This window comes from Vicugna pacos, unplaced genomic scaffold, assembly GCF_048564905.1.
Source record: "Vicugna pacos unplaced genomic scaffold, VicPac4 scaffold_18, whole genome shotgun sequence".
NCBI lineage: Eukaryota > Metazoa > Chordata > Mammalia > Artiodactyla > Camelidae > Vicugna > Vicugna pacos.
Window position 1 is genome coordinate 2,198,652 of NW_027328739.1, and position 288,358 is coordinate 2,487,009.

At 41.0% G+C, this 288,358-nt stretch overlaps 2 protein-coding genes across 2 annotated transcripts; one reads left to right on the plus strand and one right to left on the minus strand.

Moving 5' to 3' along the window:
* Positions 1-27,289: 27,289 nt before the first annotated feature.
* On the minus strand, positions 27,290-105,772 carry LOC140692873 (uncharacterized). The gene is made up of 3 exons (XM_072957094.1): positions 104,855-105,772; positions 102,266-104,743; positions 27,290-27,313 (listed from the first exon to the last, which is right to left on the minus strand). Exons 1-3 carry the CDS (start codon positions 105,056-105,058, stop codon positions 27,290-27,292), a joined length of 2,706 nt encoding a protein of 901 aa, XP_072813195.1. The 5' UTR covers positions 105,059-105,772.
* Positions 105,773-107,353: 1,581 nt separating this feature from the next.
* Positions 107,354-167,428, plus strand: LOC140692858 (N-acetylated-alpha-linked acidic dipeptidase 2-like). The gene is made up of 16 exons (XM_072957091.1): positions 107,354-107,374; positions 107,842-107,962; positions 109,257-109,322; positions 110,122-110,185; positions 111,526-111,593; positions 113,556-113,687; positions 115,035-115,142; positions 116,994-117,104; positions 117,484-117,546; positions 119,772-119,856; positions 130,865-130,990; positions 134,627-134,670; positions 135,624-135,710; positions 138,375-138,525; positions 139,283-139,390; positions 167,157-167,428. The coding sequence occupies exons 2-6, from the start codon at positions 107,846-107,848 to the stop codon at positions 113,583-113,585; spliced, it is 345 nt and encodes a 114-aa protein (XP_072813192.1). The 5' UTR covers positions 107,354-107,374; positions 107,842-107,845; the 3' UTR covers positions 113,586-113,687; positions 115,035-115,142; positions 116,994-117,104; positions 117,484-117,546; positions 119,772-119,856; positions 130,865-130,990; positions 134,627-134,670; positions 135,624-135,710; positions 138,375-138,525; positions 139,283-139,390; positions 167,157-167,428.
* The last annotated feature ends 120,930 nt before the right edge of the window (positions 167,429-288,358 follow it).

The following is a 288,358-nucleotide window of genomic DNA, read 5'->3' on the forward strand; positions in this document are numbered from 1 at the left end:
ACAGAAATCAAGTGGTCGGTAGATAGTGTAAGAAATTAATAAACAGAAACCTCACTTAAGTAGAGCCGGGAGACCAGCAGGGGTGCTCTCAGGCAGAACCCAACAGGAAGAAGGAAGTCTCCACTTCTTTCCTAGCAAGGACTCAGCCATTGAAAAGCCATGGGCTCTTTGTTTACTGCAGCACCCCCCAACTTCCTTTCCCCTCTATAAAAGCGGCTCCTCCCCTTGCCCTGTGGAGACTTGCATGTGGCTCCCAAGACTGCAGACCCTGATTTGTAATTCTCTGCTGACTCCAAATAAACCATCTATGCTGGGGAAATGTCTGGCAGTCTGTTTCAGGATAGGAAAAAGGATAACTTCAGGATTTGAAATTGGAACCGGATTTTGATAGACGGATAGTGTGAATTAGTGTATTATTATGAATAAAAATCTCAATCTGAGCAAAGACATGGTTGAGACCTTTAGAGGCCTTCAAGGTAAGGTGCCTACTTTGCCCTGAATTGAGAAAACCTCCTGGGATGGGATAACAACTGTGGAACTAAACTACTGATGGCCTCGAAAGATATGAAAAGAAACTTGCATGTGATAAGAGAGAAGAGTTCAGAATCTTGGAAGTTTTTGACCTCCAGACTTTGAATACATTGGAGAGAGACCAGAGCAGGACAAGAGACAAGAGGAAAAATAGAGAAAAAAGAAAACTGATTTCTACAGCAGTTTGAAAATTCAAACTTCGATTCCTTGCCCTCAGTGGACTTTGAATTTCGCCCCCGGTTTGTGAATGTCAGTGCTTCTGTATGGATGGAGCCATTGATAATGGTAATCTAGTATGAAGAATGTGGTAACGTGTGAACATTTACTGCAGTGGAGTAACCTCAGGCTAACCCCCGCTGATCATTCAGTTGTCCACATTTTGAGAGGAGACAATGTTTTGAAGCCTTTTTTTCTAACAGTAAAATAATAATAATAAAAAAGGACTTTAATGTTTGCCTCCTACTGCTTCTCTGACATGGAAAGATTTTCACACAGGTTGATACACGAGGTAAAATTAAAAATTGTTTTTGCCGAGCCATTGGACTGCAAAATGCAATAAGTTTCTAACTGGCCACACTAGACCAGTGTTTATGACTGTGGGGGACTTGCTGATGGCAGGGTATACTCTTAGGTGAGTGGGGAATTTGGGAAATTCTATTTTCTATATGTGACCTTTAGCAAGTATAGAAGATGAGAGAAACATTCTTTTCAACCTTGACTGGTTTTGCAAAGTAATCCCCATTAACTGAGTTGTCACTGTCAGTGGATGGTTAAGCTAACTGAAGTCAGTTTACATACGTGAGCTGGAAAGTTTCATTTTCTGAGCCAAAATCAAAAAGGTGTAAGGGAGCATTTTGTGAATAAAGAGCAACAGTGTTTCAAATATGTTTTATGAATTGCTGGTGATCTATTCATGTCAACACTTAGTTGTTGTTACTGGCTTAAATGAGTCAAATCTGGCATGGAAATATACAGCAATGCCCTGATTACAACACACAGTCATTTACTGATGGGGAGAAACAGAAAGCAAGGGTCTAAGACAAGGTTCCTTGAACTGCGGCCCATGGACCAAATCTGCCCCCCTCCAGCTTATTTTTATAAATAAAGTTTTATTGAAATACAGCCAACTGCATTCATGGCTGCATTGCTGATGGCTGTTTTTCCAACACCATGGCAGAGCTGAGTAGTTGCTATAGAGATTCCATGCACCCAGAGCCACATGTGTGATTACTATGTGACTTTTCATACAAAAAATTTGTTGTGTCCATTCTTTTAAGAGAAGCCAGGGGCCTCATGAAACAGCTGTGAGTGTGGTTGTTTACGGAGAGCTTCTGTGAACATCCACCATCATTCAACGTCTGATTTATTAGTAAAAGTAAAAATAGATTTTCCCAAATTCTGTAGCAGTAACGTTTTTGGTTGCCTTAGGAAGAGGTGTATTTATTTTTACGGACCAGACTAATACCAACACAACGAGTTAGCAACACACCAAACAATTATTAACACTCACGTTTCTTGACCAAGGCAGTAAGTCATCTTTTTGTTCTCAGTGCCTTTTATTATAATAGTGTTGTTTTCAAGCTACATGAAAGAAAACTGCTGCTTGCTGCGATCACAATGGAAAGGCAATTTACTTTTTTTTTTGTATTTCTTTTTATTGAAATATAGTCAGTTTACAATGTTGTGTCAATTTCTGGTGTACAGCACAATGTTCCAGTTATACATAAATATACAAATATTTATTTTCAAATTCTTTTACACCATAAGCTACTATGAGGTATCAAATATAGTTCCCTGTGCTATACAGTATAAACCTGTTTATCTATTTCATATATAGTAGTTAGTATCTGCAACTGTCGAACTCCCAGTATATTCCTTCCCACTCCCTCCCCCCGGTGACCATTAGTTTGTTTTCTAAGTCTGTGAGTCTGTTTCCATTTCATACATAAGTTCATTTGTCTTTTTTACATTCCACATATAAGTGATATCATATGGCATTTTTCTTTATCTTTCTGACTGACTTAACTTAGAATGACATTCTCCAGGTCCATCCATGTTGCTGCAAATGGCATCATTTCATTCTTTTTTATGGCTGAGTAGTATTCCATTGTATATATATACCACAGCTTCTTTATCCAGTCATTATAGATGAGAAATTCAGATCTATTACATGCCACATATACCAACCATTTATTTAAAAATTGAAATTTGTTGTGTTTACTGAGGAGATTATCCATTTTCTCTCTTTTGGAGAAAAGCTTTATATGCCTCTGTCTCATGCATGAAAACTCAGCAGACATCACACTTTACAAACAGAAGAGAAAAACTTGAATTGTGCCATCAGGTGATGGAAAAGCTAATTTCAGTTACCAAGTACATCAGCTATTTTTATTATTGCTGGCAGAGCTGTCACAGCCTTTGTTTAAAAAACTGAATTGATGAGTAATAAAAAAGTCAATTTTCATTTGTTTCAAGATAATTGTGAAATTTTTTTTGAAGGAACTGAGCTTCTTTCCATTTTTGCAACAGATTTTAATTCTAATGTAATAATCAGCTAAAATAGCAGGAATGGTTGAGAGTAGCTTTTCTCAGACTTTGTGGTCTCAGAACACATTCCCATTCAAAACTTAGAGCATGAAGGAGTGTTTTGTTTATGTCAATTGTATCTACTATTGGTGTTCATACTATTAGAAATTAAAACTGGGTAACTTTAAAATATTTATTAATTCATTTTTAATTCTATTTGTGGTAAAGTACACTTACCCTAAAATTTGCAATGTTAACCATTTTTGAGTGTACAGTTTAGTAGCTTTAAGTATATTCATATTGTTTTGTATTATAAATTTATTTTTAAATGACAATAATCCACACAGTACATAGTGATATAAACATTTTTAATGCAAAATGACTATTCATTTATTTTTAAAAAGATAAATACAAAGATTTTTCTCCCAACATCTATAAAGATAAAAGTGGCATTGTTTTACATGATTTTTGTAAAAATTTCTTTAATGTTCTGGCTTAATAGAAGATGCTGGATTCTCATATCTGCATTTGCATCCACTATAGCACAGTACGTTTTTTGGTGGAATTATATGAAGAGATGTGGACTTGGTATAAATATGTAGTTAAAAAAAGAAGAATATTTTAATAGCCTTTCCAAATAATTGTGGATTTGTCATGTAGCCTGCACTGTGCACATGAAACAGAATAAAAATATGAAAGGCAAATGATATCTTTGTATACTGAAAAATAATTTTGACCCCCCGAGGTCCTCTGTAAAGGACCCACATGGGTCCTCAGACAATTACCAGTCTGGAGTATATAGTACTGTGCAAATTATGATACGACTTCTTGGAGGCAGGGGGTTAACACCAAACACTGTAGTTACTTAAAAATCACGTTTTTAATTTTTCAAGAAATTGTGGTAAAAAAAACACATCACATAAAATTTACCATTTTAACCATTTTTAAGTGTAGAGTTCAGTACAGTTTAACAGTACTAACTATAGTCCCATCATTGTGCAACAGATCTCTAGAGCTTTTTCATCTTGCAAAACTGGTACCCAGAGGCCGTATATCCAACATGCACAAGAATAAAGTTGAACCCTTACCACCTGCTTTATTTACTGATTTCAAAAGTGACATCTTTTATAGTGTGTAACATTAACAGAGATTTATAGCTACTTCTATGATTTTATCTTTTAAATTATGTACAGAATAAAAAGTGATTTAACTATCAACACTACAATGCTACAGGATTATTTACTTGTGTATATATCTCCTTTACCACATAGCCTTATAGTTTTATATGTTTTTATGTTTCTGTCTAGCTTCTTTTCATTTCTACTTGAAGGAATCCTTTTAGTGTTTCTGCTAGGGCTAGGGCAGTGGTGATGAATACTCTCAGCTTTTGTTTATCTTGGAAAGTATTAATGTCTCCATTTTTTTCCAGCTTCATAAAGGTATAATTGACAGATAAATATTGTATATATTTAAGGTATATGACTTGACGTTCAATATACATATACTTTATGAGGTAACCACCACACTCAAGTTAACGAATATATCCATCACTTCACATAGATTTCATTTTAGTGTATGTGGTGAGATTACCTAAGACTTGCCCTTCCATCAAAGTTCAAGTATGAAACGAAGTGTTAACTATAGTTACCATGCTTTACATTAGGTCTCCAGAACTTATTGATCCTAATTAACTGACATTTTATATCCTTAATCAACATCTCCCTGTTCCCCCTCTCCCTGGTCCCTGGCAACCACCATTCTCTGTTCTGCTTGTATGAATTTGACTATTTTAGTTTCCACATATGAGTGAGATCATGGAGCATTTGTCTTTCTGTGTCTGACATATGTCACTTAGGAGTATGTCTTCCAGGTTGATCCATGTTGTCACAAATGGCTAGATTTCCTTCTTTTTTTAAGACTGAATAACATTCATTTGTGTGTGTATCATTTGCACATATACAATTATATGTATATAAATAAAACATGAATGTATATATACATCCACACATATTAAAGTTGTTTGTTCATTAGCACAAATTTGTTTATTAACATTTGTCTGTTGACACATGTTTAAGTTATGTTCAAATTTGGTTATTGTCAAAGATGCTGCAATTAATATGGGAGTGCAGATATTTCTTCAAGATACTAATTTCATCTTTTTAAAAAATATATAACCAAAAGTGGATTGCTGGATCTATCTGTAATTTTTTGAAGAACTCCCATTCTGTCTTTGTAGGGGTTGTACCAATTTACATTCCCACCAACAAGATACAAGGATTCCTTTCCTCCACATCTTCACTAACATTTATCATTTGTCTTTTTGATATACCCATTAACAATGTTACCAAGAACACACACTGGGGAAAGGATAGTCTTTTCAATAAATGGTGCTGGCAAAGCTACATGCAGAAGAATTAAACGGGATTCTTACACACGTTTTACAAAAATCAACTCAAAATGGATTAAAGATTTAAATGTAAGATGTGAAAATTTAAAACGACCAAAATAAAACATTGAGTAAAGGCTTCTTGGCATTGGTCTGGACAATGTTTTTTTTTTTGGATATGACCCCCAAAACACATGAAATAAAAGCAAAACATAACAAGTGGGATTGCATCAAATTAAAAAGCTTCTGCACAGCAAAAGAAGTAAACAGCATGAAACGTCAGATAATGGAACTGAAGAAAATATATGCAAACATGTATCTGAATAGGTGTAAATATCCAAATATATAAGGAACTCTTACAGCTTAGAAGCCAAACAGTAAATAACCTGATTTAGTAATGCAGAAAGACTTGAGTAGTCACTTCTCCAAAGAAGACATACAAGTGGTCAACAGGTATAGGAAAGGGGCTCAATGGCATTAATCATCATGAAAATGCAAATATCTGTCATTCTGAAGAACAGTTTACTGGATGCTGTATTTTTGCTTGGTGTTTTTGTTTTTGTCTTCTTTTAGTATTTTGAATTTATCAACCCATACCCTTCTGGTCTGCAAGATTTCTGCTGAGAAATCCATTGATAATCTTATAGAAGCTCCCTTGTATGTAATGAATCATTATTCTTTTGCTGTTTTCAAGATTCTCTTTTTGATTGTGATTTGCCAGTTTGATTATAATCTGTTGGTGTGAGTCTCTTTGGATTTATGTTAATTGGAATTTGTAGAGTTTCTTGAATTTGCACTTCCATTTCCTTCCTCAAGTTTGTAAAGTTTTGATCATTATTTATTCAAATAGGCTCTCTGTTTCTTGCTATTTCATATGCATCATGAATCTATTGCTTTCCTGGCATTATTTCATAGACTCTTAATTTCTCTTGTGTTTCTTCATTTTTTTTCTTTTAGTATCTCTGATTCAATATTCAAGTGACCTGTCTTTAAGTCTGATTCTCTCTTTTTCATGATATCTGCTTCTGAAGCTCTCTAGAGAAAATGTCAATTTAGTTATTGCATTCCTTAGCATCAGAATTTCTATTTGGTGCTTTTTCATAGTTTCTGTCTCTCTTGATATTCCCAATCTGTGCATTCATTGTCATCATGATTGTATTTAGTTGTCTATCCAAGTTATCTTTAGCTTATCGAGCATCTTTAAGACAGTTATTTTGAATTCCTTGTGAAATATTTGCAGATCTGTTTCTGTATAGTCAGTTTCTGGAGATTTATTTTGTTCATTTGATTAGGCTACTTCCCCCAGCTTCTTTGTATACTTTGTGGTATTTTGTTGAGATTTGGGCATTCGAAAAAACAGATGTGATTATAGCAAAGTTGCAGGATATAAGGTTGATATACAAAAGTTAATTGCCTTCCTATATGCCAGCAATGAACAAGTATAATATGGCATTAAATCCACAATATCATTTATATTAGTGACCAATAAAATGAAATACTTAGGTATAAATTTACCTAAGATTTACAAGATCTATATGAGGAAAACTACAAAATACTGACAAAAGAAATCAAACAAGACCTTAATAAATGGACAGGATGACTCAGTATTTTCAAACTGTTAGTTCTTCCTCCCAATCAAAATCTCAGCAAACTATTTCATGGATATATATATAGAAACTGACTTTAAAGTTTATATGAAGAGGCAAAAGACCCAGAACATCCAACACAATATCACAGAAGAATGAAGTTGGAAGAGTGACACTCTCTGACTTCAAGCCTTACTATAAAGCTACAGTAATCGAGGCAGTGTGGTTTTGACAAAGTAATAGACAAAAGTATCAATGGAGCACAACAGAAAGCCGAGAAACAGACCCACATAAATATAGTCAACTGCTCATCAGTGAAGAAGCAACGGCAAATGGCGCTAGAATAGCTGGACATCCACACTTTGAAAAATGAATCTAGACATTGACCTTAGAGCCTTCACAAAAAATAACTCAAAATGGATCACAGGACTAAATGTAAAACAACAGACCTACTAGGTAAATATAAAATAAAAGTCCTAGAAGATAACATAGGAGGAAGTCTCAATGACCTTGGGTATGGCAATGCAATACCCATGGCATGATTTGTAAAATAAATAGTTGACAGGTTGGATTTTATTAAAATTAAAAACTTCTACTCTGTGAAAGACAGTGTCAAGAGAATGAGAAGATAAGCCATACACTGGGAGATGACATTGGCAAAGACATGTCTGATAAAAGAATGGTACCCAAAACATTTGAAGAACTCTTAAAACTCAGTAAGAACACAAACCAATTAAAAAATGGGTCAAGAGCCTTAACAGACACCTCACCAACGAAGATGTACAGGTGGCAATAAGCACATGAAAATATGCTGCATATCATATGTCATCAGGGAAATGCAAATCAGAATAGCAATGAGATATGATTACACAGTTATTAGAATGGCCAAAATCCAGAACACTGACAACACCAAATGCTGGCAAGTATGTGGAGCAACAGGAACTCCCATTTGTTGTTGGTGGGACCTCAAATTAGTATAGCCACTTTGAAAGATAGTTTTAGCAGTTTCTTAGAAAACTAAACATACACTTTCCATGTTATCCGACAGTCACATTTCTTGGTATTCACCCAAAGGATCTGAAAACTTATGTCCACACAAAAACCTGCACACAGATTTTTATAGCATATTTATTCATAATTGCCAAAACTTGGAAGCAACCTTGGAAGATGTCCTTCATTAGATGAATGGATAAATAAACAGCTGTATGTCCAGACAATGAAATAATATTCAGCACTAAAAAGAAATGAGCTATGGAGCCATGAAAATACATGCAGAACTTCAAATGCATATTCCTGTGAAAGAAGCTAATTTGAAAATGCTATGTTCTGTAAGATTCCTATATATTTTGGAAAAGGCAAACTATGGAGACAGTAAAATTATTGATTACCACAAGTTGGGGGTCGGGGGATGAATAGATTGAGCACAGAGGACTTTTAGGGCAGCGAAAATATCTGTAGGCTACATAGTGATTGATAGTTGTCATCACACATTTGTCCAAACCCACAGAATGTACAATACCGAGAGTGACCTGTGATGTCAATGATGTCTGGTTAGGATGTGCCAGTGTAGTTTCACCAGGTTTAACAAATGAACCACTCTGATGGGGGTTGTGGATAACAGGGGAGGCTGTGCATGTGTGGGGGCAGGGGGTATATGGGAAATCTCTGTACTTTCCCTTCAGTTTTTCTGTGAGCCTAAATCTGCTCTAAAAGAAATAATGTCTTAAAAAATTTTTTTTAATTACAAACAAACAAACCAACAGCCACACCTCTCAGTTTTACTGTCTTCATACCTTCACTCAGGGAAAGACCTTGACTGTAAGCTTGGCTGGAGATTTGGGGAGTACCTAAAACCTTTTCTGAAGCTGTATCTTTTCTGAGCTTGTGCGAATATTCCCCAGCTAAAGAAGTTTACCCCCTTCTCTGGATCGTGTAAGCTCTTGCTCCTCCTTGGTGTCCATCTGCAGTAAGGTGGTCTCTCCGATTGTGTCTTGGTGGCCTTCAACCTGGCCCCAAACTGCCAATCATGTTGGTGCTCTGAGTCAGGCCAGATGAGACCCATCCTTTGGGTAGCCTTCTGGAAAGCTAGACCATTGACTCACAGTGCACTCTTCTTTTTCTCTTCTGAGTAGAGAGATGAGCCTGGGGGTTGGCGATTTTATCCAGATCAGGCTTTGCTGTGACAGGGTGTGGTGGGCAGATGCAAGGAACCTTCCTCCTGGATTCTGCCCAGTGCCTTCTGGCTTTGCACTCATCCAGGGAGCTGCAATATCTTACCTGGTTTCTGGTGTTCTCCCAAAGGCACTTTGGGCCATATGTTGTTAACTCCATGCTTCTGTAGGGGAACCTGGGCCTGAAACTTCCTACTCCACTATCTTGCTGATATCACTCCAGTAAATCTCTTTTGAAATATACGTTTTTACTGGAAAGGAATCTAATAGTGTAGTTATGAGTAGAATTTCCTAAAGAATTTTTTTTAAACTTTCAAAAACACCTTTTGCTTAAAATGCATTTTGGCTCATTTAATCTTTTTTTAAACCCTTAGTGTGCTTGACTAATTTTAGAAATCAGCAAAGATATTTTTTATGAAACATCACATAAGTCAATAGGAGCATTACATTATTAATATCTATTTTCAGTGGCCATGATTGGCTTATTATTCTTCCTTTGCCTGTTATAATGTCTAATATATCATCATGAAGAGAAGCAGTATTCAAAACCTAATAAATTTTGTTATGCTTTAAGTGGCTACAATTGAAAAAGTAAAAACATTTTCCAGCATGACTTAGTTTCAGGTGTGCAGGTGAAAAAGGAGATAGCATACTAAAGCACTCAGTCAGTGTTAATTCCCAAGAGAATTTTACTCAGGGTCATTTGTCTCTCTCTCTTTTTTTTTTTTTTTGCATAAAAACATATGTAAGGAAAATTAAGCAATGATGTGTTTTTAAAAGAATTACAAACTAAATTGAATAATTGCTTTTCTTTAAAAGAAACATAGTGTATTGAGAAATTCATAGCTCTGATAATAGTTGATCAATATTGTGCTTCTTTGCCCAAATATAAAAACATTAACACTAATGAATTTATTGGAGCATTCTTTATGGACAAGGTCTTCAGGACTGCTGGAGGGTATTTCTCTACCATCACTTTGGCAATGACCAAAGAACATTAAAATTGGATTTTTTTTCTGATAAGTAAAGCACATAGAATTACTACTTCTGACCATGCCAAGGTATGCAGATATTTTATATTTAGAGTAAAATATTTCAAAAAAGATACTTTTCTAGAGTAACATTTTTTTTGAGCCAAAGAATAAGTCTCCAAATGCATTCCCATTGGACACACTTGAGTATTCCTGCTTTTAGGGATAAATCCATTGGTTAAGTGGATTAAGATATAAATAACAGATCAAGACCAACTCGAATAATGATATGTAAGACAAGGATATTTAGAATTCGGACTTACAGGAAGTTTTGTATGTCTTTAGAAAACATGCTTTTCAAATTCAAGATGACATCTACAAATATCAGCAATAATGGATATAAATGACAGATTTTTAAAATTTTGACTTTCAAAGTTTTATACCCTTTATTCTTGCATGCTTTGTCTCTTTATCTCTAAATCAGTATGTCTGTCTGTTTTCACATCTACTTATCTGTCTCCGCAATTTGTCTATTACTCTACTTCATCTAAAAATAGTTTTGGGAGCATGTATAACAAATATTTCAGTCAAGAGCTGGGCACTGCAGGACATTTACCAGGTTGGAAGTCCTGTCGCAAATATTTTTCTAAGTTCTCATGAACAGAATTCCTTCAATCTCTTTGCTCATTTTCTGAAGAGTGAATGCAAGTCTGACAAATATTTGATGAAAATATGAATATTTGGTGAGCGTAATTGGGGGTAGGTGGAGAATGAGAGATTTGTTTGGTAATTAATCTTACATTTGCTCTACAAATTTTGTCAAGGATTGAAGCGGAATGACAGATAGTTTTGACTCTAATACTTGAGGGTATATTGGATATCTAGTATTATATGAGTTAATCATTGATTAAAATTTAATAAACCAAAGACTCAGAAAGAACTAGAAAACGATTCATTTCTCCAAACCGTTCCTCCTCCTGATGGAATGCTAATGTAAATTATCACCTGGAGCGAGGTCAGCCTGGTAACTACCCTCCTAGCATTGTTGGCTTAGCTCTCAAAGTTTGCCCTGTTAGATTTTCCCTCTTCCTGCCCAGATGTTACTTCACTGATCAGCCTATGTCTTTTTGGCTCATCTTAGGCCAAGTGAAATATCGCAAGACCACCATCAGGGTAAGATGTCATAATAACAATTATAGTGCAAGATGGCAGTGCCAGACTTCCTTCAGTGCTTCAGATGGAGATCAAAGCAATGGAAACTTTGCTTGACTAAAATTGCTAAAATTCTTGAGGTTTTGGTGACTGTCTTGCTGGCTTATACTCTTTTAGCTTATTATGAAACATCTCCAAACCCTTGATGTCACAGTGATTTTGCCAGGCAGCACAATGGGTCTCACTCTGTTGCATGTCTATACACTTCTTGTGGGTCTACTTATTTCTGGAATTTCTTCACTTAAAAATCACAAAGGAATAATTTCCATTGCAGTCTTGAGTTTATGCTCATTTATTATAAAATACAGCTAGACACTTGCTGTGGAAACCAGTAAATCTCTGAAATGCCTTATGTTAAAGTAGAATAGAAATAAACTCATCTTTAGAAAAAATATGTCTCCTTAAGTGTATATGAGTTTCCTTTAAGGATGAAATAATCCACATTTCTTGTCCAGGAAATATTTTTAGGTTAAATCTTTATTCTTTTGGTGACTTGTTTCTGGGAAAAGACCAAGCCCTATCATACACTGAGCCACAAATGTCAAGGCAGATGCAGTGGGAGGCAACTTGCAAGAAGTTATGGTGACTGATAGAGCAGATCATAACGTATAATAATTGCCACTCCCTTAGTTTACAAACATTTTCTGTTATATAGTTAACAGATTCATAAATCAATGCTGGCAAAACAAACAAACAACAACAAAAAAAACTAAAAACAGGATATTAAAAATTACCAAATTTTTTTGAATTTGGCAAAAGTCCAATATATCCAACATTATGTAAAATACAAATGCTGGCATACAAAACTGAAAACGTACTATTCATTCAGAAAGGGCATTTTTCACTGTACAACTTTACTCTTGACTTAGTCATGTTCCTTTCTTCCATAGTTTGATGAAATGAATGGTATATTTGAAAAATTCGAATGAAATAAATAAGATATTAAGGTGCTTGTGATTGGAGTAGTGTGGATTATTAAAATGCAGCGTTTTACACTCTGAATCTAAAAAAGTATCACTTAATCTAATTAGCCACCAAAATACAGTGACATTTTTGTCCATCTGATACAGCATTACTCAAAAGTGATAAAGAGCTTTCAACTAAATTTGAAAAGCATGCTTGTGATAGTTTGGCTTAATAGGAAAGACTCTACAGTACATGTGAAGCCCACTTTGATCCTCATTAGGAGACATCCAAAAATACAGTCACTCCACAGGAAAGGAGAAACTAAGCATGAATTTCCTAGTTTCAGAAGATGTGATCACATAGTCTGACAATATATAGGCTGACACTTAAAATGTATCCATTTGTGTGCTCAGGAATAAAATGTATGTGACATTTATACGTCTGAATGCCTGCAATAAAATAAAATATATATATATATATACACACACTACACTACTATTTATTTACTTATATGTTTATTTTAAAATAGTAGTAAAATAATAATTTAACTGACCACAAATAGTAGTATATGTGTATATTATTTTACCAATGCTATTAATACTTCATGTAAATGTATATACACACACTATTTATGGCTAATTAAATTATTATTTTAAGTGTATATATATATATCTCACCTGTATGTATTACTATATAATGTTCAGTAAAAAAAAAGCTGAAATACAAAGTTAATATGTAGAATGATCACACTTTTGAGACATGGCATTTATTAGGATAGGATCGGCCATTTGGCAGTCAAAGACAGAGCTTTCAGTTTTGGATCACTCATACACACAAAGGCAGACAAGTGTCAGGGAACCCTCCTTCATCTTGAAGCCATTTCAGTGGCACATGTGGTCCCCAAGGGCACTGTGTTTAAGAAGGGAGGGGTGAAGGAGCTACACCAGCCCGAGCTGGCATGCCCAGAGGGTGAAGCATGTTTTGTCACCACATCCATCCTCCAGAACTGGACCCCAAGCCCACACACACATTCAAGAGATCCTAGGAAATGACAGGGATGCAGGAGCATCTGGTGAACACTAACTCTGCCACAAATGTACTACCTTTAGAGAATAAAATATTCTTTATGAAGGATGCTATTAACATCAAGATATTCATAGCTTTCTGAGTGTTTGATTATGGTTAATTTCAATTTGTACTTTTCTCCCCTTTCCCAAATACTCCATAATATATAATGTTTCCATAAAGTAATTTTGAAAGTATTGAAACTGCCAAGTAGTCATTGACTCCATGTCATATTATTATATATATTCTTTTCAAGTGCACATGGAACATTTTCTAGTATTGATCATGTAGTTGGGCACCAAAGAAGCCTCAACAACTTTAAGAAGATAGAAATTATCTCAAGCATCTTTACTGACCACAATGCCATGAAACTAGAAATCAACTACAGAGGAACAAAGGAGAAAAAAAGGAAAGCATGGAAATTAAACAACATGCTATTAAAAAAATCAATGAGTCAATGATGAAATCAAATCAGCAGTTAAAAAATATCTTGAGACAAATGAAAATGAAAATACAACCACATGAAATTTATGGGACACAGCAAAGGCAGTGCTAAGAGGGAATTTTATAGTGATACAGGCCTTCCTCAAGAAAGAACAACCTCAAATGAACAATCTAACCCACCAGCTAAAAGAACTAGAAAAAGAAGAGCAAAAAACCACAAAAGGCAGCAGAAGGAAGGAAATTATAAAGATCAGGGAGGAAATAAATAAAATAGAGATTAAAATAAACCATAGAAAAAACATCAGTCAAATCAAAAACTGATGTTTTTGAAAAGTAAATAAAATTGACAAACCTCTGGCCAAACTCACAAAGAAGAAAAGAGAGAGAAGCACTAATAAGCAAAATAAGAAATGAAAATGGAGAAATTACAACAAATAAAATAGAAATACAGAATATCATACAAGAATATTATGAAAAACTATATGGAACCAAAATGTATAATCTAGAGGAGATGGACAAATTTCTGGAAACATACAGTCCACCAAGACTGAACCAAGAAGAAACTGACCACTTGAACAAACCAATCACTGGAAATGAATTCAAATTAGCAATAAAAAATCTCCCTACAAATAAAAGTCCAAGACCAGACGGCTTCACCAGGGAATTCTACCAAACATACAAAGAAGAACACATACCAGTCCTTCTCAAACTCTTCCAGAAGACTGAAAAGGAGGGAATACTCCCAAACTCATTCTATGAAGCCACCGTCACCCTGATACCAAAACCAGGCAAAGACACCACCAGAAAAGAGAATTGTAGGCCAATATCACTGGTGAATATAGACAAAAAAATCCTTACCAAAATATTAGCAAATAGAATCCAACAGCACATAAAAAAGATTATACATCATGACCAAGTGGAGTTCATCCCAGGGACACAAGGTAGTTCAACATATGCAAATCAATCAATGTCATATGTCACGTCAACAAGAGAAAAGACAAAAACCACATGATCATCTCAATAGATGCAGTAAAAGCATTTGATAAAATTCAACACCCATTTGTGATAAAAACTCCCGTCAAAGTGGGTATAGAGGGAACATATCTCAACATCATAAAAGCTATATATGACAAACCTACAGCCAGCATAGTACTCAACGGTGAAAAACTCAAAAGCTTCCCACTAAAGTCTGGGACAAGACAAGGATGCCCACTATCACCACTCCTATTCAACATAGTCCTGGAAGTCCAAGCCACAGCAGTCAGGCAAGAGAGAGAAATAAAAGGGATACAAACTGGAAAAGAAGAGGTAAAAGTGTCACTATATGCCAATGACATGTTATTATATATAGAAAATCCTAAAAGACCCACACAAAAACTACTAGAGCTGATCAAAGTATTCAGCAAGGTAGCAGGTTACAATATTAACGTAAAAAAATCAGTTGCATTTCTTTACACTAATGATGAATCAACAGAGAAAGAAAGTAAAGAAACAATCCCTTTTAAAATAGCACCCAAAGTAATAAAATACCTAGGAACAAATCTAACCAAGGAGGTGAAAGACTTATACACAAAAAAGTATAAACTGTTGATGAAGGAAATTAAAGAAGAGTTAAAAAAATGGAAAGATATCCCATGCTCCTGGATTGGAAGAATCAATATTGTTAAAATGGTCACACTGCCCAAGGCAATCTACAGATTTAATGCAACCCCTATCAAATTACCCAGCACATATTTCACAGAACTAGAACAAATCATAATAAAATTTATATGGAACCACAAAAGACCTAGAATTGCCAAAGCATGACTGAAGAGAAAGTAAGAGGCTGGAGGAATAACTCTCCCAGACTTCAGACAATACTACAGAGCTATAGTCATCAAAACAGCATGGTATTGGTACAAAAAAAGACATATGGACCAATGGAACTGAATAGAGAGCCCAGAAATGAACCCACAAACTTCTGGTCAACTCAACTTTGACAAAGGAGGCAAGAATATACAATGGAATAAAGACAGTCTCTTTAGCAAATGGTGTTGGGAAAACTGGACAGCAGCATGTAAAGCAATGACGCTAGAACACTCCCTTACACCATACACAAAAATCAACTCAAGATGGATCAAAGACTTAAATATAAGACAAGATACAATAAACCTCCTAGAAGAAAATATAAGCAAAACATTATCTGACATACATCTCAATAATGTTCTCCTAGAAGAAATAAAAGCAAGAATAAACAAATGGGACCTAACAAAACTTACAAGCTCCTGCACAGCAAACGAAACTGTAAGTAAAACAAAACGACAACCTACAGAATGGGAGAAAATTTTTGCAAATGAAACTGACAAGGGCTTGATCTCCAGAATATATAAGCAGCTCACACAATTTAATAAGAATAAAACAAACACCCCAGTCCAAAACTGGGCAGAAGACCTAAACAAGCAATTCTCCAAGGAAGACATACAAATGATCAATAGGCACATGGGAAAATGCTCAATATCACTAATTATCAGAGAAATGCAAATCAAAACTACAATGAGGTATCACCTCACACCAGTCAGAATGGCCATCATTCAAAAATCCACAAATGACAAATGCTGGAGAGGCTGTGGAGAAAAGGGAACCCTCCTATACTGCTGGTGGGAATGCAGTTTGGTGCAGCCACTGTGGAAAACAGTATGGAGATTCCTCAAAAGACTAGTAATAGACTTACCATATGACCCAGGAGTCCCACTCCTGGGCATATATCCAGAAGGAACCCTACTTCAGGATGACACCTGTACCCCATTGTTCATAGCAGCACTATTTACAATAGCCAAGACATGGAGACAGCCTAAATGTCCATCAACGGATGACTGGATAAAGAAGCAGTGGTATATTTATACAATGGAATTTATTCAGCCATAAAAAATGGACAAAGTAACGCCATTTGCAGCAACATGGATGTTCCTGGAAAATGTCATTCTAAGTGAAGTAAGCCAGAAAGAGAAAGAAAAATACCATATGAGCTCACTTATATGTGGAATCTAAGAAGCAAAACAAAACAAATGAAATATAAATACAAAACAGAAACAGATTCTTAGACATAGAATACAAACTTGTCGTTTCCAAGGTGGGGGTGGGTGGGAAGGGACAGACTGGGATTTCAAAGTGTAGAATAGATAAACAAGATTATACTGTATAGCACAGGCAAATATCTACAAGATCTTATGGTAGCTCACAGAGAAAAAATGTGACAATGAATATATATATGTTCATGTATAACTGAACTGCTGTACACTGGAATTTGACACAACACTGTAAAATGATTATAAATCAAAAGAAATTGTTAAAAAATAAAAATGAAAATATTGAAACTGCCAAGTAATCATTGACTCCATGTCATATAATCTTAGCTTTTTATTATTTTTAGAAACTGTTCATTTACTTTTATTTTTTAAATCACTTTGGCTCTCAGTTAAAAATAACTGTATTCTGTTAGCATTCACTTTGTGGTGGGTAATATAAAATGTATGATCATAAATAATTAGATTTTAAGATTGAACAACTTAAACACAGTTAAATGTATTCTGTCATTGTGGTAGCATAATATTTGTAAGTTTATGCTAAAACTATAAAAAACAAACTGTCAAAACAGGAATAAAAAGATAATAAACTCTGTAGCTGAGAAGACATGATGGGAGAAAGTAAGAGAATGCATTTCAGTTATAATCGTTGACAAATGTCAAAATCTCAAACATTTGTGTCCCTGAGACAAACACGTGTACCAACTAAGGGGTATGAGTATTGTGAAATCTTTTATTTTTCAAATCAGTTGTTTCAGCATCCATCTTTTGAAGTATATCAAGACATCCATCTCTCTCTCATGAAACCCAGTTTGGGCTTGAATCATCCCAAGAACTCAGAACTCTTCCACTGAAAATGGTCTGTCAGCTGGAGATCATCATCCTTCTAAGTGAAGTCAGCCAGAAAGAGAAAGACAAGTACCATACAACGTCACTCATACTTGCAGTCTAAAAGAAGAACAAAGAAACTAATGAACTTATGTATAAAACAGAAACAGACTCACAGACATAGGAAACAAACTCCCAGTTACCAGGGAGGAAAGGGGGTGGGAAGGGATAAATTGGGAGTTCAATGTTTTCAAATATTAACTAGTATATATAAAATAAATAAATAACAAGTTTCTTCTGTACAGCACACGGAACGTTATTCAGTGTCTTGTAGTCACCTCTAGAGGAAAAGAATATGAAAAGGAATATACGTATGTATATTTATGACTGAACTATTATGCTGTACATCAGACATTGATGCAACATTGTAAACTGATTATACTTTAATAAAAAAAATCATAGACCATTAAAAAAAGAATCAATCATGTTTCTAAGTATCAGGTGAAGAGGAAACCGGAGGATTCATTTCACTGTTTTTGCCTCTGCCAATGCTTCATTGTGGTGTTCCTGAAAATTCTTCCTGCAAAGTCATTTCTTCACAGATTTCTGTGTGCATCACACATTCTAGTTCTTGAAGTTGCAGCTTTTTAATCAAAAGGGACCTGCACAGCCATTGTTCCTAAGTCACACACACTATTATCATGGTGCTTCAAAAAAAAAATAAAGGGGGGGCACAGTTTCCTACCCTTCCCTAATCCACCGCTATTTGACGTGTGGCATCACACCAAAGCAGCTCCTTCCAGCAAGAAATGAGTTTATTCTTCTACCCCTTGAATCTGGGATGGTCTTGTCTCTTGCTTTGACCAACAGAAAATGGAGGACGTCACGTATGGCAGCTCTAAATCTAGGATCCATGGGTCTTGCACCCTCCTTCTCATCCTCATTGAATCCTGCTGCTGCCAGTTGGACACACCCAGGCCAGCCAGCTGAGTGAAGAGAGGCATGTCCCCCCTGTCACCAGACCCCATAGTGAGTGAGGTCTCCAGGATGAAGGTTGTCCCCAGCCAACCCATCAGAGAAACACGCAAAGCCAAGCTATGATCCATCATGCATGGCCAGGTCAGCAGAGCCACACGGCTAACCCTGGATTGACAGCAGTAACAGGCGATTGCTGTCTTGAGCCCTGAGCTTTGATGTGCTGTGTTACACAGAAATCTCATCCCCACAAACCTGGAGACGGCCGCTCTGGGGCTCAGGACAGCAGTCCACATTAACACACTGTTCTTCATGTTGAGTTTCACTGATTCCCTTAACTACAAGTGGACATCATTCATCAAAGAAGTTCTGCTAACACTGAACCACAAAGGGAAGTGACGGTCTGGGGCTCACTGTCCCAGCAGGCTTTTTCCCTCCGCAAATGTCCTGACCTTTTCAGTAGCCACTGTTGCCAACAAGCATCTCCCAGAAGAAACAGGGACGTTTCTGGAGGTGATGTACGTTTAGCTCCTTGACTGTGGCGAGGGTACCATAGGAGTATGAATGTCTGTCCAAACTCATGAAAATGTGCACATTAAACATGTAAACGTTTTTTGTACGTCAATTATACCTCAATAAAAATGAAAACAGTGTCAAGTGTTGTCATAACCTTCCCTGAGGGAAACAAAAACCACAAAAGTTATGTTCAACTGGATCTGTTTCAAAGTAACTTTCTCTATGTATCTGGACATAGAAGTGACAGATGGCTTCTTTTGTCAACTGGTAAACCTCAACTGTTCTACCCCAAGTGTGACAGAATGGGGGTATCCTGGCTGATTACAGGGACGATAGTGATTTCAGTTCCCGGGTTTATTGTGCCATAGCCCGACTTGGCCAAATCACTCACCCTCACTGAGCCCTAGACCTCTTTTCAAGAATTGGTGAAGGAAACATGCTGGCTTCTGGATGAAATCATGTAAGCACAACTTGGGCACGGAGCACCCTAAGTAGCAGGATTAAATAAACGCCCGCGATGATTACGACGAGGAAGACAGCACAGGCAGACATCTGTAGGAATTTGGGGACCACAGACACTAAAATCCCAGATAGCAAAAGACCAAAGTCCATGAACTTACACGAAATGTATGGTGCAAAACCCCTTACAACACAGAGGCAGCATCAATGTTCTCAGCAAATCGGGCTCTCCCCTGTGATGTGGTTTCCTAGAGAGCAGAGGCTCATCTCTGCCGCAGGTGTGGTGCCCGGTGGGCATTAACAGTAAATGCACGGGGCGTGGTGAAGAGCTCTGGAATAGAGCAGCCAGCCAGCGTTCCCTGGACATCACCACTCTCCTCAGTGAGATAGACGAGGACCTGCTTGTCCCAGGGTTTGCACGAGGACTCTGGGCCTGATGCGCTGTCACTTACCAGGTGTGTGATTTCACGCAAGCTGTATAATTTTCTGGGCCATATCTATAAAATGGAAATGCTAATAACACAATCTCACAGTGTTGTGGTGAGGACTGAATTTTTATATGTATTATATATACATAAATACGTGCTCAAAATTGTCCCTAGCATATAAATTCTAAGGGTTGACTGTTAATAAACATGTAATATAATATAATATAATATAATATAATATAATATAATATAATATAAAATAATATAATATAATATAATATATCATCCCTATATAAATTACCTAATCTTTCTTCATCTATAAAACAAAAATTTTAATCATTTACATTTACACATAGGGTTGTTCGAGTATTTAAAGAAATAAATATACGTAAAAGAATCAGGACAGTGACTGGAAAAGTAAGAATGCAATAAACATTGTTCATCACTAAAATTCATAATTAACATGTCAGTGATTCTTAGAGGTGTTTCAAGGGAATTTCGTGACTTATTTTATACATTTTATCCTTAACTCTCTTAAGAACCCATCCTCCTAAAATTTCCTTAAGTTTCATACTGGCTGTCTTACTAAATATTTTTTGAATTTCAAAGTTATCAACTATCTTATTGGCTTCAAGTTGCTTCTATATGGACACATGAACCTAAATCATATTGGATATAAAAGGATCACAGAAAGTCATTTCTGGGTTTATTTTGATAGCATCCAAGCTAAATATCGGCTCCATTATTTTTAGGGAATATACAATCACAGTGTTTTTTTTTCATTTCAGGATAACTTGATAGCTTCTAAAATATTTTCACCTGCATCATCTCATTTTATTTTTTTAACATTTTTATTGATTTATAATCATTTTACAATGTTGTGTCAAATTCCAGTGTTCAGCACAATTTTTCAGTCATTCATGGACATATACACACTCATTGTCACATTTTTTCTCTGTGAGTTATCATAATATTTTGTGTATATTTCCCTGTGCTATACAGTGTAATCTTGTTTATCTATTCTACAATTTTGAAATCCCAGTCTATCCCTTCCCACCCTCCACCCCCCTGGTAACCACAAGTCTGTAATCTCTGTCTGTGAGTCTATTTCTGTCCTGTATTTATGCTTTGTTTTTGTTTGTTTGTTTGTTTCTGTTTTTGTTTTTGTTTTTATTTTTAAGATTCCACATATGAGCGATCTCATATGGTATTTTTCTTTCTATTTCTGGCTTACTTCACTTAGAATGACATTCTCCAGGAGCATCCATGTTGCTGCAAATGGCATTATGTTGTTGGTTTTTATGGCTGAGTAGTATTCCATTGTATAAATATACCACATCTTCTTTATCCAGTCACCGGTTGACGGACATTTAGGCTGTTTCCACGTTTTGGCTAATGTAAACAGTGCTGCTATGAAAACTGGGGTGCAGATGTCATCCTGAAGTAGATTTCCTTCTGGATACAAGCCCAGGAGTGGGATTCCTGGATCATCTGGTAAGTCTATTCCTAGTCTTTTGAGGAATCTCCACACTGATTTCCACAGTGGCTGCACCAAAGTGCATTCCCACCAGCAGTGTAGGAGGGTCCCCCTTTATCCACAGCCTCTCCAGCATTTGTCATTTGTGGATTTTTGAATGACGGCCATTCTGACTGGTGTGAGGTGATACCTCATTGTAGTTTTGATTTGCATTTCTCTGATAATTAGTGATATTGAGCGTTTTTTCTTGTGCTTTTTGATCATTTGTATGTCTTCCTTGGAGAATTGCTTGTTTAGGTCTTCTGCCCATTTTTGGATTGGGTTGTTTATTTTTTTCTTATTGAGTCATATGAGCTGCTTATACATTTTGGAAATCAAGCCTTTGTCAGTTTCACTTGCAAAAATTTTCTCCCATTCCATAGGTTTTCTTCTTGTTTTATTTCTGGTTTCCTTTGCTCTGCAGAAGCTTGTAAGTTTCATTATCAAATTTCTTTTTTAGGAAGTAAGTATCCATCTTTACTTCTTTTTCTAATCTGTAACTAATTGTGTCAGCATCATTTGTTTAAGAAAACTTTCCCTCATCTGTTATTTTTTATCCCTGTATTTTTAAAATGAGGTAGTATCCAGGGACTTAGCAATATCCACAAAGCATGTCTCAAAAATCTACTCTATTTTGTTTCTGAATTTACCTGTATTCACAACATGTGCATTTCTGTTAAAAATGGCTTCCCTCCAACTGATAGACACAGAATGAATGCAATCAAAAAAATTATTATGGGGCTGTTGAATCTAGGTCTCAAATGATGAAAATATTCTCTTCATGAAGAAAGTCAAAGAGAGGGTGAAGATGAGGAGGGGCTGAAGAGAAAGGTAAACATCCTTTGTGTTCTGGCTTCCATATTATTTAGCTCAAGAAGAATATATTCTTAATAACTATCAAATAAAATAACATTTCTCAATGTCATATTATAGAAGATTATGCATATCATGTTTCTGAAGCTCCCAGGGGGAGCTTTTGTGGATTTACAGGAAAAGCCTCATGATCTGGACAATGGGAGAGGATCTGGGGCTTAGACTCTAACAAAGACATCACCGTGTAGCACTACTGTGTGATAACACCCCCAACACCACCGCAGGCTATCATGAAAAACAGGGTTCCTGGGCGAGCATTTATGCAGTAGAACAGAGATTCCAAACAGAAAAGCCAGAGTCATCTGTCCATTTAACACCAAGATAGGTAGTGGACCCATGGCCGGGTATCATATGGAAGAGGTCAAACCTCTGCAGATATCAATTCAGGATGATTCAAGTTAAAAATATTTTGAAAAATCTCACAAGCCAAAAATAATTCTCGATGACCTGAAGTGTAACAATAAGATAACCAGTGTGTGCAAGATAGACAAGCCCACCCTCCTACACTGTTGGTGGGAATGCAGTTTGGTGCAGCCACTGTGAAAAACAGTGTGGAGATTCCTCAAAAGACTAGGAATAGACTTACCATAGGACCCAGGAATCCCACTCCTGGGCTTGTATCCAGAAGGAAATCTACTTCAGGATGACACCTGCACCCCAATGTTCATAGCAGCACTATTTACAATAGCCAAAACATGGAAACAGCCTAAATGTCCGTCTACCGGGGACTGGATAAAGAAGATGTGGTATATTTATACAATGGAATACTACTCAGCCATAAAAGCCAACAACATAATGCCATTTGCAGCATCATGTATGCTCCTGGAGAATGTCACTCTAAGTGAAGTAAGCCAGAAAGAGAAAGAAAAATACCATATGAGATCGCTCATATGTGAAATCTAAAAAACAAAAACAAACAAATAAACAAAAACAAAGCATAAATACAGGACAGAAATAGACACACAGACAGAGAATACAGACTTGTGGTTACCAGGGGGGTGGAGGGTGGGAAGGGATAGACTTGGATTTCAAAATTGTAGAATAGATAAACAAGATTATACTGTATAGCACAGGGAAATATACACAGAATGTTATGACAACTCACAGAGAAAAAATGTGACAATGAGTGTGTATATGTCCATGAATGACTGAAAAATTTGCTGAACACTGGAATTTGACACAACATTGTAAAATGATTATAAATCAATAAAAAATGTTAAAAAAATAAAAAGATAGACAAGCACACAGGGATGCAAGTATGAGAAAGCTTTGTCACAATCACAAAAGCTCAGGGGACCACATCAGAACAAAGATGAGCCCCTTTGCTGGATGAAAATAACTGGAAATGATCATCCGAACACAAAGTATATCTGTTATTTGTAATTACATTTATATATTCTTTTATCTCAAGCGGCATAACGTATTTTTAAAGTCTATTTTCAAATAATCTTTTAAAAATAACCCTTAAGACCTGAAATAAACTAGTTTTCCACTATTTTCCTATATGGCTATCTAGAAAGCACAGCCCTTCGCTATCTGCTATAATCAAGATCCCTTCACTCAATGAAGTGAAAATTATCCAAAAATATAACCTTGAGAATATTTATTAAAGTATCTTATTTTGCTATTTGTGTCATTCTGCAACAGGAAATCCCTTTAATTTAGATATTGTCTTAATCAGAATATTGTGTTATCACTTCTAACTTATATATCTTTTCATGTTTTTTCCTCTTTCTTCTAAGTGGAAGCAGAATCTTCCAGTCTCAACTTTACTATCACCATTCCAGACAGCATTTCTGAATAAGTCATATTTTAATATTGCTTCTTCACTTTGAATAAAGCATGGATCTTTTCACTACACTTAAAATAAAACTTGATAAATATTTATTGATCACTTAAATATATCAGGCACTGTGATTAAGAATATAAATAAATAAATTTCATCCTTTAAACTATTTTTTTAAAATGCACTACTGTTAGCCCCATGTTATATACAAGAAAACTGAAACATACTGATGTTAAATTAAGTTTGGGGGTCATCGACCACTATGGACTGAATGTTTGTGTGCCCCACCCCATAGTTCATCTGTTGAAATCCTGGTGCCTGTGCGAGGTGATTAGGTTGTGAGGGTGAAGCCCCCAAGATTGGGTCAGTGTCCTTAGAAAAGAGACCCCACAGGGATCTCTCACCCATTCCATCATTTGAGAACACAGGAGAAGACTTGCTATGAGCCATAAGGTGAGGCCCTCACCCAGGACACTAACGTGCTCATACCTTGATCTTGGACTTAGCCTTAGAACTGTGAGAAAGACATTTTTGTTGTTTATGTCACTAATGTGGTAGGATTTTGTCACAGCAGCCCAGCAGAATAAGACATCTGTCAAAGCAATGGTCTAAGATTGGCATCCAACCAGTCAGACTCCAGAACTGACCTGCTCTTGTGATTTTACAATTACTAACCCTTCTTCCTCTTTCCCAATTCTCCACTACTTTAGCCAAACATCAAAATCACCTGTTGAGTTTTTCTTTAACACAGATTCATCAATTCTACTCTTTACCTCCATCCTGATTCAGCAATTCTGAGTTTTACTCTTTGATATTCTCAGCATTCTCCCAATCTTAAACAGAGGAAATCAAATGTGTGATTGTGATGCTCAGTCACCAGGGAGAGCTATGGCCTTAGAACCGACACTTCCTATATTCAGGGACAAAATCTTGACTTATTCAGAACCCCTATTACATCTCTATAGTCTTGCTGCTAATAGATACTCCATAAATATTTCCTCAGTGAGTAAATCTTTATAGGCCTCAACACTATTAAACAGTTGCCTTAGGGTGCTAGTATCTGAAAAGTTAATTGGAAAAACCTAAAATAATGTATTATATTGAGTTGATTGCTAATTTTATTTTCAAGACAGTACAGAAGGGAACTGGGGGGGAAGAAAATTTGTAGTACATTCCTAAAATTTTGAAAATTGTATGGCTACTGCTAATTGACTGTTATATATTGTGTGAGAATAATAATCACAAGGTTTGACAAACTGTAGGTGATGAACACTTTTCAGTCAGAATGTACAAGGCAGTGAACATCAGGTGTGATTACACTGGACTCCAGCAGCTGAATTTCAGACCTGTGTTTAACCACAAGCGTTTGTCACGATCTAAAAGATAAATTCTGTCTGTTACAATGTGATCAATTTTAAAGTTAAGTTTATTTTCCCATTTCATATTAAGTTTGTACTCACGGTTCTAAATAACATGGTCTCCGCATAGTACACTTTAAATGCAGTTTTCTGTGTAATATACATTGCTTTGATATACAGTGACATTAAAGTCATTTCCTTTCTAAGTTTGATTATGTCAGTATGATTTTTACTTGGCAATATTGTGAAAACTATTTTCCTAGCTTTTAATGTGTACACAATATATGTTTATAAATTAGCAATAAAAGTAATTTAGGCAAGCTTCTAATTATTGAAGGTCAAAGAAATACTATTATCTAAAAATTTATGTGGTTTTCTAAAAATTATGGAAATTTCTTACTGGCCTATTTACTTAGATATTTAAAATAGCACAGTGAAATATAAATTATATATATATATATATTGAATTTGATAGATACATTACTCTTAACACCATTCTTTCCTAAAGTAAAAAAAAATTCATGTATCATTTCAAAGAAACACAGTAGAAACCGAAATGTACAGGAATTAAAATTTTTATTTCAAATTCGTAGCAAACAAAAAGTGAAGCAACTGCGTTATTTGGTAGACAAGCTACCACCAGGCGGCGCAGCTGATCCCCCAGCCAGGAGTGGCCGCGCGCTCCCGCTCGCGGGCGCCGCGCTGGGTAACTGGGAGCCGTATCGCTGCCCTCTGCGCCTGGGCTGGCCGCCGTGGGGCGCCAGCTACCGGCTCGGGTCGGGGCTGGTTTTCTCGCCGGCCATCGGGGAAGGCCGCTGGAGAGAGGGGAGGGAGGACAGGGGGTGGGAGCGGCGGGAGGGCAGCCGGAGAGCAGGGCGAGGAGGCGGTAAGGGGAGGGAAGGGGGAGGGGAGAGTAGGGGAGGGGCCTCGCGAAGCTGGGGCCAGGCCGGGAGGGGTGCTGGCAGGGTTGGGACCGAGAAAGTAACTCCAGGACGAGACCAGAGCGCCCCGCGCCGTGGGCACAGGCGGCGTGGCTGCGCCCGAGGCCGCTCCGCCGCTCCCGCACCAACGTAAGCCCGGCGCGGGCGCCACCGTTCAGCGATGCGCACTCCTGTCCCTAACGTGGCTGCGACGCCCAGAAAGTCGCCCAGCCGGGATTCGGACCTGGGCAGGGGCGGCGGGACACGCGGTGCGGGGACATCCAGCATCTAGGCCTGGCGTGGAAGGGAGGACTGCCCACGTGGCCGGCCCTGGCCCCACGTAGACCCTCTCCAGGCAGGTTGGGGCCTCAGGTCCTGGCACGCGGGCCCCAGTGCAGGGCTGGCGAGTGTCCGGGGTCAGAGCCTGGCTCCCGGAGCTGGGGCTTTGGGCTGTCCGAATCAGAGAGAGAAAAGGTCTCCAGCGGGAAGTATGTGCGCCCTCTGACGCCCACGCGTGAGTCCGAATTGGAGTGGAAGGGGCTGGGGCGCTGCTGGTCGTGCTAAGCGTGCGGGGTCTAGAGACCCAGGGCGGCAGCTGCGAGATGGGATCGCCCCGCGGTAACCCCGTTGCCCGCGGGCATCCCCAGATCTGGACCGCGCATCGCATACACTCGCAAACAGCCCCCTCCCCCGGAGCTGAAGCGTGTTTCCCTCCCTCGTCCCCCACCCCTGACTGCAGAAAGATAAGCTTCAAATTTGCACTCCGTGTCTTAAATGTGCCTGAAGGTATTTAACTGCACGAGTGAATAACAGCATTAGTTTCAACTTCGTTTTAATGCCTGCAACAATAAACTTTGAGAACAACAACAAAAGAAAACTAAAACCAAAACTATGAAAATTCTATGTGACAATATTATTTGTTGGTACATGTAATTAGTTAGATTAATTATATTTTATTTCACTTAAGGAAACAATACTGTAAAAAATTTCTATTAACATGCGCAATAAAAATACATATAAATATCACTCACTTTTACAGAACTATTATTCAAAGTGTTTTACATTTGCAGAGTCAGACTTGCCATGAAGCTGATGGAATTTGTTTCCGAGCACCTCATTTGTACAAGCCTTTCCAGGGACCTGAAAATAGTCCTAGAATGTGTTTATATGGGCAGTTATTTTTGTTACATTTAGAAATATAATTATAATTGTGATTTTTTTTCTTATTGCAGTTAATATTTTAGTTTGTCACTGATATTTATAATTTGTCTTCTATTTCTTAAATAAAGCCGCTTCAAAAAGGAGGGGCTTTAAAATTTAAAGGGTCATATAGCCTTGAGCTGTATTAGTTAGCTATATGAATGCACTGCATTAATTTGTTTAATTAATATGACAATATGCTTTACACACAAAGAAACAGGACAGGAAAGTTAAGGAACTTCTCTATGAAGGCTGTTTAGTTAATGATATAATATTTAAAACAAGGCCGTCTGGCTCTTGAGTCCCTGTTCTGAAAGTCCACGCTTATAGACATAGATATTAACACAGATGGAACTCCAGACTCTGTCATATATGTATGCAGTATGGCTTAATTTATGTAAAATTCCAAACAGGCAAAAATAAATGGCATGTTTTACAGATACATACATTTACATTAAAAATACAAAGACTAGCAAGGAACTGGTTAACATAGGACCCATGGTAGGAGTTACCTCTAGAGAAAAAGGAGAATTTAGTGGGGAGGAGCCTCCAAGGGCTTCAAGTGTCTTTGCCATCGTATATTTTTAAATGATTATCAGAGTATTATTTTACTTTAAGTCATATGTAGCTAATAGATACCCTCATGTGTGCAATACGTATAAAAAATTCAATAAAAAGTTGTCAAATATTTCAAAGTACATAGGTTCCCCTAAGTATATGTAGAAAATCCCAAATCTCTTTCTTTTTACTTTAAATAGACAGGAACTGTATTTTTTAATTTAATGGAATAAAAATAATACATTTAGATTTTAAGCTATATTTTGGCATATTTCAAAGGAGAACACATCTTTATTTTGGTTTCATCATGAAATATTAATAACATAATAACCAAAAGTACCTGGAATCTTGGTAACCATGAATAATTAGTGATTTAATCACATGTATTACCAAGACCTGGTTCCATCTAAGGATAGACACATGGAAAGAGTGTCATACTTATCAGACCATAAGAAGAAGCTGGGAAATCTGCAAAATCACACTGCTGCTGAACCCATCAGAGTGCTGACTTTGAAGGGATATCATCAGGGTAAAATTTGAGGAATGCTGGCATGAGCCTCCAGACAGACAAGACACTGGCAATCCCTCACCTCTCCCAGAGCACTGGAAGTGTTAGGTAGTTAGATAAGCAGGGGCACGAGGCAGACAGGTGGAGGAGAGGGAGGATGGTCCGGAAGATGGTGGCATGCCTGATTCCAGCATAAAGGGACTTTACTTCTTTTAAGTGAGTGCCAGCAAGAAACCAGTTAGAGCTAAAAGGCTGGAACTGCATGGTAGTGACAAGAACCTAACCGGACAAGACCCAGTGCTCATTGTAATATAATTAGTATTGAGGTTCAGGCCCCTCCGTGGGTTTTTCTGTGTTCATCATGGATAAGGGCATTCACAAAACGGGACAAACATGACTGATCACTCCAGGGGCAAGAGCCATCAATCAATCAAAAGACCACCTCTAAGTGAGGGTACAAGAGAAGGGAGCAAGGACCATTGCTGTCTGCACTTGGATCAGCCTGCCTCCTGTTCTTGGAGGGGTACTTCACCTTTCCTAATAAAATATTTCACTGCACAATGCATTCATCTCCCATGTGAATTCTTATCTTTCGGGTAAGTCAAGAACTGGGGCCTTTTCTTTCCCCCTTTTAGGGTAACAGAAGGAGACAAGGTGGCCATGCAAACAGATACAAAAGTATCAAATAACTCCTTAATGAACTGCTCAAAGCTGAGCACTCCCAGTTGGGAGAGTGTGGAGTCCTGGGAACACAGATGGTTGCAGCCCCTTCTCCATGGACCTCACTGTTTGATTGTGAAAAAGCCTGGGGGCAGGAAAGAGTGGAGAAAACATCCCTCAGCTGGTGTGTTCCTGTTGCCCTGGAATGGCACTGCTGAGGGAGAAAACAATTCTTACCTGGATGCTTTCCCCAGTGGAATAATGTCTTAAGATGCTGAAAATAAAGGGCAGTAAATCCTGTCACTTTCAGCAGGTGAAAACTCAGAGTTTGATTAATTGAGACAGGCAGACATCCTCCTTGTTTCAGAAAATTAAAGATTTTTTTTACCATGGAATGCTGAGCAGGATCACCAAGGAAACTTGGCTCCAAAGACTCAGAGACATGTGAGCTACCTATGACTGATACTAAATGAGGAAAATGTGGAAAGCCTCTTTGTTCCTCACCATCTGGAGTAACCAGGACAAAGAAACAAGCAACAGCAGACCAACCCCCAGCAGAGGGATAAGAGCACACAGGGACCAAGATGCAGGGTCACAGGGAACATCTACAACTGAAGGTGGACCAAGCACATTCCAGAATAAAACTCAGATTGTCTGTCAGTCTAGCTCCCATCCTAACCACAAGGTGACACTGAAGGAACCTGAGGTTAGCCATGCATGGCAGGTAATTGAAACAACCAGCAAAACAGAAACACAGCTCAGCTCCCCAAGAAAGCCTAGCAGGAAAAGAGGCGTGCCTATTTCCAGCCTTAAACATTATTTACTTAGGCTTCTGACCCCCTACATGGAATATGTAGATTTAAAATAAAAGTTATGAGACCTATGAAATTGAAAGAAAAAAATCCACTGTTGAAAGATAAAACAAATAATAGAAGTGAAAATCAGACAGGGGATATAAAATCACTATGATTAATACATCAGAATTTCCAGTGAAAAGACTTGAAGCTATTCATGAATAGATGGGTCATTTCAGCAGAGAAATGGAAACAATAAGAAAATGTCAAAGAGCAGGCCAGGAATAAATTTAAACACATGCCCAGCGAAGGAGATGAAGAATGCCTTTGACAGGCTCATCAGTAGGCCTGACACATTCAAGGAGAGCCTTGGTGGACTTGAATATAGGTCAACAGACATTACTCAAATGAAAACAAAAGAGGAAATTCTTGGAAAATTTTAATAATTTAAATTTAAAAGAACAGAGTATCCAAGAGATGTAGGCCTATCAGTCTGAAATATATTTAATTGAAGTCCCAGAAGGAAAAAGAAAGTAAAAGAATGAGGAAAAAAATATTGCAAAATGAATGGTCAAGAATTTTCAACAAATAATGAATTAAAAAACAACCTAGAAATAAATTCATACTGCTAAAGGCCAAAGATGAAGGGAAGCATTAAACTCTGTCAGAGAAAATACATGATCATCTTTAGGAAATGGGGTGTCTCCCAGGTGTTTGAGGCCAGGTGGAACCAGAATAAAGATATCAACGTGCCTAAAAAAATTATGTATAATTTAGAGGAGTGAATGATCTGCAAAAGGGGTTAAGAGAAATCAGAGTAGGGAGGTAACAAGGTCAGTTATACAGTGTAAAGTATGCTTTTCCTGGCTAGAAGTTGGATCACCCAGTCATATATAGTGTACAAATCAATGAATCAACTAATTAACTGTATGAACATACATAAATAACAAATAAATACAACTTAAAATTATATTCTGATGCTATTATATATCCAAATGATAAAACAAAATATGTCTCGGTATTCGTACTCAAATAATATACATATCTGATGATTTTTTTAATGTAAGTATAGTCAGTTTACAATGTATCAATTTCTGGTGTACAGCATAATATTTCAATCAGGCATATAAATACATATATCCCTTTTCATACTATTTTTTATTATAGGTCACTGAAAAATATTGAACATAGTTTCCTGTGCTAAACAGTATAAGCTTGTTGTTTATCTATCTTATACATAGTAGTGTCAGCAAATCTCAAACTCCCAATTTATTCCTTCCCACTCCCTTTTGATTTGCTTTTCAATAACATTTGCTTCTTTCTTTCAATGTAATTTCAGTAATTATGTTTCCAAAATCTTAGGTTGATTTTAATATTCTACTAAGTTGAGCTTAATATTCATTGACAGATCTTTTAAAGTTCATAGTTTAAACTGACAAATATTACTATGCAAAGTGCACTCAACTTTACTACTGTGAATCATGTCTTGAATCAGAAGAGCTCTGGGACCCTGAATGAAGCAACCACATCAGTCAAGCACTAATCCAGAGGCAGGAACCATGTGGTACCTTGAATGTGGACATTTTAATTAAAAGTATTAACTATAACAGGGAATCATCTACTAAAGTGTAAAGGGTCCTATAAAAAAATCTAGGAATAACAGATAAAAGAACAACCAGATCTCCTAGAGATGAGTTCATGAACTACAGGGAAAGACACATTTCCTGAAGTGTGGAGAACACCCAGACCTCTTTTTAGATGGTGGGTATATCTATGGCTCATGAGAGAGTGGAGAAGTTCACCGAGGCCACAAGCCTCCCAGGGAGTACAGGAAGAAATTTTTAATAGGAGGTACCCTGCTGGAAAATCCCCACTAAGAAGCCACTGTGGAGTTGCTGGAAAAATCTACCCCCAAGGAATATCCTGAGCTTCTTATAAGTCAGGTACTTCTGGAGTCAAGGGACTGGAGGAGCTATGCCCTCTGCTGAGCTTGGAAGTTGACATGGTGCAGGAGCCTGCCTAGGAAAACAGAGCAGACTTGGAAGAGAAACACCTTTCTTACTCTATTGTCTCTCTGGTACTCTCTACTAACAAAGCATGCCATCTGCCACAGGAGAAACATCTACAGGGTCCAGATATATTATTTCACAGCAGTCATTTAAGAGTGGTTTGCAGCAGAGAGGCAATGCACTGATAACAAGTATACTACATTTTAATGTCTCCCAAGAAAAATGCATCTGGAAAAAAAACACTGTCAGCCATCTGGTCTAGTGTGAGCCACACATTTTGCACTACATGCACTTGCTATTCTAAGTATTTGCCAATAATAAGGGGAAAGAAAGAGACAACAGAGAGAAAACATTCAAAAGCATCCCAGAGATGGTTATGTCAGTGCTTTCAATTTGTGAAATCTCATCAAGCTGTAAAGTTAAGTTTTATGCACTTGCCTTATCATTTTCATATTTCAATAAAGACTTTTAAAGTAAGGCATATATGTGGCAAAGTTTAATTTCTGATTACGTAGCACTCCATAGAATTCAAATATTTAGCTCTATTGGCACATGGATTTCTTTATATTTCAATTGCCAATTCAATTGCAATGACTCTGAATTGAACATAATTGTATTTCCAGGCTCTCAATAAAGATTTTTTTTAAATTGAAGTATGAGTGTATTTTGGAAGGAATGATTTGTCAATCATGCAAAATATGTGTTTTCTTTGACTTCTTAGAGGTTCCTAGGTTGCCTCTAACTGAAAGTTATAGCCATTATAAATGCGATCAGGAAGCTAGTAATTATTGTATGGTAATTACCTTTATGGTAAAAAACCAAATGACCCTCATTTCATTCACTAAGTTCTTTTATTTTGAACTGAAGTATTTTTGACTTACAATATATTAGTTCAGGTGTACAGCATGGAAATTATATATTTTTATAGATTATACTGCATACAAAGCTATTGTAAAATAGTGACTCTTTTCCTTTTGCTATCCATTAGGTCTTTTTGTATCTTGTTTTATGCATAGTAGCTTGTATTCCATAATCCTTTATATTAGCTTTGCCCCGCCCCACACCCCTCTCTCCTGAAAACCAACAGTCCGTTCTCTGTATCTGTGAGTCTGTTTCTGCTTTGTTATATCTCTTCCATTATTACCGTTGTTGTTATTATTATTATTATTATTATTATTATTATTATTATTACTATTATTATTATTATTATTACTGTCTTCACCATTCAATGGAGAATCAGTCCCTGTCTTAGAAGACATGTCTTCAACATTGTTATTAACAAGTGAATCACCTTTTGTGGTAGGCTAATTTCATTCATGGTCTCATTAATTCTTTTCTAAATGCTGTCATTTTCTTTGTAATTTTCTGCTCTTCCCTTTGACAATGGGCTTTTCTACGTCTCAAGCTCTGGTCAAAACAATGTTAACAAGTGTGATATAAGCTGAAAATTCATTGAAGATAGAAGAGTGCACTTTTGCTTGTCCTGTTCATGACATGACCTACTCTCTCTTGAATCCTCACCATCAACCTGAGAATGAGCTGAGACTAGCTTCCTGGCAGCTAAGAGACCGCATCAAGCAGGGTTGTCACCCCAGCTAAAGCCAGCCAAGTCTGATCAGTTCACTACTAACCCATAAGCTTATTATACAGGAGAGAGAACCTTTAGCAATGTCAGTCCAACTCAATTCAGAATAGCAAGACCTCCAAACTGAATCAAAACCTTGCAAAAAATAACAGGTAGATGTAAAATTTAAGTCACTAAATTTTGATATGTCATGGGAAAATATCGACATAGCATAACTTTTCACTTCTGACAGAAGGTTTCTCTCTCACTCAATATTTTAAAATTAAAAAAAATGTTTTTTATTTCCTTAGGAAATATTATTCATAGGACACCTCTTGAGTTTTATGCATTAACAAGGAATTAAGAACCAGAAAAAGCAGTGATATTCTTACATGAGATGGTCATGTGAATTTATTATAGTTAGAAAACATTTTTCTTCATACTAGCAAGAGAAATTGTGAATCTAAATTTCACTATAACTAAGATACAGAATATTATGTACTATGAACTTGTAGGGTTCCTTGGGAAGAGTTAAAAATTTAAAGTTAAAATCTACAAGTGTTGAGTCCAACAAATGAGAGAATTGATTAGAAAATAATAATGGTTTTTATTAATTACTTTTGGACCTAGAGATGATCATATTATCTGAAGTCAGAGAAAATCAAATATCATATTATATGCTGAATCTAAAAATGATACAAATGAACATATTTACAAAACTGAACCAGACTTAGAGACATAGAAAAACAAACTATGGTTACAAAAGGGGAAAAGGCAGCGGAGGGCTAAATTAGGAGTCTGGGATCAACAGACACACAAGGTATAGCACAGGGAACTCTATTCAATCTCTTGTAATTACCAATAATGGGAAGGAGTCTGAAAAATTATATATATATATATATACTAAATCACTATGCTTTACAACTGAAATTAACACAATATTGTAAATCAACTATACCTTAATTTAAAAAAATATAATAAAGCCAGCAATCTCTCAGTGCTGGTCATTGGCAAAACAAAAACAAACAAAAAACCAAAAAAGACAATACTGGTGATCTGATTCCCTCATTAAGAGATGTTGCAAGAGTTAAGTGAATTTTTTTTCAAAATTATTTAGAAATATTTTACAATAAAAAAGTGATAATTGAATAAGTGTAGGCTTAATCATTGTTACACCAAGTGTGCATCAACCCATAGGTTATTAAAAAAAACAGAGCAAATTTAATGACTGACAATTAGGGCAATAATGATGAACAGCTGTCCAAACCAAACTGTCCCAAGTCCTGAATCATTGTGAAAACTCAGGGAAACAACCTGTGACTTGATGAATAGCCAATAAATATAATTTATGTGAGAAATGCATTACTATATTTTATGAAGATTTGTGTGTGTGTGTCACTCAGTGATGCCACATGTTGGGCTCAGCTGTGATTCATGGGTCAAGAGAGAATGGGGAGCATTATTCTGTTAATAGCACACACAACAGCTAAAACATATATCGTATTCCAAAACAATGACCCTTTGTTTTTATTTTTATACTGTCTGTCTGTTTTGGAGATAAGAATAAACAAGAATTTTAAAAACGAAGAGCACTAAAAACATTCTCTAAGACTATTTTTTTGAGAAATGTTTGTTGAGCACCTCTTCTTTACCAGCTACTATGAGTCACAGGCAAAGACTGTCTAACTCTCCTTGCAGAAGTTGGATGGGAAGAAATAATATCCTTTTAACTAATCACAAAGAAAAAGTTATAATTGATGTTGAGGACCTGAAAAAAGCCATCTGATTCTTCTTCTACTTCTAGTCTTATGTAATTTCAACTCTCCAATTTTATGTTTGCTTATATAGCTAAGAAGATATTTACAGTATTCTTGAATGATGATTATTTATCATCTCTAAATGTTTTTTCTTTTGACCTATCCTTTCTGCTTCTTTGAGCTACATTGGATGACATTATCTACCCACATGTGCACAATAATTTTCCCATGAAAATGAAGCTTCTTAGAGAAAATCTATTGTTGCTTGGGTTAACTTTACAGCACTTCAGATCCAATTATTTATTTAGGCCATTAAGTGTTTGAAAAAGAAAGACTTAGATTTGAAACCCAATTTGGTCACTGACTGGTTTCAAGAAATTGGAGAAAATTATTTCCTATCTCTCTCAGCTTTAATTTCCATACGTACAAAATTGGAATTAAAACATTTGCTCACTTTATCCCACAGATAGGTGTAAGAAGAACATGAAATGCAGTTTCAGAAAGAACTTAGTTAATTACAATGAAACGTGAAGCATACTCCCTTAATGATAAGGAATTAAAAGTTCGTACATTGACATATCTGATTTCTCATGCATTGGAAATTTCTAAATGGGAATAATCCTGTTAGGGTTGTAAGGGTGAATGTTTTATAATTAATTCTAGCCATTCATTCCAATATCACATCCCTGTATTCTTTGTGAGGTTGGTAAATTTAAGATGTTCTGGGTTCCCTTATAAGTGAAGCTGCATATTCTTGCTTTCTCAGGGAAGGACTACATTTCTAAGGGTCTCTTTCATTTTGGCTGTGAGGGATCAGACAGCTTCATTGTTCAGATGATAGCTTAACATTCAGAGAAAAATAGGAAGGCAAAGAATAACTGGAAATCAAACTATTTTCACAATTTGGAAAATTTATGCACATTTCTCAAATCACGAAAAATCATACAGTAAAAAGTCATGACTATAAATCTTAAAAAGGTAATCTTGTGGGTTTCTAGACTTTATATTATATTGCCTTTCTAGGAAATCATTACTACATATCACTAAAAAATATTTCATACCTTAGGTTAATAGTTATAAAGGAGGACACATATGGTACAATAAAAGAAAATGCCATGAGTGATCATTTTTCTGAGAGTTTTAAATTTTATATCCAAAAAGAATATCTGATTGCCTCTCCACTTTTATCTCCTGCCATCAGGCTTGGCCCAGAGAGGCCTCATCTAGACCCTCCAGCAGCCCAGGATACTTCGTATCTTGTAGTCCACATATTTGTCACCTGGGATACACTTTTCAGAATATCTCCTACGTATCCTTGAGACATTATGTCTTTTCTGGGATAACATAAATTAGGTCCCCTTTGTAAAATCTATCACTTGACATGTTGTTAAATAATAATAATAATAATCAGAAAAGTCCTGTGTTTGTGGTGAACATGAAGTTGTAACATTCTGCTGAATACAATACTCACTGTTATATTTTTATAGTTGTATAATGGGTATATTTTTGCTGAATATCTTTCAGGTTAAGAAATATTATGTTGCTTTAATTTCCTTAAATCAAATCACTTGTATATTAACACCTCTTCCTTATGTGGTGAGAAATATTTGTTCTATTCAGCCCAGTTACTCAATGGGGAGATGTTCCCTCCTCACTGGCATTTTTATATTTGACCCTTGGGGACTTTCACTGGCTGGTATGTTAGACAATGCACTCCCCTACACACACACTCTCTCCCTGACATGATCTATTCAGCACATAATCTTGGGTCTCTGCTCATTTTGAAAGCATCCAAACTAGTTGGCTAATGTCCTGTCACTACTATCATTCACATAGACAGAATTGAGGTTGTCAGGCTCCAAGCCAAAAACCTATGTCTAATGTAAGTCCAACTATAGGCAATTGCAAAGTATTTACTTGAGGAAACTCACAAGGGAAAGCTGCTCAGCCCACCCAGACTCAGTGCCCAGCCAATGAATTGCAGTCTCAGAACCCAAGGCCCCTAGTCATGCATGCCTTTACACTTACCTCATTTCCTGGCCCAGGCCCTCCTCTTGGAGGCTTCATCATCAGGGTCTTACTGCAGGGGGGACTCTCAGGCACCTCTGCCAAGTTAACCTTATCAGGGGCCCTTGAAAATATTTTTCTCCATGCTATCCTTGCCCTTACCCTTTGGCTCCCCACAGACCTCAGGCTCAATGTGACAGGAGCATTTGGTTTGGGGGCTCCTTGGAAATTAAGACAAATATTTTCACTGATCCACCTGACCATTGTCTTGGGCAATATCCTGGGGGAAAGTGAACCACCATGGGAACTGGCACTTTCTCCTGTTTAACCTCTAACTGTGTCATCTCAGCAAGTGATAGAAGGCTTTACTGTTACATTCATCTGGCCTTTTGTCTTGATCAACTACTTCAACATCTGACAGCTTATCTCTCTTTAGCTCAGAAGGCTCTGGGTAAGGCCCAGAGATGGGGCACAGCAACAAATGATGCACAGCAACAAATGAAGTGTGTAGTAATAGAGCCAGAGCTTAGGAAAATACTCTATGAACATCATCATTTTCGGCCATACAGCTGTTTTTCATTTATACCCTTTTTGCCTTTACACATTTTGGAATACTGTAATTCTAAAATTTGAACATTAAAATTAGTTTCTAACCATTGTCCTTTTAAGTCCAGAATAGCCACAATTCCCAGGACACAATGCTTCTCTGACTTTGAGGAGGGTTACCATGGTCTCTCACTCTTTGCTGTGTAGGATACAGTTATAAGAATAAAATAGAAATTAACATTTATTAAACAATCCTGTCAAATGTGTGATAGGAAAATATTCTTTCTGTGTTATCCTTCCAAGACTTAATCTCTCCTGTATCTTAAGTCAATTGCTCTCTTTCTGAGTCACACCTGCTTCTCTTTCCTGTGTGTTTAATATTTATGCTAGTGGGTTTTTGACAGCATTATCTCTTATGATCTTCATCTCCCCTCTACTCCTCTTCTCTTTCCTTATTTTTTTTGGGTTTTGTGTTTTGCAGTTGTACTTATTTGTTTGTTTGTTTGTTTGTTTGTTTGTTTATGCATGCATGCTTTCTGATGGAAAGGATAGTTCACCAACTTCTGGCCACTCTGCACTGTTACATATTGTGAGAAGTTAATGACAATACAATGGGGAAATGGAGAATGTGCACACAATCAGAAAAGTGAATCTTGCCTCACTCTTGTTGTCATGCTTTATTCCTTTTGACACTATAATTTTTATATTCTGGAATTTGCCATGCATCAGTGTTTCATGCAGATTGATTGGGTGGGAGCAGTACAGGGAAAGAGACACCATTTGTACCCTTGAATCATACAGCATGGTTCCTTGACTCTGTTGAGAAATTCCAGATTTTTTAAAAATATAAATATTTTTCCCTAAGGGAAAAACTAGATTTTAAAAGGAATAAAATCAGAAGAATATATGTCCTATGGAAAACATGACTGGCAGCTTCAGGTTTAAAACAAGAAAGAAAAGAATATTGTAGAACAAAATATATGGTTATCCATATTATTTTCTAAAACTGAGTTTCATACATGTTTCTATTTATTTACAATCCCCAAGTTTGAAATGGAGAATAAAACTAGTCTCTTAAAATATTAATTCTCAAATTGTTTTTTAATATTTTAAAGAAGAAAACATTTTGAGTTTATTCCTTTAATAAACTTACAACAATTAATTTTTGAATGTCTTAAAAATAGCTTTTTAATGCATCTGAAACTATATACAACATCAGATATGTTATTAGAATCTGATAGCATAATATCAATAGATGAGAAATTGCATCTGCAACCCTTCTTGTCTTCCTTTATGAGTATGGAAATGAGATACTGTCAAATATCTCTTTTCAATTATCCATTTTCAAATATCCATTGTCAATTGCTCAAACTTTTGATATTTTCTGGGGGTTTTTGACTTGTAATAAATCACAATTGTATCAGATCCAAATTTTTTAAAAAGCAACTTCCTTAGAAAAAAGTGTTCCCAAATTTATATTATAACCAAATAAATTAAACTGACTTTTTTACCTTTGATGTAGGGCTGCTCTCATAGGGTATGATGTCCCTTTGGAGAATTACTGAGGAACAACACTGATAGAAATTGAATACTGTTTGGAAGAAATCTGTGAGAATCAGATTGTAAGAGGACAATAAAACATGTTTTACTGCTGCATTATTCAGTAACCGTTTGGTTAAAAGTGACATTGATTCAAACTAGTTTAAGCCATAAAAGATTACTTATCAGTCCATACCTTGAGAAGGATAGATACTGTGATAAGGGAAATAAGAATTACCATGGTTCTTAGTGAAATGAAAAAAAAATTAATGAGAGAGAGAAAGTGTGATGTAAGCAAGATGTTTATTAGTAAATTAAAAGGTACTAAAAGAGAGTACACTCCTGACAATTGGGAGCAGGCCAACCGAGAGGAAAAGTGCTTATTTCAGGTGAGAATGGATTCCAGGCTTCAAATATGTCACTAGCAACTTGTATCATTTTCTGCATCTCGTTTCTGACTTCTTTCTGAGACACCCTCTCTTAATTTTTATGACTGATGCTCATAGAGTTCCAGTTTAACAAAGAACTTATTTTTCAGGACCTCACATGTAGAGAGAAACCCCTTTCCAAATTCCACCTGGAAAATCCCTATATGTCTACTTCTACCACACAGAAAAAGAATCAATCAAGATAAATCAAATTAATCAAGCAATCCCAATTCTCTCTTGCTTAACTTAAACCACATAATCATCCTTAAACCAATTGCAATCTGTGGAAGTTACATTCTAACAGAAATGTTGGTCTCTGTGTTTTGCAGTGACTGCTTCTTGACAAATTATCCAAACTTTAGTTGTGAAAATTCATTTTGCTTTTTGGTTCTCTGGGTCAGTGATTCAGACAGGGAATGATGGGGAAGCCTTTCTGCTTCACTTGACATCTGCCAGGGCATCTCAGAGGCAGGGGTCTGAAGTAATCTGAAGTCTCTCTCACTCCTATGTCTGCAGATTGAAGTTAGAGGGAGTTGGACAGATTAGGGACAGAATAGACAGGAATCCTATGGCATCTCTCTCTTACTCCATGTGGTCTCATCACCTGACCTCAGTATGATGCTTAGGGTAATCAGGCTTTTAATGTGTCAGCTCAAAAGTTCCAGAACAAGAGATCCAGGTGGAAGGAAGTTGCATTTCCTTTTTCTTAGAGTCAGAATTTATACAATGTAACTTCTGACACATTATATTCATTAGAAGTGAGTCAATAAACCAGTCCATATTCCAAAGACTCACATATCTTGTGACAATTTGAGAACATGTTTGAAACAACCTCAATGTGCCTTATTTCAGGAGTGGTAAATGACACATTTTGATAGAAATTCCCACAAAGTAGAAGAATAGATAACAAAAAAAAAAGGGGGGGTGTATATGTTTGTTACAACCATGTAAGAAATAAATACATAATAATAACAATCAATTTTAGTTTTAATAGCCCAATATGCTATAGATATTATCTAATTAATTATAATTTGCTATTACAGGTCTAATAAAGTTAACAATTATTTATATCATCTCTGAATTATCACTAAGCCTTTTTCATTGTTAGACATTTTAATCAATCTTTCTATTTATGAGTATTAATTTTCATTTTTCTATCAATTGGTTAAAATAGATCTTTATGAATTTTTTTTTAGGCAAAGTAAACAGGTTCAAATTCTTCTTGAGTCCTGTTTACTTTAAGTGGATTTTATCTTGAAAAGGAATATCTGATCATAAGCTTTTATTTTCAACATTAAACTATGGATGATGCTGTGAGTTTGTTTTTTCTTCTATCATTTTGTGTTTCAAAAGAAAATGTGAGGAATATGAGTTTGTTTATATGCTATTTTTAGTATGAAGCTAACTTTTATCTTTGACTTTTCTGTTATATATTTTATGGGATGAAGTTCCTTCGTCTCTCCTCTTTGTTTACATGTAGGTGTCTTAAGAATTATATTACATGTAACATAGTGAGCATTTCATTACACATGCAATGATTTTTAAATATTTTTATTTGTCTAGAAAACATATCCACACTATAATTTTGGCTACAACTTCTTCCCTTTTTGTTCTGTTCTATCAGTAATCACCTGTAATCTGCATTTTAGAATCACCAGTTTACAGCTTCTACAGATACTTGCATCTTTTTTCTGTTAATTTCATCTTGTCCTGTGAATTCAGGGAAACCTTTTCAAATTGTTCCCCATGTCACTTAATCAATAACATTCTTCTGAGAATTCAAAACAATTTCCCAAACATTTTCCAAATTATGGAATAGATCATTTTCAGAATTAATATCCTCCTTTAAGTGTTCTGTATTTTGTTCAATATATTTGATTCTGTACTATACTTTCACGGCTCACAAGTTGTTAATAACTATGTTTTTCTTTTAATATCATTTGAATTGTAATCCTTCCAACATTGTTTATCAAGAGGTGGGTTATGTTAACTTGATCTCTATTCTTCTGAGAGTGCCACACCATCTTGAATAATGTAATTTATAGAAAGTTTTGAAATTGGGAAATGTGAGTCTTCTACCTTTGTTTATCTTTTCCATTTTCGTGGTATCCTGGGCCCTTGAATTTCCATATCAATTTTACAGTCAGTTTATCAATTTCTGTGAAAAAGTTTGGTAGAATTTCAATAGGGAATTCACTGAATCTTAATCAGTCTGGAAACTACTGATGCTTCAAATATATTGTTTGCTAATTTATGAATATGATATCCCTTTCCACTTATGTAAGTTTATCTTAATTCCTTTAAAAGAGGTTTTACAGTTTTCAGAGTACAAGTCTTGTAGTTCTTTTGATAAATAGATTTTAAACATTTTATTCTTTTATATGCAAGATCATAAATGTATGGAATTTGTCCACTGCTATTGTATAGAATTTCAAATAATATTTTATACTGATTTGATATCCAACAATCTTGCTAAACTCATTTGTTACTTCTAATTGTGTTTCAGTGTGTGTGAAATTCTTTGTAATTTCTGTATCCACTCACATGTCATCTATAAGTATATGGAAACATTTTTATATTTGGCAAGGCATAACTCATGTTTTCCTTTAGTTCATGAAACATGATTTACATTAGTTCTTGGGAGATATTTGTAGAAGTTGATATAAAGTCTTTGTAAAGTGTATCCCACATCTAAGTTTTCTCAGGGACAGTTTCTTTACTCTTTTTTTCCCTATTGTGTAACACAGTTTTGTGATTCTTTGCATGTCTCATAAACTTGTTCTTTTTTTTAAAAAAAACTGAACATTTAAAGTAATATAATGTGGCAATTGTGGAAAAAAGATTTTTGTTCTTACTGCTTTTTTTTTGGTACATTTCCTGAACAAATCTATAAAGTCTGTGTTCTATATCACTTGTCAGCAGAACTATCTCTTTTGTTAGCTTAGCGGTCACTTAATAACTTCACACATTTTACTTAAATGTGATATTCCAATAAGTCTCCTGGATATTGCTGAGGGGTTTTATGTGCATGTTAGACACATCTTTAATGCTCCTTCAGTTTACAGCTATGCTTCATCTCTCACTTTGGAGTTTCAATATCAGCCAGCAGTGAGATATTAAGACCTTCTCAGTTCCTCCTGGGCTTAAAAACTGCCCAATACATGACCTTCCACATTCTCAGGAATATATCAGAGCTATTTAAAACCCCCATGGATGTCCTATTTTACAATTTTTCCTTTTAAGTCTTTTGGTCTTCTTCCCATTTGCCCCAGTTGTTGTTATTGGCTCAAGCAGTTTTGGTACTAAACAATTATGGCTGATGATTTTTAACATGTGTCCTGGGGTAAAAATTTCCACTCTACTTTCTGACTCATATCAAATAAAAAGCAGCTGTTGAATTTGGGCTCACAGGGGGCTGCCATGCCAAATAATAATAAAATATCTGTAGGAATGAGGCTCTATGGGGTAGTCCAAATCTATTCTACCCTATTGGGACACCAACTTCAGGAAGTGCTTCATATTTGTTTATATTTAAATAGATACAGAAAAGTACTTAAAGAATATTATCCTATTAATGCAGTGAACAGAGGGTAGCTATTTTAAGATTGTAAATCATATATAACTTTCTGTAAAAGTTAAATGTGCTAGAAAATTTTATATGGGTTTTCTTGGTATTACTTTCAGGTATGCAGCATAGTGATTCAGTATATTTGCTGATTTTATTTCAGTATATGTTATTACAAGATATTAGATATAATTCCCCATGTTATACAGTAAATCCTTATTGCTCATCTATTTTATATATTGCAGTTTGCATTTGCTCATTCCATATTTTCTTAAGATTGACAATAAGACCAGGTCACCCATTTCATCATAACTTCAGTGAAGTTTAAATTATAATTCCTGACAAATTATTTTTAGTAAATACTCAACATACATACACAAGGGCATCTATTTAATAATAGTTCAATCATTTAAAAAAAAAAAGAACCTGGAAGGCTTTTCCTACCTGAGAAGATGTCATATTTTCATATTTTAAAGAAATAAAACAACGTAGTATAAACATCACAGTCAACAAATCAGCTTCTTGAAATAAAATGGAAAATTTTAAAATAGAAATAAAACACATTTGAATGAATCTATTCTGTGATAAAAGTATCATAAAAATTGGGCAAAGTGCTGCTTGTTTAAGGGAAGGTGTTGGAAAAACTGAATCACAGAGAAGATTATAACTTTTGATTTCTACATATCAAGATACACAAAGACCTATATGGGAATAGTAAAATCATAAAGGTAATAGAATAAAACCAAGGAAACTATATGCAACATTGTGTTCAGTAAGGGATTTTAATAAAGCATTTGAAAGCACATATACAAGGCCAAAATTTAAAAACTCTGGTTCAGTATTGGCAAATTTAATATTGTTGTTCAATCAAAGGCACAATTGGAAAATAAGCTGAGATGATAGAGAAATGAAGGTATTTGCAAAATTAGTATCTGAAAAATACTTCACATCTACACTATACAAGTTTATATAAACATAATAAAAAACAATAGAGACCAAATGCAAAGAGAACAAATCTCACTAATAAGCAAAGCAAAGAGAGACCTCTGTACATATTCTGTACATGATATGTCCTTTAGTGTATATTTTCAAGATATTTATTACAGCATTCTATGTGGAAGCAAATAATTGGAACCATCCTTGTTAGTGATTACTAAAAATAACAATGCAAATGTAGGATATGTGTAATACATACGATGCCATAATAGGTAGCAAAACAGATATGTATTAACTAGAGGCCCTCAGAGCATTTTGATGAATCTTAAAACATGAAGTTGGGTAAAAACAAGAAGAAAAATAAAATGTCATTGTATTATCATTTCTCAATCCCATTTATGCATGTAAACAATGAAGATATGTGAAAAAAATACATTATACTTAAAAGGATACATAATATTCAACATATGTGTGTAGACACATATATTCAATTATTCATGCCCAAAGCATTAGAATATCTCTGTTGGGGGAACTGGGGATATTGAAAGCATGTAGAAAGTAGAATTGGGAAATATGTACTTAATTCTTGTACTACAAGTCTGCAATAGTGAGAGGAAAAACAAAAATACAGCTATTCTAACCTAATGGGTAAAACTTAAATCTTAACCTGTGATACACTGGTTTTATACTTTACCTCCTACAATCCCTTTTCACAATCAAACTATTATTTATATAACAAATAAATGTTAATTTCCTGGATGCTGATGCCCAATATATTGGGTATGTCTTCCTATAATATCAAGATAATAAAGAAACCTAATTCATTGTGCTGTTTTAAAGATTACATGATTTAATATGGGAAAATATTTAGAACAATGTTTGAGACATATTAAAAGCTCAGCAAAATTGCCTTCTTGAAATTTTTGATTGTTTATATATATATATAAACAAAATTTTAAAATAAATAAAAATATATATATACTATACTATGTACAGTATTTAGAATAAATGATATTGCAATGTTATTTCATCATTATTAAGTGATTAGAAATCTGCATTCAGTATTGTTTCACTTACTTCTAAAGCTTACTGATAGTCTCAATTTTGAACTTGGTCTTTGAAAAATTTAAGAGTCTTATAGTTAAATATGACTATATACATAATATATTTAATATATGAAATATTTGTAAATAAATGTATATATACTCATTTAAATAAAACTGTAACTGATTAGATCACAGCAGAAAACCTTAAAGAGACCTGGATTCTTTTGAATGCTAATTTCCACATTCACACATCCTCAGAAATTTTGCTTTATTTCTGTGCATTCTGTGATGTTTTGGGCATTTTTCTCCTCTGTGAGTCACTTTCACCATTAAGACAGCTTATCTGATGAGTAAAATATACATAGGAGTTCCTAAAATCCCTATGCTACTCCAACCAGTCCAATATTCTATTGTTCTCAAGGAGTTAGACAATGCTTCTTTCCTTGCTGCCTTAGCTAAGTGTTCTCAATGTCGCGTGACCTGGATTAGATTTTGTGGTCATCTCAGAACTGAATTCTGTGGCTAGGAGAATGGGAGTCCTTCACGGAGTTTAAGATTAATCATTCCCATCAAACTCAAGAAGAGAGTGGAATGGGAATGCCATTTCACAAAAGAAAAGCTGAGTGCTCTAGTTAGAATTCTAGGGAGTGAGTCTTAAGTAAAGTACCAACAAATAGAACCTTTAAAATGAATACACAATAGTTCTATACATTCCCTCTAGAGTCTTTTTCTTCTTTTTTTTATTATAAAAGATTATTCAAGATGTGTATCTCCATTTAATCTGTTTTCCTCATGTTTTTAAAGACTTTCCCAATATATCTAAGTTCTTGGCTTCTCCTTATGACAACATTTCAGATATTGACAAATCCATTGGTTTCATTTTTTATATATTGTTTGTGGAGTATTTAGAGGCTCTGCTGTAACAGGCAAAAAAAAAAAAAAAAAAAGAAGAAGCACATATATTTTCCTGATAAAACATCTGTGCTACAAAGATATTCAATGTTGTATTTCTTTGTTATTCTTTAGCTTTAGACAAACAAAACCAAGTGCATATAGTTTGATGAAGTCTAACTGAAATTATCATGGTCAAGCTAAAGGATATAGGTTGGTTGCATCACCTAACTACATATTCAGTTTTCCCTACAGTGTAAGCATAAAATCACTGATGCTGACACTCGGAAATGGCCTATCAACATGATGCTGGACATGTGCCTGGTAAGGGAACCAGGAAAATTTCAGAGGATGTACTATGCTTTTCTTTAGAGGCATGCAATATATTTGAGGATGCTTTCAGAGAATGTGTATAAAGAAAGAAATGAGTGTAGGGCTTTTCTCTCTCACCTATAGGTGTCAGATTGCAGAAAAAACACAAGCAAAAAACCTCACATTTGGGGGATTGGAAGATTGTTTAGATAAAATAAAATATAACAACATAAATAACCATAATAAATTTATCTCTGACCACTGAATGGCAAGGATTATAGTTTATCCAGGAAACTTGGATTTTTTTCATGATTAGTCTAAGCTGCAAGTGAATATTTTACTTGATGTTGCAACATGTAACATGAAAATCACTAAATCAGCTTGTTTTGCTCCTTTCACAAAGTATTTAATAAATAAAGAAGGTACAAAAATTAGAGGAGCATATCTCAGTACTGCAAATTTTGCTGTTTAAAAATAAAAGTTAGAATATATTAAGGTACAGATTTTAAGCTTTAGGACATAGATTATAAAATTCAAGAGTTAGATACAAACCTTCTACATCCCAGAAACAATATTGTAAGGCAATAAAGTCCATCAGGAAATTTTCTAGAGAATCAAGCACAACAGGCCAGTACATACTGTTAGATTTCAAATAACAGAAGACTCCAACACAATTTGCATTTAACTGTATGTATATTATTTGTATACAAGACATTTAGAGACAGGATATCTTGAAACGTTATTTGTTGACATGCAGTGACATCAACAAAGACCCAGTTCTTCTCATCTTTCTTCTTTGCCATCCTGAGGGTGTTTGATTTGTCCAGCCCTCAGATGAGGCTAATGGCTGATGAACAGGAAGGAAGTTGCTGCATACTGATGTAGCCTAGGTGGGTAAATTCATCCTGCAGTAAAAATGTCTTTTTCTGAAGACAAAGTCATTGAATTTATCTACAACAAAGTCCACAAGCTGGGATTAATAGCCCAGTGGCCTGCATTATCAAAAACTCATGAAAATAGTCCCATAGTGCCTTGCACAGCCAAATAAGCACATGGAAGACCGGGCTAGACTAAGAATTTCAATGAGATTTGTGTCCTGAATGGGTGAATTTTTTTTCTGCACCCAGCAGGGATTCCTACAGAATTGAGAATTTTCTTAATAAATCTGAATAAGAATAATAATCTTTCTCATCTAGTGTGATATTGGAGGTCATGAATTTGGTCATTCTTTGATTCCTATGTGTTCAATTCTGCTTTACAAATTTTTTGGTTGGCAAATTTTTGAAGCTGGCTTTACTTGTTTTTGTCTGGGAGTAATTTTTTAAATGTCAAATCTGTAAGAAAATTTTAATCTATTTTGCTGATACAAAATTTTACTTATTTTCTATGTCTTGATGATTTCATTAGAAATGTAGAAGACTAAGCCTGTGGGTAGGAAAACCCATCTGATTTCAATATGTTTTACTCTTTACATGATTCTACGGGAAGGTTTTATTTTATGCATATGGACATTAATACATTAAAAATATTTTTCATCAATATGAATATTTTGATCAACTGTTTTATCTTAAATTACTTTATAGAAAAAAATGAACTGTCATTGATGGTAGTTCTATAGGGTATGTAATTATTGCTATTCATATAATTCATTAGGAGGAAAAGATAACAAATTATTTTAATGAGTCCCCAGACATAGATTTGATTCAATCTACAAACTCATGTATGTTTTTGTGATATATTCAAATTAAATTGTCACTATCTGATATTCTCAGAATTGTTCTTTCTTGTAAAGTAATAAATATAGCACATAGATCAAAACAACTTCTTTACTCAAGTGTTATAGCACTTCCAGGAAATTATTAACACTTCCGGCAAACCTTCTACTTATGATTTTAAAAAACAATATTATTATTTTCCATTCAATATGGTAAACTCAGACATCACTGTATGATGATGTGCAGTAGAACCATGAAAAGCCACTTATCTAAAGAATCTTATTTAAAATATTTCATAATTATTTTATCCAAACAATTGCAGCTATCACTACATAAATGTACAAATGTTTAAAATAGTAAACTCTAGAGTAAACTGCGTGGACTGTAATTCTGGCTCAGGCATATTCTGGATATAATCAAGTAACTTATGTGTTAATTTCCTTATCTGTAAAACTAAGGATTAAAATAGTACTTTCCAAATGAGTGATTATGGTTATTGACTTTACAATACAGATAAAATGCTCATTGAAGGCATATTATTTTAATTATTAAATACATTTTCTTATCTTGAGTGTATGAATATATATGAAACATAGGATATATATTTGGTCTTTGCTGCCAATTTCTGACACAGAGCTTCTAAATCTCTTGTAACTTCCTGGATGATGAGAATATCTTTTGTTCTAATGAGTAAACTCTTGGTGGCTTTTGGATAGCTTCAGCATCAGAGCTGGTCACCAGAAAGACCAAGCCATTACCAGAAGTTTGGAACTTTCAGCCTCATCCCCTGTTCTCCAGGGAGGAGAGATAGGCCAAAAATTGAGTTAATAATCAATCATTTCTACCTGTATCTCAGCACCTCCCTGTGTCTCAGGGCTGACAGCTTTTCCTTTTCTATGTGAAAAGAAGTGTTTCCTATGTTCTGTGCATTCTCTGAAAGGCATAGAAGGGCTCCTTGTTTCCTTTTTTCTGGACCACTACTTGTCATCTACTTCTAAGCAAAGATCACTCATGCTATTTAAACTTGAAAAGATTCAGTGCTACTATATTTAAGGTGTTAATAAGAAAGAAAAAAGAGAAAAAAGAAAACAGACAAAGATGGAGAGGACAAAAGAGAAATAAGCAAAGAGAAGAAAAGGAAGGAAAGGAAAGGAAGGAAGAAAGAATGATATAGGGAAAATGATAGGCAACAAAAATAACATTTAACATTGTTTTGTTAACTAAACTATAGAATATAGGATGCAACAGAAACATCAGAATTCTTTGATATGACCCTTTAACATCAGATGAGAAAACTGAAGAACTGCTGTGCTTGGTATCCTTGAGTTCATTCATCAGTGCTTATTTAGTGCTAATAAAAGTCAGGCTTTGGTCTAGATGCTAGAACACAGCAGTAAATAAAAGAAAGTCCCTATTCTGGGGATCTTCTTAGCAGAATTAAGATTCTTGTTCTGATTTCCCAATTCCCAATTACTCTGCCTACCTCATTACACCCATGCCCTAGTGAAAGTGACCTCAATGATGGCATGAACCTGGTGTGTATTTTTGGAAGAAGTGGCTACGTTTAGCATTTTAACATGCTAAGAATCTCTGGTCATAAATATAATTATTTAAAACACCAAATTATTAATTAGAAAATTATTTCCATAAAATGTATTCTACTGAATGTGTGCTGGCCTCACTAAAAAATGAATAAATGACTTGTGGTTGGTAGATAAAAGCAGCAAAGGGATCATTCTTAGAAAGTTACATTATTCTTTGTTTATGTTTCCAGTCTTTTAGTGTGCCAGTTATTCTGGCAAACAAACAAGCAGCCCTTAAATACTGTTACAACACAGAAATCATGCTTAGGAAAAGATAAAGGCTATATTAGAGAGGATTTTAAAATACTTGGAAATATTGCACATGCAAAACAGATAGAGGAGTTCCAGAAAATGCTACATTTTTACTTGTGTTGATTGGCATAGGTAGGGGAATGTAAATTGCTTGGGGTCCATCAAAACATGGCAAGTGACTCAAAGATGCCCCAAGTGACATTGTACAAGCTAGACAATTTGTCACTAGAAACCTCTTTTCATTTTTGAGTGTGTCTTTGTTTGGAATCACATTGTTGATTTATCACATTTTATAGTGCATTTAGTATGCATTTATGTAAAAAATAAACATTATTCTGCAAAAAATGTTTTCTGAGTATAGATTAAAAAAATGTTTAAGAGCTTTGTAGCAGGAAAGCATAAACTGAACAGTCCTATGTCAGGAAGGTCTACAACCTTCTCCTGCTTTTACCTTCTTTTCTTCCTTATCAGAGTCTCTGTCTTTTCTTTTCACTTTTCACCCCCATGGGGAAATGTCTGTCTCTTTATCAAGGTCAGATTTAAATGTCAGCACATTGTGAGGCTGGTCTCGCCTCCAGTTCTGTCTTTCTTTTGTTAATCTCCTCATTTTCTGCAATTCTGAATCGTTCACATTTACTTCCTTTATAGTAGTTTAGAAAAATCAGTCCTGCAGTGTTGATAGGATTAGAGTAATGAGATGAGGAGGCAGGAACACTATTTAAGAGTCTGATTGCATAATCCAAGTAAGAATTGATGCTGACCTGATATAAAGTAATGTGGTGGAGATGAACAGAAAACAATAAGAAAGGTATTAGGTAATATAAAATAAAAATGTGAAATTAAACAAAGTAAAGCACAAAACCAAAAAACAAAATAAAGGCAAAAACAGAAAACCAGATGAAATAAACTAACAAAAAAAACCTTGATTCATCAGACTAAAGAAAAACAGTAGAATAATTTGGGTGAATATATAATATATCATCTGAATCAGGAAACAGTTTAGGGTGAAAAGGAACACTATTGATAATTAAATCAAACAAGAAGCTTCTAACTAGAGCAGGCTTGTGAAAACCTGGGCATCTGGTCACCCTGAGGATAATGGAATCATTGCTGAATTATACATTGAAATGTATTTAAATCCTAATCTTAATTAATCACTACTTTTCTGGGAAAATTTTTCAAAATTAGCTAAATGATTTGAGGGTTAGTTTTATCTTGCCAAAATTGGTCTAGATGTACTGAAGAACGGTGGGTGAAAAGGACTAAATCTAAGCATCTAGCTATATTTCTAAGATTGTATGAAAACAAAGAGGATAAAAGCTCTCCTTCCTCTCCCTTCCTTCCCCACCCATCCTCCAACTCCTGAACACAGATAAGCAAACCAGACCTCCTCTGAAGAAGCCAGGTGCTCACCATGATCACATTGTCAAACCATGGGAAGATGTTACTCCTTGCTAACCACATTCTTGAATCAAATGATTAAGTTCCAAAGCTTCAACATCGTGTTTTTACTGATGCTTTCAAAATGTGTATCTCCAATCTCAATATCTCCAATGAATGGAACACAATATATTTTATGGGGTACTCAACTCAAATTTTTGAAAACTAGCATGTATTTTACACTTAAAAGATATCCAATTCAGATACTAGATTTTCATCAATTACTTGATCTGTATTTGGATTTTATAAAATTTGCAGTTCAGAAAGTAGAGTCACAACCTAAGTTGATCCAAATACAAGGAAAATTTTTCAGTGAGTTGAGTAGCAGCTTTAAATTTAAGTTTAACTTCAGTAGATTAAATAAAATGTAAAATTTTGTCTCTGCTAAGTACCAGAGGCTACCACACAAAACAATGTAGGAAAAACAGGTGTCTCAAAGTTACAGATTCACAAATTGCATGTTTACCCTACCCTCAAATCTGCTTCTCTCCTAGGCTTCCCGACTACAGTACCTGGCACTGTCATTTACCAGTGGGCTAAGGTCAAAAAACTTGAAGTCAGACAACTCTAGGCTATTTCCACCCCTCATATTCAGTGTCCAGGAAATTGTAATATAAATGTAAAAAAAAAAAACTGACCACCATTCACCACCTCTGCTGTTAAAGCTCAAATATTTATTGATTCTTCTTCTTTCACTTTTAGTGCCTATATGCTATTTCCCAGGCTAACTAATCCTTTTCATCTGAATGTGCTACTTAGTTGCTCAGAGTTCCTCAAAATATTTTCATTACTCATAAAAAACATACTGCAATCAAAAGTCTGACATGATCTGGTCAATTTTCGCTCTGTTGACTCATCCGCCATCTGCAGATCATCCAAGGTGTTTTCCTGATTATGCCCTGACCACAGGAAGCACATCCCACAGTAAGGCTTTACCTTTGCAGACCGCTTTGAAGTTATTTCTCATCTAGTTACTTGGCTAACTCCCTTATCTTCTCATTGAGGCTCTCCTATTTTTTTATTTTATTTCATTTTTTTAATTGAAGTATAGTCAGTTACAATGTATCAGTTTCTGGTGTACAGCATCATGTCCCAGTCATACATATATACATACCTATATTCATTTTCATATTCTTTTCCATTAAAGGTTATTCCAAAATATTGAATATAGTTCCTTGCGCTATATAAAAGAAATCTGTTTTTAATCTATTTCTATATGTAATTGTTGCCATATGCAAATCTCAAACTTCCAAATTTATCCCTTCCTAAACCATTTCCCCCAGTAATCATAAGATTGTTTACTATGTCTGAAAATCTGTGTCTGTTTTGTAGATGAGTCCATTAGTGCCCTCTTTTTCCTTTTTCTTTTCTTTTCTCTTTTTTTTTTTTTAGATTCCTCATATGAGTAATATCATATGGTATTTTTCTTTCTCTTTCTGGCTTACTTCACTTAGAATGACAATCTCCAGATCCACCAATGTTGCTGAAAATGGTATTGTTTTATTCTTTTTTTTTTAATCAGTGAGTGGCATTCAATTGTATAAATATACCACAACTTCTTTATCCAGTCATCTATCAATGGACATTTAGGTTGCTTCCTTGTCTTGTCTGTTGTATATATTGCTGCTATGAACATTGGGGTGCATGCCTCTATTTCATTAAATAAAAACTCTCTCACCTTTCAAACATTCATTCTATTTTCTCTTAACAAGTTAAACTCTAATTTGTTTTCAGAACTCTTCTTACATGGAGAACTGTCACAGCATAGTGGTTAAGAGTACAGATTTTTTGGAGCCATATTTTCTGGGTTTTACTTTTTAGTAGTTATGTGACCTTGAGCAATTTTACCTTACCACTCTGTGCTCTGGTTTCCATAACCCTAAAAATGAGGCTAATAATAGTACCTTGATAGTGATAATGTTACTTTATCTACGGGGCTTAAAACAGGGCCTGGCACATGGAAAATACCCAATGTTAAGTTATATATTTATTTGTTATTATTTATTTCTCACATTAGAGTGAAAGATACATGAGAAGGGGCAATTTGTCAGTTTATTTACACAATCTTCCTAGATCCTAGAAAAAATGCCTGGCCTATACATGAATAGAAAGGCCAGAGTTAAAAAATATACATACAGATGCAAGAAGACATCAACAAATAATAATAATTAAATAAGATAATGCCCAGAAGAAGTATTCAAACAGGGAATTGGGAGAAGAGAGGATTAAAAAGAAAATCTATCTGTACTGTTTTGAATTAAATTAAATTGTTCTTTTAGTTTCACTCTTTTGTTAGCTCATTTCTGCATCCATCCTTCATTTAATACTTTACATAGGTAAGGCTAACTTGCCTTGGCTTATCAACAGGGAAAATTATGTGACACCCAAGATGCTCCATTTGAAAGCATGCCATGTATTGCAATTAAGAGAGGACCATGTCAGTAAATAGGAACCTGGATTCATTTCTTGACTATACCACCACAAGGGATTGATACTGCTTTGTGTCTCTCATCTTAGTTTTCTCATGAATGGAACTGGATTAAGTAGTTACTATTCACCTTCTAGCTTTCTAATTTATTGCATTTTTGTGGTATTCTCTGACTTTTTCCTGAATGTGTTCTATCTTTGTCCTCTTTCTGTCCTCAATTGGCACCAGTAGAAGGCATCAAAGTAATTTTAATATCATGGTAAACAGAGCATAATTGCAAAAATAAACATAAGGCACAAAATTTTATGCTATATATGTGTACTCACTGATAGTTGAATGTTATGCTATTTGGACTAGCATGGGTAATCATTTCTTATCTTGCCCAACCAAATATGGTAATATGAATTGTTAATTGATTGCATAAAGCACATGAAAATGAAGCAGTAAAAGTAAGTAAAATAGAGAAAAGAAGGGTACCAGATAAAATTACAAATGGACAAAATGAGGGCAAGCAGATTCTATAGCCATCATAATTTATATATTTCCTATGGCTTCAAATTCTTTCTTGTTTCACAAATTAACCAAAACTGCTTTCTAGTGGAATAAGAGAATGGAGAAAATCAACAAATATGTGTAATCCTGAATCTGATTTCCAAATGGGCATCTGAATCAGTGAGGATGTGTTGTCTTCAAGTTGTAGAAAATCTGAATAATTTTGGCTTCTACTGTAGGCACTTGTATGCTTTCCTTTAATAGAGATTTTAGAAAAAGAGAATCTCACAGAGCGTGCTCCAGTGATGGAATGATGGAATCCTTTTCAAGCATTCTGCTGAGTATTCTGGCTACTCCTCCATTCATCAGATGGTGCTGGGGTTTCAGTATCACATCCTCAGTTAACAACATCTGAAAGCAGCAAGGAAGGAGTGTGTAGAGGAGATCTTTCTTACTACTCTCCCTTTTCATCAGGAAGAAATAATGTTCCCTGAAACACCAAGTATTTTCTCTTATGTTCTCTTTGAAGACAATCTCCAGCAAACTAAGCCAGTTGGGCTGAATATTGGTCATTCCCTGAGTTTAAGGTGCCATTTGAAAACACTGATATCCTTATTAAGTTTATTTGTGGTTTTTAACAGATAAGTGGGAAGGAAAGACAGACTGTTGGGTCAAAGTGTGTTTGTTTATTTGTAGTTGTTCTTCCTTTTCACATGTCCTTTAATAGGTAATAGTTCTAAACAAGGTCTATATTATTTTGGGCCTTGTATAAGATTGTTCTTCATTTCTTTAACTTTTATTTTAATATGATTTGCCCCTCAGGCTGAGTATCCCCACCGCCTTCCCAGGAGCAGGAGGTGAAAACATGGAGCCCTTTTTTGGAGTTTTGCTGTAGGATTTTGTATAAGTAAAGTTGATAAACACACATGGGAACATTTCTGGACCTACTATGTGGTGGTGCACTTAATGCTTTTTAGATTTTTAAGTATCACAACTGCTGACTTCCATTGATCTTCACAAAATGAAAAATAGAAATAAGTTGTGAACAAATCACTCATAAACTCTTTAGCCACAGTTGAATCAATCATTTCCTTGTGATTGCATTTTGGGAAGAGGGTTACAAATAAAGCAAAGTCCCTACTGGGAGAGTTTCAACCACCAAAACAACCAAACAAGTGTTAGATATGACACTGTCTTCTTAAAAAGGAGCCCTTAACATTGGCCAGTATATGAATTTTGTGTGTTAGTGTGTGAGTGTATGTGTGTCTGCATGTGTGTGTATGGACTAAATTATTAAATATCAGGGCTGCTGTAAATTCTTAGGATTAATTTTATTATTAGGAATAAAGAAGGGAAAAACATTTGCCATAATTTTTTGTGTCTTTTATTATAATATTTTAATAATTTGTCAGAAAACTAAATACCTATATATTTTTATTAATTATATAATTTGTTGTAACTCATAAACAGTAACTATATAATTTATTAAAATAATATTTATAATAACTTATTAGAACATTTTAAGGTGCTCAAATGTTTTATTATTTTGATATAAAACAGAAATTTATGAGAAATTATCGTTAAATATATTAAAAAATCAAATAAGGATAAAAATTAAAAATAAATTCTTAAATGCTAAGTAGTACACAAATTTCATGTTGTCATGGTAACCTAAATATCAGAGATCAACTGGAGTGTCAGACAGAATGGGAGACAGCTTTAATACATTTGTTTTAGAATTTTTGCCTCATGTAGCAATGTTTTATGCATTTAACTGCAATTTCATTCATATATTATCATCTAATGAGTAATATAAATGACTGTCAATGAACCAAATATGTTACTGTAGAAAATATATTTTTAAAAGACGTAAAATCAAAGCTAATATTGTACAAGTACCATAAATGCAGACTTTCTTCTCGTCACACATTAATTAAAATGTTATTAAAATTCTCTCAGTACAATGATTTTCAAACAGAATAACATATATTCAGCTCTTAAAATCATCTTTATATGAGTTTCCTGTTTTCCTGTGGAGTTTCAAGTTAAGTGACCATTTCTTCCCCTTTTGCTGTTGTCAATCATGCACATATTCAAAACATAGAGCTTACACAGTCATTGTCAAATGAAGAGCCAATCCGAAGGAAAACAAAGAAAAATAATTATCGCGGACATCCTTTGAAAGAAGAATCTAAATAGCCAAAACTAATGCCAAGTAAATGCAAGGGGTTTTTTATTATTTTTTTCTCTATCTCATTACTGCTGTGTTTCCTCTGATAGCAAAATTCTTTTCAAAACTGCTATATAATTTTAGTTATATTGAAAAGTCTCCAATTGATTCTAAATACATGAGAATTTAAATCAACCTATCTGAGACAAGCCTTTGTGGGCAGGAAAATGGACATTTCTGCCTCAAGGTCTTGAGGGTTTTTACGAGTGACAAGATGACAAATGCTAAGGTCATTGTCCTGGATGAGCATATCAGTGATTTGATATATGACAATCTGTTTTGAACAACTCGTTTGGGATATTGAGATTGAATGCTATTGCACCTATGTGATTGAAATTTTATTAAATTTTATTCTCCACCCCACATATTCACAATCAAATAACAGGGGAAATATTAAATCAGTGGTTATAGATTATTTCATTATGTTTCATTGATGGATTTCAGAAAAACACATAATCCTGATATTTATCACAATTAAGTCTCGATAAATACTCTATCCTTGGTCACACTTTAGGGAAAAAAATATCAAAGTATTGTGAGAGAAGTTCTTAGTGTTTATGAATACTAGCTTTACAATTGGTAGCCTCCACACCAGTGTTTGTGTTTTAGTGTCAGTCTAGCAGTTGTACGTTCTTAAATAATGTCCTAGGATTTAAATTTCCTAATGTCCAAAATTACTAATGTTTTGGCTTCAATCTCCAAATATGTACTGATGCAGCTCTCATCTTTATTTCCGGATTAAAGAATCTTTGCATTCATCTTAATTTAATGTTGTTAAAATAAAAAGCACGGTGAGTTTTTAGATTTACCAAATTCTCTGTAACTCACAGTTTAAATTTTAGTGGGTCATTTTAGGGTAAAGAATAAGAGACTTTGTTCCATTATAAAGAATATGTTATTAACCATTTAAAATAATAGAAAAATTTTAGTCTTTTCTCTTTAGAGCTTGAACTGAATGTAGGCATTAAGAAATAAAGAAATTGTGGTAACAATAGAAGTTACACATAGAAAAGTAAAGAAAATAATCACTTTTAATTCCTAATTTTAGTGACTTTGATAATGATAATAACATCAAACTATAGTATAAAAGTCTAGATGTTCTAATAATTTAATGTATTTTGTCCTTTTAAGCCTCCCTGATAATTCCATGAGCTAGATTTCATTATTAATCTAATTTTACAATCAAGAAAACAGAAGTAAAGAATTTAAGTTACTTGTGCAAGATCACACTACTTATAAATGACAAACTTACTATTAGAGCCAAAGGAGACCCGACTTTTTACACTAGGTTGATACTTCTTTCTCATAAATTTCAGTCTTCTTTGGTGTCCAAACATCACAAATTTCTCCCTGCTTCTTCTTAGTCTATCCATTGCTTTTATCCTGCTACCTTTTGAATATATATGAACCAGAGTTAAGTTCTAAGATTTTATATTCTCACCTTGTACCTAGGTAACTTGTTAATGTAACTAGAGTAATTTACTTCACAAGGCAGCAATCTTTTGGAGATTAAGACATTTTTACTCCATATTATTCGGTGGCTGCTGGAGGCATCTTGCCAATGATATTAAATCTTAAATGCGATTGAGCTCTGCAGTCATCACATAAGCTAATACAGGCAGACTTCCAAGTTTTCATGCTGTTGGGTGTAAGCCTACTGGGAACCATGTGATAGCTCTGCCCTGCTTTCCATCAAGTAGAATCTCATACAAATCAAACCCTTCTGGCATTACATCCAAGAAAATTTGAAAAGATTTGTATGCAAACATCCTTCCCTTTAATGCATCAAGCTTGTAAATATCTGGTGAACATGTTTGATGGCAAGCTGTTTTCCAAGGCAGGGCAAAGTTCTTCCATGAGGAAAATTCATTTTTCAAAAAAAAAAACATAAAGCAATAAAAAAGATCAACTTATATCACCTTTAACAAATGGAACTAGGGGACTTAAAATTTTTCCTGAATGTTTTTCCTATGATGAATGTGGTTAAATTGTATGTCACATATCTAAGGACAAAATGATGAGTTTTCATTCTTTGATTTACTAAGGCCTCTCATCTACTGCTCTCCAACACACACTCCACTTTCCCCTTCATAGGACAGTAGGGAAGAGAGTTCTGGATTTAGAAATAAGAGATCATGGAATAATAGTCCTATTTAAAAAAAAGATCAACAATCGCTTAGGCTCCTACATATGGATATGTGTAATGCAGTCTTTCTTATATGCATATTGTGTTTTAAAAATAAGATACCACGTGAATAGTTCACACATAAAAAAGGAAGTCCTCTATATAAGTTTACAAATATATATAATGGATATTTTGTATGTTTGCTTGTGGATGTGTGGATGTGAAACTAAGTAAATGTATTCATATATACACATACATATATACACATATACATATATATATTTATATACACACATATACATATATATATATTCAGTGCTGTTCCAGAAGGTAGATTATTACCTACATTTTTCAGACATACTGGAGGTACAAATACACTAATAAACATTTTTCAAAGACATTAATCCATGCATAAAGTCTCTATCAGTTATCTATTTGCTTAGTTTCATCATTTATATTATAGTGGGCCTCATGATGTTAGATATGAATGCAATATGGTCCATTATGTCAGGCCCCAGGTTGTTAAACACTCCCAGTGAGCTGGTAAACTTTTCAGAAAATTGCATTGTCATGATACTTGTCAACCACAAGCAAATATTAAGAACTTACTTCTTCATTGTGCATTGCTAATTGCAGGATAATTAGTTGAAGGGTTTTGTGACTTACAGAAGCAAAGTCCGTGATCTCTCTGGTATCATAGACACAGTTACATAACAGCCTTAGGAAACAGAGATAGGAAATGTTAATTAAAAATGAATATTTGGATAAGTACTAGAACAATATAAAACAGACATCCAGGAAGCTTTTCATATAGAAACACCAGAGAAGAATGCCATAGAGGTTTGAAAGATTTGGGAAAATATTGGTAAAGTGAGCTGGGAATTAGACATATATTTTTAAAGGAGGAAGGGATATTGATTTGGAATTGGATCAAACATCTACCTTCTTTATGTGATTTAAAGGACTTTTCAAACACTTCTTCTTCAATGATTTGATGAACTTAACAACCACAAAACTAGTTTTCACTAATTCCTGTTAATCCACTGAAGAACTTCATTCTAACTCAACTATCCACATATATATGAGTTTTAAGTTGTTATTAGCTTGTACTAGCAACCATCACCCATAGCTAAATAAATAATTGTACAACTATTTAGATGTCACAATTTACAATATTTTCACTCTTACATTTGAACCTCAATATAATGTGAGTTAAGGAGGACATGGTATATGTTTTTTCAATTTTGCAGATGAGAAAAATGAACATGGCATCTTGAATCAGATATACTCGATTTCAAATTCTGGCTTTGTAACTTACGATCAATTTGCATTTCCATGCATTCTTCAGTATTTTTTAAATAAAATGTTTTGAACAGTTAAATTAAATAGGGGCAGTAAAGCTGTTAGTACAGTCTAACAGATTAAGAAATGGTAGTTATTTTATTTTAAATTTAAAGCTAACATTTTCTCACTCTGTCAAGTTGAATGCTAAATCTCAATCATTCAGGTATTTTAGAATTTTTGTATACTAGACAGTGTATTCATAAATATTCATGAAATTTAACTTTTAAACCCTGAGCTGTATGTTTCGGCACATATTCTATTCCCTATGTAATGACAAAGATATGCGAGTCCCTGTCATTAAGTGGAGTTAGGTGAGGCAGAAAGGAGAAATGACACTGATAAATAATTCCAGGCCATTTCTGTGAACCACAGATGTTTACATCAAGCTGATTAATATTTTCATAGTTCACAATAGATTAATTTATTGTGGGTTGCCACCTCCAGCTCTTTTATAAATCAAATTTTTAAAATTGTATTTAATAAATCACTTTCGTTTTCTAAAAATATGTAAAAAATTTAGCTGTCATATTAACATATATTGTGAGTCCACAAAGGAAGATTTTTTGAACTCTAACTCCCATAATACAGAAAGAGATTTCATATATTGAAATACAGACAGCCTTTGAAAACATTTGTACATCATTATTAGATAATAAGTTTAAGGCAGATGTCATCTTTCCATCTTTATCAATCTGATCAAGTTTGTCCAAATATTGGTCAAAAGAGGAATCTGAGTCTATAATCTTATTCCAGTCTCCTGCCCTGACAAAGGTTTAGTTAATTTCTTTAGAGGCTTCTGTTGGAGGTACATATTTCTTGTTAACAATCTTCTTTTGTCTCTCTGTATATTCTCTTCTCTCACATTTTAAGATTATAGTTTTCATATTATCTTTAAAAATATGAGCAGATTATTCAGAATGATTTTGTAATCAACTAAGTTAATTATTCATTCTTGACCCTAACTAGAAGCAAATCTATAAACTAAAAATGCTGTTAAATAATTGATTTCCTTTCTTGTTTTAAGCGACTTGTTCAAACTGTGATTGTTAATTTTCCTGGAAATTTCAATTTAATCTCCTCTAAGATAGTATGCAGTTATTTTACTAGTTTCTTCTCTCCCCATCATACATTTTTAAAACAATTTTCTAAATGTATTATTGATGAACTTTACCTACCTATCTATCTATCCCTTCCCTTCCTCAGGATTTAACTCATTTCTCATCTCCACACTTCTGCTTATTTGTTGTGGACTGAATTGTGTCTTTCTAAAATTCATATGATGTCATATGATGTCCTAACCCCCAATGTAATTGTGGCCATACATAGGACATTTATGAGGTAATTAGTTAAATTAAGTCATTAGGGTAGGACCCTAATCCCACAGGACTTCTGTCTTTATCAAAAGAGAAAAAGATACCGGGTCTCTCTCCATGTACATACAAAAAAGGGGACATATGAAGACACAGAGAGCAGATCATCATCTACAAGGCAGAAAGAGAGGTCTCCCAGAGACCAACCTTTTGGCAACTAGATATCAGACTGCCAGCCTCCAGAATGGTATGGAAATAAGTGTGCCTGTTGTTTAAGCCACCCAACATGTGGTATCTTGTTATAGCAGCCTAAGCAGGCTCATCCTAAACCACTAATTTCTACCGCCCTTTCAGATTTCTGTGTAAATATCACCTTTTCCAAAGCCCTTTCTATCACATCCATTTTCATCACACCACATTATTAGACTTGCTGCATTTTGATATGTTCTTGCTCATACTGTTTTGGATTTCTGTCATCTGTGACTGATTTAGAAGCTTCTTAAGTTTAGAGACTGTTTCCCACCAATTAGACATCTTTAAGACCTATCGCAGGGAGTGGTGAATGTTAGGCTACAAGAAATGTTTGTTGAAGTGCATTTTTGGAGACATATCAGTACCTGGAAGGCTAGCTACCATAAAGATGTCAAACAATTGTACATGTTCAATTTAACTTGAATTGAAATTCTAAAGACCTTTTTTATGTGGTTCTTCCCTGCAGTGAAGTAAAATATCTACCAATGAGATTATTAATTATATTATGCTATATCAACTCAATAGACATTTAAGTGGCCTCTAAAAGTAATGATTATGAACTCTGTGTAGCATTGTGGAAACATTATAATAAAATGTATGTGAATTGCATGTAACATAATAGAAACATTATAATAAAAAGGAAAAGACAAGAGGTGAAATTGCTCATGAACTATGATTCCAAGTGTTAACAGATAGAAACATGAGAATATTTAGAGAATAATAGTTATAACATGGTGTCAATATGAATATTTTCTCCATTTTCCAAATTTCTGTGTTGTTTTCTATTTTCACCATTAAAATATTAAGTTTACTTAAAAAATCAAGGAAACATGTGAGTAGCATAGATAATATGTATTAGAAGAATATGTGTTAAAAAGGTGAGTCTGTTAGCATGGCAGCTGGACTCGTGGGCATGGGCAACCTGGATGGGGTTAAATCTCATATTTAATGCTTACTAGCTTGATGATCTTGAAGAAGTGATTTGCATGGTATGAGACTTCATCTCCTTGTCCTTTGAATGAGAAATGATATTAACATAATGCCCACCAAAGAACTAAGACTGCTGGAGTATCAGGAGTGCTCTTAAATGCCAGCTAATAATTTCCAATACAGTGTAAACTCTGTGAGGCTAAGGACCTGTGAATTCACTACTATAGATTAGTGCCTGGCATTTGGTAATTTTATAATACAACTTTATTTATAGATAAATGAATAAAAGGGTGAATGTAATGAAGCTAATAGAAAAGACTTCATAGAAAGTCTAGGATTTTTGAAGAAAGAAGAGCAGGACTTTATATACATATACGTGCATATCTATCTATAATTACATTATATGCCTGATGTCTAAGCAGATAACTAAATAAACATTTTCTGCTTCCTTAATAGAATTAATCCAATTTCCCTTTAAGTTCTTTCCTGAGTAAAATAGATACTTTTTTCAGAAACTGCTTTAACCCATACCTTGTGGTAATTTACTGTGTCTCTGTTCAGAATGATTTCCTTGTGGTAGGTTAGCTCAGGTTCTAGTAGAATCAGCCATGGTAAATATGTAAAATATAATTACTGTAAGAAAGATGAATAGCATTGGTAAGATCATTTAATATTTTTGGAAGAGAAAAAAAGCAGAAACTGCCCAAAGCTTAGAATGCCCCTAGGAAAAAGCTGCATTCCCTGCTTTCAAAATCCTTCTTGCTACTTCTGCTCAGTGACGGCACTGAAATTCACTGATCCCTCTGCACACAGTTTTCTTTTTTCAATCTCAGGTCATATCACATTTACAGTTTACTTTCTTAAAAACATCTGGAGTGCAACCAGTGTATTGATTATCTCTCATATTTAAATTGAAAAACATAATGGACTTGGAAGGGAGTAAACCAAGTGGTGGGCAGTTTTCTCTATCACTTTTTCTGTGTGTAGCACAGCAGATATATCTAAACATTTTCAGGATAAAAGGAGATTTGAGTGAGCCACTCAGTGATGTCATAATAAACTTCCTTCCCACACACACATAGGAGTGTAACGCTGACTTAGACATGTTCCAGGAGATATATCACTCACCCATTCTTTAGGAAACAATTATGAATGGAGTAAGTCAGAGTGTGTCTCCTTGTCCCCTCTCCAGCCCTTATTTATATATTCATACATCTATTGATTCAAAAGGTTAGTCATTCAAATATATATACTATGTATTCATCACACATTTTCTCTATACTAAAGGGCTGTGGAATTTTTGCATTCCAAGAACTTACATTCTAACTGGGAGAGAGACACTCTAAATGAAAGAAAATAAGTAAAGTAATTTCAGAATGCAAAAAATAAAAAAAAGTAAAGAAGAAATAAGGGGGAGAGGTATAGAGTGAGGAAGTTTTCATGGCTACTTTAGAGCTAGCATTCTGAATGGCTTCTCTTAGGGAGTTACAGTTCAAGCTGGGGTGTGACAAATGGACACTCAGCCACAACAGGATATTGGGAGAAGAGAGTGTCAGGCTTAATTTCCAAAGAGGATAGTGGCTTGAGGTTTCTAAAAATTGAAGAAGGAAAGGAAGGAAGGAAGAGGGGGAGAGAGAGAGAAAGAGAGAAAAAGAGGAGAAAATGTTAGTGGGATTGAAGGAAACAATGACAAGTTTTATGGGGTGGATGTGAAGGAATAATATGGGCTCAATTTGGCCATGAAAAAGTCTTAGGTTTTCTGCTAATTGCAATTGATCTTCAGTGGAGCATTTTCTCTAAGGCAGTGATATTATCTATTAGATAATTTCTAAAAGGTTTTACACACACATACATACACACACACACACACACACACTACTCCAACATCTTGTGTCTTATGAAAAAGTTGTCTAGACACAGAGATAGGACACCAGGTACTTAAAGAAGTCAGAGAAATGTATCCAAAGGAATCAATGCGAGAACTGAATTGTGAAAGCTTTGAGTTCCAGTCCAGATGAACCAGAGGAAAAAAGCATTTTTTAAGTATTTAAGTATTGGTGAATCAACTGTACACTAACATTTTTAAACTCTTGATTTTGTCAAAAAACAAATATAAACAAGATGCAACTGAAATTTTTTGACATCCCTGAAGTTTTAAACAATCTAGACATATTTGCTTAAAGTTTGAGTAAAGGTTGGGAGGTTGACTTCTCAAGTATCTGCATATATTTTATTTACTTCAAATATAAAAATTTCTTGTATACCAGAAACAGAATAAAAAGTGGTTCCTCAAAAATATGTTGGTGTATATTTGTAAAATATCTACCCTTTATTGGACTATTACACTGTTCTGTACATATTTTAATTTTTCAAGAATTCAGATTTGAGGGGTAGGGTAGAGTTCAGTGGTAGAGTGCATGCCTAGCATGCACGAGGTCCTATGTTCAATCCCGGACCTCCATTAAACAAACAAACCAAAAAAACAGACCAAATTACCTTGGCCCCTACTCACCTCAAGAAAAGATTGCATTTAAAAAAAGAAATTCAAAATTTACATTGACACTAACAGGGAACTATTATCATGTTCAATTTCCTGTTGAAGAAAATGAGTTTCAGGGAGGCTTCCCCAGCTCATTTCAGATGGCAAATGTCGGGGTAGGACTAGGCCTGAGCTCAAGTCCATCGAATTATTCTGCTGTCCCACACAGTTTAAACCATGGCTACTTTCAAAGCATGCTTGAGTATTCAGCAATAGAATGTGGGTTTTCCTTTACTGTGTGGCTTACTCTGAAAACAATAAAAGCACATAAAACTATGAAAAAGAGGAAAGAAAACATATACTTTTTTTGTTATTTTTTAAACTACTCTATATCATTCTCCTCCTCATCCTCTTTTCTACTGTCCTTTCTTACTTAATGGCTTCAATCTTTCTTATATCCCTTCTTCATGTCCTTTTTCCTACTGTGCTTTATTTCTTTGTGGCATAAGCCTTTATTCTTAGATCTACAGTCTTAGAGTACATTTGTAATATATCTTATCTTTTTAAGAGAAAAATATGTAATATATATATGATCATAGAATAGCAAACTTTATAGGGCTCCTAAATCTATAATTTTATATGAATATTTCGGTCATTTTTAAGCTTATAAGCAAAATCTCCATGTGAAGATTATGTTTGCAAATACACAGACACCAAATATAAAATCATATAATTTAGAATTTTTATATATTAAAAGCTACAGAAATAAGCCATAAGCAAAGTGCTTATAATTGTTGGCATGGCAGAGAGAAAGTTATGTAGTTTACATAGCCTCGGAGCATCTGTTATCTGAATAAGAACTGAAAACACTCTTTAAAAGATCCTGGGCACATTAATGGAATCATGATTTCCCCTAAAAGTGAATAAACCTATAGATTAATATTACAGGAAACTGTGTAAGAGGATATAGTAAAATATTTATTTAATGTTATTTTAAAAAATTACTTCTATTCTACCACCTGAAGACATTCATGTATCAAGAATTTGACTGGAAAGAACAAAGGAAGAAAAAGAAATAAGTAGGAAAAAGGCTTGCAGTCAATTTTCCTAGAAGCAGTACCTCATTCCTGGGCTTGGTGCTTTATAAAATACAATTGTCTATGCCTGCTCTTCAAATAGAATCATTTATAAACGTTGTGCAAATCCATATTATAAATTTCATAGCTTCTGCCAAAATTAAGGATATTTTCTTACTTTGAAAAACACCTCATTTAATTGTTTTAACTGCAAAATTAATGAAATTCAGAACATCTAAGAAAAATTACAAAACAAATGACTAACATATTTTACAGCACCTCCTATTCAAGAGATGGAATCTGCTTCTCAGTTCTGTGAATCTGGGCTTGTCTATGACTTGCTTTGACCTAGAGAACCTGACAGAAGTAGTGGTTTTCTTTTTAAGTTGTTAAGTTTCCTGGTGTTTCTTTTATTCAACACAAAATAACTGATACAACACTGATCAACAGGAATTGGACAAAATTATTTCGATAAGTTTTCCTTGACAAATAAAATATCAAGTGAGATCTAGATATTAAGTTCATTATTCATGCCTTCTGCCAGAATGTGGCTTTCTTCACCTGTTAGAAATTCTAGAGACCCTGAGCTGAGGTTGCTTCTTTCTTAGAGAGGATGGATGAGAGTGTACTAGCCTGCTTATTGACCTTGTCCTCTGTCAGCCACCTCTGAAGTTAGCTGCTCATCTAAAGGTGGGATTCTGCACTGTTCCTATTTATTATTTTCTCCAGAGCAGAAACTGTGGACCTATGATTACATGTGATCACAATCTATGGAAGGACACATCACCATGGTCTTTTAAATAGATATAAAATGTCAACAGGCCTGGCTTATTAACACACACAGGTCCTTAATAAAAGCTTAGGTAAAGATTGATCTTTGAACTTCAAAAAAGAAACAAAGAGCTATTGGAGGTCATCAATGAGAGGATGTGACTTCAGCTGACTCATGAGCTGGACCCACCAATCAGAGGCTCCTCACCCTCTCCTCTGCCCTTGCCATGTACCTTCTGACCACCTCTCCCACAGCTGGAGCTGTTTTCAAGGACACAGCCTTGAGAAAGCAATGTATGATGGAGACAATCTGGAAAGTACATGTGACTGAATCCAGTAAAGGCCTCCAAATAAACTTTTAAGATTCTGGTGGGCAGGTTCAGAAGTCTATTTGTCCCATAGCCACCCAAGACAAACCTCATGTGTAACTTCCCATGCTTATTAAACCTGCCACATACCAGTCTGGAGTGGTTTGCCTCTTTCTTCAGTCTCTCTTTGCACTCTATGTATGGGGATCAGTTTTTAAACCAACAAGAGCAGCTTCATTTCTCTAATGTGGCTATTAGCAGAAACCATAGATTGAATAAAGCACATCTGGTTATTACCTCCATCTACCTTAGAGGGTGGAGGAAGAGGGCAAGGGATAAAGGGCTCCTGACTTGAGTCCATGATGTTTGTAGAGAGGAGATTGCTCACTGCTTGGTAGTGAGCTCTTAAGTGCAATATCTCAGCTTTACTACTTCATACAAAGGCAGTGATTTTCGTAGGGAATGGGTGACAGCTGCAGCACTGATTCCACCAGGTTTCCAAGGAAGAGAGGCTGAAGGATTATGCTTTTAAGTGGCTAGGTGGTTTGCTCAGAGTTTTTTTTTTTTTTTTAAGCAGTAGGTCTCCACCTTGAGTAATTCTCTCCTGGGACATTTGGTAAGATCTGGAAAGATTTTTGATTGTCATACTAGGAGTGAAATGCTATTGCGATTTCATATAAGATGCAGCTAAATGTCATAAAATGTACAAGTCAGCATTCCTCCTCACTCCCCCCCACCACAGACACACACACAAGCACAATCCCATCCAAAATGGCAATAATGCCAAAGTCCAGAAACCCTGGTCTAGAGGAGCCAGGCCTTCCTTACCAGATCAGGAACATGCAGGTGGTTTTTGCTGTCAGTCTTTCAAATTGTGTAATGAAATCCCAATGACACTTCTATAATTGAAACAGAATGGTTGTGCTTAAATTTACACTACTCTATTATAACAAAATAATGTTATCCTATTTAAAATTTACAGGGAACAGATTTCAAATGATTTAGGGAAGAATCTGTTATTCAAAGGGAAAAAAATAGGCCCAGGTTCCAAGTGTGGGATTCCATGAAAAAACTTACATTATACATTTACCATTTACTATAATAAACCCTCCCTTATTATACAATTTTAGTTTTATAAAGAAACTTTCATGTACCTTGTTATTAACAATAGCCCCAAATCAGTGCTTAAAAAACTCATCTGTTACCCAAGTTGTAAATGAATCATTTCCTTGTGATGTCAGGAATCTTGGGGCCCATAAAAGGAATTTTTTTAGTGTCTATCAGAGTACGCTACAAAACAAATATCATTAAGCATATGGAAAGAAATATAATGTTCTTGCTTTTTGAGAAGACTTAGAAAAAACACTTATTTAATAAGATCCTCACACTGAACTTTATACTAAGTTATGTGTAGCTTAATTGGATTAAATTTAAGCCTTTTTTAAGTTGTAATTTAAATTATGCTTTTATGATAACTTTTTTAAAAATCTATTTATGTGTATTTCTGAAATTTATTTGGATGGGCATTTAATTATATCATATTTACTCCTCTCGTTCTTTCTAAAATAGAATCTAGAATAGATTGAGTATTGTTTATCATCTGAAAGTTAAAACTCAGACTATAGATGATTTTTAGCTCCTTACGCTGTTCATTTTTTCCTCCATTGTGAACTGGGCAAATGCTGTAGTTATTTAGAAATCTTTTCCATTGCCTTCTGGAAAGAGTGAAAAGAAACAGAAATGGGATAGGAGAAATTAGCCTAAAGCATAGACTTTAAGAAGAAATAAATGTGAAAGCTGTTATTGCAGTTTTGCAGTTGGATAACTACTGTATGAAGTGACAGAAAACCAATATTAATAGAAGTTTTATACCATTAAATGCATACTTAATTTTTTTCTTTAAATTCTTCTTTTTGCTTTTGTTACTTACAGGTCAAAATTTAAAATGAGTGCTTTTTGTTATTTTTTCTTCTCCATGAAAGTCATTTTGTTAATTAATCCATTTATTACTGTGTTCCTTGATTTTAAGTTGTTTCTGCTTCTTCATTATCTTGATTACATTATCTTATACAGTGACACAAAAAACTGCTGTTACCCCTTTTATTCACTGATTGATAAGGCAGTGAATATAGTTAGCAGAAATTTTGTAAAAACTGAAGTGTCTCATGTATGTGGAAGAATTTAATTTTATTTTTCTTGAATCTATATCCTGACATTGATGCTGTCATTCAAAACTGCTTTAGGCATTGCTTTCTAAATTCTAACATTTATTCAACAAATATTGAATACATATAACACATCAGAATATCCTTAGACAAAGGGATATAATGTATAAAACAAAATATGCTTCCCTCCATGAAGCTTGTATTATAGCACCCTCTATCCTTCTGATTATGGTGTTTCTCTTGATTCTTTCTCAATCTATGCATTCATCTTTTTAACAAATATTTATGGTGTTCTTATGTGCTTGGCTTTGTTCTACATGTTTGGTACATAATGGTGAGATGATTACTATCTTTGTGTTTTTTAAATTAGAATGGGGAAATGAATATTATATAATAAAGGCAGACCTGAATACAAAATAATGAGATTTTAAGCACTAAGAAAGAGACAAATTCTCTGTAAGAAAACAATCAGGGTAGCAGATTCTTATATAGAATTTGTAGCCCAGTATTTTCCTTAAAAGAAGTAAATCAACCTGAGAGCTGAGTGAAGAGAAGGATATAGCCATGCCCAAGAATTCAAATTCATGTTTTTCTGATAGAATATCATCACATTTAAGTACTGAGATGGGTAAAAGTCACAGTCTTCAGTACACCAGAGTCCAGTGCAACTGAAATTCAGTGAATAAAAGGAGAGAAAGATATTAGAAGATGCTGGGTGGTGGTCATGATGTTGAAGATCAAGAAGGTGTTTTTTGGAAATGTACTAATCAGGAATTGGTGATATTTTTTATGTGAGGACTAAGGAATACAGAAGTATCAAGGATGACCCCTAAACCTGAGCTTAAGCAGCAAAACAGGGGACATAGTTTATGGAAGGAATGAGATGAGTTTGCAAAATGTGTTAGAGACACCTTTTCTGGCACTAAAGCAGAGATGTCAGACGGAAAGCTGAGTATAGGTCAAACTTCAGAGGAGGTGATCAGATTGAAGTTAGAGGTATAATGAGAGATGTCTTGAGCTGATAGTATAAGTCATAAAAACAGGTTCCCCAAAGAGTGTCTTGAGAAGATACTTCCAGTATAGATTCAATAGTAAGGTTTGAATAGAGGAATAAAATCTGGGAGCATGCACTAGGAAATGGAGATATGGAAAAAATAGAAAAAGCTTTGACTTCTAGGGGATTAAGGTCAAGCTGAAGAGATAAACAAGTATCTGAATAGTTATATGATAAAGGTATGTACTATCTACTAAGGGAGCACAATGGAAGAAACATTTAACTCTACTGAGGGTAGTTCAGAGGAGAGTTACAGTAGGATAATATGGAGCATTTCTGAAAAATCTTCAAAATAAATAACATGCTAATAGGAAACAGGCAAGAACATTCTGAGTAAAGATTTGAGATTAAAAAAATTTAAAGCATTTGAACAATTGTAAATAGTTCAGCTTAATTACATGGTTATAGCTTGTTTCACAATTCAAGATTTAGTTTAACCTTCACTGATGTACATTTTCACCTTTATTTTACATTCCTGTAGTAATTAACAAATTATATTGCTTTTGCCCTCTCATTGTCTGTATTAATATTTTCTCTCCTGACTTGTCTTTAATCTGTACAGTAAAAAGAGGAGCATAATTCCTTCTTATAAGCAAATGCTCATGCAGTTCTATGGAAACATCAAATGGTCTACAAATGTATCATTTTCTAAAAAACTGTATTCTTGTCCCTTTGTCCTTGGCAGAGATGGAGGTAAAACTTTTAATTAGTGTGAAAACCAAAATAACTGTATCCAAAATATTACAACATATCATTCTAACCTATCTGTGATGCCCTGATATAAGTAAAACAATTCAGTGATCTGAAATTAACCTGTAATTATAGTGTTGAGAATTAATCAGTACAATTTAGGTTTCATTAAATTCAAACACACTCAATATTGAATCAATTTATTAAGCTTATTTATTTCCCAGTCCCCAACAGACACAATGATACCAACATATAACAAGTTCAGATATATAAACAGCTTCACTATTCCACATACAGAAGTGAGACTACAACTTCCCAACTAGAATAAGGTACACTCTAAACGCAAATTAAAAGCAAGACAAGACACTCTAAATTGGAGATCTGCTTGCTGTTGGCGAGAATGCTTTGAAATATTGTTCTTGACCTATATGCAAAAGTATAGGGACACACACTTGTCAAAAGAGAATACAAAGTTCAATCTAACCAATCCATCTTGTGCAGATTTTCCCTTCATTCAGTGCAAGTTTAAAATGTATAAATTATTTTGATCAGAAATCATCAATAAAATCTTAATTCAAAACAAATACAACAGAAGTGTCTTGTTCACACAATGCCTGTGTGTCTTTGAAAAAAGAAAACTACCTGGAAGCAATCCTCTCTGTACCTCTCTGCCAATTTTGATTAACAGATTCCCTCATCTTGACTTGGAGCAACTCTCTTAGAACCATAAATTGTGAAAATGAATTGCACATTAAAGTTTCTGGCTCCCGACGACCTTGAGTTTTCCAAATAATGTTTTTCAAGACATTTAACTAAATGCAACTATTGTGCAAGGAGATGGTAGTTGTCAATATGAACACTTCAATAGAGTAGAAGTAGTCATGTTGAATTTTTTGTATTCAATTATTCATTCTATGTTATATGATAACACATAATCTATCAATTATTTGTTAAATATCACAATTAAATTTGTCAGAATTTTTGGTAAAGCCACTACCAAAAACAGCAATGATTAAACATGCTTTTATAACGATCAAGCAACCAATGCAGTTTAACACATGATCCATTAGAATCTCTCTTATCAAATCCTGGAGTTCTTTGACAGGTGGAAAAATGTAAATACTGTATACATTACAGAAGAGATCTTACAAAATTCTACCAATAAATATCCACAAAACTATTGCATGTCACTGTTAAAATTCAATTTCACTATTCTGTTGAAAAAATTCCATTGGTTACATATCTCATTTAAGTGTTGGAAAGAATACTCAGTGACTTCTAAGAAATGATGGACAATCTGAATTAAATAGCTAATTAACTTAAAATCAAAACTATAAGTTGCATATTTGATAAAAGTAATCTATATGTGTGCTTATCACACTAATATAATGTGGAATAAGATGGCTATAATTGTGGATGACTGGATCTACAGAGGTAGTAAAATGGTCCTGCTAGCTAGTAAGTCTGATTATTAAATTCAGGAAGGAATAAGAAGAAAGTAGGGAAGAGAGGGAGAGAGGAAGATGAGAGGGAGTTAAAGAGAAAAAGAAGGGAAGGAAGGAACGATTTGTAGTCAAACTGTTACATGTCAGGCCCTAAAATAAATTATTTCCTTAATTCTCCAACACTGGCTCTATTGTACCCAGAATTTATTTTAGCTTTTTTTTCCCAAGGTGAAAACATCAAGGTTTAAGAATATTAAATAAACTTCCTGTGAACACATAAATAATGAAGGAAGAAACAGGACTTTAAACTATTGACTTTTTATTATATCTGGACAACAAAAGTTACTTAAACATAGACTGATTAAACAAATATTTACTACTATTTATTTTTATCATTTACCCACTTTCCTGTAACTATGATAATCACCAGCAAAAACTCAGGTTGTAATGTCTCTTTATTTCACCATTGTAACAGTAGAAATAGAAAAAATATTTCCTATACAAAACATTTGATTTTAAGGTATTTTTTACTCAGCATGCTGAAGATAAATTCAATTAATGGTAGTTAAAATTAATCAGCAAGAAATTGAATGGGACAAAGGGCCTAATTGTTCCTTAAAATATTTATTTCACAGTCTGTTCTCGATGTCATTTTTAATGACGTCTTGTTGGGCTATCTCTTAATAATAAAAATAGTTACTTTTTTGAGATACACTTTTGAAAGGTTGTGATAATATAATACAAATAGAATTATTCCTGTTTTACTAAACTTGCATAAATGCAAATTCTGAAACACAAGCATAAGGTCAGCTTTGTTTCTCAGTACAAAATTAAACTATACTAAATTAAACTATGCTAAAGGGAAGTGCTTGGCTAAGGGAGTTTGGCCATCTCAATAAATGACCATCATTTATGCAGTTTGCTCATTCCCCTGCAATGATTTTGCATGTTAAATAAAAATTGATATGAGTGAAAGGATATGAAATCTCTACCAACAAATTAGAAAGAAAAAATAACACACTAACTTAAAATATACTTCAGCTACCTGTCATGAGCATATTTTAAAAAGCCTTAATGGAAAGAAGTGCAGTACTTGGCAATATCAGTACTTGCTTCTATAGATGATTCAGCTTATTTGAGTCTTAAAAAGGAATTAGACATATTTGTATCTTCATATCTGAATGTTATGTGGTTTTCCTGTGGGATAAGGTGAATTATTTCCATTTAATAACTTTAGAAACAAAAGATAGGATATTTCCATATTATATTTTAGATGTTGGTATTTAAAATAGCACCTTTGGCCATAGCTTGACCTCATATTTTGTTTCTCCTTATTTTATATTAATCTTAAATCAACATTTGCAAAATTTTGTGCATGGTACTTCTTGTGAATAATTAAAATGGGTCAAACCAAGGAATTGTATTTGACTTCTTTAGGGCAGAAAACGGGGAGAAAAAGTTAAGAAATTCTATCATTTTACTAGAGATTGCTCTGCAAGGCTGACTGCAGGGGACTTTCAACTGCTTACCCATGCAAGGGTTTATCAGTAAACTGACAATTTCAACTGTCTGTATTTACAAGTTCCTGCTGTTCAACGTCAATAAACTCACCGACTGAATTCATGCATTTCAGCCACACAGCCAAGCACTGACTGCAACTGCAAGGAATGCCTTTGAAAAATTGAGATCAAAGATTGAAAACTTGCACTTTTAAGTGTAGATCCATTCACATTCTTTAAGACTCTTTAGGGAAGCTCAGCAGTGGACAGTCATATAACTGCTATGCACTTACAGTTGGTGTTATTTGTTAAGAAAATGTATGGCAATTAGAAACCAGAAAAGGGATTGACAAGATGACAAGAGTAGAAGGACACATGGCCCACCCTGTCCCATGAACACACCAAAAATTATATACAAATACAGAACAATTCACACAGAATAACTCCTGAAATTTGACATAATTTCTCTTACTTTGGAAATACAAGGAAAGCCCCACAAAACCAGGTAGAGGAAAAAAAAGAAAGAAAAAGGAAATTGGTGCATGATATTCTTCACAGAAAGAGAGCAGCATAGAAAGAATAGTGCCCTCACCCTGGGAAGCTCCCTCTCCAGCAAGGAGATCCACAGGGACAGAACAGGAGCTTCAGAGGTTCAGAGGAGGCAGCAACAGCTGCTTAGCAGAAAGAACTAAGAGAAACCAGCAGTGAGAGTCACTTTGAATCCTAGCCTAAGATGCATGCCAGTGGGGACAGGCTGGGCTGGGCTGCTGGAACTCAGGCTTACACGGATGAGCCTGGGGAGAGGACTGGGGTTGACTGCACACAGGCAGCCTCAGGAGCCTGGAGTGTGGTGCGGGCTGTGGCTAGAAGAGAGTGCAAATCAATCTGGGTCCCTCCATAGAAAGCACCATTGCATGTGGGATGAGGGGTGCATTGCAACCTTCATAGCTGCCATCTCTACTAGTGCACAGGGTGTTGCTCTGCACCAATGTTGATGAGCATTCTTGTGAGAAGAGAGGCGGGGTTCAGTCACAACCATCTTCTCAGCATGCTCTGGAGCGTTACAACTGCTGGTGCTCGTCTTCTGGGCAGAGGAGGGGCTGAAACATGAACCATTACTCAGGGGCCCTGCAACATCACAGGCAAGACTGTCATTTTAGTCCCAGGCAGAGGTGGTGGATTTGGTCTCCTGGTGCCTTTGTAGAACTGTGCCTCTAAGACAAATGAGTGGAGATTTGGTGCACATTGGGGATGTGTTTGGCATCAACCGTAGGTCTGTGTACCCTGTTTTCGATTTGTGGTTACCCAGTTTTTTAATTATGTTAGCCCATTAGTATATCTATTTGCTTTAGAGTGGTAGTCATAAAGGCTCTAACACATCCTATGAAGAATGCAAAGATAATTTACATTTGGTTTCACTGGGGAATTCTACCAAGCATACAAAGAAGAACTCCTATTGATCCTTCTCAAACTCTTCCAAAAGATTGAAGAGGAGGGAATACTACCAAACTCATTCTACAAAGACACCATCACCCAATATCAAAACCACGTAAATATACTACCAAAAAAGAAAATTATAGGCCAATATCATTGATGAACATAGATGCAAAAATCCCTCACAAAATATTAGCAGACTCCAATGACACATAAAAAGATCATACACAATGATCAAGTTGGATTCTTCACCGGGATGGTTCAATATACACAAATCAAACAATGTGATACACCAAATCAACGAAGGAAAGGACAAAAATCACATGATCATCTCAATATATGCAGAAAAAGCATTTGATAAAATTCAAAAATCATTAATGATAAAAATTCTTACCTAAGTGGGCATAGAAGGAACATATCTCAACATAATGAAAGCTATTTATAACAAACCCACAGCCAGCATAATACTCAACAGTGAAAAGGTGAAAACCTTCCCTCTAAAATCTGGAACAAGACAAAGATGCCCATTCTCATCACTTTTATTCAACAGAGTAGTGGAAGTACTGGCCAGAGCAATTAGACAAGAAAAAGAAATAAAAGGAATCTAAATTCAAAGAGAAGAAGTAAAATTGTCACTAAATGTGGATTACATGATACAATATATAGAAAACCTTAAAGGCTCTACACTAAAACTAATAAAGCTGATAAAATATTTGGCAAGGTAGCAGGATACAAGATTAACATAGACAAGTCAGTTGCATTTCTTCACACTAACAATGAAATATCAGAAAAGGAAAATAAAGAAACAATCTCTTTTAAAATCTCATCCAAATAAAAAAAATTCTTAGGAATAAATCTGACCAAGGAGGGGAATGATTTTTATCAGGAGAACTAGAAAACATTAATTAAGGGGATTAAAGATAACTCAAAGAAATAAAAAGATATCCCATGTTCTTGGATTGGAGGAATTAATATTGTTAAAATGGTCACACTACCAAAAGCAATCATTAAAAAGTCCATGAATGATAAACGCAAGAGAGAGTGTGGAGAAAAGGGAGCCCTCACACACTGCTGGTGAGAATGTAGATTGGTACAGCTATTACGGAAAACAATATGGAGATTCCTTAACAAAAACTAAAAATAAAGTTACAATATTATCCAGCAATCCCACTCCTGGGCATATATCTGGAGATAACTCTAATTCAAAAAGATACATGCACCCCAGTGTTCATAGCAGCAATATATACAGGTAGCCAAGACATGGAAGAAGCCTAAGTGTCCATTGACAGATGGCTGGATAAAGAAACTGTGGAATATTTATACAATGGAAAACCACTCAGCCATAAAAAGAATAAAAGAATGTCATTTGCAGCAATATGGATGGACCTGGAGGTTATCATTCTAAGTGAAGTAAGCCAGAAAGAAAAAAAAATTATATGTGATATCACTCATATGTGGAATCTAAAACAAATTAAAAATAAAGACACAAATGAACTTCTTTACAAAGCAGAAAAAGACTCACAGACATAGAAAGTAAACTTATGGATACTAGGGTGAAAGGAGGTGGGAATGAATAAATTAGGAGTTTGTAGATATATGTACTATTATATATATAATAGATAAGCAACAAGCTTCTTCTCTATAGCACAGGGAAGTATATTCAGTATTTTGTAGCAACCTAAAATGAAAAGTAATATGAAAACAAATATATGTATGAATACATATATGACAGAAACATTATGCTGTGCACCAAAAATTGACACAACTTTGTAAACTGACTTTACTTCAGTTGAAAGAAAGAAAGAAAGAAAGAAAGAAAGAAAGAAAGAAAGAAAGAAAGAAAGAAAGAAAGAAAGAAAGAAGGAAAGAAAGAAAGAAAATAGAAAGAAAGAAAGAAAGAAAGAAAGAAAGAAAGAAAGAAAGAAAGAAAGAAAGAAAGAAAGAAAGAAGGAAAGAAAGAAAGAAAATAGAAAGAAAGAAAGAAAGAAAGAAAGAAAGAAAGAAAGAAAGAAAGAAAGAAAGAAAGAAAGAAAGAAAGAAAGAAAGAAACTAAAAAATTTAAAAGGGATAAAGAAGGCCAACAAAAATAATAAACAAAAAGAGGAAAATTAGATTGGATTTTTTCAAAGTACCCCTTTATCTTATTATTTATAATTTAGTCAGTCCTCTATTTAACCATATATCAATTGGTTATTGCCCCTGACCGTCACTGACCTACATTCTCTCTCTATTGTCCTACTTATTCCAAACATTTCATATAAATGGAATCCAATATATGGCTTTTTGTGTATGACTCCTTTCACTTAGCATAATCAGAACTTCATTCTTTTTATGTCCAAATAATGTTGTATTGTATGGATATACCACATTTTATTTACCCAATTTCTTATTGATAGACTTTGGCTTGTTTTCATTTTGGGGCTATCATGCATATTGATGCTGTGAATATTTGTGTACAAATTTTTGAACGTATTTTTAAAATTTTCTTGGGCATAACAGTGGAGTTGCTGGATCATATGATAATTCTTTCTTTAACTTTTTGAAGAACCAGCTGCCTTACAAATTGGCTTCACTATTTTACATCCCCCCGACTCAAAGCAATGTATGGTGTTTCCAATTACTTCACATTCTTTCCTGTTATTGCTTGTCTTTTTTTTTTTTAATGATAGCTATCCTGGTAGGTGTGAAGTGGTACCTAAAATTGTATTAACTTTCTTAGCATTTACAAACTAAGTGATATACAGGTAGATATGAAACTAGATTCATAGGGACATAATTAGATACATGATAGAAAAAGGTATACAGGAATATCTCAAAGATATTGCATGTTCAATTCCAGACAACTACAATAAAGCACATATCACAGTAAAATGAGCCACATAATTTTTTTGGTTTCCAAGTGCATATAAAATTTATGTTATACTACACTGTAGTCTATTTAGCTTGCAATAGTATTATATCTAAAAAGCAATACACATATCTTAATTAAAAATACTTTAAAATCTGTTAGGCATCATCTGAGACTTCAGTGAGTCATAATTTTTTTACTGGTGGAGTGTCTTGCCTCGATGCTGGCAGATCAGGCTAGCAGTTGCTGAAAGTTGAGATGTCTGGCAATTTCTTAAAATAACAATAAATAATAATTGATAGTGAAACATTGATTGATTCCTCTTTCACTTGAACACTTAGAGGCCACTGTAGGTTTATCAACTCATCTAATTTAAATATTATTGTGTCTCAGGGAATAGTGAGGCCCAAGAAAAGAAAGAGAGAGGGGGGAACAGTCAAGTCAGTGGAGCAGTCAGAACACACACATCATCTGTGAATCTGGTTTTCATCTCATGTGGGTGGGGTTCATGGCACCCTGAAACAATTACAGTAGTAACATCAAAGACCACAGGTCACCATAACAAATATAATAACAATGAAATAGTTTGAAATACTGGTAAAATTACCAAAGTGTGACAGAGAGATACAATGTGGAAAAATGGCAGTGATAGACTTCCAGAGACCAGGTTGCCACAAACTTTCAACTTGTAAGGAAAAAACTCAATATCTGCAAAGTACCGTTAAGTGAAGCACAATAAAATAAGATATACCTGTATATAGAAACTTCCAAACAAATTATGCAAATTCATGTTTTTTTTCTGAGAATAAGCATAGTCACAAGGTCAGATACTCTTTTGTGAGAGGAATGACACTTTTGGAGTCACCGGCATTGACTGCTTTTTGAAGGATGAACACTATTCACACAGAGTGAGAAGAGAGAGAAAACTCTTCAAATAGAATATTTAAAGTAACATTTTGGGAAGGCAAAGTGTACAGGGTATCATTGTGAAACACAGGGTAGATCTACTTTGCTTGAGCAGACAGTTTTACAATTGAAGAAAATAAACCTGGAAAAACATATAGCCATTACAACTAAAATAAGGCAACATAAATAATTAGAGTAATTACATACTTTCAATATTTTGAAACAATGCAAGATGATGATATGTTTAAGTGGCATCATGAGTGAAACATCATAATTAACATGACTTTGCACTGAAATTTTCATAAGAGTTTCAGAAAGGGATAGTATTTGGATGGACATAGACACATCCCAGGTTGGTCCAATAGCGGAAGGAACTATTGAGAATTAGATAAGAGATGGACAAAGCTGTGCCTGCTATTCATTTCTCCCCACAAGCCTTGTGCTGTAACATGATATCCCACTGAGGGACCCTAGAGCTAAGGTTGCTTCTGATCTCCATGTATTTCTATTCTTTTGAACCCAATTTGGCTACTAGTTACATTATGTTTATAAAAACAAAGTGTTTTATGTGAGGATATTAATTAGCTATGTCAGCACTGGACTGCACCCTGCAGGTCTACAAGCCCTGTACTTGCCCAGCTTCAAGACCTGAGAAAAAGCCCAGAGTCAGCAACAGAGATAATCAATAGTTTAATGATTAGGGTGATCTTGCACATCTGAAGCAAAGTCCTGGAGCAAAATCCTGCCATGTGTGGGAGCTGGAGGGCAGGACATGATGGCAGTCTTTGCTTCTGGTGGGGAAGGAAAGGTTACCAGTTATAGGGGAGTTGATGTCAGGTTGGCTCATTGGTTACCAGGGTAATCAGCAGAGGGTCATGGCTCTTACCACCCCTATGATAAGCATAGTGGTGAGTTCTGCTCTAAATCAAGAACAGTCATTAGCTGGGGCCTGGGGCAAATATGAAGGAAGATCAGTCATGTGAGTTGTGTGTAGGTGAAGCAGGCACCAGTCAAGCAGGAGATGTATAGAGAGCAGCCATCTTGAGTTGCCTGACCATACAGCCATCATTAGAGGTACATGTTATTTATTGACTGAAAATAAAGAATCATGGAGTAGTGACATCAGAATTCCCATGCTCTCTTAAGGTTATAATTGCTTGTTCTCACTGTATGGGCAGAACCCTTGCCCCCAAGTTTCTGTTGAAACTCATGTTTCAGGGAAGTGTCTTCCAGAATAATGTTCCTTGTATACAGGAGATGGAACTGCAAATTAAGAGAATGGTTAGGATATTAGAAAACTAGACAAAATGATGACAAAGGGATGGCTATCCATTCAGAGGAGAACATGAGAAAAGAGAGGGGAGAATGGCAATCTGATAGTGGACACTTAACCAACGTCAGAAAACAACCTTTGGGAGGACATTTTACTTTTCAATAGTAGGAGATCACCAATAAGGAAATCATAAAGTTGGCTTGGAATGTGTGCCATCATCCTAAATAGTCTTAAGACATGTGATGTGATATGTCGAGTTCTCTGGTGAGTGGAATGATTAAGCTGTAATGACAGCTCCACAGGGCACAATGTCAGGAACCAGTCCTGTTGCTTTTCTGTTAAGGAGGGCAGTAGGGTGGAGGTGGGATTCCATTTTCAAGTTCTTTCAATATGCTGGTCCTCAAGCCAGCGCATATGTATCCGGGGCAGCTGAAAAGAAGAAGGATGAAGAAGGGCATTGAAACCCTTTAAAATTGTACTCAAAGAACAAGTAACACTTACTTTTATATGTGGCTGACTACAATTTAGTCACTAAATCTAGCTACAAGTCATGCTGGGAAATGTTCCCAGATAAGAACAACTATCATTTCTACCCAGGAAAGGAGCAGCAGACATTGAATGATAGAAAACTGGCAGTCTGGCCCACAACTCCTTTAACGAAGAATCAGTGTAAATCCTCTTATAAGCCTGTAGTTTTATGACTCTCAACCCTTGTCTCACAGAAAAGAAAAGTGAGTTTCAGAATCAAGAGTAAGCATTTGTGTCCTGCCTTCCTCTGCTCTAACGTCACTTGCTCTCAGTAAGTCAGCTGCTCATTCAGAGGAGAAACTATCAGATGCCAAAAGCAAAATTGATCTATTGTGAAAGAGATGAACTGTGTTCTAAAGAAACTTTAGACACTTCTCTGTCCTCGACACTGAAGGCCTTCAGGATGTTATGAGATTGTTATAATTATTTTTGGTTCCTTTAAGTTTAAGCTTAGAGCATGGGACAGGTAGTTGTATTTTATTTTAAATATATTTGGATGATACTATTCATTGAGTAAATTTTGATCGGACTTAATGCATATGAAGATCTGTGTTAGTCCTGATAATTACTATAGGAGAGAACAAAATATACATAAAATTGTGATGTGTTACAGACCCCCAGGCACCCATAGTACAATGAGAATATGACAAGTATTTCAACAACCAGCATGAACAGCTTTACCACACATACACATGCCACATATAGAATATGTTATGTTATACATGCTATAACATATATGCTACATATTATATTATACTATAATGTATTATACTATACACTTTACTGTAGAGGTGAGTAATACATTCTTCCCATTTTCCAGGAGATAAATCCTTAGTAATTTGCATTCAAAGGGAAAGTAGAAGAAGAAATGTTTCCACTTGTTTCGGGAAAGAGACAACATGTAAATATACTCAATCAATAAGGCAAATGAGTTTAGGGTACTTCTTTTTTTATGTGTTCCTCAATACATGTACTTTCTTGTAGAAGTGTACTTGAGCATTTTGATCACTAACATGTACACATCATGAAGATGCTGGGTGAAGATGAGTGTTTCAATAGGAAACTCCATAGCATACTCAACTGGAGATTTCTGCCACTGGCTAGAATGACAGATTCAGTGTAAATGTCTAAGTACAGCACTAAGAAGATTTAAGTTTCCCTTTTGTATGTGAAACACTGAGGTCATGCTCCTTACATGAAGCTTGCTTGCGGGGTAATTGGAGTAGGTGATCAGGGCAATCACACTACCTGTGGATGGCTGGAGGGGATGGTGGGCACAGAATGCTCTGGAATATGACACGATAGATTTCTACTCCTCTTACAATGTGCACCCCCAAAAAAATAAGCTACTTTTTAGTATTTTTATATACATATACATATATATAATATTATAATATATATAGATATATATATAATATATCTCCTTAGATATTTAGTTTAATTCAATTAAACTTTTGGATAAATTATGCAGTCTTATAGTCTGTCAGACAACCTGATGTTACAGGTAAATAGAATATAAATTTAACACATTTTAATTCACTGTATAGAAAAGAGCACTTTAAGATGAGAAAATTCACAATTTCAAAATTTTCATATCAATCTTTAAAGGGCACTATCTGCTTTATTTTGGGGAAGCAAACACCGAGGGCTTTTGTGATTGAAACAACATTGTGGTTTACCATTTTCTCAATGGCATCATAGTCATTACTCACATCTAATTTAATCAATCCATCTTATTAGTGTTTTCTGATTTTAAAAAGGATATAAAATTACATTTTATTGAATTATAAATGTGAGTATAATAGCTATTAATATTTCCTGTGGGTTGATGTCCATGCACCAGAATGCAATTGTACTATTTTATTAAATTCAAAAATATTTCTGTTTTGCTGCCCATTTGGTTTGCACATTCTGTGTCTTGAGTGATGTTCACAAAGTTTTCTTAAGATTTGTTTCTGCCATTGCCACAATACAACACATTTTTATAGTAATACATTCCTTTAGTATTTTAAGACAAAAAGTTGTACTATTTTGGACAGATGGTTATGTTTCTAACAATCCTTCTTATGCTCTGGTAATCATAGGAAGTCAAATTCTGCATTTTCTAAATGTTTATAAAAGCTTTATAGCTAGACAGTATAAAATGATGCTGACAATATAAAAAAATTATACACATATAATATTTTGATAAAAGTGCATTTAGACAACATTATAATATTTAATTTTCATAACACTCTGGTACAGGAATGCTATTATCTACAATTGAAGAGAAGTGAGTCCGAGAGAGGTCAGTAAACATGTTCAAAGTTGCACAGTTTAGATTTCAGATCCAGAACCACACAGTGAATCTTGTGACTCAAAATCTCTTACTCATTCTGCTAGACCATGCTACTTCCAGAAATAGATCCAGGCAGCCCAGGTCTATCTCCACAGAATACTTTCTCAAAAGAAATTTCAAGGTAGGCCAAATTAAATAAAAAAATGAACATCTATCTTTTTCTCATATTTAATTCAAGATCAATCTCCTTCTTCTAACCGTGTCTTTATATTTGGCCTTCACTTCAAATCCAAGTGCCTTTTTAAATGAGTTTAAATTTATTGTCTCTAGTTTATGTTTTAAACTAAGTAAATGATTTTCAACATCAGCCTATACCACCAATTGAAATTGGTTAGAAAAAATGACTTTCCTTGTGATCATATTTTTTAAATTTTGTTTTGATGGGGGAGGTATTTATTTATTTGTTTATCTATCTATCTATTTATCATTTGTTTGTTTGTTTGTGTCTTTAAATGAAGATACTGGGAATTGAATCCAGGATCCTGTGTATACTGAGCATGCACTCTACCACTGAGCAAGAATTTTGTTATAGAATGAACTGTGTCCCTGTATAATTTGTATGTGAAGTCTAAAATTTGGCTGCCTCAGAATGTGACCTTATATGGAATAGAGCTGTTGAAGGTGTGATTAGTGAAGATGAAATCATGCTGGACTAGTGTGGGCCTCTAACCTAATATGACCGGAGTCCCTGTGATAAGGGAATATTAGAGCATGAATACACATGGACACAGGGACAATGCCACGTGAAAATGAAGGTAGAGATTGGGGCAATGCTTCTTCACACCAAGGAATTCTCAGGACTGCCAGAAAACCACCAGAAACTAGGGGAGAAACCCTAGAAGGAATCAGCCCCACTAAAACCTAGATCTCAGACTTTTAGTATCCTAATCAATAAATTGCTGCTTAAGCCACTTAGTTTGTGGTATTTTGCAGGCCTCATCGGTTAATATATAGCCTTTTCTTTTCTTTATCAAATCCACTATTCTTTCCAGGCTTTTTCATCTTTATTATGATTCTTTAAGAGTCTCTAAAAAATTTGAATTTACCATCCCCTATAATGCCTAAAATGCTGGTCTTCTTGAGGATCGTCCTTTATATACAGTTTTAGAATAATATCAAAATCTGTGGTTTAAACTAGTACTCATTTATATACCGAAATTGCATATGCCTTCTAAAATCAGGCACAGATTACCCAACATATCTTAAACTGAATTCACTACACTTGGTGAATTTCCCTATCTTCTTGTCTCTTCCCCACTTTCTCTATTGTTGTAAGTCACTCCTTTGACTCAGTTACTCCAGCAAGAATCTTGAATGAAGGTCAATCTATATTTGTCAACTTCATGTCCTAATTTTAAATAGTACATAAGCCCATCAATTCTATCTCCTTAAAAATTCTTCAATAAATCCAGCTTTTTATAACACTTTACATTCTCTCCTGGTCAACTACAGTACTTTCCTACCTAGCATTTCTGACTTCTGCCTTATGTACTTCCCCCAATTCATTGCTTGAAAGTTGTTCTGTTTAAAGACCCATTCTGTTCTGAAAGATATAACAGAGTGTATTGTGACTTTTTAATTTTATTTTTCATTTAACTCAGGAATAATTGACAAATAAATTGAAATTGTGATTCTTAATACACATTAATGAGAATAACAGTTTTTAGATGCAGTTCATTTATGCAAAACATCTATCTATTTTTAGCATCTAGGTTTCTTTAATCTTAATGCATTTTGATTTCCATTCTTTGTAATGATGAAACATTGCAGATTTAAATAAATTTACATCAGAGTTTTTATTATCTCTTAAGTTTAAAACACCATAATCAAAGCCTCTTTTTCCCTGTCTACTTCACCTTCAAACCTCCTTCCCCTCCCCAAACACATGCATACACACACACACACACACACACACACACACACAAAGTCATCACTCTCTTTTTTTCTCTTTTGTGTCAGCAACATGCCATGGATATAGCAAACATATTTCTTGGTTGGTCTTTTTGTGAGTCTAAATGAGGTCCTTGTGCATCTGTAGGTGATTAAAAGGGAATTTTTGATTTCATAGAAAAGTGGTAAAATGCTTTGGAATGTCTTTTAAAATAGCATTTCTAAACTTGAAGTGGAATTTTGACATTTTGGCATTTAGCATTTTAAGTTTTATCCATTTATTAAGCAATTTTATGTGTTTTTGTCACCTGGCCTTTTCTGTCTTATTCATATATTTCCAGATGGTACAAATTTCTTCCCCAAAGAAAGTTCATAATGGCAAGAATGTTAGTTATATTCTTTATTTTGTGTTCTGTAAGGTTTTATTGATCCATACAATTCTAATAGCATCTTTTTTTCTGTTTTGATGGAAATGGGAGAATAAAAAATCATTTGTATCATTATAAGTCAAATACTACTTTCTTTCAATAATGAAATATTTTAAGTAAACTTATCTATTAACAGTTTCTCTTTTTAATTTTTTCTTGTTCATTTCCCCCCATGAATATCCCTAATTTTTAGCACAGTAAGCAAAATTTCCTTGGGTGACTAGTTCTTAGAAATTGTAAAATGCATTTGCTCAGGCAATAAGCACTTTACTATATCAACATATTTCTGCCATGCTTATAAAGTCATTAAGCTTGCACCTTTGGGAAGATTTTAATTAATTACAAAATGTCAATTAATCGATGGAGTAAAATGGGCAAAGGTAACATGGAACAGATTTAGCAATATACAAAAGAGTTGGATATCTTCAGTCTATGCTTGATAGAAAGTTCTAATTTCCCTATCTTGAGAAAAAAAGACACTGGACTTAGACATCTTTTTTCAATTTTGCTGTTAAGGAGATTTGGGCCCAGGAAGGTCACTTAACTGATGGACATCTCTTTTCTCATAAATGAAAGGACAGGACCAGAGTACGTAATTTCTAAAATTCTTTTCAACTCTAATATTTTATTTTTTTGTCAAAATCTATCAGCCTCAGTGATACATGTTGTCAAAGACTAGAGATATAGAGAATGATGATGATGATAATGATGATTTTGATAATGTTTAATATTATTGAGTGCTATATGCCTGCATTTGATTCCCTAATTGTTCTAATAGTGGAATATTACTGCCTTCCATTTTATTAGTGAGAAAATTGAGGAACAGATAATTTAACAGATAATATACCCAATACCATAAAGCCCTATGCCAAAGTCAAATATTTCAAATATTAAGCTTTATGGAAAAATTATTATCAGTGTTCATTAGTATCCTTTCTGTGCACAAGCAAGACTATATTATTTATCCACTTGAAGATAATTGAGGTCATGTAATTAGCTTTGTCCAATGGCCATGAGTCAAATTTACATGTATAAGTTTTGGCACAAAGCATGGAAAACCCAGCAATGGCTCTGCAGGTGCCTCTTTTTCTGAGATGCCCATCAGGAGGCAGTAAGCTCCATATGGTGTTGCTTCAAGATGGTGGTAATTTCCTTGTTCTGAATCACTGAGTTTCTGGTTTTGGAACAGTTCATCTCGCTTCTTATCTGGATACAGACTTTGCTTGAGTAAATTCTAAATCTTTGTTGTTTAATCCACTGAAATTTGGAGATATATATATATGTGTGTGTGTGTGTACACACACACACACACATACACACACACACACACACACACACACACACACACACATACGAGTATACCTAGCCTATATACAAAATCAGGACATTTTTATCCTCAATGAAATTTAAGAGCATGAAACTTTGAAAGTTTTCCATGTTATCAATTATACCAGTATTTTCTGATATAACCAGCCACCAGGCAGTTAGCATTGGGTACCATGAAAACATTCTTAAGCATGAATTATTCTCTCCTGCTAGATTATCTCCTTTTTTCTCACTTCTTTCTCTCTTGAAACCTCTTATTCTTGCTCCCAAATTCTTTTTGAGTAAATACATACCCTAACAAATCCTCTTTTTTTTTTTTTTGGAAATATTTTTTCTTTCAAGATTGAGATATAGTAAGAAATATTTGATTTTCAATACTGACATTTAATAACAGTGTGATCTCATCAAAGTTATGTCTCAGTCATATTCAATCTGAAAATGAAAAAAAATATGAGTATTATGTAAAAAAGGGTTAGATATGTGATAGCACTTCCCCAAATTTTGTGTATTGCTGGGGTCATAAATTTCTAAAAGGGAGAATTGGAGGATCAGAGAAAAGACGATATCCAACCCTTTGAAATAAAGCAGTTTGGGCTGCCCAAGTGGGTCTGCAAAGGTGGAAAAGATTATGGAAAGCTGCTGTCTCCAATTATCTGTTGGGTCTCAGTGGCTCTTGGTCAGCAAGATTTTCATTTGGGAAGATGATGTGGGTGTGGAGAGAAAGACAGCAAGAACTAGCTAGAATCCACATGTATCTGTTTGTTTGTTACTCGTACCTCTAAAATAACAGATTTCAGATGAGCTGCTTTATTTTCCCCTTCCAAAATTTGTAAAAAGAATTTCTTATTTGGGCCAGTTAACAAAGTATCATACAGGATAGGGGATTCTTGTAAACTATTCTAGCTTAGCCAAGATGACAGTGCAAAAAATTGCTGCAAGTCAATTAATTTTCCTATACTTTAATTTCTTTATTTCTAAAATGTTTGATTTTGCTTCAGCAACTCAGTGTCATAGTTGTTGGAATCACATGTGAATATACACTGAAAATTAGGATAGTGATAAAAATTATTGTTGTTTCCAAAGTAATTGTGACAACATATTTTAAAACGATTTGCCTAAACACATCAATCTGTGAAAATAAATATTTAATACATTTTAAAAATAGAAGCCTCTTGAAACAGTGTGGGCTTAACTTGTCTTGTGTATATCTGCTTGTTCTATAGTCTATGATTGTAGATTTCAAATTTTTACAGTGCAGGACACAAAATTTACATAAAAAATTCAATAATCATTTGTTAACTAAATCCTTACTTTTAACTTCTAAGATAATATATTAATAATTTAATATTCATGACACATACAAAGAGGTGGATAGCTTACATATTCTATTACATGGAATTCTGAAGTTCATGTACTACCAAGAAAAATATAAATATAGATTTGAATCTTATGTAACTGCTGCTCTGATAAAATTAGTTGGAAGAAAATTCAGTACTTTGAATTTTAAATAGTTATTATTTTTAATAGTTATTTACTTCAATTTTAGCTAGTGAACAGTGGAAAGCAGCATACATTTAAGCCAGTAATTTCTACTTCTAGCCAGAAACACATAGGAACTGTGTATAAATAAATGCAAATGCCATTAATATATAGATTTCTAAAGTTCTACTATATTTTTCTTGGAAATGAAGAGAAATTTCAAAATTATCTTTCTTAATCCTATCATTTGATAGATAAAATAGAAAATTACCCAAAGTAAGAAAAATTATATAGATCATAAATAAACTTTTTGTATAATTTACTGAACTATTCATGTGCCTGTTTTATTTTATTATTGTTTTTTGTAATACAACTGACTACTTACACCAACCACTGTGGTATATATTTTACCAATTGTGCACATATTTCTATGATTCATTCATACAAATGTTGATTATGGTGTGTTCCAAATTCATTTGGGTTTGCAAACCTTATCATAACTAAGACAACTGAGGAATTAGAAATTCATTTTAAACAAAAATCAAAGGAGAATTTGCAAGAGACTATCCCAATCAAACCTATGGCCCTATTGCAGAAAACAGATTTTAAACAAATCTGGGCTAGGCCTTGTTATGTACACGGTATATAGACTGAGGTTCAAACCACAGTGCCTGATGTTGGGAGTATGTGGTCTTATTAAGATAGTGAAAGACATGTAGTCAGTAGTTACAGAGTAGTGCAAGTGTTTGACAATGACTGTTTCATAGGAGAGGCAGTGAAGGATTCATTTCTGTGTTTTCATCAGAGACATAGAGTTCAAAACAATGACTTTGGTCCTAAACTTAGGAGATTTTATACTACAATAAATAGTAGTAAGGAGGGTGTGTGGATATATTGTGTTCTGTATGTGGGGGCACACACACACATGCCTGTTGTGGGCAAAGATAATGTGTATTTTGCAGGGTTAGCTCATTTAGCCAATACTAAAAAAAAAGGGGGTGGACAATAGATCCCAAGTGACTTTGTGATTTTTTACTACTAATAATTATAAAGAAAAACACTGGCAAAATAAGTAAAAAGTACAGAATTTTTCTAGTTTTTTATTATTTTTTATTTTTTTATTTTCTTTTTTTAACATTTTTATTGATTTATAATCATTTTACAATGTTGTGTCAAATTCCAGTGTTCAGCACAATTTTTCAGTCAAAAATGGACATATACACACTCATTGTCACATTTTTTTCTCTGTGAGTTATCATAACATTTTGTGTATATTTCCATGTGCTATAGAGTGTAATCTTGTTTATCTATTCTACAATTTTAAAATCCCAGTCTACCCTTCCCACCCTCCACCCCCCTGGTAACCACAAGTCTGTATTCTCTGTCTGTGAGTCTACTTCTGTCCTGTTTGGTGCAGCCACTATGGAAAACAGTGTGGAGATTCCTCAAAAGACTAGGAATAGACTTACCATATGACCCAGGAATCCCACTTCTGGGCTTGTATCCAGAAGGAAATCTACTTCAGGATGACATCTGCACCCCAATGTTCATAGCAGCACTATTTACAACAGCCAAAACATGGAAACAGCCTAAATGTCCATCAACAGGTGACTGGATAAAGAAGATGTGGTATATTTATACAATGGAATTCTATTCAGCCATAAAAACTGACAACATAATGCCATTTGCAGCAACATAGATGCTCCTGGAGAATGTCATTCTTAGTGAAGTATGCCAGAAAGAGAAAGAAAAATACCATATGAGATCGCTCATACGTGGAATCTAAATCACAAAAACAAAAACAAAGAATTTTTCTAGTTTTTAAATTCAAAGTTTGTTTATTCTTTCAAGCAACTGTTATACTTACTGAAGGGGAATAACAGTTCCTGCCTTTTACAGTGAAGGAATAAAGAGTATTCATGATGTTACTTTTCATTAAAATATAAAATTTTCCATCCTAAGGTCCTAGAGAATGAGTTATTCTACCCTGATCAAAAATGGTCCTCTGGGCATTGACTCATATGGGGTAATTTAATGGAATTTCACATTCTGTAATCGAGACTATATGTTCATCTAATGATGCCAAGCATAATTTAAAAACCCCTCAATGCTGAAGTTTCAGTCTCCTGCCATGATTGTTCATATCTCTCAGTTGATTAATGAATCTAAATGACAATGCAAATCAAAGTCAATTTTCATATTGTGTTTACACCATTAGTGAAAATCTAATTAAATATCTAATAATTAATGCAACTCCTTCCAGGAGAGTTAATACATCAGAGAATGTCAACAGGGAATATCCAGTGGGAATATTACCTTCATTGTTGTGTTTCATATTGTGAATTGAGTGAATTATACTGTATATTGTATTTTATATGCATATTTTTTAAAAACTCGTGGGCAAGACAATCCAGTTCTTGGTACAATAATGTAACTTTCTTTTAGTTGGACATTATTATATTGATAACATGTCTATGTGTCTGACACCAGGTCACCCAGCCAGCTAGCCAGTAAACATTTAGAGAGTGCCTAATACGTGACCAGCACTGTCTTAAATGTCAGTGATATAGAAAGTGTTAATATAGAGTCCTTTTTCTAAAAAAGATCTTTTTTAAAATTACTAACCATTACAATTAAGCTTCTAATTTTCAGTGGGGAACTTTTGAGTGGAGGTCAGGGAAGGTTATGGTGCATATTAGAATATCCTTTGCCATTATATTTCCACATGAGGAGTATTTATCTTCTCCTACTTTTGGGCTTGAACTTGTAACCTGCTTTGGCCCTTAGGCTATCAGCAGATATGATGTGATGCAAGCCAAGGCTTGAAATGTGCCTATGCACTGGGCTTTCTCTCTTGTACTCTACCTCTACCATGAAGACATGCTGAGTAGGCTGATTGGTTTCAAACAAATCAAAGGCACTTAAGATTAGACCTGAACTGAACCCATGTCCTAGAACTAAACAAAAGTGAGGGCATCAGAGGTCTCAGCAGAGCTGGCCTAGTGGGTCAGCAGTTTGATTTAGAACCCCAGCTGAACAATTAGTCAGTGCATAAGAATATTTATCTTTATCAGCCTCTAAGTTATGGGATGTTTTGTTGCAGACCCATAGCTGACAGACACAAATGAATCTGTGTTTTACAGTGATTGCAATATCAGATATGTTTTTCTTTTTAGATCTTCTATTTAAAAATATTTAGAGGAGTATAAATATGTGTTCCCTGTTTTAAGGAAACAGAGGCTTCATCATTATTTAACTATAATTTAAGAACCAAGCAACAAAGGCAGAAACAGTGAAAACATCAATGGTATAAATGTAATAATATGAATGATTATATTCTACCAAATGTATCCATGACAATTTCTTAAGTGATCATCAAAGTATAGGCAAATTATTCTCCTCAGAAGGCCCTGTAAGCTCCCTGTGTAGTTAACCAGTTTACATAAACATGGAAGACAGTGATGGAGTTGCTTCTTGATTTAAAAAAAAAGTTGTGTCAGTGTGTTTAGGTAATTTTTTAGAGTTGTGTTTGTGTTTGATCTGAGTTGGCTCAAAAAATGACAAATAGGCAATGTAAATATAAAAATTCAAGGCCACTAAGAGAAAGAAATATATGCTAGACTTAAAGCCATTAATATGTAACTGTTAACTCCTTAAAATAAAGCACACTCTTATTTTATATTATACACCTCTAGTCCTTAGAGCTATGTCTTTCATGATTTTGGTATATCATGTATGAGCAATAAATAGTATTACGTGATTAAAACAATGATCACACATAAATATATTACTAATGAAAATTTAAATGTTTAGGGACCTTTGTATTGTTAGTCCTTGTATAATGTACTAAATTTACTAAAACAACCTTTTCATGTACATATGTACATTAATAATAGAAAGTCATTTGGCATAAATTAACTGTGTATTTTCAGTGATTATGGTCACACCTCAAATCTCTGGAAGTAGTTATTTGGTACACTTTGACATCGACCCCCTTAAAATTAGATTAAATTTTTAGTAACTATAAAATCTCTGACAAGAATATGCTCCTTCCAGCATATTATATATAAATATAAAATTAAAAGAAGGATGTACCCTCCTGTGAGAAAAGCAAATGTAAATATCCAGTTATGTGGATTAGGTGAAGCAAGGACCTAGCGTTCACTTTACATAGTTTTATAGTGGGCGTTTTTTCACCATGAATCTTTCATCACAGGTTGACTAAATGTTACTTGTTCATAACTCACAATTTAAATAGTTTGAGCTCAGGTACCCCTTATGAAAAAAGTGAGATTCAGCATTGCATATTTAATTCTTAAAGCGTAAACTGTCTCATATTTACTATCACACAAAATAACAGAACAAAAATAAGTAAATACAGTAGAAAAATATGAATCTGTAGGCAAAATTGACCTGTAAAAATAAATGGGATTATTCCAACAATGCAAATTAGTTTGCCTGTATACAATAAATTAATGTATTATGGCACATTAATAGATTACAAAACTACAAGGGGAAAAGCAATTGATCATTTCAGAAGATGCAGAGAAAGTACGTGATTAAAGTCCAATACTATTCCTGATAAAAAGCTCTTAGAAAACAAGAAATGAAAGAACTTCTTTATTCTGACAAAGAATATCTGGAAAAAAAAAAACACCCAAAGTAAACTATTGTGATTAATACAAAAAAGGTAAAAACATTAAATTCAAAATTAGAAACAAGATAACAATATCCTCTATGACCTCTTCCATTCATCATTGTAAGGGAGGTACATAAGAACTTAGTAAGAAACAGAATCAAATGTATTATTTACTAGAATCTGAAAGAAATAATCTAAACTGTTTATGTTTAAAAAAATAAATATAAAAGAGTAGTTTTCGGGGACTAATATCAGGTGTCTTTCTATGCCTAGAAACAAAATGTTAGAAATACAATAAACAGATACAATTTTAACCACAGAAAATATGAAGAAAAGGAATTCACCAAGTAAATGTCTTGTGAGCCATCAGAAAAAAAATATGACTGTGTGGAAATGCATTAAAGATACAAAAGTAAATGGAGAAATATAGCTTCTTCATGAATATGGAAAGCCTATATTTTAACCATATAAAATCTTACCAAAGTGATTCACAGATTTAATCTCTATGATTAAATGCTGGCAGAGGTTTGAATGGTACTCAACAAACTTACTCTAAAATTTATATGGAAAAAGACACAGCCAATGATAGTCAAGTTATTCTTGAAGAAATTTAGGTGAGTGTAAATTCCAGCCATAAATATTAGGCAGTAACACTTAGCAGAAAAGTTAGAAAAACACTTACCCAAACTTGAAACTTTAAGTTTAAACTTTAAACTTTAAGTACAAGAGATGTGGTGTTGGGGCAAGGAATAGCGACTTTATTTGGAAAGCTGGCAGACCGAGAGGATGGCTGAATAATGTCTTGGAGAACCATCCAGGTCCAGTCACAATACAGGCTTCTTTTATACAAAACAAAAACAAAAAAAAACAACAACAACAAACAAATAAAAAACAAGGGAAGGTGTATGGTAGGTTGTTGCAAACATCTTGCTGTAGAAATTCTTTGTTCTTGCAGCTGTCCATGAGGGGCAGTTCATGGTGTCCCTGTAAACCTCCAAAAAACAAATGTTATTCTCTATTCTACAGCTTGTTATCTTTATGTGAGTGCAAAGCTAGCAAGACCAAGCCTAGGAAACAGGGCACAGTGGTCAAAGCTAAAGGAACAGATCTAATATAGAGTCAGATTTTTTCTCCTCTATTACATTAACTTCAGAAAATTATAATATCCTTATAAATTAAAGGTTTCAACACACAAACTCTAGCAATTTCTTTCCTAAGTTACCTTCAACCTTCTGCCTGTGTTCAGTGTGCACCAAGATAAATATACAAGTATGTTTATAACATCATTGCTTATAGTAATCAAACATCATAAATAACTCAAACATCCACTTTTTGGAAAATGGATTAATGGAGTAATTTTTAAGTTGCATTCTAAAAATTTCAGTTTTATAAAAATTAATAATTCTAAATATAAAAATTGCAGTAAAGAGAATGTTTCAGGGGAAATTGAACAACAATATAACATTTAATAAATATAAATGGCAACTTAAACTAAATGATATCATTTTATTGATATATAAGTGTGTTCAAGAAATTATAAAGAAAAGCAGGAGAATGCATTTTAAAATCTCAGGATACTCCGTAGTGAAGAAAGAGAGGTAAATAGGATAAAATAAAAGCACATTAAGGGCTTTAATAATAAAGTACATGTTTTAGTTAATTTCAAAAAGAAGGTTGATAAATTTCAGTTAGCCAGACAATTAGCCATTTTTGTTGTTTAAATTTTATCTTACTTATTTTTATAAAAATAGTACAACTTTAGCATCATGAAATTTGTGGACACTTCCTTTCTGACTTACTATATAGTTATTTTTTGTCATTTTTATATGTACATTTAAAAATATATATTCTGTGAGGTGTACAAATTGTTAGACAAAGGTTGGAAACTCTATAAGAAAGTCCTCCCTGTTCTTTTTTGTCTAATTAATCTAGAAATCTTCAAGGGATTAGTTGGTTTTTATTATTGTAAATCTTCTCACTTTAATTTTGAGTTTCTCAGTATCCAGACATTCTTTTTTTGTCAGTCTACCCTATATCTACATATGTGAGAGGACCAAGACCCTGATGCAACAATCATTCTTCCCAGAGAAAGCCCATGTCCTGGGATCTATAGGACCCAGCAGCATATATAAATATATACTTATCTACACTGGCACATTATAATCACTCATAATTACCTTTGGACTCACTCTTGGTGTTGAATACTCTATGTGTCTGGACAAGTGTACAATGGTATTTATCCACTGTTACAGTACCACACACAATTGTTTCACTGCCCTAAAAATCCTCTATGCTTTACCTAATCAATCTTCCCTTTCTCATAACACTTAGCAACTTTTCATCTTTTTATTATCTCCATAGTATTGTTTTTTCCAGAATATCATGAGGTTGGAATCATATAATACATAGCCTTTGTAGATTGGCTTCTTTCACTTATCATTATACATTTAAGGATCTATATTATCTTTTTATGGCTTAATAGCTCATTTATTTTCAGCACTGAATAATAATCCATTGTCTGATTGTTCTATGGTTTATCCATTCTCCTACTGAAGGATTTTTTGTTGCTTCCATGTTTTGATAATTACAAACAAATCTGATGTAAATATCCTTGTGTAGGTTCTCATGTGGACATAGTTTTCAGCTCCTTTAGGTAAACTGTAAAGAGTAGACTTGAAGGATTTTATGGTAAGAGCACATTTAGTTTTGTAAGAAACTGCCAAACTACTTTCCAGACTGTTTTAATCATTTTATATTTCCATCAGCAATAAGTAAGAGTTCCTGTTGCTCTACATCTTGGCAGGATGTTTGGTGTTGTCAGTGTTCTACATTTGGTTAGTCTAATAGGTATGTAGTAGTATCTTCTTGTTTTAATTTGTAGTTTCCTAATGGCATACAATGCTGAACATATTTTCGTATGTTTGTTATCTGTCATCATCCTTGGTGAGGTATCTGCTCAGGTAATTTGCTCATTTTTTAAATCAGGTTGTTTAATGTTCTATTGTTGAGCTTTTTAGAATTCTTTGTATATTTTGGCTAATAGCCTTTTATCAGATATATCTTTTGAATATGCATCCTCCCAATCTGTGGCGTCTTATCATTCTTTTGACAATGTCTTTTGCAAAGAAAACAAATTGTAATTTTTTTTAAAGTTCAGCTTAGAAATTATTCCTTTCATTGATCATGCCTTTGATGGTATATCAAAAAGTAAAGTGAACAAAGTCAAAATATGGACTAGATAATCCTTTAAATAGCAGAAACTAATTTCCAAAGATGGAGCAAAATACCATAATGAACTTATAATATAAAAAACAGTTAACATGACTACTTTCTTGATATAAAGTAGAAAATATATATAAAAATATATAATTAGAAAAAATTTAACTATCCTTGTGTAGGATAGAATAATAACTATCAGAAAATAACAATAAACAGGTTGTTTTTTATATAATATTGGCAAAACTGGATTAGAAGACAGCTTCTTGAAATGTATGTTTTGTAGAAAAGTCATCCTGAATTTTAAAATCTAGAAAAGGCCAAAATATTATACAAGTATGAAATAAATGAAATTATCTTCAGTGGTATAATGAATGAGGTGTTTAATGCCTGAAAAACGCATCTGAAGGAAAAACAAAAGAAAGTCACTCAAAAAAAAAGAAAATTAATGAACAAAGTTATATGTGGAAAACAAAATAAAGTCATAAATAAATTAGTCAATAATACATATGGATAAGCCTAAATTAAGTCAATTTCCCTATTAAAAGACATTAAAATGCATAAATTCTCAGATATTTGGGGGGAATCTCTAGGATATTTGCAAGAGGAACACTTAAACATGCTGCAAAAATTATTGAAAATAAAAATATAGAAAAAGAAACACCAGAAAGAAATACCTATTACTATAAAATGTAGTTATATCAGTTTTAGTTTTAAGCAACATAAATGAGCAAGGGTAAATATATTGGAAATGTCATGTTTTATTTCTCAGTTTGGGTGGTAGAGTAATGGATAAATATTTTATAATCATAACCTGTATGTATCAAATGTTTCATAATTTAGAAATGCAAATAAAAAATATAATCAAATCTTACTGTAATGTAACAAATAAAGAATTAAACATTCTTTTTTGTATGTAATTCCTGGGTATTATGTGGGTGTATATTATATATATGTATATTTTTGTCCTAGAATCAAATTATGCACACAATTTTGCTTTATGAACATTAGACATTCTATATTGAGAATCCCTGATTGTTTTCAAAGACTGTAAATATAATTATTAATAACAAAGTAACATTTTATTTGTGAAAACCATAAGAAATATAATTACTCAGCTTTACTGATGTTGTTACATTGTTTTTAATGCTTCACACTGTAATTTTTCTATTAAAATAACCATTCTAATATCTCTTTATTTATACATTTGAAATGATTTTAACTTTGTAATTAAATTATTAAAAATCTTTAGTGAATAATATAGATTATGAAATATAGAAACAGAAAAAATATTACTCACAAGCCCATAATTAACTAAATTTAATCTTTGATATAGAGACTTCCAGAATGCTATCATTAAAAATATACTCATTATTTTAATTATAAATTTTGCACAGAAATTTTAAAATGTTTTACATATCCAAGAAGTCATTAACTCTGTTTTCCTTTTCTTCTTTTTCCCCACTACTTATACCTGATAGGGATCAGTCTTGAAGGGATCATCAAGAGGACATGACTACTGGAATGTGTTTCGCTTGCCTTCCCTGCAGAAGTCCCACCAAGTACTCAGCCTTGCGACAGTAATGTGCTTGTTGCCGAGACCATCGGACAGTATTTTAAGGCTTCTATATAAACTTTTAAGATTCTGGTGGGGTTGCAGGGAGACTCTTGTGGCTGCTCAAGACAAGTCTCATAATTAAGTTATCTTGCTGATAAAACCTGCTGCCCACTAAGCTGCAGGGCTCTGCTTCTTTCTATGGTCTCCTTCCCGTCTGTGTTGGACCAGTTCATGGATCATCAAGCAGACTGGGCTGAAGTACATCCTCCAGAAATTCTCTCTGTGAAGATGTCTGGGTGTAAATTTTTTTTCATCCTTTTTATTTCTAGAAGTATATTTGGTTATTACTCTCACAACTGCTAATTTGTCCAGATGCATAGTTTTAAGCTTAGAGTGATTTATCTTCCTTTCATCATGCTGAAAATGTCTCTCCTTACACAGATTCATTATCATGGTGGCCCAATTTTTTTTTTATTTCAATTTGAAATTATATAGGCAGAGGTATCTTTTCACCAATTGTTACATCAATGTTTTGAACTATTTTAATATACATGCTGTTTACTAAAATAAAATTGTATAACATGAGAGTTGTGGATTAAGTTTTATTTGGGGCAAAATGAGGACTATAATCTAGGAGACAGCACCTCAGATGGCTCTGAGGACCTTTTCTGAAGAGGCAGGGGGAAATTCAATATTATATATGTAATTTTAGTGAAGGGGATTACGTGCAATCAAACACACATTGAGTTCTTTTGCCAGTTATGAGGAGCAGACGTCACCATTAATGAATTTTGTGCTCTTCTAGATATAAGGAGATGCAAGAATTGGGGCTTATAAAATCTTCTCCTGAAAACATCTATCTGAAGCTCTATTTTGTCAGTTTCCCCACAGCACAAAGTGCTCCATTCCTGATCTCCACTGTGAACTTTTAGGGAGTGATGGAGGTCAGCGGCTACAGTGGCTTGTGATTGGTTATAGTACCAAGCAGAGGTAGCTGGCAAATGTTATAAACGATTATTCCCCTTAACATTTTTATTTGAATCATTTTTTGCTTACTTTTTTCTCCATTATAATTTTATATTATACTTAAAATATAAAGACTTATGATTGATAAAAATTCACTGTTAAATCTTTTATTTGTAAATATTAGAAAAGAAAGTTATTTTTGCTATCTCAACTTTTTTATAATTTTCTTTTAATTGTATCTGTGTTATTAACCATATAATAATCAATAATGCAAATTGATATAAAGTAACATGCATTTACAAAATCAAACAAGTTAGACGGAAGTATCATTTTAAGAATTACTTTTATTTATTGGCATTTATTTTGAAATATTTTCAAAATAGACGTGATCCTTATTTTGTCTACCTGTAGATTCAATACCCTTTAACATAGCATTTATATAATCATATCGTACTTCTTAAATTTTAAAAAATGTATCCTTTACTTAGTATTTATATTTATTTTTTAGGATAAATATATAGTTACCATTCCTTCTGATTCTTTGAATGTCTTGGTATTACTTTGGCTTAACTACAAACATAACAACATTAGTGGTAACACAATTATAGAATTATAATATTTTTTCTTAAAGCTTTATAGCTATTTCCATAATATTTGGTGGCTAGTCAGTCTTTAATAGAAGAAGACAAGGCAATTCTTTGTTTTCTCTATAGAAGTAATTTTGTTTTTTGTTTTTTTTCTGGTCCACTTTTAAATTTAACATTTTGAAATAGATATAGATATATATCTATTTTGCATTATAATTAAGCTTTAAACATGGTATATTCTTTTACTTATCTTGATAGGCCTATTTCCCTGCCCTGGGAACAAATCTGGATATCCAACAGTTTGGCACATTTTCTTGGTTGTTCTCTGATTGCTTAGAGTCAGGTCATACCCATGCTTTAGCTACTGCACTGGATGACTGAATTTCTAATGCTATTTCCGTCTTTTGAGCTGCAGTTTCATTAAATTTATGTATTATTTATTGTAGAAGCAAATAAAAGCTTATATTTGTAGGTAAATGGCATAAGTTTTAGTGGAATGTGGAGGTCACAATACAAATGTTTAGTTGATATAGATCTTTACTCTAAATAATGATGTAATTTTTTGATGTTAGGTTGCCTTCCTGCTTTCCTTCCCTCTTCTTTTCTTTCTTTTTGATTGGGTTTTTTGGCTCTAAAATTTATTTTTTTGGCAAAATCTTATTTGAATTGATACAGAGATGAAGGATACATACACACACATAAATGTCTATATAAGCTCTGCTAAATAATCATAAAATCTGTTTCTCGAATCAATTCAAAATATTTTAAGAATGCTGCTTTCCTTGAATTAAACTTAATTCTTCTCACTTATTTATTAAGCAGCATTCCTTTGTCATGCACTGACTACAGCCTTGTTCTTCCATTAAGTAATTGTGTTTTATAAATTTGCAAGCAACCAGAGTGATTTCAGAATTTGTTAAAGATTTACAAAAAATTGACATGATCTTAACCGCATGCTGCTATTGCCAATATGCCCGTTAGAGTGATGATTTTACTAAAAGCAATGTCTAACTCCTTCACATTCCTACAATAATGGCATTATTATACTACAAAAGATGACATCTTCAAATAAAAATGTCTAACTCTATAACAATATTCCATGAATTCACTTATTACACAATATTAACAAACTACTTAAAGAATGAATCAAAACCATATAAGATATTATTTCACATGTATTGGAAAAAATAATACGATGAAGTAAATTAAATCTAATAGTGTTAAAATGTTCAAAGCCTTTCTAATGATAAAAACTTTAAATATAAAATATTCTACTTCAAAAATGCTTTCAGAGATGTTATAAATGGTGAGAGGATTATATATCATATATAGTTTTCTGTTTATGAATTTGATTATAGCAATGGAACAGTGTAATATTAAATTTAAAAAAATGCATATCAATTGAAGATATAAATTAACCTCAAATTTGGGTTGTAAATAATTTTATATTTAGCTTTCAGTTTTCTTTATGCGTTTTTATATAATTTCAGGAAAATAATTATCATATAAAAATGTACAGATATGAGTTTTTATCTAATATGTATCAATCTCAAGAGTTCTAAAACCCCTCCATTTCCTTCTTTCCTTCCTTCCTCTTTCCTTCCTTGGTATAAAAGTTAATTGTTGGCAATATTTTATCAGAACTTATAATGTGAATGAAGGATGAAAGATATATACATATATACACACACACATATAGTGATGATCCAACTTGGAATAAATATTTCCATATTTCTATGAAAAAATATGAATGAATTTAACTATAGTATGTAATTCCTTAACATTTTTCATAATATAGAGTATATGTACTTACAACTTCATACAGTGAACTTAATTGTTGAATATCAACCTTCATGCATGGAAGAGTTTTTATGTTATTATAAAGTATACTTTAATAATTGTGATAAAGGAGAATTACATGGTGTTAAGGAATTATGTTAATGTAATGGGCTTTATGAATTCACAAATTAGCTGAGCAATGAGAGTGATTGGAATTAGATAGGCAAATCCCTTGAGGGGAGTAGGGGATTGATCTGTAAAAGATTATTTCTAAGAGTGAGAATAGCATGTGCATGCCCCTGTAGCATGAGGGAACATAGTTAAGTACGAGGATTGTCAGAAGTATATCTATGATAATGATCCTGAAGGTGAACAAGGAGTGATTTGAGGCTACTAACAAGGGTAAGGCCAAATATGTAACAGTCAACATATTATAGCAGGCTGTCCGGCGAGCCGGCCCTCCGCCCGCGCCGCGGGGTGGGCAAGCGCCCCGCAGGGGTCTCGGGCTCCCAGCCCACTGCCCGGCCTCCCTGCCACATGCTATGCGTCATCCGGGGACGCCCCTCGCCAAGAGAGACCCTCAATCACAAGTCACCCGCCCTCCCCACCCTCCTGTCCGTGCCTTGCAACCCCGCCCCCGAACCGCCCTCCCGATCCCCGTGTAGTACCCCCCGTCCATCGCCGGGAAGAACGGCAGTAACTCCAGCAGCCATGGCGGCTCTTTGAGTCCAAGGGGCGAGCGAGGCAGCCATTGGCGGAGGCCGCTGCCTCTGGCTGTCAATCCCGCGGCCCGGCCCCGCCCCACCGGCGGAGCGTGGCAGGACGCAGGGCCGCGGGGACTGTCGGGACGATTCCAAGATGGCCGCGCGCTTGGGGTCCGCAACTGCTGGCGGCCCCGAGCCCCGTTCACTGCCACCGCTGCTGACCAGAGACGCCGGTCGGATCGGCGACCCCGGGGGCTGTCCCCGCGTGGCGGGAGGCCGCCATGGCGACCCTGGAAAAGATGGTGAAGGACTTCGAGTCCCTCAAGTCCTTCCAGCAGCTGCCGCCGCCGCCTCAGCCCCCTAAGCCGGCATCGCAGCCGCCGCCGCTTCATCCCTTCAGCCGATACCACCGCCGATGCCGCCTCAGCCCCCTCAGCCGGCACCGCCGCCCGCCCAGCCCCCTCAGCCGGCACCGCCGCCCGCCCAGCCCCCTCAGCCGGCACCGCAGCCGCCGCCGCCTCGGCCCCCTCAGCCGGAACAGCCGCCTCAGCCGGTAACGCCGCCGATGCCGCCTCAGCCCCTTCAGCCGGCACCGCAGCCTCTACCGGCACCGCCGCCCGCCCAGCCCCCTCAGCTGGAACCGCAGCCGCCGCCGCTTCAGCCGGTACCGCCGCCGATGCCGCCTCAGCCCCCTCAGCCGGCACTGCAGCCGCCGCCGCCTCGGCCCCCTCAGCCGGAACAGCCGCCTCAGCAGGTAACGCCGCCGATGCCGCCTCAGCCCCTTCAGCCGGCACCGCAGCCTCTACCGCCACCGCCGACCGCCCAGCCCCCTCAGCTGGCACCGCAGCCGCCGCTGCTTCAGCCGGTACCGCCGCCGCCGCCGCCTCGGCCCCTTCAGCCGGCACCGCAGCCGCCGCCGCCTCGGCCCCTTCAGCCGGCATCGCAGCCTCTACCGCCACCGCCGCCCGCCCAGCCCCCTCAGCCGGCACCGCAGCCGCCGAACCTCCAGCCCCCTCACCCGGCACCGCAGCCGCCACCGCTTCAGCCGGTACCGGCGCCGATGCCGCCTCAGCAGGCACGGCCGCCGACGCCGTCTCAGCCCCTTCAGCCGGTATCGCAGCCTCAACCGCCATCGCCGCCCTCCCAGCCCCCTCAGCCGGCACCGCAACCGCCGCCGCTTCAGCCCCTTCGGCCGGCACCGCAGCCTCTACCGGCACCGCCGCCCGCCCAGCCCCCTCAGCTGGCACCGCAGCCGCCGCCGCTTCAGCCGGGACCGCCGCCGATGCCGCCTCAGCCCCCTCAGCCGGCACTGCAGCCGCCGCCGCCTCGGCCCCCTCAGCCGGAACAGCCGCCTCAGCAGGTAACGCCGCCGATGCCGCCTCAGCCCCTTCAGCCGGCACCGCAGCCGCCGCCGCCTCGGCCCCTTCAGCCGGCATCGCAGACTCTACCGCCACCGCCGCCCGCCCAGCCCCCTCAGCCGGCACCGCAGCCGCCACCGCTTCAGCCGGTACCGGCGCCGATGCCGCCTCAGCAGGCACGGCCGCCGACGCCGTCTCAGCCCCTTCAGCCGGCATCGCAGCCTCAACCGCCATCGCCGCCCTCCCAGCCCCCTCAGCCGGCACCGCAACCGCCGCCGCTTCAGCCCCTTCAGCCGGCACCGCAGCCTCTACCGCCACCGCAGACCGCCCAGCCCCCTCAACCTCCACCGCCGCCCGCCCAGCCCCCTCAGCTGGCACCGCAGCCTCAACCGCCGTCGCCGCCCTCCCAGCCCCCTCAGCCGGCACCGCAACCGCCGCCGCTTCAGCCCCTTCAGCCGGCACTGCAGCTGCCGCCGCCTCAGCCCCTTCAGCCGGCACCGCAGCCTCTACCGGCACCGCCGCCCGCCCAGCCCCCTCAGCTGGCACCGCAGCCGCCGCCGCTTCAGCCGGGACCGCCGCCGATGCCGCCTCAGCCCCCTCAGCCGGCACCGCAGCCGCCGCCGCCTCGGACCCCTCAGCCTGCACCGCAGCCGCCGAACCTCCAGCCCCCTCACCCGGCACCGCAGCCGCCACCGCTTCAGCCGGTACTGGCGCCGATGCCGCCTCAGCAGGCACGGCCGCCGACGCCGTCTCAGCCCCTTCAGCCGGCATCGCAGCCTCAACCGCCATCGCCGCCCTCCCAGGCCCCTCAGCCGGCACCGCAACCGCCGCCGCTTCAGCCCCTTCAGCCGGCACCGCAGCCTCTACCGCCACCGCAGACCGCCCAGCCCCCTCAACCTCCACCGCCGCCCGCCCAGCCCCCTCAGCTGGCACCGCAGCCTCAACCGCCATCGCCGCCCTCCCAGCCCCCTCAGCCGGCACCGCAACCGCCGCCGCTTCAGCCCCTTCAGCCGGCACTGCAGCTGCCGCCGCCTCAGCCCCTTCAGCCGGCACCGCAGCCTCTACCGGCACCGCCGCCCGCCCAGCCCCCTCAGCTGGCACCGCAGCCGCCGCCGCTTCAGCCGGGACCGCCGCCGATGCCGCCTCAGCCCCCTCAGCCGGCACTGCAGCCGCCGCCGCCTCGGCCCCCTCAGCCGGAACAGCCGCCTCAGCAGGTAACGCCGCCGATGCCGCCTCAGCCCCTTCAGCCGGCACCGCAGCCTCAAACGCCATCGCCGCCCTCCCAGCCCCCTCAGCCGGCACCGCAACCGCCGCCGCTTCAGCCCCTTCAGCCGGCACCGCAGCCGCCGCCGCCTCGGCCCCTTCAGCCGGCATCGCAGCCTGTACCGCCACCGCCGCCCGCCCAGCCCCCTCAGCCGGCACCGCAGCCGCCACCGCTTCAGCAGGTACCGGCGCCGATGCCGCCTCAGCAGGCACGGCCGCCGACGCCGTCTCAGCCTTTTCAGCCGGCACCGCAGCCGCCGCCGCCTCGGCCCCCTGAGCCGGAACAGCCGCCTCAGCCGGTAACGCCGCCGATGCCGCCTCAGCCCCTTCAGCCGGCACCGCAGCCTCTACCGCCACCGCCGACCGCCCAGCCCCCTCAGCTGGCACCGCAGCCGCCGCCGCTTCAGCCGGGACCGCCGCCGATGCCGCCTCAGCCCCTTCAGCCGGCACCGCAGCCGCCGCCGCCTCGGCCCCTTCAGCCGGCACCGCAGCCTCTACCGGCACCGCCGCCCGCCCAGCCCCCTCAGCTGGCACCGCAGCCGCCGCCGCTTCAGCCGGGACCGCCGCCGATGCCGCCTCAGCCCCTTCAGCCGGCACCGCAGCCGCCGCCGCCTCGGCCCCTTCAGCCGGCACCGCAGCCTCTACCGCCACCGCCGCCCGCCCACCCCCCTCAGCCGTCACCGCAGCCGCCGACCCCCCAGCCCCCTCAGCCGGCACCGCAGCCGCCGCCGCCGCCTCGGCCCCCTCACACGGTACCTCCACTGCTGCCGCCTCAGCCCCTTCAGCCGGCACCGCCGCCTCAACTGCCACCGCCGCCCGCCCAGCTGTGGGTCAGGAGCCGCTGCACAGACGGTGAGTCCCTGCGGGCCCCTCCCCAGCCCTGCGCGGGTCTCCGTCCCTCCCTCGGCCTCCCACGAAGGCCCCGAAGCGGTCCGGGCCCCACGCCTCTGCTTTCCCGGCTGCGAAACTCGGGAAGGAACAGGGCTGTGTTGTGATCGGGGGCCGCGCGTCCTGTTCGGCTTCCTCTGAGCCACTCCCCACCCCTCTCCTCCTCTGGGCCAGGTGTAACATTTTGTCTTCCCTTTTCAACTGACGGTTTAAAACAGTGTTTCAGATAACTGTCAAAACACTGTACATGCAAAATATTAGGTTAACTTAAGGGAAGGAGTAGGAGAGAAGGGGGAAAGGAGCGAAGTTCACCGGTCACTTCTGTGGGGGAGGGTTAAGTGGTCACAGTGGTGAACGCGTAACTGCTACATGGCCCAGTGCGCTTACCATCATAGTCGTTACTGTTACTAACCCCAGACAGTTCTGGTATTAAGGAGGCATGACCACAGAACATGTGCTCATTGAGCTTAATTTTACACAAACAGTAAGTTTTCCACGGAATCAAGACAGGCAGTAAACGCCAGCTGCAGAGGACAGCTTGTGCAGGGCTGGGAAAGAGCATGGCATGATCAGAACTAAAGTTCTGACTGGCTTGAAATGTAGAGGGAAAGGGAAACTTCACACTGATGAATCAGAGAGGAGATAGCTGTTTTTTATTAAACTAAAATGGTTGAATGAGCCTTGTTGATTAATGATTTGCCTTAGCAATTTGAATTTGGATTCTGCAAGTATTTTATAAGTTCTGTAAGAAGCTTGTTTTAAAATTTCAGAACTCTTAAGGTATTAGAAGTTCAGTTTTATTTTATAAGAATTTTTAAAAAGTGTTTATTTAACTCAATTAGAACAGAGTTCCTTTAACATAGGAGACTTTATTATCTCATGTATTAATACCCTCTAGAGGTACACAATGAAAAATGTGATTTATAAACAGATACATACAGACAGAAGGAAAACAGAGCATGTAGCTTCAGTAACAGTTTAAGAGAAAAGTCAGAAACAGAAATCTTCCCTGGTCAAAATACCAAAAAAAGCACCTGGGGCTTATATCCCTTAATTGATTTGAGCTCTAAATGGACAAATACACATTTTTTTTTAAAAAAAAATTGCTAAGAACAAGATTCTTTTTCATGTTGAGTAATAATTTTGGAGTTTAAATAAATACCAACAATAGAGCTATGAGGGAGGAAAAATATAAAATACTGATTTTTTTATTTGATTTCACCGTAAGGTGCATTCTTAAATACATAGGAGACAACTGTCATGATTTGCACAACTCGCTTGCAAATAGTTCAACAGTATTAACAATGATTGAATTTAGGTGGTGGGCATATGGGAATTTATCATCTTATTAAACAGTTTTCTGTACTTCTGAGACTTATAATAAAACATTGGAAGGAACCTGTTAGACATAATGCTCTATGTGAAGTAATTTGTTCCCTTTGTGAAATTCTAGGAAGGTTAAAATGCATGTTCATAACTTCAAGAAAGTCACAAGCATTTATGATGTAATCAGAACTACCTGAGGATCTGTGAAACTTGGTGAGTTGGTGAATTTTTTAAAATGTCTTAAAACATTTTGTTTTTACAAAGATTACAGGAGTAAGAGAAGGTAAATCTTAATCAACTCTTAATATTTTTTTCCTGGTTGATGTGATATAATTAAATGTGGGGAAAAAAAGGTAAATTCTAAAAGGAGACAGTACCTTGATGGTTTTCTATGGAGGAAACTCAAGCAGGAGGAAGTTTAATTTAAAAACATAAATTACTGCTTTTTATAATACATTCTAAGTTGTCATTCTTTTGAATGCCTTCCTTTCCAGACAGATGTGTTATTCTGGGAGATCATCAGGACTTCTGGGTATTTGGAGGTATTGACCTAACCAGTGGAACTGCTGATTTATAAGAAGTTGTCCAGAATTTTGGAAAACTGATTAGTAGAGGTAAATAATGTTTCCATGGCAAGTGATGACAGAAAGTGACTTCAGTGAATTTTCCTTTGTTTTTAGGCAGATGTACCTAACCATGTATGTTAACAATGATTTCAAGCTGAAGACTGAGAAGAACTGCCATTTTTGCCAGCTGGGATGCAGAAAAATTTGGACTTCTGGGTTCCACAAATGGGCTGAGGTAACTAAGACAGTAAACATATCTTCTTGGTCAACATGTATCTCAGGGTAATCACAGATGTGTTCCATTACCTGATACTGTTTTAAATTGGATAAAAACAAGAAAATTTAAGAAATAGAGTTTGTTTTTGCTTTTGCATCAGTTTGGCAAAACAGAACAACCTCTTAATTACTAAGCACAAACCAATTTTTTCATTATTTTTAAAATATTTTAGTTTCTATTTATATTGGTTTTGTGATAAGTAAGTAAAATCTGTAAGCTCAGAAAATAGTCAAACCTAGGAAACTACTTCTGACAAGTGAATTAGCCTATTGAAAATCTGATTTAGATCCTTGGCATTAATTTTCAAGTTTTTACAGTTTCCTTGGATTTCTTCTATCCAGGAAAACAACATGCTCTTTTTAGATGACTATACTCTGATTATAGTCTCTCCTTTATGGATTCAACACTAAATTGTAACCATAGGTATATTTTACCATTTACAAAAGTGCCTGGTTGGGGAGTGTAATACAATGATTTTGTAAATTGAATTACTCTAAAATTTCAAGGATTTATTTTTAATTCAATTATGATTAATTTTCATTTGTCACTGGCTCTTAATGCTTTATTTTAAAGTGTCTCTCATAGACCCCCTTCTTTCATCTTCTTCCCTTATGCTCTCTGTCCAGTAACTCTGAGTTCTTACATGTTCAAGGTAGGCTTGTGTATTTTTTTAAAGGCAGGCGCACCAAAAAGCACTTTCCTGTGACTATCCTCTGTTTTGTTCATTTATGAGTCCAAATTTTATAGAATTGATTTAAAGAATGTCATATCTTTCTTATTATTGTGAATGGTTTTTAAAATGCTTTCCTTCTGACTCATTTCTGCATACTTTAAAATAATAATATGAATCAAATAAGTATGGGAATAAAATCACATTTACTTGTATCACATTTGATTCCATTTATATGGCAAAGTCTTATTATTATGTTGTTGTTATGAACATGCGTTTCATAATACACTTATTTAGATGAATCAGAGCTTATTCATTACGGTCATTTACTTTTAGAAATATGTAATTTCTTGTGAACACATGTATATAGAAATACATGTGTCTTTTTATAATTTAAGCAGCTTAAAATACAGATAAAATAAATCCAAGATACAAGATAATATGCCTTGCATTAATTTAAATTCATGTGAGTTAAAAGACAATTTGAATATTGTTTCCCATTTTCTACTAGCTTCTTGATCATATTCAGCAGCACATTTACCTTTACATATAATTAAGGAATCTTTTTTAATTCTACTGTAGCTCTGTCATAATGGATACTCTGCCGCAGAATCAGCTGTCATCTATCCCATGTGGTCAAGCGCAGAGGTGAGAATTCTCATTTGTGGGATGACCACTCACAGCTTTAAATGTTTTTACTGTAACTGCTTTTATAAGGTAGCAAGCTAGAGAGAGAGAGAGAAACAGAGAGAAGAAAAGAGTTCTCTCTGCATATTCCCATGTTGTGTGATGGCATTAGTCTTCTTCTGCTGTATTTTTCTAGAATGTGTGTGCGTGTGTGCATGTATGTGTGAGAAATGTCTTGTCTTTGTCCTAATAGCCACTCTTCTCTCCCTCTAGTTTTTTTCTCTATCCTCCCCTCCTATATTTTTCTTTTTCATCAATATCTTCTCTTTCAAAAAATTCTTGATAAATCAAATTTCCAACTTCCTCACTTTTAATATGGTAAAGTTACTTGGATCCCCAACATCAAGGGATCTCATACTTTAATGTCTGTAAGGATTTCCAGAGACACCTTTTAAAAGTACAGATTTCCAGCCCTTACTTTGAGCAGTCCTCTTCCAGTAGATCCAGGGTGAGGCTGAGCATCTCCGAGCCTTCCCCCTTCATATTATGGTGCAGGGGATCAGGGGCAGTTTTCCTCTGGGTCTCCCTGCTGTTGCTATTAACAGTGGCTACAGCATCACTAATATTTTTCTTTCTTGTTTTAATTGCATTAATATTATCAACCAGTTAATAGCATTTTCTTAAAATTATGGTCAAAAGCATAGGTGTTTGATTTATAATGGTATCTGCAAACCACTCTTTTACTGAATTAATTTGTTTTGCTTGTATTTCCAAAATTGTAAATGCTGTGAGTTAAGTGACTGCTTTGCTTCAACTACAGGAGAATGTGAAAACACTCCAGGAGAGAGAGGTTGCATATATCAATGCAGACTCATACACAGAAGGTAAATTTTATTTCAGATTGTCATTAAATAGTATACCAGTATTTAAGTCTATCAACTCCAACTCATAAACTAGGATTATCCTCTTTCTATGAGATGCCTCAATAATACCTCCATTTCTCCATTTTACCAGAGAGAACATTATTATGATTCAAATGAATCAATATGATTCATAACTAAGCTATTGATCCTAATTTCTTTAGTATATTTACCATTTGCCTATCTTGGATTACTACTTAAAACTTTAGTACTTTTGACATTCTTCCTGTGGAGCTATTTTTAAAAGTTGGGCTAAAATATTTCATACAGAAATAGTTCCTGTATGTATTGGAACAACTCTGAAATAAGCACCCACTACAAACTTCCTTTTGACCCTGACATGTGGCATGTGCATCTGTAGGCTTTCATCGTATTATGGTTATTTCTAGGTAAGTGTCACAGGACACATGTTAGTTACTGACATGCTCTAGTCTAAAGCCTTCATATTGAATTGAATAAATGAATAAAAACATGAATATTATGGCCTTACCACTTCCTTTGGCAAAGACCCCTAGGTACTGCTGCCGTAATGAGCAATGACCCTTACTTTTACTGCAGGAGCTGCAGCCTTAGCAGCAGAGTCCGCCTCTGCAGTCTCCTATCCTGAGTGTGTGCTGCAGCCTCTCTGGCTCCTGAAGAGTTATTTCCACCTTGTGTTTTAGTTTTAGCCAGACTGTCTGCCTGTCTATTTATCTCCCTACCTATCTGTCTATTCTAAAATTTTATTTATTTCTTTTTACTGAAGTACATTTGATTTGTAATATTAGTTTCACGTGTACAGCAAAGTTACTCAGTTATATACATATACATATACATATACATATACATATACATTGTTTTTAGATTCTTTTCCATTATAGGTTATTATAAGATACTGAATATAATTCCCTGTACTATACAGTAGGTCCTTGTTGATTATCTGTTTCATATATAATAGTGTATATCTGTTAATCCTGAACTCCTAACATATCTCTTCCCTTCCCCCTTTCCCCTTGGGTAACCATAGTTTCTTTTCTATGTCATGAGTCTATTTCTGGTTTGTAAATAAGTTCATTTGTATCATTTTTTTGTTTGTTTACATTCCACATATAAGTGATAGAATGTGATATTTGCCTTTCTCTGTCTGACATACTTCACTTAATATGATAATCTGTAAGGTCCACCCTATTTTTAATTCTCCAGGAATGATGCCTTGAATTTGAAATCTGTTATATATTGTTTATAATTAGAAAATAAAGTTAGAATTAAATACAGGTTTGTAGTCCATTTGGAGGTATTAAAATTCTCTCTTATTTATTTTGCAGGCAATTATACTCTCAGAGTTGACTGTACACCCCTTCTTTTCCAGTTGGTATATAAACTGACAGAAGAGGTATGTAAATAGATCTGTTGTAATGATTTCTGATGAGTAGATAAATCAATAACTTTTGTTTTCTAAATTACTAACATTTAAACTGGTGACAGACATAGCTGATTTGTATAAACAAGAAATCAGAACGAGCTTTAATACACTACTTATGTGACATAACTATGAGAACAGTAGTGCTAGTCTCTGTTCTAATAATAGTTCCTAATAATTGTATACATTTGTTAAAATGTGCAGGGTCTATTGTTTCATGGGGCAGAGTCTCTTTGATATAACAGAAAGAATACTGAGCTGGGTTGGGGAAGCCTTGGCTGTGAAGATTGCCTTGGCTATTCATTCATTCATTCATTTATTCATTCAGGAAGTATTTATTGTGTGGTTACTATGTATCAGGTCCTATGAAAGGAACTCTAGCAGCAAAAGTGATAAAAGGACAAGGTTACTGAATCCAAATACTTTGTAATCTAGAGAGGCCACAGACCTGTAAATGAGGACTCATACTTCACTTGAATATTGGATACTATATACAGTGGAGGACAGTTGCAGAAGAGAGAAGTTAAAATCCTAGGGTAGCTGGTGAGGTTGGAAAGCATTAGAAGGTGTTTAGAGAAGGATTAGTGGTTAGGCTGTAAAATGGAAGGATGTGAAAGTGGGGAGAATGTTTCTCCTCAGAGGACACAGGACCTAATAAAGATGTGGATGTGTGAAAGAACATTTCCTGACCTCTGGGTAATGCAATATAACCTCAATGTAAGGTGTTGGTGAAAAAGCTGGTAAGAAACGGGGCCTGACACATAGGCCTAAATGTTCATAAATCTGGTGATGGTGAAATTAAAGAATCTTTAACAAGGTTGTACATTATCATTTTTATTCATTAGAAAAATTACTCTGTATCAGTGCAGTGAATACGTTAAGCTGTAGTAAGTCTAAAAGCAAAATGGAAATAATTCCACATACTTGTTTAGCACACAGGAATTTATAAATACTAGTTATTGATGTAAAAACTACTCTGAAAATGCTACTGCACTCTGAATCTCTAAAAATTATGTGATCTACTCATTGAGTATATTTGTGCTTCATTTAAATAACCCCCCATTATAGAATTTAACTGTAGAAATGTTTCTTTCAAGTAGGTATCACTTAGATGACAGTGGGAAGTAGATGTCACATCTCTGTGGTCCTGTTTCCCAATCGCCCTTCATCTTGTCCTGTCCTTTTCACTGTTAGTGTCTTTAACATCTCATCCTCCCAAGTGAGCATCCTCCCATGCCCATCACAACTCCCACCATACTGGGAAGCTTAGGTCCTTGATTCTTTTATTGAAATGTTCCATAAAAACATCTAAAAGCATGCTGTAAAGACAGCCCTTGTTGGGGAATCCTTCTCAGGAGATACATTTACACTCTGTCCTACAGAGGAGGCTCCTGCCTTTATAGGAGGGGTAGTAAGAATTTTAGGGCCAAGAAGGAGAAGCTTAGGTCTATCCCCTTTGTACATTTATTTAATAAGTATTAAATGTGTAAGTGGTTACAATAGTGACAGGATAAATCAAACACAGTTTCTGCTATTAGTGTGTTACCTGTGTAGCCAGGAGAGACTATGATCAAGAATTTTCAAATCCAAGATACAGATTAAAATCACCAAAGGGTATACAGATAAAAGTGTGGGAAGCAAAAAATAAGTATCTTAGTTTATTATTTTACATGTTGGAATTAAACAGCCTGCTTAATGGGAAATTGCAAACTTTTTTCCCATTTTAAAGCCTCTTTTATGTTAATTTGAATTGAATTTTCATGCCACTTTAGATACAATATATTTGTCTTTCAGAGTTTTTGTTTTAGGTAGTTTTTTAACAGTTTAACTGGGAAATTAAAATGTATATTTAGAAGTTACATTATCAGGATGAACTACTTAATTGTCCAGAAGAGAAGAGTGAGATTTTATAATCTTGTTTGATTTGATTGTCAGTGGAAGAATCAGACATCATTCATCTGGTGAAATGCTATTGGTTGCTGAGGGCTCAATCCCGAACTGGATGATTTGATTTAGAAACATTTGGCCCATTGTCTTCACCACCAATTCGTCCATCTCTGAGTGAAGGTGGGAATCCTTCTATTTTCTACAAATGTTCTTTCTAAACACGTGAGCCTTGTTCCACCTTTGGAGCCTTGTGTAAGTCGGTTTACCTTTCTGCACTTGAATATTCTCATATATAAAATCAGTTTGAACAAGACAATCTTTATGAAACTGTGCTCCAGTGCGGTGCCTCAGCGTCTGGTGCAGGGTCAGGGTGGTGGACACTGAATAGGCAAAGCTCTAGCTTCCACACTTGACCCCACCTCTTCCTCAGCTGAGGAATGTCTGTTGTATTTCTTTTATATAGAAGAAGGTTCCAATGCTGTATCCTTCCCCCACCCTTAAAAAATTAAAAACCACTGGACTAGACCATCTCTAAGGTCCCCACTTAGCTCTAAACTTTTCACTACTATATATATTAAATGAGGTTTACAAGGAGCAGTTGTGGGTGATAATCACAAAAACTGTATTTGAAATCTGAAAGCTTGGTTTCTTCTTCTGATTCAGAACTTTTTAAAAAAATTTCTTACTTTTAGCAAGTCATTTAACTACTTCTTAGCTTCAATTTTCTGCTCTTTGAGGACACAGAATTAGATTCTTGAAATAGACAGTCTGTATTCTTCAGGTTTCTAGTGTGTTTTAGAAATATTTGTTAGGGGAACTAGAACAGACAGGGCTTCTACTTCAGCAGTGCAGTTATGTTTTTACCTTTTTATAATTAGAGATTGAGAAATCATTTCATTTGAAAATAAAATGATTCCATTTATTTTTTAGGAAAAGTTTAAAAACCACAGGATTAGATTATAAATTGCCCTTTATTTCTGAAATTTAATATATTTAGTTATACAGATTAAGTGGTACAATGAAGACTGCAGTACAGAATTTCTGTCTCTTATAATATAGTGTGTTAGTTTTCTTTGCTTCATGAAGGAGCTGTATGAAGCTCATTAATAACAACACAGTATATCTTTGATAGAGTTCAACTTTTCTTCTTCTTTTTTCCTTTTTCTTCTTAGTCTTTCCAAATTAGGATAATTGTGGTCTCTGACTTTTTTCCAGTTAAATTTTTAAAATACATTTTTGTTTTTTACATTCTACAATCACTTTTGACTTTTGGAATTAATATAAGATAGAGACAGGTATGCAGACAAAACCAAACACTAAATGATAGTATTTTCTTCTAGGAAGTTAAATTTTGGTTATAATTATGCCGGGGGGGAAAAAATAAAACAAACTTCCTAAGACAGTGGAAACTACTGATAACTTTTAAAAACTAAATCAGTTTATGTGAGTCATGCCTCCTTTCATAAGCATGTCAATATTAACGGGAAGTTTGTTGGCTGTGATTTATTCTGTGTTCCTATTTTACAGGTTTATTTAATGCTTTTGATGAAAATCATGACAGCCACATAGATTTTAAGGAGATATCCTGTGGGCTATCAGCTTGTTGCAGAGGACCTCTGGCTGAAAGACAGAAATGTAAGTGTGTTAAACATCACAAAATTTGGAAGCTATACAGAGAAAAAATTAGCATCCATTCATGTGAAAAATCATCTGATTAAGGCTTGAATTTTCATCCCTTTTGCAAATAGCAATCTCTTGCTGAGGTTTTACTGAGGTCAGTGTAAAAGTTCAATCATCTATTCTTTTTTACTGTGGAGTAATTTAAGATCTTTGTTATTAATAATGGTTGATTTTCCAGATAAATGTGCAATTCATGATAAATGAACTACATCAGTCATGATGTGTTTGAAAATGTTAAGCATATAGAAAATATTTTCTGGTAGTCTATATAGAAAATTTGTCTTGCTTAACTTGAATTGCAACTTATTTTCTATCACTGTGTATATTGATATTTTATTAGCAAAATTAAATTTATGATAAAACAATTTTATTAAATACTAAATTTATCTTTTAAGCCTAGCTAAAATATTATGGCATAATTTATAAGCATATTACATTCATAAATCTTAACCATATTTGTTTAGAAAAATGCAGCAGTTTACATTTAATTGGAACCTAATTCTTACATATTCACTAGGGTCATTATCTCTGCATCTTTCTAAAATACAGCTTCACAAATACTGCATATTTTGGGTATGATACTTAATAGTTCAATATTCTTTAGTAATGTTGTACTGTGATGCACTTAGTTAACTTAATAGCATAATTATTACATGGGTGTGTGAAGTAGATAATTATTTAATCTTAAAAATTTAGATTTCTTTTATCTTCCCTGATAGTATACCATTACTCTAACCTGGCTTTGTGATACATTATTTGTTCACATTAAAGTTCTGGTATTAAAGAGGCTGAAGTCTTTGTTTCTCAATTGAGGTTAATTGTTGTCTTAAATTTTTTTTAAATTTATTTTTTTGCCAGTGGACTAGTGGAAGTTAACCAACTAGACTAACTAGCAATTTTGCTGATATTGTTGTTAATTAGCAAAGTGCTGATTCTTTGGGTTTTTAGCTTGTTGTATATAAACTTCATTGAAGATTTGAAATTGTTCTTAGGCAAAAATATTGGGTGCACATTAATTACATTGGAGAGGCAAAATCTTTATACAGTCATGTCTCATTATCTGCTGAGGATTGGTTCTGAGACCCCCTCAGATACCAAATCCATGGATGCTCATGTCCTTATGTAAAATGGCATAGTATTTGCATATAAACTATGCACATCCTCCTGTATACTTTAAATCATCTCTAGGTTACTTGTAATACCTAATACAATGTAATTATTTGTAAATACAATTTAAACGATATGTGAATAGTTGTCAGTGCATAGCAAATTCAAGTTTTGCTTTTGAGAAATTTCTGGGAAAATTTATATATATATATATATTTTGATCTATTGTTTATACCTGTGAATGCAGAACCAATGGACACAGGGGGCTGACTGTAGCAGCTTTTTGTTGATTCTTAATGTAGATGGAATATTTTCTGCATTGTAAGAATCAACTCTGAAGTGATCAGTTATAAATATTAGAAATTAATTTAAAAGCTTGAATTACCTTCTCAAAATCTGAGATATTGTATAGTAACTTGGCCCTTCTTTTTCAGTTTGCAAGAAATTTAACTTTAGATTTAGGTGAAGGATAGAGTTCTCTAAGCTGGCTAATTATATAAGGAGAGAGACTTGTGAAGTGTACAGGAATTCCTACAAGTTCAAAGGACTTTAATGACACAATCTCCTCCAAATATGAACTTAATCCAGAATGTAGTTGTTTGAGGAAATAAGTAATTTCATTAGGGCAGCTTGTAATAAAATGTATTATACTTCAGAATATAAAAGTAATTTTCCTCCATAAGAGTTTCTTTTCTTTAGTTTGCTTCAAGGTATTTGATGTTGACGGTGATGGAGTTCTCTGTAGGGTTGAACTGAGAGACACGTGGTTGCACAGAGGTCTGGAAGGACAACTGCACCGATGATACCCTGGTAAAGTCTGATTGTATACATCTTGCATGTAAACTTCCAACAGGAACATAGAGTGAAGAATTTTTTAAAAGAGGTTGAGAAAAAGATTTTTTACTACTTCTAGGTTCTATATTATGCTACTCAAAATATTCATAGCCAAAGATGCAAAATTGGGAAGAGAATTTGCCTTAGAAAATTTAGTAAACTGTATGTATTATGTAAAATTAAAAAATGAAACCACTGAAAAATTGTCATAAATTTTTAAGGCAAACAAGCAATCTATTTCTGGAATTAAAAAAAAAAAAAAACTTGACCGAAAATATTTTATACTTCAGCTACTGTCTAATAAAAATGATACCTTCTCTTTCCTAACTACTGATTTGGGTTTCTGGTTTTAAAGGAATTACTTGTGGATCTATCCAACATTGTAGAAGACACATAGAATGCACATGACACCACAAAGGTGAGTCTAGCAGAGACTAATTTATTCTCTTCTAAAAATACATTATATTCTGAATTGGTATACATACCTTACATATACATACTTGAATCTCTTCTACATCATCCCTGCTAAATGCTTATTTGGACCTGTGGTTACAATAACTCCAAGTTGTCCCTAAGGAAAGCCCATTTGACCTTTAAAAAACTCCATTAAGTGTTATTTACATAAAAACATATTTTATAAACTAGGCACTTTGTAAAAATTAAGTAGAGACAGCCCTTGCCATCTGTAGTTTATAATCTTTACTTCTCCCAGTTTAATACATTATGGTAAGACAAAACTTATATTGAGCAAAAGAAGCCACAGAATAAAAGAACACATTGTACAATTTAATTTATATGAAGTTCTAGAAGAGAGACAGAACTAATTTTAATAAGTGTTACAATAGTGATTTTGGAGATGGGTGATTTAACTGGGAAGGACAATAGGATATCTGGGATGTTGGAAATTATTTTTTATCTCAATCTGGGTGGTGTATATAGTTTTTAAATTTTTTTTCAATAATATTGGTGATGGTCTGTCCTAAGTTCTTTAATAGCAGCCAGAATAAGTGTATAATAGTAGAAACAAGCATGTACTTTACAAAGAATAAATCCTTGAATTTTTTTAGTTTCACAACATTTATTAAAGATATTATAATAGGTTTGCCTTAATGTCTATGTATCCCTGTGAAACTGAAGATAATCCATATATGTGAGACACATATGAGTTAATTTGACCCTTTCTATTCAAATGTTGATGTGTACCAAGTTGCAGATGGTAGGATGTAGACCATAGTGGTCTTCCACAGGCTTAGAAAAATAAGTAACATTTTTTTCAATCACAAATCCAGAAGAAATCATCATAGTCTTATTAACTGACACTCAATAGAAATAAATAATAGAAATGAATTTTTCAGCGCTTGATCTTTGTTTGGCAATTCAGATAACCGTCTTCATTTACTTTTCTGCCCAAATCTAAGGTAGCCATTTCTATTTGATATATATGAAAACAGAAAAACAGGAAAGTTTCTATTAGGAAATACCTTATGTAGAGATACAATTTCCATCGCCTTTCTTCTGGGTGTTTGATAAGTATGGAGGTTATCATTCTTGTCTATTTTTATATAACACCGAGTTTCTTCTTATGGCTGTACTTTTGAACATTAAAAAAAAAGATCATTTAGCTTCTCCATCTCCGTGTAACCATAATAATGAAATGGTAAAAATTTAGAATAGAATTTGGACCTTTCAACCAAACCTATTACCCATATTCACTGGTGACTAGATGGTGACAATATTACCCATTATTTTGTATCATTACATTGGTGTTAATATACTTCAATGGAAGTTGCATCATGAAAGCCAATAATTACCATCACAGTGCTTTAAAATCTTTTCTTGTAATAAATGGTAATATATATTGAATGAATACATGAATGTCATTAATAGTATATATTATTAAATATCTTTAAATAATAAATCATTAGATAATAAAAATATAATTAAGTTATAAACACAAAGAACATTATTATTCATCTAGGATTGTTAAGGTGATTGTTCAAAACATGAAGTAAGAAGCATTTGGTTATATTTTTGCCTGCCAAGAAATATTGTCTACTGTATATAAATGTAATTTTTGGTACACTTTGACACCAAAAATAAAAGATACTGCTTTACTCAACTTGTGAAAGTAATGTTAAATTTTATTTTGAGGAAATGTTAATATAGATACTCATTTATTATATATATTTAATTCTTTTAAATCTCTTAAGAAGTCTAATAATATTGCCAGATGTTTTAAAGATCTTAGAAAATTGTTAGGGTCAAAGGGCATAATCCAAAGAGTTTGGAAAAATGCTTTCAAAGTTAGTAAATAGTCCTTTTTCTCTACCCAGAGCCTTTTGTGGGTTCTGTTAGTAAACTTCACCTTGAACCGGAAGATACTGTGGGTTATTTCCCAGGTCTTACTGGAGGAAGAAGATTTTTGGTGATAAATTGCCCATGTTATGACTGACTACTTCAGAGTTTGGTTACTTTTGAACTTACTCTTGCTGGCCTACTTTCAGATGAATACACAGCATCTACATTAAATCATTAGTTTTCTTTCAGACAAATGACCATTGCAAGTTTAATAAAACAAATTTAATTCAAATAATATAAGAAAATGAAGATTTAAGGTATTCTTAAATATTGCTTCTCTTTCAGAATGGCCATCTTAACTCTAGAAGAATATCAGATCTGGAGTGTGAAAAATGTTCTTGCCAATGAGTTTTTGAATCTACTTTTCCAGGTATGTTTAAGGTAAATGACAGAGACTGAGGGCAGTGGTACCAGTAGTTCTACATCTTTTCCATTGTGTAGTAGTTAGACAACTAGACTACAAACCGTATATTGTCAAGAGAACTGCATTAACCTGTACACCACCTGCAGATGGTAAGTTAGAACGTGCGTGTTTCTCAGAGTCACAATGTGCATGATAGGAAAGTAGAGTATAGCTGATAATGTTTATCTTAATAACTCATGATAGAGCAGATTGTAGACACATAGAAAAGAATTTAAAATGTAAAAGCCATTATAATTTGCTATTTTTCTTTACTTTTTTTAAGACCCTTCCTAACAAGTAAGGCAGTGTGGACAGAGACATAGATCATAAGTTGGCAGCTGTAAATTTTTCACAAAGTATACCATCTTTCCAGTTAGGAGGTTATTTTAGATGCAGAACTGTTTCTTAATTTTCTTTCTTTCTTTTTTTCTTTTTTGTAATTTAATTCTTTAGAAGGTCCAATAAAGATTGAAGGAGAAAGGAGGAAAGAAAAGCTGTCAGGGGTGAACATGAAATCATAAAACTTGCCAGATTTTAAGTATTTTCCCAGTTAAAGTAGTTCTCTTTGCTCCAATTTAAAGAAACAACTTATAGTTTCCCATTTTTCATAGTTCTTCAAAAATATATGTTGATTTAGTAGTATTTTACAGGGGGGAGGGGTGTGAGTAGGGACAGACTGGAAGTTCAAGATTTGTAAATACTGACAAGTATATATAGAATAGATAAACAAGCTTATACTGTACAGCACAGGGAGATATATTCAAGATTTTGTAGTAGCTCATGGTGAAAAAATATGAAAATAAATATACGTATATTCATAAAGGACTGAAAAATTGTGCTGTACACCAGAAACTGACACATTGTAAATGGACTATAACTCAGTAAAAAAATAAAAGATAAAACTGTTAGAACACTATAAAAAAAGTAGTATTTTAGATTTTCCTTATTTTATTCTCCTTTTCTTATAAAAGCACCCCTATGAAGATCAATAAGGCTTGATATCTTTATATCTATCGTGATCCTCCATTGTAAATAGAGTAACATGCCTGTGGCACAGCTGTGTTAGAATAAATGAAAATTGAACTCTTCCTGACAGCTAATAACTAATGTATATTTAAAGCATATGAAATCTGATAAGCCTATGATGCCCATTTAAATCACTCAGTTGCTCCACTGTCAGTTATCAGCCAGGATCTAATTTGATGTCTTTATAAAATATAAATACATATAAAAATAATATAAACCTACTATAAACAGAAATGACTTGGTTAGTAATATGAAAATTGAGCAGCTATTTTTATCTCATTTAAAATGATGCCCTCAATTACTTTAAATTATCATTAATTATATAGACATTTTGACCACTTAAGTTTGTGTCTGAGTCATCTTGCAGCTCTTACATAGCAAAGCATTTTGAACTTTATATTGCCTTTCCTATTTTCTCATGCTTATCAGGGACTTGCATAGGCACTATTTTTTCTATGACTCTATAAACAGATGTATGCCTGAAATTTTCTTTTGTGTCTCAGTGTTTCTAGCATTATATTACTGACAGATTTTTTGTTGGTTAGCAATCTAATTTTTTTCTTGGTATATATAGTCCTTTCAGTCCTTTCAAATATATATATATATATATGTAGTCAGTTTACAATGTTGTGTCAATTTCTGGTGTGCAGTACAATGCTTCAGTCATACATGAACATACATATATTCATTTTCATACTCTTTTTCACCATAAGTTACTACAAAATAGTATTGGATATAGTTTCCTGTGCTATACAGTATGAACTTGTTTATGACTTGGGAGTTTGAGATTTGCAGGTACTAAATATTAACATTACATTTTATGATGCTCACTTTATCCCATATTCAGACATGCTTTTAAAACTTTATGTTCACTTAATATATAATTAAGCAGACTTACTCTAAATTGTTTTATTTTCTGTCTGTTTCTAAAATAGAATTAGCTAATAAATTCAGTGATAAAAGCTTGAATTATACTTTTATTTTATTTGCCAAGATCCCACTCCTGGCTGACCATTTTGGGTATTTAAGTATAAAGTAAGTAAATGTCAGTAGAATTAGGAAACCATTCCTGTGGTAATATTATTTTCAGTCCTTTCAAATAAACTCAGTGCCCAATATTTTGCAGAGGAAGCATTCTAAACATGATCAGGATCTTCTATCTTGTACGTTTGTCAGAAAGCGTGAAATGTTAAACAGTTTGATAAACAGAATAGTGCACCACACTGGCCCCTACCTATATCCATGTTCTAATCCTGAAATCTGTGAATATGTTATTTTACATGGCAAAGGGTATTTTGCAGATGTATCAGGTTAAGGACTCTGAGACAGGGAGATTAGCCTGGATTATCTACATGGGCCTAGTCTAACAACAGGAGTCCTTAAAAATTGAAAATCTTTCCCAGATGTGGTCAGAAAGATATGACTTTGGAAGAAGGATTAGAAAGCTGTAAAGCTGTTAGCTTTGAAGATAGAGGAAGGGCCATGGGTAAAGAAATGTGGGTGAACTCTAGAAGCCGGAGAAGAGAAGGAAATATATTCTTCCTTTGACTTACAGAAGGGCATACAGCCCTGCTGACATCTTGATTTTTAGCCAAGTGATACCTGTTCCTGACTTGACCTAAAGAACCATAAAATAATGTTTGTGTTGCTTTAAGCTGCAAAATTTGTGATAATTTGTTACAGCAGTGATAAAAACAAGTATAGGGGAAGTAATCCAAATTTATGGATTGGAGGGCTCAACATTTTAAAGATGTCAGTTCCCCTTCAACTGATTCAAAGATTTATATGTGCACATCAAAATCCCCAAAACTTAATTGCTGTTACTGTTTTTTTGTAGAACTTGACAAGCTGATTCTAAATACATACAGAAGCTTGAAGAGCCAACAATAGCCAAGCTGATATTAAAGAACAATGTTAAAGAACTTATTATAAAACAATATTAAGTCTATGTGATAACTACCTAAAGTTAGACATATAGACCAATGGAACAGTATTGAATTAAACCCTGTACCATACATGAACAGTAATTTTAGATAGATTATAAATCTAATAAATTTGAAACATAAAGCACAGCATCTGGGGGAGGGTAAAGCTCAGGTGGAATGTGTGCTTAGCATGCATAAGGTCTTGGGTTCAATTCCCAGCACCTCCATTAAAATAAATAACCTAATCCTCCACCAAAATAAAGCATCTAGAAAATAGTGTAGGAGATATTTTAATGTCTTTGAAATGGCAGAGTTTTTAAATAGGTCACAGCACTAAACATAAAAGAAGAATTTTAAGTTGGACTTCAGTAAAATTCAGAATTATTTTTATCAACAGATACCATTAAGAAAGTGAAAAGCCACATGGTGGGAAAATATATTTTCTATACCTATATCCAACAAAAGACTTATCTCTAGGGCAAATAGAGAACAAAAACCAGTGGGGAAAAAAGCAAAACCTCAATATTAAAATGTGCAAAAAAATTGAACAGGTGCTTCATAAAAAAAAAAAAATCCAAATAAGCTATGAAAAGGGGCTGACCTCTTTAGTAATAATAAAAATACATACTAAAACCACACTTGGAACACCATTAGACATCCACTAGAATAGTTAGTTGTTAAGTGATATGAAGCATTGGTGAGGGCAACATGCAATGGGGACTCTTACACATGGCCAGTGGGAATATAAATTCTTACAAATACTTTGAAAATAGGCTTTTTGAAAGTTATATATATATATATATGTGTATATATGTACACACACACATATATACATACATACACACACACACACTCCCTGTGTACCCTTCAGAAGCTTCTACATCAGAGCACAAAAGGACATCCAGAAAATTCTCATAATCACTATTTGTTATAGCCCCAAATAGAAAATGACCCAAACACCTGTCAACAATAAATACATAACCATAAGTGGTGGCACATGCATACAAGTTGTATACTTTAAAGCAATAAAAATAAATATACTAGTTTACAGAAAACACTAGTGGATGAATCTTACATAATGTTGAGTGGAATGTACGGGACTAAAAATTTCAAAAGCAAAAAAACCAATCCATGGTGGCTGAATTTAGGATGGTGAATCCATCAAAGGGGTGCCATAGTATCTGGGAAGAAACCCAAAGTGGAACAGCAATGTTCTGTTTCTTGACTGGATGAAGGTTACATAGATGTGTTTACTTTGTGAAAAATCACTGAGCTGTATACTTAAGATATGTTCACATGTAAGCATGTATATTATATTTGCATTTTTTAAAAAAAATGTTTGCTTGCAAAAAAAGATATCCAAAGCCTAAGTATTTATCAGTAGGAGAATGGATAAAACAAATGATAGTATATTCAAACAATGGAATACAATTCAACAATAAAAAAGAATCAACTACTGATACAAGGATGAACCTCAAAAGCCTAATTTATACATTTCATTGTCAGGTAAATTTTAAATCAGAAGGTAAACAAAACTATAAGCAGGCATGTGCCCTAGGGGGAGGGGTGCTGAAGCCTTTGTCTCCTCAGACCTGTGCCATTACTGGCACATCTCGCAAGAAGAGAGGCAGGGCTCAGCCACAGCTACCATCTCCTCCTGTGCATATTGCCCGGGCGGGGGCAGGGCTGAGACCTGAATCTGCACGTGGGGGCCCCACAACCTTTTAGGCAGGACTGAGACTTGTTTATAGCCTGAGGCAGAGAGGATTTTTCTACCCTGACACCTCAGAGAACTTGTGCCGCCAAGGGAAACAAGGAGCTCAGATTTGGCACAGAGCGTAGGCGGGGCTGTTCCGTGGTCTTCCCTGAGCCCACCTACAGACCGCCTACCCGAGGCAGAGCAGGCAGCTGCACAGAGCAGCGGAGCGACCAGCACCAGGAGAGGGCAGGTGGGCAGCCACCCACCTTCCTGGCAGGAACACAGCACCTGACCACAGTGCTGGGACAGGGTGTGATCTGCCCACCTGCTTCCCCCTAAGCACAGCATCTGACTGTGGCATCAGGAGGGGGAGTGACCTGCCCACCCACTGGATAAGAGTTCAGCTCCTGACCTAGTGTTAGGAGGGGGCACAATCTGCTGGCCAACAGCCACTGAGAGCAGCACAGATGAGGGTGCCAACAGAAGGCCTATGAAACAGCAAGCTGAGTTCATGAAGCAGGGCAAAGACACAAAGACCTCTCGATAAAATCATTAAGGGCACACCATCTCCAGGATAAGTAGGTAACTGCTACTCCTTAAGCCACGGTGCCAGAGAGATATGAGCAATGTGAAGAAGCAGAGAAACCACTCCCAATGAAAAGATCAAGAGAAATCCCCTGAAAGCATGAACAAAGAAATAGACATTGATGGTCTATTAGATCAAGATTTCAAGAAAGAGTGATCAAAGTACTGAAGGAACTAAAAGAAATAGTGTTTAGGTATATAAAATGTATCAAAAATTAAATAGAAACTATAAAGAAGAACTAGGTAGGGTTAGTAAACTCATTGGCTGAGATGAGAGCTGACCTAAAGGCTGTGCAAAGCAGACAAGAAAATACAGAAGAATAAATAAGTGACCTAGAAGACAGGACAACAGAAAGCACCCAATCAGAACAGCTGAGAGAAAAACAAATGAAAAACAAAACAATATACGGGACCTATGGGGTAATATAAACTGTGCCAATGTATGCATAATAGGAGTTCCAGAAGGGGAAAAAGAACAAAGCGGATTGAAAAGGTATGGGAAGGACTCATGACTGAAAATTTCCCAAACCTAAAGAAGGAATCATATCCAAGCACAGGAGGCTCAGAGGGTCCCAAGCAGGAAGAACCGAAACAGACCCACACCAAGGCATATCCTAATCAAGATAGCCAGATTCAAGGATAAAGAAATGATCCTAAAGGTAGCAAGAGAAAAACAAAGAGTGAGTTACAAGGGAACCCCCATAAGGTTTTCAGCTGATTTTTCTACACTATTTACAACAGCTAAGGCATGGAAACAGCCTAAAATGTCCATCAACAGATGACTGGATAAAGATGTGGGATATTTATATGATGGGATACTATTCAGCCACAAAAACTGACTACATAACGCCATTTGCAGAGATATGGATGCTCCTGAAGAATGTTATTCATGGTGGAGCAATACAGAAAGAGAAAGAGAAATACCATGTGAGATCACTCATGTGTGGAATCTTAAATATATGCAAGATCTTGTGGTAACTCACAGCAAAAAAAAAAAGTGACAATGAATATATGTACGTTCATGTATAACTGAAAAATTGTGCTCTACACTGGAATTTGTCATAACATTGTAAAATGACTCTTACTCAATAAAAAATGTTTAAAAATAAATAAAATAAAATATAACCTTTAAAATACTGTATAATGAGAGGTGTGATGTTCTAGTATCTGTTCTAAGAAGTACGTTAGACACACATAAGAATAGCCAATGGTCAGAAAGATCACATGTTATCAGCTACCACCCCATGCAAATTAATGACATTTAGCAGATATTCATATATGTGTGTAAATATATAAAATAGGTATTAGTCTATATGTAAATCAAATCAAATATTATATTATAATCTAATGTAAAATCATATCAGCAAAAGCACTGTGCTGACATAAGTGTCTTGGTGTAAACAGATTACAATTTTTTATTGAGTTGTCATAATGGGATAATATTGTGAACCAAGTGGAAATTGTAAAAAAAAGTTATCCAAAAAAAAAAAAAAATCCTGACTACATGAAAAGATGCAGTTACTATAAGGCCTTTCCCATTATTTACTATCAGTGTCAGAAAGTCTTGGAATAAGTTAGGAGAATTAAAAACTCTAACAAGACACAAGAATGCACTCTCTGTTAAAGAAAATAAACGAAAAGAAAAAAACAAATGAATAGACAATTAAGGTCCTACAGATAAAAATACCAATTTTTATGGGAAATAGCCTTAAAATAAAAAATAAGGAGATTATATTCTAATTTCACCTTTTGAATTAAGATATACAAAATTTAGCTGAATACCTTCGTATTTTGCACTTATGAAGAAAAAAGTGTATTTGCAATGAAAAAGCAGCCATTACCCTGCCTTTTGAGTATTCTAAAGTTTTAGGTCTGAATATATTTCATCTTAAATGATCTTAAGCACTATGCAGTGGTTGGTGTTTTAAAAATACCACTGTGTGTGGAACTTCTAAAAGTGCTTCAAAAAATTTATATTTTTGTAATAATTTAGCAATGGCCTGGATATTATTTTTAAGAAGACAACTCACCATGGAATACTGCAAGATTTTTTCAATGAGTTTATATTCACACATGTTTAAGATTGTCACTGTATTATGAGAAAATGTCAACCGTGGCAGTATTTTGACTTGAAAATGAGATAAGCTGAGAAGCATATTTTAAGTATAAACTAAATGATTGCATTCCTTTAAAGACAAGAAAGTAAAAGCATGATAAACTCTGACTTTGACACACTTAAAATATAAAAATTAATATAATGTAATTTTACATACTTCTCTTTAACTCTCAGTACTTTCTCAGCCCCTTTCCCATTACACCCGCGTCCCCGCTCCTGACCCTTGGTGTACACACCTCCGTTCACACGGAGAAAGGGGGGACCCGGGCGGTGAGGACCAGGGGAGCGGACACCCCCGCGGCCCGGATGGACACGGACACTCACACCCGCATCCCCGCTCCTGACCCGCGGTGTACACACCTACGATCACACGGGGGAAGGGGGGACCCGGGCGGTGAGGACCAGGGGCGCGGACACCCCAGCGGCCCCGATGGACACGGACACTCACCCGCTCCCGGCGAGCGAGGAGAATAGTCGAAGCGGGCCCGCCAGCGCACACGTCCCCTCCTGCCCTGCTGGCCGGGGCCCCAGCTCGGTCAGGTCCACACACACCCCGGCAGGAAGCGGGCTCAGGCCGTGGGAAACCGGCGTAACTTCAGACAGAGAGTGGGGAGCATCCTCCCTCAGACACGCAGGCAGCGCTGTCCCGGAGCCTCCTTGGCGCCGTCCTCTCAGGCCTGAGGAAAGCAAGCTCCGCCCCCAGGGAAGACGCTGGCTGCTGATGCGGACTGCGCATGCGCACCGCCACCTAAGACACGCTGGCTTCGTTCGCCCCCTGCAGGTCCTCGAGGGCGGTGCAGGATACTCGGAACTCACTGTAGAACACATGACCCCTCCCAGCCATGATGCTAAATCAATGGAAATCTCAGTGCCCTGGCCTCTTTTTTAATGGCACTGGTGATGCTCTCATCCAGCCATGCCTGCTCTCTTGCCTGGCACATGCCTCAGTCCTTGGAATCCCGCCTGAATCAGATTCTGTTCTGGAGGAAGGACAGGTGCAGAAGAATCTCAAAATTCCAGACTTAGAAGATGACCAGGAACCCAAACTCAACTCTGTCAACTCCCTGGGGTCCCCTGAGGAGTGTGGTTTTCTCAGAACCATCTGCCCTGTGTCAGGAGCAGACCAAGCCTCAGGTAGCTTAGAGAGGCTATCATGCAGCACATGCTTTGGATGGTTCTCAGTTCTGACCTGCATGATCTTGAGACCCTTTTGTAACTCCTAACACTCTGTTTTCTCATACCTATAGTGATGGTTATTGATGACTGAGTTAAACCTCTTACAATGCTGAGGTGCTATTGTTCCTTGGATAACAGAATATTTTGAAGGGATCAACTGTTTATCACTTCCCCCTAATGAAGTATGTTTTTAAAACTAGAAATATTTCAGGGGGCACTCAGGTCCTCCTCTTGCACCAGTTCCTGAGGTGCTGGCAGTTTCTGCTCTGAGCTCCAGATCCTGATCCTGCCGGTGGTCTATGGTGATGCCAGTGTGTACATGCTCTTCCTTTTGCACCGGTGTGGAAAGGAGACAGCCCTTCCCCTACATGAGGCTGCAACACGCTGACACTCAAAGCAGGCACAATGAAGAACCAGCTAGAGTCCCCGGTACCAGCTGTCCCAGGTAGAAACGTCACCTTCACCACAGTGTTCCTGTGCTCCTATCAGGCCTTCACTACTCCCAGCAGGCCATGCATGAGCAGTGTGACAGTGTGACACCTGCACAGCATGGTGGTGATGATCCCACCTTATCTGTTTCTTTTTGGAATGTCCCCACACCTCTCTGAGCTTCACTTTGCTCTTCTCACAGGCAGAGTTGTACAGGCATGAACCTCACAGGGTTATGGTAGGTAGTCACGGTAGCTGCTCACCCAGTGGCAGGCTCTGCCGAGAGGGCTGCTGGGAGTGCTGTGTGTCTTCACACTTGTCCTTCACTCTCCCCAGTGAAAACACTCTTGGCCTTATCCTTCCCTGGTCTGCGGCCTTTCTGTGCTTGCAAAAGAACATGGAAACTATCTGCAAAGAAGTTTTGAGGTTCTGTCCATCTGGTCCAGGAAATGCTGACTCTCCTAGATGTGCTGTTGGGTGGGCTCTCATGGGAGGGGCTTGGGCAGGACTTCCCTTTGCAATAAGCTGCCCCACCCAGCCCTTTCCATGATCCAGACTCCTGGGACCAGGGTGCAAATCCCCAGCTCCGCACTTGTCAACCATGTGACCTGGGCAACTTTCTCAAACCCAAGCTTTGTCCACCCACGGTTAGCAGAGATGGGGGATAACAGGATGTCCCGCACAGAGTGTCTGTGCAGATTAAGTGAGGTAGAACAGACAGAACAGTGGTGGGGCCTGGCCCATTGGTTGACAGAAGGGAGCTCACCATGTGCAGCAAGTTCCACGGGTCACCCAGCAATCTGCCCAGAGGCTTAGCCACTCCATCGCTATCATGCATGTGAAGTCCACTTAACCACATGGGAGAGAAACAAACACATATTCTGAGTGTAGCTATCACAGGGAAAATTGCATCTGAGCGGGGAGTAATACCAGAGGGTGATCAGGATGGAGGAAGATGCCCCCTGGGTTTGAGCAGACTGGAGCTGCCCTCCAGAGCCTGGGGTTAGTGAGGATGGGCTTGTAGAAATGCCCCTCTCCTTTACCCATCAATGCTGGGTCCTGCGGGTACTGAGTCCCACAACCGGTGTGCTGCTTGGGTCCTCAGCACAGAGAAAAACCCAGGGGTTCCCACAAGGCTTCGGCCACATCCTCTGCTTCCTGAACTCCCACTCTGGTGACCCCACCTGGGATGCAGAGATGAGGTGAGGCAGGGACCTGTGCTGTCAACATCACTGCTCTAACCTGGGAATCTGGCACACAGTAGGTGCTTGGTAAGACATTGTTGAATGAACAGCAATACTGGGCCAAGTTTCTGTGGGTGTCTGTGCCCCCAGATCAGGGACCCCTCAGGGCCCACCTCACAAGTGACATGAAAATAATCCCACCAGGAGCAATAACAGTTCCTCAGAATAAATGGGCTTTTCCAAGCACTCTCCACCTGTTGCAAAGGCCTCCAAGCAGGGAAGTGGGCTGTCAGGGGCAGCACTGCACTCTCCACTGTAACAAGGAGAAAGCCAAGGGCCACAGAGAGGAGTGCCTTTCCAGTGTCACTGCTCACTTTCCCACCTTTTGGGAGACCAGGAGGCTTTTCTACTACATTCTGGCTCTGAAGCCCCAATACTGTGTGGACATGCCTCCCTCCCCGGAGCAAGGAACCACTAAGTGACCTGTCACTTGTCACCAAGCAGACAGGCTCATTCCAGCTCATTGTGCCACCAGCAGGTTGTGCTAGAAGCAGAATCCTCTGGGAGACATCACACTCTCCCAAGCTGGAAACAGGTGAAGAGCTCACAGGTTTCCTGAAGAGGATGGTCACATGGCCTTGATCTGGCCGATCAGCATTTTCCATCCTCCCTGGCCACTGTGATTGGCTCAAGGCTGGGCACCAGCCCAATCAGGCTCCACGGAGGTCAGGCCTAGTTGCTGGAATCCTGGGAGCAGAGAAGTTCTATTTCAGTTGGGAGTTGAGGGGTGGTGATGTCAGCCTGTGGCAGTTGGTGACTATCTTGCTTTATAAAGGCAGAGCCATGTGAAGATGACACCAGTGGCAGAGCCCAGAGGTGGGGAAGGATGACTTTTGTTGATGTCACTGAGCACCAGGTACAGACCTGCCTGAAGCTATCTGCCTGTGGACGTCTCAGTTAGGTAAGTCATTCTCTCCTGCCCTGTTTGCTTCTTAAAGCCACTTTGGTTTTCTGTCACTGGTTTTAAGAAAAAGTTTGACTATTCCTTCAAGCTGGCTAAATGGAGACCCTGGAACTGCAACAGTGAGGTGACAGGCAACAATGTGGCAAATAGACTCCAGAGGCCTCTGTTCAAACAGGGGATTGTAAATGACAAGGGAGAGTACACATGGCCTCAGTGAACAGATTTGCTACTGGTAGCTCCCAGTTCCTGGATATTAGAGTGCATGCACTCAGCCAAGTCTCAGCTCTGCTGTCACACCTGCTAACCCACAACTCTCCTCTCCCACCTGCCAGGCCTAGGGGGGGCTGGACACCCCCGGGCACCTGAAACAGCCCAGGGCTTTGTGTAGTAATTTACACAGGCTGCCCCCAGTTCTGAGGGTGAGGGTGACTGGGTTCCAGTTTACAGAGAAAACAGACTAGACGTTCTCACTGGTGAGATGTGGGGGTGGGACCCCAATCTACCATCTGACCTATGACTTCGGAGTGGTCAGCCTCCCCACCCTCAGCCAGGATGCTTGCTAAGCCTCGGGGCTCAGGAGTCCTGTTCCCTCCATCACCCCTCCTGGAGGTGAGAGTGGGGGGCTCTTCTCTATACAACATTCACCCCTGCAGGGGCACACGTGTGACCTCACAGTCTGTCATCCCTTCCTTATGACCTGGACCTCCTTGATGTGTGAGCACTGCAGATCATGGGTGCACACGTGGGCAGGTGCACCATGACTGAGAGGACAGCACTCCAATTTAAGCCCCCTCCATGCTCAGATGATTACATCCTGGAATTGAGGGGTTCCCAGGGGTCAGGTGGCCAATTCTGGCCTTAGGGGCAAATTCTTATCACCCAGGGGGATAATTTTTAAATTAAATTACACATTTACAATTCAATAGTCAAGCCTCTTTCTAGGCAGCCTTGTAGCCTCTCAGCTTTTACCCCTCGCTGTGACCATGTTCTAAGCTTCAAATTGAGTGCCATTATGGACATGAACATGTCCCTGTCATGTGTCACCTTCACAGTAAGCGGCCACCCCAAACTCCTCTCCCTTCCCCTTGTCGATATCTCCACACAGGGAGTAGGGTCCTTTTGATGCAGTTGTGCAAATGTGCGAGCTAAGGGTTTAGAATGTCCAGGCTAGGAGGGGTCTTCTCCACATGGCAGGGCAGGTGGGCTGGCAGGGGGTGATGGTTCACTTGTAAAACCTCAGCTGGTTTCAGGCAGTGACCACAGACTGGCAGCCAAGGGCTCAGCTGGTGCAGAGTAAGCGGATTAAATGTGTTCACCCAGACGCCTTGGGAGTGGCAGCCCTGGAGTACGACTACAAGTGAGGAAGGTGGAGGATCCCCAGTGCCTGGACCTCCAACTTCTAAAAATCAGGACTGAGATGTGGCTTTGAAATCAGAACACTGGAATTCAAAGCTTCCCCCACCACTTTGTCAATAATTCAGAGCAAATCAGCCTCAGTTTTCTCACGTGTAAAATGAGAACTTTGAAGCCTCTCCCTCTGAGGGTGTGGAGGGAAGTAAATGCGGTGACAGCAGAGCACAGGAGCTGTCTGGGCTGAGCCTGCATACAGGCAGGCCTTTGTTGCTGCCATGACCACTGTCTTCCAGGGCAGGGTCTGCACTCGTTCCCTGTGAAGGTCCAGACAGTAAACATTCTAGGCTTTGAGGGACCTACAGTCTCTGTCACAACTACCACCCTCTGCTGTTGGAGGGCAAAGGCAGCTCCTGCAGTAGGTAGTCCAGGCTCGCACCCCCGCTTCCTGACATAAGTATTCCTGAGATACAATTTTCACATAACTTTGTTGGCTTTAGGTGTGCAGCATAATGACTTGTTACATGTGCATATTGTGAAATGATCAGTTCATTAACTTTACTTGACGTCTGTCATCACCCATAGTGACACACTATTTTCCTTGTGATGAGAAATTTTAAGAGGTACTCTCTTAACTAACAAATGCACAACGCAGTGCTGTTAACTACAGTCACCTTGCAGTACATTATGTCCCCAGGACTTGTTTATCTTCTAACTGGAAGTTTGTACATTTTGATTATCTTCCCGAATTTCAATCACCCCCTGACTCACCTCTGGCAACCACCAACCTGATCTCTGTTTCTATGTGTTTCGGTTTATTTTGTAGATTCCACATATAAATGAGATCATAGGTATTTGTCTTTCTGTCTTATTTATTTCACTTAGCATAATACCCTGAAGGTCCACCCAAGTTGTCACAAATGGCAGTATTTCACTTTTTTAATGTCTGAATAAGATTCCATTTTATATACATATATATGCATCACGTTTTCTGTACCCATTCATCTGCTGATGGACACTTAGGTTGTTTACATATCTTGGTTATTGTAAATAATGATACAGTGAACATGAGGGTGCAGTTGTCTCATTGACATAGTGATTTCATTTCCTTTGGATATATTTCCTGCAGTGGACTTGCTGGATCATATGGAAGTTCTAATTTTAAATTTTGGGGGAGCCTTCTTACTCTTTTCCCGAGTGATAGCACCAATTTACATTCCCACCAACATTGCACAAGTTTCCCTTTACTTCACACCACCACCATCACTTGTTATCTCTTGTATTTTGATGACACCCACCCTGACAGGTGAGAGGGGGTATCTCACTGGGGTTTTGATTTGCATTTCCCTGATGGTGAGTGATGTTGAGCACCTTTTCATGTACCTGATAGACATCTGTGTGCCTTCTTTGGAAAAATGTCTATTCAGTTCCTCTGCCCACTTTTTAAATCAGATTGCTTGTTTTTTGCTGTTGAATTGTAAGAGTTTTTTATATGTTTTGGGTGTTAACCCCTTATCAGATATATAGTCTGAAAGTACTTTCTCCCCTTCTGTCTGTTATCCTACCCTCTGCTTTCTGGATGACAGGGGTCCAGGCACTTGGGAATCTCTGCTTCTCACGTGTTTCCAATGGTGGGTGGGTGAGGGCTGTGTTCTGATAAAAGTGTGCACAACCGTGGGTCACTACCCCTTAGTTTAGAAGGTGGGCTCTGAAGAGTGCAGTGTGGGCAGGGATGTTTCCCTGAAGTCATCATTTGGATTGTCATGTGCTCTGGAACTCACATCATCTAGCCCGGGTGTGATGGGGCAATTTGCAAAGGGAGGACCTTGTAGCTAAGACACTGACCAGGTGATCTTGTGTCTTGTTGGAAGGACCTGGAAACAAAGTTGTGTGGAACAGGGACTCCTCCAGGTCACAAGGCTCAGTTCAGACTTCTGGGATGCAGAGACCTGCTCAGAGCCACTGTCACTGAGGAGGGAAGGGCCTCAGGCAGGAGGGAGGAGTTGCTGGATTTCACTTGCCCTGTTTGTCAAGTTTCAGCTCTGGTGATGTGTGGAACATGGGCTTAGCTTTGGGAATGTAAGAGGAGAGGTTCCTGGGGAAGGGCTGGCTTTTTCCTCTGATTGAGGTCCTACCGTGTGCCAATCACAGCAGTCCTCTGAGTCAGGGCTGGAAAGCCAGGCACAGAGAGGTCAGGGAGTTTCCAAGTCACACAACATTAGGGGCATCATTAGGGTCTGATGCAGACCTGACGCCCAGCCCACATTCTCTCTCCTTTCTCAGGACCATCATGATCCCACATGTCAGAATCACCCAGAGAGGCCCAGGTATGGGCACTGGGACCTTTCCTGCCTAACATGCCAGGAGCCTTAAGAGGGACGACAAGACACTTCCTGAGTCCATGATGCCCAGAGGCTGCTCTTAGCAAGAGGCTCAGCACACACTCCTGGATGAATCCTAGCTCTGTCCTGAGTCACTCTGTCCTCCCTGCCTCAGTTCTTCTGCCCACATGGGGCTGCAAACAGCAGCCACTTCACAAGGGTCTATGGAACCTCCAGGATCCTGGAAGCAGCGCCCTCACACAGGGAGCACGGTCTCCTTAACTTTTCCTCACCTCTTTGCTGGATGTAGAGTCCCAGAGGGGCACTGGCTTGTCCCAATTCTCACCCCAGATCAGGGTCCAGCAGGGGGTGGTGTCCAGGCTGGACTCTGTCCTCTGCCCCTTTTGGGGACCCTCATTCATTGCACCTTGGCTGCCTGGGCACTGTCTTCCAGGGGCCACTCTGTGCCTCCCACACCTACCTAGCATCCACCCACCCTGGGTTACTCCAGCGCCCTCTGGCCCTTGGCCACACACCTACTCCGTGTTGAGTGGAAATGAGGTGACCGACATGCTGGGCCTCCTGGACAGTCTGGAGGAGCCCGATATCCCCAACCTGCCCACCACACCAGGTGCCCAAGATGGGGAGAGGGTGTGCCTCCATTCATACTCTGATTTGCTCAGATTCTCAGCACCTACTTTGCTGGGTGGATATGGGGGCAGAGGTATGATGTAAAAGCAGGAGACATGGACAGCAGACCATGAGAAGGGGGCTAGCCCAGGCTGGTCTCATAACCCCCTTAGATTTGACTTTATCATCTTTAAAGTGGGACAGACTCTTGTGAGGTGAGCAGGATCCTGACCCATAGCCAGGCACTGTCCTACACACCTTAGAGAAGCTTACTGACTCCTCATGAAAATCTGTGGGGCAGGGACAGGCATTATCACCCATTTCTGCAGAAGTAACTGAGGCGCAGAGAGAACAGCTGAGGTGACCACCCCAGATTACAGAGCCCAGGTCATCTGGTTCCAGTGTCCAGGCTCATGGTAAGTGCCCATTCTGGGTTTTCCTCCTCCCTTCATCCTCCACTGGGACCCATGGCCGCAGCCTCATCTCAGTGTGATTGTTCATGGGGAGCAGGGTGGTTGCACTGAGGGCCCGTTTCTCTGAGGACTGCTTTCCCAGAAGGCTCAAGGGGTTGACTGTATTCACTACTGGACACCCAGGCCTGGGCCCAGGCCAGCCACACTGCAAAGCCTGAATCAGTGATTGTTGAGTGAATACCTGAACCTCTGCGTGTATCTGCATGTTGCCCCCATTTCCTCATCTCCACAGCTGGCTACCCGGCCAAAACGTTGTGTAATCAGGCCTGGGCCAGGGACAGTCAAGGGGACCAGAGCTGCTCAGCTGGGAACAGGAAGCCTCAGGGGCCCTGTGGCTGTCCCAAGCACCTCCTGGGGCAATTCACAGGGAAGCCCAGACAGCTTCCAGGAACAGCAATCAGGTCCCAATCCCAGGGGTATAGGGTAGGTCTTGAGGGGTGTTCCTGAGACTGACTTTGTGTATGAAGGGGGCCTGGGGGTCAGGCTGCTTTCAACGTCCATTCCAGGCCCACACCCCTGCTGGCAGCATGGAGCTAGTCATAAAGGACACAGGTCGTGGGGCCAAGGCTATAGCAGGGCTCTGCTCCCTCTCTGTGGCTCAGTGTCCTCATCTGTAACAGAGAACTAGTAACAGGGCCATGGGAGGGCTCACTGAGACCCTCCTCTGTGGCTTTGGTTGGACACTGCCCTCTCTCTGCTCAGTGCCCTTCTCTGTAATAGAGAACTAGTAACATTTTTCTTAGCCCGTTTTGGCCCCATTTTTCTGAGTCTCTTTCTACATTGGGCCCAGGGCTTTCACAGAGATCACAGACTTGGGATGTAATCAGAGTGTGGTCACAGCCCTAGTGGTCTCAATTGAGGCCAGAGGAGCTTCAGGGGGGGTGGGAATCCAGAACTGCTTCATGGAGGAGGTAAGATCTGAGCTGTGTCCCCAAGGATGAGCTGTCATCTAGCTGAGGCCTGGCATTGAGCAGGACCCATGTACATGGTTAATGAGGGTGTGAATGAATGGATGGGCACCCCTCTAACAGAGAGTGAGGGGGGGAGTCCCCTAGGCCAAAGCAGGAAACACAGGGCACCCTTGGGGAGCAGAGGGCGGGGCTGCAGTGTGATGCCTGCCTCACCCTTTATGGGTGTCTTGCCACCACTTTAGCGTGTGTTCTGGTGGATTTAGAGCCCTTTCCTCTCCTCTGCTAAAGTATCCTGCTCTTCATTCCCAGCAACATCCGCCTGTGTCACCTCAGTGTCCCCAAGTGGACCTGGACCTGTCTTGTGGGAGATTGTGAAGAGGGATTTGGTGTGCATCCCAAGAATGAAGTGGGAGGGAGAGGATAATAGGGACCTCCATAGGGGATCATGGGCTGGGAGACATCGGAGGGGTGGGGAAGGCAGAGCCTCAGAGCTGTAGGATCCTGCTAGTGGTGGCTCCTTCACGAGGGGCTTCACAGGAAGGAAGCAAACATGGGGTAAAGGCAGAGCTCAGTTTGGGGCTTGCTGACATGGAACAGCTCATCACAGAGATGTCCAGAGGAGCTGGATGTAGGGAACGAAGATGCCACTGATGTCAGGGTCAAAGCCTGAGACCCAGATGTGGTGGGGCGGTGGTGCAGGGGAAGGGGCTTGAGGATATCAAGATGTTCATTCATTGGGGTCCTCAGGGTGGGGACCTTCATGTTCATTTCATAGCCACCTGGTGCCTGACAGAGTTAGGCTTAGGGAGGTCAGAGTAGACACGTGCCGATAACCTAGATTCTCCTCTTTCCACATAAAGTCCCTGGTGTGAAGCCAGCAGGCACTCTTCAGAGTCATACACCCTCACCCATGGGCTCTCTGTGTGCCTAGAGCCCAGTGGCCCCTTACCTCCCACTCCCCACTGCAGGACCCTTTGCACACCTGCATTTCCACAAGCTATAAAACATCTTCTCTTGCTGTGTGTTTACCCTATGAAACCTCATTGCCCCAGGAAGAGAGAACTCACATCCTTCCCTTATTAAATTGGTAAAGCCTTTTGTTCAGAGAAGCCCCTGACAGATCTCACAACCAACAAGGTACCTGTGCATGAATTGATCATGCAGCCCCCTCCTCCTTGTGTGCACAGCACCCCCCCCCAATAACAGACCCCACACACTCAACATTGGCTCTCGTGTAGGCACCTCTTGCCTGTGTGGCCTGATGTTGCCTATAGCAGTGTCCCTATTGAACTTTCCTAAACCCTTCTCAGACGCTGGTAATTCTTTACCAACCCAAGTAATTAGCCTGCCATTGTGCCCACAACACCTGAAACAGAGTTGACTAAATTATGCAGACTGATGATGCAGGTTAATTTGCTATAAAGGTGAAATCAAGGTTTACAAATGAAAGCAACATACATACTCAAGGCAGGACTAAGAACTCACAAGGATAACTAAGACCCTCCACATACATCCCACTTTGCCCTTAGGGCCTTTGGGATGGCTGCTCTTTCAGCCAGGCTCTCTCTCCCCCTGCTTCTTAAACACCTCCAGGAATCTGCTCAAATGTCCTCCCTGACCTTATTTTTCTCCATGGAACATATCACCTCCGGACATTGTATATATTTTACTTAATTTTCTCTGTGTCCCCCACCAGGCTGTCTGCTGCATGTGGATGGAGACCTGACTGCTTCACTACCTGCTGTGCCCGGTATCTGGAACCCACCCAACACAGTAGGACCTCAGAGATTGTGTGACGGGTGTGTGATCACTGTAGGCCACAGACAAAAGCCTTCCCAGCAGTCATGGTAAGAGTCATTCATACTCTACTTACTGAGCCCTACTGTGTGCTGGTTACTGACCTGGGTGGGAGGCATGCAGTGGATTAGACACAGTGAGCACACACAGCATGTTAGGAGGGACCTGTGCTCTGGAGAGCACATAAGGCTGGGGGAAGTCAGGAGTGCAGGAGTGGAGGAGAAGAGGGCCAGGTGGAGACAGTGGTGCCAGAGGAGACAGAGAGGTGGGGCCCAGGTCGTGTAGGGCTTTATGGCTCCTGTGAGGGCTTTTCCTCAGGGCAGCGGAACCATGGCTGGGTACGGAGCAGGGGCCCGTGTCCTGAATGCTATGCAGGAAATGGAGAAGGTGTCTGCTGGGGAGATGTGCTTGGAGGAGGCTGTCCCTGTAGACTGTGCAGGCAGAGAAGGCTCCTCTGAGGAGGTGACATCTGAGCTGAGCCCTTGTATGGACCGTGTTTCCACCTTCTGTAGACTGGATGCTTTCATCTGCCCTGCAGCCCTGTGCAGGACACACCCTGTTCTCAGTCACCTGGACTTGGCCTCCTGCCTCCCTTGTGGGCCCTCCCACCCCAGAAGGAGTCCTTCTAGATCTAACTCACTACCTCCTCCACTGGACTTGGACTCACACTGAGCCACTGTCCACCTGCCCAACTCACCCAGAGTCAAGTCCAGAAACTTGGGGGAGCCCCTCCACCACAGAGCCCATGAACTTACTCAAATGGCCAGTCCTCAGCCTGCTCACATGCCTCACACTCCCCTCCTGCAGAAACCCTGTGACAGATCATGTCCACAGCACCCTGCTCCTCCGATCCTGACCCCAGGCTTTCCCATGGGGTGTGACCCCGCATGGGTTGCAGTCCCCTCCTCCAGTCTGGTGAGTAGAAACTACCTTTTCTTTTTTCTTTTGTTAATATATTTATTTTTTTAATTTTTATTTTATTGAGTTATACTCAGTTTGCATTGTTGTGTCAATTTCCAGCATAGAACATAATTTTGTCAATTGTGTTTACTCTTTCAAGAAACCATCTCTTGGCTTGATTTTTTCAAATGTTCCTTATATCTCTATTTTATTTTTTTCCTCCCTGATCTTTATTATTTCCTTCCTTCTGCTTACTTTTGTTATTTTTGCTCTTCTTTTTCTAAATCTTTTAGGTGGTAAGTTTGATTGTTTATTGCAGTTGTTCCTCGTTTTTGAGGTAGACCTGATTCTCTCGCTATAAACTTCCCTCTAAGCACTGCCTTTTCTGGATCCCATAGATTCTGTATGGTTGTGTTTTCATCATCATTTGTCTGAATGTGTTTTTTATTTCTTCTTTGATTTCATCATCCACCCATTTTTTTTTAAAGTAGTATGTTGTTTAACCTCCATACTGTCATTTATTTCTCCTTTATTTTTCTGTAGTTCATTTCTAGTTTCATGGTATTGTGGTCAGAAAAAGTTGCTTCAAATATTTTCTATCTTCTTCAAATTGTTAATACTTCTTTTGTGACAAAGTATATGATCTATCCTAGAAAATGTGGTATGTGCACTTGAGAAGAATGTATGTTCTATTTTAGGGAAATATAATGTTCTGAAAATATTACCCAAGACAAATTGTTCTATTGTATCATTTAATTTCTATGTTGTCTTATTAATTTTATGTATGGAATATCTGTCCAGTGATGTTAATGGATTGTTAAAGTCTTCTACTGTGATTGTGTTCCGATCAAATTTTCCCTTTTTATCTGTTAGTATTTTCTTGTTATCTGTTATGTATTTAGGTGCTCCTATGTTGTGTTCATATATGTTAATGAGTGAAATATCTTCATCTATGACTCCTGTAATCATTATAAAATATCCTTCTTAATCTTTCTTTATAATCTTTGTTTTAAAGTCTATTTTATTTGAAATCACTGTTGATATTCCTGCTTTCTGGTCATTTCCATTTGTGTGGAATATCTTTTTCAATCCTCTCACTTTCAATCTATGTGTGTCCTTCTCCCTAACGTGGGTCTCTTCTGTACAGCGTATTGTAGATACTTGCTTTATTATCCACTCTGCACTCTATGTCCTTTGATTAAAGCATTTTGTCCACTGACATTTATATTAATTATTGATAGAAATGTGTTTATTACACTTTGAACTTTGTTTTGCAGTTCATTTTGTATTTCCTCTTTGTTCCTTACTTTTTCTTTTTGTGGTTTGATAATTTTCCTTTTTATTATCTTGGTGTCTTTTTAGTTTTGTGACTCTATTGTAAATTTTTGGCTTGTGGTTAACCTACTTTGTACATATATTAACCCATTACTATATCTGTTTGTTTTAAACAGATAGTAATATAAGCTCAAACCCATCCTACCAAGAATAAAAAAGAGAGAGAGACAGAGAGAAAGAGAGAGAGAGAGAAACCTGTATATTTTCTTGCTCGCCTCTCCCACCCTTAATGATTTAGATGCCCTCTTTTATGATTTCATGTTTATTCTGTTGTAATTCATTGTAGCAATCACCTTTCCAATTATGGTTTTCTCCTTTTTGTAGCATCCTGCTTCTTTTCTATTTAGAGTAGGTCTTTCAATATTTCCTTTAGCATAGGTTTAGTGTTGCTAACTTCTTTTAGTTTTTGCTTGTCTGTGAAGTTCTTTATCTCTCCTTCTATTCTAAAGGATACCCTTGCTGGATAAAGTATCCTAGGCTGCATCATTTTTTCATTCAGGACTTTGAATATACCTTGCTTCTCCCTTCTGGCCTTTACTGTTTTTGTAGAGAAATCAGCTGAAAGTCTTATGGGGTTCCCTTGTATCTCATTCTTTGTTTTTCTCTTGCTGCCTTTAGAATCATTTCCCATTCTCAACCCTGGTCATCCTGATTGTAATATGTCTTGGTGTGGGTCTGTTTGGGTCCTCCTTGTTTGGGACGCTCTGTGTTTCCTGTACTTGGATATCTGATTCCTTCTTTAGGTTTGGGAAGTTTTCAGTCATGATTCCTTCAAATATCTTTTCAATCTCCTTTGTTCTTTCTTCTCCTTCTGAGACCCCCATTATGAGTAGGTTGGCATGCTTTATGTTATTCCATAGGTCCCTTATATTGCTTTCATTGGTTTTTATTTGTTGTCTCTCAGCTGTTTTGTTGTCCTGTCTTCTAAGTCACATATTCATTCCTCTCAATTATCCAGCCTACATTTTACATCCTTTACCTCAACTCTCATCTCAGCAAATGAGTTTTCCAATTTTCACTGGCTCCTCTTTAGAGTTTCAATTTCGTTATTTGACATATTCTCTGTCTCTATACACAATCTCTTTTAGTTTCTTCAGTACTTTGATCACTCCTTTTTTGAAATCATCTAGTAGACTATCAATGTCTATTTCATTGATTGTTCTTTCAGGGGGTTTATCTTGTTCTTTTAATTGAGACAGGTTGCTCTGCTTTTTTATCTTGCTTATATCTCTCTGGCACTATGGCTTATGGAGTATCAATTATCTACTGTGGTCTTTTAAGAGTTTACTTATTTATATAAAATGGATGCAGAAATAAAACTAAGCACAAAGAAATTAGTTTTAAAAGCAGTATAATCAATAACAGAAGAACATATTGAAACAAGATAACAATTGAGTTGGGATGAATTTTTAAAATATTAAAGGAAGAAAAAATATTTGACAACAGAGTATAATCACAACAGAAGAAAAAAAACAAGGATAAAAATGAAATTAGACCAATTGAAAGATAATAATAAAAGTATTTTAAAAGAAAATTTTAAAAGGGATTAAAAATAGAAATATAAAAATTATTTAAGAAGTAACATTTAAAAAGTAAAAGAAAATGGAACAGAAAAAGAAAAGAGTATGTTCCCGTGGAGATTGTGTGCCCTTAGTAATTTTATCAAGAGGTCCTTCTTAAATATGTGTGGTTACCAAGTCTTACTTCTGTGCCTTTTGTCTGTTATCCCTTTGGTTAATGATGTGGCCATTAACCTGTTAACCAGAGCCTACCCTGGCTATTGAATGGGGACTCCTCTTTGTTTTGTGGTTGTCACAGCTCCTGCCCTTGCCTTGCTTCATGAACTCAGCTCGTTGTTTCCAGAGACCCTCTGGTCACACCCTTGGTCTGTGCTGCTCCCAGTGCCTGTAGGTAGACATGTCACATCTCCTCCCAGTGCTGCATCTTGGTGCTGCACTCCTGCATGGTAGGTGGGCAGGTTGTGCCCCTTCCCAATGCCGTGTCCAGGTGCAGCAGTCCTCCACAATAGTTGGGTTGGTTGCTCCCATATTCAGTGCAACTCCCCACTCCACATCTGTTCCACACTCTGTGGGTGGGCTTGAGGCAAAAGGCCACACCAGCCCTAGTCCCTGCTCTTTGCCAGAACTTTGCTCCTTGTTCATTTGTCTTAGAGGTGTGAGTTCGTAGAGGCACCAGGACAGAAACTTCCTATATGTCTGGGGATGTAAACAAGTCTCAGTCTCACCTATGAGGTTGCAGAACTGCCAGGTACATATTCAGGTTTCAACCCCATGTCTGCCTGGGTGGGTATGATGGCTGTGGCTGAGCCTCATCTCTCTTATTCTGAGAAATCACCAGTTATGTTGCCATGAGTCAGCAGAAACAAAGGACGAAACACCCCTTCCCCCAGGCAAGCCAGCAATATTGCTTTGCTTTATTTTTTTTCTTATTTTATGGGAGGCCCAGGCTGTTCTGACCTGTATACAATCCAAGCAGATGTCCACAGCACACTGCAGTCCCCCAGGGTTACCTATGTACAGTCATCCAGAGTCTGCCTGGATCCAGCAGCCTGTCCCTTCCCATCCCTGATTCACTTCTAGGTTTGGGGGTTGTTGTCACACTTTGTGCCCATTTAACTTAATTCTGTCAGTCAAGGGTGGTTCCGTACACATCTGGGCCTCAGAGGTTCCCTGTCCATCCTGCTGACCTCTCCATTGGAAAGAGGGAGACCCAGTCAACCAGCACTATCCCTCCTTTGCTGCTCCCTCTTCAAAGGACCAACCCAAGCCATTTTGCATTTTCTTCCTTCTTTTTTCCTTTTCTCCTACCAGATTGGTGGCACATTTTGTCTTTTGAAGATGGCAATGTTTTATCAAAGTTCAGCAGATGTCCTGAGTGGATGGGTGTGTCTGTGAATGTCAGTCTTGGTGAATTTATTGGAGAGGATAAGATACAAGCATCCTTCTACTCCACTATCTTGGCCTTTCTGCAAGAATATACACTCTTAATAATTTTGTCATAAGGTTATTTTTAACTATGGGTGGTTCCCAAGTCTTCCTTCCACGCCTTTTGCCTGTTATCCCCTTTGTTGGTGGTGTGGCTGGTGTTCTGGTGGCCTGAATCTGCCCTGGCTATTGAGCAGGAGCTCCTTTTTTTCCTGTGGTTGTCACACTCCTGCCCATATCCTGCTGTGAAAACTCCACTTGCTGGTTCCAGAGGCCGTCTAGTCGTGCCCCTGGTCTGTGTCCCAGCATCTGTAAATGGGTGGTCTGCACCCCCCACCAGATGCCTGGTCCCAGGACCACACTTGTGCAAGGTAGTTGGCAGGTAGCTCCCCTGCCGCATTAGGTCCATGCTTTGTAGGTGGACTCAGAGGAAACAGCTGCACTAGCCCTCACCCCTGCTGTGTTCCAGAACACTGCTTCTTGTGCATTTGTCTTAGAAGAGCCAACTCAGAGAGGCATCGGTGTGTAATGGTCCCTTCTTCTTGGGACTGTAAACAAATCTCAGTCCCACCTATGAGGTTGTGGAGCCCCTAGGTAGAGATTCGGGTTTTAACCCCTCCTCTACCTGGGAACCATGCACCAGAAAATATGGTGGCTATGGCTGAGCCTTGACTCTCTTCTCCCAAGAAGTCTCCAATAATGGTACTGTGGGTCTGCGGACACAAAGGCTATGGCTACCCTTCCCCCCAGGGCACACCAGCAGTGTTTTCTGCCTTTTTTTTTTTTTTGTATTTAATGGGGGACCCAGGCTGTTCTGTATATTCCCCCAGCCATGGCACACAGAACATTGCAGTCCCCCAAGGTTTCCTCTGTAGAGTCAGCCCGAGTCCTCTGCTCAACTCAGACAGCCTGTCCCATCCCACACCTGCTGGTTCGCATCTAGGGCTGGGGATCGTTGGGACCCTTTGTGCCCCATTAACTTAGTTCTGTCAGTCAAAGTCTATTCTATACAGATCTGAGCCTCTGAGGTTCCATCTCCATCCTGCTGAACTGGCCATTGGAGTTGGAGAGACCCAGTGTATTAATGCTATTCCTCCTTTGCAGCTCCCTCCCCATTGGAATGGTCCAGAACTATTTTCCTTTTTCTCCTTTTCTCCTGTTCTCCCACCAGATTTGTGGAAAATTTTATCTTTTGAAGAAGCCAATATTCTGTCAAAGTTCAGCAGGTGTTCTGGGTGGTGGGTGTGTCTGTTGATGTCACTCTTGGTGAATTTGTGGGAGAGGGTGAGCTCTGAGCATCTTTTTTACTCCACCATCTTTCCTCCTCCTTCACTCTTTTTCTTTTGATTGGAACATTTAGTCCATTGACATTTATAGTAGCTATTTTATAGATGTGGGTTTATTGCCATTTTGAAATTTGTTTTCCAGTTGATTTTGGTAATTATTTGTTTCTTTCTTTTAATTATTTTTATTTTTGTGATTTGATAAATTCCTTTTCTATTAGCTTGGTTTCTTTTTGGGTTTTATGACTCTATTATATACTTCTGATTTGTGGTTATCTTGTCATTCAAGTATGGTAACCCATTACTTCATCTGTTTGGTTTCAGTTGATAGTCATGTGGGCTCAAGTGCATCCTAAAAAGAAAGAAGACAAAGAGAAAAAAGAAAAAAAAAAGAAAAATTATATATTCTCTTGCTCTCCTCTTCCACCTTTCATGATTTTGCTATTCTCTCTTTCTTGTTTGCCTTCTTGTTTTCTTTATTGACTTACTGACTTATTTATATCCTCATGTTTTCCCTTGCAACTCACTGTATTTATCGCATTTCCTATTATGGTTTCTTAATTTCTATAGCTTCCTGTTTATTTTTTATTTAGATTAGAACTTTCAAATTGTTTTTTAGCATAGATTTAGTACTGCTGAATTCTTTTAGTTTTTGCTTGTCTATGAAAATCTTTCTCTCTTTCTGTTCTAAAGGATAGTCTTTCTAGATAGAATATCCTAGTTTGCAGCCTTTTTCTTATTCAGGACTTTGAATACATCTTGCCACTCCCTTCTGGCCAGAAGATTTTAGGTAGTGAAATCTGCTGAATGCTTATGGGACTCCCTTGTAACAAACACTTTGTTTTTCTCTCACTGCCTTTAGAATATTTTATTTTACTTTAACCATTTTAACTATAATATGTCTTGGTGTAGGTCTGTTTGGTTTCTCCTTGTTTGGGACCCTGTGTGCCTCCTGTAGTTAGATAATTCTTTCCTTCTTAAGGTTTGGAAAGTTTTCAGTCATGATTTCTTTAACTAACTTTTCAATCCCCCTTTCACTTTCTTCTCCTTCTGGGACTCACCATTATGCATAGGCTGGCACACTTTATATTATCTTGCTTTAATTGGTTTTTATTGACTTTTCTGTCTGCTGTTCTTTTTGGGTTATTTCTTTTATCTTGTCTCCTAAGCCATTTATTCATTCCTCTGCATTATCTAGTCTTCTTTTGATTGCCTGTAGTTGAATTTTCTATTTTCAACTAGCTCTTCTTTATAGTTTAAATTTTCTTTTTAAAGTTTTCTGTCTCTATTGATAGTCTCTTTTATTTCTTTCAGTGAGTTGATCATTTCCTTTTTGAAGTCTAGTAGACTATCAAAGTCTATTTTACTGATTGTTCTTTCAGGGGATTTCTCTTGTTCTTTTAATTGAAAGTGGTTCCTCGGCTTCTTTATTTTACTTATATTTCTCTGGCTCTATGTATTTCTTTTAGACCCGTTTCTGAGCTGTGATATGTAGTAGGCAGGGTTGGAGCAATTCAGTTGTGAAGAAGAATAGGCAGAAGATGTTCACTGGGGAGTTCTCTCTGTGGTGTTGCCTGTCACTTGTTATGCAGACTTACAAAGTACTATTTGTTGATGTTGGCTTTATCCCTGCCTTAGCTATGGGAATGTCAGCCACCTACTCTGGTGCCCCTCAGGTTCTGAGCCCCAGGAAACATCAGTGCAGATCCAGCAGTGTCAGTCCCTTGGACCTGCCTTAGCAAGTGTGCAGTCACACACATGAATTTGTGGTCCACTACAGGTTCAGCTCAAACCCTAATCCCGCACCCACATATGGAACCATACACCACCCTGTTGTAAATACCCTCACTGGCCACCCTTCTTGAGTCAGAACTCCACTCACTGCCTGTAAGTCTCAGAGGTGTGGATCCACAAAGTGACCAGATACAGCAAATCCACCCTCTCTGCCTGGGGCTGTAAACAAATCTCATTCCTGCCTGTGAAGTTGCAATGGCACAGGGTATGGAGTCAACATTCAGCTCTGCCTTTGTGCAGAAGTGTTGCCTATCACCAAGCCCCATTTCTCTTCTCATGAGAACACACCAACAATGGAGCCAAGTGGAGAAAGTGACTTTGGCACAGCTGTGTTTCATTCCTCCCCCATTATACCAACATCGGTGCTTTTTTATGAGAGTTTCAGTCTGTTCTGTTCCACACACACACACACAGCCAGAGCTCACACTGCCCTCTAGTTTCCTGAGGCTGCCTGTCTGCAGTGTGACCCAGCCCTCTGCCTGGGCTCTTCACTGACTCCAGTAGCCAGTTCTGGCTCATCCCTTCTAGCTCATGTCTAGGGCTGGTCATCACAGGGACCCTCTGTGTCAGTTTTCTCCAGTTCTGCCTGCCATGCAGTTGCCACTGTCTCCTCCAAACCTTGGAAGCTCTGCTTCTTTCCTAGCTGATCTCCCAGCTAGAGAGGTTGTGTCCCAGTGTGAGTGTGCCTTTCTTCCTATGCTACTCTTTCCCTGCAGGATCAGTTCTGCACTGAATTTTTCTTTTCTCTTTTTATTCCTTACCATATTTTGTGAGAATCTTCCTGTATTTCAAAATAAAAGACACTCTACCAGAGTTCAGGAGGTTTCTGTGCAATTCAATGTTTTTGTAGATGTAATTCTTTGCGTATTTGTGGGAGAGGTCAAGCTGTGAGTCTGTCTACTCTGCCATTTTGGCTCCTTCAAATTTTAAAATAGGGCTAGGTCTTTCTTAATTACTCTTAACAAGCTGTTGTAGTTTTCAGCGTACATGTCTTGTAATTTTTCCTTGCCTCTATTGGATGCTGATTCAGAACATACACAACCTTCTGGAGAAACCTGTCCCACCCTGCCATTTACTGCCAAATAGCTGGCCTGTGTCTGAGTCACCAAAAAGTTTTGTTCTTTATCTGATTCTTAATTCTTTAGAATTTATCATTTTACTCTCATAAATGCTGATTGTACTTGTAACAAATATTTTAAAATAAAAATAATAAACTTTATTCTATAGATGAAATATGAATGAATCTCAAGTAACATATGCTTTTAATACCTTAGAATTAGTAAAGCAATATAGATACATTATAAACGCTTGAAATGTTGCCTAAAGGAAAAGTGCAGAGATTTGCAAATCCCACTCCCAGAAGTGACCGTCATTAATGGTTTGGTGAACATCTCTCAGTCTCTATCTCTCTCATTCTCTCTGCCTCTGTCTCTCACACACCACAAGATTCATTTACATCTATGATGATTTGACACATATGTGGTCATAGAGATGGCATCTTGGATGTAGATGATGGATTAACAGGCATCCAAACTGAGGGCTTCCTTGACATCAGGTAAAGACCTAGCACTCATTTTTCCAGCTGCACAACAATCATTCCTCCATCTGAACCAGAACTGATGAATCCCGCCCCCTCTCCATGAACATTAGTGTTGCTTCCATTTCCCTAGTAGTTTAAGCAGGACTGTGATGAACATCCTTGAAAAGACATCTTTGAACAATTGTGCAAGAATTTTAGTATGATCAACGGTAAGCATTAGCACTGCTCGAAAAGTGGTGCACTTGTGGAACTGTGATGCATCCTGCATACTGTTCTCCCAGAGAGGAGAGTCTGCTCACTCTTCCCTCCAGGGGATCTACTGTGGCCTCTGTCTCCTCATGTTGTCACTAGAGCTGGTTGTCACCAGGCTAAAGGCCTGCCAGTGTGATGTTGACCAATGCTGTCTCCGAAGTGTGAACATCTTGCATTCTCACTTGAGAGGTCGAGCATCTCTAATATACACTGGCCACCTGCATTGCCTCTTGTTGGAATTGCATGTGTTTGTTCTGTTTCTGTTTAGAACACAGTGTTTCAAGATATTTTTGGACCACAGGGATGTGAAACCTTTCTCTGACTTTAGGTTATGAAAAATGATATTTCCATGTTGTGGTTTGTCTTTCATGGATTTTGATTATTATTTTTTTTTATTTTGTTAGGTTATGTTTTGCCACAGGAAGAGCTAAGCATCTCCCTCCTGGCTCTGGTTTCACACATAGAATAGCAGTGCCTATCTCGAGATTATGCACATAGTTTCTAAAAATATTCATTTTGTATATCTCATATTTAATCCACCTGGATTTCCCTTTGAAATAACCAAAATGCTACTTCAAGTAAAAAAAAAACACCAATCCCTTGTTAAAATATGAGAGCAGACACAAACAGCCATCTTTTGTATGATTTCATTGATAGGGAACATCCAGTGTAGGGAAAGACACACAGAGAGAAAGAGGATTAGGGCTTGTCAGGGGTTGGGGGAGGGAGAAAAGAGAATGTGTGCTTTGGATACGGGGTTTTATTTTGAGGAAAGAAACAGTCTGAAACTAGACAGTGACGATGGTTACACAGCATTGTGAATGCACTTAATGCTCCTGAATTGCACAATTTAAAATGGAAAAACATCTAAATTTTATTATGGTAAACTTAAAACATAAAAATAGATGGTACTCTAAATGACATGAAAGAAAACAAGGAAATGACAGAAAAAAGAAACAAAAATGATGCCAGGAGAAGGGAAGTAAAGTTCGGGTCTGAGAGTGGGTTGATTCTTAGAATTAGATGACAGTGTTGGTGGTTGCAGAGACATCTCAGCCCGTAGGGGTGGTGATGCCTGAATTGGCTCTGGGTCTCATAGAAGTATGTGTGTAGGTGCAGGGGGAGCTACAAAATCAGGCTCAGGGTCTCCCTGCAGGACTGGTAATGTAACCTGGTTCTAGGTCTCCTGTAGGGCTAGTCTTACAGTCTGCAAAGCTGGTGGGATGTGACACGGTCCTGTGTGTTTTGCAGGTGCAGGCTCGGGTTCCCCAGCAGGGTTGTTAGAATGGGACACAGTCCTGGGTCTCCTGAAGGAGCCAGCTCAGGATCTCATGCAAGACCAGGCTCAGGGTATCCTTGTAATGCTTGTGGAATGAGACCCCATCATTTTTCTCCTGCAGCAGCAGATTCAGGGTGTCCCTGCAAGGTTTTGCAATTTCACCCTGCTCTATAACTCCTGCAGGAGCAGGCTTGGACTGTCCCTGCTGGGTTGTTGGAATATGACCCATCTCTGATTCTCTTTCAGAAGCAGGCTCAGGGTCCCCCTACAGGGCTAGTCGATTTTGTTCCAGTCTTAGGTCCTTTGCAGGTGCAGGACTGGGGTCTCCCTTCAGGGCTGGTGAAATGTGACTCAGCTGTTGGTCTCTTGCAGAAACAGGCAGAATTTCTCCCTGCAAGACTTGTGGAATGAGACCCATTGCTGGGTCTCTTACAGGAGCATGCTCGGGGTCTACATGCAGGGCTAGTGGAATTGGACCTGGCTAATGGTGTCCCTGCAGTGCTGCTGGAATTGTTCCAATTCTTGGGTGTCTTGAAGGTGTAGGCTCTAAGTCTCCCTGCATTGCTAGTGAAATGTGACCCAGTTGTGGTTCTCCTGAAGGGACAGTCTCAGGGTTTCCCTGCAGGGCTGGTGGATGGGACATAGTCCTGGGTCTCCTGGAGGAGCAGGCTCATGTTGCAACATGACCAATCTCAGGTTCTCCTGCAGGAGTAGGCTTGGGGCCTTCCTGAAGGGCTAGTGGAATTGGACATGGCTCATGGTCTCCCTGCAGTGCCATTGGAATTGGTCCAATTCTTGGGTCTTTTGAAGGTGTAGGTTGCAGGCTGATAAATTACCTGTAGGGCTGGTGGAATGTGACATGGCTCTTAGTCTAATGCTAGAGCTGATTCAGGGTCTTTCCACAGGGTTGGTAGAATTGGTCCCAGGCCTGGGTCTCCTGCATGTACAGGCTTTGGTATCCCTGTAGGGCTTGTGGAATGTGACTGGGTTTCTGTTTCCTGCAGGGGCAGGCTCAGAGTCTCCTTGCAGTGTTGCTGGAATGGCACATGGTTCTGAGTTTCCTGCAACAGCAGGCTTATGTCCTTCCTGCATGGCTAGTTGAATATGACTCAGACCTTGGTCACTTGCAGGAGCAGGCTAGTTTTCTCACTGCTGGGATGGTGGAATCAGACCCTGTCCTGAGTCTTCTGCAGAAGCAGCTCCAGGTCTTCCTGCAGGGCTGTTGGAACATGACCCATCACTGGTTCTGCTTCAGGAGTAGGCACAGAGTCTCCTTGCAAGGATAGTGTAATTGGACCCAGCTCAGGGGTCACTACAGGGCTGATGAAATGTGTCCTGGCTCTGTGGTTCCTGCAAGTGTAGATTCTGTGTCTCCCTTCAGGGTTGGTTTAGTGGGACCCATTCCTGGGTCTCCTGTAGTAGTAGGCTCAGAGTCTCCCTGCAGGGCTGGTGGAATGGGCCCCTTCTCTAGGTCACCTGCCAGAACAGATTTGGACTCTGCCTTCAGGCTGGTGGAATTGGGCCTGTTCTTGCATCTCCTGCAGGAGCAGGCCTTGGTTCTTCCTGGAAGAATACTGTAATATGACCCATCTCTGGTTCTCTTGCAGGAGAAGCTCATGGTCTCCCTAGAAGGTTAGCAGAATTTGTCCCATTCCTTGGTCCAAGGCTCAGGGTATCCCTGCAAGGTTGGTGGGATGGGACATAGTCCTGTGTCTCCTGCAGTAGCAGGTTCTGTTCTCTTTGCAGGGCTGGTGGAATGTGACTCCACCCTGTGGTTCTTTTGCAGATGCAGGCTCAGGGACCCCACCAGAACTGATGGCTCTTAGTCTCCTATGGGAGCAGGTGAGGGATTCCCTGGAGAGCTGTTGGAATTGGTCCCAGTCCTGGGTCTCTTACAATTGCAGGCTCAGTGTCTCCCTGGAGGGTTTGTTGAATATGACTTGGCTGTGGGTATGCTGCAGGAGCAAGCTCAGTGTTTCCATGCAGGGTTGGTGGAATGGGATCTAGTTCTGGCTCTCCTGCAGGAGGAGGCTGGGGTTCTCCCTGGAGAGGCTGATGGAATTGGACTGGGATGTCTGTCTCCTGCAGGAGCAAGCCTATGGATTACCTGCAGAGCTGGTAGAATGTCACACAACTCTTGTTCTTCTGCAGGAGCTGGCTCATATTCTCTGTGAATGGCTTGGTCTCCCCCAGGAGCAGGTTTGTAGTCTCACTACAGGGCTGGTGTTATGTGACCCGCACTGTGTTTTCTGCAGATGCAGTCTTAGTGTTTGACTGCATGTTTGGTGGAATGGGACGAAGTTCTGGGTTTCCTGGAGTAGCAGGCTCACGGTCTCCCTTCTGGGGTATTGGAATGTGACCTAGTCATGTGTTTCCTGCCGAAGTGGCCTCAGGATATCCCTGCAGGGCTGTTGGAATTGTACCTCACTGTGTATCACCTGCAGGATCAGGTTTGTGCTCTCCCAGCAAGGCTGGCGTATTTGGACCTATTCCTGGGTCTCCTGCAGAAGCAGGCTTTCAGTCTTCCTGCAGGGCTTCTGGAATATGACATATCTCTAATTTTCCTGCAGGATCAGGCTTGTGGGTCACCCAGCAAGGCTAGTGGAATTGGACCCACTTCAAGGTCTTAGTGCATGATTGATGGAATGGGACCCAGTCCTGGGTCTCCTGCAGGAATTGGCTCAGAGTCTTCCTGCAGGACTGGTGAAATTGGACCAATTCCTGAGTCTCCTGCAGGAGGAGGCCCTGCATCTTCCTGGAGGGATGGTGGAATACGACAGAGATCTGTTTCTCCTGCAGGAACAGGCTCAAGGTCTCCCTACAAGGCTAGTGTAATTGGACACATTCCTGGATCCATTGCAAGTGAAGGCATGATGGTCTTCCTACACAGCTGGTGGAATGTGATTCGGCTCTGAGTCTCCAGCAGGAGTAGGCTTAGGGTCTCCTTGAAAGATTGGTGAAATGGGACACAGTGCTGTCTCTCCTGCAGTAGCAGGCTCAGGTTCTCCCTACAGTATTGGTAAAATTGGACCTGACTCTAATTCTCCTGCAGTAGCAGACTGAGGTTATACCTGCATGGCTGGTTGAGTGTGAAGGAACAGCAAGTCTTAATACATTGGCCCACTCCTGGGAAAAGGATAAACAGGGCTTGGTGCATGGTCTCTTGTATTCTCTGAAAAAGACCCTTGAGATGTGTTGATTCTGATGACCTCTTCCAAGAACTTGAACACTTTTAGAATCTCTGCCCATTCATCTTGTTTAGACTGAAGGAATCTGCCTTTCATCAGTTCTTGGAATAGAGATCAACACAAAAGGAAAGAGGGAAGAAAAAAATACCAATCTATCTGTTGAGAAATCAGCTGAAGACATTAAAAAGTTCTCTTGCAATGCACTTGTTTCTATTTTGGTGCATTTAGAATCATTTCCTTATTATCAATTTTGGCCATTTAAATTAGAATACATATTGTTCTAGGCCTACTGGGGTTCATTATGCTTGGACGCTCTGTGCTTGCTGTGTTGAGATAGCCGGTTCTATCTTTGGTTTAAGAAAATTTCAGTCTGATTTCTTCAAATACCTTTTCAAATCATTTGTCTTTATTCTTTTCCATGTGGGATCCCTATGAGTCATACACTGGTATGTTTTCTCTTATCCCAGGTTTCAGTTGCATTGCTTGCATTGCTTTTCACTAGCTTTTCTATGTCGTGTTCTGACTGAGTGATTGTGATTATCCTGTTTTCTAAGTCATTTATTTGTTCCTGTGCATTATCTAGTCCGATTTGGACTGTCTTTAGCTTAGCTATTCTCACCATTGAGTTTTCTGATTATATTTGGCTCATCTAAAGTGTTTCTCTTTCCATTTATACTAGCCTGCATTTGTATTCATAGACTCAAGATTTCCTTCAGTGTTTTATGTCCTCCCTTTTCAAGTCATGTTCTAGTAAATTTTGGGGGTCTAATACATTGGATGTTCTTTCAGGAGACTCCTGTCTTTTGAAAATTTGGAATAGTTCTTTTAACTTTATTATATCTCTCTATCGCTATGGGTTAAGGATTATCAGTTATCTATTATAGAGTTGAACGGCTTTTGTAAGTGAAATCATTTCTGTGCACATTTAGTTTTAATGCTGTGAGGATTGTTTTTGGTATGTAATGATGCCATGCATTCCTTCTGTGTCTGTTGCCTGTTATATCTATGATTGCTACTGCGGTTTTTGTTGTGGTGAATATAACCTATTCTAGTAAAGTTAGCAGAGTGTCATTTTGGTTAAATGTTTATCATAGCTCTGACAGTGCTGGGACTACTAATTTTTGCTGGAATAGAGGTTTCCAAATGGTTTCTGGGCTGCAGGCTGGATATGTGGAGAGGGAATTGTTCCAATACACACTCATGAAAGTGCATTCGTCCTCAATGTTGCCACGGAAAAGTCAAAATTTTATAATGGGTTCCCTCAGGTTCTCTGCAAACAAAGACAAAAGTGGAAACAAATTTAATGATGTCACACATTAGAAACTGCTGAAACAATCCTGCAGTGCCACAATTGGGTCCTAAGTGTAGTACTGGGTCAGCACCACAACTATAGTTGCATTAGCATGTGGTAGGCAAGGTTGATGGAAAAGCTTCAAATTCTCCTATTTTTCCTCAGATCTCTGCTCCAAGAACTCTTGTCAATAAGGCATGGGAACTCAAAGGCAAGCATGGAGCATTTCAAAAACCTCTGCACTGGACAATAAGAAATTTCAATCCTGCCTATGAAAGTTGCAGATCTTTTGGCTATAGAATCTTATTTCAACACTAAATTGCCCTGGATTCTAGAAACCAGATAAAGATGGCTCTGATTGAGACCATTTCTCCTTTATGGAGAAAATGAGCAATTATAATGTGGATGTGAAAATGCTGTGACTAAGGCCCTGGGTTACTAAGCTAATCCACAACACATATGCCAGCAGATTTAATATTAAGAGAGGACCCAGGCAGATCTGTTCTCTAGATAGTACCAACCACAGCCCAAAACAATCTCCAAACCCCTGGGAATAAATTTGTGACATCAGCCACACCCCTAACACACAGATTCCACAGGCACTCCTAGCTCAAAACTGGCAGATGCAGTCTTGGTCTGGGAATCAATTGCAGAGAAATTTTGTGATTATTGCTTTCAGTTATGTCAATCAAACTTCCACTATGCACTCTTTTAACCCTCAGCGCATCGTCTTCCATCTTAAATGACCTGTCCACTTTAGAGTGTGCATCCCAGTAAAACACAGTTTCCCCTTTACTGCTCCTTCACCAAAGGTCAGGACCTGTACTGATTTCCATTCTCTACTTTGCCTTCTACTCTTTCCAGGTTATGTGAGAATACTTTCTGACTTTTGAAGTAAGAGATGTTTGGCCATTATTCAGCAGGGATCCTGAGCCAAGGGCCGGGAGAGTGGATGTTTATCTTGCTGTATATATGGGAGAGAGTGAGCGAAGTTTGCACTGGTACTCTGCCAGTTTGGCATGGATAAATTAACAAAATTTAGACATAACTCACAGACACTTGATCCTTGTTTAGATATTTTTCTCTATATCAATGATGGAAGGATGTGTTCAAAGATTCCAAGTCTGACAATGTGTACGTACCTCCATTGCAGACTTTCAAATAGTTAACAGAATTGAATTACATATTATGGGAAGTGTATCAAAATAAAGATATTTTAGAAATATACTAAATCTAACTACAAGACAGAGTTGCCATATTTAGCTATCAGCTTGAAATACCCAAATAAGAAAAATACACAGAAAATACTAGTTAGCAGCCAAAATTCTTGAAGGAGGCAGGTCAACACTTTTCTCTTGGTGCTTCCAACACAAAGAAAAACAATGAAATAATTCTTAGAATCATTAACAACCACAACCATGGGTTTCCATTGTTCATGTGGTGCCCTTTCCTAATAATGGCACATACTGGTCAATGTTGGCGATTCAAGGGGAAACATTACTATTTAGGAAAGCACAAAGAAATCCAAACAATGTATTTTTATATAGGCTTGGTTTCAATAGCACTTAGAGACATTAAAGATACGAGAACACTGCAAAAGTTTTGCTAGGCTATTGAGAATCATGTACTCTTCTATGAAAGATGAGAATGTTTAATCATCCAATTATGTTGAGAAACACAATTAAACCTGACAAATATGGCAACCACATATTTGCACCTGGTACATGCCTGAAGGGAAAAATGGTCCACAAAAAATTTGTCACTACATATCTATGCCAACAATTACACTTCATTTCAATAAGAGAATTATAATAGTTACAAATACTGTTTTGAAAAACTGAGGATAAATAAATATTCAAATTCAGGCAAAGAATCCACTCACTTACCACACTCCCTTCACCCCAGAGAAGACATAAACCCAGCATTTGCTGAATCTAGCGGAAGGCCATCGTTTCTTTGTGGGAGCTAAGTATTCAATTCCTATCTATTTCATACGAGAGTATTTGACCTTTATGGGGTTCCCTGTTGTTCACAGAGGATGAAGCTAGAGGAACTCTGATTCTAGGAGGGGCTTGCTCTTCTCTTACTGGCTTCATTGCAGCTCAGGTACTGATCCCTCAAAATGGATGCCTGAGTGGAGGGGAGGGAAGAGCAAGTGCTTGATAGCTAGGCCCAAACCTGGGAAAAGGCTTACCTGGGCTTGGTGCACTTTGATCTGAATGGCTTGGAATTGCCCCTTGGGTCGTGTGGATTATCTGACCTCTTTCAAGAACATGAGCGTTTTTATCATCTCTGCCATCTCTTCTCTTTAGACGTCAGGGATCTTGGACCCGTTCTTGGAGCAGAGAATTGAGGAACTTCCTCCAGTCCACGGTGGCCCTCCGTAGGTTTCTGCTAGTATCAGCGAGGTTCAATATGTCTCATGAATGCCTTTCGAGCCTGCTATCCTCTACAGCTGTCTCCAGGCCAGTATTCTCTATTGTAGCAGAACATCTCTCATCAATGTGTTCGCATCTCTCCTCAATCCGTGCAGCCATGTTTTCGGCCAGCTTCTCTTCGTGTCTCCCATAAAGTCGACTTCAACAGGACTGGGCAAGTCTGAAAGGACCTCGGAGCCTCTCCAGTAAGCTGAAGACAGGCAGATCTTCCACTGTCTGCCCTTTCAGGTTCTGGAAACTGACCCGTGAACTCAGGTCTTTGGGCAGCAGCAGTATCTCGAACTGACACAGCTTCCCGGACCAAAGACCTAAGCCAAGCTCCACAGAGGGCGGCAGCCCCTCCATCGCACTGATCCACCCACAGAACTCTGCCCGGTTACCTAGGATCCACCAGCCACAACAAGCCTCGCGGTACACACCAACATTCCACCTGGAATCCAACCGCTAACTGCCATCCCCAATGGCTGCTGCATCTTGTCAGTGTTGGGGGAGGGGCTGCATCCGACGAGAGGTTCCTAAGGTAAATGTGATTCTACCCACTAGCGTCCCATGGGCCTTTCTTCTTCCCTCTTTCCTTTTGTTCAGATCTGTATGCACTGTAGCAACGGAGGGAAGTGTGTCCATTTTCAGTTGAATGTTTCACACGTCTTTAAACTTTCTAACAGTTCACAGTACACAGAGACCCACTAAGGGAAACTCTTGTTCCTGTAATATGGGCACACCCGCAATACATAGCCGTCGGTTGATTTCTGCTGAAACACCCGCATTCACGGGACATCTATCCATTTGTTTCAAGGGGGCTGAAATTCCTAGGAATGATACAATCCCCAATGTGCACTTTACTGCCTGCCTCTTTTGATCTTAGTACACTTTTGCGGAGCTACTTTTCCTTGTTATAGGCTTGTGCCATTTCTTCTCGACGTAGTGTAGAATATGGCATTCATTCATCCTGTTGGAAGACTTGCAAGTCTATATCACGGACTAGGAATCCATTGGATTCCAAATCGGCATTTGGGTTAGGTCACGATATGCTCATATGAATCAATATTTACGAATATAAATGCACGCCTCTGATTTCCGAATACAGGTGTGCTGAGTACATTCAAGCCGCGATACTGGGTCGATGCGTACTGAATGATCCTTGACATCACCTTGAGTAATTTCTTTTGAATATTCATGTCACCCTACCCTTTTTGTGTTGTTTGTTTGTTTGATTCTTTCTTGGTCTGCTTCTCGTTTGCTTTGCAAACACGTCAGGCCATGCATCTCTCCGTTTGCTTCCAACAGAGAGTCATATAAGCTGACTCCCTTAAGAGAGTGCTTCCAATCCCCTATGATTTCCTGCTTCCCTCTCCCATCTTTAGGGTTTTGATGTCCTCCTTGCCTTCTTCTTGTTTCTTCTTTTCCACTCATGCTCTTCTTGCATTTCCAATAAGGGTTTTCTTCTTTCCATTTCATCTTGCTGCTTATCCCTTCAGGGGAGAATTCTCAACCTTTCTTTTAGGATAAGTTTCGAACTGCTGAATTCTTTTAAGATTTGCAGGTCTGTGGCATTCTCTAGCTCTGCTGTTATTAGAAATGGTGGTCATGTGGCATAGGCTACCCTAGATGGCAGCATTTTGCCATTCAAGCTATGGTCTATGTCCTGGCACTCCTCCCTGTCCTGCAATATTGCTGCTGAGATAGCAGCTGAAACCCCTCTGGAGGTTCTCTTGTGACTATGTTGCTTTCCTCCAGGCGCATTTTAAATCACTGGGATGCTCATGAACTTTGTTGATTTGGATCATACAGCTGCTGCTAAGTCTATTGGGATTCCACCTCTTTTGGACGCTGTGTACTTCCTGAATTCGCCTAGATGATTCTATCTTGGCTTTCAGCAAGTTTCAGTCTGATTTTTCTACACATAACTTTTCAAACATTGTTTGTTTCTTTATCTCTTGCTTTTCCATCTGGGACTCTTTCGAATTTTAGTCTTTCATGCCTTGTCTTCAACCAGGATTCAACAGCAATGTTTTCATTGGTTTGCACTTGCTTTCCTATGTGTGCTTCTGACCGAGGGATTTCTGTTCCCCTGTCTTCAAAGTCATTCACGCGTCCCTCTGCAATATCTCGTCTGCTTAGGACGGAATGTTAGCCCTGATATTTTCTCATCCACTGAGTTTTCTGAGATTATTTGGCTCGTCTTTAGGCTTTCTCTTCCCCTTTTCTGGTATTCTGCCTTTTGTGATTCTGAGACACTGCTGTTCTTCAGTGTTTCCCTCACCTCCATTTTCAATACTTGCTCTGGAGAGCGTTTTGCAGTCTAGTTGTCTGAAAGCTTATCTTTAGGGCCTTCAATCTCTTTGGAACTGAAAATGGTACTTCCTTTTCCTTTTACTGTATTTCTTCATCTCTACTGGTCAGGTAATTTCAGGTATCTAATGTAGACTTCTAGGGCTTGGTTAAGTGAAAACTTTAGACACTTGGCTCTACACAATTGCATGGGATTTCTGTGAGGACAAGTTTTCCTAGACATTGATGCCATGTCCTGTTCCTGTGTGTGTTGTCTGGTCTATCTCCAATTGCTGGTGTTGCCTTTGTTGTGATGAACCCCCCATACTATTTCGATTAGGATAACCTCATTTTGATTACGCTTATCTCACAAATCTGAAAGAGCACAGGACACTTCCTCTGGTGGAAATGGAGCTTCTAAAGGTTCTCAGCTCTGCATTCTACTCTCTGTTATTTTGGAGTGTTTCCAGAAGAGCAGAGTGTGAGTGCGCTTGTGCTTTGTAGTGCCACGGGAATGTCCCACTGAAACCAGTTCTTCCAAGAGCTTCTCTGTCTACAGAAACACCAGTGGAAGCATATCTATGGATGTCACACATCAGGGCCTGCTGGAATGATCCCGCAGCCCGAACTTGGTGTCCTCGCTGCCGAACCGTGCCGGTGCCATCCAAAATGTAGCATCCGCTTTTGAGAGATAAACTGAAGGAAATCCTTCCTCTTCTCACGCTGTGGTCTTGGACCACACTTCCTTGTCCTCTCATCCTTGTGGCACGGGTGCACGAAGCCAACCACAGAGCTGTTGCACATCCTGTGCCTCAAACCAAACCATAATCACAGCCCAGGTTATGAATGTAGCAGATCCTAAGGCTTTTCATTCTGAATTCAAGCCCAAGGCCCCCTGGATCCCTCAGACCCGATGCACAATATCTCTGATTCAGCCCCACACATGCTCTATTGGCAAAATGCCAAATTGGTCTCTGGTCCTGCAGATGCACTGGGTGTGGCCATGGGACATATCGATAATTTCAACTGCGCGCGCCAGGGTGGTTGCTTGCTCATTGGGGTCCCAGGTCGGTTTGCTCTCTTGATAGGACCCACCACATCCCACAACGCACTCCAGATCCCTGAGACTCAGCGTGTGCCACCATCCGTAGCCCTATCCCTCCCTGAACGCTGCCTCTGCTACCTCAAATTTGGCAGCTCGGAGCTTGTTCTCAGAATCAACTGTGGGGATATTTTGCACTGGATTCTTTGAGTTCTGTCAGCCAAGCATCTGCTGTGCACTCTTCTAACACTCAGCGCATCACCTTCAATCCCATGTCTCCTGTCCGCTTGTGAGTGTGCGTCCAAGTTAAAGAGAGTTTCACCTTTACTGCTCCATCAACAGGGCTCAGACCATGCACTGGTATCCATTCCCTGCTTTTCCTTCTCCTGCTTCCAGGTGTTCTGAGGCCTCATCCTGTCTTTGGAAGTAACAGACCTCTCTTCGGCAAGTGTCCTGTGCCAAGGGCTGGGTGAGTGGATGTTTCCATTGCTGTGTTCATAGGAGCGAGTGAGCGCAGGTTGCACTGCTTCTCTGTCAACTGGGCATCGATGAATCAACACTTTCCAGATACATTTCACAGAAATGTGATTTCTTTTTATCTCTTTGTTTCTATACAGCCGTGGTGGGAGGGATTGTCCGAAGACTCCAGTTTTGACATTGTGTTGATATCTCATTTGCAGTCTTTAAAAATTTAATAGAATTGATATAAATGTTTTGGGAGTTATACGAAAATGAAGTTAGTTTCTGAAACATACTAAATCGACCTAGAAGCCAGACTTGTCAATTTCGGTAACATTTTGTCAGCTCTAAGGAAAACATAGACAGATAGAATGCAAACTAGCAGTCCGAACTGTTAAAGGGGTCATGTCAACTCTTTACTGTTGAAGCCTCCGAAACCAACAGGAACCATGAAATAACTAATGGAAACATGAAATAACCCCCAAGCTTGGATTCCCTTGTGCATGTGGTGCCCTTTACTCCCGATGACACCTACTGGTCAATGTTGGCATTTCAAGGTGTAACATCCCTCTCAAGGAAAATACAAGAGGAAACGAACTAAATATATACATTTAGCTTTGAATCCAAAGAACCTAGAGGCATTATAGCTATGAGAACCCTGCTGCAGCTATGCTAGGCTACTGAGAACCAGGTGTTCTTCTATCAGTGATGAGAACGCTTAATCATCCGATCATGTTGGGTAAAGCACTTGAATGCAACCAAGTCTGCACCCCCATGATAGATTGCCCCCGGGGGCTTGACTCAATTGAAAGACGGTCCACATAAGCTGTGTCTTTCATGTCATTGGCGACTTTTACAGTTCCGTTCACTATCTGACTTCTAATATTTACCTAGACTGTCTTGAAAAACGGAGGCCTAATACAGATTCAAGTTCAGTCAAAGATTCCCCTCACTTACCACACTCCCTTCACCCCAGAGAGGACATAATCCCAGCATTTGCTGAATCTAGCGGAAGGCCATCGTTTCTTTGTGGGAGCTAAGTATTCAATTCCTATCTATTTCATACGAGAGTATTTGACCTTTATGGGGTTCCCTGTTGTTCACAGAGGATGAAGCTAGAGGAACTCTGATTCTAGGAGGGGCTTGCTCTTCTCTTACTGGCTTCATTGCAGCTCAGGTACTGATCCCTCAAAATGGATGCCTGAGTGGAGGGGAGGGAAGAGCAAGTGCTTGATAGCTAGGCCCAAACCTGGGAAAAGGCTTACCTGGGCTTGGTGCACTTTGATCTGAATGGCTTGGAATTGCCCCTTGGGTCGTGTGGATTATCTGACCTCTTTCAAGAACATGAGCGTTTTTATCATCTCTGCCATCTCTTCTCTTTAGACGTCAGGGATCTTGGACCCGTTCTTGGAGCAGAGAATTGAGGAACTTCCTCCAGTCCACGGTGGCCCTCCGTAGGTTTCTGCTAGTATCAGCGAGGTTCAATATGTCTCATGAATGCCTTTCGAGCCTGCTATCCTCTACAGCTGTCTCCAGGCCAGTATTCTCTATTGTAGCAGAACATCTCTCATCAATGTGTTCGCATCTCTCCTCAATCCGTGCAGCCATGTTTTCGGCCAGCTTCTCTTCGTGTCTCCCATAAAGTCGACTTCAACAGGACTGGGCAAGTCTGAAAGGACCTCGGAGCCTCTCCAGTAAGCTGAAGACAGGCAGATCTTCCACTGTCTGCCCTTTCAGGTTCTGGAAACTGACCCGTGAACTCAGGTCTTTGGGCAGCAGCAGTATCTCGAACTGACACAGCTTCCCGGACCAAAGACCTAAGCCAAGCTCCACAGAGGGCGGCAGCCCCTCCATCGCACTGATCCACCCACAGAACTCTGCCCGGTTACCTAGGATCCACCAGCCACAACAAGCCTCGCGGTACACACCAACATTCCACCTGGAATCCAACCGCTAACTGCCATCCCCAATGGCTGCTGCATCTTGTCAGTGTTGGGGGAGGGGCTGCATCCGACGAGAGGTTCCTAAGGTAAATGTGATTCTACCCACTAGCGTCCCATGGGCCTTTCTTCTTCCCTCTTTCCTTTTGTTCAGATCTGTATGCACTGTAGCAACGGAGGGAAGTGTGTCCATTTTCAGTTGAATGTTTCACACGTCTTTAAACTTTCTAACAGTCCACAGTACACAGAGACCCACTAAGGGAAACTCTTGTTCCTGTAATATGGGCACACCCGCAATACATAGCCGTCGGTTGATTTCTGCTGAAACACCCGCATTCACGGGACATCTATCCATTTGTTTCAAGGGGGCTGAAATTCCTAGGAATGATACAATCCCCAATGTGCACTTTACTGCCTGCCTCTTTTGATCTTAGTACACTTTTGCGGAGCTACTTTTCCTTGTTATAGGCTTGTGCCATTTCTTCTCGACGTAGTGTAGAATATGGCATTCATTCATCCTGTTGGAAGACTTGCAAGTCTATATCACGGACTAGGAATCCATTGGATTCCAAATCGGCATTTGGGTTAGGTCACGATATGCTCATATGAATCAATATTTACGAATATAAATGCACGCCTCTGATTTCCGAATACAGGTGTGCTGAGTACATTCAAGCCGCGATACTGGGTCGATGCGTACTGAATGATCCTTGACATCACCTTGAGTAATTTCTTTTGAATATTCATGTCACCCTACCCTTTTTGTGTTGTTTGTTTGTTTGATTCTTTCTTGGTCTGCTTCTCGTTTGCTTTGCAAACACGTCAGGCCATGCATCTCTCCGTTTGCTTCCAACAGAGAGTCATATAAGCTGACTCCCTTAAGAGAGTGCTTCCAATCCCCTATGATTTCCTGCTTCCCTCTCCCATCTTTAGGGTTTTGATGTCCTCCTTGCCTTCTTCTTGTTTCTTCTTTTCCACTCATGCTCTTCTTGCATTTCCAATAAGGGTTTTCTTCTTTCCATTTCATCTTGCTGCTTATCCCTTCAGGGGAGAATTCTCAACCTTTCTTTTAGGATAAGTTTCGAACTGCTGAATTCTTTTAAGATTTGCAGGTCTGTGGCATTCTCTAGCTCTGCTGTTATTAGAAATGGTGGTCATGTGGCATAGGCTACCCTAGATGGCAGCATTTTGCCATTCAAGCTATGGTCTATGTCCTGGCACTCCTCCCTGTCCTGCAATATTGCTGCTGAGATAGCAGCTGAAACCCCTCTGGAGGTTCTCTTGTGACTATGTTGCTTTCCTCCAGGCGCATTTTAAATCACTGGGATGCTCATGAACTTTGTTGATTTGGATCATACAGCTGCTGCTAAGTCTATTGGGATTCCACCTCTTTTGGACGCTGTGTACTTCCTGAATTCGCCTAGATGATTCTATCTTGGCTTTCAGCAAGTTTCAGTCTGATTTTTCTACACATAACTTTTCAAACATTGTTTGTTTCTTTATCTCTTGCTTTTCCATCTGGGACTCTTTCGAATTTTAGTCCTTCATGCCTTGTCTTCAACCAGGATTCAACAGCAATGTTTTCATTGGTTTGCACTTGCTTTCCTATGTGTGCTTCTGACCGAGGGATTTCTGTTCCCCTGTCTTCAAAGTCATTCACGCGTCCCTCTGCAATATCTCGTCTGCTTAGGACGGAATGTTAGCCCTGATATTTTCTCATCCACTGAGTTTTCTGAGATTATTTGGCTCGTCTTTAGGCTTTCTCTTCCCCTTTTCTGGTATTCTGCCTTTTGTGATTCTGAGACACTGCTGTTCTTCAGTGTTTCCCTCACCTCCATTTTCAATACTTGCTCTGGAGAGCGTTTTGCAGTCTAGTTGTCTGAAAGCTTATCTTTAGGGCCTTCAATCTCTTTGGAACTGAAAATGGTACTTCCTTTTCCTTTTACTGTATTTCTTCATCTCTACTGGTCAGGTAATTTCAGGTATCTAATGTAGACTTCTAGGGCTTGGTTAAGTGAAAACTTTAGACACTTGGCTCTACACAATTGCATGGGATTTCTGTGAGGACAAGTTTTCCTAGACATTGATGCCATGTCCTGTTCCTGTGTGTGTTGTCTGGTCTATCTCCAATTGCTGGTGTTGCCTTTGTTGTGATGAACCCCCCATACTATTTCGATTAGGATAACCTCATTTTGATTACGCTTATCTCACAAATCTGAAAGAGCACAGGACACTTCCTCTGGTGGAAATGGAGCTTCTAAAGGTTCTCAGCTCTGCATTCTACTCTCTGTTATTTTGGAGTGTTTCCAGAAGAGCAGAGTGTGAGTGCGCTTGTGCTTTGTAGTGCCACGGGAATGTCCCACTGAAACCAGTTCTTCCAAGAGCTTCTCTGTCTACAGAAACACCAGTGGAAGCATATCTATGGATGTCACACATCAGGGCCTGCTGGAATGATCCCGCAGCCCGAACTTGGTGTCCTCGCTGCCGAACCGTGCCGGTGCCATCCAAAATGTAGCATCCGCTTTTGAGAGATAAACTGAAGGAAATCCTTCCTCTTCTCACGCTGTGGTCTTGGACCACACTTCCTTGTCCTCTCATCCTTGTGGCACGGGTGCACGAAGCCAACCACAGAGCTGTTGCACATCCTGTGCCTCAAACCAAACCATAATCACAGCCCAGGTTATGAATGTAGCAGATCCTAAGGCTTTTCATTCTGAATTCAAGCCCAAGGCCCCCTGGATCCCTCAGACCCGATGCACAATATCTCTGATTCAGCCCCACACATGCTCTATTGGCAAAATGCCAAATTGGTCTCTGGTCCTGCAGATGCACTGGGTGTGGCCATGGGACATATCGATAATTTCAACTGCGCGCGCCAGGGTGGTTGCTTGCTCATTGGGGTCCCAGGTCGGTTTGCTCTCTTGATAGGACCCACCACATCCCACAACGCACTCCAGATCCCTGAGACTCAGCGTGTGCCACCATCCGTAGCCCTATCCCTCCCTGAACGCTGCCTCTGCTACCTCAAATTTGGCAGCTCGGAGCTTGTTCTCAGAATCAACTGTGGGGATATTTTGCACTGGATTCTTTGAGTTCTGTCAGCCAAGCATCTGCTGTGCACTCTTCTAACACTCAGCGCATCACCTTCAATCCCATGTCTCCTGTCCGCTTGTGAGTGTGCGTCCAAGTTAAAGAGAGTTTCACCTTTACTGCTCCATCAACAGGGCTCAGACCATGCACTGGTATCCATTCCCTGCTTTTCCTTCTCCTGCTTCCAGGTGTTCTGAGGCCTCATCCTGTCTTTGGAAGTAACAGACCTCTCTTCGGCAAGTGTCCTGTGCCAAGGGCTGGGTGAGTGGATGTTTCCATTGCTGTGTTCATAGGAGCGAGTGAGCGCAGGTTGCACTGCTTCTCTGTCAACTGGGCATCGATGAATCAACACTTTCCAGATACATTTCACAGAAATGTGATTTCTTTTTATCTCTTTGTTTCTATACAGCCGTGGTGGGAGGGATTGTCCGAAGACTCCAGTTTTGACATTGTGTTGATATCTCATTTGCAGTCTTTAAAAATTTAATAGAATTGATATAAATGTTTTGGGAGTTATACGAAAATGAAGTTAGTTTCTGAAACATACTAAATCGACCTAGAAGCCAGACTTGTCAATTTCGGTAACATTTTGTCAGCTCTAAGGAAAACATAGACAGATAGAATGCAAACTAGCAGTCCGAACTGTTAAAGGGGTCATGTCAACTCTTTACTGTTGAAGCCTCCGAAACCAACAGGAACCATGAAATAACTAATGGAAACATGAAATAACCCCCAAGCTTGGATTCCCTTGTGCATGTGGTGCCCTTTACTCCCGATGACACCTACTGGTCAATGTTGGCATTTCAAGGTGTAACATCCCTCTCAAGGAAAATACAAGAGGAAACGAACTAAATATATACATTTAGCTTTGAATCCAAAGAACCTAGAGGCATTATAGCTATGAGAACCCTGCTGCAGCTATGCTAGGCTACTGAGAACCAGGTGTTCTTCTATCAGTGATGAGAACGCTTAATCATCCGATCATGTTGGGTAAAGCACTTGAATGCAACCAAGTCTGCACCCCCATGATAGATTGCCCCCGGGGGCTTGACTCAATTGAAAGACGGTCCACATAAGCTGTGTCTTTCATGTCATTGGCGACTTTTACAGTTCCGTTCACTATCTGACTTCTAATATTTACCTAGACTGTCTTGAAAAACGGAGGCCTAATACAGATTCAAGTTCAGTCAAAGATTCCCCTCACTTACCACACTCCCTTCACCCCAGAGAGGACATAATCCCAGCATTTGCTGAATCTAGCGGAAGGCCATCGTTTCTTTGTGGGAGCTAAGTATTCAATTCCTATCTATTTCATACGAGAGTATTTGACCTTTATGGGGTTCCCTGTTGTTCACAGAGGATGAAGCTAGAGGAACTCTGATTCTAGGAGGGGCTTGCTCTTCTCTTACTGGCTTCATTGCAGCTCAGGTACTGATCCCTCAAAATGGATGCCTGAGTGGAGGGGAGGGAAGAGCAAGTGCTTGATAGCTAGGCCCAAACCTGGGAAAAGGCTTACCTGGGCTTGGTGCACTTTGATCTGAATGGCTTGGAATTGCCCCTTGGGTCGTGTGGATTATCTGACCTCTTTCAAGAACATGAGCGTTTTTATCATCTCTGCCATCTCTTCTCTTTAGACGTCAGGGATCTTGGACCCGTTCTTGGAGCAGAGAATTGAGGAACTTCCTCCAGTCCACGGTGGCCCTCCGTAGGTTTCTGCTAGTATCAGCGAGGTTCAATATGTCTCATGAATGCCTTTCGAGCCTGCTATCCTCTACAGCTGTCTCCAGGCCAGTATTCTCTATTGTAGCAGAACATCTCTCATCAATGTGTTCGCATCTCTCCTCAATCCGTGCAGCCATGTTTTCGGCCAGCTTCTCTTCGTGTCTCCCATAAAGTCGACTTCAACAGGACTGGGCAAGTCTGAAAGGACCTCGGAGCCTCTCCAGTAAGCTGAAGACAGGCAGATCTTCCACTGTCTGCCCTTTCAGGTTCTGGAAACTGACCCGTGAACTCAGGTCTTTGGGCAGCAGCAGTATCTCGAACTGACACAGCTTCCCGGACCAAAGACCTAAGCCAAGCTCCACAGAGGGCGGCAGCCCCTCCATCGCACTGATCCACCCACAGAACTCTGCCCGGTTACCTAGGATCCACCAGCCACAACAAGCCTCGCGGTACACACCAACATTCCACCTGGAATCCAACCGCTAACTGCCATCCCCAATGGCTGCTGCATCTTGTCAGTGTTGGGGGAGGGGCTGCATCCGACGAGAGGTTCCTAAGGTAAATGTGATTCTACCCACTAGCGTCCCATGGGCCTTTCTTCTTCCCTCTTTCCTTTTGTTCAGATCTGTATGCACTGTAGCAACGGAGGGAAGTGTGTCCATTTTCAGTTGAATGTTTCACACGTCTTTAAACTTTCTAACAGTTCACAGTACACAGAGACCCACTAAGGGAAACTCTTGTTCCTGTAATATGGGCACACCCGCAATACATAGCCGTCGGTTGATTTCTGCTGAAACACCCGCATTCACGGGACATCTATCCATTTGTTTCAAGGGGGCTGAAATTCCTAGGAATGATACAATCCCCAATGTGCACTTTACTGCCTGCCTCTTTTGATCTTAGTACACTTTTGCGGAGCTACTTTTCCTTGTTATAGGCTTGTGCCATTTCTTCTCGACGTAGTGTAGAATATGGCATTCATTCATCCTGTTGGAAGACTTGCAAGTCTATATCACGGACTAGGAATCCATTGGATTCCAAATCGGCATTTGGGTTAGGTCACGATATGCTCATATGAATCAATATTTACGAATATAAATGCACGCCTCTGATTTCCGAATACAGGTGTGCTGAGTACATTCAAGCCGCGATACTGGGTCGATGCGTACTGAATGATCCTTGACATCACCTTGAGTAATTTCTTTTGAATATTCATGTCACCCTACCCTTTTTGTGTTGTTTGTTTGTTTGATTCTTTCTTGGTCTGCTTCTCGTTTGCTTTGCAAACACGTCAGGCCATGCATCTCTCCGTTTGCTTCCAACAGAGAGTCATATAAGCTGACTCCCTTAAGAGAGTGCTTCCAATCCCCTATGATTTCCTGCTTCCCTCTCCCATCTTTAGGGTTTTGATGTCCTCCTTGCCTTCTTCTTGTTTCTTCTTTTCCACTCATGCTCTTCTTGCATTTCCAATAAGGGTTTTCTTCTTTCCATTTCATCTTGCTGCTTATCCCTTCAGGGGAGAATTCTCAACCTTTCTTTTAGGATAAGTTTCGAACTGCTGAATTCTTTTAAGATTTGCAGGTCTGTGGCATTCTCTAGCTCTGCTGGTATTAGAAATGGTGGTCATGTGGCATAGGCTACCCTAGATGGCAGCATTTTGCCATTCAAGCTATGGTCTATGTCCTGGCACTCCTCCCTGTCCTGCAATATTGCTGCTGAGATAGCAGCTGAAACCCCTCTGGAGGTTCTCTTGTGACTATGTTGCTTTCCTCCAGGCGCATTTTAAATCACTGGGATGCTCATGAACTTTGTTGATTTGGATCATACAGCTGCTGCTAAGTCTATTGGGATTCCACCTCTTTTGGACGCTGTGTACTTCCTGAATTCGCCTAGATGATTCTATCTTGGCTTTCAGCAAGTTTCAGTCTGATTTTTCTACACATAACTTTTCAAACATTGTTTGTTTCTTTATCTCTTGCTTTTCCATCTGGGACTCTTTCGAATTTTAGTCCTTCATGCCTTGTCTTCAACCAGGATTCAACAGCAATGTTTTCATTGGTTTGCACTTGCTTTCCTATGTGTGCTTCTGACCGAGGGATTTCTGTTCCCCTGTCTTCAAAGTCATTCACGCGTCCCTCTGCAATATCTCGTCTGCTTAGGACGGAATGTTAGCCCTGATATTTTCTCATCCACTGAGTTTTCTGAGATTATTTGGCTCGTCTTTAGGCTTTCTCTTCCCCTTTTCTGGTATTCTGCCTTTTGTGATTCTGAGACACTGTTGTTCTTCAGTGTTTCCCTCACCTCCATTTTCAATACTTGCTCTGGAGAGCGTTTTGCAGTCTAGTTGTCTGAAAGCTTATCTTTAGGGCCTTCAATCTCTTTGGAACTGAAAATGGTACTTCCTTTTCCTTTTACTGTATTTCTTCATCTCTACTGGTCAGGTAATTTCAGGTATCTAATGTAGACTTCTAGGGCTTGGTTAAGTGAAAACTTTAGACACTTGGCTCTACACAATTGCATGGGATTTCTGTGAGGACAAGTTTTCCTAGACATTGATGCCATGTCCTGTTCCTGTGTGTGTTGTCTGGTCTATCTCCAATTGCTGGTGTTGCCTTTGTTGTGATGAACCCCCCATACTATTTCGATTAGGATAACCTCATTTTGATTACGCTTATCTCACAAATCTGAAAGAGCACAGGACACTTCCTCTGGTGGAAATGGAGCTTCTAAAGGTTCTCAGCTCTGCATTCTACTCTCTGTTATTTTGGAGTGTTTCCAGAAGAGCAGAGTGTGAGTGCGCTTGTGCTTTGTAGTGCCACGGGAATGTCCCACTGAAACCAGTTCTTCCAAGAGCTTCTCTGTCTACAGAAACACCAGTGGAAGCATATCTATGGATGTCACACATCAGGGCCTGCTGGAATGATCCCGCAGCCCGAACTTGGTGTCCTCGCTGCCGAACCGTGCCGGTGCCATCCAAAATGTAGCATCCGCTTTTGAGAGATAAACTGAAGGAAATCCTTCCTCTTCTCACGCTGTGGTCTTGGACCACACTTCCTTGTCCTCTCATCCTTGTGGCACGGGTGCACGAAGCCAACCACAGAGCTGTTGCACATCCTGTGCCTCAAACCAAACCATAATCACAGCCCAGGTTATGAATGTAGCAGATCCTAAGGCTTTTCATTCTGAATTCAAGCCCAAGGCCCCCTGGATCCCTCAGACCCGATGCACAATATCTCTGATTCAGCCCCACACATGCTCTATTGGCAAAATGCCAAATTGGTCTCTGGTCCTGCAGATGCACTGGGTGTGGCCATGGGACATATCGATAATTTCAACTGCGCGCGCCAGGGTGGTTGCTTGCTCATTGGGGTCCCAGGTCGGTTTGCTCTCTTGATAGGACCCACCACATCCCACAACGCACTCCAGATCCCTGAGACTCAGCGTGTGCCACCATCCGTAGCCCTATCCCTCCCTGAACGCTGCCTCTGCTACCTCAAATTTGGCAGCTCGGAGCTTGGTCTCAGAATCAACTGTGGGGATATTTTGCACTGGATTCTTTGAGTTCTGTCAGCCAAGCATCTGCTGTGCACTCTTCTAACACTCAGCGCATCACCTTCAATCCCATGTCTCCTGTCCGCTTGCGAGTGTGCGTCCAAGTTAAAGAGAGTTTCACCTTTACTGCTCCATCAACAGGGCTCAGACCATGCACTGGTATCCATTCCCTGCTTTTCCTTCTCCTGCTTCCAGGTGTTCTGAGGCCTCATCCTGTCTTTGGAAGTAACAGACCTCTCTTCGGCAAGTGTCCTGTGCCAAGGGCTGGGTGAGTGGATGTTTCCATTGCTGTGTTCATGGGAGCGAGTGAGCGCAGGTTGCACTGCTTCTCTGTCAACTGGGCATCGATGAATCAACACTTTCCAGATACATTTCACAGAAATGTGATTTCTTTTTATCTCTTTGTTTCTATACAGCCGTGGTGGGAGGGATTGTCCGAAGACTCCAGTTTTGACATTGTGTTGATATCTCATTTGCAGTCTTTAAAAATTTAATAGAATTGATATAAATGTTTTGGGAGTTATACGAAAATGGAGTTATTTTTTGAAACACACTCAATCGACCTAGAAGCCAGACTTGTCAATTTCGGTAACATTTTGTCAGCTCTAAGGAAAACATAGACAGATAGAATGCAAACTAGCAGTCCGAACTGTTAAAGGGGTCATGTCAGCTCTTTACTGTTGAAGCCTCCGAAACCAACAGGAACCATGAAATAACTAATGGAAACATGAAATAACCCCCAAGCTTGGATTCCCTTGTGCATGTGGTGCCCTTTACTCCCGATGACACCTACTGGTCAATGTTGGCATTTCAAGGTGTAACATCCCTCTCAAGGAAAATACAAGAGGAAACGAACTAAATATATACATTTAGCTTTGAATCCAAAGAACCTAGAGGCATTATAGCTATGAGAACCCTGCTGCAGCTATGCTAGGCTACTGAGAACCAGGTGTTCTTCTATCAGTGATGAGAACGCTTAATCATCCGATCATGTTGGGTAAAGCACTTGAATGCAACCAAGTCTGCACCCCCATGATAGATTGCCCCCGGGGGCTTGACTCAATTGAAAGACGGTCCACATAAGCTGTGTCTTTCATGTCATTGGCGACTTTTACAGTTCCGTTCACTATCTGACTTCTAATATTTACCTAGACTGTCTTGAAAAACGGAGGCCTAATACAGATTCAAGTTCAGTCAAAGATTCCCCTCACTTACCACACTCCCTTCACCCCAGAGAGGACATAATCCCAGCATTTGCTGAATCTAGCGGAAGGCCATCGTTTCTTTGTGGGAGCTAAGTATTCAATTCCTATCTATTTCATACGAGAGTATTTGACCTTTATGGGGTTCCCTGTTGTTCACAGAGGATGAAGCTAGAGGAACTCTGATTCTAGGAGGGGCTTGCTCTTCTCTTACTGGCTTCATTGCAGCTCAGGTACTGATCCCTCAAAATGGATGCCTGAGTGGAGGGGAGGGAAGAGCAAGTGCTTGATAGCTAGGCCCAAACCTGGGAAAAGGCTTACCTGGGCTTGGTGCACTTTGATCTGAATGGCTTGGAATTGCCCCTTGGGTCGTGTGGATTATCTGACCTCTTTCAAGAACATGAGCGTTTTTATCATCTCTGCCATCTCTTCTCTTTAGACGTCAGGGATCTTGGACCCGTTCTTGGAGCAGAGAATTGAGGAACTTCCTCCAGTCCACGGTGGCCCTCCGTAGGTTTCTGCTAGTATCAGCGAGGTTCAATATGTCTCATGAATGCCTTTCGAGCCTGCTATCCTCTACAGCTGTCTCCAGGCCAGTATTCTCTATTGTAGCAGAACATCTCTCATCAATGTGTTCGCATCTCTCCTCAATCCGTGCAGCCATGTTTTCGGCCAGCTTCTCTTCGTGTCTCCCATAAAGTCGACTTCAACAGGACTGGGCAAGTCTGAAAGGACCTCGGAGCCTCTCCAGTAAGCTGAAGACAGGCAGATCTTCCACTGTCTGCCCTTTCAGGTTCTGGAAACTGACCCGTGAACTCAGGTCTTTGGGCAGCAGCAGTATCTCGAACTGACACAGCTTCCCGGACCAAAGACCTAAGCCAAGCTCCACAGAGGGCGGCAGCCCCTCCATCGCACTGATCCACCCACAGAACTCTGCCCGGTTACCTAGGATCCACCAGCCACAACAAGCCTCGCGGTACACACCAACATTCCACCTGGAATCCAACCGCTAACTGCCATCCCCAATGGCTGCTGCATCTTGTCAGTGTTGGGGGAGGGGCTGCATCCGACGAGAGGTTCCTAAGGTAAATGTGATTCTACCCACTAGCGTCCCATGGGCCTTTCTTCTTCCCTCTTTCCTTTTGTTCAGATCTGTATGCACTGTAGCAACGGAGGGAAGTGTGTCCATTTTCAGTTGAATGTTTCACACGTCTTTAAACTTTCTAACAGTCCACAGTACACAGAGACCCACTAAGGGAAACTCTTGTTCCTGTAATATGGGCACACCCGCAATACATAGCCGTCGGTTGATTTCTGCTGAAACACCCGCATTCACGGGACATCTATCCATTTGTTTCAAGGGGGCTGAAATTCCTAGGAATGATACAATCCCCAATGTGCACTTTACTGCCTGCCTCTTTTGATCTTAGTACACTTTTGCGGAGCTACTTTTCCTTGTTATAGGCTTGTGCCATTTCTTCTCGACGTAGTGTAGAATATGGCATTCATTCATCCTGTTGGAAGACTTGCAAGTCTATATCACGGACTAGGAATCCATTGGATTCCAAATCGGCATTTGGGTTAGGTCACGATATGCTCATATGAATCAATATTTACGAATATAAATGCACGCCTCTGATTTCCGAATACAGGTGTGCTGAGTACATTCAAGCCGCGATACTGGGTCGATGCGTACTGAATGATCCTTGACATCACCTTGAGTAATTTCTTTTGAATATTCATGTCACCCTACCCTTTTTGTGTTGTTTGTTTGTTTGATTCTTTCTTGGTCTGCTTCTCGTTTGCTTTGCAAACACGTCAGGCCATGCATCTCTCCGTTTGCTTCCAACAGAGAGTCATATAAGCTGACTCCCTTAAGAGAGTGCTTCCAATCCCCTATGATTTCCTGCTTCCCTCTCCCATCTTTAGGGTTTTGATGTCCTCCTTGCCTTCTTCTTGTTTCTTCTTTTCCACTCATGCTCTTCTTGCATTTCCAATAAGGGTTTTCTTCTTTCCATTTCATCTTGCTGCTTATCCCTTCAGGGGAGAATTCTCAACCTTTCTTTTAGGATAAGTTTCGAACTGCTGAATTCTTTTAAGATTTGCAGGTCTGTGGCATTCTCTAGCTCTGCTGTTATTAGAAATGGTGGTCATGTGGCATAGGCTACCCTAGATGGCAGCATTTTGCCATTCAAGCTATGGTCTATGTCCTGGCACTCCTCCCTGTCCTGCAATATTGCTGCTGAGATAGCAGCTGAAACCCCTCTGGAGGTTCTCTTGTGACTATGTTGCTTTCCTCCAGGCGCATTTTAAATCACTGGGATGCTCATGAACTTTGTTGATTTGGATCATACAGCTGCTGCTAAGTCTATTGGGATTCCACCTCTTTTGGACGCTGTGTACTTCCTGAATTCGCCTAGATGATTCTATCTTGGCTTTCAGCAAGTTTCAGTCTGATTTTTCTACACATAACTTTTCAAACATTGTTTGTTTCTTTATCTCTTGCTTTTCCATCTGGGACTCTTTCGAATTTTAGTCCTTCATGCCTTGTCTTCAACCAGGATTCAACAGCAATGTTTTCATTGGTTTGCACTTGCTTTCCTATGTGTGCTTCTGACCGAGGGATTTCTGTTCCCCTGTCTTCAAAGTCATTCACGCGTCCCTCTGCAATATCTCGTCTGCTTAGGACGGAATGTTAGCCCTGATATTTTCTCATCCACTGAGTTTTCTGAGATTATTTGGCTCGTCTTTAGGCTTTCTCTTCCCCTTTTCTGGTATTCTGCCTTTTGTGATTCTGAGACACTGTTGTTCTTCAGTGTTTCCCTCACCTCCATTTTCAATACTTGCTCTGGAGAGCGTTTTGCAGTCTAGTTGTCTGAAAGCTTATCTTTAGGGCCTTCAATCTCTTTGGAACTGAAAATGGTACTTCCTTTTCCTTTTACTGTATTTCTTCATCTCTACTGGTCAGGTAATTTCAGGTATCTAATGTAGACTTCTAGGGCTTGGTTAAGTGAAAACTTTAGACACTTGGCTCTACACAATTGCATGGGATTTCTGTGAGGACAAGTTTTCCTAGACATTGATGCCATGTCCTGTTCCTGTGTGTGTTGTCTGGTCTATCTCCAATTGCTGGTGTTGCCTTTGTTGTGATGAACCCCCCATACTATTTCGATTAGGATAACCTCATTTTGATTACGCTTATCTCACAAATCTGAATGAGCACAGGACACTTCCTCTGGTGGAAATGGAGCTTCTAAAGGTTCTCAGCTCTGCATTCTACTCTCTGTTATTTTGGAGTGTTTCCAGAAGAGCAGAGTGTGAGTGCGCTTGTGCTTTGTAGTGCCACGGGAATGTCCCACTGAAACCAGTTCTTCCAAGAGCTTCTCTGTCTACAGAAACACCAGTGGAAGCATATCTATGGATGTCACATATCAGGGCCTGCTGGAATGATCCCGCAGACCTTCCTTGTTGTCCTAGGTGCCATACCGTGCCGGTGCCATCCAAAATGTAGCATCCGCTTTTGGGAGATAGTGCTGAAGGGAATGCTTCCTCTTCTCGCGCTGTGGACTTGGACCACTCTTCCTTGTCCTCTCATCCTTGTGGCACGGGTGCACGAAGGCAACCACAGAGTTGTTGCGCATCCTGTGACTCAAACCAAACCATAATCCCAGCCCAGGTTATGAATGTAGCATATCCTAAGGCTTTTCATTCTGATTTCAAATTCAAGGCCCCCTGGATCCCTCAGACCAGATGCACGATATCTCTGATTCAGCCCCACACGTGCTCTATTGGCAAAAATCCCAATTGGTCCCTGGTCCTGCAGATGTACTGGGTGTGGCCATGGGACATATCGGTAATCGCAACCGCGCGACCAGTGTGGTTGATTTATTATCGGTACACAGTTCGGTTTGCTCTCTTGATTCGACCCACCACATCCCACAACGCACTCTAGATCCCTGAGACTCAGCGTGTGCCATCATCCGTAGCTCTATGCCTCACTGACCATTGCCTCTGCTACCTCAAATTTGGCAGCTGGGTTCTTGGTCTCAGAATTAACTGTGGGGATATTTTGCGCTGGTTTCTTTGAGTTCTCTCAGCCAAGCATCTGCTGTGCACTCTTGTAAATCTCAGCACATCACCTTCAAACCCATGTCTCCTGTCCGCTTGAGAGTGTGCGTCCAAGTTAAACAGAGTTTCACCCTCGTTGCTCCATCACCAGGGGTCCGAACCTGCACTAGTTTCCATTCCCTGCTTTGCATTCTCCTGCTTCCAGGTGTCCTGAGGCCTCATCCTGTCTTTGGGAGTAACAGACCTCTCTTCGGCCAGTGTCCTATGCTAAGGGCTGGGTGAGTGGATGTTTCCATTGCTCTGTACATGGGAGCGAGTGAGTGCAGGTTGCACTTCTTCTCTGCCAACTGGGCATCGATGAATCAACACTATCCAGATACATTTCACAGAAATGTGATATTTGCTTAGCTCTTTGTTTCTATACAGCCGTGGTGGGAGGGATTGTCCGAAGACAACTCTTTTGACATTGTGTTGATATCCCATTTGCAGTCTTTAAGAAGTTTAACAGAACTCCTTTACATGTTTTGGGAGTTATACGAAAATGGAGTTATTTTTTGAAACACACTCAATCGACCTAGAAGCCAGACTTGTCAATTTTGGTAACATTGTGTCAGCTCTACGGAAAAGCTAGACAGATAGAATGCAAACTAGCAGTCCAAACTGTTCAAGGGGTCATGTCAGCTCTTTAAGGTTGAAGCCTCCGAAACCAACAGGAACCATGAAATAACTTTTGGAAACATGGAATACCCCCCAACCTTGGATACACTTGTGCATGTGGTGCCCTGTATCCCAATGACACCTACTGGCCAATGTTGGCATTTCAAGGGGTAACATCCCTCTCTAGGAAAATACAAGAGGAAACAAACCAAATATATACATTTAGGTTTGAATCCAAAAGCACCTAGAGGCATTCTAGCTAGGAGAATCCTGCTGCAGTTATGCTAGTCTATTGAGAACCAGGTGTTTTTCTATCAGTGTTGAGAACGCTTAATCATCCGATCCTGTAGTTTAAAGCCATTTAACGCAACCAAGTCTGCACCCCCATGATATAGTGCCCCCGGGGGCTTGACTCAAGTGAAAGACGATCCACATAAGCTGTGTCTTTAATGTCATTGGCGACTTTTACAGTTCAGTTCACTTTCTGACTTGTACTATTTACCTTCACTGTCTTGAAAAACTGAAGCCTAATACAGATTCATGTTCAGTCAAAGATTCCCCTCACTTACCACACTCCCTTCACCCCAGGGAAGACAGAAACACAACATTTGCTGAATCTAGCGGAAGGACATCGTTTCTAGGTGTGAGCTAAGTATTCAATTTTATCTATTTCAGCCGAGACTATTTGACCTTTAAGGTGTTCACTGTTGTTCACAGAGAGTGAAGCTGGAGGAACTCTGATTCTACGAGGGGCTTGCTCTTCTCGTAATGGCTTCATTGCAGCTCAGGTACTGATCCTTCAAAATGGATGCCTGAGTGGAGGGGAGGCAAGGGCAAGTGCTCACTAGCTAGGCCCAAACCTGGGAAAAGGCTTACCTGGGCTTGTTGAATTTTGGTCTGAATGGCTTGGGAATGCCCCTTGGGACGTGTGGATTCTCACGACCTCTTCCAAGAACAGGAGCGTTTTGATCATCTCTGCCATTTCTTCTCCTTCAGACGTCAGGGACCTTGGACCCGTTCTTGGAGAAGAGAATTGAGGAACTTCCTCAAGTCCACGTTGGCACTCCGTATGTTTCTGCCTGTATCAGTGAGTTTCAATATGTCTCATGAATGTCTTTTGAGCCTGGTATCCTCTACAGCTGTCTCCACGCCAGTATTCTCCATTGTAGCAGAACATCTCTCATCCATGTGTTCGCATCTCTCCTCAATCCGTGCAGCCAGCTTATCGGCCAGCTTCTCTTCGTGTCTCCCCTAAAGTCGACTTCACCAGGACTGGGCAAGTCTGAAAGTACCTCGGAGCCTGACCAGTAAGCTGATGACAGGCAGATCTTCCACTGTCTGCCCTTTCAGGTTCTGGAAACTGACCTGTGACCTCAGGTCTTTGGGCAGCAGCAGTATCTCGAACTTACACAGCTTCCCGGACCAAACACCTAAGCCAAGCTCCACAGAGGGCGGCAGCCCCTCCATCACACTGATCCACCCACAGAACTCTGCCCGGTTACCTAGGATCCAACAGCCACAACAAGCCTCGCGGTAAACACCAACATTCCACCTGGAATCCAACCGCTAACTGCCATCCCCAATGGCTGCTGCATCTTGTCAGTGTTGGGGGAGGGGCTGCATCCGACGAGAGGTTCCTAAGGTAAATGTGATTCTACCCACTAGCGTCCCATGGGCCTTTCTTCTTCCCTCTTTCCTTTTGTTCAGAGCTCTAAGCACCGTACCAATGGAGGGAAGTGTGTCCCTTTTCAGTTGATGGTTTCACACGTCTTTAAACTTTCTAACAGTTCACAGTACACAGGGACCCACTAAAGGAGACTTATGTTCCTATAATATCCGTACACCCGGAATACATATGCGTCGCCTGATTTCTGCTGAAACACCCACACTCTCAGGACATGGATCCATTGGATTCATGGGGGCTGAAATTTCAAGAAATGAAACCAACCCCAATGTGCACTTTGCTGTCGGTCTCTTTTGCACTTAGTACACTTTGGCAGAGCTACTTGCCTTTGTTATAGGCTTCTTACATTTCTTCTCTACGAAGCCTAGAATATGGCATTCCTTCATCCTGTTGGAAGACATACAAGTCTACATCACGGACTAGGAAACCATTTGATTCCAAATCGGCATTAGTGTTAGGTCACGATATGCTCTTATGAATCAAAATTTACGAATATGAATGCACGCTTCTGATTTCCGAATACAAGTGTGCTGAGTACATGCAAGCCACGATACTGGGTCGATGCGTTCTGAATGACCCTTGACCTCACCTTGAGTATTTTCTTTTGAATAATCATGGTTCCCTTTGTATATGTCAGCCAACCATACCATTTTGGTGCTTGTTTGTTGGTTTGATTCTTTGTTGGTCTTCTTCTCGCTTGTTTTGCAAACACGTCAGGCCATGCATCTCTCCTTTCGCTTCAAACAGAGTCAAATAAGCTGATTCACTTAAGAGAGTGCTTCCAATCACCTATGATTTCCTGCTTCCCTCTCCCATCTTTAGGGTTTTGATGTCCTCCTTAAGTTCTTCTTCTTTCTTCTCTGCCACACATGCTCTTCTTGCATTTCCAATAATGGTTTCTTCTTTCCATTCCATCCTGCTGCTTTTCTATTCAGGGGAGTTTTCTCAACCTTTCTTTTAGAAAAACTTTTGAACTGCTGAATTCTTTTAGATTTGCCGGTCTGTAGAATTCTCTAGCTCTGCCGTTATTTGGAATGGTGTTCATGTGGTATAGGCTACCCTAGGTGGCAGCATTTGGCCATTCAGGATATGGTCTGTGTCCTGGCACTCCTCCCTGTCCTGCAATATTGCTGCCGAGATATCAGCTGAAACCCCTCTGGAGGTTTCCTTGTGACTATGTTGTTTCCTCCAGGTGCATTTTAAATCACTCGGATATTCGTGAACTTTGTTGATTTGAATCATACAGCTGCTGGTAGGTCTATTGGGATTCCACCTCCTTCGGATGCTGTGTAATTCCTGAATTCGCATAGATGATTCTTTCTTGGCTTTCAGCAAGTTTCAGTCTGATTTTTCTACAGATAAATTTTCAGACACTTTTTGTTGTTTTATCTCTTGCTTTTCCATCTGGGACTCATGATTTCTATTCTTTCATGCCCTGTCTTAACCCAGGGTTCAACTGCAATGTTTTCATTTGTTTGCACTTGCTTTCCTATGTCTGCTTCTGACCGAAGTTTTTCTCTTCCCCTGTCTTCACAGTCATTCACGCGTCCCTCTGCATTATCTAGTCTGCTAAGGACTGAATTCTAGCCCTGATATTATCACAACCATTGAGTTTCCTGATATTTTTGGCTCGTGTTGAGACTTTCTCTTCCCCTTTTCTGGTATTCTGCCTTTTGTGATTCTGAGACACTGGTGTTCTTCAGTGTTTTCCTGACCTTCATTTTCAACACTTGTTCTGGATAGCGTTTTGCAGACTAGTTGTTTGAAAGCTTATCTTTTGCGCCTTCAATATCTTTGGAACTGAAAATGGTACTTCCTGTTTCTTTTACTGTTCTTCTTCATCTCTACTGGTCAGGTAATATCAGGTATCTAATGTAGACTTCTAGGGCTTTGTTAATTGAAAATTTTAGACTCTTGTCTCTACGCAATTCCATGGGATTTCTGTGAGGACAATTTCTCCTAGGCATTGATGCCATAACCTGTACCTGTGTGTGTTGTTTGGTATATCTCCAATTGCTGGTGTTGCATTAGTTGTGATGAACAACCCATTCTACTTCGATTAGCATAACTTCATTTTGATTATACTTATCTCACACTTCTGAAAGTGCACAGGACACTTCCTCTTGTGGAAATGAAGCTTCTAAAAGTTCTCAGCTCTGCATTCTTCTCTATGTCATTTTGGAGTGTTTCCAAAACAGCAAACTGAGAGTGCTCTTCTGCTTTTTATTGCCACGGGAATGTCCCAATGAAATCAGTTCTTTCCAGAGCTTCTCTGTCTACAGAAACACCAGTGGAAGCATATCTATGGATGTCACATATCAGGGCCTGCTGGAATGATCCCGCAGACCTTCCTTGTTGTCCTAGGTGCCATACCGTGCCGGTGCCATCCAAAATGTAGCATCCGCTTTTGGGAGATAGTGCTGAAGGGAATGCTTCCTCTTCTCGCGCTGTGGACTTGGACCACTCTTCCTTGTCCTCTCATCCTTGTGGCACGGGTGCACGAAGGCAACCACAGAGTTGTTGCGCATCCTGTGACTCAAACCAAACCATAATCCCAGCCCAGGTTATGAATGTAGCATATCCTAAGGCTTTTCATTCTGATTTCAAATTCAAGGCCCCCTGGATCCCTCAGACCAGATGCACGATATCTCTGATTCAGCCCCACACGTGCTCTATTGGCAAAATTCCCAATTGGTCCCTGGTCCTGCAGATGTACTGGGTGTGGCCATGGGACATATCGGTAATCGCAACCGCGCGACCAGTGTGGTTGATTTATTATCGGTACACAGTTCGGTTTGCTCTCTTGATTCGACCCACCACATCCCACAACGCACTCCAGATCCCTGAGACTCAGCGTGTGCCATCATCCGTAGCTCTATGCCTCACTGACCGTTGCCTCTGCTACCTCTTATTTGGCAGCTGGGATCTTGGTCTCAGAATTAACTGTGGGGATATTTTGCGCTGGTTTCTTTGAGTTCTCTCAGCCAAGCATCTGCTGTGCACTCTTGTAAATCTCAGCACATCACCTTCAAACCCATGTCTCCTGTCCGCTTGAGAGTGTGCGTCCAAGTTAAACAGAGTTTCACCCTCGTTGCTCCATCACCAGGGGTCCGAACCTGCACTGGTTTCCATTCCCTGCTTTGCATTCTCCTGCTTCCAGGTGTCCTGAGGCCTCATCCTGTCTTTGGGAGTAACAGACCTCTCTTCGGCCAGTGTCCTATGCTAAGGGCAGGGTGAGTGGATGTTTCCATTGCTCTGTACATGGGAGCGAGTGAGTGCAGGTTGCACTTCTTCTCTGCCAACTGGGCATCGATGAATCAACACTATCCAGATACATTTCACAGAAATGTGATATTTGCTTAGCTCTTTGTTTCTATACAGCCGTGGTGGGAGGGATTGTCCGAAGACAACTCTTTTGACATTGTGTTGATATCCCATTTGCAGTCTTTAAGAAGTTTAACAGAACTCCTTTACATGTTTTGGGAGTTATACGAAAATGGAGTTATTTTTTGAAACACACTCAATCGACCTAGAAGCCAGACTTGTCAATTTTGGTAACATTGTGTCAGCTCTACGGAAAAGCTAGACAGATAGAATGCAAACTAGCAGTCCAAACTGTTCAAGGGGTCATGTCAGCTCTTTAAGGTTGAAGCCTCCGAAACCAACAGGAACCATGAAATAACTTTTGGAAACATGGAATAACCCCCAACCTTGGATACACTTGTGCATGTGGTGCCCTGTATCCCAATGACACCTACTGGCCAATGTTGGCATTTCAAGGGGTAACATCCCTCTCTAGGAAAATACAAGAGGAAACAAACCAAATATATACATTTAGGTTTGAATCCAAAAGCACCTAGAGGCATTCTAGCTAGGAGAATCCTGCTGCAGTTATGCTAGTCTATTGAGAACCAGGTGTTTTTCTATCAGTGTTGAGAACGCTTAATCATCCGATCCTGTAGTTTAAAGCCATTTAACGCAACCAAGTCTGCACCCCCATGATATAGTGCCCCCGGGGGCTTGACTCAAGTGAAAGACGATCCACATAAGCTGTGTCTTTAATGTCATTGGCGACTTTTACAGTTCAGTTCACTTTCTGACTTGTACTATTTACCTTCACTGTCTTGAAAAACTGAAGCCTAATACAGATTCATGTTCAGTCAAAGATTCCCCTCACTTACCACACTCCCTTCACCCCAGGGAAGACAGAAACACAACATTTGCTGAATCTAGCGGAAGGACATCGTTTCTAGGTGTGAGCTAAGTATTCAATTTTATCTATTTCAGCCGAGACTATTTGACCTTTAAGGTGTTCACTGTTGTTCACAGAGAGTGAAGCTGGAGGAACTCTGATTCTACGAGGGGCTTGCTCTTCTCGTAATGGCTTCATTGCAGCTCAGGTACTGATCCTTCAAAATGGATGCCTGAGTGGAGGGGAGGCAAGGGCAAGTGCTCACTAGCTAGGCCCAAACCTGGGAAAAGGCTTACCTGGGCTTGTTGAATTTTGGTCTGAATGGCTTGGGAATGCCCCTTGGGACGTGTGGATTCTCACGACCTCTTCCAAGAACAGGAGCGTTTTGATCATCTCTGCCATTTCTTCTCCTTCAGACGTCAGGGACCTTGGACCCGTTCTTGGAGAAGAGAATTGAGGAACTTCCTCAAGTCCACGTTGGCACTCCGTATGTTTCTGCCTGTATCAGTGAGTTTCAATATGTCTCATGAATGTCTTTTGAGCCTGGTATCCTCTACAGCTGTCTCCACGCCAGTATTCTCCATTGTAGCAGAACATCTCTCATCCATGTGTTCGCATCTCTCCTCAATCCGTGCAGCCAGCTTATCGGCCAGCTTCTCTTCGTGTCTCCCCTAAAGTCGACTTCACCAGGACTGGGCAAGTCTGAAAGTACCTCGGAGCCTGACCAGTAAGCTGATGACAGGCAGATCTTCCACTGTCTGCCCTTTCAGGTTCTGGAAACTGACCTGTGACCTCAGGTCTTTGGGCAGCAGCAGTATCTCGAACTTACACAGCTTCCCGGACCAAACACCTAAGCCAAGCTCCACAGAGGGCGGCAGCCCCTCCATCACACTGATCCACCCACAGAACTCTGCCCGGTTACCTAGGATCCAACAGCCACAACAAGCCTCGCGGTAAACACCAACATTCCACCTGGAATCCAACCGCTAACTGCCATCCCCAATGGCTGCTGCATCTTGTCAGTGTTGGGGGAGGGGCTGCATCCGACGAGAGGTTCCTAAGGTAAATGTGATTCTACCCACTAGCGTCCCATGGGCCTTTCTTCTTCCCTCTTTCCTTTTGTTCAGAGCTCTATGCACCGTACCAATGGAGGGAAGTGTGTCCCTTTTCAGTTGATGGTTTCACACGTCTTTAAACTTTCTAACAGTTCACAGTACACAGGGACCCACTAAAGGAGACTTATGTTCCTATAATATCCGTACACCCGGAATACATATGCGTCGCCTGATTTCTGCTGAAACACCCACACTCTCAGGACATGGATCCATTGGATTCATGGGGGCTGAAATTCCAAGAAATGAAACCAACCCCAATGTGCACTTTGCTGTCGGTCTCTTTTGCACTTAGTACACTTTGGCAGAGCTACTTGCCTTTGTTATAGGCTTCTTACATTTCTTCTCTACGAAGCCTAGAATATGGCATTCCTTCATCCTGTTGGAAGACATACAAGTCTACATCACGGACTAGGAAACCATTTGATTCCAAATCGGCATTAGTGTTAGGTCACGATATGCTCTTATGAATCAAAATTTACGAATATGAATGCACGCTTCTGATTTCCGAATACAAGTGTGCTGAGTACATGCAAGCCACGATACTGGGTCGATGCGTTCTGAATGACCCTTGACCTCACCTTGAGTATTTTCTTTTGAATAATCATGGTTCCCTTTGTATATGTCAGCCAACCATACCATTTTGGTGCTTGTTTGTTGGTTTGATTCTTTGTTGGTCTTCTTCTCGCTTGTTTTGCAAACACGTCAGGCCATGCATCTCTCCTTTCGCTTCAAACAGAGTCAAATAAGCTGATTCACTTAAGAGAGTGCTTCCAATCACCTATGATTTCCTGCTTCCCTCTCCCATCTTTAGGGTTTTGATGTCCTCCTTAAGTTCTTCTTCTTTCTTCTCTGCCACACATGCTCTTCTTGCATTTCCAATAATGGTTTCTTCTTTCCATTCCATCCTGCTGCTTTTCTATTCAGGGGAGTTTTCTCAACCTTTCTTTTAGAAAAACTTTTGAACTGCTGAATTCTTTTAGATTTGCCGGTCTGTAGAATTCTCTAGCTCTGCCGTTATTTGGAATGGTGTTCATGTGGCATAGGCTACCCTAGGTGGCAGCATTTGGCCATTCAGGATATGGTCTGTGTCCTGGCACTCCTCCCTGTCCTGCAATATTGCTGCCGAGATATCAGCTGAAACCCCTCTGGAGGTTTCCTTGTGACTATGTTGTTTCCTCCAGGTGCATTTTAAATCACTCGGATATTCGTGAACTTTGTTGATTTGAATCATACAGCTGCTGGTAGGTCTATTGGGATTCCACCTCCTTCGGATGCTGTGTAATTCCTGAATTCGCATAGATGATTCTTTCTTGGCTTTCAGCAAGTTTCAGTCTGATTTTTCTACAGATAAATTTTCAGACACTTTTTGTTGTTTTATCTCTTGCTTTTCCATCTGGGACTCATGATTTCTATTCTTTCATGCCCTGTCTTAACCCAGGGTTCAACTGCAATGTTTTCATTTGTTTGCACTTGCTTTCCTATGTCTGCTTCTGACCGAGGTTTTTCTCTTCCCCTGTCTTCACAGTCATTCACGCGTCCCTCTGCATTATCTAGTCTGCTAAGGACTGAATTCTAGCCCTGATATTATCACAACCATTGAGTTTCCTGATATTTTTGGCTCGTGTTGAGACTTTCTCTTCCCCTTTTCTGGTATTCTGCCTTTTGTGATTCTGAGACACTGGTGTTCTTCAGTGTTTTCCTGACCTTCATTTTCAACACTTGTTCTGGATAGCGTTTTGCAGACTAGTTGTTTGAAAGCTTATCTTTTGCGCCTTCAATATCTTTGGAACTGAAAATGGTACTTCCTGTTTCTTTTACTGTTCTTCTTCATCTCTACTGGTCAGGTAATATCAGGTATCTAATGTAGACTTCTAGGGCTTTGTTAATTGAAAATTTTAGACTCTTGTCTCTACGCAATTCCATGGGATTTCTGTGAGGACAATTTCTCCTAGGCATTGATGCCATAACCTGTACCTGTGTGTGTTGTTTGGTATATCTCCAATTGCTGGTGTTGCATTAGTTGTGATGAACAACCCATTCTACTTCGATTAGCATAACTTCATTTTGATTATACTTATCTCACACTTCTGAAAGTGCACAGGACACTTCCTCTTGTGGAAATGAAGCTTCTAAAAGTTCTCAGCTCTGCATTCTTCTCTATGTCATTTTGGAGTGTTTCCAAAACAGCAAACTGAGAGTGCTCTTCTGCTTTTTATTGCCACGGGAATGTCCCAATGAAATCAGTTCTTTCCAGAGCTTCTCTGTCTACAGAAACAGCAGTGGAAGCATATCTATGGATGTCACATATCAGGGCCTGCTGGAATGATCCCGCAGACCTTCCTTGTTGTCCTAGGTGCCATACCGTGCCGGTGCCATCCAAAATGTAGCATCCGCTTTTGGGAGATAGTGCTGAAGGGAATGCTTCCTCTTCTCGCGCTGTGGACTTGGACCACTCTTCCTTGTCCTCTCATCCTTGTGGCACGGGTGCACGAAGGCAACCACAGAGTTGTTGCGCATCCTGTGACTCAAACCAAACCATAATCCCAGCCCAGGTTATGAATGTAGCATATCCTAAGGCTTTTCATTCTGATTTCAAATTCAAGGCCCCCTGGATCCCTCAGACCAGATGCACGATATCTCTGATTCAGCCCCACACGTGCTCTATTGGCAAAATTCCCAATTGGTCCCTGGTCCTGCAGATGTACTGGGTGTGGCCATGGGACATATCGGTAATCGCAACCGCGCGACCAGTGTGGTTGATTTATTATCGGTACACAGTTCGGTTTGCTCTCTTGATTCGACCCACCACATCCCACAACGCACTCCAGATCCCTGAGACTCAGCGTGTGCCATCATCCGTAGCTCTATGCCTCACTGACCGTTGCCTCTGCTACCTCAAATTTGGCATCTGGGATCTTGGTCTCAGAATTAACTGTGGGGATATTTTGCGCTGGTTTCTTTGAGTTCTCTCAGCCAAGCATCTGCTGTGCACTCTTGTAAATCTCAGCACATCACCTTCAAACCCATGTCTCCTGTCCGCTTGAGAGTGTGCGTCCAAGTTAAACAGAGTTTCACCCTCGTTGCTCCATCACCAGGGGTCCGAACCTGCACTGGTTTCCATTCCCTGCTTTGCATTCTCCTGCTTCCAGGTGTCCTGAGGCCTCATCCTGTCTTTGGGAGTAACAGACCTCTCTTCGGCCAGTGTCCTATGCTAAGGGCAGGGTGAGTGGATGTTTCCATTGCTCTGTACATGGGAGCGAGTGAGTGCAGGTTGCACTTCTTCTCTGCCAACTGGGCATCGATGAATCAACACTATCCAGATACATTTCACAGAAATGTGATATTTGCTTAGCTCTTTGTTTCTATACAGCCGTGGTGGGAGGGATTGTCCGAAGACAACTCTTTTGACATTGTGTTGATATCCCATTTGCAGTCTTTAAGAAGTTTAACAGAACTCCTTTACATGTTTTGGGAGTTATACGAAAATGGAGTTATTTTTTGAAACACACTCAATCGACCTAGAAGCCAGACTTGTCAATTTTGGTAACATTGTGTCAGCTCTACGGAAAAGCTAGACAGATAGAATGCAAACTAGCAGTCCAAACTGTTCAAGGGGTCATGTCAGCTCTTTAAGGTTGAAGCCTCCGAAACCAACAGGAACCATGAAATAACTTTTGGAAACATGGAATAACCCCCAACCTTGGATACACTTGTGCATGTGGTGCCCTGTATCCCAATGACACCTACTGGCCAATGTTGGCATTTCAAGGGGTAACATCCCTCTCTAGGAAAATACAAGAGGAAACAAACCAAATATATACATTTAGGTTTGAATCCAAAAGCACCTAGAGGCATTCTAGCTAGGAGAATCCTGCTGCAGTTATGCTAGTCTATTGAGAACCAGGTGTTTTTCTATCAGTGTTGAGAACGCTTAATCATCCGATCCTGTAGTTTAAAGCCATTTAACGCAACCAAGTCTGCACCCCCATGATATAGTGCCCCCGGGGGCTTGACTCAAGTGAAAGACGATCCACATAAGCTGTGTCTTTAATGTCATTGGCGACTTTTACAGTTCAGTTCACTTTCTGACTTGTACTATTTACCTTCACTGTCTTGAAAAACTGAAGCCTAATACAGATTCATGTTCAGTCAAAGATTCCCCTCACTTACCACACTCCCTTCACCCCAGGGAAGACAGAAACACAACATTTGCTGAATCTAGCGGAAGGACATCGTTTCTAGGTGTGAGCTAAGTATTCAATTTTATCTATTTCAGCCGAGACTATTTGACCTTTAAGGTGTTCACTGTTGTTCACAGAGAGTGAAGCTGGAGGAACTCTGATTCTACGAGGGGCTTGCTCTTCTCGTAATGGCTTCATTGCAGCTCAGGTACTGATCCTTCAAAATGGATGCCTGAGTGGAGGGGAGGCAAGGGCAAGTGCTCACTAGCTAGGCCCAAACCTGGGAAAAGGCTTACCTGGGCTTGTTGAATTTTGGTCTGAATGGCTTGGGAATGCCCCTTGGGACGTGTGGATTCTCACGACCTCTTCCAAGAACAGGAGCGTTTTGATCATCTCTGCCATTTCTTCTCCTTCAGACGTCAGGGACCTTGGACCCGTTCTTGGAGAAGAGAATTGAGGAACTTCCTCAAGTCCACGTTGGCACTCCGTATGTTTCTGCCTGTATCAGTGAGTTTCAATATGTCTCATGAATGTCTTTTGAGCCTGGTATCCTCTACAGCTGTCTCCACGCCAGTATTCTCCATTGTAGCAGAACATCTCTCATCCATGTGTTCGCATCTCTCCTCAATCCGTGCAGCCAGCTTATCGGCCAGCTTCTCTTCGTGTCTCCCCTAAAGTCGACTTCACCAGGACTGGGCAAGTCTGAAAGTACCTCGGAGCCTGACCAGTAAGCTGATGACAGGCAGATCTTCCACTGTCTGCCCTTTCAGGTTCTGGAAACTGACCTGTGACCTCAGGTCTTTGGGCAGCAGCAGTATCTCGAACTTACACAGCTTCCCGGACCAAACACCTAAGCCAAGCTCCACAGAGGGCGGCAGCCCCTCCATCACACTGATCCACCCACAGAACTCTGCCCGGTTACCTAGGATCCAACAGCCACAACAAGCCTCGCGGTAAACACCAACATTCCACCTGGAATCCAACCGCTAACTGCCATCCCCAATGGCTGCTGCATCTTGTCAGTGTTGGGGGAGGGGCTGCATCCGACGAGAGGTTCCTAAGGTAAATGTGATTCTACCCACTAGCGTCCCATGGGCCTTTCTTCTTCCCTCTTTCCTTTTGTTCAGAGCTCTATGCACCGTACCAATGGAGGGAAGTGTGTCCCTTTTCAGTTGATGGTTTCACACGTCTTTAAACTTTCTAACAGTTCACAGTACACAGGGACCCACTAAAGGAGACTTATGTTCCTATAATATCCGTACACCCGGAATACATATGCGTCGCCTGATTTCTGCTGAAACACCCACACTCTCAGGACATGGATCCATTGGATTCATGGGGGCTGAAATTCCAAGAAATGAAACCAACCCCAATGTGCACTTTGCTGTCGGTCTCTTTTGCACTTAGTACACTTTGGCAGAGCTACTTGCCTTTGTTATAGGCTTCTTACATTTCTTCTCTACGAAGCCTAGAATATGGCATTCCTTCATCCTGTTGGAAGACATACAAGTCTACATCACGGACTAGGAAACCATTTGATTCCAAATCGGCATTAGTGTTAGGTCACGATATGCTCTTATGAATCAAAATTTACGAATATGAATGCACGCTTCTGATTTCCGAATACAAGTGTGCTGAGTACATGCAAGCCACGATACTGGGTCGATGCGTTCTGAATGACCCTTGACCTCACCTTGAGTATTTTCTTTTGAATAATCATGGTTCCCTTTGTATATGTCAGCCAACCATACCATTTTGGTGCTTGTTTGTTGGTTTGATTCTTTGTTGGTCTTCTTCTCGCTTGTTTTGCAAACACGTCAGGCCATGCATCTCTCCTTTCGCTTCAAACAGAGTCAAATAAGCTGATTCACTTAAGAGAGTGCTTCCAATCACCTATGATTTCCTGCTTCCCTCTCCCATCTTTAGGGTTTTGATGTCCTCCTTAAGTTCTTCTTCTTTCTTCTCTGCCACACATGCTCTTCTTGCATTTCCAATAATGGTTTCTTCTTTCCATTCCATCCTGCTGCTTTTCTATTCAGGGGAGTTTTCTCAACCTTTCTTTTAGAAAAACTTTTGAACTGCTGAATTCTTTTAAGATTTGCCGGTCTGTAGAATTCTCTAGCTCTGCCGTTATTTGGAATGGTGTTCATGTGGCATAGGCTACCCTAGGAGGCAGCATTTGGCCATTCAGGATATGGTCTGTGTCCTGGCACTCCTCCCTGTCCTGCAATATTGCTGCCGAGATATCAGCTGAAACCCCTCTGGAGGTTTCCTTGTGACTATGTTGTTTCCTCCAGGTGCATTTTAAATCACTCGGATATTCGTGAACTTTGTTGATTTGAATCATACAGCTGTTGGTAGGTCTATTGGGATTCCACCTCCTTCGGATGCTGTGTAATTCCTGAATTCGCATAGATGATTCTTTCTTGGCTTTCAGCAAGTTTCAGTCTGATTTTTCTACAGATAAATTTTCAGACACTTTTTGTTGCTTTATCTCTTGCTTTTCCATCTGGGACTCATGATTTCTATTCTTTCATGCCCTGTCTTAACCCAGGGTTCAACTGCAATGTTTTCATTTGTTTGCACTTGCTTTCCTATGTCTGCTTCTGACCGAGGTTTTTCTCTTCCCCTGTCTTCACAGTCATTCACGCGTCCCTCTGCATTATCTAGTCTGCTAAGGACTGAATTCTAGCCCTGATAATATCACAACCATTGAGTTTCCTGATATTTTTGGCTCGTGTTGAGACTTTCTCTTCCCCTTTTCTGGTATTCTGCCTTTTGTGATTCTGAGACACTGGTGTTCTTCAGTGTTTTCCTGACCTTCATTTTCAACACTTGTTCTGGATAGCGTTTTGCAGACTAGTTGTTTGAAAGCTTATCTTTTGCGCCTTCAATATCTTTGGAACTGAAAATGGTACTTCCTGTTTCTTTTACTGTTCTTCTTCATCTCTACTGGTCAGGTAATATCAGGTATCTAATGTAGACTTCTAGGGCTTTGTTAATTGAAAATTTTAGACTCTTGTCTCTACGCAATTCCATGGGATTTCTGTGAGGACAATTTCTCCTAGGCATTGATGCCATAACCTGTACCTGTGTGTGTTGTTTGGTATATCTCCAATTGCTGGTGTTGCATTAGTTGTGATGAACAACCCATTCTACTTCGATTAGCATAACTTCATTTTGATTATACTTATCTCACACTTCTGAAAGTGCACAGGACACTTCCTCTTGTGGAAATGAAGCTTCTAAAAGTTCTCAGCTCTGCATTCTTCTCTATGTCATTTTGGAGTGTTTCCAAAACAGCAAACTGAGAGTGCTCTTCTGCTTTTTATTGCCACGGGAATGTCCCAATGAAATCAGTTCTTTCCAGAGCTTCTCTGTCTACAGAAACACCAGTGGAAGCATATCTATGGATGTCACATATCAGGGCCTGCTGGAATGATCCCGCAGACCTTCCTTGTTGTCCTAGGTGCCGTACCGTGCCGGTGCCATCCAAAATGCAGCATCCGCTTTTGGGAGATAGTGCTGAAGGGAATGCTTCCTCTTCTCGCGCTGTGGACTTGGACCACTCTTCCTTGTCCTCTCATCCTTGTGGCACGGGTGCACGAAGGCAACCACAGAGTTGTTGCGCATCCTGTGACTCAAACCAAACCATAATCCCAGCCCAGGTTATGAATGTAGCATATCCTAAGGCTTTTCATTCTGATTTCAAATTCAAGGCCCCCTGGATCCCTCAGACCAGATGCACGATATCTCTGATTCAGCCCCACACGTGCTCTATTGGCAAAATTCCCAATTGGTCCCTGGTCCTACAGATGTACTGGGTGTGGCCATGGGACATATCGGTAATCGCAACCGCGCGACCAGTGTGGTTGATTTATTATCGGTACACAGTTCGGTTTGCTCTCTTGATTCGACCCACCACATCCCACAACGCACTCCAGATCCCTGAGACTCAGCGTGTGCCATCATCCGTAGCTCTATGCCTCACTGACCGTTGCCTCTGCTACCTCAAATTTGGCAGCTGGGATCTTGGTCTCAGAATTAACTGTGGGGATATTTTGCGCTGGTTTCTTTGAGTTCTCTCAGCCAAGCATCTGCTGTGCACTCTTGTAAATCTCAGCACATCACCTTCAAACCCATGTCTCCTGTCTGCTTGAGAGTGTGCGTCCAAGTTAAACAGAGTTTCACCCTCGTTGCTCCATCACCAGGGGTCCGAACCTGCACTGGTTTCCATTCCCTGCTTTGCATTCTCCTGCTTCCAGGTGTCCTGAGGCCTCATCCTGTCTTTGGGAGTAACAGACCTCTCTTCGGCCAGTGTCCTATGCTAAGGGCAGGGTGAGTGGATGTTTCCATTGCTCTGTACATGGGAGCGAGTGAGTGCAGGTTGCACTTCTTCTCTGCCAACTGGGCATCGATGAATCAACACTATCCAGATACATTTCACAGAAATGTGATATTTGCTTAGCTCTTTGTTTCTATACAGCCGTGGTGGGAGGGATTGTCCGAAGACAACTCTTTTGACATTGTGTTGATATCCCATTTGCAGTCTTTAAGAAGTTTAACAGAACTCCTTTACATGTTTTGGGAGTTATACGAAAATGGAGTTATTTTTTGAAACACACTCAATCGACCTAGAAGCCAGACTTGTCAATTTTGGTAACATTGTGTCAGCTCTACGGAAAAGCTAGACAGATAGAATGCAAACTAGCAGTCCAAACTGTTCAAGGGGTCATGTCAGCTCTTTAAGGTTGAAGCCTCCGAAACCAACAGGAACCATGAAATAACTTTTGGAAACATGGAATAACCCCCAACCTTGGATACACTTGTGCATGTGGTGCCCTGTATCCCAATGACACCTACTGGCCAATGTTGGCATTTCAAGGGGTAACATCCCTCTCTAGGAAAATACAAGAGGAAACAAACCAAATATATACATTTAGGTTTGAATCCAAAAGCACCTAGAGGCATTCTAGCTAGGAGAATCCTGCTGCAGTTATGCTAGTCTATTGAGAACCAGGTGTTTTTCTATCAGTGTTGAGCACGCTTAATCATCCGATCCTGTAGTTTAAAGCCATTTAACGCAACCAAGTCTGCACCCCCATGATATAGTGCCCCCGGGGGCTTGACTCAAGTGAAAGACGATCCACATAAGCTGTGTCTTTAATGTCATTGGCGACTTTTACAGTTCAGTTCACTTTCTGACTTGTACTATTTACCTTCACTGTCTTGAAAAACTGAAGCCTAATACAGATTCATGTTCAGTCAAAGATTCCCCTCACTTACCACACTCCCTTCACCCCAGGGAAGACAGAAACACAACATTTGCTGAATCTAGCGGAAGGACATCGTTTCTAGGTGTGAGCTAAGTATTCAATTTTATCTATTTCAGCCGAGACTATTTGACCTTTAAGGTGTTCACTGTTGTTCACAGAGAGTGAAGCTGGAGGAACTCTGATTCTACGAGGGGCTTGCTCTTCTCGTAATGGCTTCATTGCAGCTCAGGTACTGATCCTTCAAAATGGATGCCTGAGTGGAGGGGAGGCAAGGGCAAGTGCTCACTAGCTAGGCCCAAACCTGGGAAAAGGCTTACCTGGGCTTGTTGAATTTTGGTCTGAATGGCTTGGGAATGCCCCTTGGGACGTGTGGATTCTCACGACCTCTTCCAAGAACAGGAGCGTTTTGATCATCTCTGCCATTTCTTCTCCTTCAGACGTCAGGGACCTTGGACCCGTTCTTGGAGAAGAGAATTGAGGAACTTCCTCAAGTCCACGTTGGCACTCCGTATGTTTCTGCCTGTATCAGTGAGTTTCAATATGTCTCATGAATGTCTTTTGAGCCTGGTATCCTCTACAGCTGTCTCCACGCCAGTATTCTCCATTGTAGCAGAACATCTCTCATCCATGTGTTCGCATCTCTCCTCAATCCGTGCAGCCAGCTTATCGGCCAGCTTCTCTTCGTGTCTCCCCTAAAGTCGACTTCACCAGGACTGGGCAAGTCTGAAAGTACCTCGGAGCCTGACCAGTAAGCTGATGACAGGCAGATCTTCCACTGTCTGCCCTTTCAGGTTCTGGAAACTGACCTGTGACCTCAGGTCTTTGGGCAGCAGCAGTATCTCGAACTTACACAGCTTCCCGGACCAAACACCTAAGCCAAGCTCCACAGAGGGCGGCAGCCCCTCCATCACACTGATCCACCCACAGAACTCTGCCCGGTTACCTAGGATCCAACAGCCACAACAAGCCTCGCGGTAAACACCAACATTCCACCTGGAATCCAACCGCTAACTGCCATCCCCAATGGCTGCTGCATCTTGTCAGTGTTGGGGGAGGGGCTGCATCCGACGAGAGGTTCCTAAGGTAAATGTGATTCTACCCACTAGCGTCCCATGGGCCTTTCTTCTTCCCTCTTTCCTTTTGTTCAGAGCTCTATGCACCGTACCAATGGAGGGAAGTGTGTCCCTTTTCAGTTGATGGTTTCACACGTCTTTAAACTTTCTAACAGTTCACAGTACACAGGGACCCACTAAAGGAGACTTATGTTCCTATAATATCCGTACACCTGGAATACATATGCGTCGCCTGATTTCTGCTGAAACACCCACACTCTCAGGACATGGATCCATTGGATTCATGGGGGCTGAAATTCCAAGAAATGAAACCAACCCCAATGTGCACTTTGCTGTCGGTCTCTTTTGCACTTAGTACACTTTGGCAGAGCTACTTGCCTTTGTTATAGGCTTCTTACATTTCTTCTCTACGAAGCCTAGAATATGGCATTCCTTCATCCTGTTGGAAGACATACAAGTCTACATCACGGACTAGGAAACCATTTGATTCCAAATCGGCATTAGTGTTAGGTCACGATATGCTCTTATGAATCAAAATTTACGAATATGAATGCACGCTTCTGATTTCCGAATACAAGTGTGCTGAGTACATGCAAGCCACGATACTGGGTCGATGCGTTCTGAATGACCCTTGACCTCACCTTGAGTATTTTCTTTTGAATAATCATGGTTCCCTTTGTATATGTCAGCCAACCATACCATTTTGGTGCTTGTTTGTTGGTTTGATTCTTTGTTGGTCTTCTTCTCGCTTGTTTTGCAAACACGTCAGGCCATGCATCTCTCCTTTCGCTTCAAACAGAGTCAAATAAGCTGATTCACTTAAGAGAGTGCTTCCAATCACCTATGATTTCCTGCTTCCCTCTCCCATCTTTAGGGTTTTGATGTCCTCCTTAAGTTCTTCTTCTTTCTTCTCTGCCACACATGCTCTTCTTGCATTTCCAATAATGGTTTCTTCTTTCCATTCCATCCTGCTGCTTTTCTATTCAGGGGAGTTTTCTCAACCTTTCTTTTAGAAAAATTTTGAACTGCTGAATTCTTTTAGATTTGCCGGTCTGTAGAATTCTCTAGCTCTGCCGTTATTTGGAATGGTGTTCATGTGGCATAGGCTACCCTAGGTGGCAGCATTTGGCCATTCAGGATATGGTCTGTGTCCTGGCACTCCTCCCTGTCCTGCAATATTGCTGCCGAGATATCAGCTGAAACCCCTCTGGAGGTTTCCTTGTGACTATGTTGTTTCCTCCAGGTGCATTTTAAATCACTCGGATATTCGTGAACTTTGTTGATTTGAATCATACAGCTGCTGGTAGGTCTATTGGGATTCCACCTCCTTCGGATGCTGTGTAATTCCTGAATTCGCATAGATGATTCTTTCTTGGCTTTCAGCAAGTTTCAGTCTGATTTTTCTACAGATAAATTTTCAGACACTTTTTGTTGTTTTATCTCTTGCTTTTCCATCTGGGACTCATGATTTCTATTCTTTCATGCCCTGTCTTAACCCAGGGTTCAACTGCAATGTTTTCATTTGTTTGCACTTGCTTTCCTATGTCTGCTTCTGACCGAGGTTTTTCTCTTCCCCTGTCTTCACAGTCATTCACGCGTCCCTCTGCATTATCTAGTCTGCTAAGGACTGAATTCTAGCCCTGATATTATCACAACCATTGAGTTTCCTGATATTTTTGGCTCGTGTTGAGACTTTCTCTTCCCCTTTTCTGGTATTCTGCCTTTTGTGATTCTGAGACACTGGTGTTCTTCAGTGTTTTCCTGACCTTCATTTTCAACACTTGTTCTGGATAGCGTTTTGCAGACTAGTTGTTTGAAAGCTTATCTTTTGTGCCTTCAATATCTTTGGAACTGAAAATGGTACTTCCTGTTTCTTTTACTGTTCTTCTTCATCTCTACTGGTCAGGTAATATCAGGTATCTAATGTAGACTTCTAGGGCTTTGTTAATTGAAAATTTTAGACTCTTGTCTCTACGCAATTCCATGGGATTTCTGTGAGGACAATTTCTCCTAGGCATTGATGCCATAACCTGTACCTGTGTGTGTTGTTTGGTATATCTCCAATTGCTGGTGTTGCATTAGTTGTGATGAACAACCCATTCTACTTCGATTAGCATAACTTCATTTTGATTATACTTATCTCACACTTCTGAAAGTGCACAGGACACTTCCTCTTGTGGAAATGAAGCTTCTAAAAGTTCTCAGCTCTGCATTCTTCTCTATGTCATTTTGGAGTGTTTCCAAAACAGCAAACTGAGAGTGCTCTTCTGCTTTTTATTGCCACGGGATTGTCCCAATGAAATCAGTTCTTTCCAGAGCTTCTCTGTCTACAGAAACAGCAGTGGAAGCATATCTATGGATGTCACATATCAGGGCCTGCTGGAATGATCCCGCAGACCTTCCTTGTTGTCCTAGGTGCCATACCGTGCCGGTGCCATCCAAAATGTAGCATCCGCTTTTGGGAGATAGTGCTGAAGGGAATGCTTCCTCTTCTCGCGCTGTGGACTTGGACCACTCTTCCTTGTCCTCTCATCCTTGTGGCACGGGTGCACGAAGGCAACCACAGAGTTGTTGCGCATCCTGTGACTCAAACCAAACCATAATCCCAGCCCAGGTTATGAATGTAGCATATCCTAAGGCTTTTCATTCTGATTTCAAATTCAAGGCCCCCTGGATCCCTCAGACCAGATGCACGATATCTCTGATTCAGCCCCACACGTGCTCTATTGGCAAAATTCCCAATTGGTCCCTGGTCCTGCAGATTTACTGGGTGTGGCCATGGGACATATCGGTAATCGCAACCGCGCGACCAGTGTGGTTGATTTATTATCGGTACACAGTTCGGTTTGCTCTCTTGATTCGACCCACCACATCCCACAACGCACTCCAGATCCCTGAGACTCAGCGTGTGCCATCATCCGTAGCTCTATGCCTCACTGACCGTTGCCTCTGCTACCTCTTATTTGGCAGCTGGGATCTTGGTCTCAGAATTAACTGTGGGGATATTTTGCGCTGGTTTCTTTGAGTTCTCTCAGCCAAGCATCTGCTGTGCACTCTTGTAAATCTCAGCACATCACCTTCAAACCCATGTCTCCTGTCCGCTTGAGAGTGTGCGTCCAAGTTAAACAGAGTTTCACCCTCGTTGCTCCATCACCAGGGGTCCGAACCTGCACTGGTTTCCATTCCCTGCTTTGCATTCTCCTGCTTCCAGGTGTCCTGAGGCCTCATCCTGTCTTTGGGAGTAACAGACCTCTCTTCGGCCAGTGTCCTATGCTAAGGGCAGGGTGAGTGGATGTTTCCATTGCTCTGTACATGGGAGCGAGTGAGTGCAGGTTGCACTTCTTCTCTGCCAACTGGGCATCGATGAATCAACACTATCCAGATACATTTCACAGAAATGTGATATTTGCTTAGCTCTTTGTTTCTATACAGCCGTGGTGGGAGGGATTGTCCGAAGACAACTCTTTTGACATTGTGTTGATATCCCATTTGCAGTCTTTAAGAAGTTTAACAGAACTCCTTTACATGTTTTGGGAGTTATACGAAAATGGAGTTATTTTTTGAAACACACTCAATCGACCTAGAAGCCAGACTTGTCAATTTTGGTAACATTGTGTCAGCTCTACGGAAAAGCTAGACAGATAGAATGCAAACTAGCAGTCCAAACTGTTCAAGGGGTCATGTCAGCTCTTTAAGGTTGAAGCCTCCGAAACCAACAGGAACCATGAAATAACTTTTGGAAACATGGAATAACCCCCAACCTTGGATACACTTGTGCATGTGGTGCCCTGTATCCCAATGACACCTACTGGCCAATGTTGGCATTTCAAGGGGTAACATCCCTCTCTAGGAAAATACAAGAGGAAACAAACCAAATATATACATTTAGGTTTGAATCCAAAAGCACCTAGAGGCATTCTAGCTAGGAGAATCCTGCTGCAGTTATGCTAGTCTATTGAGAACCAGGTGTTTTTCTATCAGTGTTGAGAACGCTTAATCATCCGATCCTGTAGTTTAAAGCCATTTAACGCAACCAAGTCTGCACCCCCATGATATAGTGCCCCCGGGGGCTTGACTCAAGTGAAAGACGATCCACATAAGCTGTGTCTTTAATGTCATTGGCGACTTTTACAGTTCAGTTCACTTTCTGACTTGTACTATTTACCTTCACTGTCTTGAAAAACTGAAGCCTAATACAGATTCATGTTCAGTCAAAGATTCCCCTCACTTACCACACTCCCTTCACCCCAGGGAAGACAGAAACACAACATTTGCTGAATCTAGCGGAAGGACATCGTTTCTAGGTGTGAGCTAAGTATTCAATTTTATCTATTTCAGCCGAGACTATTTGACCTTTAAGGTGTTCACTGTTGTTCACAGAGAGTGAAGCTGGAGGAACTCTGATTCTACGAGGGGCTTGCTCTTCTCGTAATGGCTTCATTGCAGCTCAGGTACTGATCCTTCAAAATGGATGCCTGAGTGGAGGGGAGGCAAGGGCAAGTGCTCACTAGCTAGGCCCAAACCTGGGAAAAGGCTTACCTGGGCTTGTTGAATTTTGGTCTGAATGGCTTGGGAATGCCCCTTGGGACGTGTGGATTCTCACGACCTCTTCCAAGAACAGGAGCGTTTTGATCATCTCTGCCATTTCTTCTCCTTCAGACGTCAGGGACCTTGGACCCGTTCTTGGAGAAGAGAATTGAGGAACTTCCTCAAGTCCACGTTGGCACTCCGTATGTTTCTGCCTGTATCAGTGAGTTTCAATATGTCTCATGAATGTCTTTTGAGCCTGGTATCCTCTACAGCTGTCTCCACGCCAGTATTCTCCATTGTAGCAGAACATCTCTCATCCATGTGTTCGCATCTCTCCTCAATCCGTGCAGCCAGCTTATCGGCCAGCTTCTCTTCGTGTCTCCCCTAAAGTCGACTTCACCAGGACTGGGCAAGTCTGAAAGTACCTCGGAGCCTGACCAGTAAGCTGATGACAGGCAGATCTTCCACTGTCTGCCCTTTCAGGTTCTGGAAACTGACCTGTGACCTCAGGTCTTTGGGCAGCAGCAGTATCTCGAACTTACACAGCTTCCCGGACCAAACACCTAAGCCAAGCTCCACAGAGGGCGGCAGCCCCTCCATCACACTGATCCACCCACAGAACTCTGCCCGGTTACCTAGGATCCAACAGCCACAACAAGCCTCACGGTAAACACCAACATTCCACCTGGAATCCAACCGCTAACTGCCATCCCCAATGGCTGCTGCATCTTGTCAGTGTTGGGGGAGGGGCTGCATCCGACGAGAGGTTCCTAAGGTAAATGTGATTCTACCCACTAGCGTCCCATGGGCCTTTCTTCTTCCCTCTTTCCTTTTGTTCAGAGCTCTATGCACCGTACCAATGGAGGGAAGTGTGTCCCTTTTCAGTTGATGGTTTCACACGTCTTTAAACTTTCTAACAGTTCACAGTACACAGGGACCCACTAAAGGAGACTTATGTTCCTATAATATCCGTACACCCGGAATACATATGCGTCGCCTGATTTCTGCTGAAACACCCACACTCTCAGGACATGGATCCATTGGATTCATGGGGGCTGAAATTCCAAGAAATGAAACCAACCCCAATGTGCACTTTGCTGTCGGTCTCTTTTGCACTTAGTACACTTTGGCAGAGCTACTTGCCTTTGTTATAGGCTTCTTACATTTCTTCTCTACGAAGCCTAGAATATGGCATTCCTTCATCCTGTTGGAAGACATACAAGTCTACATCACGGACTAGGAAACCATTTGATTCCAAATCGGCATTAGTGTTAGGTCACGATATGCTCTTATGAATCAAAATTTACGAATATGAATGCACGCTTCTGATTTCCGAATACAAGTGTGCTGAGTACATGCAAGCCACGATACTGGGTCGATGCGTTCTGAATGACCCTTGACCTCACCTTGAGTATTTTCTTTTGAATAATCATGGTTCCCTTTGTATATGTCAGCCAACCATACCATTTTGGTGCTTGTTTGTTGGTTTGATTCTTTGTTGGTCTTCTTCTCGCTTGTTTTGCAAACACGTCAGGCCATGCATCTCTCCTTTCGCTTCAAACAGAGTCAAATAAGCTGATTCACTTAAGAGAGTGCTTCCAATCACCTATGATTTCCTGCTTCCCTCTCCCATCTTTAGGGTTTTGATGTCCTCCTTAAGTTCTTCTTCTTTCTTCTCTGCCACACATGCTCTTCTTGCATTTCCAATAATGGTTTCTTCTTTCCATTCCATCCTGCTGCTTTTCTATTCAGGGGAGTTTTCTCAACCTTTCTTTTAGAAAAACTTTTGAACTGCTGAATTCTTTTAAGATTTGCCGGTCTGTAGAATTCTCTAGCTCTGCCGTTATTTGGAATGGTGTTCATGTGGCATAGGCTACCCTAGGAGGCAGCATTTGGCCATTCAGGATATGGTCTGTGTCCTGGCACTCCTCCCTGTCCTGCAATATTGCTGCCGAGATATCAGCTGAAACCCCTCTGGAGGTTTCCTTGTGACTATGTTGTTTCCTCCAGGTGCATTTTAAATCACTCGGATATTCGTGAACTTTGTTGATTTGAATCATACAGCTGTTGGTAGGTCTATTGGGATTCCACCTCCTTCGGATGCTGTGTAATTCCTGAATTCGCATAGATGATTCTTTCTTGGCTTTCAGCAAGTTTCAGTCTGATTTTTCTACAGATAAATTTTCAGACACTTTTTGTTGCTTTATCTCTTGCTTTTCCATCTGGGACTCATGATTTCTATTCTTTCATGCCCTGTCTTAACCCAGGGTTCAACTGCAATGTTTTCATTTGTTTGCACTTGCTTTCCTATGTCTGCTTCTGACCGAGGTTTTTCTCTTCCCCTGTCTTCACAGTCATTCACGCGTCCCTCTGCATTATCTAGTCTGCTAAGGACTGAATTCTAGCCCTGATAATATCACAACCATTGAGTTTCCTGATATTTTTGGCTCGTGTTGAGACTTTCTCTTCCCCTTTTCTGGTATTCTGCCTTTTGTGATTCTGAGACACTGGTGTTCTTCAGTGTTTTCCTGACCTTCATTTTCAACACTTGTTCTGGATAGCGTTTTGCAGACTAGTTGTTTGAAAGCTTATCTTTTGCGCCTTCAATATCTTTGGAACTGAAAATGGTACTTCCTGTTTCTTTTACTGTTCTTCTTCATCTCTACTGGTCAGGTAATATCAGGTATCTAATGTAGACTTCTAGGGCTTTGTTAATTGAAAATTTTAGACTCTTGTCTCTACGCAATTCCATGGGATTTCTGTGAGGACAATTTCTCCTAGGCATTGATGCCATAACCTGTACCTGTGTGTGTTGTTTGGTATATCTCCAATTGCTGGTGTTGCATTAGTTGTGATGAACAACCCATTCTACTTCGATTAGCATAACTTCATTTTGATTATACTTATCTCACACTTCTGAAAGTGCACAGGACACTTCCTCTTGTGGAAATGAAGCTTCTAAAAGTTCTCAGCTCTGCATTCTTCTCTATGTCATTTTGGAGTGTTTCCAAAACAGCAAACTGAGAGTGCTCTTCTGCTTTTTATTGCCACGGGAATGTCCCAATGAAATCAGTTCTTTCCAGAGCTTCTCTGTCTACAGAAACACCAGTGGAAGCATATCTATGGATGTCACATATCAGGGCCTGCTGGAATGATCCCGCAGACCTTCCTTGTTGTCCTAGGTGCCGTACCGTGCCGGTGCCATCCAAAATGCAGCATCCGCTTTTGGGAGATAGTGCTGAAGGGAATGCTTCCTCTTCTCGCGCTGTGGACTTGGACCACTCTTCCTTGTCCTCTCATCCTTGTGGCACGGGTGCACGAAGGCAACCACAGAGTTGTTGCGCATCCTGTGACTCAAACCAAACCATAATCCCAGCCCAGGTTATGAATGTAGCATATCCTAAGGCTTTTCATTCTGATTTCAAATTCAAGGCCCCCTGGATCCCTCAGACCAGATGCACGATATCTCTGATTCAGCCCCACACGTGCTCTATTGGCAAAATTCCCAATTGGTCCCTGGTCCTGCAGATGTACTGGGTGTGGCCATGGGACATATCGGTAATCGCAACCGCGCGACCAGTGTGGTTGATTTATTATCGGTACACAGTTCGGTTTGCTCTCTTGATTCGACCCACCACATCCCACAACGCACTCCAGATCCCTGAGACTCAGCGTGTGCCATCATCCGTAGCTCTATGCCTCACTGACCGTTGCCTCTGCTACCTCAAATTTGGCATCTGGGATCTTGGTCTCAGAATTAACTGTGGGGATATTTTGCGCTGGTTTCTTTGAGTTCTCTCAGCCAAGCATCTGCTGTGCACTCTTGTAAATCTCAGCACATCACCTTCAAACCCATGTCTCCTGTCCGCTTGAGAGTGTGCGTCCAAGTTAAACAGAGTTTCACCCTCGTTGCTCCATCACCAGGGGTCCGAACCTGCACTGGTTTCCATTCCCTGCTTTGCATTCTCCTGCTTCCAGGTGTCCTGAGGCCTCATCCTGTCTTTGGGAGTAACAGACCTCTCTTCGGCCAGTGTCCTATGCTAAGGGCAGGGTGAGTGGATGTTTCCATTGCTCTGTACATGGGAGCGAGTGAGTGCAGGTTGCACTTCTTCTCTGCCAACTGGGCATCGATGAATCAACACTATCCAGATACATTTCACAGAAATGTGATATTTGCTTAGCTCTTTGTTTCTATACAGCCGTGGTGGGAGGGATTGTCCGAAGACAACTCTTTTGACATTGTGTTGATATCCCATTTGCAGTCTTTAAGAAGTTTAACAGAACTCCTTTACATGTTTTGGGAGTTATACGAAAATGGAGTTATTTTTTGAAACACACTCAATCGACCTAGAAGCCAGACTTGTCAATTTTGGTAACATTGTGTCAGCTCTACGGAAAAGCTAGACAGATAGAATGCAAACTAGCAGTCCAAACTGTTCAAGGGGTCATGTCAGCTCTTTAAGGTTGAAGCCTCCGAAACCAACAGGAACCATGAAATAACTTTTGGAAACATGGAATAACCCCCAACCTTGGATACACTTGTGCATGTGGTGCCCTGTATCCCAATGACACCTACTGGCCAATGTTGGCATTTCAAGGGGTAACATCCCTCTCTAGGAAAATACAAGAGGAAACAAACCAAATATATACATTTAGGTTTGAATCCAAAAGCACCTAGAGGCATTCTAGCTAGGAGAATCCTGCTGCAGTTATGCTAGTCTATTGAGAACCAGGTGTTTTTCTATCAGTGTTGAGCACGCTTAATCATCCGATCCTGTAGTTTAAAGCCATTTAACGCAACCAAGTCTGCACCCCCATGATATAGTGCCCCCGGGGGCTTGACTCAAGTGAAAGACGATCCACATAAGCTGTGTCTTTAATGTCATTGGCGACTTTTACAGTTCAGTTCACTTTCTGACTTGTACTATTTACCTTCACTGTCTTGAAAAACTGAAGCCTAATACAGATTCATGTTCAGTCAAAGATTCCCCTCACTTACCACACTCCCTTCACCCCAGGGAAGACAGAAACACAACATTTGCTGAATCTAGCGGAAGGACATCGTTTCTAGGTGTGAGCTAAGTATTCAATTTTATCTATTTCAGCCGAGACTATTTGACCTTTAAGGTGTTCACTGTTGTTCACAGAGAGTGAAGCTGGAGGAACTCTGATTCTACGAGGGGCTTGCTCTTCTCGTAATGGCTTCATTGCAGCTCAGGTACTGATCCTTCAAAATGGATGCCTGAGTGGAGGGGAGGCAAGGGCAAGTGCTCACTAGCTAGGCCCAAACCTGGGAAAAGGCTTACCTGGGCTTGTTGAATTTTGGTCTGAATGGCTTGGGAATGCCCCTTGGGACGTGTGGATTCTCACGACCTCTTCCAAGAACAGGAGCGTTTTGATCATCTCTGCCATTTCTTCTCCTTCAGACGTCAGGGACCTTGGACCCGTTCTTGGAGAAGAGAATTGAGGAACTTCCTCAAGTCCACGTTGGCACTCCGTATGTTTCTGCCTGTATCAGTGAGTTTCAATATGTCTCATGAATGTCTTTTGAGCCTGGTATCCTCTACAGCTGTCTCCACGCCAGTATTCTCCATTGTAGCAGAACATCTCTCATCCATGTGTTCGCATCTCTCCTCAATCCGTGCAGCCAGCTTATCGGCCAGCTTCTCTTCGTGTCTCCCCTAAAGTCGACTTCACCAGGACTGGGCAAGTCTGAAAGTACCTCGGAGCCTGACCAGTAAGCTGATGACAGGCAGATCTTCCACTGTCTGCCCTTTCAGGTTCTGGAAACTGACCTGTGACCTCAGGTCTTTGGGCAGCAGCAGTATCTCGAACTTACACAGCTTCCCGGACCAAACACCTAAGCCAAGCTCCACAGAGGGCGGCAGCCCCTCCATCACACTGATCCACCCACAGAACTCTGCCCGGTTACCTAGGATCCAACAGCCACAACAAGCCTCGCGGTAAACACCAACATTCCACCTGGAATCCAACCGCTAACTGCCATCCCCAATGGCTGCTGCATCTTGTCAGTGTTGGGGGAGGGGCTGCATCCGACGAGAGGTTCCTAAGGTAAATGTGATTCTACCCACTAGCGTCCCATGGGCCTTTCTTCTTCCCTCTTTCCTTTTGTTCAGAGCTCTATGCACCGTACCAATGGAGGGAAGTGTGTCCCTTTTCAGTTGATGGTTTCACACGTCTTTAAACTTTCTAACAGTTCACAGTACACAGGGACCCACTAAAGGAGACTTATGTTCCTATAATATCCGTACACCCGGAATACATATGCGTCGCCTGATTTCTGCTGAAACACCCACACTCTCAGGACATGGATCCATTGGATTCATGGGGGCTGAAATTCCAAGAAATGAAACCAACCCCAATGTGCACTTTGCTGTCGGTCTCTTTTGCACTTAGTACACTTTGGCAGAGCTACTTGCCTTTGTTATAGGCTTCTTACATTTCTTCTCTACGAAGCCTAGAATATGGCATTCCTTCATCCTGTTGGAAGACATACAAGTCTACATCACGGACTAGGAAACCATTTGATTCCAAATCGGCATTAGTGTTAGGTCACGATATGCTCTTATGAATCAAAATATACGAATATGAATGCACGCATCTGATTTCCGAATACAAGTGTGCTGAGTACATGCAAGCCACGATACTGGGTCGATGCGTTCTGAATGACCCTTGACCTCACCTTGAGTATTTTCTTTTGAATAATCATGGTTCCCTTTGTATATGTCAGCCAACCATACCATTTTGGTGCTTGTTTGTTGGTTTGATTCTTTGTTGGTCTTCTTCTCGCTTGTTTTGCAAACACGTCAGGCCATGCATCTCTCCTTTCGCTTCAAACAGAGTCAAATAAGCTGATTCACTTAAGAGAGTGCTTCCAATCACCTATGATTTCCTGCTTCCCTCTCCCATCTTTAGGGTTTTGATGTCCTCCTTAAGTTCTTCTTCTTTCTTCTCTGCCACACATGCTCTTCTTGCATTTCCAATAATGGTTTCTTCTTTCCATTCCATCCTGCTGCTTTTCTATTCAGGGGAGTTTTCTCAACCTTTCTTTTAGAAAAACTTTTGAACTGCTGAATTCTTTTAAGATTTGCCGGTCTGTAGAATTCTCTAGCTCTGCCGTTATTTGGAATGGTGTTCATGTGGCATAGGCTACCCTAGGTGGCAGCATTTGGCCATTCAGGATATGGTCTGTGTCCTGGCACTCCTCCCTGTCCTGCAATATTGCTGCCGAGATATCAGCTGAAACCCCTCTGGAGGTTTCCTTGTGACTATGTTGTTTCCTCCAGGTGCATTTTAAATCACTCGGATATTCGTGAACTTTGTTGATTTGAATCATACAGCTGCTGGTAGGTCTATTGGGATTCCACCTCCTTCGGATGCTGTGTAATTCCTGAATTCGCATAGATGATTCTTTCTTGGCTTTCAGCAAGTTTCAGTCTGATTTTTCTACAGATAAATTTTCAGACACTTTTTGTTGCTTTATCTCTTGCTTTTCCATCTGGGACTCATGATTTCTATTCTTTCATGCCCTGTCTTAACCCAGGGTTCAACTGCAATGTTTTCATTTGTTTGCACTTGCTTTCCTATGTCTGCTTCTGACCGAGGTTTTTCTCTTCCCCTGTCTTCACAGTCATTCACGCGTCCGTCTGCATTATCTAGTCTGCTAAGGACTGAATTCTAGCCCTGATATTATCACAACCATTGAGTTTCCTGATATTTTTGGCTCGTGTTGAGACTTTCTCTTCCCCTTTTCTGGTATTCTGCCTTTTGTGATTCTGAGACACTGGTGTTCTTCAGTGTTTTCCTGACCTTCATTTTCAACACTTGTTCTGGATAGCGTTTTGCAGACTAGTTGTTTGAAAGCTTATCTTTTGCGCCTTCAATATCTTTGGAACTGAAAATGGTACTTCCTGTTTCTTTTACTGTTCTTCTTCATCTCTACTGGTCAGGTAATATCAGGTATCTAATGTAGACTTCTAGGGCTTTGTTAATTGAAAATTTTAGACTCTTGTCTCTACGCAATTCCATGGGATTTCTGTGAGGACAATTTCTCCTAGGCATTGATGCCATAACCTGTACCTGTGTGTGTTGTTTGGTATATCTCCAATTGCTGGTGTTGCATTAGTTGTGATGAACAACCCATTCTACTTCGATTAGCATAACTTCATTTTGATTATACTTATCTCACACTTCTGAAAGTGCACAGGACACTTCCTCTTGTGGAAATGAAGCTTCTAAAAGTTCTCAGCTCTGCATTCTTCTCTATGTCATTTTGGAGTGTTTCCAAAACAGCAAACTGAGAGTGCTCTTCTGCTTTTTATTGCCACGGGAATGTCCCAATGAAATCAGTTCTTTCCAGAGCTTCTCTGTCTACAGAAACAGCAGTGGAAGCATATCTATGGATGTCACATATCAGGGCCTGCTGGAATGATCCCGCAGACCTTCCTTGTTGTCCTAGGTGCCGTACCGTGCCGGTGCCATCCAAAATGTAGCATCCGCTTTTGGAAGATAGTGCTGAAGGGAATGCTTCCTCTTCTCGCGCTGTGGACTTGGACCACTCTTCCTTGTCCTCTCATCCTTGTGGCACGGGTGCACGAAGGCAACCACAGAGTTGTTGCGCATCCTGTGACTCAAACCAAACCATAATCCCAGCCCAGGTTATGAATGTAGCATATCCTAAGGCTTTTCATTCTGATTTCAAATTCAAGGCCCCCTGGATCCCTCAGACCAGATGCACGATATCTCTGATTCAGCCCCACACGTGCTCTATTGGCAAAATTCCCAATTGGTCCCTGGTCCTGCAGATGTACTGGGTGTGGCCATGGGACATATCGGTAATCGCAACCGCGCGACCAGTGTGGTTGATTTATTATCGGTACACAGTTCGGTTTGCTCTCTTGATTCGACCCACCACATCCCACAACGCACTCCAGATCCCTGAGACTCAGCGTGTGCCATCATCCGTAGCTCTATGCCTCACTGACCGTTGCCTCTGCTACCTCAAATTTGGCAGCTGGGATCTTGGTCTCAGAATTAACTGTGGGGATATTTTGCGCTGGTTTCTTTGAGTTCTCTCAGCCAAGCATCTGCTGTGCACTCTTGTAAATCTCAGCACATCACCTTCAAACCCATGTCTCCTGTCCGCTTGAGAGTGTGCGTCCAAGTTAAACAGAGTTTCACCCTCGTTGCTCCATCACCAGGGGTCCGAACCTGCACTGGTTTCCATTCCCTGCTTTGCATTCTCCTGCTTCCAGGTGTCCTGAGGCCTCATCCTGTCTTTGGGAGTAACAGACCTCTCTTCGGCCAGTGTCCTATGCTAAGGGCTGGGTGAGTGGATGTTTCCATTGCTCTGTACATGGGAGCGAGTGAGTGCAGGTTGCACTTCTTCTCTGCCAACTGGGCATCGATGAATCAACACTATCCAGATACATTTCACAGAAATGTGATATTTGCTTAGCTCTTTGTTTCTATACAGCCATGGTGGGAGGGATTGTCCGAAGACAACTCTTTTGACATTGTGTTGATATCCCATTTGCAGTCTTTAAGAAGTTTAACAGAACTCCTTTACATGTTTTGGGAGTTATACGAAAATGGAGTTATTTTTTGAAACACACTCAATCGACCTAGAAGCCAGACTTGTCAATTTTGGTAACATTGTGTCAGCTCTACGGAAAAGCTAGACAGATAGAATGCAAACTAGCAGTCCAAACTGTTCAAGGGGTCATGTCAGCTCTTTAAGGTTGAAGCCTCCGAAACCAACAGGAACCATGAAATAACTTTTGGAAACATGGAATAACCCCCAACCTTGGATACACTTGTGCATGTGGTGCCCTGTATCCCAATGACACCTACTGGCCAATGTTGGCATTTCAAGGGGTAACATCCCTCTCTAGGAAAATACAAGAGGAAACAAACCAAATATATACATTTAGGTTTGAATCCAAAAGCACCTAGAGGCATTCTAGCTAGGAGAATCCTGCTGCAGTTATGCTAGTCTATTGAGAACCAGGTGTTTTTCTATCAGTGTTGAGCACGCTTAATCATCCGATCCTGTAGTTTAAAGCCATTTAACGCAACCAAGTCTGCACCCCCATGATATAGTGCCCCCGGGGGCTTGACTCAAGTGAAAGACGATCCACATAAGCTGTGTCTTTAATGTCATTGGCGACTTTTACAGTTCAGTTCACTTTCTGACTTGTACTATTTACCTTCACTGTCTTGAAAAACTGAAGCCTAATACAGATTCATGTTCAGTCAAAGATTCCCCTCACTTACCACACTCCCTTCACCCCAGGGAAGACAGAAACACAACATTTGCTGAATCTAGCGGAAGGACATCGTTTCTAGGTGTGAGCTAAGTATTCAATTTTATCTATTTCAGCCGAGACTATTTGACCTTTAAGGTGTTCACTGTTGTTCACAGAGAGTGAAGCTGGAGGAACTCTGATTCTACGAGGGGCTTGCTCTTCTCGTAATGGCTTCATTGCAGCTCAGGTACTGATCCTTCAAAATGGATGCCTGAGTGGAGGGGAGGCAAGGGCAAGTGCTCACTAGCTAGGCCCAAACCTGGGAAAAGGCTTACCTGGGCTTGTTGAATTTTGGTCTGAATGGCTTGGGAATGCCCCTTGGGACGTGTGGATTCTCACGACCTCTTCCAAGAACAGGAGCGTTTTGATCATCTCTGCCATTTCTTCTCCTTCAGACGTCAGGGACCTTGGACCCGTTCTTGGAGAAGAGAATTGAGGAACTTCCTCAAGTCCACGTTGGCACTCCGTATGTTTCTGCCTGTATCAGTGAGTTTCAATATGTCTCATGAATGTCTTTTGAGCCTGGTATCCTCTACAGCTGTCTCCACGCCAGTATTCTCCATTGTAGCAGAACATCTCTCATCCATGTGTTCGCATCTCTCCTCAATCCGTGCAGCCAGCTTATCGGCCAGCTTCTCTTCGTGTCTCCCCTAAAGTCGACTTCACCAGGACTGGGCAAGTCTGAAAGTACCTCGGAGCCTGACCAGTAAGCTGATGACAGGCAGATCTTCCACTGTCTGCCCTTTCAGGTTCTGGAAACTGACCTGTGACCTCAGGTCTTTGGGCAGCAGCAGTATCTCGAACTTACACAGCTTCCCGGACCAAACACCTAAGCCAAGCTCCACAGAGGGCGGCAGCCCCTCCATCACACTGATCCACCCACAGAACTCTGCCCGGTTACCTAGGATCCAACAGCCACAACAAGCCTCGCGGTAAACACCAACATTCCACCTGGAATCCAACCGCTAACTGCCATCCCCAATGGCTGCTGCATCTTGTCAGTGTTGGGGGAGGGGCTGCATCCGACGAGAGGTTCCTAAGGTAAATGTGATTCTACCCACTAGCGTCCCATGGGCCTTTCTTCTTCCCTCTTTCCTTTTGTTCAGAGCTCTATGCACCGTACCAATGGAGGGAAGTGTGTCCCTTTTCAGTTGATGGTTTCACACGTCTTTAAACTTTCTAACAGTTCACAGTACACAGGGACCCACTAAAGGAGACTTATGTTCCTATAATATCCGTACACCCGGAATACATATGCGTCGCCTGATTTCTGCTGAAACACCCACACTCTCAGGACATGGATCCATTGGATTCATGGGGGCTGAAATTCCAAGAAATGAAACCAACCCCAATGTGCACTTTGCTGTCGGTCTCTTTTGCACTTAGTACACTTTGGCAGAGCTACTTGCCTTTGTTATAGGCTTCTTACATTTCTTCTCTACGAAGCCTAGAATATGGCATTTCTTCCTCCTGTTGGAAGACATACAAGTCTACATCACGGACTAGGAAACCATTTGATTCCAAATCGGCATTAGTGTTAGGTCACGATATGCTCTTATGAATCAAAATTTACGAATATGAATGCACGCTTCTGATTTCCGAATACAAGTGTGCTGAGTACATGCAAGCCACGATACTGGGTCGATGCGTTCTGAATGACCCTTGACCTCACCTTGAGTATTTTCTTTTGAATAATCATGGTTCCCTTTGTATATGTCAGCCAACCATACCATTTTGGTGCTTGTTTGTTGGTTTGATTCTTTGTTGGTCTTCTTCTCGCTTGTTTTGCAAACACGTCAGGCCATGCATCTCTCCTTTCGCTTCAAACAGAGTCAAATAAGCTGATTCACTTAAGAGAGTGCTTCCAATCACCTATGATTTCCTGCTTCCCTCTCCCATCTTTAGGGTTTTGATGTCCTCCTTAAGTTCTTCTTCTTTCTTCTCTGCCACACATGCTCTTCTTGCATTTCCAAAAATGGTTTCTTCTTTCCATTCCATCCTGCTGCTTTTCTATTCAGGGGAGTTTTCTCAACCTTTCTTTTAGAAAAACTTTTGAACTGCTGAATTCTTTTAAGATTTGCCGGTCTGTAGAATTCTCTAGCTCTGCCGTTATTTGGAATGGTGTTCATGTGGCATAGGCTACCCTAGGTGGCAGCATTTGGCCATTCAGGATATGGTCTGTGTCCTGGCACTCCTCCCTGTCCTGCAATATTGCTGCCGAGATATCAGCTGAAACCCCTCTGGAGGTTTCCTTGTGACTATGTTGTTTCCTCCAGGTGCATTTTAAATCACTCGGATATTCGTGAACTTTGTTGATTTGAATCATACAGCTGCTGGTAGGTCTATTGGGATTCCACCTCCTTCGGATGCTGTGTAATTCCTGAATTCGCATAGATGATTCTTTCTTGGCTTTCAGCAAGTTTCAGTCTGATTTTTCTACAGATAAATTTTCAGACACTTTTTGTTTCTTTATCTCTTGCTTTTCCATCTGGGACTCATGATTTCTATTCTTTCATGCCCTGTCTTAAACCAGGGTTCAACTGCAATGTTTTCATTTGTTTGCACTTGCTTTCCTATGTCTGCTTCTGACCGAGGTTTTTCTCTTCCCCTGTCTTCACAGTCATTCACGCGTCCCTCTGCATTATCTAGTCTGCTAAGGACTGAATTCTAGCCCTGATATTATCACAACCATTGAGTTTCCTGATATTTTTGGCTCGTGTTGAGACTTTCTCTTCCCCTTTTCTGGTATTCTGCCTTTTGTGATTCTGAGACACTGGTGTTCTTCAGTGTTTTCCTGACCTTCATTTTCAACACTTGTTCTGGATAGCGTTTTGCAGACTAGTTGTTTGAAAGCTTATCTTTTGCGCCTTCAATATCTTTGGAACTGAAAATGGTACTTCCTGTTTCTTTTACTGTTCTTCTTCATCTCTACTGGTCAGGTAATATCAGGTATCTAATGTAGACTTCTAGGGCTTTGTTAATTGAAAATTTTAGACTCTTGTCTCTACGCAATTCCATGGGATTTCTGTGAGGACAATTTCTCCTAGGCATTGATGCCATAACCTGTACCTGTGTGTGTTGTTTGGTATATCTCCAATTGCTGGTGTTGCATTAGTTGTGATGAACAACCCATTCTACTTCGATTAGCATAACTTCATTTTGATTATACTTATCTCACACTTCTGAAAGTGCACAGGACACTTCCTCTTGTGGAAATGAAGCTTCTAAAAGTTCTCAGCTCTGCATTCTTCTCTATGTCATTTTGGAGTGTTTCCAAAACAGCAAACTGAGAGTGCTCTTCTGCTTTTTATTGCCACGGGAATGTCCCAATGAAATCAGTTCTTTCCAGAGCTTCTCTGTCTACAGAAACAGCAGTGGAAGCATATCTATGGATGTCACATATCAGGGCCTGCTGGAATGATCCCGCAGACCTTCCTTGTTGTCCTAGGTGCCATACCGTGCCGGTGCCATCCAAAATGTAGCATCCGCTTTTGGGAGATAGTGCTGAAGGGAATGCTTCCTCTTCTCGCGCTGTGGACTTGGACCACTCTTCCTTGTCCTCTCATCCTTGTGGCACGGGTGCACGAAGGCAACCACAGAGTTGTTGCGCATCCTGTGACTCAAACCAAACCATAATCCCAGCCCAGGTTATGAATGTAGCATATCCTAAGGCTTTTCATTCTGATTTCAAATTCAAGGCCCCCTGGATCCCTCAGACCAGATGCACGATATCTCTGATTCAGCCCCACACGTGCTCTATTGGCAAAATTCCCAATTGGTCCCTGGTCCTGCAGATGTACTGGGTGTGGCCATGGGACATATCGGTAATCGCAACCGCGCGACCAGTGTGGTTGATTTATTATCGGTACACAGTTCGGTTTGCTCTCTTGATTCGACCCACCACATCCCACAACGCACTCCAGATCCCTGAGACTCAGTGTGTGCCATCATCCGTAGCTCTATGCCTCACTGACCGTTGCCTCTGCTACCTCAAATTTGGCAGCTGGGATCTTGGTCTCAGAATTAACTGTGGGGATATTTTGCGCTGGTTTCTTTGAGTTCTCTCAGCCAAGCATCTGCTGTGCACTCTTGTAAATCTCAGCACATCACCTTCAAACCCATGTCTCCTGTCCGCTTGAGAGTGTGCGTCCAAGTTAAACAGAGTTTCACCCTCGTTGCTCCATCACCAGGGGTCCGAACCTGCACTGGTTTCCATTCCCTGCTTTGCATTCTCCTGCTTCCAGGTGTCCTGAGGCCTCATCCTGTCTTTGGGAGTAACAGACCTCTCTTCGGCCAGTGTCCTATGCTAAGGGCTGGGTGAGTGGATGTTTCCATTGCTCTGTACATGGGAGCGAGTGAGTGCAGGTTGCACTTCTTCTCTGCCAACTGGGCATCGATGAATCAACACTATCCAGATACATTTCACAGAAATGTGATATTTGCTTAGCTCTTTGTTTCTATACAGCCGTGGTGGGAGGGATTGTCCGAAGACAACTCTTTTGACATTGTGTTGATATCCCATTTGCAGTCTTTAAGAAGTTTAACAGAACTCCTTTACATGTTTTGGGAGTTATACGAAAATGGAGTTATTTTTTGAAACACACTCAATCGACCTAGAAGCCAGACTTGTCAATTTTGGTAACATTGTGTCAGCTCTACGGAAAAGCTAGACAGATAGAATGCAAACTAGCAGTCCAAACTGTTCAAGGGGTCATGTCAGCTCTTTAAGGTTGAAGCCTCCGAAACCAACAGGAACCATGAAATAACTTTTGGAAACATGGAATACCCCCCAACCTTGGATACACTTGTGCATGTGGTGCCCTGTATCCCAATGACACCTACTGGCCAATGTTGGCATTTCAAGGGGTAACATCCCTCTCTAGGAAAATACAAGAGGAAACAAACCAAATATATACATTTAGGTTTGAATCCAAAAGCACCTAGAGGCATTCTAGCTAGGAGAATCCTGCTGCAGTTATGCTAGTCTATTGAGAACCAGGTGTTTTTCTATCAGTGTTGAGAACGCTTAATCATCCGATCCTGTAGTTTAAAGCCATTTAACGCAACCAAGTCTGCACCCCCATGATATAGTGCCCCCGGGGGCTTGACTCAAGTGAAAGACGATCCACATAAGCTGTGTCTTTAATGTCATTGGCGACTTTTACAGTTCAGTTCACTTTCTGACTTGTACTATTTACCTTCACTGTCTTGAAAAACTGAAGCCTAATACAGATTCATGTTCAGTCAAAGATTCCCCTCACTTACCACACTCCCTTCACCCCAGGGAAGACAGAAACACAACATTTGCTGAATCTAGCGGAAGGACATCGTTTCTAGGTGTGAGCTAAGTATTCAATTTTATCTATTTCAGCCGAGACTATTTGACCTTTAAGGTGTTCACTGTTGTTCACAGAGAGTGAAGCTGGAGGAACTCTGATTCTACGAGGGGCTTGCTCTTCTCGTAATGGCTTCATTGCAGCTCAGGTACTGATCCTTCAAAATGGATGCCTGAGTGGAGGGGAGGCAAGGGCAAGTGCTCACTAGCTAGGCCCAAACCTGGGAAAAGGCTTACCTGGGCTTGTTGAATTTTGGTCTGAATGGCTTGGGAATGCCCCTTGGGACGTGTGGATTCTCACGACCTCTTCCAAGAACAGGAGCGTTTTGATCATCTCTGCCATTTCTTCTCCTTCAGACGTCAGGGACCTTGGACCCGTTCTTGGAGAAGAGAATTGAGGAACTTCCTCAAGTCCACGTTGGCACTCCGTATGTTTCTGCCTGTATCAGTGAGTTTCAATATGTCTCATGAATGTCTTTTGAGCCTGGTATCCTCTACAGCTGTCTCCACGCCAGTATTCTCCATTGTAGCAGAACATCTCTCATCCATGTGTTCGCATCTCTCCTCAATCCGTGCAGCCAGCTTATCGGCCAGCTTCTCTTCGTGTCTCCCCTAAAGTCGACTTCACCAGGACTGGGCAAGTCTGAAAGTACCTCGGAGCCTGACCAGTAAGCTGATGACAGGCAGATCTTCCACTGTCTGCCCTTTCAGGTTCTGGAAACTGACCTGTGACCTCAGGTCTTTGGGCAGCAGCAGTATCTCGAACTTACACAGCTTCCCGGACCAAACACCTAAGCCAAGCTCCACAGAGGGCGGCAGCCCCTCCATCACACTGATCCACCCACAGAACTCTGCCCGGTTACCTAGGATCCAACAGCCACAACAAGCCTCGCGGTAAACACCAACATTCCACCTGGAATCCAACCGCTAACTGCCATCCCCAATGGCTGCTGCATCTTGTCAGTGTTGGGGGAGGGGCTGCATCCGACGAGAGGTTCCTAAGGTAAATGTGATTCTACCCACTAGCGTCCCATGGGCCTTTCTTCTTCCCTCTTTCCTTTTGTTCAGAGCTCTATGCACCGTACCAATGGAGGGAAGTGTGTCCCTTTTCAGTTGATGGTTTCACACGTCTTTAAACTTTCTAACAGTTCACAGTACACAGGGACCCACTAAAGGAGACTTATGTTCCTATAATATCCGTACACCCGGAATACATATGCGTCGCCTGATTTCTGCTGAAACACCCACACTCTCAGGACATGGATCCATTGGATTCATGGGGGCTGAAATTCCAAGAAATGAAACCAACCCCAATGTGCACTTTGCTGTCGGTCTCTTTTGCACTTAGTACACTTTGGCAGAGCTACTTGCCTTTGTTATAGGCTTCTTACATTTCTTCTCTACGAAGCCTAGAATATGGCATTCCTTCATCCTGTTGGAAGACATACAAGTCTACATCACGGACTAGGAAACCATTTGATTCCAAATCGGCATTAGTGTTAGGTCACGATATGCTCTTATGAATCAAAATTTACGAATATGAATGCACGCTTCTGATTTCCGAATACAAGTGTGCTGAGTACATGCAAGCCACGATACTGGGTCGATGCGTTCTGAATGACCCTTGACCTCACCTTGAGTATTTTCTTTTGAATAATCATGGTTCCCTTTGTATATGTCAGCCAACCATACCATTTTGGTGCTTGTTTGTTGGTTTGATTCTTTGTTGGTCTTCTTCTCGCTTGTTTTGCAAACACGTCAGGCCATGCATCTCTCCTTTCGCTTCAAACAGAGTCAAATAAGCTGATTCACTTAAGAGAGTGCTTCCAATCACCTATGATTTCCTGCTTCCCTCTCCCATCTTTAGGGTTTTGATGTCCTCCTTAAGTTCTTCTTCTTTCTTCTCTGCCACACATGCTCTTCTTGCATTTCCAATAATGGTTTCTTCTTTCCATTCCATCCTGCTGCTTTTCTATTCAGGGGAGTTTTCTCAACCTTTCTTTTAGAAAAACTTTTGAACTGCTGAATTCTTTTAGATTTGCCGGTCTGTAGAATTCTCTAGCTCTGCCGTTATTTGGAATGGTGTTCATGTGGCATAGGCTACCCTAGGTGGCAGCATTTGGCCATTCAGGATATGGTCTGTGTCCTGGCACTCCTCCCTGTCCTGCAATATTGCTGCCGAGATATCAGCTGAAACCCCTCTGGAGGTTTCCTTGTGACTATGTTGTTTCCTCCAGGTGCATTTTAAATCACTCGGATATTCGTGAACTTTGTTGATTTGAATCATACAGCTGCTGGTAGGTCTATTGGGATTCCACCTCCTTCGGATGCTGTGTAATTCCTGAATTCGCATAGATGATACTTTCTTGGCTTTCAGCAAGTTTCAGTCTGATTTTTCTACAGATAAATTTTCAGACACTTTGTCTCTTTATCTCTTGCTTTTCCATCTGGGACTCATGATTTCTATTCTTTCATGCCCTGTCTTAACCCAGGGTTCAACTGCAATGTTTTCATTTGTTTGCACTTGCTTTCCTATGTCTGCTTCTGACCGAGGTTTTTCTCTTCCCCTGTCTTCACAGTCATTCACGCGTCCCTCTGCATTATCTAGTCTGCTAAGGACTGAATTCTAGCCCTGATATTATCACAACCATTGAGTTTCCTGATATTTTTGGCTCGTGTTGAGACTTTCTCTTCCCCTTTTCTGGTATTCTGCCTTTTGTGATTCTGAGACACTGGTGTTCTTCAGTGTTTTCCTGACCTTCATTTTCAACACTTTTTCTGGATAGCGTTTTGCAGACTAGTTGTTTGAAAGCTTATCTTTTGCGCCTTCAATATCTTTGGAACTGAAAATGGTACTTCCTGTTTCTTTTAATGTTCTTCTTCATCTCTACTGGTCAGGTAATATCAGGTATCTAATGTAGACTTCTAGGGCTTTGTTAATTGAAAACTTTAGACTCTTGTCTCTACGCAATTCCATGGGATTTCTGTGAGGACAATTTCTCCTAGGCATTGATGCCATAACCTGTACCTGTGTGTGTTGTTTGGTATATCTCCAATTGCTGGTGTTGCATTAGTTGTGATGAACAACCCATACTACTTCGATTAGCATAACTTCATTTTGATTATACTTATCTCACACTTCTGAAAGTGCACAGGACACTTCCTCTTGTGGAAATGAAGCTTCTAAAAGTTCTCAGCTCTGCATTCTTCTCTATGTCATTTTGGAGTGTTTCCAAAACAGCAAACTGAGAGTGCTCTTCTGCTTTTTATTGCCACGGGAATGTCCCAATGAAATCAGTTCTTTCCAGAGCTTCTCTGTCTACAGAAACAGCAGTGGAAGCATATCTATGGATGTCACATATCAGGGCCTGCTGGAATGATCCCGCAGACCTTCCTTGTTGTCCTAGGTGCCATACCGTGCCGGTGCCATCCAAAATGTAGCATCCGCTTTTGGGAGATAGTGCTGAAGGGAATGCTTCCTCTTCTCGCGCTGTGGACTTGGACCACTCTTCCTTGTCCTCTCATCCTTGTGGCACGGGTGCACGAAGGCAACCACAGAGTTGTTGCGCATCCTGTGACTCAAACCAAACCATAATCCCAGCCCAGGTTATGAATGTAGCATATCCTAAGGCTTTTCATTCTGATTTCAAATTCAAGGCCCCCTGGATCCCTCAGACCTGATGCACGATATCTCTGATTCAGCCCCACATGTGTTCTATTGGCAAAATTCCCAATTGGTCCCTGGTCCTGCAGATGTACTGGGTGTGGCCATGGGACATATCGGTAATCGCAACCGCGCGACCAGTGTGGTTGATTTATTATCGGTACACAGTTCGGTTTGCTCTCTTGATTCGACCCACCACATCCCACAACGCACTCCAGATCCCTGAGACTCAGCGTGTGCCATCATCCGTAGCTCTATGCCTCACTGACCGTTGCCTCTGCTACCTCAAATTTGGCAGCTGGGATCTTGGTCTCAGAATTAACTGTGGGGATATTTTGCGCTGGTTTCTTTGAGTTCTCTCAGCCAAGCATCTGCTGTGCACTCTTGTAAATCTCAGCACATCACCTTCAAACCCATGTCTCCTGTCCGCTTGAGAGTGTGCGTCCAAGTTAAACAGAGTTTCACCCTCGTTGCTCCATCACCAGGGGTCCGAACCTGCACTGGTTTCCATTCCCTGCTTTGCATTCTCCTGCTTCCAGGTGTCCTGAGGCCTCATCCTGTCTTTGGGAGTAACAGACCTCTCTTCGGCCAGTGTCCTATGCTAAGGGCTGGGTGAGTGGATGTTTCCATTGCTCTGTACATGGGAGCGAGTGAGTGCAGGTTGCACTTCTTCTCTGCCAACTGGGCATCGATGAATCAACACTATCCAGATACATTTCACAGAAATGTGATATTTGCTTAGCTCTTTGTTTCTATACAGCCGTGGTGGGAGGGATTGTCCGAAGACAACTCTTTTGACATTGTGTTGATATCCCATTTGCAGTCTTTAAGAAGTTTAACAGAACTCATTTACATGTTTTGGGAGTTATACGAAAATGGAGTTATTTTTTGAAACACACTCAATCGACCTAGAAGCCAGACTTGTCAATTTTGGTAACATTGTGTCAGCTCTACGGAAAAGCTAGACAGATAGAATGCAAACTAGCAGTCCAAACTGTTCAAGGGGTCATGTCAGCTCTTTAAGGTTGAAGCCTCCGAAACCAACAGGAACCATGAAATAACTTTTGGAAACATGGAATACCCCCCAACCTTGGATACACTTGTGCATGTGGTGCCCTGTATCCCAATGACACCTACTGGCCAATGTTGGCATTTCAAGGGGTAACATCCCTCTCTAGGAAAATACAAGAGGAAACAAACCAAATATATACATTTAGGTTTGAATCCAAAAGCACCTAGAGGCATTCTAGCTAGGAGAATCCTGCTGCAGTTATGCTAGTCTATTGAGAACCAGGTGTTTTTCTATCAGTGTTGAGAACGCTTAATCATCCGATCCTGTAGTTTAAAGCCATTTAACGCAACCAAGTCTGCACCCCCATGATATAGTGCCCCCGGGGGCTTGACTCAAGTGAAAGACGATCCACATAAGCTGTGTCTTTAATGTCATTGGCGACTTTTACAGTTCAGTTCACTTTCTGACTTGTACTATTTACCTTCACTGTCTTGAAAAACTGAAGCCTAATACAGATTCATGTTCAGTCAAAGATTCCCCTCACTTACCACACTCCCTTCACCCCAGGGAAGACAGAAACACAACATTTGCTGAATCTAGCGGAAGGACATCGTTTCTAGGTGTGAGCTAAGTATTCAATTTTATCTATTTCAGCCGAGACTATTTGACCTTTAAGGTGTTCACTGTTGTTCACAGAGAGTGAAGCTGGAGGAACTCTGATTCTACGAGGGGCTTGCTCTTCTCGTAATGGCTTCATTGCAGCTCAGGTACTGATCCTTCAAAATGGATGCCTGAGTGGAGGGGAGGCAAGGGCAAGTGCTCACTAGCTAGGCCCAAACCTGGGAAAAGGCTTACCTGGGCTTGTTGAATTTTGGTCTGAATGGCTTGGGAATGCCCCTTGGGACGTGTGGATTCTCACGACCTCTTCCAAGAACAGGAGCGTTTTGATCATCTCTGCCATTTCTTCTCCTTCAGACGTCAGGGACCTTGGACCCGTTCTTGGAGAAGAGAATTGAGGAACTTCCTCAAGTCCACGTTGGCACTCCGTATGTTTCTGCCTGTATCAGTGAGTTTCAATATGTCTCATGAATGTCTTTTGAGCCTGGTATCCTCTACAGCTGTCTCCACGCCAGTATTCTCCATTGTAGCAGAACATCTCTCATCCATGTGTTCGCATCTCTCCTCAATCCGTGCAGCCAGCTTATCGGCCAGCTTCTCTTCGTGTCTCCCCTAAAGTCGACTTCACCAGGACTGGGCAAGTCTGAAAGTACCTCGGAGCCTGACCAGTAAGCTGATGACAGGCAGATCTTCCACTGTCTGCCCTTTCAGGTTCTGGAAACTGACCTGTGACCTCAGGTCTTTGGGCAGCAGCAGTATCTCGAACTTACACAGCTTCCCGGACCAAACACCTAAGCCAAGCTCCACAGAGGGCGGCAGCCCCTCCATCACACTGATCCACCCACAGAACTCTGCCCGGTTACCTAGGATCCAACAGCCACAACAAGCCTCGCGGTAAACACCAACATTCCACCTGGAATCCAACCGCTAACTGCCATCCCCAATGGCTGCTGCATCTTGTCAGTGTTGGGGGAGGGGCTGCATCCGACGAGAGGTTCCTAAGGTAAATGTGATTCTACCCACTAGCGTCCCATGGGCCTTTCTTCTTCCCTCTTTCCTTTTGTTCAGAGCTCTATGCACCGTACCAATGGAGGGAAGTGTGTCCCTTTTCAGTTGATGGTTTCACACGTCTTTAAACTTTCTAACAGTTCACAGTACACAGGGACCCACTAAAGGAGACTTATGTTCCTATAATATCCGTACACCCGGAATACATATGCGTCGCCTGATTTCTGCTGAAACACCCACACTCTCAGGACATGGATCCATTGGATTCATGGGGGCTGAAATTCCAAGAAATGAAACCAACCCCAATGTGCACTTTGCTGTCGGTCTCTTTTGCACTTAGTACACTTTGGCAGAGCTACTTGCCTTTGTTATAGGCTTCTTACATTTCTTCTCTACGAAGCCTAGAATATGGCATTCCTTCATCCTGTTGGAAGACATACAAGTCTACATCACGGACTAGGAAACCATTTGATTCCAAATCGGCATTAGTGTTAGGTCACGATATGCTCTTATGAATCAAAATTTACGAATATGAATGCACGCTTCTGATTTCCGAATACAAGTGTGCTGAGTACATGCAAGCCACGATACTGGGTCGATGCGTTCTGAATGACCCTTGACCTCACCTTGAGTATTTTCTTTTGAATAATCATGGTTCCCTTTGTATATGTCAGCCAACCATACCATTTTGGTGCTTGTTTGTTGGTTTGATTCTTTGTTGGTCTTCTTCTCGCTTGTTTTGCAAACACGTCAGGCCATGCATCTCTCCTTTCGCTTCAAACAGAGTCAAATAAGCTGATTCACTTAAGAGAGTGCTTCCAATCACCTATGATTTCCTGCTTCCCTCTCCCATCTTTAGGGTTTTGATGTCCTCCTTAAGTTCTTCTTCTTTCTTCTCTGCCACACATGCTCTTCTTGCATTTCCAATAATGGTTTCTTCTTTCCATTCCATCCTGCTGCTTTTCTATTCAGGGGAGTTTTCTCAACCTTTCTTTTAGAAAAACTTTTGAACTGCTGAATTCTTTTAAGATTTGCCGGTCTGTAGAATTCTCTAGCTCTGCCGTTATTTGGAATGGTGTTCATGTGGCATAGGCTACCATAGGAGGCAGCATTTGGCCATTCAGGATATGGTCTGTGTCCTGGCACTCCTCCCTGTCCTGCAATATTGCTGCCGAGATATCAGCTGAAACCCCTCTGGAGGTTTCCTTGTGACTATGTTGTTTCCTCCAGGTGCATTTTAAATCACTCGGATATTCGTGAACTTTGTTGATTTGAATCATACAGCTGCTGGTAGGTCTATTGGGATTCCACCTCCTTCGGATGCTGTGTAATTCCTGAATTCACATAGATGATTCTTTCTTGGCTTTCAGCAAGTTTCAGTCTGATTTTTCTACAGATAAATTTTCAGACACTTTTTGTTCCTTTATCTCTTGCTTTTCCATCTGGGACTCATGATTTCTATTCTTTCATGCCCTGTCTTAACCCAGGGTTCAACTGCAATGTTTTCATTTGTTTGCACTTGCTTTCCTATGTCTGCTTCTGACCGAGGTTTTTCTCTTCCCCTGTCTTCACAGTCATTCACGCGTCCCTCTGCATTATCTAGTCTGCTAAGGACTGAATTCTAGCCCTGATATTATCACAACCATTGTGTTTCCTGATATTTTTGGCTCGTGTTGAGACTTTCTCTTCCCCTTTTCTGGTATTCTGCCTTTTGTGATTCTGAGACACTGGTGTTCTTCAGTGTTTTCCTGACCTTCAATTTCAACACTTGTTCTGGATAGCATTATGCAGACTAGTTGTTTGAAAGCTTATCTTTTGCGCCTTCAATATCTTTGGAACTGAAAATGGTACTTCCTGTTTCTTTTACTGTTCTTCTTCATCTCTACTGGTCAGGTAATATCAGGTATCTAATGTAGACTTCTAGGGCTTTGTTAATTGAAAATTTTAGACTCTTGTCTCTACGCAATTCCATGGGATTTCTGTGAGGACAATTTCTCCTAGGCATTGATGCCATAACCTGTACCTGTGTGTGTTGTTTGGTATATCTCCAATTGCTGGTGTTGCATTAGTTGTGATGAGCAACCCATTCTACTTCGATTAGCATAACTTCATTTTGATTATACTTATCTCACACTTCTGAAAGTGCACAGGACACTTCCTCTTGTGGAAATGAAGCTTCTAAAAGTTCTCAGCTCTGCATTCTTCTCTATGTCATTTTGGAGTGTTTCCAAAACAGCAAACTGAGAGTGCTCTTCTGCTTTTTATTGCCACGGGAATGTCCCAATGAAATCAGTTCTTTCCAGAGCTTCTCTGTCTACAGAAACAGCAGTGGAAGCATATCTATGGATGTCACATATCAGGGCCTGCTGGAATGATCCCGCAGACCTTCCTTGTTGTCCTAGGTGCCATACCGTGCCGGTGCCATCCAAAATGTAGCATCCGCTTTTGGGAGATAGTGCTGAAGGGAATGCTTCCTCTTCTCCCGCTGTGGACATGGACCACTCTTCCTTGTCCTCTCATCCTTGTGGCACGGGTGCACGAAGGCAACCACAGAGTTGTTGCGCATCCTGTGACTCAAACCAAACCATAATCCCAGCCCAGGTTATGAATGTAGCATATCCTAAGGCTTTTCATTCTGATTTCAAATTCAAGGCCCCCTGGATCCCTCAGACCAGATGCACGATATCTCTGATTCAGCCCCACAAGTGCTCTATTGGCAAAATTCCCAATTGGTCCCTGGTCCTGCAGATGTACTGGGTGTGGCCATGGGACATATCGGTAATCGCAACCGCGCGACCAGTGTGGTTGATTTATTATTGGTACACAGTTCGGTTTGCTCTCTTGATTCGACCCACCACATCCCACAACGCACTCCAGATCCCTGAGACTCAGCGTGTGCCATCATCCGTAGCTCTATGCCTCACTGACCGTTGCCTCTGCTACCTCAAATTTGGCAGCTGGGATCTTGGTCTCAGAATTAACTGTGGGGATATTTTGCGCTGGTTTCTTTGAGTTCTCTCAGCCAAGCATCTGCTGTGCACTCTTGTAAATCTCAGCACATCACCTTCAAACCCATGTCTCCTGTCCGCTTGAGAGTGTGCGTCCAAGTTAAACAGAGTTTCACCCTCGTTGCTCCATCACCAGGGGTCCGAACCTGCACTGGTTTCCATTCCCTGCTTTGCATTCTCCTGCTTCCAGGTGTCCTGAGGCCTCATCCTGTCTTTGGGAGTAACAGACCTCTCTTCGGCCAGTGTCCTATGCTAAGGGCTGGGTGAGTGGATGTTTCCATTGCTCTGTACATGGGAGCGAGTGAGTGCAGGTTGCACTTCTTCTCTGCCAACTGGGCATCGATGAATCAACACTATCCAGATACATTTCACAGAAATGTGATATTTGCTTAGCTCTTTGTTTCTATACAGCCGTGGTGGGAGGGATTGTCCGAAGACAACTCTTTTGACATTGTGTTGATATCCCATTTGCAGTCTTTAAGAAGTTTAACAGAACTCATTTACATGTTTTGGGAGTTATACGAAAATGGAGTTATTTTTTGAAACACACTCAATCGACCTAGAAGCCAGACTTGTCAATTTTGGTAACATTGTGTCAGCTCTACGGAAAAGCTAGACAGATAGAATGCAAACTAGCAGTCCAAACTGTTCAAGGGATCATGTCAGCTCTTTAAGGTTGAAGCCTCCAAAACCAACAGGAACCATGAAATAACTTTTGGAAACATGGAATAACCCCCAACCTTGGATACACTTGTGCATGTGGTGCCCTGTATCCCAATGACACCTACTGGCCAATGTTGGCATTTCAAGGGGTAACATCCCTCTCTAGGAAAATACAAGAGGAAACAAACCAAATATATACATTTAGGTTTGAATCCAAAAGCACCTAGAGGCATTCTAGCTAGGAGAATCCTGCTGCAGTTATGCTAGTCTATTGAGAACCAGGTGTTTTTCTATCAGTGTTGAGAACGCTTAATCATCCGATCCTGTAGTTTAAAGCCATTTAACGCAACCAAGTCTGCACCCCCATGATATAGTGCCCCCGGGGGCTTGACTCAAGTGAAAGACGATCCACATAAGCTGTGTCTTTAATGTCATTGGCGACTTTTACAGTTCAGTTCACTTTCTGACTTGTACTATTTACCTTCACTGTCTTGAAAAACTGAAGCCTAATACAGATTCATGTTCAGTCAAAGATTCCCCTCACTTACCACACTCCCTTCACCCCAGGGAAGACATAAACACAACATTTGCTGAATCTAGCGGAAGGACATCGTTTCTAGGTGTGAGCTAAGTATTCAATTTTATCTATTTCAGCCGAGACTATTTGACCTTTAAGGTGTTCACTGTTGTTCACAGAGAGTGAAGCTGGAGGAACTCTGATTCTACGAGGGGCTTGCTCTTCTCGTAATGGCTTCATTGCAGCTCAGGTACTGATCCTTCAAAATGGATGCCTGAGTGGAGGGGAGGCAAGGGCAAGTGCTCACTAGCTAGGCCCAAACCTGGGAAAAGGCTTACCTGGGCTTGTTGAATTTTGGTCTGAATGGCTTGGGAATGCCCCTTGGGACGTGTGGATTCTCACGACCTCTTCCAAGAACAGGAGCGTTTTGATCATCTCTGCCATTTCTTCTCCTTCAGACGTCAGGGACCTTGGACCCGTTCTTGGAGAAGAGAATTGAGGAACTTCCTCAAGTCCACGTTGGCACTCCGTATGTTTCTGCCTGTATCAGTGAGTTTCAATATGTCTCATGAATGTCTTTTGAGCCTGGTATCCTCTACAGCTGTCTCCACGCCAGTATTCTCCATTGTAGCAGAACATCTCTCATCCATGTGTTCGCATCTCTCCTCAATCCGTGCAGCCAGCTTATCGGCCAGCTTCTCTTCGTGTCTCCCCTAAAGTCGACTTCACCAGGACTGGGCAAGTCTGAAAGTACCTCGGAGCCTGACCAGTAAGCTGATGACAGGCAGATCTTCCACTGTCTGCCCTTTCAGGTTCTGGAAACTGACCTGTGACCTCAGGTCTTTGGGCAGCAGCAGTATCTCGAACTTACACAGCTTCCCGGACCAAACACCTAAGCCAAGCTCCACAGAGGGCGGCAGCCCCTCCATCACACTGATCCACCCACAGAACTCTGCCCGGTTACCTAGGATCCAACAGCCACAACAAGCCTCGCGGTAAACACCAACATTCCACCTGGAATCCAACCGCTAACTGCCATCCCCAATGGCTGCTGCATCTTGTCAGTGTTGGGGGAGGGGCTGCATCCGACGAGAGGTTCCTAAGGTAAATGTGATTCTACCCACTAGCGTCCCATGGGCCTTTCTTCTTCCCTCTTTCCTTTTGTTCAGAGCTCTATGCACCGTACCAATGGAGGGAAGTGTATCCCTTTTCAGTTGATGGTTTCACATGTCTTTAAACTTTCTAACAGTTCACAGTACACAGGGACCCACTAAAGGAGACTTATGTTCCTATAATATCCGTACACCCAGAATACATATGCGTCGCCTGATTTCTGCTGAAACACCCACACTCTCAGGACATGGATCCATTGGATTCATGGGAGCTGAAATTCCAAGAAATGAAACCAACCCCAATGTGCACTTTGCTGTCGGTCTCTTTTGCACTTAGTACACTTTGGCAGAGCTACTTGCCTTTGTTATAGGCTTCTTACATTTCTTCTCTACGTAGCCTAGAATATGGCATTCCTTCATCCTGTTGGAAGACATACAAGTCTACATCACGGACTAGGAATCCATTTGATTCCAAATCGGCATTAGTGTTAGGTCACGATATGCTCTTATGAATCAAAATTTACGAATATGAATGCACGCTTCTGATTTCCGAATACAAGTGTGCTGAGTACATGCAAGCCACGATACTGGGTCGATGCGTTCTGAATGACCCTTGACCTCACCTTGAGTATTTTCTTTTGAATAATCATGGTTCCCTTTGTATATGTCAGCCAACCATACCATTTTGGTGCTTGTTTGTTGGTTTGATTCTTTGTTGGTCTTCTTCTCGCTTGTTTTGCAAACACGTCAGGCCATGCATCTCTCCTTTCGCTTCAAACAGAGTCAAATAAGCTGATTCACTTAAGAGAGTGCTTCCAATCACCTATGATTTCCTGCTTCCCTCTCCCATCTTTAGGGTTTTGATGTCCTCCTTAAGTTCTTCTTCTTTCTTCTCTGCCACACATGCTCTTCTTGCATTTCCAATAATGGTTTCTTCTTTCCATTCCATCCTGCTGCTTTTCTATTCAGGGGAGTTTTCTCAACCTTTCTTTTAGAAAAACTTTTGAACTGCTGAATTCTTTTAGATTTGCCGGTCTGTAGAATTCTCTAGCTCTGCCGTTATTTGGAATGGTGTTCATGTGGCATAGGCTACCCTAGGTGGCAGCATTTGGCCATTCAGGATATGGTCTGTGTCCTGGCACTCCTCCCTGTCCTGCAATATTGCTGCCGAGATATCAGCTGAAACCCCTCTGGAGGTTTCCTTGTGACTATGTTGTTTCCTCCAGGTGCATTTTAAATCACTCGGATATTCGTGAACTTTGTTGATTTGAATCATACAGCTGCTGGTAGGTCTATTGGGATTCCACCTCCTTCGGATGCTGTGTAATTCCTGAATTCACATAGATGATTCTTTCTTGGCTTTCAGCAAGTTTCAGTCTGATTTTTCTACAGATAAATTTTCAGACACTTTGTCTCTTTATCTCTTGCTTTTCCATCTGGGACTCATGATTTCTATTCTTTCATGCCCTGTCTTAACCCAGGGTTCAACTGCAATGTTTTCATTTGTTTGCACTTGCTTTCCTATGTCTGCTTCTGACCGAGGTTTTTCTCTTCCCCTGTCTTCACAGTCATTCACGCGTCCCTCTGCATTATCTAGTCTGCTAAGGACTGAATTCTAGCCCTGATATTATCACAACCATTGAGTTTCCTGATATTTTTGGCTCGTGTTGAGACTTTCTCTTCCCCTTTTCTGGTATTCTGCCTTTTGTGATTCTGAGACACTGGTGTTCTTCAGTGTTTTCCTGACCTTCATTTTCAACACTTTTTCTGGATAGCGTTTTGCAGACTAGTTGTTTGAAAGCTTATCTTTTGCGCCTTCAATATCTTTGGAACTGAAAATGGTACTTCCTGTTTCTTTTAATGTTCTTCTTCATCTCTACTGGTCAGGTAATATCAGGTATCTAATGTAGACTTCTAGGGCTTTGTTAATTGAAAACTTTAGACTCTTGTCTCTACGCAATTCCATGGGATTTCTGTGAGGACAATTTCTCCTAGGCATTGATGCCATAACCTGTACCTGTGTGTGTTGTTTGGTATATCTCCAATTGCTGGTGTTGCATTAGTTGTGATGAACAACCCATACTACTTCGATTAGCATAACTTCATTTTGATTATACTTATCTCACACTTCTGAAAGTGCACAGGACACTTCCTCTTGTGGAAATGAAGCTTCTAAAAGTTCTCAGCTCTGCATTCTTCTCTATGTCATTTTGGAGTGTTTCCAAAACAGCAAACTGAGAGTGCTCTTCTGCTTTTTATTGCCACGGGAATGTCCCAATGAAATCAGTTCTTTCCAGAGCTTCTCTGTCTACAGAAACAGCAGTGGAAGCATATCTATGGATGTCACATATCAGGGCCTGCTGGAATGATCCCGCAGACCTTCCTTGTTGTCCTAGGTGCCATACCGTGCCGGTGCCATCCAAAATGTAGCATCCGCTTTTGGGAGATAGTGCTGAAGGGAATGCTTCCTCTTCTCGCGCTGTGGACTTGGACCACTCTTCCTTGTCCTCTCATCCTTGTGGCACGGGTGCACGAAGGCAACCACAGAGTTGTTGCGCATCCTGTGACTCAAACCAAACCATAATCCCAGCCCAGGTTATGAATGTAGCATATCCTAAGGCTTTTCATTCTGATTTCAAATTCAAGGCCCCCTGGATCCCTCAGACCTGATGCACGATATCTCTGATTCAGCCCCACATGTGTTCTATTGGCAAAATTCCCAATTGGTCCCTGGTCCTGCAGATGTACTGGGTGTGGCCATGGGACATATCGGTAATCGCAACCGCGCGACCAGTGTGGTTGATTTATTATCGGTACACAGTTCGGTTTGCTCTCTTGATTCGACCCACCACATCCCACAACGCACTCCAGATCCCTGAGACTCAGCGTGTGCCATCATCCGTAGCTCTATGCCTCACTGACCGTTGCCTCTGCTACCTCAAATTTGGCAGCTGGGATCTTGGTCTCAGAATTAACTGTGGGGATATTTTGCGCTGGTTTCTTTGAGTTCTCTCAGCCAAGCATCTGCTGTGCACTCTTGTAAATCTCAGCACATCACCTTCAAACCCATGTCTCCTGTCCGCTTGAGAGTGTGCGTCCAAGTTAAACAGAGTTTCACCCTCGTTGCTCCATCACCAGGGGTCCGAACCTGCACTGGTTTCCATTCCCTGCTTTGCATTCTCCTGCTTCCAGGTGTCCTGAGGCCTCATCCTGTCTTTGGGAGTAACAGACCTCTCTTCGGCCAGTGTCCTATGCTAAGGGCTGGGTGAGTGGATGTTTCCATTGCTCTGTACATGGGAGCGAGTGAGTGCAGGTTGCACTTCTTCTCTGCCAACTGGGCATCGATGAATCAACACTATCCAGATACATTTCACAGAAATGTGATATTTGCTTAGCTCTTTGTTTCTATACAGCCGTGGTGGGAGGGATTGTCCGAAGACAACTCTTTTGACATTGTGTTGATATCCCATTTGCAGTCTTTAAGAAGTTTAACAGAACTCATTTACATGTTTTGGGAGTTATACGAAAATGGAGTTATTTTTTGAAACACACTCAATCGACCTAGAAGCCAGACTTGTCAATTTTGGTAACATTGTGTCAGCTCTACGGAAAAGCTAGACAGATAGAATGCAAACTAGCAGTCCAAACTGTTCAAGGGGTCATGTCAGCTCTTTAAGGTTGAAGCCTCCGAAACCAACAGGAACCATGAAATAACTTTTGGAAACATGGAATAACCCCCAACCTTGGATACACTTGTGCATGTGGTGCCCTGTATCCCAATGACACCTACTGGCCAATGTTGGCATTTCAAGGGGTAACATCCCTCTCTAGGAAAATACAAGAGGAAACAAACCAAATATATACATTTAGGTTTGAATCCAAAAGCACCTAGAGGCATTCTAGCTAGGAGAATCCTGCTGCAGTTATGCTAGTCTATTGAGAACCAGGTGTTTTTCTATCAGTGTTGAGAACGCTTAATCATCCGATCCTGTAGTTTAAAGCCATTTAACGCAACCAAGTCTGCACCCCCATGATATAGTGCCCCCGGGGGCTTGACTCAAGTGAAAGACGATCCACATAAGCTGTGTCTTTAATGTCATTGGCGACTTTTACAGTTCAGTTCACTTTCTGACTTGTACTATTTACCTTCACTGTCTTGAAAAACTGAAGCCTAATACAGATTCATGTTCAGTCAAAGATTCCCCTCACTTACCACACTCCCTTCACCCCAGGGAAGACAGAAACACAACATTTGCTGAATCTAGCGGAAGGACATCGTTTCTAGGTGTGAGCTAAGTATTCAATTTTATCTATTTCAGCCGAGACTATTTGACCTTTAAGGTGTTCACTGTTGTTCACAGAGAGTGAAGCTGGAGGAACTCTGATTCTACGAGGGGCTTGCTCTTCTCGTAATGGCTTCATTGCAGCTCAGGTACTGATCCTTCAAAATGGATGCCTGAGTGGAGGGGAGGCAAGGGCAAGTGCTCACTAGCTAGGCCCAAACCTGGGAAAAGGCTTACCTGGGCTTGTTGAATTTTGGTCTGAATGGCTTGGGAATGCCCCTTGGGACGTGTGGATTCTCACGACCTCTTCCAAGAACAGGAGCGTTTTGATCATCTCTGCCATTTCTTCTCCTTCAGACGTCAGGGACCTTGGACCCGTTCTTGGAGAAGAGAATTGAGGAACTTCCTCAAGTCCACGTTGGCACTCCGTATGTTTCTGCCTGTATCAGTGAGTTTCAATATGTCTCATGAATGTCTTTTGAGCCTGGTATCCTCTACAGCTGTCTCCACGCCAGTATTCTCCATTGTAGCAGAACATCTCTCATCCATGTGTTCGCATCTCTCCTCAATCCGTGCAGCCAGCTTATCGGCCAGCTTCTCTTCGTGTCTCCCCTAAAGTCGACTTCACCAGGACTGGGCAAGTCTGAAAGTACCTCGGAGCCTGACCAGTAAGCTGATGACAGGCAGATCTTCCACTGTCTGCCCTTTCAGGTTCTGGAAACTGACCTGTGACCTCAGGTCTTTGGGCAGCAGCAGTATCTCGAACTTACACAGCTTCCCGGACCAAACACCTAAGCCAAGCTCCACAGAGGGCGGCAGCCCCTCCATCACACTGATCCACCCACAGAACTCTGCCCGGTTACCTAGGATCCAACAGCCACAACAAGCCTCGCGGTAAACACCAACATTCCACCTGGAATCCAACCGCTAACTGCCATCCCCAATGGCTGCTGCATCTTGACAGTGTTGGGGGAGGGGCTGCATCCGACGAGAGGTTCCTAAGGTAAATGTGATTCTACCCACTAGCGTCCCATGGGCCTTTCTTCTTCCCTCTTTCCTTTTGTTCAGAGCTCTATGCACCGTACCAATGGAGGGAAGTGTGTCCCTTTTCAGTTGATGGTTTCACACGTCTTTAAACTTTCTAACAGTTCACAGTACACAGGGACCCACTAAAGGAGACTTATGTTCCTATAAGATCCGTACACCCGGAATACATATGCGTCGCCTGATTTCTGCTGAAACACCCACACTCTCAGGACATGGATCCATTGGATTCATGGGGGCTGAAATTCCAAGAAATGAAACCAACCCCAATGTGCACTTTGCTGTCGGTCTCTTTTGCACTTAGTACACTTTGGCAGAGCTACTTGCCTTTGTTATAGGCTTCTTACATTTCTTCTCTACGTAGCCTAGAATATGGCATTCCTTCATCCTGTTGGAAGACATACAAGTCTACATCACGGACTAGGAAACCATTTGATTCCAAATCGGCATTAGTGTTAGGTCACGATATGCTCTTATGAATCAAAATTTACGAATATGAATGCACGCTTCTGATTTCCGAATACAAGTGTGCTGAGTACATGCAAGCCACGATACTGGGTCGATGCGTTCTGAATGACCCTTGACCTCACCTTGAGTATTTTCTTTTGAATAATCATGGTTCCCTTTGTATATGTCAGCCAACCATACCATTTTGGTGCTTGTTTGTTGGTTTGATTCTTTGTTGGTCTTCTTCTCGCATGTTTTGCAAACACGTCAGGCCATGCATCTCTCCTTTCGCTTCAAACAGAGTCAAATAAGCTGATTCACTTAAGAGAGTGCTTCCAATCACCTATGATTTCCTGCTTCCCTCTCCCATCTTTAGGGTTTTGATGTCCTCCTTAAGTTCTTCTCCTTTCTTCTCTGCCACACATGCTCTTCTTGCATTTCCAATAATGGTTTCTTCTTTCCATTCCATCCTGCTGCTTTTCTATTCAGGGGAGTTTTCTCAACCTTTCTTTTAGAAAAACTTTTGAACTGCTGAATTCTTTTAAGATTTGCCGGTCTGTAGAATTCTCTAGCTCTGCCGTTATTTGGAATGGTGTTCATGTGGCATAGGCTACCCTAGGAGGCAGCATTTGGCCATTCAGGATATGGTCTGTGTCCTGGCACTCCTCCCTGTCCTGCAATATTGCTGCCGAGATATCAGCTGAAACCCCTCTGGAGGTTTCCTTGTGACTATGTTGTTTCCTCCAGGTGCATTTTAAATCACTCGGATATTCGTGAACTTTGTTGATTTGAATCATACAGCTGCTGGTAGGTCTATTGGGATTCCACCTCCTTCGGATGCTGTGTAATTCCTGAATTCACATAGATGATTCTTTCTTGGCTTTCAGCAAGTTTCAGTCTGATTTTTCTACAGATAAATTTTCAGACACTTTTTGTTCCTTTATCTCTTGCTTTTCCATCTGGGACTCATGATTTCTATTCTTTCATGCCCTGTCTTAACCCAGGGTTCAACTGCAATGTTTTCATTTGTTTGCACTTGCTTTCCTATGTCTGCTTCTGACCGAGGTTTTTCTCTTCCCCTGTCTTCACAGTCATTCACGCGTCCCTCTGCATTATCTAGTCTGCTAAGGACTGAATTCTAGCCCTGATATTATCACAACCATTGTGTTTCCTGATATTTTTGGCTCGTGTTGAGACTTTCTCTTCCCCTTTTCTGGTATTCTGCCTTTTGTGATTCTGAGACACTGGTGTTCTTCAGTGTTTTCCTGACCTTCAATTTCAACACTTGTTCTGGATAGCATTATGCAGACTAGTTGTTTGAAAGCTTATCTTTTGCGCCTTCAATATCTTTGGAACTGAAAATGGTACTTCCTGTTTCTTTTACTGTTCTTCTTCATCTCTACTGGTCAGGTAATATCAGGTATCTAATGTAGACTTCTAGGGCTTTGTTAATTGAAAATTTTAGACTCTTGTCTCTACGCAATTCCATGGGATTTCTGTGAGGACAATTTCTCCTAGGCATTGATGCCATAACCTGTACCTGTGTGTGTTGTTTGGTATATCTCCAATTGCTGGTGTTGCATTAGTTGTGATGAACAACCCATTCTACTTCGATTAGCATAACTTCATTTTGATTATACTTATCTCACACTTCTGAAAGTGCACAGGACACTTCCTCTTGTGGAAATGAAGCTTCTAAAAGTTCTCAGCTCTGCATTCTTCTCTATGTCATTTTGGAGTGTTTCCAAAACAGCAAACTGAGAGTGCTCTTCTGCTTTTTATTGCCACGGGAATGTCCCAATGAAATCAGTTCTTTCCAGAGCTTCTCTGTCTACAGAAACACCAGTGGAAGCATATCTATGGATGTCACATATCAGGGCCTGCTGGAATGATCCCGCAGACCTTCCTTGTTGTCCTAGGTGCCATACCGTGCCGGTGCCATCCAAAATGTAGCATCCGCTTTTGGGAGATAGTGCTGAAGGGAATGCTTCCTCTTCTCCCGCTGTGGACATGGACCACTCTTCCTTGTCCTCTCATCCTTGTGGCACGGGTGCACGAAGGCAACCACAGAGTTGTTGCGCATCCTGTGACTCAAACCAAACCATAATCCCAGCCCAGGTTATGAATGTAGCATATCCTAAGGCTTTTCATTCTGATTTCAAATTCAAGGCCCCCTGGATCCCTCAGACCAGATGCACGATATCTCTGATTCAGCCCCACAAGTGCTCTATTGGCAAAATTCCCAATTGGTCCCTGGTCCTGCAGATGTACTGGGTGTGGCCATGGGACATATCGGTAATCGCAACCGCGCGACCAGTGTGGTTGATTTATTATTGGTACACAGTTCGGTTTGCTCTCTTGATTCGACCCACCACATCCCACAACGCACTCCAGATCCCTGAGACTCAGCGTGTGCCATCATCCGTAGCTCTATGCCTCACTGACCGTTGCCTCTGCTACCTCAAATTTGGCAGCTGGGATCTTGGTCTCAGAATTAACTGTGGGGATATTTTGCGCTGGTTTCTTTGAGTTCTCTCAGCCAAGCATCTGCTGTGCACTCTTGTAAATCTCAGCACATCACCTTCAAACCCATGTCTCCTGTCCGCTTGAGAGTGTGCGTCCAAGTTAAACAGAGTTTCACCCTCGTTGCTCCATCACCAGGGGTCCGAACCTGCACTGGTTTCCATTCCCTGCTTTGCATTCTCCTGCTTCCAGGTGTCCTGAGGCCTCATCCTGTCTTTGGGAGTAACAGACCTCTCTTCGGCCAGTGTCCTATGCTAAGGGCTGGGTGAGTGGATGTTTCCATTGCTCTGTACATGGGAGCGAGTGAGTGCAGGTTGCACTTCTTCTCTGCCAACTGGGCATCGATGAATCAACACTATCCAGATACATTTCACAGAAATGTGATATTTGCTTAGCTCTTTGTTTCTATACAGCCGTGGTGGGAGGGATTGTCCGAAGACAACTCTTTTGACATTGTGTTGATATCCCATTTGCAGTCTTTAAGAAGTTTAACAGAACTCATTTACATGTTTTGGGAGTTATACGAAAATGGAGTTATTTTTTGAAACACACTCAATCGACCTAGAAGCCAGACTTGTCAATTTTGGTAACATTGTGTCAGCTCTACGGAAAAGCTAGACAGATAGAATGCAAACTAGCAGTCCAAACTGTTCAAGGGATCATGTCAGCTCTTTAAGGTTGAAGCCTCCAAAACCAACAGGAACCATGAAATAACTTTTGGAAACATGGAATAACCCCCAACCTTGGATACACTTGTGCATGTGGTGCCCTGTATCCCAATGACACCTACTGGCCAATGTTGGCATTTCAAGGGGTAACATCCCTCTCTAGGAAAATACAAGAGGAAACAAACCAAATATATACATTTAGGTTTGAATCCAAAAGCACCTAGAGGCATTCTAGCTAGGAGAATCCTGCTGCAGTTATGCTAGTCTATTGAGAACCAGGTGTTTTTCTATCAGTGTTGAGAACGCTTAATCATCCGATCCTGTAGTTTAAAGCCATTTAACGCAACCAAGTCTGCACCCCCATGATATAGTGCCCCCGGGGGCTTGACTCAAGTGAAAGACGATCCACATAAGCTGTGTCTTTAATGTCATTGGCGACTTTTACAGTTCAGTTCACTTTCTGACTTGTACTATTTACCTTCACTGTCTTGAAAAACTGAAGCCTAATACAGATTCATGTTCAGTCAAAGATTCCCCTCACTTACCACACTCCCTTCACCCCAGGGAAGACAGAAACACAACATTTGCTGAATCTAGCGGAAGGACATCGTTTCTAGGTGTGAGCTAAGTATTCAATTTTATCTATTTCAGCCGAGACTATTTGACCTTTAAGGTGTTCACTGTTGTTCACAGAGAGTGAAGCTGGAGGAACTCTGATTCTACGAGGGGCTTGCTCTTCTCGTAATGGCTTCATTGCAGCTCAGGTACTGATCCTTCAAAATGGATGCCTGAGTGGAGGGGAGGCAAGGGCAAGTGCTCACTAGCTAGGCCCAAACCTGGGAAAAGGCTTACCTGGGCTTGTTGAATTTTGGTCTGAATGGCTTGGGAATGCCCCTTGGGACGTGTGGATTCTCACGACCTCTTCCAAGAACAGGAGCGTTTTGATCATCTCTGCCATTTCTTCTCCTTCAGACGTCAGGGACCTTGGACCCGTTCTTGGAGAAGAGAATTGAGGAACTTCCTCAAGTCCACGTTGGCACTCCGTATGTTTCTGCCTGTATCAGTGAGTTTCAATATGTCTCATGAATGTCTTTTGAGCCTGGTATCCTCTACAGCTGTCTCCACGCCAGTATTCTCCATTGTAGCAGAACATCTCTCATCCATGTGTTCGCATCTCTCCTCAATCCGTGCAGCCAGCTTATCGGCCAGCTTCTCTTCGTGTCTCCCCTAAAGTCGACTTCACCAGGACTGGGCAAGTCTGAAAGTACCTCGGAGCCTGACCAGTAAGCTGATGACAGGCAGATCTTCCACTGTCTGCCCTTTCAGGTTCTGGAAACTGACCTGTGACCTCAGGTCTTTGGGCAGCAGCAGTATCTCGAACTTACACAGCTTCCCGGACCAAACACCTAAGCCAAGCTCCACAGAGGGCGGCAGCCCATCCATCACACTGATCCACCCACAGAACTCTGCCCGGTTACCTAGGATCCAACAGCCACAACAAGCCTCGCGGTAAACACCAACATTCCACCTGGAATCCAACCGCTAACTGCCATCCCCAATGGCTGCTGCATCTTGTCAGTGTTGGGGGAGGGGCTGCATCCGACGAGAGGTTCCTAAGGTAAATGTGATTCTACCCACTAGCGTCCCATGGGCCTTTCTTCTTCCCTCTTTCCTTTTGTTCAGAGCTCTATGCACCGTACCAATGGAGGGAAGTGTGTCCCTTTTCAGTTGATGGTTTCACACGTCTTTAAACTTTCTAACAGTTCACAGTACACAGGGACCCACTAAAGGAGACTTATGTTCCTATAAGATCCTTACACCTGGAATACATATGCGTCGCCTGATTTCTGCTGAAACACCCACACTCTCAGGACATGGATCCATTGGATTCATGGGAGCTGAAATTCCAAGAAATGAAACCAACCCCAATGTGCACTTTGCTGTCGGTCTCTTTTGCACTTAGTACACTTTGGCAGAGCTACTTGCCTTTGTTATAGGCTTCTTACATTTCTTCTCTACGTAGCCTAGAATATGGCATTCCTTCATCCTGTTGGAAGACATACAAGTCTACATCACGGACTAGGAATCCATTTGATTCCAAATCGGCATTAGTGTTAGGTCACGATATGCTCTTATGAATCAAAATTTACGAATATGAATGCACGCTTCTGATTTCCGAATACAAGTGTGCTGAGTACATGCAAGCCACGATACTGGGTCGATGCGTTCTGAATGACCCTTGACCTCACCTTGAGTATTTTCTTTTGAATAATCATGGTTCCCTTTGTATATGTCAGCCAACCATACCATTTTGGTGCTTGTTTGTTGGTTTGATTCTTTGTTGGTCTTCTTCTCGCTTGTTTTGCAAACACGTCAGGCCATGCATCTCTCCTTTCGCTTCAAACAGAGTCAAATAAGCTGATTCACTTAAGAGAGTGCTTCCAATCACCTATGATTTCCTGCTTCCCTCTCCCATCTTTAGGGTTTTGATGTCCTCCTTAAGTTCTTCTTCTTTCTTCTCTGCCACACATGCTCTTCTTGCATTTCCAATAATGGTTTCTTCTTTCCATTCCATCTTGCTGCTTTTCTATTCAGGGGAGTTTTCTCAACCTTTCTTTTAGAAAAACTTTTGAACTGCTGAATTCTTTTAAGATTTGCCGGTCTGTAGAATTCTCTAGGTCTGCCGTTATTTGAAATGGTGTTCATGTGGCATAGGCTACCCTAGGAGGCAGCATTTGGCCATTCAGGATATGGTCTGTGTCCTGGCACTCCTCCCTGTCCTGCAATATTGCTGCCGAGATATCAGCTGAAACCCCTCTGGAGGTTTCCTTGTGACTATGTTGTTTCCTCCAGGTGCATTTTAAATCACTCGGATATTCGTGAACTTTGTTGATTTGAATCATACAGCTGCTGGTAGGTCTATTGGGATTCCACCTCCTTCGGATGCTGTGTAATTCCTGAATTCACATAGATGATTCTTTCTTGGCTTTCAGCAAGTTTCAGTCTGATTTTTCTACAGATAAATTTTCAGACACTTTTTGTTTCTTTATCTCTTGCTTTTCCTTCTGGGACTCATGATTTCTATTCTTTCATGCCCTGTCTTAACCCAGGGTTCAACTGCAATGTTTTCATTTGTTTGCACTTGCTTTCCTATGTCTGCTTCTGACCGAGGTTTTTCTCTTCCCCTGTCTTCACAGTCATTCACGCGTCCCTCTGCATTATCTAGTCTGCTAAGGACTGAATTCTAGCCCTGATATTATCACAACCATTGAGTTTCCTGATATTTTTGGCTCGTGTTGAGACTTTCTCTTCCCCTTTTCTGGTATTCTGCCTTTTGTGATTCTGAGACACTGGTGTTCTTCAGTGTTTTCCTGACCTTCATTTTCAACACTTGTTCTGGATAGCGTTTTGCAGACTAGTTGTTTGAAATCTTATCTTTTGCGCCTTCAATATCTTTGGAACTGAAAATGGTACTTCCTGTTTCTTTTACTGTTCTTCTTCATCTCTACTGGTCAGGTAATATCAGGTATCTAATGTAGACTTCTAGGGCTTTGTTAATTGAAAATTTTAGACTCTTGTCTCTACGCAATTCCATGGGATTTCTGTGAGGACAATTTCTCCTAGGCATTGATGCCATAACCTGTACCTGTGTGTGTTGTTTGGTATATCTCCAATTGCTGGTGTTGCATTAGTTGTGATGAACAACCCATTCTACTTCGATTAGCATAACTTCATTTTGATTATACTTATCTCACACTTCTGAAAGTGCACAGGACACTTCCTCTTGTGGAAATGAAGCTTCTAAAAGTTCTCAGCTCTGCATTCTTCTCTATGTCATTTTGGAGTGTTTCCAAAACAGCAAACTGAGAGTGCTCTTCTGCTTTTTATTGCCACGGGAATGTCCCAATGAAATCAGTTCTTTCCAGAGCTTCTTTGTCTACAGAAACAGCAGTGGAAGCATATCTATGGATGTCACATATCAGGGCCTGCTGGAATGATCCCGCAGACCTTCCTTGTTGTCCTAGGTGCAATAATGTGCCGGTGCCATCCAAAATGTAGCATCCGCTTTTGGGAGATAGTGCTGAAGGGAATGCTTCCTCTTCTCCCGCTGTGGACTTGGACCACTCTTCCTTGTCCTCTCATCCTTGTGGCACGGGTGCACGAAGGCAACCACAGAGTTGTTGCGCATCCTGTGACTCAAACCAAACCATAATCCCAGCCCAGGTTATGAATGTAGCATATCCTAAGGCTTTTCATTCTGATTTCAAATTCAAGGCCCCCTGGATCCCTCAGACCAGATGCACGATATCTCTGATTCAGCCCCACACGTGCTCTATTGGCAAAATTCCCAATTGGTCCCTGGTCCTGCAGATGTACTGGGTGTGGCCATGGGACATATCGGTAATCGCAACCGCGCGACCAGTGTGGTTGATTTATTATTGGTACACAGTTCGGTTTGCTCTCTTGATTCGACCCACCACATCCCACAACGCACTCCAGATCCCTGAGACTCAGCGTGTGCCATCATCCGTAGCTCTATGCCTCACTGACCGTTGCCTCTGCTACCTCAAATTTGGCAGCTGGGATCTTGGTCTCAGAATTAACTGTGGGGATATTTTGCGCTGGTTTCTTTGAGTTCTCTCAGCCAAGCATCTGCTGTGCACTCTTGTAAATCTCAGCACATCACCTTCAAACCCATGTCTCCTGTCCGCTTGAGAGTGTGCGTCCAAGTTAAACAGAGTTTCACCCTCGTTGCTCCATCACCAGGGGTCCGAACCTGCACTGGTTTCCATTCCCTGCTTTGCATTCTCCTGCTTCCAGGTGTCCTGAGGCCTCATCCTGTCTTTGGGAGTAACAGACCTCTCTTCGGCCAGTGTCCTATGCTAAGGGCTGGGTGAGTGGATGTTTCCATTGCTCTGTACATGGGAGCGAGTGAGTGCAGGTTGCACTTCTTCTCTGCCAACTGGGCATCGATGAATCAACACTATCCAGATACATTTCACAGAAATGTGATATTTGCTTAGCTCTTGGTTTCTATACAGCCGTGGTGGGAGGGATTGTCCGAAGACAACTCTTTTGACATTGTGTTGATATCCCATTTGCAGTCTTTAAGAAGTTTAACAGAACTCCTTTACATGTTTTGGGAGTTATACGAAAATGGAGTTATTTTTTGAAACACACTCAATCGACCTAGAAGCCAGACTTGTCAATTTTGGTAACATTGTGTCAGCTCTACGGAAAAGCTAGACAGATAGAATGCAAACTAGCAGTCCAAACTGTTCAAGGGGTCATGTCAGCTCTTTAAGGTTGAAGCCTCCGAAACCAACAGGAACCATGAAATAACTTTTGGAAACATGGAATACCCCCCAACCTTGGATACACTTGTGCATGTGGTGCCCTGTATCCCAATGACACCTACTGGCCAATGTTGGCATTTCAAGGGGTAACATCCCTCTCTAGGAAAATACAAGAGGAAGCAAACCAAATATATACATTTAGGTTTGAATCCAAAAGCACCTAGAGGCATTCTAGCTAGGAGAATCCTGCTGCAGTTATGCTAGTCTATTGAGAACCAGGTGTTTTTCTATCAGTGTTGAGCACGCTTAATCATCCGATCCTGTAGTTTAAAGCCATTTAACGCAACCAAGTCTGCACCCCCATGATATAGTGCCCCCGGGGGCTTGACTCAAGTGAAAGACGATCCACATAAGCTGTGTCTTTAATGTCATTGGCGACTTTTACAGTTCAGTTCACTTTCTGACTTGTACTATTTACCTTCACTGTCTTGAAAAACTGAAGCCTAATACAGATTCATGTTCAGTCAAAGATTCCCCTCACTTACCACACTCCCTTCACCCCAGGGAAGACATAAACACAACATTTGCTGAATCTAGCGGAAGGACATCGTTTCTAGGTGTGAGCTAAGTATTCAATTTTATCTATTTCAGCCGAGACTATTTGACCTTTAAGGTGTTCACTGTTGTTCACAGAGAGTGAAGCTGGAGGAACTCTGATTCTACGAGGGGCTTGCTCTTCTCGTAATGGCTTCATTGCAGCTCAGGTACTGATCCTTCAAAATGGATGCCTGAGTGGAGGGGAGGCAAGGGCAAGTGCTCACTAGCTAGGCCCAAACCTGGGAAAAGGCTTACCTGGGCTTGTTGAATTTTGGTCTGAATGGCTTGGGAATGCCCCTTGGGACGTGTGGATTCTCACGACCTCTTCCAAGAACAGGAGCGTTTTGATCATCTCTGCCATTTCTTCTCCTTCAGACGTCAGGGACCTTGGACCCGTTCTTGGAGAAGAGAATTGAGGAACTTCCTCAAGTCCACGTTGGCACTCCGTATGTTTCTGCCTGTATCAGTGAGTTTCAATATGTCTCATGAATGTCTTTTGAGCCTGGTATCCTCTACAGCTGTCTCCACGCCAGTATTCTCCATTGTAGCAGAACATCTCTCATCCATGTGTTCGCATCTCTCCTCAATCCGTGCAGCCAGCTTATCGGCCAGCTTCTCTTCGTGTCTCCCCTAAAGTCGACTTCACCAGGACTGGGCAAGTCTGAAAGTACCTCGGAGCCTGACCAGTAAGCTGATGACAGGCAGATCTTCCACTGTCTGCCCTTTCAGGTTCTGGAAACTGACCTGTGACCTCAGGTCTTTGGGCAGCAGCAGTATCTCGAACTTACACAGCTTCCCGGACCAAACACCTAAGCCAAGCTCCACAGAGGGCGGCAGCCCCTCCATCACACTGATCCACCCACAGAACTCTGCCCGGTTACCTAGGATCCAACAGCCACAACAAGCCTCGCGGTAAACACCAACATTCCACCTGGAATCCAACCGCTAACTGCCATCCCCAATGGCTGCTGCATCTTGTCAGTGTTGGGGGAGGGGCTGCATCCGACGAGAGGTTCCTAAGGTAAATGTGATTCTACCCACTAGCGTCCCATGGGCCTTTCTTCTTCCCTCTTTCCTTTTGTTCAGAGCTCTATGCACCGTACCAATGGAGGGAAGTGTATCCCTTTTCAGTTGATGGTTTCACATGTCTTTAAACTTTCTAACAGTTCACAGTACACAGGGACCCACTAAAGGAGACTTATGTTCCTATAATATCCGTACACCCAGAATACATATGCGTCGCCTGATTTCTGCTGAAACACCCACACTCTCAGGACATGGATCCATTGGATTCATGGGAGCTGAAATTCCAAGAAATGAAACCAACCCCAATGTGCACTTTGCTGTCGGTCTCTTTTGCACTTAGTACACTTTGGCAGAGCTACTTGCCTTTGTTATAGGCTTCTTACATTTCTTCTCTACGTAGCCTAGAATATGGCATTCCTTCATCCTGTTGGAAGACATACAAGTCTACATCACGGACTAGGAATCCATTTGATTCCAAATCGGCATTAGTGTTAGGTCACGATATGCTCTTATGAATCAAAATTTACGAATATGAATGCACGCTTCTGATTTCCGAATACAAGTGTGCTGAGTACATGCAAGCCACGATACTGGGTCGATGCGTTCTGAATGACCCTTGACCTCACCTTGAGTATTTTCTTTTGAATAATCATGGTTCCCTTTGTATATGTCAGCCAACCATACCATTTTGGTGCTTGTTTGTTGGTTTGATTCTTTGTTGGTCTTCTTCTCGCTTGTTTTGCAAACACGTCAGGCCATGCATCTCTCCTTTCGCTTCAAACAGAGTCAAATAAGCTGATTCACTTAAGAGAGTGCTTCCAATCACCTATGATTTCCTGCTTCCCTCTCCCATCTTTAGGGTTTTGATGTCCTCCTTAAGTTCTTCTTCTTTCTTCTCTGCCACACATGCTCTTCTTGCATTTCCAATAATGGTTTCTTCTTTCCATTCCATTCTGCTGCTTTTCTATTCAGGGGAGTTTTCTCAACCTTTCTTTTAGAAAAACTTTTGAACTGCTGAATTCTTTTAAGATTTGCCGGTCTGTAGAATTCTCTAGGTCTGCCGTTATTTGAAATGGTGTTCATGTGGCATAGGCTACCCTAGGAGGCAGCATTTGGCCATTCAGGATATGGTCTGTGTCCTGGCACTCCTCCCTGTCCTGCAATATTGCTGCCGAGATATCAGCTGAAACCCCTCTGGAGGTTTCCTTGTGACTATGTTGTTTCCTCCAGGTGCATTTTAAATCACTCGGATATTCGTGAACTTTGTTGATTTGAATCATACAGCTGCTGGTAGGTCTATTGGGATTCCACCTCCTTCGGATGCTGTGTAATTCCTGAATTCACATAGATGATTCTTTCTTGGCTTTCAGCAAGTTTCAGTCTGATTTTTCTACAGATAAATTTTCAGACACTTTTTGTTCCTTTATCTCTTGCTTTTCCATCTGGGACTCATGATTTCTATTCTTTCATGCCCTGTCTTAACCCAGGGTTCAACTGCAATGTTTTCATTTGTTTGCACTTGCTTTCCTATGTCTGCTTCTGACCGAGGTTTTTCTCTTCCCCTGTCTTCACAGTCATTCACGCGTCCCTCTGCATTATCTAGTCTGCTAAGGACTGAATTCTAGCCCTGATATTATCACAACCATTGAGTTTCCTGATATTTTTGGCTCGTGTTGAGACTTTCTCTTCCCCTTTTCTGGTATTCTGCCTTTTGTGATTCTGAGACACTGGTGTTCTTCAGTGTTTTCCTGACCTTCAATTTCAACACTTGTTCTGGATAGCATTATGCAGACTAGTTGTTTGAAAGCTTATCTTTTGCGCCTTCAATATCTTTGGAACTGAAAATGGTACTTCCTGTTTCTTTTACTGTTCTTCTTCATCTCTACTGGTCAGGTAATATCAGGTATCTAATGTAGACTTCTAGGGCTTTGTTAATTGAAAATTTTAGACTCTTGTCTCTACGCAATTCCATGGGATTTCTGTGAGGACAATTTCTCCTAGGCATTGATGCCATAACCTGTACCTGTGTGTGTTGTTTGGTATATCTCCAATTGCTGGTGTTGCATTAGTTGTGATGAACAACCCATTCTACTTCGATTAGCATAACTTCATTTTGATTATACTTATCTCACACTTCTGAAAGTGCACAGGACACTTCCTCTTGTGGAAATGAAGCTTCTAAAAGTTCTCAGCTCTGCATTCTTCTCTATGTCATTTTGGAGTGTTTCCAAAACAGCAAACTGAGAGTGCTCTTCTGCTTTTTATTGCCACGGGAATGTCCCAATGAAATCAGTTCTTTCCAGAGCTTCTCTGTCTACAGAAACACCAGTGGAAGCATATCTATGGATGTCACATATCAGGGCCTGCTGGAATGATCCCGCAGACCTTCCTTGTTGTCCTAGGTGCCATACCGTGCCGGTGCCATCCAAAATGTAGCATCCGCTTTTGGGAGATAGTGCTGAAGGGAATGCTTCCTCTTCTCACGCTGTGGACTTGGATCACTCTTCCTTGTCCTCTCATCCTTGTGGCACGGGTGCACGAAGGCAACCACAGAGTTGTTGCGCATCCTGTGACTCAAACCAAACCATAATCCCAGCCCAGGTTATGAATGTAGCATATCCTAAGGCTTTTCATTCTGATTTCAAATTCAAGGCCCCCTGGATCCCTCAGACCAGATGCACGATATCTCTGATTCAGCCCCACACGTGCTCTATTGGCAAAATTCCCAATTGGTCCCTGGTCCTGCAGATGTACTGGGTGTGGCCATGGGACATATCGGTAATCGCAACCGCGCGACCAGTGTGGTTGATTTATTATTGGTACACAGTTCGGTTTGCTCTCTTGATTCGACCCACCACATCCCACAACGCACTCCAGATCCCTGAGACTCAGCGTGTGCCATCATCCGTAGCTCTATGCCTCACTGACCGTTGCCTCTGCTACCTCAAATTTGGCATCTGGGATCTTGGTCTCAGAATTAACTGTGGGGATATTTTGCGCTGGTTTCTTTGAGTTCTCTCAGCCAAGCATCTGCTGTGCACTCTTGTAAATCTCAGCACATCACCTTCAAACCCATGTCTCCTGTCCGCTTGAGAGTGTGCGTCCAAGTTAAACAGAGTTTCACCCTCGTTGCTCCATCACCAGGGGTCCGAACCTGCACTGGTTTCCATTCCCTGCTTTGCATTCTCCTGCTTCCAGGTGTCCTGAGGCCTCATCCTGTCTTTGGGAGTAACAGACCTCTCTTCGGCCAGTGTCCTATGCTAAGGGCTGGGTGAGTGGATGTTTCCATTGCTCTGTACATGGGAGCGAGTGAGTGCAGGTTGCACTTCTTCTCTGCCAACTGGGCATCGATGAATCAACACTATCCAGATACATTTCACAGAAATGTGATATTTGCTTAGCTCTTTGTTTCTATACAGCCGTGGTGGGAGGGATTGTCCGAAGACAACTCTTTTGACATTGTGTTGATATCCCATTTGCAGTCTTTAAGAAGTTTAACAGAACTCCTTTACATGTTTTGGGAGTTATACGAAAATGGAGTTATTTTTTGAAACACACTCAATCGACCTAGAAGCCAGACTTGTCAATTTTGGTAACATTGTGTCAGCTCTACGGAAAAGCTAGACAGATAGAATGCAAACTAGCAGTCCAAACTGTTCAAGGGGTCATGTCAGCTCTTTAAGGTTGAAGCCTCCGAAACCAACAGGAACCATGAAATAACTTTTGGAAACATGGAATACCCCCCAACCTTGGATACACTTGTGCATGTGGTGCCCTGTATCCCAATGACACCTACTGGCCAATGTTGGCATTTCAAGGGGTAACATCCCTCTCTAGGAAAATACAAGAGGAAGCAAACCAAATATATACATTTAGGTTTGAATCCAAAAGCACCTAGAGGCATTCTAGCTAGGAGAATCCTGCTGCAGTTATGCTAGTCTATTGAGAACCAGGTGTTTTTCTATCAGTGTTGAGAACGCTTAATCATCCGATCCTGTAGTTTAAAGCCATTTAACGCAACCAAGTCTGCACCCCCATGATATAGTGCCCCCGGGGGCTTGACTCAAGTGAAAGACGATCCACATAAGCTGTGTCTTTAATGTCATTGGCGACTTTTACAGTTCAGTTCACTTTCTGACTTGTACTATTTACCTTCACTGTCTTGAAAAACTGAAGCCTAATACAGATTCATGTTCAGTCAAAGATTCCCCTCACTTACCACACTCCCTTCACCCCAGGGAAGACATAAACACAACATTTGCTGAATCTAGCGGAAGGACATCGTTTCTAGGTGTGAGCTAAGTATTCAATTTTATCTATTTCAGCCGAGACTATTTGACCTTTAAGGTGTTCACTGTTGTTCACAGAGAGTGAAGCTGGAGGAACTCTGATTCTACGAGGGGCTTGCTCTTCTCGTAATGGCTTCATTGCAGCTCAGGTACTGATCCTTCAAAATGGATGCCTGAGTGGAGGGGAGGCAAGGGCAAGTGCTCACTAGCTAGGCCCAAACCTGGGAAAAGGCTTACCTGGGCTTGTTGAATTTTGGTCTGAATGGCTTGGGAATGCCCCTTGGGACGTGTGGATTCTCACGACCTCTTCCAAGAACAGGAGCGTTTTGATCATCTCTGCCATTTCTTCTCCTTCAGACGTCAGGGACCTTGGACCCGTTCTTGGAGAAGAGAATTGAGGAACTTCCTCAAGTCCACGTTGGCACTCCGTATGTTTCTGCCTGTATCAGTGAGTTTCAATATGTCTCATGAATGTCTTTTGAGCCTGGTATCCTCTACAGCTGTCTCCACGCCAGTATTCTCCATTGTAGCAGAACATCTCTCATCCATGTGTTCGCATCTCTCCTCAATCCGTGCAGCCAGCTTATCGGCCAGCTTCTCTTCGTGTCTCCCCTAAAGTCGACTTCACCAGGACTGGGCAAGTCTGAAAGTACCTCGGAGCCTGACCAGTAAGCTGATGACAGGCAGATCTTCCACTGTCTGCCCTTTCAGGTTCTGGAAACTGACCTGTGACCTCAGGTCTTTGGGCAGCAGCAGTATCTCGAACTTACACAGCTTCCCGGACCAAACACCTAAGCCAAGCTCCACAGAGGGCGGCAGCCCCTCCATCACACTGATCCACCCACAGAACTCTGCCCAGTTACCTAGGATCCAACAGCCACAACAAGCCTCGCGGTAAACACCAACATTCCACCTGGAATCCAACCGCTAACTGCCATCCCCAATGGCTGCTGCATCTTGTCAGTGTTGGGGGAGGGGCTGCATCCGACGAGAGGTTCCTAAGGTAAATGTGATTCTACCCACTAGCGTCCCATGGGCCTTTCTTCTTCCCTCTTTCCTTTTGTTCAGAGCTCTATGCACCGTACCAATGGAGGGAAGTGTATCCCTTTTCAGTTGATGGTTTCACATGTCTTTAAACTTTCTAACAGTTCACAGTACACAGGGACCCACTAAAGGAGACTTATGTTCCTATAATATCCGTACACCCAGAATACATATGCGTCGCCTGATTTCTGCTGAAACACCCACACTCTCAGGACATGGATCCATTGGATTCATGGGAGCTGAAATTCCAAGAAATGAAACCAACCCCAATGTGCACTTTGCTGTCGGTCTCTTTTGCACTTAGTACACTTTGGCAGAGCTACTTGCCTTTGTTATAGGCTTCTTACATTTCTTCTCTACGTAGCCTAGAATATGGCATTCCTTCATCCTGTTGGAAGACATACAAGTCTACATCACGGACTAGGAATCCATTTGATTCCAAATCGGCATTAGTGTTAGGTCACGATATGCTCTTATGAATCAAAATTTACGAATATGAATGCACGCTTCTGATTTCCGAATACAAGTGTGCTGAGTACATGCAAGCCACGATACTGGGTCGATGCGTTCTGAATGACCCTTGACCTCACCTTGAGTATTTTCTTTTGAATAATCATGGTTCCCTTTGTATATGTCAGCCAACCATACCATTTTGGTGCTTGTTTGTTGGTTTGATTCTTTGTTGGTCTTCTTCTCGCTTGTTTTGCAAACACGTCAGGCCATGCATCTCTCCTTTCGCTTCAAACAGAGTCAAATAAGCTGATTCACTTAAGAGAGTGCTTCCAATCACCTATGATTTCCTGCTTCCCTCTCCCATCTTTAGGGTTTTGATGTCCTCCTTAAGTTCTTCTTCTTTCTTCTCTGCCACACATGCTCTTCTTGCATTTCCAATAATGGTTTCTTCTTTCCATTCCATTCTGCTGCTTTTCTATTCAGGGGAGTTTTCTCAACCTTTCTTTTAGAAAAACTTTTGAACTGCTGAATTCTTTTAAGATTTGCCGGTCTGTAGAATTCTCTAGCTCTGCCGTTATTTGGAATGGTGTTCATGTGGCATAGGCTACCCTAGGAGGCAGCATTTGGCCATTCAGGATATGGTCTGTGTCCTGGCACTCCTCCCTGTCCTGCAATATTGCTGCCGAGATATCAGCTGAAACCCCTCTGGAGGTTTCCTTGTGACTATGTTGTTTCCTCCAGGTGCATTTTAAATCACTCGGATATTCGTGAACTTTGTTGATTTGAATCATACAGCTGCTGGTAGGTCTATTGGGATTCCACCTCCTTCGGATGCTGTGTAATTCCTGAATTCACATAGATGATTCTTTCTTGGCTTTCAGCAAGTTTCAGTCTGATTTTTCTACAGATAAATTTTCAGACACTTTTTGTTCCTTTATCTCTTGCTTTTCCATCTGGGACTCATGATTTCTATTCTTTCATGCCCTGTCTTAACCCAGGGTTCAACTGCAATGTTTTCATTTGTTTGCACTTGCTTTCCTATGTCTGCTTCTGACCGAGGTTTTTCTCTTCCCCTGTCTTCACAGTCATTCACGCGTCCCTCTGCATTATCTAGTCTGCTAAGGACTGAATTCTAGCCCTGATATTATCACAACCATTGAGTTTCCTGATATTTTTGGCTCGTGTTGAGACTTTCTCTTCCCCTTTTCTGGTATTCTGCCTTTTGTGATTCTGAGACACTGGTGTTCTTCAGTGTTTTCCTGACCTTCAATTTCAACACTTGTTCTGGATAGCATTATGCAGACTAGTTGTTTGAAAGCTTATCTTTTGCGCCTTCAATATCTTTGGAACTGAAAATGGTACTTCCTGTTTCTTTTACTGTTCTTCTTCATCTCTACTGGTCAGGTAATATCAGGTATCTAATGTAGACTTCTAGGGCTTTGTTAATTGAAAATTTTAGACTCTTGTCTCTACGCAATTCCATGGGATTTCTGTGAGGACAATTTCTCCTAGGCATTGATGCCATAACCTGTACCTGTGTGTGTTGTTTGGTATATCTCCAATTGCTGGTGTTGCATTAGTTGTGATGAACAACCCATTCTACTTCGATTAGCATAACTTCATTTTGATTATACTTATCTCACACTTCTGAAAGTGCACAGGACACTTCCTCTTGTGGAAATGAAGCTTCTAAAAGTTCTCAGCTCTGCATTCTTCTCTATGTCATTTTGGAGTGTTTCCAAAACAGCAAACTGAGAGTGCTCTTCTGCTTTTTATTGCCACGGGAATGTCCCAATGAAATCAGTTCTTTCCAGAGCTTCTCTGTCTACAGAAACACCAGTGGAAGCATATCTATGGATGTCACATATCAGGGCCTGCTGGAATGATCCCGCAGACCTTCCTTGTTGTCCTAGGTGCCATACCGTGCCGGTGCCATCCAAAATGTAGCATCCGCTTTTGGGAGATAGTGCTGAAGGGAATGCTTCCTCTTCTCGCGCTGTGGACTTGGATCACTCTTCCTTGTCCTCTCATCCTTGTGGCACGGGTGCACGAAGGCAACCACAGAGTTGTTGCGCATCCTGTGACTCAAACCAAACCATAATCCCAGCCCAGGTTATGAATGTAGCATATCCTAAGGCTTTTCATTCTGATTTCAAATTCAAGGCCCCCTGGATCCCTCAGACCAGATGCACGATATCTCTGATTCAGCCCCACACGTGCTCTATTGGCAAAATTCCCAATTGGTCCCTGGTCCTGCAGATGTACAGGGTGTGGCCATGGGACATATCGGTAATCGCAACCGCGCGACCAGTGTGGTTGATTTATTATTGGTACACAGTTCGGTTTGCTCTCTTGATTCGACCCACCACATCCCACAACGCACTCCAGATCCCTGAGACTCAGCGTGTGCCATCATCCGTAGCTCTATGCCTCACTGACCGTTGCCTCTGCTACCTCAAATTTGGCAGCTGGGATCTTGGTCTCAGAATTAACTGTGGGGATATTTTGCGCTGGTTTCTTTGAGTTCTCTCAGCCAAGCATCTGCTGTGCACTCTTGTAAATCTCAGCACATCACCTTCAAACCCATGTCTCCTGTCCGCTTGAGAGTGTGCGTCCAAGTTAAACAGAGTTTCACCCTCGTTGCTCCATCACCAGGGGTCCGAACCTGCACTGGTTTCCATTCCCTGCTTTGCATTCTCCTGCTTCCAGGTGTCCTGAGGCCTCATCCTGTCTTTGGGAGTAACAGACCTCTCTTCGGCCAGTGTCCTATGCTAAGGGCTGGGTGAGTGGATGTTTCCATTGCTCTGTACATGGGAGCGAGTGAGTGCAGGTTGCACTTCTTCTCTGCCAACTGGGCATCGATGAATCAACACTATCCAGATACATTTCACAGAAATGTGATATTTGCTTAGCTCTTTGTTTCTATACAGCCGTGGTGGGAGGGATTGTCCGAAGACAACTCTTTTGACATTGTGTTGATATCCCATTTGCAGTCTTTAAGAAGTTTAACAGAACTCCTTTACATGTTTTGGGAGTTATACGAAAATGGAGTTATTTTTTGAAACACACTCAATCGACCTAGAAGCCAGACTTGTCAATTTTGGTAACATTGTGTCAGCTCTACGGAAAAGCTAGACAGATAGAATGCAAACTAGCAGTCCAAACTGTTCAAGGGGTCATGTCAGCTCTTTAAGGTTGAAGCCTCCGAAACCAACAGGAACCATGAAATAACTTTTGGAAACATGGAATACCCCCCAACCTTGGACACACTTGTGCATGTGGTGCCCTGTATCCCAATGACACCTACTGGCCAATGTTGGCATTTCAAGGGGTAACATCCCTCTCTAGGAAAATACAAGAGGAAGCAAACCAAATATATACATTTAGGTTTGAATCCAAAAGCACCTAGAGGCATTCTAGCTAGGAGAATCCTGCTGCAGTTATGCTAGTCTATTGAGAACCAGGTGTTTTTCTATCAGTGTTGAGAACGCTTAATCATCCGATCCTGTAGTTTAAAGCCATTTAACGCAACCAAGTCTGCACCCCCATGATATAGTGCCCCCGGGGGCTTGACTCAAGTGAAAGACGATCCACATAAGCTGTGTCTTTAATGTCATTGGCGACTTTTACAGTTCAGTTCACTTTCTGACTTGTACTATTTACCTTCACTGTCTTGAAAAACTGAAGCCTAATACAGATTCATGTTCAGTCAAAGATTCCCCTCACTTACCACACTCCCTTCACCCCAGGGAAGACAGAAACACAACATTTGCTGAATCTAGCGGAAGGACATCGTTTCTAGGTGTGAGCTAAGTATTCAATTTTATCTATTTCAGCCGAGACTATTTGACCTTTAAGGTGTTCACTGTTGTTCACAGAGAGTGAAGCTGGAGGAACTCTGATTCTACGAGGGGCTTGCTCTTCTCGTAATGGCTTCATTGCAGCTCAGGTACTGATCCTTCAAAATGGATGCCTGAGTGGAGGGGAGGCAAGGGCAAGTGCTCACTAGCTAGGCCCAAACCTGGGAAAAGGCTTACCTGGGCTTGTTGAATTTTGGTCTGAATGGCTTGGGAATGCCCCTTGGGACGTGTGGATTCTCACGACCTCTTCCAAGAACAGGAGCGTTTTGATCATCTCTGCCATTTCTTCTCCTTCAGACGTCAGGGACCTTGGACCCGTTCTTGGAGAAGAGAATTGAGGAACTTCCTCAAGTCCACGTTGGCACTCCGTATGTTTCTGCCTGTATCAGTGAGTTTCAATATGTCTCATGAATGTCTTTTGAGCCTGGTATCCTCTACAGCTGTCTCCACGCCAGTATTCTCCATTGTAGCAGAACATCTCTCATCCATGTGTTCGCATCTCTCCTCAATCCGTGCAGCCAGCTTATCGGCCAGCTTCTCTTCGTGTCTCCCCTAAAGTCGACTTCACCAGGACTGGGCAAGTCTGAAAGTACCTCGGAGCCTGACCAGTAAGCTGATGACAGGCAGATCTTCCACTGTCTGCCCTTTCAGGTTCTGGAAACTGACCTGTGACCTCAGGTCTTTGGGCAGCAGCAGTATCTCGAACTTACACAGCTTCCCGAACCAAACACCTAAGCCAAGCTCCACAGAGGGCGGCAGCCCCTCCATCACACTGATCCACCCACAGAACTCTGCCCGGTTACCTAGGATCCAACAGCCACAACAAGCCTCGCGGTAAACACCAACATTCCACCTGGAATCCAACCGCTAACTGCCATCCCCAATGGCTGCTGCATCTTGTCAGTGTTGGGGGAGGGGCTGCATCCGACGAGAGGTTCCTAAGGTAAATGTGATTCTACCCACTAGCGTCCCATGGGCCTTTCTTCTTCCCTCTTTCCTTTTGTTCAGAGCTCTATGCACCGTACCAATGGAGGGAAGTGTATCCCTTTTCAGTTGATGGTTTCACATGTCTTTAAACTTTCTAACAGTTCACAGTACACAGGGACCCACTAAAGGAGACTTATGTTCCTATAATATCCGTACACCCGGAATACATATGCGTCGCCTGATTTCTGCTGAAACACCCACACTCTCAGGACATGGATCCATTGGATTCATGGGAGCTGAAATTCCAAGAAATGAAACCAACCCCAATGTGCACTTTGCTGTCGGTCTCTTTTGCACTTAGTACACTTTGGCAGAGCTACTTGCCTTTGTTATAGGCTTCTTACATTTCTTCTCTACGTAGCCTAGAATTTGGCATTCCTTCATCCTGTTGGAAGACATACAAGTCTACATCACGGACTAGGAATCCATTTGATTCCAAATCGGCATTAGTGTTAGGTCACGATATGCTCTTATGAATCAAAATTTACGAATATGAATGCACGCTTCTGATTTCCGAATACAAGTGTGCTGAGTACATGCAAGCCACGATACTGGGTCGATGCGTTCTGAATGACCCTTGACCTCACCTTGAGTATTTTCTTTTGAATAATCATGGTTCCCTTTGTATATGTCAGCCAACCATACCATTTTGGTGCTTGTTTGTTGGTTTGATTCTTTGTTGGTCTTCTTCTCGCTTGTTTTGCAAACACGTCAGGCCATGCATCTCTCCTTTCGCTTCAAACAGAGTCAAATAAGCTGATTCACTTAAGAGAGTGCTTCCAATCACCTATGATTTCCTGCTTCCCTCTCCCATCTTTAGGGTTTTGATGTCCTCCTTAAGTTCTTCTTCTTTCTTCTCTGCCACACATGCTCTTCTTGCATTTCCAATAATGGTTTCTTCTTTCCATTCCATCTTGCTGCTTTTCTATTCAGGGGAGTTTTCTCAACCTTTCTTTTAGAAAAACTTTTGAACTGCTGAATTCTTTTAAGATTTGCCGGTCTGTAGAATTCTCTAGCTCTGCCGTTATTTGAAATGGTGTTCATGTGGCATAGGCTACCCTAGGAGGCAGCATTTGGCCATTCAGGATATGGTCTGTGTCCTGGCACTCCTCCCTGTCCTGCAATATTGCTGCCGAGATATCAGCTGAAACCCCTCTGGAGGTTTCCTTGTGACTATGTTGTTTCCTCCAGGTGCATTTTAAATCACTCGGATATTCGTGAACTTTGTTGATTTGAATCATACAGCTGCTGGTAGGTCTATTGGGATTCCACCTCCTTCGGATGCTGTGTAATTCCTGAATTCACATAGATGATTCTTTCTTGGCTTTCAGCAAGTTTCAGTCTGATTTTTCTACAGATAAATTTTCAGACACTTTTTGTTCCTTTATCTCTTGCTTTTCCATCTGGGACTCATGATTTCTATTCTTTCATGCCCTGTCTTAACCCAGGGTTCAACTGCAATGTTTTCATTTGTTTGCACTTGCTTTCCTATGTCTGCTTCTGACCGAGGTTTTTCTCTTCCCCTGTCTTCACAGTCATTCACGCGTCCCTCTGCATTATCTAGTCTGCTAAGGACTGAATTCTAGCCCTGATATTATCACAACCATTGAGTTTCCTGATATTTTTGGCTCGTGTTGAGACTTTCTCTTCCCCTTTTCTGGTATTCTGCCTTTTGTGATTCTGAGACACTGGTGTTCTTCAGTGTTTTCCTGACCTTCAATTTCAACACTTGTTCTGGATAGCATTATGCAGACTAGTTGTTTGAAAGCTTATCTTTTGCGCCTTCAATATCTTTGGAACTGAAAATGGTACTTCCTGTTTCTTTTACTGTTCTTCTTCATCTCTACTGGTCAGGTAATATCAGGTATCTAATGTAGACTTCTAGGGCTTTGTTAATTGAAAATTTTAGACTCTTGTCTCTACGCAATTCCATGGGATTTCTGTGAGGACAATTTCTCCTAGGCATTGATGCCATAACCTGTACCTGTGTGTGTTGTTTGGTATATCTCCAATTGCTGGTGTTGCATTAGTTGTGATGAACAACCCATTCTACTTCGATTAGCATAACTTCATTTTGATTATACTTATCTCACACTTCTGAAAGTGCACAGGACACTTCCTCTTGTGGAAATGAAGCTTCTAAAAGTTCTCAGCTCTGCATTCTTCTCTATGTCATTTTGGAGTGTTTCCAAAACAGCAAACTGAGAGTGCTCTTCTGCTTTTTATTGCCACGGGAATGTCCCAATGAAATCAGTTCTTTCCAGAGCTTCTCTGTCTACAGAAACACCAGTGGAAGCATATCTATGGATGTCACATATCAGGGCCTGCTGGAATGATCCCGCAGACCTTCCTTGTTGTCCTAGGTGCCATACCGTGCCGGTGCCATCCAAAATGTAGCATCCGCTTTTGGGAGATAGTGCTGAAGGGAATGCTTCCTCTTCTCGCGCTGTGGACTTGGACCACTCTTCCTTGTCCTCTCATCCTTGTGGCACGGGTGCACGAAGGCAACCACAGAGTTGTTGCGCATCCTGTGACTCAAACCAAACCATAATCCCAGCCCAGGTTATGAATGTAGCATATCCTAAGGCTTTTCATTCTGATTTCAAATTCAAGGCCCCCTGGATCCCTCAGACCAGATGCACGATATCTCTGATTCAGCCCCACACGTGCTCTATTGGCAAAAATCCCAATTGGTCCCTGGTCCTGCAGATGTACTGGGTGTGGCCATGGGACATATCGGTAATCGCAACCGCGCGACCAGTGTGGTTGATTTATTATCGGTACACAGTTCGGTTTGCTCTCTTGATTCGACCCACCACATCCCACAACGCACTCCAGATCCCTGAGACTCAGCGTGTGCCATCATCCGTAGCTCTATGCCTCACTGACTGTTGCCTCTGCTACCTCAAATTTGGCATCTGGGATCTTGGTCTCAGAATTAACTGTGGGGATATTTTGCGCTGGTTTCTTTGAGTTCTCTCAGCCAAGCATCTGCTGTGCACTCTTGTAAATCTCAGCACATCACCTTCAAACCCATGTCTCCTGTCCGCTTGAGAGTGTGCGTCCAAGTTAAACAGAGTTTCACCCTCGTTGCTCCATCACCAGGGGTCCGAACCTGCACTGGTTTCCATTCCCTGCTTTGCATTCTCCTGCTTCCAGGTGTCCTGAGGCCTCATCCTGTCTTTGGGAGTAACAGACCTCTCTTCGGCCAGTGTCCTATGCTAAGGGCTGGGTGAGTGGATGTTTCCATTGCTCTGTACATGGGAGCGAGTGAGTGCAGGTTGCACTTCTTCTCTGCCAACTGGGCATCGATGAATCAACACTATCCAGATACATTTCACAGTAATGTGATATTTGCTTAGCTCTTTGTTTCTATACAGCCGTGGTGGGAGGGATTGTCCGAAGACAACTCTTTTGACATTGTGTTGATATTCCATTTGCAGTCTTTAAGAAGTTTAACAGAACTCATTTACATGTTTTGGGAGTTATACGAAAATGGAGTTATTTTTTGAAACACACTCAATCGACCTAGAAGCCAGACTTGTCAATTTTGGTAACATTGTGTCAGCTCGACGGAAAAGCTAGACAGATAGAATGCAAACTAGCAGTCCAAACTGTTCAAGGGGTCATGTCAGCTCTTTAAGGTTGAAGCCTCCGAAACCAACAGGAACCATGAAATAACTTTTGGAAACATGGAATAACCCCCAACCTTGGATACACTTGTGCATGTGGTGCCCTGTATCCCAATGACACCTACTGGCCAATGTTGGCATTTCAAGGGGTAACATCCCTCTCTCGGAAAATACAAGAGGAAACAAACCAAATATATACATTTAGGTTTGAATCCAAAAGCACCTAGAGGCATTCTAGCTAGGAGAATCCTGCTGCAGTTATGCTAGTCTATTGAGAACCAGGTGTTTTTCTATCAGTGTTGAGAACGCTTAATCATCCGATCCTGTAGTTTAAAGCCATTTAACGCAACCAAGTCTGCACCCCCATGATATAGTGCCCCCGGGGGCTTGACTCAAGTGAAAGACGATCCACATAAGCTGTGTCTTTAATGTCATTGGCGACTTTTACAGTTCAGTTCACTTTCTGACTTGTACTATTTACCTTCACTGTCTTGAAAAACTGAAGCCTAATACAGATTCATGTTCAGTCAAAGATTCCCCTCACTTACCACACTCCCTTCACCCCAGGGAAGACAGAAACACAACATTTGCTGAATCTAGCGGAAGGACATCGTTTCTAGGTGTGAGCTAAGTATTCAATTTTATCTATTTCAGCCGAGACTATTTGACCTTTAAGGTGTTCACTGTTGTTCACAGAGAGTGAAGCTGGAGGAACTCTGATTCTAGGAGGGGCTTGCTCTTCTCGTAATGGCTTCATTGCAGCTCAGGTACTGATCCTTCAAAATGTATGCCTGAGTGGAGGGGAGGCAAGGGCAAGTGCTCACTAGCTAGGCCCAAACCTGGGAAAAGGCTTACCTGGGCTTGTTGAATTTTGGTCTGAATGGCTTGGGAATGCCCCTTGGGACGTGTGGATTCTCACGACCTCTTCCAAGAACAGGAGCGTTTTGATCATCTCTGCCATTTCTTCTCCTTCAGACGTCAGGGACCTTGGACCCGTTCTTGGAGAAGAGAATTGAGGAACTTCCTCAAGTCCACGTTGGCACTCCGTATGTTTCTGCCTGTATCAGTGAGTTTCAATATGTCTCATGAATGTCTTTTGAGCCTGGTATCCTCTACAGCTGTCTCCACGCCAGTATTCTCCATTGTAGCAGAACATCTCTCATCCATGTGTTCGCATCTCTCCTCAATCCGTGCAGCCAGCTTATCGGCCAGCTTCTCTTCGTGTCTCCCCTAAAGTCGACTTCACCAGGACTGGGCAAGTCTGAAAGTACCTCGGAGCCTGACCAGTAAGCTGATGACAGGCAGATCTTCCACTGTCTGCCCTTTCAGGTTCTGGAAACTGACCTGTGACCTCAGGTCTTTGGGCAGCAGCAGTATCTTGAACTTACACAGCTTCCCGGACCAAACACCTAACCCAAGCTCCACAGAGGGCGGCAGCCCCTCCATCACACTGATCCACCCACAGAACTCTGCCCGGTTACCTAGGATCCAACAGCCACAACAAGCCTCGCGGTAAACACCAACATTCCACCTGGAATCCAACCGCTAACTGCCATCCCCAATGGCTGCTGCATCTTGTCAGTGTTGGGGGAGGGGCTGCATCCGACGGGAGGTTCCTAAGGTAAATGTGATTCTACCCACTAGCGTCCCATGGGCCTTTCTTCTTCCCTCTTTCCTTTTGTTCAGAGCTCTATGCACCGTACCAATGGAGGGAAGTGTGTCCCTTTTCAGTTGATGGTTTCACACGTCTTTAAACTTTCTAACAGTTCACAGTACACAGGGACCCACTAAAGGATACTTATGTTCCTATAAGATCCTTACACCTGGAATACATATGCGTCGCCTGATTTCTGCTGAAACACCCACACTCTCAGGACATGGATCCATTGGATTCATGGGGGCTGAAATTCCAAGAAATGAAACCAACCCCAATGTGCACTTTGCTGTCGGTCTCTTTTGCACTTAGTACACTTTGGCAGAGCTACTTGCCTTTGTTATAGGCTTCTTACATTTCTTCTCTACGTAGCCTAGAATATGGCATTCCTTCATCCTGTTGGAAGACATACAAGTCTACATCACGGACTAGGAATCCATTTGATTCCAAATCGGCATTAGTGTTAGGTCACGATATGCTCTTATGAATCAAAATTTACGAATATGAATGCACGCTTCTGATTTCCGAATACAAGTGTGCTGAGTACATGCAAGCCACGATACTGGGTCGATGCGTTCTGAATGACCCTTGACCTCACCTTGAGTATTTTCTTTTGAATAATCATGATTCCCTTTGTATATGTCAGCCAACCATACCATTTTGGTGCTTGTTTGTTGGTTTGATTCTTTGTTGGTCTTCTTCTCGCTTGTTTTGCAAACACGTCAGGCCATGCATCTCTCCTTTCGCTTCAAACAGAGTCAAATAAGCTGATTCACTTAAGAGAGTGCTTCCAATCACCTATGGTTTCCTGCTTCCCTCTCCCATCTTTAGGGTTTTGATGTCCTCCTTAAGTTCTTCTTCTTTCTTCTCTGCCACACATGCACTTCTTGCATTTCCAATAATGGTTTCTTCTTTCCATTCCATCTTGCTGCTTTTCTATTCAGGGGAGTTTTCTCAACCTTTCTTTTAGAAAAACTTTTGAACTGCTGAAATCTTTTAAGATTTGCCGGTCTGTAGAATTCTCTAGCTCTGCCGTTATTTGAAATGGTGTTCATGTGGCATAGGCTACCCTAGGTGGCAGCATTTGGCCATTCAGGATATGGTCTGTGTCCTGGCACTCCTCCCTGTCCTGCAATATTGCTGCCGAGATATCAGCTGAAACCCCTCTGGAGGTTTCCTTGTGACTATGTTGTTTCCTCCAGGTGCATTTTAAATCACTCGGATATTCGTGAACTTTGTTGATTTGAATCATACAGCTGCTGGTAGGTCTATTGGGATTCCACCTCCTTCGGATGCTGTGGAATTCCTGAATTCGCATAGATGATTCTTTCTTGGCTTTCAGCAAGTTTCAGTCTGATTTTTCTACAGATAAATTTTCAGACATTTTTTGTTTCTTTATCTCTTGCTTTTCCATCTGGGACTCATGATTTCTATTCTTTCATGCCCTGTCTTAACCCAGGGTTCAACGGCAATGTTTTCATTTGTTTGCACTTGCTTTCCTATGTCTGCTTCTGACCGAGGTTTTTCTCTTCCCCTGTCTTCACAGTCATTCACGCGTCCCTCTGCATTATCTAGTCTGCTAAGGACAGAATTTTAGCCCTGATATTATCACAACCATTGAGTTTCCTGATATTTTTGGCTCGTGTTGAGACTTTCTCTTCCCCTTTTCTGGTATTCTGCCTTTTGTGATTCTGAGACACTGGTGTTCTTCAGTGTTTTCCTGACCTTCATTTTCAACACTTGTTCTGGATAGCGTTTTGCAGACTAGATGTTTGAAAGCTTATCTTTGCGCCTTCAATATCTTTGGAACTGAAAATGGTACTTCCTGTTTCTTTTACTGTTCTTCTTCATCTCTACTGGTCAGGTAATATCAGGTATCTCATGTAGACTTCTAGGGCTTTGTTAATTGAAAAATTTAGACTCTTGTCTCTATGCAATTCCATGGGATTTCTGTGAGGACAATTTCTCCTAGGCATTGATGCCATAACCTGTACCTGTGTGTGTTGTTTGGTATATCTCCAATTGCTGGTGTTGCATTAGTTGTGATGAACAACCCATACTACTTCGATTAGCATAACTTCATTTTGATTATACATATCTCACACTTCTGAAAGTGCACAGGACACTTCCTCTTGTGGAAATGAAGCTTCTAAAAGTTCTCAGCTCTGCATTCTTCTCTATGTCATTTGGGGTGTTTCCAAAACAGCAAACTGAGAGTGCTCTTCTGCTTTTTATTGCCACGGGAATGTCCCAATGAAATCAGTTCTTTCCAGAGCTTCTCTGTGTACAGAAACACCAGTGGAAGCATATCTATGGATGTCACATATCAGGGCCTGCTGGAATGATCCCGCAGACCTTCCTTGTTGTCCTAGGTGCCGTACCGTGCCGGTGCCATCCAAAATGTAGCATCCGCTTTTGGGAGATAGTGCTGAAGGTAATGCTTCCTCTTCTCACGCTGTGGACTTGGACCACTCTCCCTTGTCCTCTCATCCTTGTGGCACGGGTGCACGAAGGCAACCACAGAGTTGTTGCGCAACCTGTGACTCAAACCAAACCATAATCCCAGCTCAGGTTATGAATGTAGCATATCCTAAGGCTTTTCATTCTGATTTCAAATTCAAGGCCCCCTGGATCCCTCAGACCAGATGCACGATATCTCTGATTCAGCCCCACACGTGCTCTATTGGCAAAATTCCCAATTGGTCCCTGGTCCTGCAGATGTACTGGGTGTGGCCATGGGACATATCGGTAATCGCAACCGCGCGACCAGTGTGGTTGATTTATTATTGGTACACAGTTCGGTTTGCTCTCTTGATTCGACCCACCACATCCCACAATGCACTCCAGATCCCTGAGACTCAGCGTGTGCCATCATCCGTAGCTCTATGCCTCACTGACCATTGCCTCTGCTACCTCAAACTTGGCAGCTGGGATCTTGGTCTCAGAATTAACTGTGGGGATATTTTGCGCTGGTTTCTTTGAGTTCTCTCAGCCAAGCATCTGCTGTGCACTCTTGTAAATCTCAGCACATCACCTTCAAACCCATGTCTCCTGTCCGCTTGAGAGTGTGCGTTCAAGTTAAACAGAGTTTCACCCTTGTTGCTCCATCACCAGGGGTCCGAACCTGCACTGGTTTCCATTCCCTGCTTTGCATTCTCCTGCTTCCAGGTGTCCTGAGGCCTCATCCTGTCTTTGGGAGTAACAGACCTCTCTTCGGCCAGTGTCCTATGCTAAGGGCTGGGTGAGTGGATGTTTCCATTGCTCTGTACATGGGAGCGAGTGAGTGCAGGTTGCACTTCTTCTCTGCCAACTGGGCATCGATGAATCAACACTATCCAGATACATTTCACAGAAATGTGATATTTGCTTAGCTCTTTGTTTCTATACAGCCGTGGTGGGAGGGATTGTCCGAAGACAACTATTTTGACATTGTGTTGATATCCCATTTGCAGCCTTTAAGAAGTTTAACAGAACTCATTTACATGTTTTGGGAGTTATACGAAAATGGAGTTATTTTTTGAAACACTCTCAATCGACCTAGAAGCCAGACTTGTCAATTTTGGTAACATTGTGTCAGCTCGACGGAAAAGCTAGACAGATAGAATGCAAACTAGCAGTCCAAACTGTTCAAGGGGTCATGTCAGCTCTTTAAGGTTGAAGCCTCCGAAACCAACAGGAACCATGAAATAACTTTTGGAAACATGGAATAACCCCCAACCTTGGATACACTTGTGCATGTGGTGCCCTGTATCCCAATGACTCCTACTGGCCAATGTTGGCATTTCAAGGGGTAACATCCCTCTCTCGGAAAATACAAGAGGAAACAAACCAAATATATACATTTAGGTTTGAATCCAAAAGCACCTAGAGGCATTCTAGCTAGGAGAATCCTGCTGCAGTTATGCTAGTCTATTGAGAACCAGGTGTTTTTCTATCAGTGTTGAGAACGCTTAATCATCCGATCCTGTAGTTTAAAGCCATTTAACGCAACCAAGTCTGCACCCCCATGATATAGTGCCCCCGGGGGCTTGACTCAAGTGAAAGACGATCCACATAAGCTGTGTCTTTAATGTCATTGGCGACTTTTACAGTTCAGTACACTTTCTGACTTGTACTATTTACCTTCACTGTCTTGAAAAACTGAAGCCTAATACAGATTCATGTTCAGTCAAAGATTCCCCTCACTTACCACACTCCCTTCACCCCAGGGAAGACAGAAACACAACATTTGCTGAATCTAGCGGAAGGACATCGTTTCTAGGTGTGAGCTAAGTATTCAATTTTATCTATTTCAGCCGAGACTGTTTGACCTTTAAGGTGTTCACTGTTGTTCACAGAGAGTGAAGCTGGAGGAACTCTGATTCTACGAGGGGCTTGCTCTTCTCGTAATGGCTTCATTGCAGCTCAGGTACTGATCCTTCAAAATGGATGCCTGAGTGGAGGGGAGGCAAGGGCAAGTGCTCACTAGCTAGGCCCAAACCTGGGAAAAGGCTTACCTGGGCTTGTTGAATTTTGGTCTGAATGGCTTGGGAATGCCCCTTGGGACGTGTGGATTCTCACGACCTCTTCCAAGAACAGGAGCGTTTTGATCATCTCTGCCATTTCTTCTCCTTCAGACGTCAGGGACCTTGGACCTGTTATTGGAGAAGAGAATTGAGGAACTTCCTCAAGTCCACGTTGGCACTCCGTATGTTTCTGCCTGTATCAGTGAGTTTCAATATGTCTCATGAATGTCTTTTGAGCCTGGTATCCTCTACAGCTGTCTCCACGCCAGTATTCTCCATTGTAGCAGAACATCTCTCATCCATGTGTTCGCATCTCTCCTCAATCCGTGCAGCCAGCTTATCGGCCAGCTTCTCTTCGTGTCTCCCCTAAAGTCGACTTCACCAGGACTGGGCAAGTCTGAAAGTACCTCGGAGCCTCACCAGTAAGCTGATGACAGGCAGATCTTCCACTGTCTGCCCTTTCAGGTTCTGGAAACTGACCTGTGACCTCAGGTCTTTGGGCAGCAGCAGTATCTCGAACTTACACAGCTTCCCGGACCAAACACCTAAGCCAAGCTCCACAGAGGGCGGCAGCCCCTCCATCACACTGATCCACCCACAGAACTCTGCCCGGTTACCTAGGATCCAACAGCACCAACAAGCCTCGCGGTAAACACCAACATTCCACCTGGAATCCAACCGCTAACTGCCATCCCCAATGGCTGCTGCATCTTGTCAGTGTTGGGGGAGGGGCTGCATCCGACGAGAGGTTCCTAAGGTAAATGTGATTCTACCCACTAGCGTCCCATGGGCCTTTCTTCTTCCCTCTTTCCTTTTGTTCAGAGCTCTATGCACCGTACCAATGGAGGGAAGTGTGTCCCTTTTCAGTTGATGGTTTCACACGTCTTTAAACTTTCTAACAGTTCACAGTACACAGGGACCCACTAAAGGAGACTTATGTTCCTATAAGATCCTTACACCTGGAATACATATGCGTCGCCTGATTTCTGCTGAAACACCCACACTCTCAGGACATGGATCCATTGGATTCATGGGGGCTGAAATTCCAAGAAATGAAACCAACCCCAATGTGCACTTTGCTGTCGGTCTCTTTTGCACTTAGTACACTTTGGCAGAGCTACTTGCCTTTGTTATAGGCTTCTTACATTTCTTCTCTACGTAGCCTAGAATATGGCATTCCTTCATCCTGTTGGAAGACATACAAGTCTACATCACGGACTAGGAATCCATTTGATTCCAAATCGGCATTAGTGTTAGGTCACGATATGCTCTTATGAATCAAAATTTACGAATATGAATGCACGCTTCTGATTTCCGAATACAAGTGTGCTGAGTACATGCAAGCCACGATACTGGGTCGATGCGTTCTGAATGACCCTTGACCTCACCTTGAGTATTTTCTTTTGAATAATCATGGTTCCCTTTGTATATGTCAGCCAACCATACCATTTTGGTGCTTGTTTGTTGGTTTGATTCTTTGTTGGTCTTCTTCTCGCTTGTTTTGCAAACACGTCAGGCCATGCATCTCTCCTTTCGCTTCAAACAGAGTCAAATAAGCTGATTCACTTAAGAGAGTGCTTCCAATCACCTATGGTTTCCTGCTTCCCTCTCCCATCTTTAGGGTTTTGATGTCCTCCTTAAGTTCTTCTTCTTTCTTCTCTGCCACACATGCTCTTCTTGCATTTCCAATAATGGTTTCTTCTTTCCATTCCATCTTGCTGCTTTTCTATTCAGGGGAGTTTTCTCAACCTTTCTTTTAGAAAAACTTTTGAACTGCTGAATTCTTTTAAGATTTGCCGGTCTGTAGAATTCTCTAGCTCTGCCGTTATTTGAAATGGTGTTCATGTGGCATAGGCTACCCTAGGTGGCAGCATTTGGCCATTCAGGATATGGTCTGTGTCTTGGCACTCCTCCCTGTCCTGCAATATTGCTGCCGAGATATCAGCTGAAACCCCTCTGGAGGTTTCCTTGTGACTATGTTGTTTCCTCCAGGTGCATTTTAAATCACTCGGATATTCGTGAACTTTGTTGATTTGAATCATACAGCTGCTGGTAGGTCTATTGGGATTCCACCTCCTTCGGATGCTGTGGAATTCCTGAATTCGCATAGATGATTCTTTCTTGGCTTTCAGCAAGTTTCAGTCTGATTTTTCTACAGATAAATTTTCAGACATTTTTTGTTTCTTTATCTCTTGCTTTTCCATCTGGGACTCATGATTTCTATTCTTTCATGCCCTGTCTTAAACCAGGGTTCAACTGCAATGTTTTCATTTGTTTGCACTTGCTTTCCTATGTCTGCTTCTGACCGAGGTTTTTCTCTTCCCCTGTATTCACAGTCATTCACGCGTCCCTCTGAATTATCTAGTCTGCTAAGGACTGAATTTTAGCTCTGATATTATCACAACCATTCAGTTTCCTGATATTTTTGGCTCGTGTTGAGACTTTCTCTTCCCCTTTTCTGGTATTCTGCCTTTTGTGATTCTGAGACACTGGTGTTCTTCAGTGTTTTCCTGACCTTCATTTTCAACACTTGTTCTGGATAGCGTTTTGCAGACTAGTTGTTTGAAAACTTATCTTTTGCGCCTTCAATATCTTTGGAACTGAAAATGGTACTTCCTGTTTCTTTTACTGTTCTTCTTCATCTCTACTGGTCAGGTAATATCAGGTATCTCATGTAGACTTCTAGGGCTTTGTTAATTGAAAAATTTAGACTCTTGTCTCTACGCAATTCCATGGGATTTCTGTGAGGACAATTTCTCCTAGGCATTGATGCCATAAACTGTACTTGTGTGTGTTGTTTGGTATATCTCCAATTGCTGGTGTTGCATTAGTTGTGATGAACAACCCATTCTACTTCGATTAGCATAACTTCATTTTGATTATACTTATCTCACACTTCTGAAAGTGCACAGGACACTTCCTCTTGTGGAAATGAAGCTTCTAAAAGTTCTCAGCTCTGCATTCTTCTCTATGTCATTTTGGAGTGTTTCCAAAACAGCAAACTGAGAGTGCTCTTCTGCTTTTTATTGCCACGGGAATGTCCCAATGAAATCAGTTCTTTCCAGAGCTTCTCTGTGTACAGAAACACCTGTGGAAGCATATCTATGGATGTCACATATCAGGGCCTGCTGGAATGATCCCGCAGACCTTCCTTGTTGTCCTAGGTGCCGTACCGTGCCGGTGCCATCCAAAATGTAGCATCCGCTTTTGGGAGATAGTGCTGAAGGGAATGCTTCCTCTTCTCACGCTGTGGACTTGGACCACTCTTCCTTGTCCTCTCATCCTTGTGGCACGGGTGCACGAAGGCAACCACAGAGTTGTTGCGCATCCTGTGACTCAAACCAAACCATAATCCCAGCCCAGGTTATGAATGTAGCATATCCTAAGGCTTTTCATTCTGATTTCAAATTCAAGGCCCCCTGGATCCCTCAGACCAGATGCACGATATCTCTGATTCAGCCCCACACGTGCTCTATTGGCAAAATTCCCAATTGGTCCCTGGTCCTGCAGATGTACTGGGTGTGGCCATGGGACATATCGGTAATCGCAACCGCGCGACCAGTGTGGTTGATTTATTATTGGTACACAGTTCGGTTTGCTCTCTTGATTCGACCCACCACATCCCACAACGCACTCCAGATCCCTGAGACTCAGCGTGTGCCATCATCCGTAGCTCTATGCCTCACTGACCGTTGCCTCTGCTACCTCAAACTTGGCAGCTGGGATCTTGGTCTCAGAATTAACTGTGGGGATATTTTGCGCTGGTTTCTTTGAGTTCTCTCAGCCAAGCATCTGCTGTGCACTCTTGTAAATCTCAGCACATCACCTTCAAACCCATGTCTCCTGTCCGCTTGAGAGTGTGCGTCCAAGTTAAACAGAGTTTCACCCTTGTTGCTCCATCACCAGGGGTCCGAACCTGCACTGGTTTCCATTCCCTGCTTTGCATTCTCCTGCTTCCAGGTGTCCTGAGGCCTCATCCTGTCTTTGGGAGTAACAGACCTCTCTTCGGCCAGTGTCCTATGCTAAGGGCTGGGTGAGTGGATGTTTCCATTGCTCTGTACATGGGAGCGAGTGAGTGCAGGTTGCACTTCTTCTCTGCCAACTGGGCATCGATGAATCAACACTATCCAGATACATTTCACAGAAATGTGATATTTGCTTAGCTCTTGGTTTCTATACAGCCGTGGTGGGAGGGATTGTCCGAAGACAACTATTTTGACATTGTGTTGATATCCCATTTGCAGCCTTTAAGAAGTTTAACAGAACTCATTTACATGTTTTGGGAGTTATACGAAAATGGAGTTATTTTTTGAAACACACTCAATCGACCTAGAAGCCAGACTTGTCAATTTTGGTAACATTGTGTCAGCTCGACGGAAAAGCTAGACAGATAGAATGCAAACTAGCAATTCCAAACTGTTCAAGGGGTCATGTCAGCTCTTTAAGGTTGAAGCCTCCGAAACCAACAGGAACCATGAAATAACTTTTGGAAACATGGAATAACCCCCAACCTTGGATACACTTGTGCATGTGGTACCCTGTATCCCAATGACACCTACTGGCCAATGTTGGCATTTCAAGGGGTAACATCCCTCTCTCGGAAAATACAAGAGGAAACAAACCAAATATATACATTTAGGTTTGAATCCAAAAGCACCTAGAGGCATTCTAGCTAGGAGAATCCTGCTGCAGTTATGCTAGTCTATTGAGAACCAGGTGTTTTTCTATCAGTGTTGAGAACGCTTAATCATCCGATCCTGTAGTTTAAAGCCATTTAACGCAACCAAGTCTGCACCCCCATGATATAGTGCCCCCGGGGGCTTGACTCAAGTGAAAGACGATCCACATAAGCTGTGTCTTTAATGTCATTGGCGACTTTTACAGTTCAGTTCACTTTCTGACTTGTACTATTTACCTTCACTGTCTTGAAAAACTGAAGCCTAATACAGATTCATGTTCAGTCAAAGATTCCCCTCACTTACCACACTCCCTTCACCCCAGGGAAGACATAAACACAGCACTTGCTGAATCTAGCGGAAGGACATCGTTTCTAGGTGTGAGCTAAGTATTCAATTTTATCTATTTCAGCCGAGACTGTTTGACCTTTAAGGTGTTCACTGTTGTTCACAGAGAGTGAAGCCTGAGGAACTCTGATTCTAGGAGGGGCTTGCTCTTCTCGTAATGGCTTCATTGCAGCTCAGGTACTGATCCTTCAAAATGGATGCCTGAGTGGAGGGGAGGCAAGGGCAAGTGCTCACTAGCTAGGCCCAAACCTGGGAAATCTTTTAAATGGGCTTGGTGAATTCTGGTCTGAATGGTTAGGGAATGCCCCTTGGGAAGTGTGGATTCTCAAGACCACTTCCAAGAACAGTAGCGTTTTGATCATCTCTGCCATCTCTTCTCTTTCAGACGTCAGAAACGTTGGACCCGTTCTTGGAGAAGAGAATTGAGGAACTTCCTCATGTCCACGTTGGCACTCCGTATGTTTCTGCCAGTATCAGCGAGGTTCAATATGTCTCATGAATATCTTTTAAGCCTGGTATCCTCTACAGCTGTCTCCACGCCAGTATTCTCCATTGTAGCAGAACATCTCTCATCCATGTGTTCGCATCTCTCCTCAATCCGTTCAGCCAGCTTTTCGGCCAGCTTCTCTTCGTGTCTCCCCTAAAGTCGACTTCACCAGGACTGGGCAAGTCTGAAAGTACCTCGGAGCCTGACCAGAAAGCTGATGACAGGCAGAACTTCCACTGTCTGCCCTTTCAGGTTCTGGAAACTGACTTGTGAACTCAGGTCATTGGGCAGCAGCAGTATCTCGAACTTACACAGCTTCCCGGACCAAACACCTAAGCCAAGCTCCACAGAGGGCGGCAGCCCCTCCATCACACTGATCCACCCACAGAACTCTGCCCGGTTTCCTAGGATCCAACAGCCACAACAAGCCTCGCGGTAAACACCAACATTCCACCTGGAATCCAACCGGTAACTGACATCCCTAATGGATGTGCATCTTGTCAGTGTTGGGGGAGGGGCTGCATCCGACGAGAGGTTCCTAAGGTAAATGTGATTCTACCCACTAGCGTCCCATGGGCCTTTCTTCTTCCCTCTTTCCTTTTGTTCAGATCTCTATGCACAGTACCAATGGAGGGAAGTGTGTCCCTTTTCAGTTGATGGTTTCACACGTCTTTAAACTTTCTAACAGTTCACAGTACACAGAGACCCACTAAAGGAGACTTACGTTCCTATAATATCCGTACATCCGGAATACATATGCGTCGCCTGATTTCTGCTGAAACACCCGCACTCTCAGGACATGGATCCATTGGTTTCATGGGGGCTGAAATTCCAAGAAATGAAACCAACCCCAATGTGCACTTTGCTGTCAGTCTCTTTTGCTCTTAGTACACTTTGGCAGAGCTACTTGCCTTTGTTATAGGCTTCTTACAATTCTTCTCTACGTAGCCTAGAATATGGCATTCCTTCATCCTGTTGGAAGACATACAAGTCTACATCACGGACTAGGAATCCATTTGATTCCAAATCGGCATTAGGGTTAGGTCACGATATGTTCTTATGAATCAACATTTACGAATATGAATGCACGCCTCCGAATACAAGTGTGCTGAGTACATGCAAGCCGCGATAATGGGTCGATGCATGCTGAATGATCCTTGACATCACCTTAAGTATTTTCTTTTGAATAATCATGGTTCCCTTGGTAAATATCAGCCAACCGTACCATTTTGGTGTTTGCTTGTTGGTTTGATTCTTTGTTGGTCTGCTTCTCGCTTGTATTGCAAACACGACAGGCCATGCATCTCTCCTTAAGCTTGAAACAGAGAGTCAAATAAGCTGATTCACTTAAGAGAGTGCTTCCAATCACCTATGATTTCCTGCTTCCCTCTCCCATCTTTAGGGTTTTGATGTCCTCCTTGCCTTCTTCTTGTTTCTTCTTTGCCACTCCTGCTCTTCTTGCATTTCCAATAATGGTTTCTTCTTTCCATTTCATCTTGCTGCTTTTCTATTCAGGGTAGATTTCTCAACCATTCTTGTAGGATAAGTTTTGAACTGCTGAATTCTTTTAAGATTTGCCGGTTTGTGGAATTTTCTAGCTCTGCCGTTATTAGGACTGGCGGTCATGTGGCATAGGCTCCCCTAGGTGGCAGCATTTGGCCATTCAGGATATGGTCTGTGTCCTGGCACTCCTCCCTCTCCTGCAATATTGCTGCCGAGATATCAGCTGAATCCCCTCTTGAGGTTCCCTTGTGACTATGTTGTTTCCTCCAGGTGCATTTTCAATCACTGTGATATTCGTGAGCTTTGTTGATTTGAATCATACAGCTGCTGGTAGGTCTATTGGGATTCCACCTCCTTTGGATGCTGTGTAATTCCTGAATTCGCATACATGATTCTTTGTTGGCTTTCAGGAAGTTTCAGTCTGATTTTTCTACAGATAAATTTTCAGACATTTTTTGTTTCCTTATCTCTTGCTTTTCCATCTGGGACCCTTATGAATTCTAGTCTTTCATGCCCTGTCTTAACCCAGGGTTCAACAGCAATGTTTACATTGCTTTGCACTTGCTTTCCTATGTCTGCTTCTGACCGAGGTTTTTCTGATCCCATGTCTTCACAGTCATTCACGCGTCCCTCTGCATTATCTAGTCTGCTTACGACTAAATTTTAGCCCTGATATTATCACATCCATTGAGTTTCCTGATATTTTTTGGCTCGTCTTTAGACTTTCTCTTCCCCTTTTCCGGTATTCTGCCTTATGTGATTCTGAGACACTGTTGTTTTTCAGTGATTTCCTGACCTCCATTTTCAACACATGGTCTGGATAGCGTTTTGCAGTCTAGTTGTTTGAAAGCTTATCTTTTGGGCCTTCAATATCTTTGGAACTGAAAATGGTACTTCCTGTTTCTTTTACTGTACTTCTTCACCTCTACTGCTCAGGTAATATCAGGTATGTAATGTGGACTTCTAGGGCTTTGTTAAGTGAAAATTTTAGACTTTTGGCTCTACGCAATTCCATGGGATTTCTGTGCGGACAATTTCTCCTAGACTTTGATGCCATATCGTTTTCCTGTGTGTGTTGTCTGGTATATCTCCAATTGCTGTTGTTGCATTAGTTTTGATGAAAAACCAATACTATTTCGATTTGCATAACTTCATTTTGATAATGCTTATCTCACAATTCTGAAAGTGCACAGGACACTTCCTCTTGTGGAAATGAAGCTTTTAAAGGTTCTCAGCTCTGCATTCTGCTCTATGTCATTTTGGAGTGTTTCCAAAACAGCAAACTGAGAGTGCGCTTGTGCTTTGTAGTTCCACGGGAATGTGCCAATGAAAGCAGTTCTTCTCAGAGCTTCTCTGTCTATAGAAACACCAGTGGAAGCATATCTATGGATGTCACATATCAGGGCCTGCTGGAATGATCCCGCAGACCTACCTTGGTGTCCTCGGTGCCGTACCGTGCTGGTGCCATCCAAAATGTAGCATCCGCTTTAGGGAGATAATGCTGTAGGTAATGCTTCCTCTTCTAACGCTGTGGACTTGGACCACTCTTCCTTGTCCTCTCATCCTTGTGGCACGGGTGCACGAAGGCAACCACAGAGTTGTTGCGCATCCTGTGCCTCAAACCAAACCATAATCCCAGCCCAGGTTATGAATGTAGCAGATCCTAAGTCTTTTCATTCTGATTTCAAAACCAAGGCCCCCTGGATCCCTCAGACCAGATGAACGATATCTCTGATTCAGCCCCACACGTGCTCTATTGGCAAAATGCCCAATTGGTCCCTGGTCCTGCAGATGCACTGGGTGTGGCCATGGGACATATTGGTAATCTCAACCACGTGACCAGTTTTGATGCTTTATCATTGGTACACATTTTGGTTTGCTCTCTTGATTCGACCCACCACATCCCACAATGCACTCCAGATCCCTGAGACTCAGCGTGTGCCATCATTCGTAGCCCTATCCCTCACAGAACGTTGCCTCTGCTACCTCAAATGTGGCAGCTGGGATCTTGGACTCCGAATCAACTGTGGGGATATTTTGCGCTGGTTTCTTTGAGTTCTGTCAGCCAAGCATCTGCTGTGCACTCTTGTAAATCTCAGCACATCACCTTCTATCCCATGTCTCCTGTCCGCTTGAGAGTGTGCGTCCAAGTTAAACAGAGTTTCACCCTTGTTGCTCCATCACCAGGGGTCAGACCCTCACTGGATTCCATTTCCTGCTTTGCCTTCTCCTGCTTCCAGGTGTCCTGAGGCCTCATCCTGTCTTTGGAAGTAACAGACCTCTCTTCGGCAAGTGTCCTGTGCCAAGGGCTGGGTGAGTGGATGTTTCCATTGCTCTGTTCATGGGAGCGAGTGAGTGCAGGTTGCACTTCTTCTCTGCCAACTGGGCATCGATGAATCAACACTATCCAGATACATTTCACAGAAATGTGATATTTGCTTAGCTCTTTGTTTCTATACAGCCGTGGTGGGAGGGATGGTCCGAATACACCTGTTTTGACATTGTGTTGATATCTCATTTGCAGTCTTTAAGAAGTTTAAAAGAATTCATTTACATGTTTTGGGAGTTATACGAAAATGAAGTTATTTTTTGAAACACACTCAATCGACCTAGAAGCCAGACTTGTCAATTTTGGTAACATTTTGTCAGCTCGACGGAAAACCTAGACAGATAGAATGCAAATTGGCAGTCCAAACTGTTAAAGGGTTCATGTCGGCTCTTTAAGGTTGAAGCCTCCGAAACCAACAGGAACCATGAAATAACTATTGGAAACTTGAAATAACCCCCAAACTTGCATACACTTGTGCATTGGTGCCCTTTACTCCCAATGACACCTACTGGCCAATATTGGCATTTCAAGGGGTAACATCCCTCTCTAGGAAAATACAAGAGGAAAGAAACCAAATATATACATGTAGGTTTGAATCCAAAAGCACCTAGAGGCATTCTAGCTAGGAGAACCCTGCTGCAATTATGCTAGTCTATGGAGAACCAGGTGTTCTTCTATCAGTGATGAGAACGCTTAATCATCCGATCATGTTGGGTAAAGCCATTTAACGCAACCAAGTCTGCACCCGCATGATATAGTGCCCACGGGGGCTTGACTCAAGTGAAAGACGATCCACATAAGCTGTGTCTTTTATATCATTGGCGACTTTTACAGTACAGTTCTCTTTCTGACTTGTACTATTTACCTATACTGTCTTGAAAAATTGAGGCCTAATACAGATTCAAGTTCAGTCAGATTCCCCTCTCTTACCACACTCCCTTCACCCCAGGGAAGACATAAACACAACATTTGCTGAATCTAGCGGAAGGCCATCGTTTCTAGGTGTGAGCTAAGTATTCAATTCCTATCTATTTCAGCCAAGTTTATTGGACCTTTAAGGAGTTCACTGTTGTTCACAGAGTGTGAAGCTGGAGGAACTCTGATTCTAGGAGGGGCTTGTTTTACTCGTAATGGCTTCATTGCAGCTCAGCTACTGATCCTTCAAAATGGATGCCTGTGTGGAGGGGAGGGAAGGCAAGTGCTTGCTAGCTAGGCCCAAACCTGGGAAAAGGCTTACCTGGGCTTGGTGAATTCTGGTCTGAATGGCTTGGGAAGGCCCCTTGGGAAGTGAGGATTCCCATGACCTCTTTCAAGAACAGGAGCGTTTTGATCATCTCGGCCATCTCTTCTCTTGCAGACGTCAGGGACCTTGGACCCGTTCTTGGAGAAGAGAATTGAGGAACTTCCTCAAGTCCACGTTGGCACTCCGTATGTTTCTGCCAGTATCAGCGAGGTTCAATATGTCTCATGAATGTCTTTTGAGCCTGGTATCCTCTACAGCTGTCTCCACGCCAGTATTCTCCATTGTAGCAGAACATCTCTCATCCATGTGTTCGCATCTCTCCTCAATCCGTTCAGCCAGCTTTTCGGCCAGCTTCTCTTCGTGTCTCCCCTAAAGTTGACTTCACCAGGACTGGGCAAGTCTGAAAGTACCTCGGAGCCTCACCAGTAAGCTGATGACAGGCAGATCTTCCACTGTCTGCCCTTTCAGGTTCTGGAAACTGACCTGTGACCTCAGGTCTTTGGGCAGCAGCAGTATCTCGAACTTACACAGCTTCCCGGACCAAACACCTAAGCCAAGCTCCACAGAGGGCGGCAGCCCCTCCATCACACTGATCCACCCACAGAACTCTGCCCGGTTACCTAGGATCCAACAGCTACAACAAGCCTCGCGGTACACACCAACATTCCACCTGGAATCCAACCGCTAACTGCCATCCCCAATGGCTGCTGCATCTTGTCAGTGTTGGGGGAGGGGCTGCATCCGACGAGAAGTTCCTAAGTTAAATGTGATTCTACCCACTAGCGTCCCATGGGCCTTTCTTCTTCCCTCTTTCCTTTTGTTCAGATCTCTTTGCACAGTACCAATGGAGGGAAGTGTGTCCCTTTTCAGTTGATGGTTTCACACGTCTTTAAACTTTCTAACAGTTCACAGTACACAGAGACCCACTAAAGGAGACTTATGTTCCTATAATATCCGTACACCCAGAATACATATGCGTCGCCTGATTTCTGCTGAAACACCCGCACTCTCAGGACATGGATCCATTGGTTTCATGGGGGCTGAAATTCCAAGAAATGAAACCAACCCCAATGTGCACTTTGCTGTCAGTCTCTTTTGCTCTTAGTACACTTTGGCAGAGCTACTTGCCTTTGTTATAGGCTTCTTACAATTCTTCTCTACGTAGCCTAGAATATGGCATTCCTTCATCCTTTTGGAAGACATACAAGTCTACATCACGGACTAGGAATCCTTTTGATTCCAAATCGGCATTAGGGTTAGGTCACGATATGTTCTTATGAATCAACATTTACGAGTATGAATGCACGCCTCCGAATACAAGTGTGCTGAGTACATGCAAGCCGCGATAATGGGTCGATGCATGCTGAATGATCCTTGACATCACCTTAAGTATTTTCTTTTGAATAATCATGGTTCCCTTGGTAAATATCAGCCAACCGTACCATTTTGGTGTTTGCTTGTTGGTTTGATTCTTTGTTGGTCTGCTTCTCGCTTGTATTGCAAACACGACAGGCCATGCATCTCTCCTTAAGCTTGAAACAGAGAGTCAAATAAGCTGATTCACTTAAGAGAGTGCTTCCAATCACCTATGATTTCCTGCTTCCCTCTCCCATCTTTAGGGTTTTGATGTCCTCCTTGCCTTCTTCTTGTTTCTTCTTTGCCACTCCTGCTCTTCTTGCATTTCCAATAATGGTTTCTTCTTTCCATTTCATCTTGCTGCTTTTCTATTCAGGGTAGATTTCTCAACCATTCTTGTAGGATAAGTTTTGAACTGCTGAATTCTTTTAAGATTTGCCGGTTTGTGGAATTTTCTAGCTCTGCCGTTATTAGGACTGGTGGTCATGTGGCATAGGCTCCCCTAGGTGGCAGCATTTGGCCATTCAGGATATGGTCTGTGTCCTGGCACTCCTCCCTCCCCTGCAATATTGCTGCCGAGATATCAGCTGAATCCCCTCTTGAGGTTCCCTTGTGACTATGTTGTTTCCTCCAGGTGCATTTTAAATCACTGTGATATTCGTGAGCTTTGTTGATTTGAATCATACAGCTGCTGGTAGGTCTATTGGGATTCCACCTCCTTTGGATGCTGTGTAATTCCTGAATTCGCATACATGATTCTTTGTTGGCTTTCAGGAAGTTTCAGTCTGATTTTTCTACAGATAAATTTTCAGACATTTTTTGTTTCCTTATCTCTTGCTTTTCCATCTGGGACCCTTATGAATTCTAGTCTTTCATGCCCTGTCTTAACCCAGGGTTCAACAGCAATGTTTACATTGCTTTGCACTTGCTTTCCTATGTCTGCTTCTGACCGAGGTTTTTCTGATCCCATGTCTTCACAGTCATTCACGCGTCCCTCTGCATTATCTAGTCTGCTTACGACTAAATTTTAGCCCTGATATTATCACATCCATTGAGTTTCCTGATATTTTTTGGCTCGTCTTTAGACTTTCTCTTCCCCTTTTCCGGTATTCTGCCTTATGTGATTCTGAGACACTGTTGTTTTTCAGTGATTTCCTGACCTCCATTTTCATCACATGGTCTGGATAGCGTTTTGCAGTCTAGTTGTTTGAAAGCTTATCTTTTGGGCCTTCAATATCTTTGGAACTGAAAATGGTACTTCCTGTTTCTTTTACTGTACTTCTTCACCTCTACTGCTCAGGTAATATCAGGTATGTAATGTGGACTTCTAGGGCTTTGTTAAGTGAAAATTTTAGACTTTTGGCTCTACGCAATTCCATGGGATTTCTGTGCGGACAATTTCTCCTAGACTTTGATGCCATATCGTTTTCCTGTGTGTGTTGTCTGGTATATCTCCAATTGCTGTTGTTGCATTAGTTTTGATGAAAAACCAATACTATTTCGATTTGCATAACTTCATTTTGATAATGCTTATCTCACAATTCTGAAAGTGCGCAGGACACTTCCTCTTGTGGAAATGAAGCTTTTAAAGGTTCTCAGCTCTGCATTCTGCTCTATGTCATTTTGGAGTGTTTCCAAAACAGCAAACTGAGAGTGCGCTTGTGCTTTGTAGTTCCACGGGAATGTGCCAATGAAAGCAGTTCTTCTCAGAGCTTCTCTGTCTACAGAAACACCAGTGGAAGCATATCTATGGATGTCACATATCAGGGCCTGCTGGAATGATCCCGCAGACCTACCTTGGTGTCCTCGGTGCCGTACCGTGCTGGTGCCATCCAAAATGTAGCATCCGCTTTAGGGAGATAATGCTGTAGGTAATGCTTCCTCTTCTAACGCTGTGGACTTGGACCACTCTTCCTTGTCCTCTCATCCTTGTGGCACGGGTGCACGAAGGCAACCACACAGCTGTTGCGCATCCTGTGCCTCAAACCAAACCATAATCCCAGCCCAGGTTATGAATGTAGCAGATCCTAAGTCTTTTCATTCTGATTTCAAAACCAAGGCCCCCTGGATCCCTCAGACCAGATGAACGATATCTCTGATTCAGCCCCACACGTGCTCTATTGGCAAAATGCCCAATTGGTCCCTGGTCCTGCAGATGCACTGGGTGTGGCCATGGGACATATTGGTAATCTCAACCACGTGACCAGTTTTGATGCTTTATCATTGGTACACATTTTGGTTTGCTCTCTTGATTCGACCCACCACATCCCACAATGCACTCCAGATCCCTGAGACTCAGCGTGTGCCATCATTCGTAGCCCTATCCCTCACAGAACGTTGCCTCTGCTACCTCAAATGTGGCAGCTGGGATCTTGGACTCCGAATCAACTGTGGGGATATTTTGCGCTGGTTTCTTTGAGTTCTGTCAGCCAAGCATCTGCTGTGCACTCTTGTAAATCTCAGCACATCACCTTCTATCCCATGTCTCCTGTCCGCTTGAGAGTGTGCGTCCAAGTTAAACAGAGTTTCACCCTTGTTGCTCCATCACCAGGGGTCAGACCCTCACTGGATTCCATTTCCTGCTTTGCCTTCTCCTGCTTCCAGGTGTCCTGAGGCCTCATCCTGTCTTTGGAAGTAACAGACCTCTCTTCAGCAAGTGTCCTGTGCCAAGGGCTGGGTGAGTGGATGTTTCCATTGCTCTGTTCATGGGAGCGAGTGAGTGCAGGTTGCACTTCTTCTCTGCCAACTGGGCATCGATGAATCAACACTATCCAGATACATTTCACAGAAATGTGATATTTGCTTAGCTCTTTGTTTCTATACAGCCGTGGTGGGAGGGATGGTCCGAATACACCTGTTTTGACATTGTGTTGATATCTCATTTGCAGTCTTTAAGAAGTTTAAAAGAATTCATTTACATGTTTTGGGAGTTATACGAAAATGAAGTTATTTTTTGAAACACACTCAATCGACCTAGAAGCCAGACTTGTCAATTTTGGTAACATTTTGTCAGCTCGACGGAAAACCTAGACAGATAGAATGCAAATTGGCAGTCCAAACTGTTAAAGGGTTCATGTCGGCTCTTTACGGTTGAAGCCTCCGAAACCAACAGGAACCATGAAATAACTATTGGAAACTTGAAATAACCCCCAAACTTGGATACACTTGTGCATTGGTGCCCTTTACTCCCAATGACACCTACTGGCCAATATTGGCATTTCAAGGGGTAACATCCCTCTCTAGGAAAATACAAGAGGAAAGAAACCAAATATATACATGTAGGTTTGAATCCAAAAGCACCTAGAGGCATTCTAGCTAGGAGAACCCTGCTGCAATTATGCTAGTCTATGGAGAACCAGGTGTTCTTCTATCAGTGATGAGAACGCTTAATCATCCGATCATGTTGGGTAAAGCCATTTAACGCAACCAAGTCTGCACCCGCATGATATAGTGCCCACGGGGGCTTGACTCAAGTGAAAGACGATCCACATAAGCTGTGTCTTTTATATCATTGGCGACTTTTACAGTACAGTTCTCTTTCTGACTTGTACTATTTACCTATACTGTCTTGAAAAATTGAGGCCTAATACAGATTCAAGTTCAGTCAGATTCCCCTCTCTTACCACACTCCCTTCACCCCAGGGAAGACATAAACACAACATTTGCTGAATCTAGCGGAAGGCCATCGTTTCTAGGTGTGAGCTAAGTATTCAATTCCTATCTATTTCAGCCAAGTTTATTGGACCTTTAAGGAGTTCACTGTTGTTCACAGAGTGTGAAGCTGGAGGAACTCTGATTCTAGGAGGGGCTTGTTTTACTCGTAATGGCTTCATTGCAGCTCAGCTACTGATCCTTCAAAATGGATGCCTGTGTGGAGGGGAGGGAAGGCAAGTGCTTGCTAGCTAGGCCCAAACCTGGGAAAAGGCTTACCTGGGCTTGGTGAATTCTGGTCTGAATGGCTTGGGAAGGCCCCTTGGGAAGTGAGGATTCCCATGACCTCTTCCAAGAACAGGAGCGTTTTGATCATCTCGGCCATCTCTTCTCTTGCAGACGTCAGGGACCTTGGACCCGTTCTTGGAGAAGAGAATTGAGGAACTTCCTCAAGTCCACGTTGGCACTCTGTATGTTTCTGCCAGTATCAGCGAGGTTCAATATGTCTCATGAATGTCTTTTGAGCCTGGTATCCTCTACAGCTGTCTCCACGCCAGTATTCTCCATTGTAGCAGAACATCTCTCAACCATGTGTTCGCATCTCTCCTCAATCCGTTCAGCCAGCTTTTCGGCCAGCTTCTCTTCGTGTCTCCCCTAAAGTTGACTTCACCAGGACTGGGCAAGTCTGAAAGTACCTCGGAGCCTCACCAGTAAGCTGATGACAGGCAGATCTTCCACTGTCTGCCCTTTCAGGTTCTGGAAACTGACCTGTGACCTCAGGTCTTTGGGCAGCAGCAGTATCTCGAACTTACACAGCTTCCCGGACCAAACACCTAAGCCAAGCTCCACAGAGGGCGGCAGCCCCTCCATCACACTGATCCACCCACAGAACTCTGCCCGGTTACCTAGGATCCAACAGCTACAACAAGCCTCGCGGTACACACCAACATTCCACCTGGAATCCAACCGCTAACTGCCATCCCCAATGGCTGCTGCATCTTGTCAGTGTTGGGGGAGGGGCTGCATCCGACGAGAAGTTCCTAAGTTAAATGTGATTCTACCCACTAGCGTCCCATGGGCCTTTCTTCTTCCCTCTTTCCTTTTGTTCAGATCTCTTTGCACAGTACCAATGGAGGGAAGTGTGTCCCTTTTCAGTTGATGGTTTCACACGTCTTTAAACTTTCTAACAGTTCACAGTACACAGAGACCCACTAAAGGAGACTTATGTTCCTATAATATCCGTACACCCAGAATACATATGCGTCGCCTGATTTCTGCTGAAACACCCGCACTCTCAGGACATGGATCCATTGGTTTCATGGGGGCTGAAATTCCAAGAAATGAAACCAACCCCAATGTGCACTTTGCTGTCAGTCTCTTTTGCTCTTAGTACACTTTGGCAGAGCTACTTGCCTTTGTTATAGGCTTCTTACAATTCTTCTCTACGTAGCCTAGAATATGGCATTCCTTCATCCTTTTGGAAGACATACAAGTCTACATCACGGACTAGGAATCCTTTTGATTCCAAATCGGCATTAGGGTTAGGTCACGATATGTTCTTATGAATCAACATTTACGAGTATGAATGCACGCCTCCGAATACAAGTGTGCTGAGTACATGCAAGCCGCGATAATGGGTCGATGCATGCTGAATGATCCTTGACATCACCTTAAGTATTTTCTTTTGAATAATCATGGTTCCCTTGGTAAATATCAGCCAACCGTACCATTTTGGTGTTTGCTTGTTGGTTTGATTCTTTGTTGGTCTGCTTCTCGCTTGTATTGCAAACACGACAGGCCATGCATCTCTCCTTAAGCTTGAAACAGAGAGTCAAATAAGCTGATTCACTTAAGAGAGTGCTTCCAATCACCTATGATTTCCTGCTTCCCTCTCCCATCTTTAGGGTTTTGATGTCCTCCTTGCCTTCTTCTTGTTTCTTCTTTGCCACTCCTGCTCTTCTTGCATTTCCAATAATGGTTTCTTCTTTCCATTTCATCTTGCTGCTTTTCTATTCAGGGTAGATTTCTCAACCATTCTTGTAGGATAAGTTTTGAACTGCTGAATTCTTTTAAGATTTGCCGGTTTGTGGAATTTTCTAGCTCTGCCGTTATTAGGACTGGCGGTCATGTGGCATAGGCTCCCCTAGGTGGCAGCATTTGGCCATTCAGGATATGGTCTGTGTCCTGGCACTCCTCCCTCTCCTGCAATATTGCTGCCGAGATATCAGCTGAATCCCCTCTTGAGGTTCCCTTGTGACTATGTTGTTTCCTCCAGGTGCATTTTCAATCACTGTGATATTCGTGAGCTTTGTTGATTTGAATCATACAGCTGCTGGTAGGTCTATTGGGATTCCACCTCCTTTGGATGCTGTGTAATTCCTGAATTCGCATACATGATTCTTTGTTGGCTTTCAGGAAGTTTCAGTCTGATTTTTCTACAGATAAATTTTCAGACATTTTTTGTTTCCTTATCTCTTGCTTTTCCATCTGGGACCCTTATGAATTCTAGTCTTTCATGCCCTGTCTTAACCCAGGGTTCAACAGCAATGTTTACATTGCTTTGCACTTGCTTTCCTATGTCTGCTTCTGACCGAGGTTTTTCTGATCCCATGTCTTCACAGTCATTCACGCGTCCCTCTGCATTATCTAGTCTGCTTACGACTAAATTTTAGCCCTGATATTATCACATCCATTGAGTTTCCTGATATTTTTTGGCTCGTCTTTAGACTTTCTCTTCCCCTTTTCCAGTATTCTGCCTTATGTGATTCTGAGACACTGTTGTTTTTCAGTGATTTCCTGACCTCCATTTTCAACACATGGTCTGGATAGCGTTTTGCAGTCTAGTTGTTTGAAAGCTTATCTTTTGGGCCTTCAATATCTTTGGAACTGAAAATGGTACTTCCTGTTTCTTTTACTGTACTTCTTCACCTCTACTGCTCAGGTAATATCAGGTATGTAATGTGGACTTCTAGGGCTTTGTTAAGTGAAAATTTTAGACTTTTGGCTCTACGCAATTCCATGGGATTTCTGTGCGGACAATTTCTCCTAGACTTTGATGCCATATCGTGTTCCTGTGTGTGTTGTCTGGTATATCTCCAATTGCTGTTGTTGCATTAGTTTTGATGAAAAACCAATACTATTTCGATTTGCATAACTTCATTTTGATAATGCTTATCTCACAATTCTGAAAGTGCGCAGGACACTTCCTCTTGTGGAAATGAAGCTTTTAAAGGTTCTCAGCTCTGCATTCTGCTCTATGTCATTTTGGAGTGTTTCCAAAACAGCAAACTGAGAGTGCGCTTGTGCTTTGTAGTTCCACGGGAATGTGCCAATGAAAGCAGTTCTTCTCAGAGCTTCTCTGTCTACAGAAACACCAGTGGAAGCATATCTATGGATGTCACATATCAGGGCCTGCTGGAATGATCCCGCAGACCTACCTTGGTGTCCTCGGTGCCGTACCGTGCTGGTGCCATCCAAAATGTAGCATCCGCTTTAGGGAGATAATGCTGTAGGTAATGCTTCCTCTTCTAACGCTGTGGACTTGGACCACTCTTCCTTGTCCTCTCATCCTTGTGGCACGGGTGCACGAAGGCAACCACACAGCTGTTGCGCATCCTGTGCCTCAAACCAAACCATAATCCCAGCCCAGGTTATGAATGTAGCAGATCCTAAGTCTTTTCATTCTGATTTCAAAACCAAGGCCCCCTGGATCCCTCAGACCAGATGAACGATATCTCTGATTCAGCCCCACACGTGCTCTATTGGCAAAATGCCCAATTGGTCCCTGGTCCTGCAGATGCACTGGGTGTGGCCATGGGACATATTGGTAATCTCAACCACGTGACCAGTTTTGATGCTTTATCATTGGTACACATTTTGGTTTGCTCTCTTGATTCGACCCACCACATCCCACAATGCACTCCAGATCCCTGAGACTCAGCGTGTGCCATCATTCGTAGCCCTATCCCTCACAGAACGTTGCCTCTGCTACCTCAAATGTGGCAGCTGGGATCTTGGACTCCGAATCAACTGTGGGGATATTTTGCGCTGGTTTCTTTGAGTTCTGTCAGCCAAGCATCTGCTGTGCACTCTTGTAAATCTCAGCACATCACCTTCTATCCCATGTCTCCTGTCCGCTTGAGAGTGTGCGTCCAAGTTAAACAGAGTTTCACCCTTGTTGCTCCATCACCAGGGGTCAGACCCTCACTGGATTCCATTTCCTGCTTTGCCTTCTCCTGCTTCCAGGTGTCCTGAGGCCTCATCCTGTCTTTGGAAGTAACAGACCTCTCTTCGGCAAGTGTCCTGTGCCAAGGGCTGGGTGAGTGGATGTTTCCATTGCTCTGTTCATGGGAGCGAGTGAGTGCAGGTTGCACTTCTTCTCTGCCAACTGGGCATCGATGAATCAACACTATCCAGATACATTTCACAGAAATGTGATATTTGCTTAGCTCTTTGTTTCTATACAGCCGTGGTGGGAGGGATGGTCCGAATACACCTGTTTTGACATTGGGTTGATATCTCATTTGCAGTCTTTAAGAAGTTTAAAAGAATTCATTTACATGTTTTGGGAGTTATACGAAAATGAAGTTATTTTTTGAAACACACTCAATCGACCTAGAAGCCAGACTTGTCAATTTTGGTAACATTTTGTCAGCTCGACGGAAAACCTAGACAGATAGAACGCAAATTGGCAGTCCAAACTGTTAAAGGGTTCATGTCGGCTCTTTACGGTTGAAGCCTCCGAAACCAACAGGAACCATGAAATAACTATTGGAAACTTGAAATAACCCCCAAACTTGGATACACTTGTGCATTGGTGCCCTTTACTCCCAATGACACCTACTGGCCAATATTGGCATTTCAAGGGGTAACATCCCTCTCTAGGAAAATACAAGAGGAAAGAAACCAAATATATACATGTAGGTTTGAATCCAAAAGCACCTAGAGGCATTCTAGCTAGGAGAACCCTGCTGCAATTATGCTAGTCTATGGAGAACCAGGTGTTCTTCTATCAGTGATGAGAACGCTTAATCATCCGATCATGTTGGGTAAAGCCATTTAACGCAACCAAGTCTGCACCCGCATGATATAGTGCCCACGGGGGCTTGACTCAAGTGAAAGACGATCCACATAAGCTGTGTCTTTTATATCATTGGCGACTTTTACAGTACAGTTCTCTTTCTGACTTGTACTATTTACCTATACTGTCTTGAAAAATTGAGGCCTAATACAGATTCAAGTTCAGTCAGATTCCCCTCTCTTACCACACTCCCTTCACCCCAGGGAAGACATAAACACAACATTTGCTGAATCTAGCGGAAGGCCATCGTTTCTAGGTGTGAGCTAAGTATTCAATTCCTATCTATTTCAGCCAAGTTTATTGGACCTTTAAGGAGTTCACTGTTGTTCACAGAGTGTGAAGCTGGAGGAACTCTGATTCTAGGAGGGGCTTGTTTTACTCGTAATGGCTTCATTGCAGCTCAGCTACTGATCCTTCAAAATGGATGCCTGTGTGGAGGGGAGGGAAGGCAAGTGCTTGCTAGCTAGGCCCAAACCTGGGAAAAGGCTTACCTGGGCTTGGTGAATTCTGGTCTGAATGGCTTGGGAAGGCCCCTTGGGAAGTGTGGATTCCCATGACCTCTTCCAAGAACAGGAGCGTTTTGATCATCTCGGCCATCTCTTCTCTTGCAGACGTCAGGGACCTTGGACCCGTTCTTGGAGAAGAGAATTGAGGAACTTCCTCAAGTCCACGTTGGCACTCCGTATGTTTCTGCCAGTATCAGCGAGGTTCAATATGTCTCATGAATGTCTTTTGAGCCTGGTATCCTCTACAGCTGTCTCCACGCCAGTATTCTCCATTGTAGCAGAACATCTCTCATCCATGTGTTCGCATCTCTCCTCAATCCGTTCAGCCAGCTTTTCGGCCAGCTTCTCTTCGTGTCTCCCCTAAAGTTGACTTCACCAGGACTGGGCAAGTCTGAAAGTACCTCGGAGCCTCACCAGTAAGCTGATGACAGGCAGATCTTCCACTGTCTGCCCTTTCAGGTTCTGGAAACTGACCTGTGACCTCAGGTCTTTGGGCAGCAGCAGTATCTCGAACTTACACAGCTTCCCGGACCAAACACCTAAGCCAAGCTCCACAGAGGGCGGCAGCCCCTCCATCACACTGATCCACCCACAGAACTCTGCCCGGTTACCTAGGATCCAACAGCCACAACAAGCCTCGCGGTACACACCAACATTCCACCTGGAATCCAACCGCTAACTGCCATCCCCAATGGCTGCTGCATCTTGTCAGTGTTGGGGGAGGGGCTGCATCCGACGAGAGGTTCCTAAGGTAAATGTGATTCTACCCACTAGCGTCCCATGGGCCTTTCTTCTTCCCTCTTTCCTTTTGTTCAGATCTCTATGCACAGTACCAATGGAGGGAAGTGTGTCCCTTTTCAGTTGATGGTTTCACACGTCTTTAAACTTTCTAACAGTTCACAGTACACAGAGACCCACTAAAGGAGACTTATGTTCCTATAATATCCGTACACCCGGAATACATATGCGTCGCCTGATTTCTGCTGAAACACCCGCACTCTCAGGACATGGATCCATTGGTTTCATGGGGGCTGAAATTCCAAGAAATGAAACCAACCCCAATGTGCACTTTGCTGTCAGTCTCTTTTGCTCTTAGTACACTTTGGCAGAGCTACTTGCCTTTGTTATAGGCTTCTTACAATTCTTCTCTACGTAGCCTAGAATATGGCATTCCTTCATCCTGTTGGAAGACATACAAGTCTACATCACGGACTAGGAATCCATTTGATTCCAAATCGGCATTAGGGTTAGGTCACGATATGTTCTTATGAATCAACATTTACGAATATGAATGCACGCCTCCGAATACAAGTGTGCTGAGTACATGCAAGCCGCGATAATGGGTCGATGCATGCTGAATGATCCTTGACATCACCTTAAGTATTTTCTTTTGAATAATCATGGTTCCCTTGGTAAATATCAGCCAACCGTACCATTTTGGTGTTTGCTTGTTGGTTTGATTCTTTGTTGGTCTGCTTCTCGCTTGTATTGCAAACACGACAGGCCATGCATCTCTCCTTAAGCTTGAAACAGAGAGTCAAATAAGCTGATTCACTTAAGAGAGTGCTTCCAATCACCTATGATTTCCTGCTTCCCTCTCCCATCTTTAGGGTTTTGATGTCCTCCTTGCCTTCTTCTTGTTTCTTCTTTGCCACTCCTGCTCTTCTTGCATTTCCAATAATGGTTTCTTCTTTCCATTTCATCTTGCTGCTTTTCTATTCAGGGTAGATTTCTCAACCATTCTTGTAGGATAAGTTTTGAACTGCTGAATTCTTTTAAGATTTGCCGGTTTGTGGAATTTTCTAGCTCTGCCGTTATTAGGACTGGCGGTCATGTGGCATAGGCTCCCCTAGGTGGCAGCATTTGGCCATTCAGGATATGGTCTGTGTCCTGGCACTCCTCCCTCTCCTGCAATATTGCTGCCGAGATATCAGCTGAATCCCCTCTTGAGGTTCCCTTGTGACTATGTTGTTTCCTCCAGGTGCATTTTCAATCACTGTGATATTCGTGAGCTTTGTTGATTTGAATCATACAGCTGCTGGTAGGTCTATTGGGATTCCACCTCCTTTGGATGCTGTGTAATTCCTGAATTCGCATACATGATTCTTTGTTGGCTTTCAGGAAGTTTCAGTCTGATTTTTCTACAGATAAATTTTCAGACATTTTTTGTTTCCTTATCTCTTGCTTTTCCATCTGGGACCCTTATGAATTCTAGTCTTTCATGCCCTGTCTTAACCCAGGGTTCAACAGCAATGTTTACATTGCTTTGCACTTGCTTTCCTATGTCTGCTTCTGACCGAGGTTTTTCTGATCCCATGTCTTCACAGTCATTCACGCGTCCCTCTGCATTATCTAGTCTGCTTACGACTAAATTTTAGCCCTGATATTATCACATCCATTGAGTTTCCTGATATTTTTTGGCTCGTCTTTAGACTTTCTCTTCCCCTTTTCCGGTATTCTGCCTTATGTGATTCTGAGACACTGTTGTTTTTCAGTGATTTCCTGACCTCCATTTTCAACACATGGTCTGGATAGCGTTTTGCAGTCTAGTTGTTTGAAAGCTTATCTTTTGGGCCTTCAATATCTTTGGAACTGAAAATGGTACTTCCTGTTTCTTTTACTGTACTTCTTCACCTCTACTGCTCAGGTAATATCAGGTATGTAATGTGGACTTCTAGGGCTTTGTTAAGTGAAAATTTTAGACTTTTGGCTCTACGCAATTCCATGGGATTTCTGTGCGGACAATTTCTCCTAGACTTTGATGCCATATCGTGTTCCTGTGTGTGTTGTCTGGTATATCTCCAATTGCTGTTGTTGCATTAGTTTTGATGAAAAACCAATACTATTTCGATTTGCATAACTTCATTTTGATAATGCTTATCTCACAATTCTGAAAGTGCGCAGGACACTTCCTCTTGTGGAAATGAAGCTTTTAAAGGTTCTCAGCTCTGCATTCTGCTCTATGTCATTTTGGAGTGTTTCCAAAACAGCAAACTGAGAGTGCGCTTGTGCTTTGTAGTTCCACGGGAATGTGCCAATGAAAGCAGTTCTTCTCAGAGCTTCTCTGTCTACAGAAACACCAGTGGAAGCATATCTACGGATGTCACATATCAGGGCCTGCTGGAATGATCCCGCAGACCTACCTTGGTGTCCTCGGTGCCGTACCGTGCTGGTGCCATCCAAAATGTAGCATCCGCTTTAGGGAGATAATGCTGTAGGTAATGCTTCCTCTTCTAACGCTGTGGACTTGGACCACTCTTCCTTGTCCTCTCATCCTTGTGGCACGGGTGCACGAAGGCAACCACACAGCTGTTGCGCATCCTGTGCCTCAAACCAAACCATAATCCCAGCCCAGGTTATGAATGTAGCAGATCCTAAGTCTTTTCATTCTGATTTCAAAACCAAGGCCCCCTGGATCCCTCAGACCAGATGAACGATATCTCTGATTCAGCCCCACACGTGCTCTATTGGCAAAATGCCCAATTGGTCCCTGGTCCTGCAGATGCACTGGGTGTGGCCATGGGACATATTGGTAATCTCAACCACGTGACCAGTTTTGATGCTTTATCATTGGTACACATTTTGGTTTGCTCTCTTGATTCGACCCACCACATCCCACAATGCACTCCAGATCCCTGAGACTCAGCGTGTGCCATCATTCGTAGCCCTATCCCTCACAGAACGTTGCCTCTGCTACCTCAAATGTGGCAGCTGGGATCTTGGACTCCGAATCAACTGTGGGGATATTTTGCGCTGGTTTCTTTGAGTTCTGTCAGCCAAGCATCTGCTGTGCACTCTTGTAAATCTCAGCACATCACCTTCTATCCCATGTCTCCTGTCCGCTTGAGAGTGTGCGTCCAAGTTAAACAGAGTTTCACCCTTGTTGCTCCATCACCAGGGGTCAGACCCTCACTGGATTCCATTTCCTGCTTTGCCTTCTCCTGCTTCCAGGTGTCCTGAGGCCTCATCCTGTCTTTGGAAGTAACAGACCTCTCTTCGGCAAGTGTCCTGTGCCAAGGGCTGGGTGAGTGGATGTTTCCATTGCTCTGTTCATGGGAGCGAGTGAGTGCAGGTTGCACTTCTTCTCTGCCAACTGGGCATCGATGAATCAACACTATCCAGATACATTTCACAGAAATGTGATATTTGCTTAGCTCTTTGTTTCTATACAGCCGTGGTGGGAGGGATGGTCCGAATACACCTGTTTTGACATTGGGTTGATATCTCATTTGCAGTCTTTAAGAAGTTTAAAAGAATTCATTTACATGTTTTGGGAGTTATACGAAAATGAAGTTATTTTTTGAAACACACTCAATCGACCTAGAAGCCAGACTTGTCAATTTTGGTAACATTTTGTCAGCTCGACGGAAAACCTAGACAGATAGAACGCAAATTGGCAGTCCAAACTGTTAAAGGGTTCATGTCGGCTCTTTACGGTTGAAGCCTCCGAAACCAACAGGAACCATGAAATAACTATTGGAAACTTGAAATAACCCCCAAACTTGGATACACTTGTGCATTGGTGCCCTTTACTCCCAATGACACCTACTGGCCAATATTGGCATTTCAAGGGGTAACATCCCTCTCTAGGAAAATACAAGAGGAAAGAAACCAAATATATACATGTAGGTTTGAATCCAAAAGCACCTAGAGGCATTCTAGCTAGGAGAACCCTGCTGCAATTATGCTAGTCTATGGAGAACCAGGTGTTCTTCTATCAGTGATGAGAACGCTTAATCATCCGATCATGTTGGGTAAAGCCATTTAACGCAACCAAGTCTGCACCCGCATGATATAGTGCCCACGGGGGCTTGACTCAAGTGAAAGACGA

Excerpts from the sequence above, each read along its gene's own strand:
- LOC140692858 (XM_072957091.1), top strand. The coding sequence starts at position 107,846 with ATGTACCTAACCATGTATGTTAACAATGATTTCAAGCTGAAGACTGAG. Across the intron at positions 110,186-111,525 it reads TGCAGACTCATACACAGAAG|GCAATTATACTCTCAGAGTT; the intron begins GTAAATTTTATT and ends TTTATTTTGCAG. Across the intron at positions 111,594-113,555 it reads TATATAAACTGACAGAAGAG|TGGAAGAATCAGACATCATT; the intron begins GTATGTAAATAG and ends TTTGATTGTCAG.
- LOC140692873 (XM_072957094.1), bottom strand. The coding sequence starts at position 105,058 with ATGCCGGCTGAAGGGGCCGAGGCGGCGGCGGCTGCGGTGCCGGCTGAA. Across the intron at positions 104,744-104,854 it reads AGGGGGCCGAGGCGGCGGCG|GCTGCGGTGCCGGCTGAAGG; the intron begins GCTGCAGTGCCG and ends GTGCCGGTAGAG. Across the intron at positions 27,314-102,265 it reads ACACGGGGATCGGGAGGGCG|TTAAATACCTTCAGGCACAT; the intron begins GTTCGGGGGCGG and ends TCACTCGTGCAG.